At 38.7% G+C, this 286,653-nt stretch overlaps 18 protein-coding genes, 2 long non-coding RNA genes and 2 pseudogenes across 26 annotated transcripts; 8 read left to right on the top strand and 14 right to left on the bottom strand.

The window, feature by feature from the left end:
* Positions 1 to 15,377: 15,377 nt before the first annotated feature.
* Positions 15,378 to 16,881, bottom strand: LOC130717945 (probable aspartic proteinase GIP2). Its single transcript, XM_057568359.1, has one exon. The coding sequence runs from the start codon at positions 16,835 to 16,837 to the stop codon at positions 15,521 to 15,523; it is 1,317 nt and encodes a 438-aa protein (XP_057424342.1). The 5' UTR covers positions 16,838 to 16,881; the 3' UTR covers positions 15,378 to 15,520.
* A 7,809-nt stretch (positions 16,882 to 24,690) lies between these two features.
* Positions 24,691 to 26,760, bottom strand: LOC130720706 (uncharacterized). The gene is made up of 5 exons (XM_057571391.1): positions 26,393 to 26,760; positions 25,651 to 25,926; positions 25,405 to 25,566; positions 25,105 to 25,188; positions 24,691 to 25,033 (listed from the first exon to the last, which is right to left on the bottom strand). Exons 1-5 carry the CDS (start codon positions 26,627 to 26,629, stop codon positions 24,926 to 24,928), a joined length of 867 nt encoding a protein of 288 aa, XP_057427374.1. The 5' UTR covers positions 26,630 to 26,760; the 3' UTR covers positions 24,691 to 24,925.
* Positions 26,761 to 28,052: 1,292 nt separating this feature from the next.
* Positions 28,053 to 33,219, bottom strand: LOC130718783 (uncharacterized; annotated as a pseudogene).
* A 516-nt stretch (positions 33,220 to 33,735) lies between these two features.
* On the bottom strand, positions 33,736 to 35,461 carry LOC130719574 (uncharacterized). The gene is made up of 4 exons (XM_057570192.1): positions 35,438 to 35,461; positions 34,440 to 34,601; positions 34,089 to 34,172; positions 33,736 to 34,019 (listed from the first exon to the last, which is right to left on the bottom strand). The coding sequence occupies exons 1-4, from the start codon at positions 35,459 to 35,461 to the stop codon at positions 33,912 to 33,914; spliced, it is 378 nt and encodes a 125-aa protein (XP_057426175.1). The 3' UTR covers positions 33,736 to 33,911.
* A 14,335-nt stretch (positions 35,462 to 49,796) lies between these two features.
* LOC130719573 (uncharacterized) lies at positions 49,797 to 98,796 on the bottom strand (annotated as a pseudogene).
* On the top strand, positions 60,275 to 61,837 carry LOC130718122 (uncharacterized). Its single transcript, XR_009012524.1, has 2 exons — positions 60,275 to 61,341; positions 61,478 to 61,837. It is a non-coding gene; the product is annotated as an uncharacterized LOC130718122 (long non-coding RNA).
* Positions 68,815 to 71,188, bottom strand: LOC130718121 (short chain aldehyde dehydrogenase 1-like). The gene is made up of 3 exons (XM_057568595.1): positions 71,110 to 71,188; positions 70,781 to 71,011; positions 68,815 to 69,633 (listed from the first exon to the last, which is right to left on the bottom strand). The coding sequence occupies exons 1-3, from the start codon at positions 71,121 to 71,123 to the stop codon at positions 69,054 to 69,056; spliced, it is 825 nt and encodes a 274-aa protein (XP_057424578.1). The 5' UTR covers positions 71,124 to 71,188; the 3' UTR covers positions 68,815 to 69,053.
* LOC130720639 (uncharacterized) lies at positions 98,705 to 101,055 on the bottom strand. The gene is made up of 6 exons (XM_057571310.1): positions 100,908 to 101,055; positions 100,644 to 100,835; positions 99,931 to 100,242; positions 99,546 to 99,707; positions 99,196 to 99,279; positions 98,705 to 99,126 (listed from the first exon to the last, which is right to left on the bottom strand). The coding sequence occupies exons 1-6, from the start codon at positions 100,935 to 100,937 to the stop codon at positions 99,019 to 99,021; spliced, it is 888 nt and encodes a 295-aa protein (XP_057427293.1). The 5' UTR covers positions 100,938 to 101,055; the 3' UTR covers positions 98,705 to 99,018.
* An 865-nt stretch (positions 101,056 to 101,920) lies between these two features.
* Positions 101,921 to 109,368, bottom strand: LOC130717216 (uncharacterized). 2 transcript variants are annotated; one of them, XM_057567362.1, is made up of 11 exons: positions 109,128 to 109,363; positions 108,895 to 108,965; positions 107,948 to 108,056; positions 107,512 to 107,594; positions 106,891 to 107,049; positions 106,646 to 106,747; positions 104,474 to 104,665; positions 103,503 to 103,814; positions 102,853 to 103,014; positions 102,291 to 102,374; positions 101,921 to 102,219 (listed from the first exon to the last, which is right to left on the bottom strand). In XM_057567362.1, exons 1-11 carry the CDS (start codon positions 109,189 to 109,191, stop codon positions 102,112 to 102,114), a joined length of 1,446 nt encoding a protein of 481 aa, XP_057423345.1. In that variant the 5' UTR covers positions 109,192 to 109,363; the 3' UTR covers positions 101,921 to 102,111. The 2 variants fall into 2 exon arrangements, with proteins under 2 accessions (XP_057423345.1, XP_057423344.1); XM_057567361.1 differs by lacking the exons at positions 101,921 to 102,219; positions 102,291 to 102,374; positions 102,853 to 103,014; positions 103,503 to 103,814; positions 104,474 to 104,665 and adding an exon at positions 105,946 to 106,390 and having other exon boundaries at positions 109,128 to 109,368.
* A 5,467-nt stretch (positions 109,369 to 114,835) lies between these two features.
* LOC130719572 (uncharacterized) lies at positions 114,836 to 118,963 on the top strand. Its single transcript, XM_057570191.1, has 9 exons — positions 114,836 to 115,183; positions 115,315 to 115,575; positions 116,369 to 116,430; positions 116,541 to 116,607; positions 117,075 to 117,141; positions 117,273 to 117,422; positions 117,512 to 117,576; positions 117,715 to 118,192; positions 118,430 to 118,963. The coding sequence occupies exons 1-9, from the start codon at positions 114,836 to 114,838 to the stop codon at positions 118,816 to 118,818; spliced, it is 1,887 nt and encodes a 628-aa protein (XP_057426174.1). The 3' UTR covers positions 118,819 to 118,963.
* Positions 118,964 to 134,465: 15,502 nt separating this feature from the next.
* On the top strand, positions 134,466 to 138,319 carry LOC130717470 (uncharacterized). Its single transcript, XR_009012331.1, has 6 exons — positions 134,466 to 134,605; positions 134,705 to 134,896; positions 135,025 to 135,127; positions 135,824 to 135,886; positions 137,467 to 137,664; positions 137,772 to 138,319. It is a non-coding gene; the product is annotated as an uncharacterized LOC130717470 (long non-coding RNA).
* A 1,534-nt stretch (positions 138,320 to 139,853) lies between these two features.
* On the bottom strand, positions 139,854 to 141,893 carry LOC130719571 (serpin-ZX-like). Its single transcript, XM_057570190.1, has 4 exons — positions 141,493 to 141,893; positions 140,602 to 141,405; positions 140,132 to 140,197; positions 139,854 to 139,940 (listed from the first exon to the last, which is right to left on the bottom strand). The coding sequence occupies exons 1-4, from the start codon at positions 141,889 to 141,891 to the stop codon at positions 139,854 to 139,856; spliced, it is 1,356 nt and encodes a 451-aa protein (XP_057426173.1). The 5' UTR covers positions 141,892 to 141,893.
* Positions 141,894 to 154,867: 12,974 nt separating this feature from the next.
* Positions 154,868 to 164,075, top strand: LOC130718847 (uncharacterized). The gene is made up of 8 exons (XM_057569474.1): positions 154,868 to 155,094; positions 155,241 to 155,631; positions 155,739 to 155,822; positions 155,966 to 156,130; positions 156,328 to 156,393; positions 156,765 to 156,836; positions 156,989 to 157,048; positions 162,588 to 164,075. Exons 2-8 carry the CDS (start codon positions 155,248 to 155,250, stop codon positions 162,777 to 162,779), a joined length of 1,023 nt encoding a protein of 340 aa, XP_057425457.1. The 5' UTR covers positions 154,868 to 155,094; positions 155,241 to 155,247; the 3' UTR covers positions 162,780 to 164,075.
* Positions 164,076 to 168,855: 4,780 nt separating this feature from the next.
* On the top strand, positions 168,856 to 170,350 carry LOC130720980 (adenylate isopentenyltransferase 3, chloroplastic). The gene has a single exon (XM_057571694.1). It carries the CDS (start codon positions 169,208 to 169,210, stop codon positions 170,180 to 170,182), a length of 975 nt encoding a protein of 324 aa, XP_057427677.1. The 5' UTR covers positions 168,856 to 169,207; the 3' UTR covers positions 170,183 to 170,350.
* A 1,757-nt stretch (positions 170,351 to 172,107) lies between these two features.
* Positions 172,108 to 173,741, top strand: LOC130719570 (uncharacterized). Its single transcript, XM_057570189.1, has 2 exons — positions 172,108 to 172,756; positions 173,152 to 173,741. The coding sequence occupies exons 1-2, from the start codon at positions 172,108 to 172,110 to the stop codon at positions 173,739 to 173,741; spliced, it is 1,239 nt and encodes a 412-aa protein (XP_057426172.1).
* A 10,004-nt stretch (positions 173,742 to 183,745) lies between these two features.
* LOC130720694 (uncharacterized) lies at positions 183,746 to 186,017 on the bottom strand. Its single transcript, XM_057571376.1, has one exon. The coding sequence runs from the start codon at positions 184,650 to 184,652 to the stop codon at positions 184,203 to 184,205; it is 450 nt and encodes a 149-aa protein (XP_057427359.1). The 5' UTR covers positions 184,653 to 186,017; the 3' UTR covers positions 183,746 to 184,202.
* A 208-nt stretch (positions 186,018 to 186,225) lies between these two features.
* Positions 186,226 to 187,747, bottom strand: LOC130720693 (protein WHAT'S THIS FACTOR 1 homolog, chloroplastic). The gene has a single exon (XM_057571375.1). It carries the CDS (start codon positions 187,557 to 187,559, stop codon positions 186,378 to 186,380), a length of 1,182 nt encoding a protein of 393 aa, XP_057427358.1. The 5' UTR covers positions 187,560 to 187,747; the 3' UTR covers positions 186,226 to 186,377.
* Positions 187,748 to 188,625: 878 nt separating this feature from the next.
* LOC130721373 (ribonuclease 3-like protein 2) lies at positions 188,626 to 190,516 on the top strand. 6 transcript variants are annotated; one of them, XR_009013429.1, is made up of 4 exons: positions 188,626 to 189,168; positions 189,917 to 190,216; positions 190,340 to 190,391; positions 190,470 to 190,516. XR_009013429.1 is itself a non-coding variant. In XM_057572165.1 (3 exons), the coding sequence occupies exons 1-2, from the start codon at positions 188,704 to 188,706 to the stop codon at positions 190,190 to 190,192; spliced, it is 741 nt and encodes a 246-aa protein (XP_057428148.1). In that variant the 5' UTR covers positions 188,626 to 188,703; the 3' UTR covers positions 190,193 to 190,216; positions 190,340 to 190,516. The 6 variants fall into 6 exon arrangements, 3 of the variants coding, with proteins under 3 accessions (XP_057428148.1, XP_057428147.1, XP_057428146.1); XR_009013428.1 differs by having other exon boundaries at positions 190,337 to 190,391; XR_009013427.1 differs by having other exon boundaries at positions 189,917 to 190,391.
* Positions 190,517 to 197,502: 6,986 nt separating this feature from the next.
* On the top strand, positions 197,503 to 201,966 carry LOC130717952 (uncharacterized). Its single transcript, XM_057568366.1, has 9 exons — positions 197,503 to 197,708; positions 197,914 to 197,978; positions 198,482 to 198,641; positions 198,750 to 199,567; positions 199,814 to 199,987; positions 200,105 to 200,221; positions 200,497 to 200,676; positions 200,907 to 200,953; positions 201,393 to 201,966. Exons 2-9 carry the CDS (start codon positions 197,931 to 197,933, stop codon positions 201,724 to 201,726), a joined length of 1,878 nt encoding a protein of 625 aa, XP_057424349.1. The 5' UTR covers positions 197,503 to 197,708; positions 197,914 to 197,930; the 3' UTR covers positions 201,727 to 201,966.
* Positions 201,967 to 219,441: 17,475 nt separating this feature from the next.
* Positions 219,442 to 219,837, bottom strand: LOC130718004 (small polypeptide DEVIL 14). The gene has a single exon (XM_057568435.1). It carries the CDS (start codon positions 219,737 to 219,739, stop codon positions 219,590 to 219,592), a length of 150 nt encoding a protein of 49 aa, XP_057424418.1. The 5' UTR covers positions 219,740 to 219,837; the 3' UTR covers positions 219,442 to 219,589.
* A 13,802-nt stretch (positions 219,838 to 233,639) lies between these two features.
* Positions 233,640 to 235,491, bottom strand: LOC130718080 (probable glutathione peroxidase 5). Its single transcript, XM_057568537.1, has 5 exons — positions 235,331 to 235,491; positions 235,010 to 235,086; positions 234,854 to 234,915; positions 234,343 to 234,461; positions 233,640 to 234,219 (listed from the first exon to the last, which is right to left on the bottom strand). The coding sequence occupies exons 1-5, from the start codon at positions 235,382 to 235,384 to the stop codon at positions 234,019 to 234,021; spliced, it is 513 nt and encodes a 170-aa protein (XP_057424520.1). The 5' UTR covers positions 235,385 to 235,491; the 3' UTR covers positions 233,640 to 234,018.
* Positions 235,492 to 236,851: 1,360 nt separating this feature from the next.
* Positions 236,852 to 253,434, bottom strand: LOC130718079 (protein HUA2-LIKE 2-like). The gene is made up of 11 exons (XM_057568536.1): positions 252,926 to 253,434; positions 251,477 to 251,553; positions 241,456 to 243,396; positions 240,622 to 241,081; positions 239,201 to 239,303; positions 238,996 to 239,108; positions 238,724 to 238,911; positions 238,170 to 238,638; positions 237,617 to 238,064; positions 237,339 to 237,512; positions 236,852 to 237,229 (listed from the first exon to the last, which is right to left on the bottom strand). Exons 1-11 carry the CDS (start codon positions 253,046 to 253,048, stop codon positions 237,204 to 237,206), a joined length of 4,122 nt encoding a protein of 1,373 aa, XP_057424519.1. The 5' UTR covers positions 253,049 to 253,434; the 3' UTR covers positions 236,852 to 237,203.
* Positions 253,435 to 286,653: the final 33,219 nt, after the last annotated feature.

The raw sequence follows: 286,653 nt of genomic DNA, 5'->3' as shown, positions 1-286,653 counted from the left end.
GTGGAGCTTCTTTGGTCCAACTACTGAAATCTTTCCCCCTGAAGTTCTGGAGGGATACAATCTTTTCCTGAAACATTGGGACAAAGAGTTTAAACAATTATCCTGATTGTTTAAACTTTTATACAATCTTTTCCCTTTCTTGGGTATTCTCTTGGAGGTACGGTCTTAAAGCCAAACCCCAACCAATTCTCAACAAACATGCCCTTATCAAGTGGTGGAAGGCTTTTGATGCTTCCAAAGCTCACAAAGGATAAAGTAATTCAATGGTTCAAAAACAACCAGAAATATCTCAAGCATGCAAGTCCGCAAACCAGCCTCTTGCTAATCAAAAGGCCACATCACAGCGGCCCTTCAGGAGCTTCAACAGAAGAAGACTTGCTAAGAAATCTTCAATCTGCTCTTCAATTATTGAAGGAACCAATTAAGCAAGCCTCATCTTCAAAGGCCCCTCAACACAAAGTCTCCGAGCCATCCTCTCTTGGGTCGCAGATTTTGTCCAAACCACAGAATCAGATGATGATGACTTCTGCTAAGTTTGTCGTCTTGTAATCATTTTTATTCTGTAATAATTCAATTTTTGTACTGTAGCAAATAGTAAAATTGACTTTTTACTGTAGCAAATAGTGCCAGTCAAATAGTACCGTCTACCGGAACTATTCAACCGGAACTATTCAAACAGTGCCCAATCTTTTCTTTAAATAGGCTCATTCTGAACCTTGTTAAGGAGAGTTTTGTAAGAGCTTAGATAGAGAGTTTAGAGAGAGAAACACTGAGAGAATCCTTCTGTAAGTTCTCCTTCAGTTTTCCTTTCTTTCAATCTTTTCTGTTTTTAAGTTTAAGTTTTTCAGTTTTTAAGTTTCAGTTTTGTAATCTATGTTTATGTAATATATATCTTGTTCAAGTTTTATTTCCTGTTTATGGAAGGCTGAGCCTCCTGTTTTAATTCCTTTTTTTATTTTTCTGTTTATGGAAGGCTAAGCCTCCTGTTTTAATTCCTGTTTTAATTTCTGCAATTTAATTTTTGCAAAAAGCCCCTCCGTGGTGGCGTCCTACTTCTCTTAATCCTCTTCTCATCCCCCTCCTTCTGCTTCCGACCCCCTCTTGGTATCAGAGCCTGATGGGGAAGTAGGAACATGCTAAATATGTTAGATATAAGTTATTTCTCTGTTCTGTTCTTATATAATTAAGCACTATGGTCGGGATCTGGACTGGTAAGTACACATGAACTAAACTAAAATGAAATCCTTTTGAAGACTTCTAGGATTATTATATTCAGACTTATGATCATATCTGCAGCGGAGGCGTTGAAGGCAGTAAGTCCCTGTGTGGCAGTAAGTCTATATTGGCCATACTACAGATATGATATGTAAGTTCAGAATATTTTTAATGTCCTTGTTTAGTTTCTTTTGTGGTGGCTTTAGTCTGATCCAGATCTATACTGCTCAACTATTAAGAACAACACAGAACCTAACTATATTTCTAATTTATTTATCTGTTTCTATAGAACCAGGTGATGGCGATGATACTTACGGGAAGGAAGATTTTCTTTATGATGCTTCGCTCTTTTCCTCAAGCTTTCTTTCAAATCTTCCCAACCCTCTTCTTCTTCTATCGATCATCCTCATCAATCCAATCAATTATCCAAATCTGTCTTAAAAGAAGAAATTCATTTTGAAGATATCAATCAAGATCTTGACAACTGGGAAATTCCAAAAATTTCTCATGCTGAGATCTACAAACCAAACGGATCCTTTTTCAAACGATCAGATTTCATTATCAAAACCGTTGAGCAAACCTACAAGCTCAGATCTGATGATGAAGAAATCCATCTGCTTTCCGAGAAAAGCATCAAAGAACATATCAGCAAGAACTTCAACTATCTTCATATAGGTAGTGTTCAAGTTGGTCTTAAACCCCTAACCAGGAAATCTCTTGACATCGCTGTACTCCTTTGTCTTAGGGATGTTAGACATAATCAATTCCATGACTCCCTCTTAGGAACGGTTGAAACCAGCCTGAGTAATGGACCAATCTTTTTCAATTGCTTCCCAGATCTAACTGTTAGTCTGGAAGATAAAAACATCCTTGATGTCCTCTTCCTAAATATCAAGCTTCACGGCCTTGATATGAAAGAAGATTCCATTCCAATCTCTTTGATCTACAGGGTTCAATACAAGGTAATGAACTCTATCAAATCTTATTTCTTGCGAACCAATTGTGAGAAATCTGGAGAAACTACCCTCTTCCTCACAGATTATGATAAGGCCAATGTTATTGTGCCCAAAACCATCCAATGGAGTGATATCACCCTTCCAGAAAAATGGTCTTTGGAAAAGGCTACTCCAGCCCAACCTGCTGAAACTCCTGAGTTTCGTGAAATCATCCAACACCAATCTGGCCAAGTAGATCTCATCTTTGATAGGAGAAATTCCTTCTCTATCCCTAGATCTATTAGGACGTCCTCAAATGATTTCCAATCCGCCATGTCTAGAAGATCTTTTTCTATGACTAGAAGGAACCAGCCTGAGTCTAGTGCTCGACCTTCCCTCTCTCATGACGGATCTACTATCCATTTAGCTGGATATGTCAATACCACTCCTGTCAAGACTACCTATGACAAGGGTGATGAAGATCATCAATCCACCTTATCTCCAACGTATTCTTCTCTAGAAACCCCTGGAGAAACTTCTGATTTCATTGGAGCAATCACTACTGAATTCGTCATCGACAAAGGAAGTATCAAGGCAGATTTCTACTCTGACCGATGGACTCAGCAAAGAAAATGGTTCTTTGCAAAGTATCAGGGTGAAAAGAGAAAGAAGATCCAAGAAAAATTCTATGGGTTCCTTGAGAAAACCCAGCAAAACATCTTCTTTTTTGAATGGTTTCAAGATTATGCCAACAAGAATTGGAAATCTTACCCCTTCCAAATTGACATGGTTAAATGGCAGCATAAGGATGGAAAAGAAACCCTTTCTAACCTGCCACCTAAAACTCCTTTCCTTCTTAAAGGAGCTCAATCTACACCTGTCCTAGCTTCTCCCTTCAAGACTAGGAAAGAAGAAGGTGATGTCACTGGTAAAGACATCAAAGACCTCATGGAACAATCCAATTATACCAATAAGTATCTTCAAATTCTTGGAGAATCCCAAGTGCAGGATTCCTCTTCCAGGAAAGGAAAAGAAAAGGTCAAGATTGAACCTTCCTCTTCTAATCTTGATATCCCTAAAGGATGTCAACTTGAAAAACCTCTTTTCAAACCTTTTCAAATCAGTAGCCGTTCCAGACACTCGGCTCAAACTCTTCGAGCAAAAAAGGAATCTGACAATGAGCTCCTCCAAAAGGTGGTAGAGCAACTTCAGCTTCTCAAACAAGTTATTCCTGAGACTCCGGAACCTCCTGAGACTCCGGAACCTACTCCGGAAGCAGTTTCTAATCCCACTATTACTGCTCCTCCTCCTCCAAAAACTCGTACTTCTACTCGTAATACCTCTACTTCTTTAAATAATATTGAAGATGGTAAGGTTGAGTCTGATTCTGATATTCAATCTATGAAGTCTGACGTTCAATCTATCAAGAGTATTCCGGTCAATACTGTCATTCACAATTCTAAGAATCAGTGGAGAAAAGAAACCAAGCTCTACTATCCTAGAGCTACTGCTCCTGATCTTCTTTTAGAAGAATCTTCAAACTTCAAAAGCTTCAGTGCCAACAATGTCTATGAATGGAATATTGATGGTGAAAACGAGTATGGCATCACCAAAATCCTCCAAAATATGACTATGGTAGCCACTGCCTATGTTACCGCCAACAATTGTCCTGAATCTCTTATCGTTGAAGTCTTGGTTGCTGGTTTCTGTGGCCAGCTCAAAGGTTGGTGGGATAATTATCTCACTCAAGACGAGAAGGATCAGATCTTGACCGCTGTCAAGACTGATGAAGAAGGTAATCCTATCATGGAAGATGGCAAATTCATCTCTGATGCTGTCAACTCCTTAATCTTTACCATAGCCCAACATTTTGTTGGAGATCCTTCCCTCATCAAGGACAGATCTGGTGATCTTTTGTCCAATCTGAAGTGCAAATCTTTGGGTGATTTCAGATGGTATAAGGATACCTTCCTGACCAGGGTTTACACCCGTGAAGACAGCCAACAAGCCTTCTGGAAAGAGAAATTCCTGGCCGGTCTTCCTAAATCTTTTGGCGACAAAGTTCGTGAGAAACTTAGAAGCCAAAATCCGGGGGGAGAAATCCCATATCACACCCTTAGTTATGGACAGCTCATAGCTATCATTCAAAGAGTTGCTCTCAAAATCTGTCAGGATGACAAAATCCAACAGCAACTCACTAAGGAGAAGTCTCAGAATCGCAGGGATTTGGGTACTTTCTGCGAACAATTCGGAATTCAAGGTTGTCCCAAGAAACCTAAACCCAGAAAGCAAGATCCTCCTCCCAAACAACAATGGAGAAAGAGATCTAGCAGGAATGATCATAGGAAACCCAAGCCTAGATCAAAACCCCAATCTTCGCAAATTCCAAAGAACCCTCCTGAGACTAGACCCTCTCAAGGAAAAGATGTTACCTGCTACAACTGCGGCAAGCCGGGCCATATTAGCAGGTATTGCAGACTCAAAAGGAGAATCTCTGAGCTTCATCTTGAACCTGAGATCGAGGACAAGATCAATAATCTCCTCATTCAAACTTCTGATGAAGAAGAATCTAATCCTTCGGATTCTGAGGTCTCTGAAGACCTAAATCAAATTCAGAATGATGATTCTCAATCATCATCTTCCGTCAATACCTTGTCCATCAACACTTTGACCAATGAACAAGACCTTCTCTTCAGGGCCATTAATTCTATCCCTGATCCTGAGGAAAAGAAAATCTATTTGGAACGCCTCAGGTCTACTCTTGAAGATAGGCCTCCCAAAAGTCCTATAACCACCAATAAATTCAATCTTAGAGATACTTTCAAGCGTCTTGAGAAATCTACGGTCAAACCCGTCACTATTCAAGACCTTCAATCTGAAGTCAATTCCCTCAAGACTGAGGTTAAAAGTCTCAAACAAATCCAAAATAGTCAGCAGCTTATCTTAGAAAAACTGACTAGAAATTATGAGGAAGATGATTCTTCTGTACCTGATTCCAATCCTGCTCCTAACAACAATTGCGAAGACTTTCTGGAGAATATTAACCAGGTCACCATTCAGAAATTCTTCATCCATGTCAAAATCCTCATAGGAGATTTTATTCTCGAAATCCCTGCCCTCTTTGACACAGGGGCAGATTCCAGTTGTATCTCGGAGGGACTCATTCCCACCAGATATTTTGAGAAAACCACTGAGAAGCTCAGCGCTGCTGAAGGATCTAGACTAAAGATCAAGTATAAAATCCCCTCAGCTATCATAAAAAATGGTAGTCTTGAAATCGAAACTCCATTTCTGTTAGTCAGAAATTTGAGTCAAAAAATCATTATAGGGACCCCTTTCATTAAGAAGCTCTTCCCCTATAATACTGACGAAAACGGCATCACTGTTCAGCATCTTGGACAGCCTATCTTGTTCAAATTCTCTGAACCTCCCATAGATAAGACTTTGAACGTCATATCCTACAAGGAGAAGCAGATCAACTTCCTCAGGGAAGAAATCTCTTACAGAACCATTGAGGATCAATTGCAACAACCTTCTGTTAAATCAAGGATTGAGAATATTTTGGAAAATATTCAATCCAGCATCTGTTCTGATCTACCCAACGCTTTTTGGGAAAGAAGGAGCCATATGGTGGAACTTCCTTATGAAAAAGATTTTTCAGACAAACAGATTCCAACCAAGGCTAGGCCTATTCAAATGAATGAAGAACTTCTTCATTTCTGCCAAAAGGAAATCAATGATCTCCTTGAAAAGAAACTTATTCGCAGGAGTAAGAGCCCTTGGTCCTGTGCAGCCTTCTATGTCAACAAACAAGCTGAGATAGAACGGGGAACCCCTAGGCTGGTTATTAACTACAAACCTCTCAATCAAGCCCTTTGTTGGATTAGATATCCTATCCCCAACAAGAAAGATCTCTTAGCCAGACTGCATGATGCTAAGGTCTTTTCAAAATTCGACATGAAATCTGGATTCTGGCAAATCCAATTGCAAGAGAAGGATAGGTATAAAACTGCTTTTACTGTTCCTTTTGGGCAGTATGAGTGGAACGTTATGCCTTTTGGGCTAAAGAACGCCCCATCTGAATTCCAAAGGATTATGAACGAAATCTTCAATCCTTATTCCAAATTCACTATTGTCTACATTGACGATGTTCTAATCTTTTCCCAAACTTTAGATCAACATTTCAAACATCTCAATACGTTCATCTCTGTAATCAAAAGGAATGGCTTGGCTGTATCCAAGACAAAGGTCAGTTTGTTCCAAACCAAAATCAGATTTCTTGGTCACAACATCCACCAAGGAACCATCATTCCTATCAATAGAGCCATCGAGTTCACGGATAAATTCCCTGATCAAATCATTGACAAAACCCAACTACAAAGATTCCTGGGTTGTCTCAATTATGTTGCGGACTTCTGTCCTCAACTCAGTACCATAATCAAACCCCTTCATGATAGACTCAAGAAGGATCCTCCACCTTGGTCCGATATTCATACCAATGTGGTCAAACAAATCAAACTTCGTGTCAAGAATCTCCCTTGTCTTTATCTCCCTAATCCTCAAGCTTTCAAAATTATTGAAACTGATGCCTCTGATATTGGCTTTGGTGGTATTTTGAAACAAAAGGTTTTTGACAAGGAACAAATTATTGCTTTTACTTCAAAACATTGGAATCCTGCTCAACAGAATTATTCTACTGTCAAAAAAGAAGTTTTAGCAATCGTTTTATCTATTTCAAAATTTCAATCTGATTTGATTAATCAAAAATTCTTAGTCCGTGTAGACTGCAAATCTGCGAAAGAAATCTTACAAAAAGATGTCAAAAACTTAGCTTCAAAACATATCTTTGCCAGATGGCAAGCTATTTTAAGCGTTTTTTACTTCGATATTGAATATATAAAAGGATCTAACAATTCTCTCCCTGATTTCCTCACTCGTGAATATTTGCAGGGAAGATCATAAGATGTCCTCCAGAGGAGGATCCTCCTCCTCCCGAGGAAGAGGAAGAAACAAAGAAAAAAGCAAAGGTATTATAATCTCTGACTCTTTAATCTTATCTGGGCCCACTGCCCATCAATCTGGACCCACTGTCCAAAAATCTGAGCCCACTGCTCAAAACCAATCTTCACAACCAAAACAAACCAAAGCTGATTATGCTTTATCAATTCCAACTCTCCTTGCCTTCAAACAAGCAGGCCTGGATAATGTTCCTCAGGGACTCATCAATTTACCAAATAAATCTTGGGCCAGCATCGCTGATAAAGATGATGACCTAGATCTCCAATCCCTCCAATCTTTTATTGAAAGAACAAAAAGCTTAGCAACTCATGATGGAAAGAAACCAGTTGTTGTTGCCCAATCTAGCCCAGTTACCCAATCTAACCCAAAATCGGAATATTTGACCAAAACTATCTCCAAATTCCAAACCTTGATTGAACCAGAATGGTGGGACCTTTCAGGAGGGAACCTCGCCAATAAAATTGGTACTAAACTTTTCCCTGGTTATCTTGATCCAATCCACCCAAACAAAACCCAGAGATTCTATGAGTTTATCTTGGTTGATACAAACAGTGTGGATATTAAGCATTTTAGGGATAAAAATGACAACTCCCTAATTACCCACTCCACACTCCAAATTCTCCGTGTCCTTCGTCCCACTGACTTTGGACCCAATCCAAACACCTACAGAAAATTTTCCCAGAATTTTGACCCTATAGGTTTTAATTATTGGGATTACATCAAAGCTTGGGAATTTACAATCCTTGGCCTGCAAAACCAAAATTTCAAGCATTCTTGGCTCATTTACTTCAAATGGACCAACAAATATTCCTTTCCAATTTGGTTCCATTCTTGGTGGAGCTTCTTTGGTCCAACTACTGAAATCTTTCCCCCTGAAGTTCTGGAGGGATACAATCTTTTCCTGAAACATTGGGACAAAGAGTTTAACAATTATCCTGATTGTTTAAACTTTTATACAATCTTTTCCCTTTCTTGGGTATTCTCTTGGAGGTACGGTCTTAAAGCCAAACCCCAACCAATTCTCAACAAACATGCCCTTATCAAGTGGTGGAAGGCTTTTGATGCTTCCAAAGCTCACAAGGATAAAGTAATTCAATGGTTCAAAAACAACCAGAAATATCTCAAGCATGCAAGTCCGCAAACCAGCCTCTTGCTAAATCAAAAGGCCCACATCACAGCGGCCCTTGCAGGAGCTTCAACAGAAGAAGACTTGCTAAGAAATCTTCAATCTGCTCTTCAATTATTGAAGGAACCAATTAAGCAAGCCTCATCTTCAAAGGCCCCTCAACACAAAGTCTCCGAGCCATCCTCTCTTGGGTCGTCAGATTTTGTCCAAACCACAGAATCAGATGATGATGACTTCTGCTAAGTTTGTCGTCTTGTAATCATTTTTATTCTGTAATAATTCAATTTTTGTACTGTAGCAAATAGTAAAATTGACTTTTTACTGTAGCAAATAGTGCCAGTCAAATAGTACCGTCTACCGGAACTATTCAACCGGAACTATTCAAACAGTGCCCAATCTTTTCTTTAAATAGGCTCATTCTGAACCTTGTTAAGGAGAGTTTTGTAAGAGCTTAGATAGAGAGTTTAGAGAGAGAAACACTGAGAGAATTCCTTCTGTAAGTTCTCCTTCAGTTTTCCTTTCTTTCAATCTTTTCTGTTTTTAAGTTTAAGTTTTTCAGTTTTTAAGTTTCAGTTTTGTAATCTATGTTTATGTAATATATATCTTGTTCAAGTTTTATTTTCCTGTTTATGGAAGGCTGAGCCTCCTGTTTTAATTCCTGTTTTTATTTTTCTGTTTATGGAAGGCTAAGCCTCCTGTTTTAATTCCTGTTTTAATTTCTGCAATTTAATTTTCTGCAAAAAGCCCCTCCGTGGTGGCGTCCTACTTCTCTTAATCCTCTTCTCATCCCCCTCCTTCTGCTTCCGACCCTTGCATGAGAAATTTTTGGAATTTCCCAGTTGTCAAGATCTTGATTGATATCTTCAAAATGAATTTCTTCTTTGAAGACAGATTTGGATAATTGATTGGATTGATGAGGATGATCGATAGAAGAAGAAGAGGGTTGGGAAGATTTGAAAGAAAGCTTGGAGGAAAAAGAGCGAAGCATCATAAAAGACAAATCTTCCTCACCCGTAAGTATCATCGCCATCACCTGGTTCTATAGAAACAGATAAATAAATTAGAAATATAGGTTAGGTTCTGTGTTGTTCTTAATAGTTGAGCAGTATAGATCTGGATCAGACTAAAGCCACCACAAAAGAAAAGCTAAACAAGGACATTAAAAATATTCTGAACTTAACATATCATATCTGTAGTATGGCCAATATAGACTTACTGCCACACAGGGACTTACTGCCTTCAACGCCTCCGCTGCAGATATGATCATAAGTCTGAATATAAATAATCCTGAGAGATCTTCAAAAAGGATTTCATTTTAGTTTAGCTGAGTTGTGTACTTACCAGTCCAGATCCCGACCATAGTGCTTAATTATATAAGAACAGAACAGAGAAATAACTTATATCTAACATATTTAGCATGTTCCTACTTCCCCATCAGGCTCTGATACCAAGAGGGGGTCGGAAGCAGAAGGAGGGGGATGAGAAGAGGATTAAGAGAAGTAGGACGCCACCACGGAGGGGCTTTTTGCAGAAAATTAAATTGCAGAAATTAAAACAGGAATTAAAACAGGAGGCTTAGCCTTCCATAAACAGAAAAATAAAAACAGGAATTAAAACAGGAGGCTCAGCCTTCCATAAACAGGAAAATAAAACTTGAACAAGATATATATTACATAAACATAGATTACAAAACTGAAACTTAAAAACTGAAAAACTTAAACTTAAAAACAGAAAAGATTGAAAGAAAGGAAAACTGAAGGAGAACTTACAGAAGGAATTCTCTCAGTGTTTCTCTCTCTAAACTCTCTATCTAAGCTCTTACAAAACTCTCCTTAACAAGGTTCAGAATGAGCCTATTTAAAGAAAAGATTGGGCACTGTTTGAATAGTTCCGGTTGAATAGTTCCGGTAGACGGTACTATTTGACTGGCACTATTTGCTACAGTAAAAAGTCAATTTTACTATTTGCTACAGTACAAAAATTGAATTATTACAGAATAAAAATGATTACAAGACGACAAACTTAGCAGAAGTCATCATCATCTGATTCTGTGGTTTGGACAAAATCTGACGACCCAAGAGAGGATGGCTCGGAGACTTTGTGTTGAGGGGCCTTTGAAGATGAGGCTTGCTTAATTGGTTCCTTCAATAATTGAAGAGCAGATTGAAGATTTCTTAGCAAGTCTTCTTCTGTTGAAGCTCCTGCAAGGGCCGCTGTGATGTGGGCCTTTTGATTTAGCAAGAGGCTGGTTTGCGGACTTGCATGCTTGAGATATTTCTGGTTGTTTTTGAACCATTGAATTACTTTATCCTTGTGAGCTTTGGAAGCATCAAAAGCCTTCCACCACTTGATAAGGGCATGTTTGTTGAGAATTGGTTGGGGTTTGGCTTTAAGACCGTACCTCCAAGAGAATACCCAAGAAAGGGAAAAGATTGTATAAAAGTTTAAACAATCAGGATAATTGTTAAACTCTTTGTCCCAATGTTTCAGGAAAAGATTGTATCCCTCCAGAACTTCAGGGGGAAAGATTTCAGTAGTTGGACCAAAGAAGCTCCACCAAGAATGGAACCAAATTGGAAAGGAATATTTGTTGGTCCATTTGAAGTAAATGAGCCAAGAATGCTTGAAATTTTGGTTTTGCAGGCCAAGGATTGTAAATTCCCAAGCTTTGATGTAATCCCAATAATTAAAACCTATAGGGTCAAAATTCTGGGAAAATTTTCTGTAGGTGTTTGGATTGGGTCCAAAGTCAGTGGGACGAAGGACACGGAGAATTTGGAGTGTGGAGTGGGTAATTAGGGAGTTGTCATTTTTATCCCTAAAATGCTTAATATCCACACTGTTTGTATCAACCAAGATAAACTCATAGAATCTCTGGGTTTTGTTTGGGTGGATTGGATCAAGATAACCAGGGAAAAGTTTAGTACCAATTTTATTGGCGAGGTTCCCTCCTGAAAGGTCCCACCATTCTGGTTCAATCAAGGTTTGGAATTTGGAGATAGTTTTGGTCAAATATTCCGATTTTGGGTTAGATTGGGTAACTGGGCTAGATTGGGCAACAACAACTGGTTTCTTTCCATCATGAGTTGCTAAGCTTTTTGTTCTTTCAATAAAAGATTGGAGGGATTGGAGATCTAGGTCATCATCTTTATCAGCGATGCTGGCCCAAGATTTATTTGGTAAATTGATGAGTCCCTGAGGAACATTATCCAGGCCTGCTTGTTTGAAGGCAAGGAGAGTTGGAATTGATAAAGCATAATCAGCTTTGGTTTGTTTTGGTTGTGAAGATTGGTTTTGAGCAGTGGGCTCAGATTTTTGGACAGTGGGTCCAGATTGATGGGCAGTGGGCCCAGATAAGATTAAAGAGTCAGAGATTATAATACCTTTGCTTTTTTCTTTGTTTCTTCCTCTTCCTCGGGAGGAGGAGGATCCTCCTCTGGAGGACATCTTATGATCTTCCCTGCAAATATTCACGAGTGAGGAAATCAGGGAGAGAATTGTTAGATCCTTTTATATATTCAATATCGAAGTCAAAAACGCTTAAAATAGCTTGCCATCTGGCAAAGATATGTTTTGAAGCTAAGTTTTTGACATCTTTTTGTAAGATTTCTTTCGCAGATTTGCAGTCTACACGGACTAAGAATTTTTGATTAATCAAATCAGATTGAAATTTTGAAATAGATAAAACGATTGCTAAAACTTCTTTTTTGACAGTAGAATAATTCTGTTGAGCAGGATTCCAATGTTTTGAAGTAAAAGCAATAATTTGTTCCTTGTCAAAAACCTTTTGTTTCAAAATACCACCAAAGCCAATATCAGAGGCATCAGTTTCAATAATTTTGAAAGCTTGAGGATTAGGGAGATAAAGACAAGGGAGATTCTTGACACGAAGTTTGATTTGTTTGACCACATTGGTATGAATATCGGACCAAGGTGGAGGATCCTTCTTGAGTCTATCATGAAGGGGTTTGATTATGGTACTGAGTTGAGGACAGAAGTCCGCAACATAATTGAGACAACCCAGGAATCTTTGTAGTTGGGTTTTGTCAATGATTTGATCAGGGAATTTATCCGTGAACTCGATGGCTCTATTGATAGGAATGATGGTTCCTTGGTGGATGTTGTGACCAAGAAATCTGATTTTGGTTTGGAACAAACTGACCTTTGTCTTGGATACAGCCAAGCCATTCCTTTTGATTACAGAGATGAACGTATTGAGATGTTTGAAATGTTGATCTAAAGTTTGGGAAAAGATTAGAACATCGTCAATGTAGACAATAGTGAATTTGGAATAAGGATTGAAGATTTCGTTCATAATCCTTTGGAATTCAGATGGGGCGTTCTTTAGCCCAAAAGGCATAACGTTCCACTCATACTGCCCAAAAGGAACAGTAAAAGCAGTTTTATACCTATCCTTCTCTTGCAATTGGATTTGCCAGAATCCAGATTTCATGTCGAATTTTGAAAAGACCTTAGCATCATGCAGTCTGGCTAAGAGATCTTTCTTGTTGGGGATAGGATATCTAATCCAACAAAGGGCTTGATTGAGAGGTTTGTAGTTAATAACCAGCCTAGGGGTTCCCCGTTCTATCTCAGCTTGTTTGTTGACATAGAAGGCTGCACAGGACCAAGGGCTCTTACTCCTGCGAATAAGTTTCTTTTCAAGGAGATCATTGATTTCCTTTTGGCAGAAATGAAGAAGTTCTTCATTCATTTGAATAGGCCTAGCCTTGGTTGGAATCTGTTTGTCTGAAAAATCTTTTTCATAAGGAAGTTCCACCATATGGCTCCTTCTTTCCCAAAAAGCGTTGGGTAGATCAGAACAGATGCTGGATTGAATATTTTCCAAAATATTCTCAATCCTTGATTTAACAGAAGGTTGTTGCAATTGATCCTCAATGGTTCTGTAAGAGATTTCTTCCCTGAGGAAGTTGATCTGCTTCTCCTTGTAGGATATGACGTTCAAAGTCTTATCTATGGGAGGTTCAGAGAATTTGAACAAGATAGGCTGTCCAAGATGCTGAACAGTGATGCCGTTTTCGTCAGTATTATAGGGGAAGAGCTTCTTAATGAAAGGGGTCCCTATAATGATTTTTTGACTCAAATTTCTGACTAACAGAAATGGAGTTTCGATTTCAAGACTACCATTTTTTATGATAGCTGAGGGGATTTTATACTTGATCTTTAGTCTAGATCCTTCAGCAGCGCTGAGCTTCTCAGTGGTTTTCTCAAAATATCTGGTGGGAATGAGTCCCTCCGAGATACAACTGGAATCTGCCTCTGTGTCAAAGAGGGCAGGGATTTCGAGAATAAAATCTCCTATGAGGATTTTGACATGGATGAAGAATTTCTGAATGGTGACCTGGTTAATATTCTCCAGAAAGTCTTCGCAATTGTTGTTAGGAGCAGGATTGGAATCAGGTACAGAAGAATCATCTTCCTCATAATTTCTAGTCAGTTTTTCTAAGATAAGCTGCTGACTATTTTGGATTTGTTTGAGACTTTTAACCTCAGTCTTGAGGGAATTGACTTCAGATTGAAGGTCTTGAATAGTGACGGGTTTGACCGTAGATTTCTCAAGACGCTTGAAAGTATCTCTAAGATTGAATTTATTGGTGGTTATAGGACTTTTGGGAGGCCTATCTTCAAGAGTAGACCTGAGGCGTTCCAAATAGATTTTCTTTTCCTCAGGATCAGGGATAGAATTAATGGCCCTGAAGAGAAGGTCTTGTTCATTGGTCAAAGTGTTGATGGACAAGGTATTGACGGAAGATGATGATTGAGAATCATCATTCTGAATTTGATTTAGGTCTTCAGAGACCTCAGAATCCGAAGGATTAGATTCTTCTTTGCGAACCAATTGTGAGAAATCTGGAGAAACTACCCTCTTCCTCACAGATTATGATAAGGCCAATGTTATTGTGCCCAAAACCATCCAATGGAGTGATATCACCCTTCCAGAAAAATGGTCTTTGGAAAAGGCTACTCCAGCCCAACCTGCTGAAACTCCTGAGTTTCGTGAAATCATCCAACACCAATCTGGCCAAGTAGATCTCATCTTTGATAGGAGAAATTCCTTCTCTATCCCTAGATCTATTAGGACGTCCTCAAATGATTTCCAATCCGCCATGTCTAGAAGATCTTTTTCTATGACTAGAAGGAACCAGCCTGAGTCTAGTGCTCGACCTTCCCTCTCTCATGACGGATCTACTATCCATTTAGCTGGATATGTCAATACCACTCCTGTCAAGACTACCTATGACAAGGGAATATATATATATATATATATATATATATAACTGATACTTTAAGGTTGTTGCACTAGTATTAAGAAATATTACCTCCGTTCCTTATTAATTGTTCACTTTGAAGAAAAAAAATCTGTTTCTATATAAATGTCCACTTAGAGTTTCAAGAGAGCATTAATTGATGTTTTTCCAAGAAATAGCCTTACAGAAACAATAAATGAAGAAAGACAAAATACATTCTAAATGGTGATGAAATAGGAAAACAAATAATACCTTTACGAAAATTAACACAATTGATTGCTTTCCTTAATTTTTGTGAACCTTCTCTTCCTGAACAGATACATAGAAACTGGGGTAGTAGCAATTAATGTTCTTGTTTTATTAAAATTACTATCTGACTTCCTATAATGCCCTTTATCTCTCTTATTATTTCTAATATCTCAATTTTCCTCCCACCAATAAATGAAGGGTACAGTTGATAAAATATAATTAATGCTCTTTTGAAATTATAAAAGTATCAGATAAATAGAAACAAAAAAGAAATCAAAATAGTATCAGTTGATAGTGTGTTTTTTTACTTTAAAAAAATAAGAATATCAATAATAATAACGGGTTGGCTAAATGACTAGTGAAAATTAGTTAACCACACCTTAATGGACGAATAAACTTAATAAAATACGTCTAACATTAAAATTGGCTAACACACCGAAAATCTAGCTATGTTTAGGACAAATTATTCAAAATTACATTAATTGTCAAGCCTCCAGACATGAATTTAATTACAATTTATCATCACTGAGAATCAAATCACACTAATTAATTAATCAAAGTGCATACATGAATTTAATACCCATTTATTATTTATTATTAACGAAAATAAAATCAATGGTAGTATTACAACACAAATTAATTATTCAAAGTGCATCCATAAATGGATAGTAGATTAACCACGCCAAGCAATCTTGGCAAAGGCACGATTATGCGGTGGAGGTGAAGTTGAAGTTGGCACACGTGGTTTGCCTTCCGTAGAGCAAAGAACTGAACCCCAATCTGGACGAAGCCAAATCAAACTGCACCAGATTATTCTCCAGCTGATACCCACCAATCACAATCGAAGTCCTCGCATTCTTCCCACCGTTCACAAACCCAAGACACAAAACACTACCATCATTATGCACATCTACCACCGAGTTCGCTCCAAAAACATACCACGTCACACCATTTTGCATCACAAACTCCACCGTAGGCACCGCCGCACCCAACCGCGTACTCCCCACGCCCTTACCGCTGAAGCAAACCTCAAACGGCTTAACCGCCGCCACCCTCTTAATGTTCCTAGCAGCAGCCGCGTCGATAAACGCCTTCGTAATCGCCTTGAAAATAGAGTCCTCGAGAACCGTGTAAGGGTCCACCGTGCTTACCTTGGTCCCACCAAGGCCGTTACTATTGATGTCTAACAAACTCGAGTTAACGGTAACCGTTTTTTCGTCAATCACTATTGATTTCACGCCGATGAAATACTCGGCGGAGGGCTCGCCTTGTGAGAACGCGGAGGAGGTGCTCACCGGGTTGGTTAGCAGCGGCGTGAACGAGAGGCCTTTGGAGGCGTCGACGTTGGGGAGGAGAACGTAAGGTTCGTCTCCGAAGATAACAACGCCGGTTGAAGAAGATAAGCAGATCGCGAATTTCCGGTGGAAGCTGAATGCGGAGGAGAATTGCGACGGCAGCGCGATTTTTGTCCGGCCGAGGCCGGCCATGCCAGTGGTGCCTTTAGCGAGGCCTTTGAGTAAGAAGGTCGACCCGCAGGTGAAGAGGAAGTTCGAGACAGTGGCGATTCGGCCGGGTGTGAGGCCGTTGGTGGACTGGATTGAGAGAGTGTCTTGGGCGAGCTCGCCGCTGGTGGCGGTTCCGGTGATGGTGTTGTCCGGGATGAGGCCACAAGTGTTGTTGTTGCAGCCGGGCTTGGGGGATGAGAAGCAATCGCCGCAGCTGCTGGATCCGGCCAGGGAGCACTGGGCGGATTTGCAGCGTGCTGGGCGGTAGGTTGAGGAGGTGTAGTTGGTTTCACAGTCGACCCACAAGAAGTTGCCGCCGAGATCGACGACAAGTTTTACTGGGACTTGGGGTGTTCTTTGGTTGATTTGGGTGAGGTATTGGAGAGTGGAGGCATCTTTTGTGACTGGGATAACAAGGGCTTTGGGCCTGAAAGATGTTTGGGCCAGAGAAGGTGCAGTGATAGAGAATAGGAGGAGGAGAGTGATGAAGAGATTTTGATAAATTGAGCTATTAGCCATGGTTGTGAGGTAGGTAGATTGTGATATGGAAATGAGAAATGGAGGCATTATGCATCTCTATTTATAGGTGAAATTGGAGTTGCCAAGGTTGAATATTGTTCTTTGAGGCAATGAAGTGGTGCGGTACGGCAAAGACAACTCATATGTCAACATCGTCAAGTAGGGCTGCTTGCCTTGACTCAATGCATGTTACTGGATGTTGCTTCCTTGTAGTATTATTTAATCGGTCGTGATGACTTTGACTTTGAGACACTTCCTATCAGCCGCGTCGTGCTTTCTGTAAACTTGAATTAATATTAATTTTTTTAAAGGGATATTTAAATAACTCTGGACAAAATTTGAGTTAAATTACGTACTCTAACTTTATGTGATACAATAAAATTTAAGGTTAATAAGTAAAAATGAAATTACTAACTCACTTATTTTAAATGTTAGGTCCGTAAGATAGCTAATGATAGGAGCTGGGACATATGGGTTGGATGGGGAGGTCTAGGGATCGATTCCTGGCGCGTGAGTGCAATTTATCTTTCTAATGACAAAAAAAAATAGTTTAATTAAGACTATAGTTATTTAAGTAAAACTTTATCTTTGTTATTTAGACATTCCACATATATTTTCATTAAACTCTTAACGAGTTTAATGGATATGCACTGACAGTGTAAAATAGTTTTACACAGTCATCCAATCAAAGCATGCCACATAGGAGAGATAATTACATTGGACTTTAATTTTAATTAAAAGAATAAGATATTTTCTGATTTGGCGGAATTCAATTGGATGTTTGTGTAAAACTATTTTACACTGTCAGTGCATATGCATTAAACTCTTAACTTAATAATAAAATTAATGAGTCAATTATTATTATTATAAGAGCATAATCAGAAATGTGTTATGTTGCTAACTTTGATCATTCATATATAAACATTTTTCCATAGATGGAAATAATGTGTCATCATTTGGCGATGCTACAAATTAATAATTTAAATACTGTTATAATATTATATTCATGCCTTAGGTAGCACCGTTTAATAATAAAAAAATTAATGGTCAAATTAGTCCTGAGTTTATAAGCGAGTTTGACTTTAGTCCCTAACAAAAAAAATAATGTTTAGTGATAGTCATTTTTATAATTACTAGTGGTTTTCATCGCCACTAAACATCATTTACTTTAGAATGACTAAAATCAATCTCACTTACAATTTCGGAAACTAATTTGACTTGTTAACCTAAAAAATATGTCAAAAATCTCCCATCTTTATTTTTACATCTTTTTAAATCATATTTCCCTCACATTTCATATTTTTCCTCGAGTTTATCTAAATGTTACAATAGATAAATACGAAGTAATTAACCCAATTTTTTTTTTCTGTCTCGCTTTTTTCGTCTCTTTTCCACCTGAATGTGAATAGTGTAATTCATTTTCATTTAAAGTTTCGAATTTTTTTATAGGGTTAAGCATCATATTAGTCCCTGTCTTTGAGTCGCCGTCTGAACTAGATCCCTCGCCGGAAAAATTATTGAAAAAACTCCTCTACTTTGAAAATCATCTGGAGCAGGTCCTCGTCGGAGCCCGGAGCTCCGGCGAGTGATGAACTGGCATGCTGAGTAGATTAATGATGCTTATGTGGAATAATTTTTTTTTAAAATAAAAAACACATAAGAAAATTACAAAAATTAAAGCCCAAACCTTTTCAAAACTCACAAATTAACCCCTAAATGAAAGAAACCCTAAATCCCAAAATCACCATTGTAGACCAATTCGTTCTTCTGAAGATGCAACGATTCTGAAACACGACCAATTTGTATAACAAAAACCACCATATTTTCCAATTTGTACAACAAACCAGTGTTTGACATCTTCAAAACCAAAGATTTCGAATCTTGGGTACAATTCTTTTTCTCGATAGAAGAATTTGAAGAGGTAAGGTAATAGCCCAAGACTCTGGAAGGGTTAAGCGCTGTTCTACAACACCGGCGTACCACCGAACCCAGGAGCTGAGTTCAAGCGATTCGAAATCGGTGTCTTCGCGGAAATTAGAGAGTTTGAGGAATTTCGGCCGCCGTAGGAAGGGTAGCAGGAGAGCGTGTCCTTGAAGCCTGAAGGAGCCTTGACGACAACGTTGTGGAGGGTGAAGAAGCATTTCAGAGCAACCGTCGGCGGCGGCAGTTTGAGACGCCAGGACGCGAGGAGGAGCGCTAAACCCTCTGTTTTGTGTTGTTGATGCTCTTCCTGCTAGGAGCTGTGGGAAGCGTTGTTGGCTCGCAACTCTGTATCGCTGGGCTTCGTATTGCATCACGTGTTTGGCTCTCTATCTTGCCTAGTGGATGTTTGAGCTGTTTTGTTCTTTCTTGTTTCTTGCTCTGTTTTCGGTTTGCTTCCTTTGCCAATGTTTTTTCTTTCTCTGAGATGTAACTGGGTTTGTGCCCCCTTTTATTAATCTTGCCCAAGTCATAATTTTTACCCAGATCTTAGACGTTGAAGGATGAGGGTGAAGAGGTAGGAAATGGTTTTTGGGGGTTTGATTTTCTGGGGTTTTGTTATTTCTGGGTTTGGTGTTCTTGTTTTGAGTTTGAGTGATTTGATTTTATGGAAATGGTGAAGAGCTTGATGAAAATGAGGATTAGCATGAAGAACATGGTGAAGATGAAGATGGGGATTTAGGGTTTCTTTTATTTGGGGTTAATTTGTGAGTAATGAAAAGGTTTAGGCTTTAACTTTTTTAATTTTCTGATATGTTTTTTATTTAAAAAAAGTATTTATTTCACATAAGCATCATTAATCCACTCAGCATGTCATTTCATCACTCGCCGGAGGTCTGGGCTCCGGCGAGGACCTGCTCCAGATAATTTACAAAGTAGAGGAGCTTTTCTAATAATTTTTCCGGCGAGGGACCTAGTTCAGACGGCGACACAAAAACAGGGACTAATATGATGCTTAACCCTTTTTTATACTATATGAAAAATATAGCAGCATAAAAAGCTCATACTGGAACATAGGCCGTGGTTTCGAGATTGTGCCTAACATGGTTTATATAGATCGTTTACGTACTGGAATTTGATTTCTAATATTGACTTTCAGGCATATTTTAATTGTTATCTTATCCTAATATTGAAACTTTTATGTATCTTCCAGAACTTGAAGTTAAATTTTATAATAATATAATAATGAGTCGGATGAACGTATTTAACATCATAAAGTCTTTCAGTACATGTCTATTTTTCCATATCAATTAAAAGTCAAGATATTATTTGAGGGTCGTCGACACTAATTAAAAATGTCTGTCGGTGATACATCTAGTCTAATTACGTATAAGTTATCGCCCGTTTTCAAGGTTTTCTCTATTTTGCAACATTATTTTACGGATGTCATCATTCCACGATTATATGCAGTGTTATCCGACTCGGACCGGTGATCGACTCGGTCGAGGCACTGGGTCAATGAGTCAATGGTTCAACCACTGGGTTATTGGTTCGATTGCTTGATTCGGTTTATATTAAAAAATTATAATAATTTAAAATATAACCTTAGTATATCATATATATAAAATAATATGCATTCTTCCTAACAAGAAGTAAAGTGGTGTAGTGGAAATTTGGATTAGTTTTTCTCCCTCTAGATCCTGTGTTCAATTTAGTATGCATTCTTCCTGTTTTTTAAATAACTCTTAATACTATAAGATTAACAGTTATAGAAAATTTATTTTAATAATAAGTAGATAAAAATATTTGTTAAAATATTATATACTATATTTAATTTATTATGAATTAATGTTTATTTAAAAAATAGCCCTGTGTTTTGAGCTTTTATTGATAAAGAACAAATTAAAATAAGGCCATGGAAACTATACGGGCCACTTGCAGAAAAACTGGCGTAAGCCCATACAGTGCACTATGTCATATTTTTTATTAAATCACATGAATCAAAGTGTGGGCCATGATGGAAACTAGACCCAACTAATAGCAACCCTAATATTAACCCTCATCTAGTCACATTCTTTGATCAAACAAAAATGCTGCGCAGCCAAACACCTTTCTTCACCACTCAGATTTTCCTTTTTACTTCTGCAGCTTCCAACAACATATCTGAGACGATTGATGTCGTGCGGTGGCGGAGGTGGAGCCACAATGGCCAGTGATGTTTTATAATAAAATCTTATTAAGTTTCATCTTCTCCACTTCTGTGATTTCTTCTTTCATGTTGTCTGTTGGAGACCGCTACTAATCATGCATTTTCTGTGCTGCATTTTAATGGAGATTTGAAAATTAGCATGTTCAAGACCTGATATAGCCTGTGATAAAAAAAACTTACCGGTCCAACCGTAGCTCCGGGTCACTGGTTTTTATGCCGACCCGGCCGGTTCAATCCGGTTCAACACGAGTTGATTGCAGCCCCGATCCGTTGCTCGACTCGAACCGGACAGGGGTCCGGTTCCCGGTTCAACCGGTCGAACCGGCCGGTTCGAGCCGAGTTTAATAACACTGATTATATGTTCTTTTATCTTTTCGGAGTTATAACTTGTACTTTTATTCAAACAAGAGATTTAACATATTTACAACTATTCTCTTTATTCTTATTTAACCGTCAACTTTAAAATTTTTTTTTTATATTTAACTGTCTAATTAACATTTTAAGAAAGCATTAAATGATGTTTTTATAACAAATGTTCTTATTAGTACAATAAATGATGAAAGATAACATATACTTTAAAGGGTAAAATAGAAAAATAATTCTCATTTTTTCTAAAAATCAACAAAATTAATCACACTCTTAATATGTGTGTCTCCACTTAGAGTAACCGTTAAATAGGAACGGGGAATAGTAGACTAATATTTTATTGATATTTTTCAACAATTTCCCAACACATTCATGTTTAGTTTCTTTTCATTTAATTTTCTTAAATTTTAATCTCTTTTCTCCTTTTCCGCTCATAAGTCATATCACACATTAGATTTTTCATTTCCTTCTCTTCTATTCACATTTCTTTGTTGGTGCCTGATAGAATTGGAGAAGGGAATCACACTTTAATTTGTGATTGAAAATATTGTTTGGAACTTCTTAATGACATGCCTGCTTGCAACTTGCAAGTCTCTTACGACACCTATTAATCAAGCAATCAAGTTATGTTAGGAAATAGGAACTCGTTTTTTTAATGTGCTTATCGAAGACTTGTGGTTGTGGATCGCTTGCTTTATTGCAAATTCTTGCATTTATTACTGTGAATTCCTAACCATTTATTTCTTCAATCATTTATTGGGAATTTTGTGAACTACTCCATCCATTCCTATTTAATTGTCCAGTCCTATTTAATTGTCCAGGAAGAGAAGAAACACACATATTAAAGAGTGTAATTAATTTTGTTGGTTCTCATAGAAGTAGTATTTGTTTTTCATTTTTACCCTTTAAATTGCATTTTATCTTCCTTCATTTATTGTTCTGATAAGAGTATTAGTTGTAAAAACATCATTTAATACTCTCTTAAAATGCTAAATGGACAATTAAATAAGAACAAATTATTTTTCTCAAAGTGAACAGATAAATAGAAACAGAGTACTCAAGAGTCAAGGTTGAATTTTATAAAGTTGATTTAAAGCTTGAAATTTGAAAGCGCTAAACCATAAGCCTGAAGAGGCAGGGTTAAATAATTGTAACTTTGCAAAGTTAGTGAAAATCTCTTACGCATTGTTTGGTTGGAGGAGAATGGAGGGGAGGGGAGGGATTTTTAAAATCTTATTTTGTTTGGTTCAAACTTTAGAAGGGGAGAGGAGGGAAATGGAGGGGAGCAAAATCCCTCCAACCTCAATTTTTTGTTCCCCCAAAAGTGGGGGAATTAGGAGGGGAAATAAATTTTGGACAAAATTAACCTTGCACAAATCTAAAAATTTCAATTTTTTGTCCTCGGGTTTCCCTTTCTTATTTCACTTCTTTTATTTCCTTCCTTCTTCATACCAACCGCCGCTGTCACCCTCTCTGGTCTCTCTCCACCACCGCCGCTGCCCCCCTCTCCGGTCTCTCTCCACCACCTCCTTCTGAGTTGAAACGGGTGCGATATGTTGTGGATTTTTCCGCATGAAGATGGTGGGCACTGGGCATGGTTGTTGGTGGCGCTTAGCGAGACAATTGGTATGAAAATGAGAAAGATTGTGGTGAGTATTGACAGAACTGTGCGGGAGGAACAGGGGCATGAGTATGAGGATAAGGCTTTGCTTTTCATTCTTCTACAAGATTGAAAAAAGGGACCTTCTTCTTATGCTTGTCTTTTATGTCATCGCTGAATTCCATTTTGGTGTTTAAAAAATTAGGAGATTCATTTATCAGCCAACGCCTCCCCCCACTTGCTCTTGCTTTCTCATTATTCGGGTATTCTTCTTGCTTCTTCTGTTCCACCACACCAATATTATATATTCCATCCTGGCTGCTGCTATACTATCTTTGGGAAGAATAATTGTTGATGATGAAGATGTTATATTGTGTTGTTTTTTTTAGACCACATATTGTTTTGTTAAATTCAAGTAAATATATAAAAGGTATAAAAGTAATTTCAATCATAAAATCTCTTCCCTCTCCTCATGAATCAAATAAAAATAAGTTATTTTTCCTCCCCTCCCCTCCTATGAACCAAACGTAATAAGTATTAAAATCTCTCCCCTCCCTTCCCCTCCCCTCCCCTCCCCTCCATTAAAATCCCTCCCCTCCCCTCCCCTCCTTTGAACCAAACAGGGGCTTAAGTTCTAAAAGGATTAGACTTAACCTCAGTGATTTAAGGTGAACCGACATAAATATCGTTATGTAATCTTTTATCTCTTTCACTTCAGTTTATATCTAACCAGGGAATTGAACCAAGTTATAAAAATATCACTCTAGGCTTAAGAACCTTTCTCCGCTTGCACTCTACACCTTGTCAACATGTGTTATACTTCAGAATCTACTTTCAGCATATTCTTTCTATCAACATTTGTTTGCTAAGTTTTTGATAAACAAAGTTTCATTAATTCTTAAAATTAGAAGAGAATTTGATAAACACAATTCAATCCTCCTTTTGTGTTATTTTTATTTATTTCAATATGGAACCTTATACCGCAATTTTAAAAATTAGTAATGTTCTAATTGTAAAATGAGTAAAGTCATTAGAAAGACAACCATACACATGTCATGCCAAGCTTTACCTCTAGCTGGTAGGTTCTCTTCAGTACTAATCCACTATTCATCCTAGTGTGGCATTTTCTGTAAAGAAAGTATCTCAGTACCTCCTGCAAGCTCCCACTGATTTTCATATTCATATATGCATGCTCTTTATCATGCCTTTCGATACTTGAAAGCAACCACTGGTCATGCTTTATGCCTCAAAGGATCTCACATCAAGTCCTACTGTCTCACATCAGATTTGAAAGATTAGGCTATATAAAGTAGTAAACGGTTGATTGTTCATTCAGTTGAGCAAAATATCTACAGAATCGATGTGGAATCTGAATTTCATAGAAGCAAAGGAGTAATGGAATTGATAACTTCTTGGCTAAATTTGGTTTGGTTTGTTAATGATGCTAGTTGAGTTCAAAGTTTCTGATGTTGTCCTGGGTTTTGTTTGCCTAGCACTGGTAGCTGACTCCTCTAGAGCCTAGTTCCATGGAAGAGCTTTGAGTTAGTTTTCTTTGTTTGTAGCTTGCAGCCCTTTGTTGCACCAAAAAAGAAGGTATGGAAATCCAATTTCAGGTGATTTGTTAACCTGATATCATGGCATTTGGGACTTTGCATTAATGTTACACAGAAGTTCAAATAGATCACATGACTAGTCCAATAACAATGACAATAACATCCATTCCAAGCATCAATAACAACTCCTCAAGAGAATGCCTGCTAAAAAAACCAATGACTAGACCAATTTATTCAACTTAACAAATATTATTACACTGCACACCCAGGATTGATTCAATCTTAAGTTAGAACTCCTATAGTTTGTGTGCATCAAATACAGAATGCTGAGAGGTTTTTCTTTTTTAATGTGATTAAGTAATAACATCTCAGTACTCAAACTACAATTCTTATCATCAGATGTTGGAGAAACTATATATCTTGTAATTTTAGGAATCGGCCTAGACCAGGACACACCCTTCCATCACCGTAACTGCCGTACCACGCAAGAACACTCTTTGGTTCTCCTCATCAAGATGAATATTGAGAATTCCCCCTCTGGGCGATGCCTGCACAAATAGAATCTATAGGTTAGTGAGACAATGACAAAGGTAATCACAATAAGTGGAAAATAGAGTACCTGATAAGCTTTAAAATCACACTTCCCCAGCTTCTTGCTCCAGTAGGATGCCAAGGCACAATGTGCACTCCCACAAACAGGATCCTGAATAGAACATCATCTCATTAATTCTGTTTTCATTGTGCATTACTCATAAACCACACAGGCTTCAAGGAAAGAATGAAACTAGCATTCCATGGGATTATGCAGTTAAAAAATGGCATCTATGTTTTATGTTCAAAATCAAAGTTTTGCATAATTAAGGACACATTGCCAATGCAATTGGAGAAACCTTAATAGTCATAGTTCTCAGCCACTTACCTCATTGACTCCATATTTTGGGACGAAGAATCGAGTGTAGAAGTCAAATCCTGACTTTGGAGGAGCAATTCCTGAAACAATTATCCCTCTTCCAGGACATTTAACTATTTCATCATATTGTGGCTCTACTTCGATTATATTGTTTGCTGATGTGACTTCAACCTAGGATAAATAAAGATTAAGCAGAAATTCATGTGTATTTTAGATAATAGGTATGAAAAAGAGTAGATTTAGTTTAAGAATTACAAGTAAGTCATCCACATTATGTGTCCTCTTTATATCAACAATAGAAGCACCCTTGAGTGCCACTGAAATTTGTTCAGTCCCATCAAAGTTTAATTCTTCAATAGGGTCAGCAGGAAAATCCAATTCAATATGAGCTTCACCCTTTTCCAAGTTTGAGATCTTTTTTGCAGTTAATAGCCCAGACAGGGTCACAAATTCAATATTACTTGTATCCACCAAACCAGATGAAAAGAGTGCGTGTGCAGCCGCTAATGTGGCATGGCCACAAAGTTTAGCCTGCACAATTTAAAGGTCCAGATGGATAATGTTAATGGTTTAAACAAACAGTGACAGTGCATTTAATGTGTGCACTCTTTGTCTTCTAATTTACGCTGATGTCTCATATTTGAGTCTTCGTGAATGCAGCAGCGACTTTAAATACATGGTAGAGTGAGTTCTGCCGACTGCTACTCATAGCGCTCTAACCCGTTTCAAAGACGTCGAGGATATATGTGGTTTAAAGCAAAACAAAATCAAAATGTGGATGCTTTGCGCTAATAATACATGAAAAATGTTAGCAATACTTGCTCTAATACTCGCTCTCCAGAGCACTTTTTCATTGATTGATTGAAATGTAGAATGGATAGGCCTCACATGCAATTTAGTAGAACTCACATAAATTTCAATCAATATCAGTGACCAAGTGAGTATTGAAAAAAGAGTATTTCCCATAATACATATTACATACAAATAACAATAGTACCTCAGTAAGTGGAGAAAACCATCTGAGACGAAAACATGGATTAATAGAAGCTCCATTGAGCGAGTAATGAATGCGAGTCAAGTAACAAGTGGCAGTGATGTTGAACTCTGCAGCTAAAGCTTGCAACCACGCATCGTCCTTGTCTTCTTCTAACAAGCACACTGCTGCAGGGTTCCCTTTGAATGCTGAATCAGTGAACGCGTCTACCACATAGTATTTCAGTGGTTTCTTTGCCATTGAGTTAAGAACAGGAAGAAGAAGTGCTAAAACTCCCTCAACCCTGAATCTAACACTAGATACCTATGTTGTGACCGACATGTGATCACGTGTAGAACTGACTACTCACTGGGCCATTGACGCCAACTTCTATTTTTGTTTAAAGTTTTTAAAATACGAAACTCGTTTCACTTATTGCTAAACGGAGAAAGTGATAAGAGACAACATAAATAGAGACAAAATAGTGAGAAAAATAAGAGATTTTAAGGATTTGGAGATAAAAAGGTGTCTCCTCTATCATTTTCATTTGTTGAGTAAAATTTGAAAATAGTATGATAAGGATTAATGGATAAAATAGAAAAGTGAGTAAAAAGTTACACACTCTCACAGTTCAAAGTAATCTTTTTTTTAAGCAAGCAGACTTTGTCACAGTTCACAGGTTCAACGATAACCCTCTTGTTTAAATCTGCTTGAAAGTTCTGACCATCCTCCCCCATGCTTCACTCTTGCTTCTGCCTATGACCTCATTGTAGGACATCATCACCTTTCTAAGGAGCAGATTTCTAATATGATACTTTTTTTTATAAGCATCTAATATGATACATAATGAAGACTTTTCTGTGGAGATTGCATCAACGTGCTCTTTGTAACAAGGCATGGAAATCCAATTTCAGGTGATTTATTAACCGAATACGGCTTTTGGATCCATACCCATTTGGATGCAAAACCAAAGAGTACTTGTTGAAGCATATTTAACACTTTTCTTAGACCAAGTGCAATGGTATGTTGAGAGAGATGTTGAATTTTATTGAGGGTTTGTAGTGGTTGTTGAGGTTTTGTTGAGAATGAGGTGGAGGAGAGAAGTGTTGAGAGTGTTCAACAAAGTTGAGAGAGCTGCTCGGTGCCACGTGGCTGCTTCAGATTGGTGGTAGCCAGGCGCGTACGCGCAGACAGGGCGCGTCAGCGCGAGTGGGGAGGAGAGAGAAACGACTCGAATGGATAGGGGGGACGCGTGGCAAAAGGTGATTCGTTGGCCGGATTTTTTGTTTTTAAATGTTTTAAACTCAATTATTTCATTGAAAAAAAAATTGTAACAAAAATTCATAACTTTTTTTCCTCTATAAATAGAGACTTGGTTCGTTTGATTTGGACACAGAAAAAAAAAACCAAGTTTTTTACCATCTTATTATCTTTCTCACCATCTTAAGTTAAGGAAATAAAATAAATTATTGTCTATATTTAAAAAAATTAAATTGTTAAGTGTTTCTTGTTTTAATTTAATTTAAATCGATAATTTTAATTTTATATAAATAATAAAAATAAAAATAAAAAATTAAATAAAAATATGAAATAAAAAAGTGGTGGAGTAGGGTGTTGGTGTTGAATGAAAAACCATTGTAGTAAGTAAAAGTTGAATGAGTGCTAAATTAGAGAAAGAAGATGATGTGAAGTGTTGGGAAGAGAAAAAATGGTATTGAAAATGTGTAAATTAAACATGGTCTTAGTAGATAAGCTCAGCCCGTGTACAATTATACTTTGCAATGTTGTACAAAAGTTCAAACAGAAAACACCCATTCATGACAGTACAGCCTTTCTAAGCATCAATGTAATTTTTCTCTGCTCAGTAATATGAATAACAACTCCTCAAGGAGATGCTTGCTCCAAAGCAATGACTAGACCAATTTCTTCAACTCAACAGATATTATTACACTGTAAACCAGGTTTTTGTGTATCAATTACAGAATTTGGAGAGGTTATTCTTTTATTATGTGATTAAGTATCATAACAGTTCATTACTCCAACTGTAGTTCTTATCATCTGATATATATATTGGAGCCCACAATGTATTCTACAATTTTAGGAACAGGCCTAGGCAAGAATACTCCCTTCCATCACCGTAACCGCCTTCCCACGCAAGAGCACTCTTTGGTTCTCCTCATTAAGATGAATATTGAGAGCTCCCCCTCTGGGTGATGCCTGCACAAATAGAACCTACAGGTTAGTAAGACAATGCCAAAGATAATCACAATAAGAGGAAAGAAAAGAGTACCTGATAAGCATTGAAATCACACTTTCCCAGCTTGTTGCTCCAGTAGGATGCTAAGGCACAATGTGCACTCCCACAAACAGGATCCTGAAAAGAAATGCGAGTTATGAAACATTATCTCATCCTGTTTTCATTGTTGTAGTGCAATATTTGAGTGCACATATATTGAAAACTTTTCATATATTGGAGTGAAATGGAAGAGTGAACTTACTTTCTGCAGTAGTCTTCCCATTCTTGACCCTACCATGAACCTTTCAAAATATGTAGTAATGATAAAATGGAGAAGTGCTTGTTGTAAGACTGGAATCAGATCTTCAAACAGATCTGTAGACTGAACTGGAGGGTAAAACAAAAGGACATAAGAGAACTAGCATTTTAGGGGATTGTGGAGTACACAAATTGCATCTATGCTACTGAGTTGAAAATCAAATTTGTTATCTTATTTTACCTGAGCTTTCAATTTTCATTTATTGCATAATTAAGGAGACATTGTGTTAGAGATATATAGGCGTAATATCTCACGGGATATTTCTTTATTTATTTATTGACTTATTTTGTAATATGCCTTAGAATATTTCTAGCATATTCTGTACTTTTATTATTAAAAATAACATTGTCTACCTCACACACAATTCGTGGTGAGAGTATCCAATCTTACATGGTATCAGGTTTAGGTTGAAACCCTAGCCCCAAACACCCTCCTTGTGCCGCCACCTCTCTTTTTTCTTTTTCGTCCTTTCCACGCGTTATACACGCTGCTTCCGGCTCTCCTCCATCTCCACAATCTGTTGTTCCTGTTGCTCTGGAGAGTTCCCTGCCTATTGGTTCTCTGTCTTGTCCATCTTGTGATGACTCAGATGTCCTACCTGCTATGTCGGTTCCTCCTGCCGATGCACCACCTTCGTCGGCTCCTCCTTCCCCAGCACAGACGGCCACCCCTCCTGTTGGGACTCAGGCTCTGCCTGCTTCACCACTGACTACTCCCCCTGCTGTGGCTCAGGTTCCCCTTGCTCCTATTGCTGCTCGTCCGCGGACTCGCTCTCAGAATGGTATTTTTAAGCCGAATCCGCGTTATGCCTTGGTTCATGCTCAACCTACTGGCCTTCTCACTGCTTTGCATACTGTTACTGAGCCTAAGGGATTCAAATCCGCTATGAAACATCCTCAGTGGTTGGCAGCCATGGAGGATGAACTTTCTGCCCTTCATAAGAATTGTACTTGGATTTTGGTTCCTCGCCCTTCCACTACCAATGTGGTTGGAAGTAAATGGGTTTTTCGCACTAAATTCCATAGTGACGGCACTGTTGAGCGCTTAAAAGCGCGTTTGGTGGCTCAGGGTTTCACGCAGATTCCAGGGTTCGATTACTCTCTTACTTTCAGTCCTGTTGTCAAAGCTACCACTGTACGCCTTATTTTATCTCTTGTCGTGCTTAATGGTTGACACCTTCATCAGTTAGATGTCAAAAATGCTTTCCTTCATGGTCATCTCACTGAAATTGTTTATATGGAGCAACCTCCTGGTTTTGTTGATCCTCGTTTCCCGACTCATGTGTGTCGGCTAAACAAGGCTCTTTACGGCCTCAAACAGGCGCCTCGTGCATGGTTTCAACGCTTGAGTTCTTTTCTTCTGCGTTATGGTTTTTCGTGTAGTCGAGCTGATCCATCTTTGTTCTTTTTCTACAGAGGCCATATTACTCTTTATCTTCTTGTGTATGTGGATGACATCATTCTTACTGGCAGTGACCCCTCTCTTCTGAATCAGTTTATTGCTCACCTTAATGCTGAGTTCGCCATTAAGTACCTGGGTAAGCTTGGCTACTTTCTTGGTCTTGAGATCACTTATACTGCTGATGGTTTGTTCTTGGGACAGGCCAAATATGCACATGATTTGCTTTCTCGTGCTATGATGCTTGAGGCCAGTCATGTTTCGACGCCCTTGGCTGCTGGTTCACACCTTGTCAGTTCTGGTGAGGCTTACTCAAATCCTACGCATTATCGCTCTTTAGTTGGGGCCTTGCAGTATTTGACTATTACTCGTCCTGACCTGTCATATGCTGTCAACACAGTTAGTCAGTTCCTTCAGGCTCCAACTGTGTATCATTTTCAGGCTGTCAAACGAATTCTTCGTTATGTTTGTGGCACGCAACACTTCGGTCTTACATTTCGCCGTACCTCTTCCCCCGCTGTCCTTGGTTATAGTGATGCTGATTGGGCTCGCTGCACGGACACTCGTCGCTCCACTTATGGTTATGCTATTTTTCTTGATGATAATCTCTTGTCTTGGAGTGTCAAGAAACAACCTACTGTTGCTCGCTCTAGTTGTGAATCTGAGTACCGTGCTATGGCTAATACTGCTTCTGAGCTAGTTTGGTTGCTTAATCTTCTTCATGAGCTTCGTGTTCGGTTATCTGCGACTCCTCTTCTCCTTAGTGACAACCAGAGTGTTTTGTTTATGGCTCAGAATCCCGTTGCTCATAAGCATGCCAAACACATTGACTTGGATTGTCATTTTGTACGTGAGCTGGTTTCCTCTGGTCGCTTAGCTGTTCGCCATGTGCCCACTTCTCTCCAGCTTGCTGATATTTTCACTAAGGCGTTGCCTCGTCCGTTGTTTGACCTTTTTAGATCCAAGCTTCGGGTTGGTCTTAATCCCACGCTAAGCTTGACGGGGGTGTTAGAGATATATAGGCGTAATATCTCACGGGATATTTCTTTATTTATTTATTGACTTATTTTATAATATGCCTTAGAATATTCCTAGCATATTCTATACTTTTATTATTATAAATAACATTGTATACCTCACACATAATTCGTGGTGAGAGTATAGCAGTGAAATTGTACAAAAATACAAAATTGTAGTTATAGTTCTCAGGCACTTACCTCATTGATTCCAAGTTTTGGGCAGAAGTATCGACTATAGACGTCAAATCCGGACTCCGGAGGAGCCGTCCCTGAAACAATTATCCCATTTCCAGGACATTTAACTACTGCATCAAGTTGTGGCTGAACTGCTATGACATCTTTTCCCAACGCGACTTCAACCTAGGAGAAATTATAAAGCTTCATGATGTTCTATGTGCATAAATTATTCAAAAAACATTCTTTCTATTTTACAGGTAAGAGTTAGCACTAAGTAGCTTGAGATTCCTTTTTCCAATGATCAAGCAGGTTAACAGATACTAATGAGGCATCCATAAGTATAATTGTTAAGCATAATTCATGTGTATTCTAAATGACAGATGTAGAAGAGAGCAGATTTGGAATTACCAGTAAGGTCTCTCCAATTTGTGTCCTCTTTATATCAACTATGGGAGCACCGTTTAGTGCCACTGAAATTTGGGCAGTCTCATCAGAGTTGATTTCTGTAATAGGGCCAGCAGGAAAGTCCAATTCAATATAAAATCCATCCTTAGATTCACTCTTTTGCAAGTTAATTTGTGGCATTAGTGACATTGACTGCTGGGACCTTTTGGGCTGTTAGTACTCCAGATAGTGTCACAAATTCAATAACACTGGTCTTTACCAAACCAGATGAAAACAGTGTGTGTGCAGCTGCTAATGTGGCATGTCCACAAAGTTTAACCTGCGTAAAGATCCAGAGAATGGCAATTAAACTCTAACTTCAGTGCACTCTTAGTCCCTATGATTTTATCAACTTGTGATTTTTGTGGTGATCAAATCTATCGACTTTTTTTTTTTTGTGAACTAAATCTGTCAACTTCTAAAATTGAACAAATATGGTCTCAAACATTAACTTTGATATCATAAATTTTGGCAAGATGACATGTTAAAGACAATATATCTTACCTTCCATGTCAAAATTCTGAATTTATGTCATTTTTTCATTCATTATTGGATGACAAGTTAATATCGTGACCAAATTTATTCGATTTTGAAAGTAAAAGATTTAATTAGAGCAACTGAAATTAAATTGGCCAAGATCACGCACTCCCAAAACTATAGGGACCAAAAATTCTATAAAGCATTTCATTATAGTCTCCATATTTATAATTGGAGCAATTGTGTGGAGCAAAACTATAGGGATCACTTTATGCATTTTTTTTTATCTATAATCATGTCCGAGCCGAAAACATCAAGCTCAAGACGAGGGTGACTTTCCTACAAGGTTTTTTTTTCATATGCAAAGAAAACTCAAAGCCTAGATCTTAGTTAAGGAAAATCAAACATATACCACCTTGTGTGAACGAGTTATGCTAATATAGGTTATACCTCACCAAGAGGAGTCAACCATCTAAGACGAAAACAGGAATTAGAGGTTCCATTGAGGAAGTTAAGGTTGTTGTCATCAATGCGAGTCAAGTAACCAGTTTGAGAGATGTTGAACTCAGCGCCACAGCTTGCAACCACTCATCATCCCTCTCTTGTTCTAACAAACACACTGCTGCAGGGTTGCCCTTGAAAGCTGACTCAGTGAACGCATCCACCTGCATACCAAACTCGGATTCAGTGCAATGCTAATTCAGTTCACAGAATTAACAAACAAACATATTCACATAAAGGAAGAACATACCACATGGTATTTCACAGGTTTCTTTTCCATTGACACTTGACAGACGAACAGGAATCAGTGGTAAAACTGGTCAAAGCTCCACACAGCCGCCACAAACATGTCCCGTTGAGATTTATATCCCTCTGATTTTCAAAGAATCGTAGGACATTTTATTTCTTACACAAGACATTCATTAAACTAAACTATAAACTTTTTGGTACATTTTTTTTATGATAAGCAACTTTTTGGTACATAACTATAAACTGTCTTGCATTTATAATTTATGAATATTCATTGATAAATCCAATTTCCAGTGATTTATTAACCCAATACAGCTTTTGGGTCTATAACCTGTTTGAATGCAAACCAAAGAGCATTTATTGAAGCTTATTTAGTGTTTTTTCTAGTAGATAAGCTCCAATAAATTTGTATTGAAACGGTCTCTTATTATACTTTGCTATGTTATACAAAAAGTTCAAACATAAATACCCATCCATAACAGTAAAGCCTTTCCAAGTATCAATGTACTTTTTCTCAGCTCCGTAGAATGAATAATAACTTTTCCTCAAGGGGATGTCTGCTCAAAAGCGATGACCAGACCAATTTATTCAACTCAACAAATATTATTACACTGCACACCTAGGTTTTATGTGATTAAGTGTCATAACAGTTCAGTACTCAAATTACAACTCTTATCATCTGAGATTGGAACAACTATGTATTCTGCAATTTTAGGAATTGGCCTAGGCCAGAATACACCCTTCCATCACTGTGACCGCCTTCCCACGCAATAGCACTCTTTGGTTCTCCTCATCAAGATGACTAATGAGAGCTCCCCCTCTGGGTGATGCCTGCACATGTAGAATGTCCAGGTTAGTAAGACATGACAAAGGTAATCAGAATAAGGGGAAAAGGAGTACCTGATAAGCATTAAAATCACACATCCCCAGCTTCTTGCTCCAGTAGGATGCTAAGGCACAATGTGCACTCCCACAAACAGGATCCTGAAAAGAAATGCGAGTTATGTAACATAATCACTTGATTTTCTGTTTTCATTGTTGCAGTTCACTTCAAAAATACAAGTTATGTAATCCCAGATTCACTATATTGGAGTGGACATGTATCGAAAGAAAAAAAATCATCTATTCTGCTGAGTTCAAATTCAAATTAGTTATCTTATACTTGGGCTTTTAGTTTTCATTTATTGCACAATTAAGGAGACATTGCAGTGCAATTGTACAACATTTCAGTAATAGTTCTCAGACACTTACCTCATTGATTCCAAATTTTGGGCAGAAGTATCGACTATAGAAGTCAAATCCCGAATCTGGAGGAGCCATCCCTGAAACAATTATCCCATTTCCAGGACATTTAACTATTGCATCAGGTTGTGGCTCAACTGCTATGACATCTTTTCCCGACGTGACTTCAACCTAGGAGAAATTTTAAGCTTTATTACGTTCCATATGCATAAATTGTTCAAAAAAAAATTCTTGCTATTTTACAGGTAAGAGTAAGCACTAAGTAGAATGAGATTCCTTTCTCTAATAATAAAGCAGGTTAACAGATTCTAATGATGCATCCATAAGTATAATGGTTAAGCATAATTCATGTGTATTCTAAATGACATATGTAGAAGAGTGATAGACTAGAATATTCTCCTATAATTTTCCTGAAATTATGTTGAGTCATAATTAGGTAGTTGACCATACATTATATTTCTTGTATATATAATATTGACATATCAATGAGAAAGGTGATTTCAAAAAAAAAAAATCAATGAGAAAGGTACCCAATCAATTTCTCACATGGTATCAGTAGTCAATTTTTTATTCCAAACAAAAACAAAAACAAAAATAACCTAATTTCCTTTTCTTCTCCTCTGTTTCTTTTTTGACTGGTCTCCTCCTAGCAGCCGGCCCTTCCTCTCCCCGCGCCGCAGCTCCGCCGCGCCGCCAGCCTCCTCGCCGCGCCACCGCGCCGCCCGAGCTGTGCGTTCCAGTCCGGATCGACCAAGACCCGCGTCGTGCCTGCTCGCGTCTGTCTCTCTCCCGAGCTGTGCGTTCCGCGTCTGACTTCCTCTCTCTCGCGACCACCGCGCGCCGCCGGCTGTTCCACCTTCCTCCTCAGACCGAGCGCTCGTGCCCCTGCACCCCGCGCCCCGCTGCTGCTTCCTCTGACCAGCAACGCTGCAACCACCTCCGATCCGCGACCCGCGACCCGTGCCCCTGCACCGCGATCCCGTCCCTGTGATCCAGGTTCTCCCCACCGTTCCCTTCTCCTTCGGAACCATGTCAGACTCCGAGACCAGCGCCACCGTCCCCGGCGGATCCACGGCCAAACCCGCCCCCGATGCCAAACAAGCTTTTCACCCCGTGTTCACCGTATCCAACATCAAGAATCACATTCCTATCTTTCTTGAGATGGAAACGGATCAGTATGGCACTTGGGCGGAATTGTTTCGCATTCATGCAGATTCCCACAAGGTTCTTCATCATATTGAACCTCCCACAGGGAAGGCACCATCGCCTCCGGCCACCGATGATGAGAAGGACTTATGGAACACTCTTGACAAAAAGGTCCTTCAATGGATTTACTCAACTATTTCCATTGACCTTTTGACCACCATTCTTGTACCCGGTTCAACCGCTATGAGAGCTTGGAATGATCTGAGAGACATTTTTCAGGACAATCAAAATGCTCGTGCTGTGACTCTTGAACAAGAGTTTTCTACTACACGCATGGATAGCTTTCCCAATGTTTCTGCTTATTGCCAACGTCTCAAGACGCTCTCTGACCAGCTGAAGAATGTTGGTTCTCCTGTCAACAATCATCGTCTGGTTCTTCAGCTGATCTCCAGTCTCTCTGATGCTTATCGTGGTGTTGCTACCCTGATTCGGCAGAGCAATCCGCTTCCTACTTTCAACCAGGCTCGCTCCATGCTTACTTTGGAAGAATCCGGTATGGCAAAGATGGTGAACCATATTCTGAGCTAAATGATATAAGAGTTCAGAGTGAAAAACTTATGACATAGATGAAAATCGAGTAATCAGAGCGCATAAGTAATCAGAGTCACGGACAAGGTATCAGAGTCTTGGGTATCAGAGTCAACTTGGAATCACTTCAGAAGAAGTGAAATGTATTCCTTGTATTTGCCCAGTGACACATCTATGGTCATGAAGGTGGAACTCTTAAATTCTCCAAAAAAATAAATCACACTAACACATCTTACACATCAAAAACTGGGTTTACTCCCCCTTTTTGTCATAAGCAAAAAGCTTGGGGTGTGAAAAACTTAGCTTGAAGTACAAGGTACTCCCCCTTAGAGAAGGTCTAAGTTTAAAGAAAATGAAAACGATGCAAGAATCAGAGTTAGGCGAAATGAATAGAAGAGTTAATGCAAGAGAAGAACGTTTACCACCGGTCAAGGGAGTAAAGAGAAGGGTCAGTTACCAAGAACTTAACCTCGAGAAACTGTAGGAGCATTAACTTGCAGAGAGAAAGTGAAGCCTATATAAAGAGTGGGAGAGAGAGGTAAGCTTCACAACTCGAACAATTTGCAGTAAGGAAAAAATGGCATCATACATCATAGCACTAGAAGAGCTGAGGAAGAAGGCCTTCGAGGAGGACTTGTTCCTGAACATCAGACATCCAGAGGGTACAACGACCATCTCGGAGCTGACACGGACACTGCTGGAGGAGGACCTGCGTCCAGAGTTGAAGAGAGACTTGAGGGAATTTCTTGCCTTCGTGGAGGAGGTGCAAGAACTCAGCCGGCTTGAACTCAAGCTGCTGGAAGAAAAAGAGAGTTTGGAAGAGAAGCTCAAGACTGCAGAAGAGATTCTGGAGAGGGATGAGCTAAAGGACAGGCTCAGCAACATCCAGCATGCACTGGAGCGTCTGGAGAAGGATATGTCAGAGCAGCGCCAGGAGTGCAGAAGAATGAGGAGGGATCCTCCATTCTAGACTTTAGGGAAAGAATGTATGATGTAAACATAAAGAGATTATGAATAAAAAGATTTTTGCAAACACATGTGACAAAAATATATATAGATATGCATAGATAATCACAAACGAACAAAGTAGAATAATTAAATAAAAAGAAACAGAAGTTAACAAGAATAAAACAACGTTAAAGAAAAAGAAAAGCGAAGAGATCCTAAAACTAGGGTTTATCAGTTCGACGCAGAAGTTCCATCATCATGTGCTTCATTTCAATTAGCATGGATTCATGAGTGTCAAGACGCTGTTCCATGATGTCGAGTCTGGACGAGCTTGACTGAGTAGAACCGGAAGAAACATTCTGAGCAGATTGAGGAGCTGGAATGGAAGCAGAAGCAGCAGAAGTAAACACTACTGGTGCAAGTGCTTGGCATCTAAGAGCTTCAGCCTCAGCTTCAATTCGTTCTGCCTCTAATCTGGCTTGTTCAGCTTGAGCTGCTGTTTGACGTGCAGCTTCTTCTGCTTGAGCTTTCTTTCTCTTAGCTTCTTCAATAGCTTCAAGAAGCTTATGTCTCTGTTCTTGTTCATGAAGAGCCACCCTTCGAGCAAACCTTTGCTTTGCAGCCTCGATCCTCTGACTTCCCTCTGCATGCAGGAGCTGCATCATAATTGGAACTTGAGCCACTAGTCAAGTGCCCAGATTGTTCCACTCATCAGCCACACGTTCAGCATTCTCACTTAGGTCAGTCTGACCGTGCACATTGCGTAGCATCAAAGAGGCTTCATGATAGAAAATATTGATGCACTCAGAGAGAGATGTGGGTCGGAGGTGAGTGTAAGGAATTATGGAGAGGTTGGTTTTAGGAGAGGCTGGGTGATTGCTGCTGTGAGCTTCAGAGGCACCTTGTGGAGAGCCAATGTTAAACATTTGAGCATTGGGTTCAGAGGTTCCAAGGTGAGGTTCTGAAGTTTCAACCAGAGGATGGGGTGATCTAACCGAGGATTGGTTAGACACAGATTGTTCTGGTTCAGGTTCTGGTTGAATAGGCTCTTGTTGGTCTGGGGCAGGGTGAGCTTGTTGAGCCAAAGGGTCTGCCTCATGTAAAGGATTGGCCAAGATAGGTTCATCTAGGTCAACTAGACGTTCAGGTCTAGGGCCAGGATATCTCCTAGGGCTTGGACAAGTGAGATAATACTCTTCTAAGGTAGACACTTTTTCTTTTCTGACCTCCATGAATTTTCTAATGGATTCAGAGTTATTGGAGGGAGAAGAGTCAGCAACATTGGTTGGGAAGGATACAAGTGTAAGGGCTGTGGAAGAGTCTGTATCCGTGGGTCTGAGAGCCAGACGTTCTGATGCTCTTGGGACAGAGTGATCAGAGGTTCTGGGTCCAGGTTCTGTGTGGGTAGGCTCTGGTTGTTCATGAATGATGGGTTCAGAAGTTAATGGGTTGTACGGAATGGTAATGGGAGAGGTTGGTTCTTCTGACCTAGAGGGTTGGTTCTGGAGCAAATTCCAGAGAGGTGCTTCAGTAGGGGAAGGTTGAAAGAACGAAGACCTTGGGGAATGTGGTGGAGAGGTGGTTTGTGCAGCTGGTTGGGATTCAGGAATAGGAGTGAGGGGATTTGAAGAGTGTTTGAGCATGGCAGATATGGGGAGTGCATCAAATAAATTCAAATCATCATCAGAAGCAATTGCAGACTTACTTGAATGTGCTGATGATCTTGTCACTCTGGCAGGAGTTTCAATCCGTCTGATCACTTCAGCAGCTGGTTCCACCCGAGTAGGCTTCACCACAATTCTGACCTGCTTCTTCTTCTTCTTAGGAGGACCATCCTCATTATCACCATCATCACCATCATCACCATCATCGGGCTTGCTGGTTTCATCTTGCTTTCTCTTGGATTGACCAGCCTTCTTCTTTTTGATCAGAGGGACATCTGATTCCTCAGAAGATTCTTCTAGGATCATCTTCCTCTGAACTTTCTTCTTGGGAGGAGAAGGAAACTCTGGAGCTGGCGGCAGTCTGCTGAAGAAGTCATCGAGATCAATTTCGAATCCTTGAGCCCTTAGGTCTTCAACATAGCACCTAATGGCGTCAGGATTGTCTGCCTGTGTCCACAGAGGGTAGTCATTCAGAGGCATCCTTCTACTTATGATCTCAGAAGATGTGTCTTCATGGGCAGGAGCAATCTTCTTCTTGATTAGGCCCATCTTCTTTAGAGAATTTGCCGTGAAGACATCACTGACAATGGTGGTCAGATCCTCTGTGCATCCAGCATTTATCAGATCTTGAATGAGGCCACTCTCAATGAAGAGATCAGACAAAAGTCTCCCGAAGGGAATATACTTGATCGCTGACTTGATGGAGGCAGTGGTACGAGACTTCCGGGTACATTCCTTCAAGTAGGAGAACAGGAAGTAGGGAAGGCAGATCTTCTTCTGGTCTTGGATGAAGAACAACATCGCCTTCTGGTTGAAGTTGATGTAGTCTGGGGAACTGCCCTTTGGTCTCTGGTTTATGCAGTGGAGCAAGATCTTGTGCCAGATCCTGAGCTTGGGATGAATGTCCATTACCTTGTAATTCGTCTTGCCCGGTTTGTAATTGGTGTACAGGGCCTTGTTGATCTCATCCTTCGTCTTGGGTTTCAGCTTCGATTCCGTGAATTGGAAACGATACCCAAAAGCAGTTTCTGCACCCAGCAAGTTCACGAAGGACTTCTCTGTGATGATGATCTTTCTTCCAAGAATGTGAGATACCACCTGAGTATCATCGCAGTCGGCGTGCTTCCAGAATTCCTTGATCAGTTTATCATACACCGGTCCTCGAAGCCTGTTGAAGTAATTTCCCCAACCTTGAACTTGGACTTCAGGACGAAGATTATACCCATTTGTAGCAAGGTTGTCGAGGTCGAATCTCCATTCTGCCAGTACTTGAAGTTCCTCAGGAGCATAAACGCAATGAATGGCACAGCCCCGTTCTGCAATTGGAATAATCTGCTCTTGAGCTTGACCTTGATCTTGAGTCGGATTCTCAGGGCCCCTTTGACCCGTTGCTAGACCAACTACCATGTGAGGGAACTGGGTTGCATCTGCAGTAGCTCTTCTGGTTTGACTCACCATTTTTGAAGCGGTTGAAGGTTTGAGGTAGAGGATGAAGGTTGAAAGATGAAGAGAGATCGAGAGAGAAAACGAGGATAAGCGGTTTTGAAATAGCGGAGAGAGATAGAGTAAAAACCGGAAGTGAAAGAGATCGTGTGTGTATAGTGGGTTTTGACAAATAACCGTTGTTGATTCAAAAAGCAATTTAAGATCAACGGTTGAAAATTAAAGATAGATAGTAACAGTAAATACACAAATCACACACAGGAGAGAAGCACATCTACACGCAATCATAACAGACTGTCACACGGGCACAAGGAACTATGCATCAGAAATACTGACACACGTGTTGTTGTCTCAGCTTCAGAGTCAGTACCAATGGGTACACACACTCTGATTGAGTTACCTTCTGGACTAGACATCTTCTGATCAAGAAGTATCATAGTCAGAGGTTCTGATCCATCATCACTCTGGACAAAAATCCATGTTCAGATTTTTCAGAATAAAATTAAATCTATCCTCTGCTAAGGGCTTTGTAAAGATATCTGCCCATTGATGGTCAGTATCAACAAACTTCAGAAGAAGTACGCCCTTCTGTACATAATCTCTAATAAAGTGATACTTTACCTCAATGTGCTTTGCCCTTGAATGCAAGATAGGATTCTTACTCAATGAGATTGCAGCAGTGTTATCACAATAGATTGGGATATTGCTCTCAAGGATCTGATAATCCTCCAGCTGATGTTTCATCCAGAGCATCTGAGTGCTGCATATTGCTGCTGAGATATATTCTGCCTCTGCAGTTGATAGTGCAATGGTTGATTGCCTCTTGCTTGCCCATGAGACTAGATTGCTTCCCAGAAATTGACAATTTCCAGACGTACTTTTTCTCTCTGTTCTATCTCCAGCATAATCAGCATCACAATAACCTGAAAGCTTATACTCTGATGTTTTCTTATACATCAAGCCAAGGTTAGTGGTGCCTTTCAAATACCTTAGGATCCTCTTAACAGCCGTTAAGTGGGTTTCCCTTGGATCTGATTGGAACCGAGCACATAAATGAACACTAAATAATATGTCTGGCCTAGATGCAGTTAAGTATAGAAGTGAACCTATCATGCCACGATAGAGCTTCTGACATACTTTACCACTTTTATCTTCTTTCTCCAGAATGCATGTAGGATGCATTGGAGTCTTGGCCACTGTAGATTCCAGCATATTGAACTTCTTCAGAAGTTCTTTAGTGTACTTGCTCTGATGGATATATGTTCCTTCTGGTGTCTGATCAACTTGTATTCCCAGAAAGTACTTTAATTCTCCCATCATACTCATCTCAAATTCAGCCTGCATCATCTCAGAAAATTCTTTGCATAGAGATTGATTAGCAGAACCAAATATAATATCATCAACATAAATTTGCACAATTAAGATATCATCTTTATAAGTCTTGCAGAAAAGAGTTGTATCTACTTTACCCCTTACAAACTCATTCTCCAGAAGGAATGAGCTGAGTCTCTCATACCACGCTCTGGGAGCTTGCTTCAGACCATAGAGTGATTTCTTCAATTTGAACACATGGTCTGGTTTCTTCTCATCTTCAAAACCTGGGGGTTGATGAACATAGACTTCCTCTGAGATATAACCATTTAGGAAGGCACTCTTCACGTCCATCTGATGTAGAACTATGTTGTGATTTACTGAGAAAGAGATCAACAGTCTGATTGCCTCCAGTCTTGCTACTGGAGCAAATGTTTCAGTGTAGTCTATTCCTTCCTGCTGACTGTAGCCTTGAGCAACTAGCCTTGCCTTGTTTCTGACTACATCTCCTTTCTCATTCAGCTTGTTTCTGAATACCCATTTTGTTCCAATTACATGGACACTCTCAGGTTTCTTCACTAAGCTCCAAACATCGTTCTTGGAGAATTGATTCAGTTCTTCTTCCATAGCCAGAATCCAATCCTTGTCCTGAAGAGCTTCATCTATGGACTTGGGTTCAATTAAGGACACCAATCCTTTCAGACTGAGCAGGGTCTCTTCAGAGGGTCTGAAGGCAGATCTGGTTCTGACTGGTTCGTCTTTGTTGCCCAAAATCAATTCCTTAGGGTGAGCTGCAGTGATTCTGCTCTTCTTCAGAGTTTGTGAGTTAGAGGGACCAGCTTCTTCCTCTGGTTCATCTTCCTCTGGCTCAACTTCCTCTGGAGCTTTGCCTTTGTCAGAAACATTAATGCTTAAATCTGCAAGCTTTTCAACTAGCTTTGACTGGTCAGAGTCAAGCTTATCGTCAAATCTAACATGAATAGATTCTTCAATAGTCTTAGCATCAGTATTATAAAATCTAAAACCTTTAGATCTCTCAGAGTAACCGAGTAATAGACACTTAGAAGACTTAGCATCAAATTTATGCAATCTATCCTTAGTATTGAGAACATAACAAACACAGCCAAAAGGATGAAAATAAGAAATGTTGGGTTTTATGTTCTTCCACAATTCATAAGGAGTCTTATTCAGAATTGGTCTCACAGAGATTCTGTTCTGAATGTAACATGCTGTATTTACTGCCTCTGCCCAAAAGTGCTTAGCCATGCCAGTTTCTTGGAGCATGGTTCTAGCCATCTCCTGAAGAGTTCTGTTCTTCCTCTCAACAACACCATTTTGTTGAGGAGTTCTGGGACAAGAGAAATCATGTGCAATTCCATAGGAATCAAACAGACTCTCAAATTTGTCATTCTCAAACTCTCCACCATGGTCACTTCTGACACGCACAATCCTACAAGCCTTCTCGTTTTGCACTTGAGCAATGAAGGTAGAGAACACAGCATGAGACTCATCCTTGCGGGTTAGAAACTTTACCCATGTCCAGCGGCTATAGTCATCAACGATAACCATCCCATATCTCTTGCCACCTATAGACTCAGTTTTCACTGGTCCAAAAAGGTCGATATGCAGAAGTTCTAACGGCCTTGAGGTTGAGACAACATTCTTTGCCTTGAAAGAGACTTTTGTGAATTTGCCTTTCTGACATGCTTCACAAAGAGCGTCTGAAGCGAACTTCAGATTGGGTAAGCCCCTGACAAGGTTTAGCTTGCTCAGCTGAGAAATCTTTCTCATACTGGCATGCCCTAACCGTCTATGCCATACCCACTGCTCTTCATTAACAGACAGAAGGCACTTCACATTCTGAGCCTCCAACTCAGATAATCTGATCTTATAAATGTTGTTCTTCCTCTTGCTGTTAAACAGAACAGAGCCATCGATTTGACTTACAGCCCGGCAGGACTTTTGATTGAATATAACATCATAACCCTTGTCAGCTAATTGACTTATAGACAATAAGTTATGTGTTAAGCCGTCTACCAATAACACATTATCAATGCATGGACTACTATCTACACAAATAGTACCAGTACCAACAATTTTACCCTTTTCATTTCCTCCAAAGCCAACTTCGCCTCCAGGCTTAAGTTTCAGCTCTCGGAACATACGCCTTTCTCCCGTCATGTGACGCGAGCATCCACTGTCCAGATACCATGATTGGTGTTTCAGTGGAGCTATCAAGGATATCTCATTTTCATCGTCTGAGTTAGGATTTCCTTCTGATTCTGAGTCAGAGTCAACAGCTCCCTTTGACTCTGCTTCCTTGTCTTTGACAATAGCCATGAGTCCTTGGACTTCACCATCAGAGTCAACATCCTCTGACTCTGATTCATCAAATGTCACCATCAGACTCTTCTTTGTCTTGAAGTGCTTCTTTGGCTTCTTGTCCTTCTTCAATTTTGGACAGTCACTTTTGTAGTGCCCTGATTCTTTGCACTCAAAGCATGTGACTTCCTTAAGTGAGGACTTCTTCTGACCTGAGGATTCAGACTTTCCTTTTGCCTTTCCAGAGCCTTTGTATTTGCTCTGCCTGTGCTTCCAGATGCGATTGAGTCTCTTGGAGATCAGAGTCAGCTCATCTTCATCAGAATCTTCTGATGCTTCTTCAGATTCCTCTTCTTCAGCTTGAAGAGCTTTTGACTTCTCAACCTTAGCCTTTTCAGATTTAGATTTCAAGGCTATGGACTTTTTCCTCAGATCTTGCATCTCTGAGCGCTTCAGCTCATGGCATTTCAAAATGCTGATGAGTTCTTCTAAACTCATATTCTCAACGTCTCTCGTGAGCTCTATTGAAGTCACTAAAGGCATCCAACTTTCAGGAAGACACCTGATGACCCTTATGACATGATCTTTTGTTGTGTAGCTCTTGTTGAGAGGTCGTATGCCAGGTACAAGCAACTGAAATCTGGAGAACATTTCTTCAATGGACTCATTTGGCTCCATGATGAAGGATTCATACTTTTGGATCAAAGACAATGCCTTTGATTCTTTGACTTTCTTGTTTCCTTCATGAGACATCTTCAGAGATTCGAAAATGCCTTTCGCAAACTCACGATCTGTAATCTTCTGGTACTCTTCATAGGAAATAGCACTTAGAAGAATTGCTCTTGCTTTGTGATGTTGTGAGTACAGCTTCTTTTGATCTGCAGTCATCTCTGACCTTGGGATCTTCTTGCCATCTGCATCAACTGGACGCTCGTAGCCATCCACAATAATATCCCAGAGATCTGCATCGAAACCCAGAAAGAAACTTTCCAGTCTATCTTTCCAATATTCGAACCTTTGACCGTCGAACATAGGAGGCTTTGCATTGTAACCATCTCTTTGAGTTTCACTGGTGGTGGCAGCCATTGTTTTTCACACCGGCCCGGATCACTGAACACTGTTAGGTGTGGTAATCAGAACTTGTGCTCTGATACCAATTGAAGGTATGAAAAACGGTAGAAAGGGGGGGTTTGAATAACGTTTTCAGTATAAAACTTCCACCTTAAAGATTTTGACAAATCTTTCGAGAACTTAAGTGCTAAAGATAAGAGATAGAAAAGCACACAAGGATTTTATCCTGGTTCACTTGATAAATCACTCAAGCTACTCCAGTCCACCCGTTAAGGTGATTTCTTCCTTCTTAGAATGAAGGCAATCCACTAATCAGGTAAGAGTTACAACTGCACTTGAAACCTACAAGTGACTAACAATTACACTGACTTAGCTCACACTAAGATTCACTCTCTTAGTCTTCTCTAGGATCCGATCAACCTTGATCTCCTAAAGGAACTAAACAAACTGTTTATCAAAGAATTGTTTACAAGAGATTTGCTTCTAAAAAGCTAATAGTAAACTCAATGAATTTCAGATGAAAGAAAGCTTAGAAGAATTTAAGTTTGTCTTGTGCGTATGTGAATGCTTCTAGCCGTTTCTTTCAGTCTTCAGCCTCTTTATATACTCCAAGGATTAGGGTTGAGCGTTGCATGGGAAATGCTACCGTTGGAGGGCAGTTCTGGAAAATCCAGCTTCTGCTGTGTCTGAGACTGTTAGGTAGGTCGTCAGGAAGGTACAGTTGCTTTTGTACTTGGATAGCGACTTGACCTTTAAACCTAGGAGACTTCTGATCAAGGGAATACTTCATATTGGAACTTGTGAAGCCGGTTGATCAGAGTCAGAGGGAAAGCCCAGATCCTCTGACCATTGTTTCTTCTGATTCTGAACTCAGAGGGAAGAACATGGTCTTCAGAGTATCTTGCTTCTGGACAACAGAATTTCACTAATCAGCTTCTGGATCTTCAGAGTCTTCTACACCATCAGAATATCTGAGCCTTCAGTGTTTCTTGGTTATCAGACTTTCTGGATCTTCAGAGCTTCTAGTGACTGAGTCCACATCAGAGTTTGTATAACTTCAGAACTTCTGAAGCTTTTCCACTGTTCATACTGAACATGGTGAATGCGAAAGCGTTGCTTGGGTTGCTCTTTATACACAGTGCTTCTGATTTGTGTGAGATTGAGTTGAGGTCAGAGCCTGTAAATAGCACACTCAGAAAAACACGTTAGAGTACCACAATTGTTCATATCAAAGGTTAACTTGTAATCATCAAAACATAGAGTTGTACTACTAGATCAAAACTTGATCTTACAAACCATACCTCTCATGCTGCCATGCACACGTCCCAGCCGAGTCATTCTGATGACTCCTCCCAGCATAACAATCGTCGTTCCAACAACCGTTCTCGTTTCCGTGGAGGTCAGGGTCGTAGCGGAGGTCGTGGTAACCGTGGTGGCTCTCGACCTACTGGTTCCCCAAGTGCACCTAATGCTCCTCCACCGTGGGCATCTTCTTGGCAGCCGCAACCGTATCATGCTTGGCCACAGTGGGGTTATTACCCGCCGCCGTGGGCTATGCCTCCATGCCCATATCCCACCGCTCCGTGGCAGCGCCCGACCACTCCTCTGAAGCAACCTGGCATCCTCGGTCAGCGCCCGCAAGCGTATGCCGCTACAACATCCTCTTCTGTCCCTACCGACATAGAGGCTGCCCTGCACACCATGTCTCTCCATCCTCCGGAAGATCAGTGGTATATGGATACTAGAGCGACATCTCACACCACGGCGTCACCAGGTAATCTCTCGTCTTACTCTAATTTGCGTAATTCGAATCAGACTATTATTGTTGGCAGTGGCCATGGGATTCCAATTCACGGTACCGGCACCACAACCATACCCACCTCACACCAACCTCTCACCCTAAACCGTGTTTTGCATGCCCCGCAAATTATTAAAAATTTAGTTTCTGTACGACAACTCACAACAGACAATAATGTCTCTGTCTCATTTGACCCATTTGGTTTCTCTATCTCTGATTTTCAGACGGGGATCCCTCTTCTTCGATGTGACAGCTTCGGCGATCTCTATCCAGTCACCGCTCCCCCCAATTTTGTTGGTCTCACCTCCAGTCTTTGGCATCGTCGACTTGGTCATCCTGGAGCCTCAGTTTTGAATTCCCTTCGCACAAATAAGTTCATTAGTAGTGAACCTTTTGATTCATCTGTCGTTTGTGATTCTTGTGTTTTTGGCAAACATGTTAAGTTGCCGTTTTATGATTCTCGAACTACTACATTGATGCCCTTTGATATTATTCACAGTGATTTATGGACATCTCCTGTTCTAAGTTCTACTGGTCATAAGTATTATGTTCTGTTTTTGGATGATTTCACAAACTTCTTGTGGACTTTTCCCCTTTCCCGCAAATCACAAGTGTTTGACATGTTTATCTCTCTTATCACTCTTATTCAAACTCAATTTAAGCAACCTGTCAAATGTTTTCAGTGTGACAATGGCGGTGAATATAATAATGAGCTTTTTCGCAAATATTGCACTGATAATGGCCTTGTTTTCCGCTTCTCTTGCCCCCATACCTCTCCTCAGAATGGGAAAGCTGAGCGGAAAATACGGACCATTAACAATATGATTCGCACTATGCTTGCTCATTCTTCTGTTCCTCCCATTTTTTGGCCTCATGCACTTGAAATGGCGACTTATCTTTTGAATATTCTGCCTCACAAAACACTCAAGAATCAGTCTCCCACACAATTGCTATATCATCGTACTCCTTCCTATACACACCTTCGGATATTTGGTTGTCTGTGTTATCCTTTGTTTCCTTATACTACTATACACAACCTACAACCTCGCTCCACTCCGTGTGTCTTTTTGGGTTATCCGTCCAATCATAGAGGCTACAAATGTTTTGATTTGTCGAACAGAAAAATAATAATTTCGCGGCATGTTGTCTTTGACGAGACCCAATTTCCTTTTGCCAACCTCAACCCCCCTCCTCCTCCATCTTATGCTTGTTTGGATGATGACTTCCATCCCTATTTAGTTAATTAGTGGAAGAATCAGTTACACCAGCCTGTTGTAGTTGAGCCAGCCACCTCGGCCCCCAACGTTGCCGATCCACCCACCTCTTCCATTTGTCAACAACCACTAACTGATTCTATCCCAGCTAGCACTCAGTCCCCGCCCTCAGCACCAACACCACCACAGCCACCGCCCCGCCCTAACCCACCTACTAGGACCGTCACCACTCGTAGCATGACAGGTATTGCCAAACCCCGAAAGCTATTCACCCTATCGGCCTCTATATCTGATCCTGCTATCTCTCCTGTTCCCCAGAACCCCAAACTTGCTTTGTCTGACCCGAATTGGCAATCTGCAATGCAATCTGAATTTGATGCGCTTATTAGAAATAAGACGTGGGATTTAGTCCCTCGACCTTGTGATGCTAATATTATTCGTTGCATGTGGATTTTTAGGCATAAGAAGAAATCTGATGGTTCTTTTGAGCGTTACAAAGCTCGTCTTGTAGGTGATGGCAGGTCACAGGTTCCAGGTGTTGATTGTGATGAGACTTTTAGTCCCGTGGTGAAGCCTGCTACAATTCGCACTGTTCTCACCATAGCTCTCTCCAAGTCTTGGCCCATTCATCAACTCGACGTCCAGAATGCCTTCCTTCATGGTGACCTTTATGAGACTGTCTACATGCATCAGCCCCTCGGTTTTCGTGACCCACATCATCCTGATCATGTCTGTCGCTTGAAAAAGTCCCTTTATGGTCTCAAGCAAGCTCCACGGGCGTGGTACCAACGTTTTGCTGATTATGTAGCCACCATTGGTTTTCACCATAGCACGTCAGATCACTCTCTCTTCATCTACAAACAGGGTTCTGACCTGGCATACATACTCCTTTATGTTGATGACATCATCCTCATCACCTCCACTCAAGATCTTCGCCGTAAGTTCATGTCTCTCTTGGCCTCCGAATTTGCGATGAAGGATCTAGGCCCTCTGAGCTACTTTCTGGGCATTGCCGTTCATCGCCATCCTCATGGCCTCTTTCTCAGCCAGAGCACTTATGCTTCAGAGATTATTGAGCGTGCTGGCATGGCATCATGCAACCCGTCCGCCACTCCTGTTGACACCAAACAGAAGCTCAGCACCTCCTCCGGCACTCCTTATGAGGATCCCACTCTATATCGGAGTCTTGCAGGTGCATTACAGTATCTCACTTTTACTCGCCCTGATATCTCTTATGCTGTTCAGCAGGTTTGCCTTCACATGCATGCTCCTTGCACGGATCACATGCTCGCTCTCAAACGCATCCTGCGCTATGTTCAGGGTACTATTCATTTTGGATTGTCTCTGACCCCATCTCCCATTCAGAAGCTCATTACTTACACTGATGCTGATTGGGGTGGATGTCCTGATACTCGTCGTTCCACGTCTGGTTATTGTGTATTCCTTGGTGACAACCTCATCTCCTGGTCTTCTAAACGGCAGCCTACTCTCTCTCGTTCCAGTGCTGAGGCTGAGTACCGAGGTGTCGCCAATGTTGTCTCTGAGTCTTGCTGGATTCGTAATCTTCTCCTAGAGGTTCATTTTCCGCTTCCCCGGGCCACTCTGGTGTATTGTGACAATGTTAGTGCCATCTATCTCTCTGGTAATCCTGTGCAGCATCAACGGACAAAACATATTGAGATGGATATTCATTTTGTTCGAGAGAAGGTAGCACGTGGCCAGGTGCGCGTTCCTCATGTTCCATCCCGGTACCAGATTGCAGATATCTTCACCAAAGGTCTACCCCGGGTTCTTTTTGATGATTTTCGGACCAGTCTAACCGTCCGTGATCCTCCCGTTTCGACTGCGGGAGTGTGATAGACTAGAATATTCTCCTATAATTTTCCTGTAATTATGTTGAGTCATAATTAGGTAGTTGACCATACATTATATTTCTTGTATATATAATATTGACATATCAATGAGAAAGGTACCCAATCAATTTCTCACAAAGAGAGCAGATTAGGAATTACCAGTAAGTTATCTCCAATTTGTGTCCTTTGTGTCTTCTTTATATCAACTATGGAGCACCGTTTAGTGACATTGAAATTTGGTCAGTCTCATCAGAGTTGATTTCTGTAATAGGACCAGCAGGAAAATCCAATTCAATATAAAATCCATCCCGAGATTCACTCTTTTGCAAGTTTGCGCCATTAGTGACATTGACTGCTGGGACTTTTTTGGCCGCTGTTCTTTTATGATCTTTTATTTTATTTTTGATTTTTTTAGAGTATTAATTAATTTTTATTAGGTTATCTTTTTTTTTGAAATGAATTTTTATTAGGTTATCATTTGTATTTGTACTGATTACAAGAATAAATTAGAGATTTTTTTCGGATTTTTATAAAATAATTGTTTGGTGAATTATCTTTGGATTGATTTTTTTTATCGGATAAAAGTACTAAACAGAGAATCTTTAACATTTCTATTTAAAAAAATCATTTTCTTTTGTTTCTATTTGTTTTGTTCCAATGAAAATCTATAACAAACAAAAGATGATACAAATGCATCAGATTTGATTCTATTTGCTTTTTTCCAAGGAAAATAGTTTTTCTATAGAATGTCCGGAATGCTCTAAATTGAACAAAAAAAATGATGTGAGGCTCAAAGGAAAGTTAAAAGAAGCAGGTGAACTTGGCAGAGTTCTCATTAGCTGCGGACTGTGGTTGTTTCTATATTATTTCCATTTATCACCTAAAAGCTAGAAGTGTGTTTACTTAAATTTTCAAGCTCATGTAACGATGTAACAGAAGGGGAAATTAATCAGGGACGGCTGGGTTAGTTAGATGTTATTATAGTAGTTACTTAGTAGGACGAGATAAACTATAAATATAGGAAAATCAAATTAGAGTAACGCATTATGTAGCATTATATATCTCTCAATATTTGAAAATATTGCTAAATTATGGTATTGATACATGTCTTAAGCACAAGAGAAAGCTTGTTGTGTAACGCATGGATAAAAAATGATTGTTTGAACTCCTAGATGAAAATCTAATTCCTATGAGTTGTAAATAAAAAATCAGTATAATGTCATTACTTCTTGAAAGTTTTAAAAGAAATAATTATAAAGGTCTGATAATTTGATGATTAAAATGTGTCGTGCGGAGATCAAAAAACATTAAAACATACATAGTGGATTTTTGTTTAAGTTAAACTATATGGTTAAGAGTTCTCACGGGGAGGAACATTTTACAACAAAATTCATGTAAAATTAACAGAAAAAATAAATTTTAATAAGATGTCACTATTTTACAATGTACCTTCATATTAAACATGTTCTTCATAACAATATAGTCTATTTTTATTTTATTTTGTTCAAATTACAGAGCAAAAATCTCCTACGGGAAAGAACATTTTAGCATGGAAATGCTTTAATGTCAAACATAATAAGAAAATAAAATTTCATATATGATTTAAGTACATTATTCATAGTTTTTCTAATGATTTTAGGAGTAAATATACATAAAAATTATGTAAGATTTCACGCGGTGTGTGGTATTTCATTTGTGTTGTGGAGTCATTTTATTGAATGGTCATCTTTGTTAGTTTCTTAATTCCATTAGGTAAGAATCTCAACAAATAGTGTTTTTAGCATGTCAAATTTGTATAAAGCAAGGTATTGATCGATGCCTCAAACACAAGAGCAAACCTGCGGGATTAGATCTCCCAAAGGGATGTGCACCATGGCTACTTTCTGGTCTAGTTTGATCTCCCAAAGGACAAGGAGAAGGTCATGTCGGGTGCTCCTTGGATGACTTACGATCATTACTTAGCAGTTATGCCTTGGACACCGGACTTCGTTGCGGTGGACTCAAATATAAGCATTACGTCAGTATGGATTCGCATTCCTGGGCGGGTTTCCAATTTTATGACGAGAGTACACTGGCAATGGCAGTGGGCAAGCCTATGAAGGTGGATATGAACACCACGGATATGCAAAGAGGGAAATATGCACGTATTTGTGTCGAAATCGATCTGAACGAGCCAGTCTTAGGTGTGGTGGGACTGCGTAACACTTGGTATAACATTGAGTACGAGGGCCTCCATCTTCTCTACACTAAATGTGGATGCTATGATCACATGGCAAGGAACTGCAGCAAACCGCCAGTAGCGACGAAGCCAGCGACCGTCGTGGCGGTGGAAGAGGCTGGAACGAAGGCACCGGTGGTAGAGATTCATGTGGAAACGCTTGACCCTAGTTGCTCAGGAGATTAATTAATGAGCCTCCCTCAATTTCAGCGAAGGTCGTTATGGATATTAAATACCCAAATATTGCCCATGGCAAATGGCTGGTTGTTGTGAAAAAAAAGAAGAATTAGAATTCAAATAAAAAGAATAATAATGGGCAACAAATTCGTGCTAATTTTGGGGCTAAAACCAAGGGACCAGCCATTTCTACTCCCTCATCATTGCAACCAGTAACCATGCGATTGAATATAAACGAGGAAAGTAAATTTAATGTTGGGACCACAGAGGGAATTCCTAATTACTCCTTGTCGCCTAGTAAAAACGACACAGGAAGGAAATTTTCATTCACGGTGATACACTGTCAGCAAGGAGGAATAATGGCATCCAAATTTATGAAACAAGTGACGGGGTGCGTTCCACTATGAACTTGCAGCCTCAAGTGGGAATAGATACTCCATTTTGCAGTCTGAGAATAAGCAGTGTCCATCCTCTTCGAAGGTAAAGGAATCATTCACTAATGGCATACCATTTGACCTAGGAGCGGCGATTAATAAGTACGGAGCGGTGCATAGGGATCATTAACCATGTGTCGCCTAACCTTCCCTCCGTAAGTGTTTATGGATTAAAAAGGTCAATGCATCTTAGCTTAGAACATCCATGGTGGAGCGGGAGCTCGTGGTTAGAGAAGAATGAAGGACCTTATACAGACTTTTCACCCTTCTATTTTTGCAGTGTTTGAGACTCATTGTTGTTTCGACAGAGTGGCATCGTTCTGGACAAGTTTGGGCTATGAACTATGCTCGGCGTCAGAAGCAATGGGTAATAGTGATGGTATTTGGATACTATCACTTGTGTCATAAACATTCTGGGTTTGTGCAATTGTTGTGCATCCCCAGGTGGTCTCACTGTTAGTATGTAGCGGTGCAAGGAATTAGGTATGCTCTGTTGTGTACGCAAGCCCTAACCTGACCCGCCGAAAAGCTCTTTGGCCGTACTTAGCTGGCATCCGTCGTCGTTTTCTAGAACCATGGCTTTTGATTGGGGATTTTAATGAAATTTGTCTCCCATCGGAAGTGGTGGGAGGCAAATTTTCACAAGCTCGTGCGATGTCTATGTTGAACATGATGGATGATGTGAACTCATGGACTTGGGAGCCATTAGAACCAAGTTTACTTGGGAAAGACGACATGCATGAGAACAAGGTCTTGTTAAGCGTCTGGATAGAGCTTTGGGGGATGTAGCTTGGCTGAACTTTTTTCCGGAAGCCTATGTGGAGCATCTATTGCGAGTTTACTCGGATCACTGTCCGCTTTTGCTCAGGTGTAATGTGGTTACTGGTGACACTCATGACCGCCCCTTATGTTTCCATGCCGCTTGGGCGACTCATCCATCATATGAACCTTTGGTACGAGATACTTGGACCAAACCACCTAGTACTTTGACCGGAAAACTAACAAATGTGAAGGAGGCCTCAATTCTCTTTAATAGGGAGACATTTGGCAGCATCCATCAAAGAAAGAAAAGGGTGGAGCGGAGGCTCCACGGTGTACAATGTGAGTTGGAGGGGAGAAAGGGTGTCGATCATCCGATTGGAGAAATCTCTTGGAAACTCTGATCGTGCTTATTCCTAAGGTTGATGAGCAGCTTCGCTTCAAGGATCTTCGTCCAATAAGCCTTTGTAATGTAGCGTACAAGGGGATCACGAAGGTTCTGGTCAACATATTTCGTCCTCTTCTTGCAGATCTTGTGGGACCCCTTCAGGGAAGCTTCATCCCGGGTAGGGGAACCAAGGACAATATCATTCTGGCGCAAGAGGTGATGCATACAATCCATACTCACAAGAAGGGGGGTGGACTTGTGGCGTTGAAGATTGATTTGAAAAAGGTCTATGATTGGGTAAGTTGGGACTTTTTAGGTGCCACTCTTTATTATTTTGGGTTTCCTCCATCTGTGGTAGACTTGATTATGTGGGGGGTCAAGAATACGAAGATTTCAATTTTATGGAATGGGTCGAAGCTACCATCTTCGGAAAGGGGATCCCTTATCTCTGTATCTTTTTGTTCTTTGCATGGAGAGGTTGGCTATTCAAATTCAAAGCTTGTGAGTGATGGTGCATGATACCCTATCCGTATCACAATAGAAGGTATTGTGATCTCTCATCTATTTTTTGCAGATGATGTGTTATTGTTTTGCCAAGCTAACAAAGCGTAGATGGAGTTAGTAGCAAAAACCTAGGCTGATTTTTGTTGTTTCTGGTATGAAAGTAAATTTAGATAAGTCCAAAATGTTCTTTTCTAAGAACATGGATCAGAATGTACAACAGACATTGTCTGATATTAGGGTATTGCAAGGGCAAGCAACCTGAGAAAATATCTTGGTATTCCGCTTCTTAAAGGTCGAGTAACCCGTGATAGTTTCTCCCCAATGATTGACAGAATAAGCTCCTGATTGGCCTCTTGGAAGCATAAGCTTTTGAATAAGGCAGGTCGCTTATGTCTTGCCAAGTCCGTAATATCGTCTCTCCCAATTTATTCCATGCAGGCTCTTTGGCTCCCCGGGTCGGTTTGTGAATTTGTTGATAAAAGACTTAGAAGTCGTGTTTGGGCGAGATGTGGCAATACTAGAAGTTGGAACTGGGTAAGGTGGAAGGAAATTTTGTGTCCTAAAGAGGTCGGGGGACTTGGCCCGAGGAGTACCCGAGATAAAAATATTGCTATGCTTGGGAAGCTTGTGGAGAGTATGTTGCATGAGAAGGACAAGTTGTGGGTGCAAGCACTTTCAAAAAAATATTTAGCCAATGATGATGTTCTTCCTGGTTCTTACAAAAGTGGAGATTCCTATATTTGGAGAGGGATCGTTCAAGCCAAAAACAATATTGCGGGTGGATTTGGCGCTCATCTGGGAGTTGGATCCTCTTCCTTCTGGTACGATAGTTGGCTTGGCTCGGGCAAGTTATGTTCTCGGGTACCCTATGTCCATATTTCAGACACCGCTTTCTCTATTGTTGATATGAGGGAGAATGGAGCCTGGGCGCTGTCTCGGCTGTTTACCATTTTACCTCCACAAATCACCCAGGAAATAACGCATGTTCCAATCCCACAAACTCCTCAAGGACCTGATGTTGTGTGTTGGAAAGCCAGCCCGGATGGGAAATATTCCACGAGTTCTGCATATAACTTTGTTTCCAATGTGAGTGATGGTACGTCAATGATTTGGAAGCAGATTTGGAGAGCAAAGGTTCCTGAGAAGCAGAGGCTCTTTCTTTGGCTCCTTGCAAAAGAAGCATTACCAACTAAAGCTAAACGACATAGAAGCCACTTGAGCATCAGTTCTGCGTGTCCGAGGTGCCAGGCCGAAGTTGAAGTCGAAGATCATCTCTTTCACCATTGTCCCGACTCTCAGCGGTTATGGCAGCAGTTCAGCTCAAGCCTTCCCCCTATGCGTCGCCATGTGCTTTTTCCAAATTGGCTTGCAGGTATTTTGAGGCATCCTAGTAATTTGTTGGTTCTAGCAGTATTGTGGTGGGCGTGGCGGTAGCGGAACGAATTTATCTTTGCGCCATCCCCTCGGCCTTGGAACTACGTTCTCCGCCAAATTGTCCATGACTTGGCAATCTGGAAGCGTTGGCCTGGTGTCAATACATTACCACCAGCGACCCTTGTCGATGAAGCAACACCAGACGTGAATCCACCTCCTTCGACGGTCCAGGTTCAGTCACACGTTGTTGTTTCGGTTGACGGCAGTTGGGTGGCAACGTTAAATTGCATGGGCTGTGCAGCAGTTCTCCAGGATGTGGGTGGAGCTTGGCTCGCCGAAGTGTCTCAGAGCATTGCTAACGGGAGTCCCTTTCAAGCTGAGGTGTTGGCACTTGAAATGGGTTTACAACATGCATGGGACCTGGGTCACCGTGACATTGTGTGCAAGTCAGATTGCTTGTTACTTGTGAAGTTTTTCATGGAGGGAATGGCTACAGATAGCTTATGGGACATGGAGACATTGGCTCGAGTTAAAGGCAATTGGCATGGGACTGGATTGTGCGCATTGAGTTTGTTCCTCAAGAAAGAAACGGTGCAGCAGATTTTCTATGCCATCTTCCGCAGTGATTGGATTTTTTATGTATTGATATTCTTCGTTAGCTTGTCGTTTTTAACTCTTCCTCTTGTAACAAAAAAAAAAACTTTTATTGGGATGAACATCTACATTTTTATTATGACTGTATTTTTCTTTTTAGAAATTTAAATTTTTTATATTCAAATTATTAATTAAAGTATTAATGTATATCTCAAATACAATAGATAAATTTTCCATGTGACGCACGGGCTCACAACCCTATAACATGCTCAAATCAATGTTGTTATACTTTATGATTTATCTTTCACAATCCTGATTTGTGCTACTATCACATCCTTTTTTTTCTAAGATTAATATGTGTTTTGAATGCTTTATTGGTGATTCCTTTTATCAATGATTTGTGCTATTGTCTTCAGGTTCATGGAGAATGTGAAACGAGATTCTGTTGATCTGGATCATGTTTGGTTTATTTTTCTGTGTGAAAATGAACTCCGATAATCACGTTCATGAAAAATGTTTTCTATTTTTTTCACTGTATATTAACTCAGTTATTGTTTATTAGCCATCATTAAACCATCCCCTTATTTGATTTGTAGAATTTGAGATTTGGTTAAGCAATCTTTTTATTAGTTATTTAATTGTACGAATTCCAATCTATGCAACAAAGGTTTTAATTTAAGACTTTTTTGTCCACTTTTCTTACCATTTCCGAATCTTCTATTTCATTTTTTGTTTATTATATTTCCAATAATCATAGTATTAATTTATGTATCAAATACAATAGACATATTCCTCATATAACACACGAGTAAAAAACACTGGTGACAGTTACAATATGCTGAAAAAATAATGTTCAAATTAAACAAAATAGATTTCTGAAATTCAGGTGCCTTACCAGTTGACATTATTTGGAGAAGAACTTTTTAGATAAAAATGTATTGGATAATAGGGGTCTTCATAACCAATATAATTAAATAAAAATTGAAAAATTTGATGTAAAGAAAGTAAAATTCAATAAAAGTGAAAATCAAGAAATCCAAAATAATAAAAATGAATTTTTTTCTTAGATCGAATTTTTGATTTGATTTTCAAAATTGAATCAATGAAATCCAATTCAAACCGAATATGTACATCCTTAAATAGATTTTTATTTTTTAAATCTCCTTATATATAATTGTATTCATACATATATCATATCATTGGAATGTTTTCGGTATATTGAAAAGATAAATTGCACTTTTTAAGGATTGATCCCTGGACCTTCCTCATCCAACCTATCTCTTAGCGCTTGAGCTATCATTCGGAGACTATCATTGATATTTGCATATTTACATCTTTATATGTTTATTATATGGAATGTACTTATGTAAAAAAAATTAAACAAATCGAGTAAATACGTTAATTTTTTTAAAAAATATTGGTCATGCTATATGTTATAAATACTATATTGATATTGATGCTCTAAATTATTTATCATTAAAATTATTATGTTATATAATTTTAACATTTATGCCGTACAATTTCAAAAGATAAAAGAGTTAAACTAAAACTGAAAATCCAATCAAATCTAAATCGCTATAATTGGATAATATCGGTTCAAATTTAAATTTAGAGACAAATTTTTTGGATGATGAATATAATCATGATTTTTCCCTACAAAGCCAAACTAATTCAAACCATTCGTACAAGATGATAATAGTATTGTCCTGTGCCATGCACGACTGGAATACGAACACGAATTTATAATATGAAGATGAATTGAACACATGTATGTCATAAAATCATTTAAATTCAATTAAATCGAATCTTAGTAAAAATATCTTTGTAAACTACATTTGTTGTTGTTGAACATGACTTTCCTTCATCATCAATTGCAAGAATTTTAACTCTTGTTTGCTTGTAAATCTTGAAAACGCCACATACAATTGGTCATGGGTAACTACTGGTCTTTGAGCCAACATGAGAAAGAGATTGCCCTTGTCAGTTGTCACTTATTTATTATCATTGCAAAGTAATGTGAATTGCCTTCATTGAAATTTAAAAGGATAACATATGTCGGATCATAGTTATCTTGATTAATAATATTTTAGATCTGCACATATTCTTGTAAGAACTTTAACTTCAATTACATTTTCTCTAAAATCATTTATGATAAGTCTTGTCTCATTTCACAATCCAACAATTTGATCCATGTTTCTTATTAGCATAACATGAACTTCAACTTTCATTATCATTCTATTTGTAATCATTTGTAATCAACTATTTTCATAAAAAATATCTGCTAACTATTAATTTCTAATAAGTTGATAGTTAATACAAAGTATTAATCATAGAAGGTAATTAAATGGAAATATAACAATTATGGTAATTATTTATAGGAAAAAATGATATAAATTTTATATTGACTTTTTAAAAAATTTAAAAATTTGTCGGTGAAGCAACACAACTAAATAAATTTTTAACAAAAATTGTCGGTTAAGCAACATCACTAAATAATTTTTGACATTTAATTACCAAAGCAAATAAGGCATACATTGATATAAATTTAAAATTTGTCTTTTTATAAACTTTTTTAAAGAAAATTGTCATTGAAGCAACACTACTAAGTAAATTTTTTATTTTTCTTATAAAAAGAGTCGGTTAAGCAACACCACTAAATAACTTCTTTTAATTTTTTGACATTTAAAATAATCGGGTAAGAAACACCACTAAATAACTTTTTTTTAATTTTTTTGACATTTAATTACCAAAAAATATAAGACATATGGACAGGTCCCGCCAAACAAGATACTTGTGAGACCTTAACGATAGGACAACGCTGGGCAAGGCGAGTCAACGAAGGAGCTCGCTAGTGTCCAGATAGGTTTAGTTAGGCGTATGGGTCGATGCTAAGGCCCAATAGACCATAGACATGCCCCAAATGTAATAGATTTAGGTTTAGGGTTCAGTCCCACTATAAAAGGCCGGCTAACCCCCATTCATAATAATAGCGCACCTTGCTGGCCAAGCATGGAGAATCTTAGCCAATCCTAATGCACTTTGGGTCCAGATTTTGAAAGCCATTTACTTCCCAGATCATGACTTCCTTGATGCTCCTAAACCCAAACTCTCATCAAGGATGTGGGACAGCATGCTAGAAGGGAGAAACTTCATTAGAAGACATGGAAGATGGGTTGTTGCCAAACGAAGTAACATTGATGTTTGGCAAGAGAATTGGGTGTGGAATGGGGAAAATTTACAACAGTGGAATAGTGGGCAATCACTCATGGTGGGAGACCTTATAGACCATACTACCGGTAAATGGAATGTGGCAAGAATTAGCTCAATCTTCCCACCTACACAAACAAAGGCAATCCTCCAAACCCCAAAGAGCATAGTTGAAGACCGCGACAGGTTCTATTGGCTTCACCACCCCTCTGGAAGATACAGTGTCAGTTCAGGGTATCATACTATGAAGAACTCTTCCTCCAATACAACAATGCAAATTGGCCCTTCCCACCTTATTCCTAATGATCTTTGGTCTGCCATATGGAGCTCTATTGTACCCCAAAAAATCAAACATTTCATTTGGAAAGCTTGCCATAATGCCTTGGCAGTCAAGAGAAATCTACATAGAAGGAGGATCTCTTAATCTAGCCTGTGCCTATCTGCCAGTGTGATTCAGAGACCATTGAGCACACTCTCCTACTCTGCCCCTGGACTAAGGCTGTGTGGTTCGGGTCCCCTCTGCAGCTGACCATCTCACCCTCTATCTCTAGCTTCGATCGCTGGCTTGCTTCTTTGCTGGATAGACTACAAGCCGCATCATCCCCTGAACCGAGTATTGCCTTGTTGTTCTGTACCCTTTGGGGTATCTGGAAGGATCGAAACCGAGTAATCTTCAATGCTGAAAGCCCCAACCCACAAGTTGTTGTTGCCAATGCCCTTCTTCTACTACGGGACTGCACCAACACTGAAGAGAAAGTCAAGACTAATGCAGTCTCAGGTAACGTGAGGTCCAATACACAAACTGTATGGAAAGCCCCTGCCAGAGGGATTATCAAAATCAATACAGATGCATCTTGGAGTACCAAGTCCCACATGAGTTCCCTTGCTTACATAGTCAGAAACCATGAAGGTGTGGTCCTTACCGGGGGAGTATCCAAATTACCGTGCCCCTCTCCCCTTCTTGCAGAAGCATGTGCGCTGAGGGAGGCTTTGGTCTTCGTCAATAATTTGGGGGAGGACAAAGTTCTTATGGAATCTGACTGTCTGCAACTAATTGAGGCATGCAATAGGAAGAAAACAATTGGAGAAATCCAAGTTATTGTGGAAGATATTATTAAACTTTGAGGCAATCTGCAGTTATGTACTTTTACCTGGATCCCACGAAAGACCAACAAGGTTGCCCACTCCATAACGCAGCTACACAGCAGGAACAACCTTCCCCCAAATTGGTGCTTCGCCCCTCCCCACGGCTTAGCCATGGACATTCGTGCTGATTTGTCACTGATCGAAAGGGAACCAGATTGATTTTGTTGTGTATTTGGAAATTCACAAGGAGCTTCAGAAGGGGAACAAGGCATTCTGCGTTCTTGGCCCTCTCCCTTAGTCTAACTTTGCTCCCCTGTGTTTCAGAGCCTAGTTATTACTGGTTTTAATTGATGTAGTGGGACAAGTTTGTCACTTGGACCGTGTTTTTTTCCCACTACCCCTGTTTTCATTGTAATTTCCGCCAGCTATAATTGGCTCTGAATTTATGAAATAGCATTCCGTTGACCAAAAAAAAAAAGGCAGGTTCTCTCTTTGGCATAACAATGGCTACCAATCCTACCATAAACCCTAGATGAAGACCTCAATGTTCATATAAGTACATTTGGCGCCCACCGTGGGGCCCGGTGAAACTCTTCCGGACCTCAAGGATGAAGAATTTCCAAGCATGGTTAACCACTGTTCACGGATCGAGAAGAAAAAGGAAGGAACAAAAAATTCGTTACCACCACGGCGTTTCTTGTTCACTGTCGCGGGTAGCTTCGGTTTCCGATCTTTGATCGGCGTGGCTAGGGGAACGCATCGTCAACCCTCTGCCACGAAGCTAACGGCACCTCTGGCGCCTCGGATTTAAGGTCACTTGACCTGTTGACCACTCAAACTAAAAATTTCTTCTACTTTCTGTTTGGCTTTATTACTATCAGTTATGTGCTTTGATTCCCAATAGTCTAAAATTGATTTTGTCTTTCTTTTCTTTGTGTTTGATACAAGACATAGAGGAGCAGTTCAGACCAAGGAGAAGGAAGGGATAAGTTAGGACACACCAACCGCTCGATAAAATACTTGATTGAACTTCTCTTCATTTCCATGATGTTGCTGTCAAATTGGACATGAATATTGAGAAGTTGGTCGCACTTGAAGAATACTTAGAATCTGGAATGGTATTACGCCTGGTTTGCATAATTTGCTCTTACAATTTGCTGCTAAATTCACTATGCTTGGACTGGTTTATTTTACTGCAATCAAACATGTGCTAAATTGATATGCCATTTTAGTACTACTCTTGAGTGTTAAAATGTAGCTCATTCCTCCTGATATATTCAAAATAACATTCCAGTTTATATTTCTTAAGTTTCATTGACCGGTTCTGGAATTAGCATTTATTGATTGCAATTTAATCTTATAATTTGTTTGATGGGCATGACTGAATGTCTCTTGAAATATATCTCTCTAGTTTAAGTGAACTGATTTTTCAGTGGTACACAATCAATTGCAGATTGCTTCTGTTTTTAATATTGCATTACATGAAATTTTGAATTTCGTTTTGTAAAGTGACCATATTGTGTGGTTGCTCCAAAATTCGCAAACTTGGATGTATGATTTGGATGCAAGCAAATTGCAGGAAAAATGACACTTGTCTATAGCTTATAAAAGAAAGACAAACACAATCTTGAAATTTTAAAACAACACTAAGATAATAGTTCTTGGACTTAATACAAACCTTGCCTTGTTGCTTTCTCATTTATTGCAGATATGTCTTTTGGGATTCAAAAAGGATAGATTAGCTTTGTCACAATAATTTGCATTTACCTAAACATTGATGTGAGCTTGCCTGCTGTAATGTCCATTAGAATAATTAGGCTCTAATGATAGCTAAGCTATTATACATGTCCTTGCAGTTGTACATGAGGTCACTTTCTTGGTTTTCTAGTGAAACTGTATGAGCTTGGTTCAAAGACTCTAGGAAGACTTATACTAGATGTCTTTGATTTGATTTTACTATCTTGTGCTGAAATATTTTTCATCCGAATCATACTGGAATTGCACTTTACTTTATTTTGGTATGTATGCCTTTTAAAGTCATCATTTGTTTGCCTTCTAAATTTTCTTTTGATAATGGTACTTTGAAGAACAATCCTGCAGCTTTAATTTAATGAACTTTTGGAAAGTGTTTAATTTTAGAAGATGTTATTTATCCTTATATGAATCTGAACTATTTATCCTTATATGAATCTGAACTGTTTGAGTTATGAAAAATAAATGAGCTTCAACCTTGATGAATATAAACACAAGTGCTGAAATTTATGAACTGTGCTTGAAGTTCTGTGTTAAATAGCTGCTGAAGCAATTTGATAATTGTCCCCTGAGTTGTCCAGTTCATATAACAGGATTATGAAATCTACACCTTTGATGAACTACCTCACATAATTTTGAGTTCAAATGCATGCCATATATGAGCTCCTTGAAATTCAAGATGTGAATGTGAATATCTAATATCATAGTTCCATAGAATTGTGTGAATAAAGTTTGCCACTGTGACACTTTGAAAATTTTATCTCTCACCTCTCCACTTGTTATTAAGCTGAAATGGATTTAACCATCTTACACTTGCTGATTATGGTTACACATACACACCATTGAAATTTTGTCATTCACAAAATGCGAATGAATTTGATATTAATATGTTGTCTACAATCTATATTCAAAGATGCAATTGAATATTTGTTCAAAAGAATGATTTTACAAGTCAATATCTCCAACACTTGCATGATTCTCCATGGCTATATGTTAGGCTGAGAACATGTGATTGCGTCGTTAGGAACGACTCTTTGCAGCGTACGTTGCATCTCCAAACCTGGGCTGGTCCTGCCAGCTATATGTTGGATAGTGGCCACATGGTTTAGCGCGCTAGGAGCCGCTTCATGTGACTTGGTTGTTCACATCTCCAAACTTGGGCTGGTCCTGTCGGCTATATGTTGGATAGTGGTCACACGGTTCAGCGAGCTAGGAGCCGCTTCATGTTACTTGGTTGTTCACATCTCCAAAACCTAGGCCGGTCTCGCCTACTATATGTGGGATAGAGATCGCACGGTCCGCGCTTTAAGAGTCGCATTAAGACTTAGGGCGCGAATGAAGCGACCTCATAACGAAGTGAAAATAGGCCAAGTGTAAAAGCAAGGTCAACAAACAAGTTATTTGCATCCCGCCACTGTTGTCACTCTTAAAACATTTGGTTGTCGGTGGTATTTGAACTTTAGTTCTAGATTACGTGTTTAGCGAATTAATGATAAGTTCAAAAGTATGATTACACAAGTCAATATCTTCATTACTTGCATGATTCTCCATGGTTATATGTTGGGCTGAGAACATGTGACTGCCTCGTTAGGAACGACACTGTGCAACAGATTTTGGCGGCTTGATTTCGTCATCTTATCATTGTCATCTTGGAGTAAAGACGCGCTTCGTCTTCATGCTTCAGACTCGGCGTCTTGCGGGCATGTGGACAGGGCAGGTACTTCCAACATATGCTGACTTCTTCAGACATGGTAGCAAATGTATTTATTAGTCGCTTTTATGGCGAGTTGTATGTCTACTACGCCATGTTGGCGACCTATATGCTTTATAGAGGGCACACTTCACTTTCAAAGTCCAGTTTAGAACGGTGTAACCTGGAAGGCTAGTTATGGGGGGACATCCGGGGGTATTGGTCGTGACCACCAGTCGAAGGGTTATCTCCATAACGAGTTGTCTAAGGGCGGCGCGTGTTCTTTGAGACTTGAGACAATTAAGACAGACTCCTGCTTCAGACCCGACGTCTTGCGGCATGTGGACATGACTCGCCCTATGTTGGCGGGTCGGGACCTGATATTAAAGACGCACTTCATCCTTCTGCACAAGGACTCGGCGTCTTGCGGGCATGTGGACAGGTCCCGCCAAACAAGATACTTGCTAGACCTTAACGATAGGACAACGCTGGGCAAGGCGAGTCAACGAAGGAGGTCGCTAGTGTCCAGATAGGTTTAGTTAGGCGTATGGGTCGATGCTAAGGCCCAATAGACCATAGACAAGACCCAAATGTAATAGATTTAGGTTTAGGGTTCAGCCCCACTATAAAAGGCTAACCCCCATTCATAATAAAGCAGATTCTCTCTTTGGCATAACAATGGCTACCAATCCTACCATAAACTCTAGATGAAGACCTCAATATTCATGTAAGAACAACATACATTGAAATAAATTTAACATTTGAGTTTTTAAATTTTTTTTAAATTGTCGGCGAAGCAACTCCACTAAATAATTTTTCAATTTTGTTTTTTAAAAAAATTATTGGTTAAGAAACACCACTAAATATTTTTTTAATATTTTGACATTTAATTACCAAAGAAAATAAGGCATACATTGATATAAATTTCATATTTGGTTTGGCCTCGGGGCATTCTGGAGGTGGCGAAGGGTGACAAAGGCTTTTCACAGTGGCCAGAGAGGGTTTAGTTTAGGAACAACACAGTGGAAAAGGAAAGTTGGAAAAAGAGCGATAAAAACGATGGAGAGAGGGGTGATAACAGACCATGTCGTGCCTATTCGTGCCTATGCTATTCGTACCATATAGCGGTACTCTTTGACTTTTTTTCATTTAATCGACATTAAATTTAATAATTAAAATACTCAAGTTTTGAGTGAAAACTTAATAATTTTCTATAATAATAAAGATTTAGATCGATTATTTATTGGTTGTAATAGTTTGTGCCATGATTTAGGGAAGGTAATTTCGAATTTCATTGATTATGAGTGTAAATAATATCTGAAATAATCAGAGTTAATTATGAGGTAAAAAATTAAATCTCTAAATCACTAAAAATTAAGAAAAATAAAATATGACATCATTTACCTACTAAGAATAATATGAGAGAGAAAAAAGTGCAAGAAAGACAAAGCATGAAGGGGTGACACTTATAGGAGTTACTATTTTTTGGTTTCGAAAATAGTATTTTATTTTTGACAGGAAAAACCCTAGGGAAGGAAAAAAAAAGTACAACATCCCCTAGATATATGTGCCTTTGAAACTCCCTAAGCAAAAACCAATACAATAAGACATAAAAACCCAAATTTAACCAAAATAATCCAAAAAAACAAAATAAGAAAATAACAACCCTAATAGCAACACTGAAACAAACAAGGCGAAAAGAGAACAACCCAAACCACAAAGAATCAAAGCCTCACAGGGAACCATACTTATCAGGGTGAATACGTCTGAGATGCTGCACACATCCCTCAATGGGCTCCTCATCAGAACCATCTCAAACAAGACCTAACTCTTTGCCAACCGTCCACATCTTCTGAGCGCTCTCATAAACGCAATCCTGGGACTGAGAAGGAGACAAACCCATCAGATCCACCCTACCAGACGTAGTGTCAGACACACCCGATGCCTCTACAACATCAGAGCCAAAAACCTGAACCATTTGTTTTTTCCTTCCCCTCTTAATGGCTTTCCAACACATGACGCTGATCAAGTGAAACCCCTGGAGCCTCCAAGAACGCCGCCTCAGCCCTGCCATGATCATGAACCAACTCGAGGTCTGAACCATCAGCTAGTCCACCGCTCAAGCCTGTATCAGTCGGACACAAAAGCGCACCAGAACAACCACCACGAAGAACTACATGGAAAAGACAAAATATCACACCTGTCAAAAGAAGCATAGTCCCCGCGCCGTAAAGCATCAGTCCTCATAATATCCAACACGATAGAAGAATCAGGCCCGACATAAAACTTTACCTCACCATCAATGATAAACTTATACGAATCTCCTACTCCTCGGACCAAACGCAAATCAACCGGAGACTTCTCGAACAATTCCAAAAATGAAGAATCCTCATCCTCATTCATCGATGAATCACCCCCGATGTCAGACAAAACTAACAACTCATTATTAGGGATTTTAGAAGCACATGCACTAACACAGGTTTCTGGGAAAAGAATATCATCTGGAATCCGCTCCTGTCGAACCCAAGGCCTAAACTTTGTACACACAACTGCATCTCCATCAGGAACCAACAAAGAAGGGACACCAAGACCACATGACTCACCTTTTCATCCCAACAGACTCCACCATATTCACATCAACACTCCCAAAATCTGTCGCAACCGATGCTGACACGTTCTCCAGTTCCATCACAGTAGGCTCCGCCTCCAACACAATAGGAGTAAAGGATCGATTGTGCTGCCCTAAAAGGAAAACGAGCCATAGACACATAGATACTAGCACCACCCATGAACCTCCCATGCTCCGCCGAGATCGCCACCAAAGTAGACGACAAATGTGAGAACCGCACAAAACCGAACCGTGAATTCCTCCCGTGCTTTGGCCACTGTTGAACATAAACATAAATCAGTCTACCATAAGATGAAAAGACATCTCTTAGCTCATTATATATCACCGTCGCCGAAATTCCGTCGAGGAACAACGTGGATAAACGCCGATGATCAACATCATGATGATGTTGTTTGGCTCTGCCACGATCAGAATGCTCCCCATCAATGCTATCAAAACCTTCACCCACTTCAATGTCAGCCCTATCAAGACATTGCAATTCATTGCGCTTTACATCTGAATCACCATCAACCACCATGCCATCACCAACCAATGCCCCATCAAGACCACCATCCACCATAGAGGGCACACTGGAATGCGACCCAAACAACGCTGGCAAAGTGAAGCGGCAGGCGACGTGATAGGTGACGCAATTTGACGGCGAGACTAAGAACGCCTCCCTCTCGCGTGACCAAGCAAAGCACGCAACCTCATCCCTCAACCACAAAAGAAAACACGACACAGAAACAGCCATACATAATCGCCGAAGAGATGAGCGACTATGGCGGCACTGGGAAACCCACAGAAACAGAGCAAGTTAGAGAACCACCACAACAGAATGTAGAATCGAACGCCAACCAACCAGCGGTGAAAGGTTTGCAGTTGGCGTTGGTAGCAACCACAAGCCTCCGTCAGCAAACTCAGCGAAACCGGCGAAAACGAAAGCAAACTGCTGCAACCAAAAACAGGGGCGAACAGAGCATCACCAAGCACCACCCAGACGGACGGAAAAATGATCAGAATCGACCAGAAGAATCAGCAACAACCGGACGGAAAACGACGACCAATGAAGCGCCGTGACGGAGCAGGAGAGTTCCGTAGTCGTGCGGTTTCCGTGGAAGAAACGGTTACAGCCCTAGCAGAGCACGTTTATAGCATCTGCAACAAAGAAACTGTGAGTTACAAAGTTTCTTTGTGACATATCATCAAAAATAAAGTTTCTTAACTGTTGCAGAAAATGAAGTTTCTCCATGTGGCAAGCAACTTTGCTCCAAAGTAGAGAAACTTTGCTCAAAGTTTCTCTTCTAAATTTAATGATTAAAAAATAAATAAAAAACAAATAATAAAAATAAAAATTAATTAAAATGAAATACAAATAATAAAAATATAAAAGGGTGAGGTATATTGTGGGGTCCATTTAAAAAACTTATTAGAGTTGCTGGGTTGGAGTAAAAAGTGAGTAGAGTTGATTAAAGTTACCAAAATTTAAATTAGAAACTCTAATGAGTTTTTTGGATAATGATGGTCTAATTTCAGAAATGTTTCTTGGCTCGAAACGAAAGGTACGAAGTTATATGAGGCAACAATTTATTTACTCCTAACCACCCATGTATAGTTATATGGTCCCACTTTACTTGAAGGCTGAATTTTTATTGGTTCCATAAGCTTCCTACGATATTCGTTTCGTTCCAAATAGCGGTGTTGTTCTTGATCGTTGATAACTTCTCGCTGTTACTGATGGTTTAGACAGTTGATAATACCTTGTATCGTAGACCTAGTCTGTAAGTTACTTACCATTATTCTAGACGGTTAAAAATGTACCGACGATCACAGCTTTCCAATCACCGGTAATAACCGGCGGCCTAGTTCTTCTATAAGTTGCCAATGTATTTTTAAAAGGTCGTCGGTATCGACCATGACATGGCCATCGGTAATCCTGTTGGAAATATGTCAATGTAGATGACTTTTTGTCGTTAATGATAGCTTTTTTGTCCGTAACAATAATTTATTGTAGTGTATTGTTTGGGTGTTTACAAACTTGAATTGTTTATTGAGACCAATCAAGTTCTCGAAGACTAGAGTCATGTTCAATTGTTTACTGACAACCTAAGTTGTTGCAAAACCTCGTTTGTTAGCAATGATCTTTCAGTAGCAATGAAACCTCCTTGTTTAACCCTCTCTCTTGAGAGTTCTCTCTTCTTTCATAATTCTCAATCACTCTATTTTAGTCCCAGGGTATCTAAAAATCGGGATTAATTGTAATGCAATACACCATTTTAATTTTTTTTTTTTTTGATAAGCTGCAATACACCACTTAACTAGTACAAGCACACACTTACATTATAGGAAACTCGCAAATTATACATATAAATTATAACTGGCCAGCAAATGCTGCTCCAAACAAATTAAAGGTCATCATCGAGGTTTTATTTTCATATATAAATAAATGGCCACCAAGTGCTGCTTGATGGCCATTAGTTGGTGGTGCCGTTACTGAAAGCTTTAAGTGCTGAAGTGAATGACCCATTGGTGGTGCTATAACCCCCGTCCAAAACTAAGTTCACTCCACTCACATACTTGGACTCGTCACTACTCAAATAAAGTGCCGCTTCCGCGACGTCCTCCTCCTCAAGAACCGACTCTTTCAACACCATCGCTGAGCACACACCTCGCCTAATTTCTTCCTTGCTCTTCTTTGACTCAGTGGTCAGCAACGGAGTGAGAACGACTCCGGGAGCGATGCAATTGACTCTAATCCCGTGCTCCCCCATTTCCACGCACAAGCTCTTCATAAGCCCTAGCACCGCGTGCTTTGACGCAGTGTAACCGTGCGGCGCCTCGCCACCAAGTATCGAAGCAATACTTGAAGTAAAAAGAATGACCCCTCTCTTTGCTGGGATCATGACCCTTGCTGCATGCTTTGCACCCAAGAAAGCTCCATAGACGTTAACATCAAAGACTCTTTTGAAGCACTCGTCACTAGAAGCAAGTATTGATAAGTTTAAGTCACCGGTTATGCCGGCGTTGTTGTACATAATGTCAAGCTTGCCATACCTGCAAAGATGGAACTATCTTAAGGAAAAATGGGACAGTCCCAAAAGGAAAAAAGTTCTTTAATATTTTCTAACTTCCTTATTATAAGAACTAAAATGAGGACACCTTGATCCTTTTTAGGATAATGTTTCATCCACACCTCTCTTTTGAGGTGGAGAGGTGGAATGGTGAGAGAGATAGGAAGAAAATAAAAAGTAAGAGAGAGAAAATATAAGATGTGATAGATGATAAGATGAGAGAGATAGAAATAAAAAGAGGTGGAAATTGAGTGTTTAAAAAACGAAGTGTGTACATATTATTACTCGGGTGAATTGAATTTGATCCCTCTAACAAATTTCATAGCTTTTCATTCGCAACATTTATGAAATGGGTGAAATTAGTCATTCGGTTCATTTTGTGGTCGTTCAAACCGCCACTAAAACAAAAAATTAATAAATAAATGGTGGTGGTTAAAAATCGTTGATAAGACATAAGAATTGCCACAAAATGTACGACAATGACTAACTTCATATATTTCAATAATGTTGGGGATTAAAAGTTATGGATTTTTTTGGAGGGACTGGATCTAATTCATCCTTATTTTACTGGGACTAAAAACATATATTTATCCCATTAAATTTTGACAAGAATACCTTTATTTTTTAACATTCACTCTCTTTTCACCCTCCTAAGCATTAATGATGCATAAAAATTAACAATACTCTATTAAGAATAGTTTTAGTACAATTAACTAAATTAACGTAAAAAATATCAATTTTTTAAAAGAGTGTCTTCGAAGTACTTGTTTGAAAAATCTAAGGGGCATCATTGAAATCTTTAACGATCTCCATAAAAAATGTATGTAGCTTAAATCCACTCTGTTATATAATAAGGCAGAAACCTCAGTTTGATCAGACAGGAATTCTAGCTAAAAATTCACTCTCAGAATTAGCTACATCACCCTTTTTTAATTATCTCAATTTTACAATTTTATATTTCCACATTCTCTCTCATCTCTTAAAGCAAAATGTTAAAGAAAATCTCTCAAATTCAAACACTATGATATTTTTAAATTCAAGTTTCTTTGATTTTCTCCATCAGAACTAAATTTTTGTTTATATTTTTTATAGCAATTTTTTATATTAGTAAGATGATCTGAAACACATACTTGGACACTGCCATGTCAACCGCATTTTTGACATCTGAATCATTAGTCACGTCGCAGTGAGCATAGATAATATTGTTGAAGTTTGGTTCAAGAGTCTTGCAAAGGGACATGCCTAAGTCATCTTGGATGTCTGCAATGATTACTTTGGCTCCATGTTGAACAAATAGTTTAGCAGTAGCAGCACCAATGCCGCTAGCACCTCCTGTGATTATTGCCACTTTACCATCAAGCCTGCATGCAATGCATTAAGAGACATGAATTTTAATTCAGAGTTGATTAATTCATATAGATAGATGAAAAAAAAACATGCAATCCCTGTGATTAATTACCTTTTCGAAGCCATGGAAGGAGGATTTGCTCGTCTTGGACTAATACTACTGAGCAATCACAAGTGGTAGACACAATGTGGAATGCTAACATATATATAGAATTAATGGAAACATGATAATAATTTTGTAATCAACTACTATCATTAGGTGGTTGGTAATTACATTAATTGAATGCAACTTTGTACTACTATATTAAACAACAATTAAGGTAGTGGGTAACCGATGGAACAGAACATTATTGTTCTTTTTATTGTATTTGATTACTCCAAAACAAAACAACTTCATTTAAACACATAATCATAAATTTCATTATACACATAAACTTGTCAAAAAAAAAAAATTGAATGAAAATTACTCTTCCCCTCATTTTACTTCCGAAATCCTCCATCCAACGTAGCTTCCAGAGACTCCAAATTGATGTACCCAAAAATAAATGCTTCTACAAGAGAGATCCAGTTTACGCAAGAAAATGAAATAGCAATCAAAAGTAGAAGAGAAAATTTAACCAGACCAAAGAATATAAAATGAACACGCACTGAATTTCTTACCACTGCTAGAAACAAGGCCCTTTAGGGTCCTGTCATAAATCAGTGGTGAGGTATCTACCAGTAGTATACAACAAGGCTACTTTCAGTGTCCCCAAATTAAGGAAGGTTAGGAAGGGTAAAAGGTGAAGGGTCTGAGGAAGACTAATTTACTAATATTACTAACAACTAACATCTGTCTTATGAAAAAAAAGAAGTTACTTTCACTACTAAGAAAAGCAAATATATCCAGCTCGCATGAATGGCAAAATATAAAATGGTTAAACCTTAAAACTGTCCCTGAACTTTGATCGAGATCATCTTTTCGAAAGTGGTTTTTTTTTTTTTTTTCTATTTAAACTTAGTTTTTAATAACCATATTTTTATATTTATTTGACATTACTATTTTCAAAATATATTTTCTCACCAACTATATTTTTGAAAAAAAAAATTGACATTGACATTTTTTGTGGAAATTTATCTTTTTATTAAAAAATGTTTTTTTTTACTATAAACTTAGTTTTTTAATAACCATAATTTCCTATCTATAAACTAATTTTTTATGGTAAAAATTTAGTTTTAAAAAAAACCCTATTTTATTTATTTTCTATTACTATTACTATTACTATTACTATTTTGAAATAATTTTCTGAGTTATATATGTATGCATTACATAGAACTAGAAGCGTAAAAAATACGGGTAAGAAATTACACCGCGTAGAAACTACGATAAAAAAAACATAGAAGGCGTAGAAAATACGATAACACGAAAGAGTATAAATACAGATACAGTCCTTGTATTTTCTATAACAGATTGTAAGAAAAAGAGAGAATCACTGAACTGAAGCGCAGAGTGGGTTTTGCCATTCTCATCGTTGTCAACCCAAACAAACCCTTGTTCGAGATGAAGATGATCATCCCCATGCATTATCTTCGGTTGTACGGAGGTGGTGAGGTTGATTTCAGCGTTGTGAGAGAACAAATGCGGTGGTTTTGCCTTTTGAGAAGAAAGAAATTAAAGAGTGTGATTCGTGTCGAGTGAAGATCATCACCGCCGTTCTCGATCGTCGTTGTTGGTACGGTGGTGATGGTGTAAGATCAAGCTCTGATATGGACTCAACTCACTTGAAGTTCTGAAGATCCAGATGTTCTGATAACCCAGACACTCTGAAGGTTCAGATGTTCTGATGGTGCAGAAGACTCTGAAGATCCAGAAGCTGAAAAGTGAAGACTCTGAAGTCCAGAAGCAAAATGGCTCTGAAGACCAAGTACTTCTCCTCTGAGTTCAGAATCAGAAGGTACAACGGTCAGAGGATCCATGCTTCCCTCTGACTCTGATCAACAAGCTTCACAAGTTCCAACACGAAGCATTCCTCTGATCAGAAGTCTACAAGGTTAAAGGTCAAGTCACTATCCAAAGTACAAAAGCAAATGTACTATCCTGACGACCTAACCTAACATTCTCAGCCACAGCAGAAGCTGGAAATCCCATATCTGCCCTCCAACGGTAGCATTCCCATGCAATGTTCAAACCCTAATCCTTGGAGTATATATAGAGGCTGAAGACTGAAAGATGCGGTTGGAAGAAACTCATACGCGCAAGCTATATTCAAATCTTCTAAGCATTCTTTCTTCATTGAATTCATTGTGTTTACTACAAGCTTTTCAGAAGCAATTTCTTTGTAAACAATATTTCCTAAACAGTTGTTTAGTTTACCTTTAGGAGATCAAGGTTGATCAGATCCTAGAGAAGACTAAGAGAGTGAATCTTAGTGTGAGCTAAGTCAGTGTATTGTTAGTCACTTGTAGGTTTCAAGTGTCAAGTGCAGTTGTAACAATTCTCTTATTAGTGGATTGCCTTCATTCTAAGAAGAAAGAAATCACCTTCACGGGTGGACTGGACTAGCTTGAGTGATTCATCAAGTGAACCAGGATAAAATCCTTGTGTGCTTTTCTAATCTCTTATCTTAAGCACTTTACTTGTGTCTCGAAAGATTTGTTAAAATCTTAAGGTGGAAGTTTTATTCTGAAAACGCTATTCAAACCCCCCCCTTTCTACCGTTTTTCTTACCTTCAATTGGTATCAGAGCGCAAGTTCTGATTACCGCACCTAACAGTGTTCAGTGATCCGGGCCGGTGTGAAAAACAAATGGCTACCACCAGTGAAATGCAAAAAGATGGTTACAATGCAAAGCCTCCCATGTTCGATGGTCAAAGGTTCGAATATTGGAAAGACAGAATTGAAAGTTTCTTTTTGGGCTTCGATGCAGATCTCTGGGATATCATTGTGGATGGCTATGAGCGTCCAGTTGATGCTGATGGCAAGAAGATCTCTAGATCAAAGATGACTGCTGAGCAAAAGAAGCTTTACTCACAGCATCACAAAGCTAGAGCTATTCTTCTTAGTGCTATTTCCTATGAAGAGTACCAGAAGATTACAGATCGTGAGTTTGCCAAGGGCATCTTTGAATCCTTGAAGATGTCTCATGAAGGAAACAAGAAAGTGAAAGAATAAAAGGCGCTGTCCTTGATCCAGAAGTATGAATCCTTCATCATGGAACCTAACGAGTCCATTGAGGATATGTTTTCCAGATTTCAGTTGCTTGTAGTTGGAATAAGACCTCTCAACAAAAGCTACACTACAAAAGATCATGTCATAAGGGTCATCAGAAGTCTTCCTGAAAGCTGGATGCCTTTAGTGACTTCAATAGAGCTTACAAGAGATGTTGAGCATATGAGTCTAGAAGAACTCATCAGCATACTGAAATGTCATGAGCTGAAGCGCTCAGAGATGCAGGATCTGAGGAAGAAGTCTATAGCCTTGAAATCCAAATCTGAGAAAGCTAAATCTGAGAAGTCAAAAGCTCTCCAAGCTGAAGCAGAAGAATCTGAAGAAGCATCAGAAGATTCTGATGAAGATGAGCTGACTCTGATCTCCAAAAGACTCAACCGCATCTGGAAGCACAGGCAGAGCAAGTACAGAGGCTCTGGAAAGTCCAAAGGAAAGTCTGAATTCTCATCAGGCTAGAAGAAGTCCACAATCAAGGAAGTCACATGTTTCGAGTGCAAAGAATCAGGGCACTACAAGAGTGACTGTCCAAAGTTGAAAAATGACAAAAAGCCAAAGAAGCACTTCAAAACAAAGAAAAGTCTGAGGGTAACTTTTGATGAATCAGAGTCAGAGGATGTTGACTCTGATGGTGAAGTTCAAGGACTCATGGCTATTGTCAAAGATAAAGAAGTAGAGTCAAAAGATGCAACTGACTCTGACTCAGCATCAGAAGAAGATCCTAACTCAGACGATGAAGATGAGGTATTCGCTTCTTTCTCAACCTCTGAACTAAAACATGTTTTGTTTGATATCATGGATAAGTATAACTCTTTATTGTCTAAGCATAAGAAGCTGAAAAAGAACTTATCTGCTGCTTCTAAGACTCCTTCTGAACATGAGAAAATTATTTCTGAGTTGAAAAATGATAATCATGCTTTAGTGAATTCTAACTCTGTGCTTAAGAACCAGATTGCTAAGTTAGAAGAAGTAGTTGCTTGTGATGCCTCTGATAGTAAGAATGGATCTAAATATGAAAAATCCTTTCAAAGATTCCTAGCTAAAAGCGTAGATAGAAGCTTAATGGCTTTGATGATCTATGGCGTAAGCAGAAATGGAATGCATGGCATTGGCTATTCTAGACCCAATAGAAATGAGCCTCCTATGCCTAAGGCTAAATCCTTATATGAATGTTTTGTACCCTCTGGTACTATATTGTCTGAACCATTACCTGTTAAAGTTGCTAACCCCCCTCTCAAAAAGGGAACCTTCTCCATGTCTAAATATCATGCTAAAATTCCGTTACACTATCATGTTGAGAAACCCAAGGTGATCAGAACCTCTGAGGTAACTAACAAGAGAGGACCCAGAAAGTGGGTACCTAAGGATAATATTATCTATGTTGCAGATATCCTTGATAGCTCCACTGAAACACCAATCATTGAATCTGGACAATGGATGCTCGCGTCACATGACGGGAGAAAGGCGTATGTTCCAAGAGCTAAAACTTAAGCCTGGAGGTGAAGTTGGCTTTGGTGGCAATGAGAAGGGTAAAATTGTTGGTACTGGTACTATTTGTGTTGATAGTAGTCCATGCATTGATAATGTTTTATTGGTAGATGGCTTAACTCATAACTTATTGTCTATAAGTCAATTAGCTGACAAGGGTTATGATGTTATTTTCAATCAAAAGTCTTGCAGGGCTGTAAGTCAGATCGATGACTCTGTTCTGTTTAACAGCAAGAGGAAGAACAACATTTATAAGATCAGATTATCTGAGTTGGAATCTCTGAATGTGAAGTGTCTTCTTTCTGTTAATGAGGAGCAATGGGTATGGCATAGACGGTTAGGGCATGCCAGTATGAGAAAGATTTCTCAGCTGAGTAAGCTCAACCTTGTCAAGGGCTTACCCACTCTGAAGTTCTCTTCAGATGCTCTTTGTGAAGCATGTCAGAAAGGCAAATTCACAAAAGTCCCTTTCAAGGCAAAGAATGTTGTCTCTACCTCAAGGCCGTTGGAACTTCTGCATATCGACCTGTTTGGACCAGTGAAAACTAAGTCTATATGTGGCAAGAGATATGGGATGATCATTGTTGACGACTATAGCCGCTGGACATGGGTGAAATTTCTATCCCGCAAGGATGAGTCTCATTCTGTGTTCTCTACCTTCATAGCCCAAGTGCAAAACGAGAAGGCTTGTAGGATTGTGCGTGTCAGAAGTGACCATGGTGGAGAGTTTGAGAATGACAAGTTTGAGAGTCTGTTTGATTCTTATGGAATTGCACATGATTTCTCTTGTCCCAGAACTCCTCAACAAAATGAGGTTGTTGAGAGGAAGAACAGAACTCTTCAGGAGATGGCTAGAACCATGCTCCAAGAAACTGGCATGGCTAAGCACTTTTGGGCAGAGGCAGTAAACACAGCATGTTACATTCAGAACAGAATCTCTGTGAGACCAATTCTGAATAAGACTCCTTATGAATTGTGGAAGAAAATAAAACCCAACATTTCTTATTTTCATCCTTTTGGTTGTGTTTGCTATGTTCTAAACCCTAAAGATAGATTGCATAAGTTTGATGCTAAGTCTTCTAAATGTCTATTACTTGGTTACTCTGATCGATCTAAAGGTTTCAGATTTTATAATACTGATGCTAAAACTATTGAAGAATCTATTCACGTTAGATTTGATGATAAGCTTGACTCTGATCAGTCAAAGCTAGTTGAGAAATTTGCAGATTTAAGTATAAATGTTCCTGACAAAGGCAAAGCTCCAGAGGAAGCTGAGCAAGAGGAAGATGTGTAAGATCAAGTTTTGATCGAGTAGTACAACTCTATGTTTTGATGATTACAAGTTAACATTTTAGTATGAACAATTATGGTACTCTAACGTGTTTTTCTGAGTGTGCTATTTACAGGCTCTGACCTCAATTCAATCTCACACAAATCAGAAGCACTGTGCATAAAGAGTGACCCAAGCAACGCTTTCGCAACATCTATGTTCACTCTGAACAGTAGAAACGCTTCAGAAGATCTGAAGTCACACAAGCTCTGATATGGACTCAGTCACTTGAAGTTCTGAAGATCCAGACGTTCTGACAACCCAGACACTCTGAAGGTTCAGATGCTCTGAAGGTGTAGAAGACTCTGAAGATCCAGAAGCTGAAAAGTGGAAACTCTGATGTCCAGAAGCAAGATGACTCTGAAGACCATGTACTTCCCTCTGAGTTCAGAATCAGAAGATACAACGGTCAGAGGATCTGTGCTTCCCTCTGACTCTAATCAACTGGCTTCACAAGTTCCAACATGAAGCATTCCCCTGATCAGAAGTCTCCTAGGTTTAACGGTCAAGTCACTATCCAAGTACAAAAGCAAATGTACTATCCTGATGACCTACCTAACATTCTCAGCCACAGCAGAAGCTGGAATTTCCAGAACTGCCCTCCAACGGTAGCATTTCCATGCATTGTTCAAACCCTAATCCTTGGAGTATAAATAAAGGCTGAAGATTGAAAGATGCGGTGGGAAGAAGTACACACGTGCAAGCTATATTCAAAACATTCTAAGCATTCTTTCATCTGAATTCATTGTGTTTACTATTAGCTTTTCAGAAGCAAATCCTTTGTAAACATTCCTTTTTAAACAGTTGGTTAGTTACCTTTAGGAGATCAAGTTTGATCGGATCCTAGAGAAGACTAAGAGAGTGAATCTTAGTGTGAGCTAAGTCAGTGTAATTGTTAGTCACTTGTAGGTTTCAAGTGCAGTTGTAACACTTACCTGATTAGTGGATTGCCTTCATTCTAAGAAGGAAGAAATCACCTTAACGGGTGGACTGGATTAGCTTGAGGGATTTATCAAGTGAACCAGGATAAAAATCCTTGTGTGCTTTTCTATCTCTTATCTTAAGCACTTAGTTCTCGAAAGATTTGTTAAAATCTTTAAGGTGGAAGTTTTATTTTGAAAACGTTATTCAAACCCCCCCTTCTACCGTTTTTCATACCTTCAATTGGTATCAGAGCGCAAGTTCTGATTACCACACCTAACAGTGTTCAGTGATCCGGGCCGGTGTGAAAATCAATGGCTACCACCAGTGAAACTCAAAAAGATGGTTACAATGCAAAGCCTCCCATGTTCGACGGTCAAAGGTTCGAATATTGGAAAGATAGACTTGAAAGTTTCTTTCTGGGCTTTGATGCAGATCTCTGGGATATTATTGTGGATGGCTATGAGCGTCCAACTGATGAAGAAGGCAAGAAGATCCTAAGGTCAGAGATGACTGCAGATCAAAAGAAGCTTTACTCACAACATCACAAAGCTAGAGCAATTCTTCTAAGTGCTATCTCTTATGAAGAGTACCAGAAGATTACAGATCGTGAGTATGCAAAAGGCATCTTTGAATCCCTGAAGATGTTTCATGAAGGAAACAAGAAAGTCAAAGAATCAAAGGCATTGTCTTTGATCCAAAAGTATGAATCCTTCATCATGGAGCCAAACGAGTCCATTGAAGAAATGTTTTCCAGATTTCAGTTGCTTGTAGCTGGAATACGACCTCTCAACAAGAGCTACACAACAAAAGACCATGTCATAAGGGTCATCAAAAGTCTTCCTGAAAGCTGGATGCCCTTGGTGACTTCAATAGAGCTTACGAGAGATGTTGAGCGTATGAGTTTAGAAGAACTCATCAGCATACTGAAGTGTCATGAGCTGAAGCGCTCAGAGATGCAAGATCTGAGGAAGAAGTCAATAGCCTTAAAATCCAAATCTGAGGAGGCTAAAGCATAGAAGTCAAAAGCTCTTCAAGCTGAAGCAGAAGAATCTGAAGAAGCATCAGAAGATTCTGATGAAGATGAGCTGACTCTGATCTCTAAAAGACTCAACCGTATCTAGAAGCACAGGCAGAGCAAGTACAAAGGCTCTGGAAAGGCCAAAGGAAAGTCTGAATCCTCAGGTCAGAAGAAGTCCTCAATTAAGGAAGTCACATGCTTTGAGTGCAAAGAATCAGGGCACTACAAAAGTGACTGTCCAAAGTTGAAGAAGGACAAGAGGCCAAAGAAGCACTTCAAGACCAAGAAAAGTCTGATTGTGACTTTTGATGAATCAGAGTCAGAGGATGTTGACTCTGATGGTGAAGTCCAAGGACTCATGGCCATTGTCAAAGACAAAGGAGCAGAGTCAAAGGATGTTGTTGACTCTGACTCAGAATCAGAAGGAGATCCTAACTCAGACGATGAAAATGAGGTATTCGCTTCTTTCTCAACCTCTGAACTAAAACATGCTTTGTTTGATATCATGGATAAGTATAACTCTTTATTGTCTAAGCATAAGAAGATGAAAAAGAACTTATCTGCTGTTCCTAAGACTCCTTCTGAACATGAGAAAATCATTTCTGATTTGAAAAATGATAACCATGCTTTAGTGAATTCTAACTCTGTGCTTAAGAAACAAATTGCTAAGTTAGAAGAAGTTATTGCTTGCGATGTCTCTGATAGTAAGCATGAATCTAAGTATGAAAAATCTTTTCAAAGATTTCTGCCTAAAAGCGTAGATAAAAGTTTAATGGCTTCAATGATCTATGGCGTAAGCAGAAATGGAATGCATGGCATTGGCTATTCTAAACCAATTAGAAATGAGCCCTCTATGCTTAAAGCTAAATCTTTGTATGAATGCTTTGTTCCCTCTGGTACCATATTGCCTGATCATTTACCTGCTGAAGTTGCTAAACCTCCTCTTAAAAAGGGATCTTTCTCCATGTCTAAATATCATGCAAAAATTCCTTTACATTACCATGTTGAGAAACCCAAGGTGATCAGAACCTCTGAGGTAACTAACAAGAGAGGACCCAGAAAGTGGGTACCTAAGGATAAGATTATCTATGTTGCAGATATCCTTGATAGCTCCACTGAAACACCAGTCATGGTATCTGGACAGTGGATGCTCGCGTCACATGACGGGAGAAAGACGTATGTTCCAAGAGCTAAAACTTAAGCCTGGAGGCGAAGTTGGCTTTGGTGACAACGAAAAGGGTAAAATTGTTGGTACTGGTACTATTTGTGTAGATAGTAGTCCATGCATTGACAATGTTTTATTGGTAGACGGCTTAACTCATAACTTATTGTCTATAAGTCAATTAGCTGACAAGGGTTATGATGTTATCTTCAATCAAAAGTCTTGCAGGGCTGTAAGTCAGATCGATGGCTCTGTTCTATTTAACAGCAAGAGGAAGAACAACATTTATAAGATCAGATTATCTGAGTTGGAGGCTCAGAATGTGAAGTGCCTTCTGTTTGTTAATGAAGAGCAATGGGTATGGCATAGACGGTTAGGGCATGCCAGTATGAGAAAGATTTCTCAGCTGAGCAAGCTAAACCTTGTCAGGGGTTTGCCCACTCTGAAGTTCTCTTCAGACGCTCTTTGTGAAGCATGTCAGAAAGGCAAATTCACAAAAGTCCCTTTCAAGGCAAAGAATGTTGTCTCAACCTCAAGGTCGTTGGAACTTCTGCATATCGACCTATTTGGACCAGTGAAAATTGAGTCTATAGGTGGCAAGAGATATGGGATGGTCATTGTTGACGACTATAGCCGCTGGACATGGGTAAAGTTGCTAACCCGCAAGGATAAGTCTCATGCTGTGTTCTCTACCTTCATAGCCCAAGTGCAAAACGAGAAGGCTTGTAGGATTGTGCGTGTCAGAAGTGACCATGGTGGAGAGTTTGAGAATGACAAGTTTGAGAGTCTGTTTGATTCCTATGGAATTGCACATGATTTCTCTTGTCCCATAACTCCTCAACAAAATGGTGTTGTTGAGAAGAAGAACAAAACTCTTCAGGAGATGGCTAGAACCATGCTCCAAGAAACTGGCATGGCTAAGCACTTTTGGGCAGAGGCAGTAAACACAGCGTGTTACATTCAGAACAGAATCTCTGTGAGACCAATTCTGAATAAGACTCCCTATGAATTGTGGAAGAACATAAAACCCAACATTTCTTACTTTCATCCTTTTGGTTGTGTTTGTTATGTTCTTAATACTAAGGATAGATTGCATAAATTTGATGCTAAGTCTTCTTAATGTCTATTACTTGGTTACTCTAAGAGATCTAAATGTTTTAGATTTTATAATACTGATGCTAAAACAATTGAATAATCTATTCATGTTAGATTTGATGATAAGCTTGACTCTGACCAGTCAAAGCTAGTTGAGAAATTTGCAGATTTAAGTATAAGTGTTTCTGACAAAGGCAAAGCTCCAGAGGAAGCTGAGCCAGAGGAAGCTGAGCCAGAGGAAGATGAACCAGAAGAAGCTGGTCCCTCTGATTCACAAATTCTAAAGAAGAGCAGAATCACTGCAGCTCATCCTAAGGAACTGATTCTGGGCAACAAAGACGAACCAATCAGAACCAGATCAGCCTTCAGACCCTCTGAAGAGACCCTGCTTAGTCTGAAAGGATTGGTGTCCTTAATTGAACCCAAGTCAATTGATGAAGCTTTTCAGGACAAGGACTGGATTCTGGCCATGGAAGAAGAATTGAATCAATTTTCCAAGAATGATGTTTGGAGCCTAGTGAAGAAGCCTCAAAGTGTCCATGTAATTGGAACAAAATTGGTGTTCAGAAACAAGTTGAATGAGAAAGGAGATGTAGTCAGAAACAAGGCAAGGCTAGTTGCTCAAGGCTACAGCCAGCAGGAAGGAATAGACTACACAGAAACATTTGCTCCAGTAGCAAGACTAGAAGCAATCAGACTGTTGATCTCCTTCTCAGTTAATCACAACATAATTCTACATCAGATGGATGTTAAGAGTGCCTTCCTAAATGGATACATATCAGAGGAAGTCTACGTTCATCAACCCCCAGGTTTTGAGGATGAGAAGAACCCGGACCATGTTTTCAAGTTGAAGAAATCACTCTATGGTCTGAAGCAAGCTCCCAGAGCATGGTATGAGAGACTCAGCTCATTCCTTCTGGAGAATAAGTTTGTAAGGGGTAAAGTAGATACAACTCTCTTTTTCAAAACTTACAAAGATGATATCTTAATTGTGCAAATTTATGTTGATGATATTATATTTGGTTCTGCTAATCAATCTCTATGCAAAGAATTTTCTGAGATGATGCAGGCTGAATTTGAGATGAGTATGATGGGAGAACTCAAGTACTTTCTGGGAATACAAGTTGATCAAACACCAGAAGGAAAATATATCCATCAGAGCAAATACACTAAAGAACTTCTGAAGAAGTTCAATATGCTGGATTCTACAGTGGCCAAGACTCCAATGCATCCTACATGCATTCTGGAGAAAGAAGATGCAAGTGGTAAAGTTTGTCAGAAGCTCTATCGTGGTATGACAGGATCACTTCTATACTTAACTGCATCTAGCCAGATATATTGTTCAGTGTTCATTTATGTGCTCGTTTCCAATCAGATCCAAGGGAAACCCACTTAACTGCTGTTAAGAGGATCCTAAGGTATCTGAAAGGCACCACTAACCTTGGCTTGATGTATAAGAAAACATCAGAGTATAAGCTTTCAGGTTATTGTGATGCTGATTATGCTGGAGATAGAACAGAGAGAAAAAGCACTTCTGGAAATTGTCAATTTCTGGGAAGCAACTTAGTCTCATGGGCAAGCAAGAGGCAATCAACCATTGCACTATCTACTGCAGAGGCAGAATATATCTCAGCAGCAATATGCAGCACTCAGATGCTCTGGATGAAACATCAGCTGGAGGATTATCAAATCCTTGAGAGCAATATCTCAATCTATTGTGATAACATTACTGCAATTTCATTGAGTAAGAATCCTATCTTACATTCAAGGGCAAAGCACATTGAGGTAAAGTATCACTTTATTAGAGATTATGTACAGAAGGGCGTACTTCTTCTGAAGTTTGTTGATACTGACCATCAATGGGCAGATATCTTTACAAAGCCCTTAGCAGAGGATAGATTTAATTTCATTCTGAAAAATTTGAATATGGACTTTTGTCCAGCATGAAGATGGATCAGAACCTCTGACTACGATGCTTCTTCATCAGAAGATGTCTAGTCCAGAAGGGAACTCTATCAGAGTTTATGTACCCATTGGTGCTAACTCTGAAGCTGAGACAGTAAACGTGTGTCAGTATCTATGATACATAGTTCCTTGTGCCCGTGCTGTCAGTCAGTTGTAATGAGTGTTGATGTGCTTCTCTCCTGCGTGTGATAGGTGTATTTACTGTTACTGTCTTATCTTTAATTTTTAACCGTTGATTTTAAATTGCTTTTTGAATCAACAACGGTTATTTGTCAAAACCCACTATACACACACGTTCCCCTACACTTACGGTTTTACCTTCTCTCTCTTCAGTTTTTCAAAACCTCCTACCCACGATCTCTCTCTCTCTCTCTCTATTCATCCTTCTCCTTCAACCCAAAACCTTCAACCAACTTCACGATGGTGAGACAAACCAGAAACGAAGCTGCAGATGCAACCAGGTTTCCTCATATGGTAGTAGGTTAAGCTACAGGCCAATTGGGTCCTGAAAATCCAAATCAAGGTCAAGCTTCAGAGAAGATGATTCCAATTACAGAACGGGGCTGTGTCGTTCACTGCGTTTATGCTCCGGAATAACTCCAAGTGCTTACTGAATGGAGATTCGACCTGGATAATATAGCTGCAAATGGGTATGACCTGCGTCCTTAAGTTCAAGCTCAGGGATGGGAAGAGTATTTCAACAGGCTTAGAGGTCCAATTTATGACAAATTGGTCAAGGAATTCTGGAAACACGCGGACTGTGATGATACACAAGTGGTCTCCTACATTGCTGGAAGGAGGATAATCATCACTGAGAAGTCTATTGTGAATCTGCTGGGTGCAAACACTGGAACTGGGTATAGATTCCAACTGACAGAATCGAAGTTGAAACCCAGAACCAAGGATGAAACCAACAAGGCTCTTTACACCACCTACAAACCTGGCAAGAGCGACTACAAGGTGGTGGATCTTCATCCCAAGCTCAGAATCTGGCACAAGATTCTGCTTCACTGCATCAATCAGAGGCCAAAGGGTAGCTCTCCTGATTACATCAACTTCTGCCAGAAGGCAATGCTATTCTTCATTCAGGATAAGAGGAAGATTTGCCTTCCTTTCTTCTTGTTCTCTTACCTGAAAGAATGCATCAGGAAGTCCAGAACCACTGCATCCATCAAGTCTGCCATCAAGTACATCCCCTTTGGGAGACTGCTTTCAGATCTCTTCATTGAGAGTAAATTTGTAGAAGATCTGATCAAGGCAGGATGCACAGAGGATCTGTCTACAATTGTTAGTGATGACTTCACAGCCACATCTTTGAAGAAGATGGGATTGGTCAAGAAGAAGATAGCCCCTGCTCATGAAGATACTTCTGATGAAGTAAGACAAAGAAGGGTGCCTCTGAATGATTTCCCTCTGTGGACCCAAGCAGACAACCTAGAAGCTATTTTGTGCTACATTGATGACCTGAAGCAACAAGGGTTTGAGGTTGATGTAGATGAGTTCTTCAGACGATTGCCACCCGCTCCAGAGTTTGACTCTCCTCCCAAGAGGAAAGTTCAGAGGAAAATGGTCTTGGAGGAATCTTCTGAGGAGTTTGATGTTCCTCTGAAGAAGAAGAAGAAGGCTGACAAGCCTAAGAGGAAGCATGATGAAACCACCAAGCCTGATGATGGTGATGATGGTGATAATGAAGATGGTCCTTCTCCTCCCAAGAAGAAGAAGAAACAAGTCAGAATTGTGGAGAAGCCTACACGTGTGGAACCTGCTGCTGCAGTCATCAGAATGGAGACTTCTGCCAGAGTGACTCGGTCTGCCGTGCGTACATTAAGTAAGTCTGCTGTCATTGAATTTGATGATGATTTAAATTCAATTGATGCACTCCCCATCTCTACTCTTCTTAACCGCACAGCCACCCAACTCACCCCTATCCCAGAGTCTCAACCAGCTGCCCAAACCACATCTCCACCTAATTCCCCAAGGTCTTCATTTTTTCAACCTTCCTAAGAAGAAGCCCCTCTGTGGAATATGCTTCAGACTCCACGTCCCTCTGAACCAACCTCACCCATTACCATCCAATACAACCCATTAACCTCTGAACCCATCATTCCTGAACAACCAGACCTTGAACAACCAGAACCTGAACCCAGAACGTCTGATCACTCTGCCCCTAGAGCCTCAGAACGTCCGGTTGTTAGAACCACTGATACAGATTCCTCAACTGCTTCTACTCCTGTATCATTCCCTATCAATGTTGCTGATTCCTCACCTTCCAACAACTCTGAGTCACTTCGTAAATTTATGGAAGTTAGGAAAGAAAAAGTGTCTGTCGTTCCAGAGTACTACCTCACAGTACCAAGCCCTATGAGATACCCTAGACCTAGACCAGAACGTCTAGTTGACCCAGATGATCCTATCCAGGCTGACCCCTTGCATGAAGCAGACACTTTAGTCCAACAAGTCCAACCTGACCCAGTTCATCAAGAGCTCATTCAACCAGAACCAGAAAACTCTGTGTCTAACCACTCTTCGGTTAGATCACCACATCCTCTGGTTGAAACCTCTGAACCAAACCTTGGAGCCTCTGAACCAAATGTCCAAACTTTTGATATTGGCTCTCCTCAAGGTGCCTCTGAGGCAAACAGCAGCAACCACCCAACCTCTCCTGAAACCAATATCTCCATTGTTCCCTACACATACCTCAGGCCAACCTCTCTTTCTGAGTGCATCAGTATTTTTAATCATGAAGCTTCATTGATGCTACGCAATGTGCAAGGTCACACTGACCTGAGTGAGAATGCTGACTCTGTTGCTGAAGAATAGAATCGTTTGAGTACTTGGTTAGTAGCTCAGGTTCCTGTTATGATGAGTCATCTTACTACAGAAAGGGATCAGAGGATTGAGGCTGCTAGGCAGCGGTTTACAAGAAGAGTGGCTCTGCATGAACAACAGCAAAGAAATAAGCTACTTGAAGCTGTTGAAGAGGCCAGAAGAAAGAAAGAGCAAGCAGAAGAAGTTGCACGTCAAGCAGCTGCACAAGCTGAACGTGCAAGATTAGAAGCTGAGAGACTTGAAGCTGAAGCTGAAGCTCTTAGATGTCAAGCTCTTGCACCAGTAGTTTTTACTCCTGCTGCTTCTGATTCCACTCCAGCTCATAAATCTGCTCAGAATGCTCCTTCTAGTTCTACACAGTCAAGTTCTTCCAGACTTGATATCATGGAACAACGTCTCAATTCTCATGAGACTCTGCTGATGGACATGAAGCAAATTCTTCAAGAACTTCTGCGTCGCTCTGACAAGCCTTAGTCTTAGGATTTCTTTCGTTTTCCTTCTTAATTTAATTTAATTTTAATTCTACTTTATTTTGTTTAATTTGCATTATTTGCTATGCTTTGTTGGTTGTCGTTTATCATTGCACATACATATATATATCTATAACTTTGTGATTGCAAACTTTCTTTTCTTTATTCATATCAATTATGCTTTTACATCATACATTTCTTTTTCCCTAAAATCTAGAATGGAGGATCCTTCCTCATTCTTCTGCATTCTTGGCGCTGCTCTACCCTCTCTTTCTCCAGCCGATCCAATGAATACTGGATGTTGTTGAGGTTGACGTTTAGCTCATTCCTCTCCAGACTATCTTCTGTCGTCTTGAGTCTCTTTTCCATAGCTTCTTTCTCTTCCAGCAACCTCAGCTCAAGCTGGCTGAGTTCCTGAATTTCCTCCACAAAGGCAAGGAATTCTTTCAGATCCTTCTCCAGCTCTGGACAAAGGTCCTCATCAAGCAGTGCCTTCGTCAGTTCGTGTATCGTTCGTGTACCCTCAGGGTGCCGGATGTTAAGGAACATGTCTTCCTCGAAGGCATTCCTTCTGAGCTCTTCCAGTGCAACCATGTATGATGCCATTTCCTTTTAATGTGTTGATCGAGTTGTGAAGCTTACCCTCTTCTAAATCGCTTTATGTAACCTTCATTCTCTCCTTGGAAGTTATTGCTCCTACAGTTTCTCGAGGTTAAGTTCTTGGTAACTGAAGCTTCTCTTTACTCCCGTGGCCGGTGGCAAACATTCTTCTTTTGCATTAACTCCCTTCCTTAATTCGCGTAACTCTCATTCCTACAGCATCTATTTCTCCATCTTTTTACTCAGACCTTCTCTGAGGGGGAGTACTTTGTACTTCAAGCTGAGTTTTTCACACCCCATACTTTTTTCTTATGACAAAAAGGGGGGAGTACATCTAGTTTTTGATGTGTAAGTGTGATTTATTTTGGAGAATTTAAGAGTTCCACTTTTATGACCATAGATGTGTCACTGGGCAAATATAAGGAATACATTTCACTTCCTCTGAAGTGATTCTATTTGACTCTGATTATTTTATTTCATCTATGTCATGCGCCTTCACTCTGAACTCTTACATTATTTAGCTCAGAATCTAGACATTTCTAACGTTTTCATTAAGTCTTGATTCAGGGGGAGCTATGCTCAGAATCAAGCTGTGACTTGGATTCAAAATGAGCAAAATAAACTATTCACATCAGGATAAGTCTTATTCTATATCTCTAAACTCTGAGTGAATTCAGTTTATTATTTAAGAATTGTTCATCAAAATACTTAGTTTTGTCATCATCAAAAAGGGGGAGATTGTAAGATCAAGTTTTGATCGAGTAGTACAACTCTATGTTTTGATGATTACAAGTTAACATTTTAGTATGAACAATTATGGTACTCTAACGTGTTTTTCTGAGTGTGCTATTTACAGGCTCTGACCTCAATTCAATCTCACACAAATCAGAAGCACTGTGCATAAAGAGTGACCCAAGCAACGCTTTCGCAACATCTATGTTCACTCTGAACAGTAGAAACGCTTCAGAAGATCTGAAGTCACACAAGCTCTAATATGGACTCAGTCACTTGAAGTTCTGAAGATCCAGACGTTCTGACAACCCAGACACTCTGAAGGTTCAGATGCTCTGAAGGTGTAGAAGACTCTGAAGATCCAGAAGCTGAAAAGTGGAAACTCTGATGTCCAGAAGCAAGATGACTCTGAAGACCATGTAATTCCCTCTGAGTTCAGAATCAGAAGATACAACGGTCAGAGGATCTGTGCTTCCCTCTGACTCTGATCAACTGGCTTCACAAGTTCCAACATGAAGCATTCCCCTGATCAGAAGTCTCCTAGGTTTAAAGATCAAGTCACTATCCAAGTATAAAAGCAAATGTACTATCCTGACGACCTACCTAACATTCTCAGCAACAACAGAAGCTGGAATTTCCAGAACTGCCCTCCAACGGTAGCATTTCCATGCAACGTTCAAACCAGAATCCTTGGAGTATAAATAGAGGCTGAAGATTGAAAGATGCGGTGGGAAGAATTACACACGCGCAAGCTATATTCAAAACCTTCTAAGCATTCTTTCATCTGAATTCATTGTGTTTACTATTAGCTTTTCAGAAGCAAATCCTTTGTAAACATTCCTTTTTAAACAGTTGTTTAGTTACCTTTAGGAGATCAAGTTTGATCGGATCCTAGAGAAGACTAAGAGAGTGAATCTTAGTGTGAGCTAAGTCAATGTAATTGTTAGTCACTTGTAGGTTTCAAGTGCAGTTGTAACACTTACCTGATTAGTGGATTGCCTTCATTCTAAGAAGGAAGAAATCACCTTAACGGGTGGACTGGATTAGCTTGAGGGATTTATCAAGTGAACCAGGATAAAAATCCTTGTGTGCTTTTCTATCTCTTATCTTAAGCACTTAGTTCTCGAAAGATTTGTTAAAATCTTTAAGGTGGAAGTTTTATTTTGAAAACGTTATTCAAACCCCCCCCCCTTCTACCGTTTTTCATACCTTCAAGATGAACCAGAAGAAGCTGGTCCCTCTGATTCACAGCCTCAGAAGAAGAGCAGAATCACTGCGTCTCATCCTAAGGAATTGATTCTGGGGAACAAAGATGAACCAGTCAGAACCAGATCATCCTTCAGACCCTCTGAAGAGACTTTGTTCAGTCTGAAAGGATTGGTGTCCTTAATTGAACCTAAGTCAATTGATGAAGCTCTTCAAGACAAGGACTGGATTCTGGCTATGGAAGAAGAACTGAATCAATTTTCCAAGAATGATGTTTGGAGCCTAGTGAAGAAACCTCAAAGCGTTCATGTGATTGGAACCAAATGGGTTTTCAGAAACGAAGCTAAATGAGAAAGGAGATGTAGTCAGAAACAAGGCAATGCTAGTTGCTCAAGGCTACAGTCAGCAGGAAGGAATAGACTATACTGAAACTTTTGCTCCAGTAGCAAGACTGGAAGCTATCAGACTACTTATCTCATTCTCAGTGAATCACAACATAACTCTTCATCAGATGGATGTTAAGAGTGCTTTCCTAAATGGTTACATCTTAGAGAAAGTCTATGTTCATCAACCCCCAGGTTTTGAAGATGAGAAGAACCCTGACCATCTTTTCAAATTGAAGAAATCTCTCTATGGTCTGAAGCAAGCTTCCAGAGCATGGTATGAGAGACTCAATTCATTCCTTCTGGAAAATGAGTTTGTAAGGGGTAAAGTAGATACAACTCTCTTTTGCAAAACTTACAAAGATGATATCTTAATTGTGCAAATTTATGTTGATGATATTATATTTGGATCTGCTAATCAATCTCTATGCAAAGAATTTTCTGAGATGATGCAAGCTGAATTTAAAATGAGTATGATGGGAGAACTCAAGTACTTTCTGGGTATACAAGTTGATCAAACACCAGAAGGAACGTACATCCATCAGAGCAAGTACACTAAAGAACTTCTGAAGAAGTTCAACATGACAGAATCTACAATTGCTAAGACTCCAATGCATCCTACATGCATCCTGGAAAAGGAAGATGCAAGTGGTAAAGTTTGTCAGAAGCTCTATCGTGGTATGATAGGATCACTTCTATACTTAACTGCATCTAGGCCAGATATTCTGTTTAGTGTTCATCTATGTGCTCGTTTCCAATCAGATCCGAGGGAAACCCACTTAACTGCTGTTAAGAGGATCCTGAGATATCTGAAAGGAACCACTAACCTTGGCTTGATGTATAAGAAAACATCAGAGTATAAGCTTTCAGGTTACTGTGATACTGATTATGCTGGAGATAGAACAGAGAGAAAAAACACTTCTGAAAATTGTCAATTTTTGGGAAGTAACTTAGTCTCATGGGCAAGCAAGAGGCAATCAACCATTGCACTATCCACTGCACAGGCAGAATATATCTCATCCGCAATTTGCAGCACTCAGATGCTCTGGATGAAACATCAGCTGGAGGATTATCAAATCCTTGAGAGCAACATCCTAATCTATTGTCATAACACTGCTGCAATCTCACTAAGTAAGAATCCTATCTTACACTCAAGGGCAAAACACATTGAGGTAAAGTATCATTTTATTAGAGATTATGTTCAGAAGGGCGTACTTCTTCTGAAGTTTGTTGATACTGACCATCAATGGGCAGATATCTTTGCAAAGCCCTTAGCAGAGGATAGATTTAATTTCATTCTGAAAAATCTGAATATGGACTTTTGTCCAGTATGAAGATGGATCAGAACCTCTGACTATGATGTTTCTTTATCAGAAGATGTCTAGTTCAGAAGGTAACTCCATCAGAGGATAAGTACCCATTGGTGCTCACTCTGAAGCTGAGACAGTAAACGTGTGTCAGTAGCTATGATACATCGTTCCTTGTGCCCGTGCTAACAGTCTGTCTTAATGAGCGTTGATGTGCTTCTCTCCATCGTGTGATATGTGTATTAACTATTGCTATAATGTCTTTAATTTTTAACCGTTGATTTTACTTTGCTTTTTAATCAACAACGGTTATTTTCAAAAACCTACTATACACACACGTTCTCCATCACTTACTGCTTTACTCTCTCTCTCTTCGGTTTGCAAAACCCTTAATCCCCACGATCTCTCTCTCTCTTCATTCATCCTCTTTCTTTCTACCCAAACCTTCAACCGTTTCAGAGATGGTGAAATCTAACAGAGGTGAAACTGTTGACGGAAGGAGATTTCTTGTCATGGTAGTAGGTCAGATTACCAGTCAATCGAGCTCCACAACTCAGAGAAATCAACCAGAAGCTCAAGCTACAGGGCAGATGATTCCTCTTGCACAAAGGGGTTGTGTTGTTACATGTGTCTACTCTCCTAATGAACTCCAGGTTCTTGCTGAATGGAGATTTGATCTAGACAACATTGCTGCAAATGGGTTTGATCTTCATCCTGAAGTAAAAGCTCAAGGCTGGGAAGAATACTTCAACAGGATTCGTGGTCCAGTCTACATCAAGTTGGTAAAGTAGTCTCCTACATTGCTGGAAGAAGAATTATCATCACGGAGAAATCGATTGTTGATCTTCTGGGTGAAAATACTGGCACAGGCTACAGATTCCAACTGTCGAAATCAAAGGTGAAACCCAAGACCAAAGAAGTTGTTAATCAAGCTCTCTACACAAACTGGAAGCCAGGCAAGACTGACTGCAAAGTGGTAGAACTTCATCCTAAGCTGAGGATTTGGCACAAGATTCTGCTGCACTGCATCAATCAAAGGCCAAAGGGAAGCTCTCCAGACTACATCAATTTCTGTCAGAAAGTGATGTTATTCTTCATTCAGGACCGCAAGAAGATCTGTTTTCCTTTCTTCCTGTTCTCTTATCTCAAAGAGTGCATCAAGAAATCCAGAACAACTGCTTCTCCAAAGTCTGCAATCAGATACATTCCTTTTGGAAGATTGCTCTCAGACCTCTTTCTGGAAAGCAAATTGATAGAGGATCTGACTAAGGCAGGCTGCACAGAGAATCTGAAGACTGTTGTTGGTGATGTCTTCACCTCCACATCCATGAAGAAGATGGGATTGATTAAGACAAAGGTTGCACCAGATCATGAAGACACCTCTGATGAAGTCAGACAGAGAAGAGTCCCTCTGACCGATTACGCTCTATGGTCCCAAGCTGATGATCCAGTCACTATCTTGCACTATTTAGCTGATCTGAGGGAACAAGGTTATGAAATAGATGTGGACGAGTTCTTCAAAACTCTGCCCCCAGCTCCAGAATTTGATTCTCCTCCCAAGAAGAAGAAGAAGAGAAGAATTATTATTGAGGAATCCTCTGAAGAGTCTGATCCTTCTGATGGTGTTGATCAGAAGAAGAAGAATGACAAGCTTAAGAGGAAGCATGAGGAACCATCTAAGCCAGATGCTCCATCTGATGGTGATGATGATGATGCTCCTCCACCAAAGAAGTCAAAGAAGCAAGTGAGAATAGTGGTGAAGCCAACTCGTGTGGAACCAGCTGTTGAGGTAACCGGAACTGAGGCTCCTGCCAGGGTTACTCGGTCTGCAGTGAGATCATCAAGTAAGTCTGTTGTTTCATTTATTGATGATGATTTAAGCTCATTTGATGCACTCCCAATTTCTGTCATTCTTAACCGCACTGCTACCCCACTTTCTCTCATTCAAGAATCTCAACCAGCTGAACAAAACCCCTCTCCAACCACTTCACCTAGATCTTCATTCTTTCAACCCTCTCATGAAGAAGCACCTCTTTGGAATATGCTTCAGACTCCTAGACCCTCTGAACCTACCTCACCTATAACCATTCAATACAACCCACAAGCCTCTTAACCCATTATTTCTGACTAATCTCACCATGAACCCAGAACCTCTGATCACTCTGTCCTCAGAGCATCAGATCATCCTGTTCGCAGAACAAATGATACAGACACTACAACTCCTTGTCCCTTTGTATCCTTTCCCATAAATGTTGCTGACTCCTCACCCTCAAATAACTCTGAATCCATTCGCCAATTTGATCAAATTGCGAAACAAAAAGAGTCTGCTATCCCTGAGTACTACCAGACCATTCCTAGCCCAAGGAGATATCCTCGACCTAGACTAGAACGTCTAGTTGATCCAGATCATCCCATTCCAGTAGTCCCTCTGAATGCAACATCTCCTTCATCTCTTCCTGTCCAACCAGCACTTCCCTCACAACCAGAACATGTCCAACCAGAAAACTCAGTCTCTGACCATTCCTCGGTTAGATCTCCAAACCCTGAAGTTGAAACCTCACAACCTAACCTTGAGATCAACACATCAAATGTCCAAACCCTAGATGTTGGTTCTCCTCAAGATGCTTCTAAAGCAAATAGCAGTAACCACCCCACTTCTCCTGAAACCAATCTCTCCATTGTTCCCTATACATATCTCAAACCAAACTCCCTTCTTGAGTGCATCAGTGTGTTTAATTATGAAGCATCATTAATGATTCGCAATGTGCAAGGTCACACTGACCTTCATGAGAATCCTGACTCTGTTGCTGAAGAATGGGATCATCTGTGTGATTGGATGATTGCTCAAGTTCCTATTATGATGAGTCATCTCACAGCTGAAAGGGATCAGAGGATTGAAGCTGCCAGGCAGCGTTTCAACAGAAGAGTGGTTATGCATGAACAACAGCTAAGGGTTGAGTTACTTGAAGCTATTGAGGAAGCAAGAAAGAAGAAAGAACAAGCAGAAGAAGCTGCACGTCTAGAAGCTGAACAAATTGAGAATGCAAAGTTAGAAGCTCTGAAAGAAGCTGAAAGGCTACAGGCTGAAGCTGATGCTCTCAGAGGTCAAGCTCTTGCACCAGTGCCTTTCACAAGTGCTGCTTCACAGTCAACTCAAGCTCCTCACTCTGCTCAGGATGTTCCCTCCACTTCTACTCAATCAAGTTCTTCCAGACTTGCTATTTTGGAACAACGTCTTAACTCTCATGAGACTCTCTTGTTCAGTATGAATGAAGCCATTCAAGAACTTCTTCGTCGCACTGCAAAACCTTGTTTTTATGATCTCTATCGTTTTCTTTCTTTGTTTGATAAACCTTCTGTTATTTGTTTTCCTTGTTTTTAGTTATTTACTTCTATATACTATGTCTATTTACCGCCTTATGTGTTTATTTATTTCGTGTTTCTTCTTGCATTTAACACAACTATATCCGAAAAATTTTCTTTATATATCATATCTCAATATCACATCTTCATACATCTACTTTACTCTAGAATGGAGGATCCTTCCTCATTCTCCTACATTCTTGGCGCTGCTCTACTCTTTCCTTCTCCAGACGATCGAGTATGTATTCTATGTTGCCGAGCCTGTTGCTCAGCTCATCCCTCTCCAAACTCTCTTCCAGCGTCTCTAGTTTCTTCTTCACTGCTTCCTTTTCTTCTAGCAGATTCAGCTCCAGCTTGCACAGCTCCTGAATCTCCTCCACGAAGCAGAGGAACTCCTTCAGATCTTTCTCCAATTCTGGACTAAGATCCTTTTCCAGCAGCGTTGTAGTCAGCTCATGTATGGTTCTCGAACCATCTGGATGCCTCACATTCATGAACAAATCTTCATCAAAAGCCTTCTTTCTGAGCTCTTCTAATGCAACGATGTATGATGCCATTCTTTTTTATTTGGAATTGATCTTGTTGTGAAGCTTACTGTGTTCCTAATCGCTTTATATAAGCATCATTTTCTCTCCGAAAGTTATTGCTACTGCAGTTTCTCGAGGATAAAGTATTGGTACCTGAAGCTTCTCTTTACTCCCGTGGCCGGTGGTAAACGTTCTGCCTATGCATTAATTCCTTTCTTTAATCGCTAATTTCTTTTTCATCATTAATTATTTCTCCATCTTTTTGAACTTAGTCCTTCTTTAAGGGGGAGTACCTTGTACTTCAAGCTAAGTTTTTCACACCCCAAATTTTTTGCTTATGACAAAAAGGGGGAGTATAACCCAGTTTTTTATGTATAAGCTGATTAGTGTGATTTTTGTTATTTTTGGAGAATTTAAGAGTTCCACTGTTATGACCATAGATATGTCACTGGGCAAATATAAGGAATACATTTCACTTCTTCTGAAGTGATATTGGTTAACTCCGATACCCTTCTCGTGACTCTGAATACTTATGCGCTCTGATGATTTCATTTCATCTATGTCATGCGTTAACACTCTGAACTCTTATATTATTTAGCTCAGAATCTATATATTACTAACGTCTTCATTAAGTCTTAGGTTCAGGGGGAGCTAAGCTCAGAATCAAGTTGTGACTTGGATTCAGAATGAGCAAAATAAACCATTCACATCAGGATAAGTCTAATTCTATTTCTCTAAACTCTGAGTGAATTCAGTTTATTGTTTAAGAATTGTTCATCAAAATACTTGGTTTTGTCATCATCAAAAAGGGGGAGATTGTAAGATCAAGTTCTGATCGTGTAGTACAACTCTATGTTTTGATGATTACAAGTTAACATTTTAGTATGAACAATTATGGTACTCTAACGTGTTTTTCTGAGTGTGCTCTTGACAGGCTCTGACCTTAAGATTATCTCACACAAATCAGAAGCACTATGCTCAACTCACTTGAAGTTCTGAAGATCCAGACGTTCTGATAACTCAGACACTCTGAAGGTTCAGATGTTCTGATGGTGCAGAAGACTCTGAAGATCCAGAAGCTGAAAAGTGAAGACTCTGAAGTCCAGAAGCAAAATGGCTCTGAAGACTAAGTGTGTGTTTGGTTTCAAATCTGGAGAGACCAAACGTGGATCCAGAAATCCAAAAGCAACTATTTCTTGCTTCTGCAAACGTGGATCAGGGCCAAACGTGGATCTGCAGAAGTTTTCCAAACACACCATAAGTACTTCTCCTCTGAGTTCAGAATCAGAAGGTACAACGGTCAGAGGATCCATGCTTCCCTCTGACTCTGATCAACAAGCTTCACAAGTTCCAACACGAAGCATTCCTCTGATCAGAAGTCTACAAGGTTAAAGGTCAAGTCACTATCCAAAGTACAAAAGTAAATGTACTATCCTGACGACCTAACCTAACATTCTCAGCCACAGCAGAAGCTGGAAATCCCAGATCTGCCCTCCAACGGTAGCATTCCCATGCAATGTTCAAACCCTAATCCTTGGGGTATATATAGAGGCTGAAGACTGAAAGATGCGGTTGGAAGAAACTCATACGCGCAAGCTATATTCAAATCTTCTAAGCATTCTTTCTTCATTGAATTCATTGTGTTTACTACAAACTTTTCAGAAGCAATTTCTTTGTAAACAATATTTCCTAAACAGTTGTTTAGTTTACCTTTAGAAGATCAAGGTTGATCAGATCCTAGAGAAGACTAAGAGAGTGAATCTTAGTGTGAGCTAAGTCAGTGTATTGTTAGTCACTTGTAGGTTTCAAGTGCAGTTGTAACAACTCTCTGATTAGTGGATTGCCTTCATTCTAAGAAGGACGAAATCACCTTCACGGGTGGACTGGACTAGCTTGAGTGATTCATCAAGTGAACCAGGATAAAATCCTTGTGTGCTTTTCTAATCTCTTATCTTAAGCACTTTACTTGTGTCTCAAAAGATTTGTTAAAATCTTAAGGTGGAAGTTTTATTCTGAAAACGCTATTCAAACCCCCCCTTTCTACCGTTTTTCATACCTTCAATGTGGTGGCCGACGTCGACGCTAACACCATCTCTGGTGGTGGCGTTCAAGACGTGTACGATGACGATGATAGGGCCGCGGAGAATCAATTTGTAACTCCTTAGAGTGCCTCTATTGCTAGGTAGGTGAGACTTGTAATAATCATGATATGTTATGAATGCTCAGTTTTTCTTGCCTGAAAATGTAAGTGTGGGACAAGTTAGTATATAGAAGAAGGAAATGCCTGCAGTGTGTCACAAATTCAATAACATTTGTCTTGACCAAACCGAATGAAAACAGTGTGTGTGCAGCTGCTAATGTGGCATGGCCACAAAGTTTAACTTGCGTAAAGATCAATGTCAATTAAACTCTGACTTCAGTGCACTTTTTGCCCCTACGATTTATCAACTTGTAATTTTTGTGGTGATCAAATCTCTCAACTTTTAAAATTGAACAAATATGGTCTCAAACATTAACTTTGATATCATAAATTTTGGCAAGGATGATATGTTAAGACAATCTATCTTACCTTCCATGTAAAAATTCTGATTTATGTCAATTTTAATTTCATTTATTATTGGATGACAAGTTAATATCCTGACCAAATTTATTCGATTTTGAAAGTAAAAGACTTAATTAGAGCAACCGAAATTAAATTGACCAAGATCACGCACTCCCAAAACTTTAGGGACCAAAAATGCTATAAAGCATTCCATTATAGTCTCCATATTTATAATTGGATCAAGTGCATGTGTGCTCATTTTTATGTTTTTTTTATTTATTTAGTCACATGATTCAATCATTTCGAGCTGAAAACATCCAACTCAAACTTAGCAGAGGCTAACTTTCCTATCAGTTTTTTTCCACATGCTAACAAGATTCAAAGCCTAGATTTTAGTTGAAGAAAATTAAACATGTACCACCTAAATCATGCACGAGTTATGCTAATATAGGTGTATACCTGAACAAGAGGAGTAAACCATCTGAGATGAAAACAGGGATTAGAGGTTCCATTGAGGGAGTTAAGGCTGTTGTCATGAATGCGAGTCAAGTAACCAGTTAGAGAGATGTTGAGCTCAGCAGCCACTGCTTGCAACCACTCACCATCCCTCTCTTGTTCTAACAGACACACTGCTGCAGGGTTGCCCTTGAAAGATGACTCAGTGAACGCATTAATGAATATTTTTAGAATGTGATTGACAAAAAAGAAACAATCTCTACTTAAAGTTGGTATACTGAATTATCAATGTTTGTGTTCTCTGTTAATGTAATTGATCACATTCTAAAAAGTATTTTTCCTGTTATTGTACACATCGATAATTTCGGTAAACTAACATATAATTCCCAACAGAATAACTCACTTTCATCTAATTAAAAATATACAACTAGCTAAAACCCACAAGGAATCATGCCCCAATTAACCTATCTTGAAATATTGAACACACTACTCCAAATGTAACTCGGGCAATACCCAAGAGATGCCTCCCTCAAAGAATTTCTGCTATAATAACAAGCTTCAACACCCTAGCCATCAAATTGTTCTGGAGTTTATCCAACCTCCACCGTTGCTTAGAAAGAAGGACAATGTTAAAGGCTTTAAACACACTAAAACCAAGCCCCTCAACACATTTAGGTTGCGCTACTTTCTCCCATCACATTCAATTTAATTTCCTTTTTGAGACATTATGTCTCCAATAGAACTTATTAATCCTTTTCTGATGTATAAAAAAATAGAACTTATTAATCACTGTTCTTTCTACTCAGTCTTCTTTTCGAGCCAAACACAACCTAAATCTGCTTGAAAGTTCGGACTCTCCACTACAAATGGCTCACTCTTGCTTATGCCTATGACCTCACTGCAGGACGCCATCACCTTTCTAAGGAGCAAATTTTTTATATCATACACAATGAAGATTTTGCTGTGGAGATTGCACAGCAATTATGTATGTAAACCAGTGATTTATTAACCCAATAAGGCTTTTAATCCACTTGGATGTAAACCAAAGAGCATTTATTGAAGTTTATTTAGTGGTTTTTCGAGTAGATAAGCTCCAATAAAAGCATATTGAAACGGTCTCTTATTATACTTTGTAATCTTATACAAAAGTTCAAACAGAAAATACCCATCCATAACAGTAACAGCCTTTCCAAGCATCAATGTACTTTTTCTCCGCTCTGTAGAATGAATAATAACTCCTCCTCAAGGGGATGTCTGCTCAAAAGCGAGACCAGACCAATTTATTCAACTCATAAATAATTATTATACTGCACACCCAGGTATTATACTATTGTGTACCGTAACAGTTCAGTACTCAAATTACAACTCTTATCATCTGAGATTGGAGCAACTATGTATTCTGCAATTTTAGGAATTGGCCTAGGCCAGAATACACCCTTCCATCACTGTGACCGCCTTCCCACGCAATAGCACTCTTTGGTTCTCCTCATCAAGATGAATAATGAGAGCTCCCCCTCTGGGTGATGCCTGCACATGTAGAATGTCCAGGTTAGTAAGACATGACAAAGGTAATCAGAATAAGGGGAAAAGGAGCACCTGATAAGCATTAAAATCACACTTCCCCAGCTTCTTGCTCCAGTAGGATGCTAAGGCACAATGTGCACTCCCACAAACAGGATCCTGAAAAGAAATGCGAGTTATGTAACATAATCACATGATTTTCTGTTTTCATTGTTGCAGTACGCTTCAAAAATACAAGTTATGTAATCTCAGATTAACTATATTGGAGTGGACATGTATCGAAAGAAAAAAATCATCTATTCTGCTGAGTTCAAATTCAAATTAGTTATCTTATACTTGGGCTTTTAGTTTTCATTTATTGCACAATTAAGGAGACATTGCAGTGCAATTGTACAACATTTCAGTAATAGTTCTCAGACACTTACCTCATTGATTCCAAGTTTTGGGCAGAAGTATCGACTATAGAAGTCAAATCCCGAATCTGGAGGAGCCATCCCTGAAACAATTATCCCATTTCCAGGACATTTAACTATTGCATCAAGTTGTGGCTGAACTGCTATGACATCTTTTCCGGACGTGACTTCAACCTAGGACAAATTTTAAGCTTTATTACGTTCCATATGCATAAATTGTTCAAAAAAATTCTTGCTATTTTACAGGTAAGAGTAAGCGCTAAGTAGAATGAGATTCCTTTCTCTAATAATAAAGCAGGTTAACAGATACTAATGATGCATCCAAAGTATAATGGTTAAGCATAATTCATGTGTATTCTAAATGACATATGTAGGCGAGAACAGATTTAGGAATTACCAGTAAGTTATCTCCAATTTGTGTCCTCTTTATGTCAATTATGGGAGGGCCGTTTAATGCCCCCGAAATCTGTGTAGTTACATCAGAGTTGAATTCTGTAATAGGGTCAGCCGGAAAATCCAATTCAATATAAAATCCATCCTTGGCTTCACTCTTTTGCAAGTTGTTGGCATTAGTAACATTGACTGCTGGGACCTTTTTGGCTGTTAATATTCCAGATAGTGTCACAAATTCAATAACATTGGTTTTGGCCAAACCAGATGAAAACAGTGTGTGTGCAGCTGCTAGTGTAGCATGGCCACAAAGTTTAACCTGCATAAGGATCCAGAGATGTTAATAGAACGCTGACTTAATTGCACTTTTGGTCCATATAGTTGTATCAGTATGTGATTTTGCTACTCATAGTTTCAATTGTTGTAATCAAGTCGCTCTACTTTCAAAACTGAACAAATATGGTCTCAAACATTAACTTTTTTTCGATCATTTCATTAACAACCTGAAACACCAGGATTAATACTGAGTCTAACATCATTCGGAAGCAAACTGGAGGACCATTTTCAATCCACACATTATCCAGATAATCAAAAGCTAAAATTGCTAATAATCAGACACAGTAATTACTGTTCTTCTACATACTATATTTATTTAAATAGGGTGGATATTTACGAAAATATGAGAAACAAAGTGCACTTATGCTATAATATAAGGTATACCTCAACAAGAGGAGTAAACCATCTGAGGCCGAAACGGGGATTAGAGGCCTCATCAATGCGTGTCAGGTAACCAGTTTGAGAGATGTTGAACTCAGCTGCCACAGCTTGCAACCACTCATCATCCCTCTCTTGTTCTAACAAACACACTGCTGCAGGGTTACCCTTGAACGCTGACTCAGTGAACGCGTCCACCTGCGTATCCAACTCAGATTCAGTTCACAGGAACAACAAACAGCACATATCAGATCACATAAACAAACATACCACATAGTATTTCACAGGTTTGTTTGCCATTGATAAGACTGGTCAAAGCTCCACACAGCCACCACCAACATGTTTCCTCGAGATTTATCATTTTAAAAGAATCGTAGGACATTTTACTTCTCACGTACACAATACATTCATTAGACTAAACTGTAAACTGTCTTACATTTATAATTTATGAATTAATTCATTAATAATTTACTATCTTATTTCAAAAAAAAAAACATGTCTAATAGCATACAATAAACTAACGGATTTATTTTCCGATGTAGCAAAAAAAAAAAAAACTAACGGATTTATGAATTCTTTAATTCCACTTAAGTATAATTTTTTTACAAAATATAAAAGTATGCAATGACAGTACCTGTAAATTTTTTTTACATAGTCATCCAATTAGAATCCAACAATTTGTTATGTCATAATTAAATTTAAATTTAAAAATATTAAAAATGGAAAATGGACACTACAATTTCGGTAATTATCACATATCCGTCGGTAATTCCCCCAATTACCCGTCAAAACCTTTATTTTCCGGGAAAAGGAACCATTTATCGATGGCAAAGACTACCGGTATGTGGGGGGAAACGATTGCCGATGGCTTTCACAAATGGTTTACAACCGTTGTTAGATTTTGCAGTGAGAGCGAAGGACCCAAGTACTTGTCAAAGCTTTCAGCTCCTTAACCCCCAAAAAACATTGTGAGCTCATCGACTCTGGTTCTAGCTAGGCACATTTCAGCTAAAAGAAACCTTGGACTTGCTCTTCAATGATTGGAGATGGAGGATCAGCAAGGTAAACATAAGAAGATCCTCCCAGAGTTTTGACATTTGGGTCTATTATTATACTTTTAAATGTTAAACTGAAGTTCAAATAGAGCACACCCATCCATACAATAACATACTTTCCAAGCATCAATGTTCTTTTGCTCTGCTCAGTACGTTGAATAAAGAGTTGTTAATAACAACTCCTCCTTGCTTACCAAAAAAAAAACAACTCCTAAAGGGGATGCCTGCTAAAAAGGCAATGACCAGATCAATTTATTCAACTCAACAAATATTATTACATTGCCACCAAGGTTTTTGTGTATCAAATACAGAATGCAGTGAGGTTCTTCTTTTGCAAGAGTTCAGTTCTCCAATTACAATTCTTATCATCTGATATATCTATTGGAGCAACTATGTATTCTGCAATTTTAGGAACAGGCCTAGACCAGAACACACCCTTCCATCACCGTAACAGCCTTCCCACGCAAGAACACTCGTTGGTTCTCCTCATCAAGATGAATATGGAGAATTCCCCCTCTGGGTGATGCCTGCATAAATACTCTTCAGGTTAGTAAGACATTGACAAAGATACTCCCATTAATTGGGGGAAGGAGAGTACCTGATTAGCAATGAAATCACACTTCCCTAGCTTCTTACTCCAGTAGGATGCTAAGGCACAATGTGCAGTCCCACAAACAGGATCCTGAAAAGAATGCGAGTGATGTAACATTGCCTCATTAGTTCTGTTATCATTGTTGGAGTGCATTTCAACAATATGAGTTGTGTAATCCCAGGTTCAGCATATTCGAGCGCACACAGACGCTTTGAAACTTTTCATATATTGGAGAAGAGTGGAATTGCTTACGATGGAAGCCTTTCCATTCTTTTAAATGATCCTACAATGGACCTTGTGAAAATATGTAGTAAAAATAATATTATGTGGCTTGATTCAAAAGTTTTATTTTCTAATAATTCTAAAATCGTGAAGTGCTTGTTGTAAGAAGAGAACGACCAATTTTAAGGGATTATAAAGTTCACAAATTGCATCTATATTGCTGAGCCCAAAATCGAAACCATATCTTACTTGGACATTAAGAATTCATTTATTGCATAATTGAGGAGACATTTTACAGTAAAAGTAAGAACATTGCAGTCATAGTTCTGACTTCACAGACATTTACCTCATCGACTCCAAATTTTGGGCAGAAGAATCGACTATAGAAGTCAAATCCCGACTCTGGAGGAGCAATCGCTGAGACAATTACCCCCCTTCCAGGAAATTTAACCATTGCATCAAGTTGTGGCTGAACTGCTATGACATCTTCTCTTGATGCGAGTTCAACCTAGGAGAAATTAAGAACTTCATGTTGCTCCATTTCCATAAGCACAAATTGCTCAAAAAACATTCATGCTATTTTACAGGTAGGAGTAAGCACTAAGCATGGTCCTAAATTGTGGTGGTCTGCAATGTCAAGGATTTTCTAGTTCACGCAACTGCATTGCGACCGCAATCGCAGCCTTACCAACCACAGTCCACATTTATTCACAATTTCCTTCAATTAGAAAGAAAGCGATGTAACTGCAATCGCAACCACACCATAATTTAAAATTTAAAATCATGGGGCTATGTAGCATGAGATATATACTAGTCCTCTCCAATAATTATGCAGCTTAACAGATATATAATTATGCGTCCAAAAGTAGAAGTTATGAAAACATGGTTTCACCAGACACAGCATCATAAGGATGTGTTGTTTTCTGGGAAATAGTTAAGCATAATTCATGTGAATTCTAAGTACCAGAAGTGGAAGAGAGCATATTTAGGAATTACCAGGAAGTCCTCGCTATTATGTGTACTCTTTATATCAATTATGGGAGCACCATTCAATGCCCCAGAAATTCGTGCAGTCCCATCAAAATTGGACTCTATAATATGGTCTGCAGGAAAATCCAATTCGATATAGAACCCATCCTTAGCTTCACTCTTTTGCAAGTTTGTGCCATTAGTGGCATTGACTGCTGGGATCTTTTTGACTGTTAATATTCCAGATAGTGTCACAAATTCAATAACATTGGTCTTCACCAAACCAGATGAAAACAGTATGTATGCAGCCGCTAATGTGGCATGGCCACAGAGGTTAACCTGCAAGAGGATGTCAATAAAACATTGGCTTAGTTACACTTTTCCTCCCATAGTTTTACTTTCAATTGCTCTACATAAGTCGCTCTACTTTCTAGATTTAACGAATAAGGTCCCAACATTAACTTGTTATGTAATAGTTAACCTATAAAGTTTAAGCGAATCAGAAATTTTAGCAAGTATGACATGTTAAGACAATCTAAATTACCTTCCACATAAAAATTGTGATTTATGTCAGTTTTTCATTCATTATTGGATGACAAGTTAATATCTTGACTAAATATGTTTGATCTTAATAGTAATTAGTAAAGAGATCTAATTGGAGCAATTGAAACTAAATGTACCAAACTCATGCACTCCAAAGCTAAAGGGACCAAAATTGCTATTAAGCATAAAACGTTCGATTATAATCTGCATATTTATAATGAGTACAACTGTACAAGCAAATGTGTGTGTGGTTTATGCTTTCTTGGTCTAATCACAGGATTCAATTGTGTTCGAGCCGAAAACATTCATGTTAGGACGAGGCTAACTCTCTTATCATGGATTTTTTTTCATATACAAACAAGATTCCAAGCCTATACCTTAGTTAAGAAAAATCAGACATGTACAACTTAAATCAACCACATGGTGTGCGAGATTTATGCTATTATAGATTATACCTCAACAACAGGAGTAAACCATCTGAGGCCAAAACGGGGATTAGAGGTTCCATCAATGCGAGTCAAGAAACAAGTTTCAGAGATGTTGAACTCTGCAGCTACAGCTTGCAACCAATCATCATCCTTGTCTTCTTCTAACAAACACACTGCTGCAGGGTTACCCTTGAACGCTGACTCAGTGAACGCATCCACCTGCATACCAAACTCAGATTCAGTTCACAGAAACAACAAACAACACAGCAGTTCAGATAAACGAAGAACATACATACCACATAGTATTTGACAGGTTTGCTTGCCATTGAGATACGAACAGGAAGAAGTGATCAAACTGGTCAAAGGCTCAAAGCTCCACACAGCCGCCACCAACATGTTCCTTTTGAGATCTGATTTATCCACTCTTTAGATGTTAAAATAATGGTAGATTGGTAGGACATTTTACACAAGGCATTCAATAAACTAACACTTGTTTTATGTTCACACTTCACACCTAATTTATGTAAACACACAATGTGAAGAAAAAAAAATGTTTGGTTAGGGTGATGCAAGAGAAAATAGAGATAAGAAGAATGAATTGAAATGGAAGAGAAATTTGTGTCAATCTATTTAATTTGTTAAACTAAACTCATAACCTGTCTTGGCTTTTTAGTAAATGAATTAATTCATAAATAATTTTTTATTTAATTGAATGGGTATTTTAAAATATTTTTGGAATATCTTTAGGCGCTGCCCTTTTGTAGAGATATTTGAACTTTATGGTTTCACCCACTTGGTTCGGATTGCTAGAGCAGTTTAACAAAAATGAGTATTGTAATGGCCGACGCAAAAAGCCAAAAGGCTTAATAGCACCTCAATTAGCCCAAAAAATCTCACGAAGAAGTGAGCACCACAATGGCAGATTTAATGACTTAACTGAGGAGCAACTTGTCCTAGCCGAGGTTAATCAGTCTCACAACAACTTTGATAAATAATGAACAAGTGAGGCAACTCAGGACTAACCTCGTGCTCGGGACACCTTCACAGGGGTTTCCTATAAACTCGATGACGATAGACACTGAGCATAAAGGTGATCATTCATTAGCTTAAATTCTTTTAAATTTAAGTTAATGCCACCTTGTGTAGCTTCTGCATTACAAGAGTTGACTCTCACTTGCTTTATGGAGCTCAACCACAAAACTGGCATAAAGATATCACTTTTCTTATAAATGTCCTAAATATAAACTATGTCATTCTAGCTCACGTTTACTATACTCAATTCCATCAGATTCAATCCTGGCAAAATCAATTCTGGCAAAACCAATTCTGCTCAACGCTGATTTAGACACAATTAGTTCCAAAACATTAAACTAGCCAAAAACCAGAGGAACCGGTGTGGTTTGCTCCATGACGGGTTCAAGGAAATACCTATATAGAGAGACATGCATCTTTTCACCAAAAAAAGGTAACGAAAAAAAAGAGAGGGAGAGATGCATCTCTGATAATCCAATAATAAGACATGATAATTTATTAAAATCAAATGAACTACAACATTGTAAACTAACCAACAATCAGCAACTTATGTTGACTGCTGGTATCCACCAATTAAATACAGGTTTTGCCAAACTAATTTACAGTGATAGTCTAGGGAAAGAAATGTTAAATATTGTACATTGTTCATCCTTGAACAAGAGACAGGTTCTCTTTATGTTCAAGAGAAGATCCACTACTAAAATTAAGGGATTTATTTTATGGACAGTGGACAATAAACAACAGCTCCATCTGAAGAAACTACCAACTTCCTTCCTTGGTCATTTTCAGAAAATGGGACAGTGTGATTTTGAGGATCTCAGGAGAACCCCTTTTCTTTTTCTTTATCTTTGTCATCTTTGATGACTCCCCACCATTAAAATCTGTCACTGTATCCGATGCCAGATTGTAGAACTGCACACAAAAATATTACAACAAAATTAGAATCACACATTAGCGAAAATGAACAAGAGTAACACAATAAGAATCTGTAGATAATTCCTAGTCAGAATATTTTTCAGGAAGTTATTCTCTATTGAAAACATTTCCAACTCTTGTTTTTCATAAAACATTTTCCTAAGTTCAGCCACAATGTTCTCGACACATACATAGACAATAGAGCTGAGAGCATCAAACAGTTAACAAAGGGAGCAGTATACTATATATTACCTCACACACTCCATGCAGCAACAATCGATGAAAAGGATCCTGAATTTGTAGTTCAAGAACATCTCCATCTGTCTTCTCTGTTATGAAAGTCCGTACACATTCCTAAAAAGAAGGGGGGGGGGGGGGGGCAAGGTTCCATGTAAATGGCAAGAAACATATTTGTCATTATAGCAAACTGAAAGAATAATCCAGTGAAACAAGGAGATTAAGGGCTAGAGAGTAGTAATCATTACTCAGATATATACCTCATATCCCTCTATGAGTTCAGAAAGCGAGCTGCGGCGAAGTGCGTCTCTTGTTTTACAATCAACTCTATGCCAAGCATTCAACACTGCCAACTTATCAGCATCAACATGACCTTTCTTCTTATCTAAGGTATTTTCTAGGGCATGAATTATATTAACCTACCAAAACAAACAAAACATATAGTGAGATGCTTGGTAGTTGATAACACATCACATTAAGAGATAATCAAAATGTAATTTCATATGCCAACCAAGCAGTCAGCAATCAGCAAAGAGATTATACTATGCAGACATATAGAATCATACGAACATGATACTCACACAAACCACTACACATATACATGTCATGCATGCAATGATTGTACTAACTACTAACAAGCTCTCAAACACTGTTACAATGTAAACACAAGTCACAACCTAAATGATACCTAGTCCAATCCTATACAACTGCTAAAGAAAAGTGGGAAACTTTGATACTATAACAGAGGATTGCTGGCAAATCAAAATCCAATATTAATGATAATAATGTTGGTTGAATCCAATTGCAAGTGCTCTAAATTGCTTTCTTAAACTGTAAATAAAATTAAACACTGGATCAACAAATAAGGAAGTGAATATAACCTCTTTATCCATGTCTATATTCCGGAATCTGTCCCACTCCTCCACATTAGTCATAGAAAATGTTGAGGGTGGAACTTCATCACCTGTAATATGAACCCAATCTTTATTACAATATCAAAACTGAAAATAAGCTAATATATGGAAAAAAGGAAAGAAAGAATAAATCAGAAAACGAGCATTAAATAATAAATAATATCACTAATATGTCCTACAGATTTGATGTAAATTTTGAATGGAACCCCTTTCATTCCCATACACTTGAATTGTAACAGATGATGGACACAAAGAACACCACACAACTTTAACCTCTCGTGAATGGAAGAATTAAATTCTTGTTTGCCTAATGCAAACAGTCTCAGCCAGAATAAAAAAGGCAGCCACCGAAATGTCATGACTTCAACGAATAACACATACAGAAGATGACTGAGATAATTACCCCAAGGTGGTGGTGCAAACAACCCTCTAATTTCCTCAGCATTTAAACGCGGCACTAGTTCCATCAAGAGACGATCATTTAACCACCTACGAGATCTTCGATTTGTGACCTGAAACAGGTAAGATCCCAAGTTAATACAAACCAAATAATAGAATCAGAGAACTCAATTCTTTGAAAGTGTTAACACTCAGAATCAGTAAAAGCGTGAGTTCCAATAAGCCAGTTTATGAAACTGGTATCTAACAATTAGCAAATAACAGCCTCATATGAGATACACATATAATGTAAGGGGAAAGAAAAACACACGAAGTTAGCAAGCATTAAATTACAGAAACACAAAAAATTCAACTCATAGGCATCTACAAATGCCACAAAATTCCTTAAAAGGAAGCAAGATCCACGTAGTAGTCAATTTTTACAAAGGAATTGTTTAACTGCAGTTAGCTAATGTTCTGTATCCTCCATTGTAAATTACAAGCAGTTGATGAATTCACCCAATAATACATTCATTCAGTTCATTCGGGAAAGGGATACCAACTCGAAAATTATCAAACAAGTTCAAGTGTGTTAAAACCATAAATTCCAAGAGACAACATTTGGGATCAAAGTCAGAAACCCATCAGAAATTTTGATTTCAAACTCATTGAAACCTTCAAGAAAACCATTCAATCATAAAACACCAAGCTACTGACAAATTCGACATTACCTCACCGCCATCACCGGTTTAATATTGTGATTCGCAAATGAATAAATGTGATTTAATTATACAAGTATTCATAAACAAAGGGACAATATTATTCAGTTTCTCAACTGTACTCAAAAAAAAAATCCATAGCAAATAGACACAAATACTCTTACTAGTGTCACATCAACAAAATGATTTTCCATAACAGAATGAGCTCAAGTAATAAATCTTATGCTTGTAAATGGAAGTAATACACACACACCTTTCCAGTGAAGCTCTCAAGGAACTCAATCTTCTTCTCAATTGACATCCCCTTGGATTTGGCACCATCTCCTGTTCATTTTTTTCAACAAAAAATTAATACATAAATTCAAAAAACATGAAGAACATCGATCTGGACCGAAAAAATCAATTTTTACAATGAATTAAACTTAACAACTGCTCCAGAAGCACATAATTTCAGAAATGAATGAAAAAAAAAATTAAAAATGTAACCTTTAAGAGGATCAGCCAAATGGGTAGAGAGGAGAAGGTCGAGTTCTCTGTGAAGAAGCACCATGATTAGGTGACGAATGCAGCTTCTGCAGCAGCAAGAAGAAGATCTAGGAATCGGATCGCGGAGAAGATTGAAGAGAAGTAGATTGGGAATTTGGGATTAGGGCACAATGTCAATCACAAATGCAAACCCAGATAAAGAGTTTTTTTTTTTAATCCCTCTATTTTCAATCAAGGAAATGAAGGAATATTCTTGTGTTTGAGAGACTATATACCTTTTTTTTTGAAAGGATATACCTTTTTTTATATTATTTTGTCGGATATCCTTTTATTTTGTTCGAATTTTGTTGTGAATTTTTCATGAATAATATTTTTTAGGGTCAATTATCAAATTAGTCCATGAGTCTGTATGCGAGTTTGATTTTAGTCCTTCTGAAGAAAAATGATGTTTAATGACCGTCTAATTTTCCTCAAATGAACAAAAATCAAACTCATTTATAAACTCATGGACTAATTTAACTCTTAACCCTATTTTTTAATATGACACTTGTATTTTTACATTTCTACATCTATTAACCATGAAATTAATTACACCTTCAAAAAAAAACCATGAAATTAATTCTTTCGAGATTCAGAGGCTATATTAGCTCAAAACGCGAAACTTCATAAGTATTGTGATTTAGATGAACCGAATTATATTTGACACATACAAGAAGGTATCCAGACTAATAATATTGGGATGTATGGTAAAGGCAGAAAAGTTTGAATTTTGGCACCAAGTTAGTTAATTTATATAACAAGGCTGTTGTAAATTTATTCAATTTTGTGATTTCTCCATTAAGTTGGTAAATTTATCTCAATAAATTATAGTTTCAAAAAATATCATCTCAACAAATCATATTTTGTAAGGATTAGGCTGACTTTCGAGTAAATTTTCAAAGAATTTATCTATTTACCAATTGTGTTAGGATTTATTTTAAATTAAGAATATGAGATGTCCCCCAATTATAGCTGAAGTGGTAAGAGCTAGGGACATAATCGTTGGGTGGAATAAAGGGTGAAGGGTTCCTAGTTCGAACTCGGAGAAGAGATTAATTTACTAACATTTTGAACAACTAACGTTTGCCTATAAAAAATAAAAAATGGATGAGATTGACCATGTCAGACATTGATGTTCTTGGAGTGCAAGTAAATGGACCAAGCCAGTAAGCTAATCTTTGAGACTTTTCTTAGATGAGTTTGGGCTGTTTCTAAGTCCAAAGACATGTACGTTTTCTTTTTACTTATTATTATTTTATTTGATTTAAAATATACAAAAAGTTTTTGTACATAAAAAAGAAAAAAGTATTTGAGCTAATAAAATTAAGCTCCAGAATAGAAAAATAACTGCGACAAATACCAAAGAATGAAATTGAGAAAAATGACATTTCAAAAAAAAAATCGAGAAAGAGGAATAATTAAATGAGTATAAGTGCAAACACCTGATTATTAGTTATCATTTTGTCAAGAACTAATCAAATGACTATGCGTGCAAAAACTTGATTTAGTTATCATTTTGTCAAATACTAGTGAGAGTAGAGTACGAAATAATAAAGCTTTGAGATTTTTTTTTAAACTGAATAACATTATATAAAAATCAAATAGCCATAGAGGCTAGTACATTCAAAGCCCCCAAATTAAAGGGTCCAAAATTGGCGGAACCTCCTCAAGTCAAACAACGTTGGAAAACTTGGAGGAGTTTCTTGCCAAGAAATCCTGAGTTGCCGGAATGACAAACAAACTTGATTTAGTTATCATTTTGTCAAATACTAGTGAGAGGAGAGTACAGAATAATAAAGCTTTGAGAGTTGAAAAGGTATCCATTTGAGAAGATTGAAGATGAAAATGAAAGAAAAAGGAAAAGTGAAGCATTTTCAAGTTTTTTTTTTGTTTAAATATTTTTTTATATTTAAAAAAATCCTTTAAAAATATTTGCAGTGAAAATAGGTAAATATATTTTTATATAAAAATTGAAAATAAAATTGATAATAATATTTATAAATAAAAATAAAATAAAAACTGAGAAAAACTAAAAAAATATTCGAATGTTCCTCTTTTGTCATGAGAGGACACAATAGTCAACATAAATGCATGAAGGTAAGTGTCTTTAAAAAAGTTTACTTCATGAGAAATCGTTTTCACAATCATTTTCTTCAAAAAAACGTTTACTTCATGAGAAATCGTTTTCACAATCATTTTCTTCAAGAAAGTTTATTTCAGGAGAAATTATTTTTACAATCATTTTCTTCAAAAAAATTCCACTTCTGGGACAATCGCGTTCAACCGAGCACCACCGCCACGACCTGGGACGTGCAACACGAGAAGCACTCCAAAAGTGGGCAAACATTTAACTCTTCTTCAGAACACAGGTCGTGCCGTTATTCGAGCACGAAATGCACCCCTCCGACTGGAACATATGCCATCACCACATCTAAGTACACGAATCGAGTTGCAACATCACACACAGTTGGAACAACACTAAAATCATGTCCCAAAAGCGGAATAGGTGAATGTTCAACACTTCTTCAGAATATTGATAGTGTCGTTAATCGAGCACGATGTGTGCACCCCTCTGACTGGAATAGACGTCGTCACCAAATCTAAGGAACGCAATGTCGTGTGCCACAACTAGGTGTAATAAATCTCAAATCGATCACAAATCGTGATTGAGTTGTCGTTTACCCTTCCTGAAAAATCTCGGTCGAATGCGATTTTTGAGTGATTGATTGATCGTGATTGATCGATCAATCACTCATTTGTCATTGAACATAGTGATTTCAGCCCAAATACGCATGCAGAACCATGAGGAGAATAATGTCCCATGGCATTTACGAATATCCCACATTGGGCTTATTTTCACCTCTACGTCTTCCTAAAAAATCTCGGTCGGGACGCGATTTTCGAGTGATTTGATTTAATCAATCGTTCATTTGCCATGGACCGGGGTGAATTTAGCCCAAATCCGCATGCCAAAGCATGAGGAGGGTGTCCCATGGAATTTCTGAAAATCGGTAGAAATAGAAAAAGGTACCTAGAGGTTGAATTTCGGTATGAAATTTTTTGTGTACGCCAAGGAGCATATTTCCAACATTCCCACAAAGTTTCATTCGATATGCACATGGGGATTTTGTTATATGATTTTTCGACTGAAACACGAAAAATCGGTAAAAATATTAAACGGTACCTAGAGGTTGAATTTTGCTCTGAAATTTTTGGTGCACGTCAAGGAGCATATTTCCAACAAATTTTATTGAATATGAACAAGGGAATCATTTTTTATTGGATCTTGTTCAAGACTTTTATTGAAGGTCTTAATGTTTTTCTATGTTTGTTGTCAATGTATTTATGAGTACTATTTCTAGGGAATTAGATGAAGTTGTCATTTTACACATTTAGATAAAAAAAAAATTGAAACTTATATTTAGATAAATTTGAAGCTTAAAACCTGCAAGCTTATGGCGTTGAGTATAGAGAGTATTGTCATTTCTAGAAAAATGCACTATTAGCAGTGGTTGAAACAACCACCGAATTATTAAAAAAAAACTCAGTTTGCACATTAGGGTTGGTTCTAACCGCCTCAAAATGTTGAAAAACAAAAGAGAAACCTATTTGTGTAGGCGCGGGTTAAACCGCTGCTAAATCATTGGTACAATCGCCATTAATTTAGCGGAGGTTATACCGCCATTTTAGCCACCGCTAAAATATTTGCGTCCCCAAGTTTAACGTCTTTTTCCAACCGCGACACTAAGTGTTTTTATAACCGCCGCTAAAGGTCTTCTTAACCGCTGCTAAAACCCGAGTTTTTTGCAGTGTAGCGCGAATGGCGGTGACAAGATTACAAAGGAGTCAGGTTTTAGTGTTGGCAGAAGTCGATATTTTACGACAATGGTGGCGCGCGAGCGACCGGAATGGCGACGGTGGTGGAGGAGGTCGTGGTGGTAACAATGGTGGTGCCGTGGTGGTAGTGGAGGTTGCCGTGCAGGTGGTGGTGCAAGCATCAGTGGTTTGACGGTGGAGGTGATAGTAGTGGCAATGGAGGTGGCATTGGTGGTCGTGGTAGCAGGATAGTGGTGGAGGCGGTGGTGACATCGGTTGTTGTGGCGACGAAGGAGGTGGAAATGCAGGCGGTGGTGGAAAGTCGTAGTGTTGGAGGGTAGCAGAGAAAAACCAACGAAGTTACAAACTTTCGTAATTAATTGAAGTTGAAAGTTTAAAATGGGTTGGTGTGTTGTGAAGGTAGTGGAGCGAATGGCAAATGATCAACATGAGAAAAAGATTCTTTCGTGCGCAAGGCAGTGACTGATCTAAAAAATTTAGGTTATGGGGCAAAAAATGTATATATATTTTTTCAAAGAGTTTAATTTTGATGCACCGACGGTGTAAAATTTTTTTACACCATCAACCAATCAGATTTCAAGGATGTGACATGTCAATTAAAGAAATTAAATGAAAAGAGAGATTTTCTCACATCCTTGAAATCTGATTGGTTGACAGTGTAAAAAAACTTTACACCGTCCGTGCATCAAACTTTTTCTCTTTTTCAAAACATATATTGGTAACATAATACATTATAGACTATTATTAAAAGTTGAGTTTAATTACTATGTATTAACACCGTAAAACCTCTCTCTATCATATGTAAAATGAGATCAAATTTTTTTTTTTTTTACTTATATATATGCATAAGATTTTATAAATAATTTTTAGAGTAAGATACACTCCCCACTATGGGCGGAACTACTTGAGGGCATTGGCCCCCTCAACCCTCTTGAAAAAATACAAGTACATAGAAGATTTTTTTAAGAGTAAACAAGCATTCTGTCCCAACGGAAAATGCACTTCCTATTTCCAAGCGGGTCCATGAATCTTGGCCAAAGCAATTATTTTTGAATTTAACTCCCACATTTTTTTCATTGAAACTTCTAATTCATTTTTTTTATTACTTACTATTGATTTTGAATGATTTATGAAAATAATTATAACAATGTTAATTAGAGGTAAAAAGTTTGGTTTGTTTATCATAAAAGTTTATTAAACGAGTAAGTATTGGTAAAAAGTATGTCACTTAAAAAAAACGAGTAAGGATTATTATGGTGAAAGTTTATTAAACGAAACTGAAGCGGGAAATGTGATGCACGGAGAACGCATTGCGCGGAGAACCAACCTGCAATATAAATACCCTCCTCCCTCATTTTCTTTCAAATTTCAATTCCAATCTCAATCTTCAGAAATCAACGTAGAATTCAATTTCTCACTTCATTTCTCGGTAACCAAACACAACACCAATGGGAACTAGATCGAGATTTTCGAAGTGGAGGCGCCATCCGGAGCCACCGCCGGACATCCTTAGCAAGAAGCTCCGCTCCAAACTGCTTCGCTGGAGACGACGACGGATCTCGCCGGAACTCCTCTTTTCGGCGTGGATGAAAACTGTAGACTCTAGCTCCGGCGGCGAAGCTTCGTTCAATTCGAGCAGCAGAGCTTCATGCACGAAATCAGAGTTTACTTTCCCGCCGGAGCAGCATTCCGTTCAGGATTCAAGGAACCTGAACGACTTCTTCGTTTCACTTCCGGAGCCACCGCCGGACATCCTCAGCAAGAAGCTTCGCTCGAAACTGCTTCGCTGGAGACCACGACAGATCTCGCGGGAACTCCTTTTTCCGGCGTGCATGAAGACTTCTGATGATGATAATCCTGGTTTCTCCGTCGTCACTGTAGACTCTAGCTCTGGCGGTGAAGCTTCGTTCAATTCGAGCAGAGCTTCTTGCACGAAATCGGAGATTACTTTCCCGCCGGAGCAGCATGCCGTTGAAGATTCAAGGAACCGAAACGTCTTCGTTTCAGTTGCTGCTGAGCCTGAGAGTTACGCTGATTCGTTTATGAAGCATGCACTGAAAACTTCCGGCGAATGCTCAGAGACAGAGGTTTCCGATTACCTTCCGTTACAGTTCGTCAAATCTGGATCCGTTGGAGAAACTACTTCACCGAGTTACTCTCGGCTTCATCAGCACCTCAATGTACGTACATTCTCTTCAATTATTTCAGTTTTCACAGTTCAAAATTGCTTGCCAGATCTGTTAATTAGAAGAATCTGCTTAATTCTTCTTTTGTGATATTGATTTCGATGATGTTCTGTTTTATTTTTCAGGAGAACTGTACCAAAACTGCCGAGAACTTCCACGAATACTCAGAGATGAAGCATTCAAATTATGCTCTGTCACTGTTCATCGATTCTGGAAGCCAGATTTCGAAAGGAATCGTTCGAGAAACTCCTTCACCGACCTATCCTCTGTTAGTTCAATACCTCAAGGAATTCTCGATGCTGAGAAAGAGAAGAACTCGTGTTGAAGGTTATTTCGAAGAGCTCGTACTTCAGCAGCACTCGCAAATCGTAGACTGGATCAAGGAGGTTGGTTACCTGAAACAATATCTGAATTTAGTATTATTAATATCATGCCGTTTTTTTTTCTCACATTGTGAAATTTTGCAATGAGGTTGGTTCCTCTTTGATTCTGTTATTGTTTCTTAGCTTTTGCAATCATCGTTCAACTATTCCTTAGTTTTGATCGTTAAGCGTCTCTAAACAACCATTCAGACTTCAGCTGAGATGTTACTGACAGAGTACAGAGTTATCTTCAATTCAATATTATAAGAAATAAAGAGTTAACATAATCGATTTCAAAACAACTTCTACTATATCAATTTTTTGCTGATATGAAAAATTGTTGACAACTTTTATAATATTATCTTCTAAATTCTAATCATTCCCAGTCCTCTCAAATAACTAACATCCTAATTATTAATTAACTTGCTCATACACACTGTGTTTCCAATGATGACTTTAAAACTGAAAGAGAATCAGATTGGAGGGGAATTAATTTTCCATTATTTCTGTTATGACTTCTACAACAGCTGCACGTGTCTATTTAAAGACACTAACAATCCTAACTGGCTTATTAAACACAATAAGCCACTAATCATAATTGATTAAGCCCTAAACCATATTTCTCATTACTTCTAACACTGCTTAGTGAGTGAACCGAAAGTTGACTTAAATGGAATGCTAGTTTTTTTTTTCACAATCACACTGCATATTTCGTATTGTATACATGGATTCATAGCTTCTCTCACATTTGAGTTTTATATGTGTACTTACATTGATATATTTGATTTACACGACTGACACTTGATGGCACCTCCAGCTGCCAAGTTACATGTGGGGAGGCCTGGGGAAAGTTGCTTACATCGACACAGAAGGAACTGTGTATGCTTTTATCTCTTCCCATTATCTAAGTTATAAGAATTTTTTGTTGTAATCTGCTTTTTTTTCTTTTCCCTTACCAATGTTTTGTCTTCATCTGCAAATACCTGTAGCCGACCTGACCGAATTGCCCCTATAGCTGAGAGATATGGCATGGATCCTGGGGCTCTATTGGATAATGTAAATTTACTCTATTCCCTGGATCATTTAATACCATATTCTGTTGTCATGTTTATGAGATGAGCAATGCTATATGGTAAGAAAAAATTTGTGCAAGAATGAAGAGTTAACATAATTGCAATTTAACTTAAAAAAAAAAACATAATTGCAATTTTATAAGAAATAAAGAGTTAACATAATTGATTTTACAACAACTTATATAACAACTTTTTTTCTTCTCTCTGTCAATTTTTTGCTGATATGAAAAAATGCTGACAACTTGTCTAGTTTATTTTCTTGTTTGTTAAACAACTTATATAAATTAGCTTATGAGATCTGTGTCAACAATGTAAGGTGTAAATGATTCCAAGATAATATTGAGCTTTGCTTATATGATATGATTTTTGTTATGTCTTGGGGGATTTAATTATGCTTTGGTTCTTCGGTGGATTGGGGTGATGGAATTTCATTTATTCTTTCTGTAGCAGGTAGAAACCAAGGCCCATATTATTGCAGCAGCTACAAGAATTGGTCTGCTGAGTAGACCCATTGAAGGTAATGTATAGAAAAGGGCCAAGCCCAGGAAGCCCAACATTCTTTTTTATGTATCCATTATTTTCTTAGGATGCTTGTGTCAATGCTTGTTTACAATGATTAAAATGAGTATAATTTTTTTTCTTTTCTAGAAATAAATATTTTCAAATTATTAGTTGATTTCTTATTATCTTCTATAGATAAGGTTCGAAAGGAAATCCAGGATGAAACTGATAACATGATTGGGAGATCAAATCAAGTATCCCAAGTTCCTGATCATTTCAATATCCATTCCCCAAAGGGTAAAGAAATTATGATTTATGTTACATTGGTGTCATGTGTTCATTGGTTCATATTTTTTTTATCTCCTTATTTTGTACATTTTTGTCAGAGGGGCAGGCTGTAATCACTGTTCATGACATTGAAAGCATGGTTCTTCACCCAAACGTGTTCAAGGTATTTAAAACACAAGTTTACTTTACTTTTACCAAGCTATGAAGTTTACTTTCATCAAGCTATATGTTAGAACTTGTGCTTCATACAAATGTTTTACACTTTACTGTAGAATCTAATTAAATAATGTGAAATATACAGATTTCCCGCATGCTGGTCAGCCTCGCCATCCAATCAATCAAGTGGAAGAGTTCAAGAGAGTTTGGAGAATCAAGTAGTAGAAGGGATACGCCAAGGATAGGGAAAGGCAAGAATAAAACAACTCAGAATCAGAAAAGAACAGAACCTACCAGGAAAGCTTTGTTGGTTGGAATGGCACATCACAATCACCGTGACAAAACAATGAGACTTTACTGGACTTCAATTGAGTTGGAACTTGTGGAGCAAATCCTCATCTCAGAATATGCAGTAGAAGATGTGGTGGTGCTGTGTGACCAGCTTTATGAAGAGGATTTATGCCAGTATCCTTCTACGAAAGATAACATAACAAAGGTTGTGAACACATGGGTAAATACTGCCATTAAGGGAGACGAACTGTTCTTGTATCTTAGTGGGCATGGTGGCCAAAGAGAAGATGATCGTCCAGCAATTTGGAGCTCTGATTGGGAGCCGATGACGGGTAAGCATCTTGAAACACCAAAATTAATGAATACAACAATCAACTCCAATCTCCTCTAATCAACATTCACTTTCACACACGGCTTCATCTCACTTTCTCACGTTCTCTTCAATCATAGAATAACGTTACACAACGCAACCCTTCTTCTGTTTTGCCTCCAATGGATCTCGCCGTTTGTTTGCTGCTATACTCTGTTTCCTCTCTTTCTCCTTAATCTCTCTGTTTCTTATTTGGCAGATGAGTTTTGGGGAAAGATAGTGGATAAGGTGCCCCTAGGTGTCACCCTCACTGTCTTCACCAACAGTTGTGATGCAGGATGCTTCTTCCTAGAGGCGAATGTGACTAATCAAAATAGGGGTGACGTGGTAGCTTTCTCCCCCTGTGGCTTCTATGGAAGATTTAATGATGGCTTTATCCATCAGATATTTTGCGACGTGCTGAGGAAGGCAAAAGGCAAAACTAATCATGAAGTACACCAAGCCATCGTGAAAGCTATGCAGAAATCTAACCAGAAAGTAGACCCTCAGCTTTACTGCACATTTACAAGAGGCAGCAAAGGGTTTTTTGGGATGAGTAGCTGTAGCTTAGTGATTCTGCACATTCCTGAATTCTATTTTCCTAAATAGGTAGCTATAGGTTTGCATGAACTTGGTTCAATTCTATTCGTTGCTAAGTTCCTATTTGTTATTTCAAATATTAATTTTGTTTAGTTTGTTAACTGCTGTCATATGCTTATGGATTTGATGCTTATGGATTTGTGTTATTCTCTTCTTTCGTTTCTGTTCTGGCACTCTAATCAGCTTTGTTTGGTCTCTCCATTTATTTCTCATCCTTTATCATTGTTAGAAACAATGAATTGATTGAATGATTCTTCTTGAATTCAATGCTTGAAGTTTACAGCTTATATACAAGTTCCTAATCAGTGAAAGATAAAGAAAACTAACTAACTGATTGCTAACAAACTCTAACTGACTATAACAAACTCTAACTGACTATTAACAAACTATAACAAACTCTAACTGACTTGACTTGTGAGATCAGGGCATCTACCATTGATAACACAGATTTACTGAGAGTTAGAGCCAACTGATTGTGTAGAGTTTTATAGCAGATTGAAGGATGAATTGTGCAATGATGTCCTGTTCCATCTTCAAAATCTTAAGATAGCTCAAAATGCTGTTGTTCTTTTGGGTAAAGATGCAAAAGCAGCAGCTCTTGAGGAGGAAATTCAGGAATTTTCTAAGATACTGCATCAGGATAATATAAGCATCCCTGATGAATATCTATCAGATAATTATTCACCAAGAAACGTGACTTTCACTGAGCTTCTTGAAGTTTTGAAGGAACCGAAGTTCCAACCTATTGAGTCACATTACCAGCTAGCATCGAGGTTGTCCACGGCTGAGAAGGATATGAAACCTGCTATTTAACTTTTGTAAGATGCAGCATCAACATTAAGAATTCTCAAGTTGGGATCAAGAGAATAACATTTGAATTATTTTACCATATGGTCCAAAGTGGTCTTTGTTTGTTCTCAAGAGCTGAAAGCCTGAAACATGGTGCTTATGTTTGGAAGCAAGCAGTACAAAACTACAAAAGAATGTCCATGACCAGATATTTTCTAACCCAAAAGGTGTTAAGTATATTCATGCAATCGGAGAAATTTATAGAGTGGCAGAATTTATTGATCCTACAAGTTTATTTGCTCTTTTGAACAAGTGTTAAGTCTATGGTTGACTTCAGGACTTGAAGAAGCTCTTCTGTGTATATCAAATCAGAATAATTTTGAGTCAGATGACATTTCAAGCAAATTAGTTGAATCCATTGAATACATTCATGAGCTTGATGACTGTGTCCTTCAGAGCTATGTCATCTCTGGAGAAGAAACAACTTGCCAGTTGTCAGCCCTACATGCTGATCTCATACCAGGGCTAAACTTGGTGACATGGAATGGGCTCATTAATTTATGGGTTAATCTAATAAGTTCCGATCCTCCCAAGAATTAACACCTGCCAATTCAATTGCGTCTCGCGTCTCTTATTACTTGGAGGCTCTTTACATTAGATTTTTCAATGTGCTGTCTAAATTATTTTCTCTAAAAGAAAAATCAGCGAGACTGTGGCAGGATCCATATTTTTGGTTTGTGGGGTGAGGCCTCTGGCACACTAGCAGCAGTCCTTGAAGTGAAGGGAGGTTGTATGTGGAATATAAATCACACGATTGCATGGCTCAGGCAAAGTCACCAATTAAGATCATTCTTTCTTCAATAGGTTACCATTCTTTCAAGGGAATCTTTAGAAAATGTTACAGGTGTATTACTACTAGTGATAAGAAGAACTATACTATATTACATGAGGGCATGATATTGCTAAATTATCAAACGATGCTGGTGTTGTAAAGCAACTGGGATTCTTCCCTTAACCATATTATACAATAGTTATAGTTTTTTGTCAAAAAAAAAAACATGGCCAAGAAAAAAAGATTCAAACAGGTTTTGAAATTAAACAAAATGCAGTAAACTCTTCCATGAGTGGCAATCAGGGTTTGCTTGAGAAGCAAAACCAACATCATACATCTATAAACATTGGTTTGTTCTTGAAATTGTAACTGAAATTGGCTGTGTATGTATTATTAGCATGTTCTAATGGATCTAAGGAGGCTTATTAATCAATCACTGGAACTCTTATAGTGTGCTCATTATTGTGTTAGGAGAAAAGGGAAATATTTGTTGGGGATCACAATTCATTGTAGTACTGATTCAATATGCTTTATCTGTTTGCCTACAGCTCATTATGTACTTATCCATTTGTTCACTTCTTTTTAGATTAGTCCTTTGCATGGATCCTATGGTAGCAAGGCAACAATTAAAGTCAGAGTTCTAATAAATCTGCATGGCATTGTTAGTATTGAATCAGCCACAGTAAGTAAGAAGTCACATTTTATCTTTCCATTTCGTGCTTTGACGTATGGTTTTTTCAAGAGATCTAGCTGTGCACATAAACCTTTTTGTGGCTTTAGATGATCAAAGATCACATGGATGATTCAGTTACAAGGAGTGAGTGATCGTTCAAATTCTGATCCAATGGATATTGATCCCCCATTTGAGACAGTTGCCAATGGCGTTGAAGATAGTACAAATAAGAAGTGTGAATCTCTGCAAAGTTCAGTATGTACTCTGATCTTTTCCCCGCTCTACCTTAACTTTTTTTTCTCCTTTGCAGAAGATCTCAGATATAACATAACTAGCAAATTTATCCTTTGAGCATGAAAAACTGTTATAAATTTAAGATGCAAAATCTTTTATGACAAATTCTGTGGCATTTCTGTCATGTTTTCCTTTCAAATGGTAATAGTTTTAATTCCAAATATGATTCACATAGATGTTTGGAGTCAATAAAAATTTTAAATACTGTGATACCCTTTTACAGACTAATGGTACAAGGAAAGATAAAGCTAACAAAAGGCTTCATGTGCCAGTCAATTAGATTACCTATGGTGGAATGGAAAAGGCAAAGATTTTGGAAGCTCATGAAAAAGAACTCCAGTTAGCCCAACAGGACAGAACCGTGGAGCTAACCAAAGAAAAGAAGAATACGTTAGTCTTATGTCTATGAGATGAGGAGTAAGGTACAGGTTTGATATCAGAGTGAGATGTAGTTGTGACTGATTTCTGTGAAATTGAGAACTTGAAGAAGAAGATTAAAGAAAACTTACAAGCAGCACCATATATCAAGGTAGAACTTGACATTATATGTTCATGTTAATAATTTTTTTCCTTTCTTGTGATTCTCTTCTGTGTCTCTAGAATGCTGTGATTTTTTGCAACTTAATGCATAGTTATGATTGATCAACATCAATGGGCTCTAACGTCACTATCATCTTTTATGTGTTTATCTGTGAATTTATGCTAGTCCTAGGTCAGTTGAATTTGTAACCAAACTGTTAGGTTTCTAGAAATACACTTAAGTTCTCATTTAGGAAAGAATATTCATATAAGAAGATAGCTGGTCAGTCCTTTCCATTTTTTCTTTTGGGCTTTTGTATTATTTTGTCCTTCTTCCTCTGTTTGCAACAGAAGCTATGGAGTGGGTTGGATAGTTATCAACAAATAATCTCATATAGGAGTATGATATAGACTAGAAATGCATAACCTCTTGCTACATTTAAAAAGAGCTATCCTGAACTTTTCCTACTTTATCTACTACAATTGTGTCAGGTTAAGAACTTTTCGAACTTTGTCTGATTTTTTGCCCTTATTTCTACTTTCCTGAACATAACACGCTAGGTTGAAACTTTTCAACATCTAAAGTTATTATATTTCAAATCTAATTAAATTTCGCCCGATTTCTCCCTATATAAGGCACTCCAATGGAGATTTTTATGGTACACACTCATACCAGCACACACGAAGAGGAAAACGTTGGGTACGAATAAGCGCTGAAAAACGCCGCCGAGGAAGACTTCATGAGGGGCAAGAGGTGGAGCTGGAGGCACTGGATGAGGGATTACTATTCTTCTTCTTCTTTCTTCATCTCCTACGGCGAACTTGAAAGGCTGTTTCCTTTGAATTCCCAGACTCTTGAATATTATTATTAAGATTTAGTTTAGAAATAGAGATATGGTTAAAATATAAGTTTCTATTATAGATTAGTATCTTTTAGATTATATCTTTTAGATTTAGATAGATATAGTTTTGATATCTTTTAACATCTATATATATTGTACAAGTTTATCAATGAATAAGACACAAGAAATATTTTATCAGGACTGTCAAAAAAAAAGAAATATTTTATCAGATTTTACATGGTATCTAGAGCCCTAGTTTTCCCTTGAGCGTTCTTTTTTTTTCTGGTTCTGGGTTACAGCCGCAAGTGCTGCTGATCCATATTTTTCAAGCTTGTCAAGTGACGACACAGCCACCCGGAATCAAGCCAGAGGCCGCCGATCCACCATCTGCCGGAGTACCGCCGCCAAACAGACCTCCACGCGCCTTCACGCGCCGCCACACTTCCGCAGGTTCACCGGCGCGTGGGATCCACGCGCGGCCTTACAGCCAGTTTTCTGGCGCCGTTCTGCCACGGTTGTGACCGGCCGGCCTTCCTCTTTCCGTTTTGGCCACTTTTGGTTTGTGGGTCTTCTGTTTTGACCCTGTTTGGACGTTCTTTGTGCCGTCTCTCATCGTTAGTCAGGTTTGGTTTCTTTTAGGTGCTCTATTTTGCACCTGTTTGGTTTGGTTTGGTTTAGGTGCTCTGTTTTGACCCTGTTTAGACGTCCTCTTTGACGTCTCTCATCGTTTGCCCAATTTTGTTTATTGGTGCTTTGTCTTTTTGGTATTTTATTCCTCTTTTCCTCATGGCTGAAGAGAAGAAGAGTTTGGTGTCTTATGCTTTTTCCGGATCTCCTAAAATTACCTCGGAAAAGCTTGATGGGAAGAACTATTTGAGTTGGCGTGATGCTGTTGACATTTGGTTTGTTGGTCAGGGATTATCTGACCATCTTTCTACCAAGGTTTCTGACATTGATGCTACTAAAAGAGACGATTGGAAGAAAGTTGATGCTCAGCTTGTATCCTTGTTATGGCAGTCGATTGAACCGAGTTTGATGCTTCACTTTCGCACTTACAAAACTTGTTACGACATCTGGAAGACAGCTGAAACCTTTTATGCTAATGATGTTCAGAGGCTTTATGAGACAGCTCGAGGTATATCATCTCTTCATATGACAGATACAGATCTGCCATCCTATCTGAAGAAGGCTCAATCTCTTTGTGATGAAGTCAAACTGATGTTGGAAAAGGATGATGTAAAGGAAATGAAAAAGAAAATTGATAATCTGCTCATGGTACTTGTTCTCGATGGCCTCCATAAAGACTATGAATCTATTCGGAATCAAACTTTGACAAATCCTGGTATCCCTACTGTTGCCGAGCTTATTGGTCGTTTGATTAGGGTTCCGCCACCAGAGATTGATTCTCACACAGCTTCTGAGTCATCTGTTTTGGCCTCTAACTCCTTTGGTCGAGGTCGGGGTCGAGGTTGAGGTCGTGGAGGCAGAGATGGAGGTAGAGATGGAGGTCGTGGTAGAGGAAGAGGCAATCTTCATTGTTCCTATTGCGATAGGGACGGCCACACTCAGGATCGTTGCTACCACATAGTTGGGTTTCCTAACAAAACTGCCACTGTTGCTCAATCTTCGGTACATGCTACTGAACAAAAGCTCGAATCTGAGGAACATCGTCTTTCTCCTAGTGAATACAAGGAATTTCTTCAACTTAAGGCAGCTCAACAATCCTCTTCCTCAGCCACCGTAGCGCATGCTGGTAATTCTACCCTCTGTTTCTCTCAATCTGCAGGATCGTGGATTTTAGATTCCGGTGCTTCTGATCATATGGCTGGTAATCCTTCCCTTTTCAATAATTTGACACCTCCTAAAGCACCTCATAGTGTTACTCTTGCTGATGGATCTAAAGCACAAGTCATGGGCATTGGTCAAGCTTCACCCCTTTCCTCTTTGTCCTTAGATTCAGTCTTATTTGTACCCGGTTCCCCTTTTAATTTAATTTCCATAAGTCGACTTACTCGTAGTTTGAATTGTTCGATAACCTTTGTTTCTGATTCTTTTCTTATACAGGACCGGAGTACAGGGAAGACGATTGGAGTTGGATATGAATCACGTGGTCTCTATTACATGCAACCTCATCTATCAACACTATGCGCAGTCTTTGAGTCTCCTGATCTTTTACATCGTCGGTTGGGTCACCCAAGTCTTGAAAGGTTGAAGCAAATGGTTCCGAAGCTTTCTCATTTGAAGACATTGGAGTGTGAGTCATGTCAACTTGGAAAACATGTTAGAGCATCCTTTCCATCTAGTATTAGTCGTCCTGCAGTATCACCGTTTGACCTCGTTCATTCTGATGTATGGGGTCCAAGTCGTGTTCCGTCAGTTTTAGGATTTAAGTATTATGTTACCTTTATTGATGACTTTTCAAGATGTACTTGGTTATTTTTAATGAAAGATCGTTCTGAGTTATTTGAAGTTTTTAAGACCTTTTGTTTCGAGATTAAGAATCAATTTGGCAAGACTCTTCGAGCTTTACGCAGCGATAATGCAAAAGAATATTTTTCTGCGCAGTTTACTTCATTCATGGCATCTCATGGCATCATTCATCAGTCCAGTTGCCCTCATACACCACAACAAAATGGTGTGGCTGAACGTAAGCATCGTCATTTGGTAGACACAGCTCGAACTTTATTAATAACTGCTAAAGTACCATTGAAGTTTTGGAGTGATGCTATTCTTACAGCATGTTATTTAATCAATCGCATGCCATCTGTTGTTCTTGGTAATAAGGCCCCTCACAGTATTTTGCATCCTCAAGCCACTCTTTATGCTGTTCCTCCCCGGGTGTTTGGCTCTACCTGCTTTGTTCATAATCTTTCCCCTGGATGTGACAAGATGACTGCACGAGCTATTAAATGTATATTTCTTGGGTACTCTCGCTGTCAGAAGGGATACCGGTGTTACTCACCCACTACACACCGCTTCTATGTGAGTGTGGATGTTACTTTCTTTGAGGATAAACCATTCTTTGACTCAGCATCCGACGTGGCTTCGCCGGACTTTATTGACCCTGTTATTCATTCCCCGGTATTACCTGTGCCACTCATTGACTCACGACGTTTTGGTATTACTTATGAGCGACGACGATCAAACACATCAGGGCCTTCTTCTACAGTTGAGACTTGTGATTCAGCTCCAACTCCAACATCTCCTCCTGCTGCGGTCCTCCCTGATTCTCTTGATGATCAACCTATTGCTCTTCGTAAAGGTAATCGTTCCACCCTTAATCCTCATCCTATTTATAACTTTCTCAGTTATCACAGAATATCACCTTCCTATTGTTCCTTTGTGTCTGCCTTGTCTTCTGTTACTGTACCTAAAACTGTTCAAGAAGCACTTTCTCATCCTGGATGGAGACAAGCTATGATTGATGAGATGACTGCCTTGGAGGCCAATCATACGTGGACACTTCTTCCACTTCCTCATGGTAAATCTACAGTTGGATGTCGATGGGTCTTTACCATTAAGGTTGGCCCTGATGGACAAGTGGACCGCTTAAAGGCCCGACTTGTTGCTAAAGGGTACACTCAGATCTATGGTCTGGATTATGGTGATACTTTCTCTCCCGTTGCTAAGATGGCATCTGTTCGTTTATTTATAGCCATTGCTGCCATTCGCCATTGGCCGTTGTATCAACTTGATATTAAGAATGCTTTCTTACATGGTGATTTGGAGGAGGAGATTTATATGGAGCAACCACCTGAGTTTGTTGCTCAGGGGGAGTTAGGTAAGGTTTGTCGGTTGAAGAAATCTCTATATGGTTTGAAGCAGTCACCTCGAGCTTGGTTTGGGAAGTTTAGCAAAGTCATTCAAGAGTTTGGCATGATTCGTTGTGAAGCCGATCATTCTGTGTTTCTTAAACGCTCATCATCCAATCAATCAATTTATCTTGTGGTGTATGTGGACGATATTGTCATTACAGGTGATGATCAAAAGGGTATTGAGGAGCTGAAACAACACTTGTTCAAGAACTTTCAAACTAAAGATCTTGGTCAGTTACGATACTTTCTTGGGATTGAGGTGGCACAATCAAAGGTAGGTATTGCTATTTCTCAAAGGAAATACGTTCTTGATATTCTAGAGGAAACTGGAATGCTTGATTGTAAACCTGTTGACACATCTATGGACCCCAATGTGAAGCTTCTTCCTAATCAGGGGGAGCCATATCCTGATCCAGGGAGATATAGAAGGTTAGTTGGGAAGTTGAATTATCTTACAATGACTAGACCTGACATTGCCTTCCCAGTTAGCGTTGTGAGTCAGTTTCTTAATTCACCATGTGATAGTCATTGGAATGCAGTCATTCGGATCCTAAAATACATTAAAGGATCACCTGGAATGGGGCTTGTCTATACAGACAAGGGTCATACTGATGTCCTTGCATATGCTGATGCAGACTGGGCAGGGGATGTTAGTGATAGAAGATCCACTACAGGTTATTGTGTTCATATTGGAGGAAATCTAATTTCCTGGAAAAGCAAGAAACAAACAGTAGTAGCAAGGTCTAGTACAGAAGCAGAGTATCGTGCTATGGCTAACGCTACGTGCGAATTGCTCTGGTTAAAGCACTTGCTTCAGGAGTTAAAGTTTTGTGAGTTAGGTCCTATGGAGCTTGCTTGTGATAACCAATCAGCATTGTATCTTTCCTCGAATCCAATTTTTCATGAGAGGACCAAACATATAGAGGTTGACTGCCATTTTATCAGAGAGAAGATCCTCTCAGGTGTCATCAAGACTTCCTATGTTCAATCTAGGGATCAACTTGCAGATATGTTAACTAAGTCTTTACGAGGTCCTAGGATACAATACATATGTAACAAGCTGGATGCATTAGATATTTATGCTCCAGCTTGAGGGGGAGTGTTGAATATTATTATTAAGATTTAGTTTAGAAATAGAGATATGGTTCAAATATAAGTTTCTATTATAGATTAGTATCTTTTAGATTATATCTTTTAGATTTAGATAGATATAGTTTTGATATCTTTTAACATCTATATATATTGTACAAGTTTATCAATGAATAAGACACAAGAAATATTTTATCAGATTTTACCTTTTATGTTTCTTTCATCTCATAGCAATCACTTTCATTTCATTCAGCAGCAGTAGGAACTAACTATGATTATTGGATTTGGAACTAACAAATCAAATCACACACTACACACATAAGGTTTTCTACACCTTTTGTTAGGTTGAGAAATCACACACTGCACTTTCATTTCATTTGGAACTAGCAGGAACTAACAAGAAGCGCAACATAAGGTTTTCTGTCACTGTGTCTTTTCTTATTCCAATGCTACAATTTTAACTTTTCCAGAAAAACCTTTTCTTCACTAAATAAATATTGTGTCTGTTGATCTAGAGAAAGAAAGCGGTTACAATTATCCACTCTGATTATCGCTTTCGTTGTAGCTCAGAGCCTATAAGCAGGTAACTATTGCAATTTCTCTTTCATGTTGTTGTGTGCGATTTCGGATTCCCCGATCACTGATTTATTTTGATAATTGTTTAAATCTGAGATTTAGGGTTCCCTTTTTGGGATTTTTTGGGACTGGAATGATGAATACTTGCAGCTGATTCTCAAGAGTGTGGGGGAACAGAATGATGAGTTGCCCTCTCCTGTTACAGCTGAGTTTCAGATTTGGTTCATTTTTCAGGTCAGCATGTTGTGCCTAATTTGATTTTTAGTTTTGATTTATAGTTTTACTAGCAGTATCGTTTTCCATTACATGGTTCTAGGACCACAAGGTCTTCACTCATAAATATTATAGAAGCTAAGCTAAGCACCAATCTTAGGGTTTGTTGCACCTGCTATGGCCAGGCCCAGGTTTGGCAAAGTCTACAATAGGAAGCCCAAGTCCACTGGCATTCTGTCAAATGACAAGGCCTTCTAGAATGTTAGGATTCCTAAATAACCACCTGATGAGGTGTTATTATTAGTATTGATGAGTAGTACAGCTAGGGGGGGGGGACCACTAGGGAGTGAGAGGAATATATGTTAGTTATGGTGAGAGAATGAGGTAGGCTTGTTTTTGGGCTTAGGATTGGGAGAGAAGAGCACTCTCGAATTGCTCTGTTTATTTTCCTTCGTTTCTTGTATTCTCTAACACAATTTCTGGGTTTCATACCAGAAATTCAGTATAATCAATACAATTTCAGTTCCAGTTTCCTTCATATTTTCTGGTACCTAACATTGGTATCAGAGCTCCCGATCCTGAGGGAGCTTTTATGGTGGTTACGCGAGCTGCAATGGAGTCCAGAGTTGATGACCTTGAGCGATCTGTTACCACGATGAAGGAGATGGCCACGGAGCAATTTGAGGAGCTCCGGCGACTCATCATGAATCGGGAACGGAGGCGCACGCGAGGAAGATCGAACACACCCAGAAACCGGCGACCATCGCGAGACAGAGAGCGAGATCGCGACGCTTCGTCTTCGCACTCCGGGTCGCGAACCGGGTCACGAACCGGGTCGCGTACCTCAGACCACAGCAGGGAGCGATTCGATCACCCCCATCGCGTCCATTTGCGTGCTGTGACTGGAAGAAGGGTCGACATCCCCATGTTTGATGGAAGCGATGCTTATGGGTGGATTAATCGTGTTGAACGGTTCTTCCAACTCAGTCGTGTAGGGGAGGAGGAGAGGTTGGAGATGGTGATGATTGCCATGGAAGGGAAAGCACTGGGATGGTTTCAATGGTGGGAAGAGCAAGCTGTGGAGAGAACCTGGGAACCTTTCAAGCAAGCCTTGATAAGGAGATTTCAACCCACCTTGGTTCAGAACCCTTTTGGCCCTTTGCTTAGCATTAAGCAAAAAGGGAGTGTCATGGCCTACAGGGAAAGCTTTGAAGAGGCAGCAGCACCCATGAGAGGTGCTGATAGGGAGATCCTGAAAGGAGTGTTCCTTAATGGATTGCAGGAGGAAATCAAAGCTGAAATGAAATTGTACCCTGCTGCTGATCTTGCAGGATTGATGGATAGGGCCTTGTTGATTGAGGAAAAAAATTCTGCTCTCAGAGGAGAAAAAGGAAAGGATGAGGACAAACGTGGGTGGAAGGATAAGGGTGGGTTTGGAAGCAAATCTTCAAGTTATGGGGGAAAGCACATAAGTTATAATTCCAGTCATCAGGGGAAGAACAATACTGGACAGGAAACCAAACCAAAAGAGACCCAGGACGATGGAGGGAATGAAACTAAGAACCCTGAGAAGAAGTGGCAAGGGGGACAAAGACTCTCTCAAAATGAGTTGCAAGAGAGAAGTAGAAGAGGATTGTGTTTTAAATGTGGTGAGAAGTGGGGAAGAGAACATGTGTGTGCTAAGAAACATTTCCAATTCATTCTCATTGAGGGAGATGAAGAGGAAGAAGAGGAAGACATATTTGAAGAAGCTGAAGATGGTGAGTTTGTTTTGGAGGGCAAAATACTGCAATTGTCTCTTAATAGTAAAGAGGGCTTAACATCTAACAGGTCTTTCAAAGTTAGAGGAAGACTTGGAACAAGGGAAATCTGGATTCTGGTAGATTGTGGAGCAACCAGCAATTTTATCTCCCAAAATATTGTGAATGAACTAGACTTGGCTGTTGTAGCAACCACTGAATATGTGGTGGAAGTTGGAAATGGGGCCAGAGAGAGAAATTCAGGAGTGTGCAAGAATTTGTCACTGGTAGTGCAAGGAATCCCTATCACTCAACATTTCTTTATCCTTGGGCTTGGGGGCACTGATTTAGTCCTGGGAATGGATTGGTTAGCCAGCCTTGGGGACATTGAGGCCAACTTCAAAGAACTTATTATTAAGTGGAACCTTCAGGGCAAGCAGTTTGTGTTACATGGAGAACCGCAGGGTAATAAAATTCAGGAAGCTTGCAAAAACATAAAGAGCACAAGGAAGAACAAAGACCTGGATTTCTGTCTTTCTCATGAGTTTGTAGAAGGTATCAACATAGCAGTAGCTGAGGTCCCTGCTGAATTGAGAACCGTTATTGAAAAATTCCCTGTGGTGTTTCAAGAACCTCATGGGCTGCCTCCTAAGAGGCCTACTGATCATGCTATTATACTGCAGCAAGGAGCAGCAGCACCAAACATAAGGCCCTATAGGTATCCATTCTACCAGAAAAATGAGATAGAAACTCAAGTGCAGGACATGCTCAAGAATGGGATTATAAGGCCCAGCATTAGTCCATTCAGTAGCCCTGCAATTCTAGTGAAGAAAAAAGATGGAGGGTGGCGTTTCTGTGTTGACTATAGAGCCTTGAACAAGGTTACTATACCAGATAAGTTCCCTATACCTATAATCGATGAATTATTAGATGAGATAGGTTCTGCTGTTATCTTTTCTAAATTGGACTTAAAATCTGGTTATCATCAAATAAGGATGAAAGAGGAGGATATTCATAAAACAGCTTTTAGAACTCATGAAGGACATTATGAATATCTAGTAATGCCTTTTGGGTTATCTAATGCTCCTTCAACCTTTCAGGCCCTCATGAATCAGGTTTTGAAACCTCATTTAAGGAAGTTTGTTTTGGTTTTTTTTGATGATATACTAATCTATAGCAAGAGTTTAGAATTGCACATGGAACATTTGAGGTTGGTGCTCCAAAGCTTGCAGGAAAATCACTTAGTAGCTAATAAAAAGAAATGTTCATTTGGCCAACCAGAATTGGTCTATTTAGGTCATGTAATCTCCAAGCAAGGAGTAGCTGCTGATCCCTCTAAAATCAATGACATGCTGAATTGGCCTCAACCCAAAGAAGTGAAAGGGTTAAGGGGTTTCTTGGGTTTGACAGGGTATTATAGAAGGTTTGTGAGGAATTACAGCAAGTTAGCTCAACCTCTAAACCACCTCCTCAAGAAAAACAACTTTGAATGGAATGAGGAAGCCAGTCTAGCTTTTGCCAAATTAAAGGAGGTAATGACTACTGTTCCTGTGTTGGCAGCACCAGATTTCAGCAAGGAATTTGTGCTTGAGACTGATGCATCAGGAAAGGGGCTTGGAGCTGTTTTGATGCAAGAAGGGAGACCAATTGCATTCATGAGCAAGACTTTATCTGACAGAGCTCAGGCAAAATCAGTATATGAAAGAGAATTAATGGCTGTGGTTTTCGCAATCCAGAAATGGAGGCACTATTTACTTGGTAGCAAGTTCCTAATCCACACAGATCAAAAGAGCTTAAAGTTCTTAGCTGACCAGAGATTGATGGGTGAAGATCAGCAAAAATGGGTTTCCAAATTGATGGGTTATGATTTTGAAATCAGGTACAAACCTGGAGTAGAAAACAAAGCAGCAGATGCCTTGTCCAGAAAAATGCAATTTTCTGCCATCTCATCTATTCAGTGTGAAGGCTGGAATGACTTAGAAGAAGAGTTATTGGCTGATGAAAAATGTAAAAAAATCATGCAAGAGCTATTGACACAAGGGCAATCTCTAGCAGGGTATCAATTAAGGAAGGGAAGACTATTTTATAAGGACAGAATAGCGTTACCAAAGGAGTCCAGCAAGGTTCTCACCATACTCAAAGAATACCATGAGTCTGCTCTTGGAGGCCATGCAGGGGTCTTTAGAACTTATAAGAGAATCTCAGCTCTATTTTACTGGGAAGGGATGAAGATGGACATTCAGAAATTTGTGCAAGATTGTGAGGTTTGCCAGAGAAACAAATATGAAGCATTGAATCCAGCAGGTTTGTTACTACCTCTTCCTATACCATCACAAGTGTGGTCTGATATTTCTATGGATTTCATAGGGGGCCTTCCTAAGGCAATGGGGAAGGACACCATCTTTGTGGTGGTTGACAGGTTCACCAAATATGCCCATTTCATAGCTCTCTCACACCCCTATAATGCTAAGGAAGTGGCTGAAATATTCATAAAGGAGGTAGTAAAGCTACATGGGTTTCCCAATACCATAGTTTCTGACAGAGACAGAGTTTTTCTTAGCACTTTCTGGACTGAACTCTTTAGATTGGCTGGAACCAAACTGAAATTTAGCTCTGCCTACCATCCTCAAACAGATGGGCAGACCGAGGTAGTAAATAGGTGTGTTGAAACCTATCTCAGGTGTGTGACAGGAACAAGACCTAAGCAATGGCCAAGATGGTTGTCTTGGGCAGAATTTTGGTATAATACCAACTATCATTCTGCCATCAAAACCACTCCCTTCAAGGCCTTATATGGGAGAGACCCTCCTGCTATCATCAGGGGAACTGATTCTGTCACTTCAGTAGAGGAAGTGGAGAAGCTTACTGCTGAAAGGAACCTTATGCTAGATGAACTCAAGGAAAATTTGGAGAAGGCTCAAAACAGAATGAGACAGCAAGCAAATAAACATAGAAGAGACATTCAATTTGAGGTAGGGGATCTTGTGTATCTCAAGATTCAACCCTACAAACTCAAGAGTTTGGCCAGGAGGAAGAATCAAAAGTTGAGCCCTAGATACTATGGTCCTTATCCTATAATAGAGAAGATCAATGCTGCTGCTTACAAGCTTCAATTACCAGAGGACAGCCAAGTTCATCCAGTATTCCACATTTCCTTGCTCAAAAAAGTAGTGAAGGAGGGGATCGTCAGCCAACCATTGCCCAAAGATCTAAATGAAGGGTGGGAGCTTCAAGTAGAACCTGAAACCATCTTGGATGCCAGACAGAATGACCTTGGAACCACAGAAGTTCTAGTGAGATGGAAGAATCTGCCAGCTTTTGAAGATTCCTGGGAAGAATTGGACAGATTGATAGCACAATTTCCAGACCATCACCTTGAGGACAAGGTGAATCTTCAAGGGGGGAGAGATGTTGCACCTGCTATGGCCAGGCCCAGGTTTGGCAAAGTCTACAATAGGAAGCCCAAGTCCACTGGCATTCTGTCAAATGACAAGGCCTTCTAGAATGTTAGGATTCCTAAATAACCACCTGATGAGGTGTTATTATTAGTAGTACAGCTAGGGGGGGGGACCACTAGGGAGTGAGAGGAATATATGTTAGTTATGGTGAGAGAATGAGGTAGGCTTGTTTTTGGGCTTAGGATTGGGAGAGAAGAGCACTCTCGAATTGCTCTGTTTATTTTCCTTTGTTTCTTGTATTCTCTAACACAATTTCTGGGTTTCATACCAGAAATTCAGTATAATCAATACAATTTCAGTTCCAGTTTCCTTCATATTTTCTGGTACCTAACAGGGTTCCTAGTCTCAGTCCTTGAAAATTGTGTGCAAACATTGGCTAATCTTTTTACATAGTGATATCAAGAGCGATAAATGGAATGTTTTTCAGGACGCTCCCATGAGATGGGAGAAGGTTGCAGCTGATGTTCTGGGAAAAGAGTTGTTGAATTGAAGAAAGGGTTTTGGAGTGAAAAGTTGCTTCCTATAGGTAAATGGACTTTTGATTATTGTCAAATCCATTGCTATTCCAATAAAGCAACAATTAATCATTTTTATTACACTTCTGGGTATGTTTTATTTTCTAACTTACTTTCATTTTATTACTCTTTTAATTTAAAACATTAATCTGAAATTGTTGCGTGTTATTCTTACATGCTTCATTTCTCTAATTGATTTACATGTGCCCCTTGCAACCTCTTTTTGCAGTTGTTATATCATATATGAATACTGGAAGGGTCCTTACTTTGAAGTTGATGGGAACCTCTCTTGTTGGATAGCATGGTATTGGATGCTTTAGATTTTCCATTGTTCAGAAATATCTGGAGTGAAATTTTCTGTCTCATTTTTCTTGTGTATTTTAACTGCAAGCTCTCCATCCTCTGCTGATGGCCATTGGGATTATCCTCTTAAGTGGAGAAGGTAGAACTAGTTTGAGCTGAGGAATCCTGAAATATCATACAATATAACATAATTGGTCACTGAGTATTTTTTTTCTTTTGCAAATTAATTGTTCTGCAGAAATCTTGGTGAATAGATGGTTACTAGGGTCTAGGAGCTTGAAGAAATCTGTTCAATTGTGCCTTCAAGGGGCAGCTCTTGGTTGTGGGATCTTTGGGATTTGGACAAAATTCCAGGGAAAAGGTGGGATTGTGGCAAGCTTTATCTCTGGTTCTGTCCCTATTGGCGTTCTGTTCTTCCTCCATTATTAAGGTTTGTCCGTTTAGGGTTCTTTTATTTTGTTTCTAATTTAAGTTTCTTTAAATTTATTTGGTTTTTAACATGGAGTTCTCTTATTTGTTCATCACCTATTCTGATCGTCAATGTAACCATACATTCAGGTAGAGCAAGACATGTAGATAATCAATTTTTGAGGTATCCACTGGTTATCTCCATTTGTTTGGAAGCATAAAGGAATTAACTTATGTCCCTTGGTTGTTAATGGTGAGTAATTTATCTATCTATAACTTAAATGCTTCCAAACTTTTACAAGCGCAATCTGCCTAACTGAAGTGATATAATTTTTCTCTGGTACTTAACATATAACACATTCATGAAGAACATATACCATGTTAATCATAATTGTAATTTCATTTTAGTTAACAGCTAAATATCTACACAGAAGTTTAGTTACATTGCTTGCAATGTATTTGGTTTAAGAAATAAGAACTAATATCAGTCTAGTGTCAGCCTCCATTTTCCATCTAGCTAATATATAAGAATATAAAGGAAAATATTATGATTTATATAATTTTGATACAAGCTGTTTTATGAATACATGAATTCTGATTTGATTTGTGGCAGATTGAGTATTTGGTCCACATACTAATAATGGTATGAAATGAGATTATCTGGATTCAAGACTATATCGCTTTTAGCAGTTTCAAATGGGGTACCAATAACTGAATCAAAATAGGGTACCATGAGATGTTGTTTCTCTATGTCATAATACTTGAATTATGGAACAAGGTTGAGCTGATTTAGTTCATGCTTCTTATTTCTTATTACTAGTTTGGCTCTTCTGATTAACAATGGTATAAATGTTTTGATTGATGCATGCACCATTTCCATCCTTGATACACTTTTTACTGCTACCTTTTACCTGACATTCTATAGAAAATTGTGTAAAATATTTTACAGGATTATGTGAGGGAGGCTGTTCTGCAATTAGACTCAGGGGCATCTCTAATTGTTGGTCCAACTGTATGATCTCCAACACTATTTTTATCTTAAGACCTTGTTTGTCCTGTTTTGCATTCTTCTTTTCTATTATCTACATTTGGTACAAAGAATACATGTCATTGAAAAAGTAAGAGCGGAAATTAATCAATTGGAATAGGAATCTTGTTGATTCCATAATTTGGTATAGTTAGAAATAAACGTGAGCTATTTTGTTTCTTACTGTTGAGTTGTAAAGGCTAATTAAAAAGCCTAAGTTTGTTCCATAAATTATTCAGCTTTGCTCTGCAATTTTATTCTTAACAGGTACTGAATTGATTCAAATAATATAAGTAACTTTCACAAACAGGTCTAGAGTATGCAGATATTTTTCTCATAGAGAACTATGCTATTTTTTAGGATAGTTTTTTTTATTCCCCTTCAAAGGGGAAGCTCAAGGTTGTTTCAATTTTTTTCTATTTGTTAATTTGATGATCTTCATAAGGAGATAAAAGATGATTGTATCTTGTTACTTTGCTCAGTTTGTATGAGCTTGACAATATGGCGCCCACTTGGCCAAGTTTTATCATCAGGCTAGTCACTAGTGGAGCCATTTCTGGCACATTGAGGTATTTTCTGTGGCAGCTATGAAAGCCATTTCTGGCGGTCTACAACGGTCAAAAAGTGTTTCACAAAGCAAAAATAGTAAATGCTGAAAAATATGTTTTAGCGGCAATTGAAAAAGCCGGGAAGAGCGCCGCAAAAAGGTCATTTGTTGCCGGAAAATGTCTCAGCGGCCATTTTTATTGCCGCCAAATGCAATATTTATTGCCGCTGAAAACCATTTTTGTTGTAGTCAAAGATGGTGATTATTTAAAAATTCGGACATACAGAAAAAACAAAATAGTGAATAGGGAACATAGTACAAGCGGAGTCACATGAGAGAGAGGGGTGCCTTAGCAAATTCTTACAAATATGTTAGTGTCACCAACTTCACCTGTTTTGCAAGTGCAAGGTGAAAAATCTAGATCACCACCTTAAAATTAGGCTAAAAAGCATTTTTGGCCCCTGATGTTTCAAGTTTGTGCAAATTCTGCCCCTATCTATTTTTGTCGATGTTTCTACCCCTCATGTTTTCAAACAGTGCACCGTCTACCCCTGACGGAGGGGTAGACGATGCACTGTTTGAAAACATGAGGGGTAGACGATGCATTGTTTGAAAACATGAGGGGTAGAAACATCGACAAAAATAGAGTAGGGGCAGAATTTGCACAAACTTGAAACATCAGGGGCCAAAAGTGCATTTTAGCCTTAAAATTATTATATATCAACGACTGAGATGAGTGGTCCATTGATGGACCATTTTGAAACTTGCCCACCCTAGTAGGCACCTATAGTTAAAACCTCTTTAATTTGAATATGATATAAAAATGATTGGTCTCTACTATGTATACATCCACTTTAGTTGGACTTTTCTGATTGCTATATTTCTAACAAATTCAGCTATATATAAAAAATGAAACATGGGCTTATAGTTTTAGTATGGTATTCTTTTCCACTGCAAACATTTATTTTGCTTATCAGAATGATCAGCATATGTTTATCTGCTTGCTTGCTTGATACAGATATTACAAAAGCCAAAATAAGGAAATCACAATAAAGCCTCCATTACAAATCCTTCACTTCCCTTCACCTGCAATTATGGGTTTTCCTGCCATGAACAAACAAGATTGGGCCCTCCAAAACCAAGCTCTCTCCTCCATTCTATCGTTCCCTACAATGCCCCATCAACACTTCGATCCACATTTCGTCTACCATGGCCAGTAAGAAGACATTTCTCCCGTATCCATTAGTTGTCATGACTAATTGTCAATGCCGAAAAATGGTATGTGTTTTACTAATGCCTTTGGTTATTTTGATTTTATTGCAGATATAGTCTCTATCAAACACCTTACATGCACATGATCTCATTTGATTCTGAATTGTGGAAGGTTTTGTTATCTTTACTCAATTGGCCCAAACAAGATGCTATAATTTATACTTGAAGGCTTTTACCAATATTTGTGATTGATTAAATTTCTTTCAAACGTTATGGTTTACTTGGATTAAATGATTGTGGAAAGTCTACTCTGCTTACTGCACCAGGTTGTCAAGAAATTCCAATTCCCGATCATATGGACATTTATCGCCTAAGCAGGGAAAATGAAGCCTCTGGCATGTTTGGAAGTTGTCATTAGCAGTGATAAGGAAAGGTCGACATCAGAAAGAGAAGCTGAAACTTTGGCAGCCCAGTATTGGTTTTGTTGCCTAAATAAAATAGACAACATGGTTGCTATAGATGAATTAAGTTCAGAGTGGTATGGGGTTGTTAAATTGTGGTGGAGTAGTCCCACTAGGATCCAAGTTTGTAGAATGTCATGTAACTGCCTATTCATCGTAACTTGTATATTCAGTGTAATAAAATCTAATTTAAATCTAGGTTAGTTTTACCACATTTATATTACTGTTAAGCTTATGGAAAGCATGACTAAAATAACTGTACAAGTTTCTTAGAGCATCTCCAATGGTAGGAACTTATTTTGGGACTTAACTCAATTTTTGTGGGGCCAAATTGCCACATAGGATTTAAGACACTCATAAGGTCTTCATACACATTTCACTCTAGTGGTTGGGATCTTATTTTACTTTTTGACTGGACCCACAATACCCAATATATTTATTTCCCTCCCTAATTTTTACTTTGGTTATGGTATTGAAGGAGAGAGAAAAAATATTATTTTATTTAAGATCTCAATTTGAGAGTATCTGAGCTAAGGCACGGATCTTAGCTTTTGCTAAGATCTCATGCCATGTAGGATATCTCCAATTGTGAGATCTAATAAGATCCGGATCTTATTTTAAGGTCTCAAAATAAGGACTCCATTGGAGATGCTCTTAGGTGCTTCCAATACCGTATATGTTATAAAGTGTATGTTATATGACAAAACCTGACAAATAGGCACCTGATTGGAATTTTCTGTGGTGGGAGTAATATCTATATATAAATGTTGAAAGAAAATAAGAAATGAAGTTAAAAAGGGTAAAATAAGAAAATTAGTAATTATTGTGCATTGAATTCAAAATTCATCTATTTATCATGTCATAATTGTCAAAATAAAAAGTGGAGAGATAAAGTTAAATACTAAAACTCTTTAGTATGTTGATACAAATAAAGTTAATTATATTAATATTATACCATAAATATGACACATTAAAATATTAGTTTAACTTAAAATGATTATGTATTGTCAGTGTAAAAAAGTTTTACATTAATATGTAATGATATAATACCACATAGACCAAGTATTTATTTATTTTTAAATTTAATTAAAATAAAATAATAAGTAATGTGGTGAAAATCAATTAAATACACGTTTAAGTGCATCAACCATGCTCTCTTTAGTTCTTAAAAATATCAAAAAGCAACCGTACCATACAAACATCCTCATAAACTTTTCCCACATCATAAATGGTTTAGGGGTTTATGTTATGTATCTTTGGGAGCCGTTGGTATTTGGTTCGTTGGGTTTTAACTTTTAACAATGTGGTTGGCCAGTTGGGTGAGGCTATATCCACAAAAAATTCCCAAGTAGGTCGGTCGAAACTAATGTAGTGCAATGCAATGCCTTAGAATTTTAGTAAAATGAACATGCCTTTTTCATTCATAGTAGACCAATATATCAAGAATGGGGAAAATTTTAACCTCAAAAAAAGAAAGAATGGGGAAATTCACCTGTGTGGACTTGGGTGCCTAAAAGAGAATTCTAGTAGACATGAAGGAAGCACCAGTAACATGTAATTGCAGTAAAATAGAAAGAAATTTGCCCGAAATTTAATTTATAAGATATACTCCAAATATAAAATACCGACCTACAAACTAGTTCAAATATAAAATTTTCAGTACGCAATATCACAAGTTTCATTCATCCACTAATATTGACTTTGACCTCCAAGCTTAAAAGGAAAAAGAAAATCACATCCTCTCCGTGAAATAAACTTTACTTGACCTCTTTCTCTTTCTCTTCCTCTTTGATGGAACCTCAAGGTCTTCTATGTAGGACTGAAAATAAAACATGCCACAGATTAGAAGCCAAAGCCCCATCACAATAAGAAGGATTAAGTTGTAACATGGCCAAGAAAAAAAGTTTCAAACAGGTTTTGAAATTAAACAAAATATGCAATAAAATCTTCCATGAGTGGCATTCGGGGTTAGCTTGAGATGCAAAACCAAGTAACCAACATCATACTTACCATATGAGCATCCTCATCAACTTTTCCCACATCTTTCTTAGCAGTAAATAAAAGTAAAACAAGAAACTGTAAATACAACATGTTTACTCAAACCAGAAAAATCCTATTTTTTCCAGGTTTTTGACAATTTCAGTCTACCAATAAGTCCGATACTAAAAGGATCCAATACATCATTAAGATTCAACCAATCATTCTGTGAAAGAAAAAAGCTTGTAGCACAAATAATTTTATTTTCTTTCAATTTAGTGAGAAACTTCTATTTGTATCAATAGTACTACCAATATAAAAAAAAATGTAATATAATTAGCAAAACCCTACGTGCTACTGTAAACAAGATTGGTTCAATCAAATACCTTTAAAGAACAAACTGAAACAACAACAAAAATTCAACCTATCCTTAAAGCATCATAAAAGAAAATCATATTGACAGTCCTAATAACAAAACACAATTAGATATTGAGATTGCTAACCTTCACCGGTGTGGCTGCTCCTTCACGAGGATTGAGAACCTGCCCAATGAAGAGGATGGTTCCGGCGAAATCTTCTCTTATTAAGAAGAGAAAAGGGTGGTCAGCGACAAAGTTTCTACTAGCCCGAACATCAGAAAAACCTTTTGTTGCTCCATGCATAACAATGCCCGCTCCAGCTTCAGTGCCTTCTTCGTTAACCTTAATGAAAGCTTTATGAAATATGTTTTCCACGTATAATTCATCCACATGACCGTCCACCATTTTTGTGAAATCTGCATTCTGTTGAGAGAAAGGCGAAACCACTCCCAGCTCCTTCAGCACATTAGAAGCTTTAATTCCAAAAGAAATCTTGAACTTTGGAATCTTGAAGTCATGTACCCAAACTGTATGCTGAGGAAGAAGCTTGTCTTTCAAGAAATTAGAATCTGAAGCCAACTTTTCAATTAAAGCTGGCAATCCATCTTTTGCATCGGGAAGAAAAATGTACATGGAGAACCGACGTTTTTTATCTGTACCTTGTTCATAAGAAAGACGGAGCACTTGAAAACCATCAAAAGCCCTAATAAACTGCTGCTTCTTCTTGCTTGTCATGAAGCGAACCTCGACTGAGGTGCCATTAAGGAGGTGGAAATTATCTCGATATGTTGGTGAAAACTTGTCTTCCCACACACCCTTGAAGTGCAATGTATTTGCAAAGATAAGCCTTGTTAACTTGCCTACTGCCCTAGGAGGAAGAAGCCCTGTAATAAGACCATTGGTCTCTTTTTTAACCCAGGAATTCACTTCACTGTGCACTTGATCACCCTTTAAAACCACATCAAAATCAAAATTTAATATTTTTTTCAAAAACAATTAAAAATATCAAAGATGTTCCTAAAAAAGGGATAGTACCTTATTCTGAAAATCAACTGAGGCTAGAGCCGCCCTGTAATGAGTGGCCACAAGTTGTTTGAAAGAATGGGAAAGGGAAAGCGAATCATCGGCCCACATTCCATTGGCAAAAGACAAGTGATATGAAGGAGCAGCATCGTCAGAGGAGAGCACAGCAGAGATGAGATGAGAGTAGAAGGTGGTGAGATGGTCGACAGACTTAACTCGGAGGAAGGTGAGAAGCTCGTCGAGTGTTCGGCCGGATGAACCAGCAGCCATGACGCTAAGAGCAGCGTTGAGAGAGAAGGGTGAAAAGACCACGTTCTTGTCATGATAATCTTCTTTTGAGAATAAATGTTTCGTGATGCTGAGGGCAACATCTGTTTGGCGCCTCATTGGTTTTGATTTTTTGAGGTCCATTGTTGTTTTGATTTTCCTTCCCTTCGAATATGCCTTTCAATACATACCTAATTTTAAGCATTAAATTTTAAAAAATAAAAAAATCTTATTTTAACTTTATATATATATATATATATATATATATATATATATAAACTCTTTTTTTTTTTTGAAATGATATAAATATATATAAACTCAATCCACGATGTCTTCTATTGTTCACTTTTTCAATTTCAAAACTCAATCTACGATACTATATATTCTTTTTTTTTTTGAAACTTACGATTCTATATATTCTTAAAATCAATCCACGATAATATGCCTTTTATTTATACAATCGAATATTTAAACACAATCCATGATAAGTTTTTTTTTTTTTTTTTTTTTTTTTGCTATTTGTGATCAAATCTAAAATATAAAACTGAAAGTTAGGATATAATTTGTTTTACTTATTAAGGGAGGGATTGAAATCTTCTATTCAAATTTGAGTCTCATTTTCAATGCCGATCTTTTTTGTAAAAAAAAAAATCTTAATATACTCGAGAGACCTGTGGAATTATGAGAGCAATTAAATTTTAAAAAATATTTTTTGGATTTTCTATCATATCCTGAAATTAATTTAAATTAAGAGAAAATCTTAGGTTGGTTTTTAATTTTTAATTTTAGTTTTTAAAAAGTAATTCTGTAATTGAGTTGTTACCGTAACAAACCTCTAAAATTGTGGTGGTGGTTTCCTAGGTTGGTTTTTATTTAGTTTTTAGGTTAGTTTTTTTTTACTGGATCTGGATCCTCTGCAGCAGCTAATTTCCTCAATCCCTCTGCAGCGAAATATCTGGCCATTCGATTCATCTTACGGTTCAGATGTGTTAAACATTAAAAATAAGTAATGAAGACAAAGAACAGGCACGTGACATAGCAGGGAAGCATTATAGTGAAGTCTGAAGATGAACCACGGTCCACGGCAGCAGCAACCACTTTCTTCTTTACTCCGACCACTAATTCGCACCACTGTTGTCCAGCAACCATGTTCCTCAATGGTGATTGGAAACAAAAGTGCCATGTTCAACCGTTTCCGTTCTTCTCACGTTTTGCAATTTTTTCCTATTTGTAGACTTAAGAGAGATCCAAAACACCATGTTTCACCCCCAATTTGTGCAGATTCATTTGACCCAATTTGGTTTTGCTTCTGGTTTAAGTGCCCTAAATGTTGAAATCTGCAATTGCAACCGGGTTGAAGTCGACTAGTAATATTTGTGCAGATTCAATTGCTTCTGGTTTAGTGCCTAAAGACTGGAAGGAGACGACAGAAATGGCTGAAAACAGTCTGGTGGTTTGCCGTTGAACACCGCGGTGGTGGAGGGGTTACAACCGGGTTGATAGGCGGTTGTTCGTCTTTGTCGTAACGCTTTCCGTCGCCGCTGCATCACGTGCTTGTCTACTTTACTAATTAAATGATTTTTTATGTTTAAAATATATGAACCGTAGGATGCATCCAACGACCATAAATTTCACTATAGAGGGATTGAGGAAATTAGCTGCTGCAGAGGATCCACCCACGTTTTTACTATGGTGGTTTCCTTTTTGGTTGGTTGTAGGATTCTTGTTTTTTTGGGACCGTTTTTCATTGTGGGTGATTAATTTTTTGTGGTTACTAATGACCATTGCTTATAATAAAAAACTCATTATCTGCTTTGTCTCTTTATTAGCAAAAAAAAAGCTGTGATTAATATATTGTTATGTTGAGGGGTATCTAGTGAGAGGAAGGTTTTTTATATGAGAGTGAGAGCATCAATTTTTAACCATTGGATTATAGTTTATGGCTCTGATTAAAAGGTTTTTAAAATCATCCCGTGTGCATCCTTCTAGGGTGATGCTTCTCTATATCCTGTTGCCATCGTGCCGCTGTATGTATTCATAAACCACGGTGTTTTCTTCTTCCATAATATGTGCCGTCATCGTGGATCGTCATTGCAGAAAATCTCCTTCCTCGTCTTCTCTTCTCTCCTTTCATAATCCCCCGTTTTCATAAATTAAAACTAGTCATGCCATGAAGCTTTCTTTCATAATTCGTTTCTCTTTTTTAATCCTCCACAGTATCACGCCACACAACCTGCTCCAAATCTCAAAGTATGTAGATAGATATTTAATTAGAACCATCCATAGTCACTGACCTTTTTTTATAGTATGATATATGTTAAATTTAGTCCTCTAAAATAGATCTGAGCTTCATCACCATGTTCATGATCATTATCAATAATTCCTCATTTATCGTTCTCATCATTTTCATCACCATGTTCATCATCATCATTATATCCCTCATCAATCTTCATGCGAAAAACGCATAACTTAAAGTAAACCCCAAACGAGATTAACTACATCTGAGCTTCAATAGATGAGTTCAATTTCTAGATCGCGAAATCACAGATCGTGAAAAGACTACGTGTCTACATCTCCAGAAGCTTCACATGGTTGCACCAGCGGTCTGTTGGATGGAGCCCCACGACCTATACAGACGTGTTTTCGGCGATCTGGGATGCGTGTAAACGGGGACTCAAATTATAAATCTTAATCATAAACACCACTGAGTTAAATTCAAATAAAAAAACATACTTTTGGGACTACAATTCGCATTTAAATGAATTCCGAGTAATCCCACCCTTCTGTGGAACTTTTACCATGAACTTGGTGATGATTGAACTCTTCCATTTGGACCCTCGACAATTACGACACACTTCAAGCAACCCCATGATGACTAGTTTAGTTATTCATATGACCCTATTAACTTAATGTTAGATGTTTAATAGTCCCGGCAAACGAAGGTTATCTATTATGATGACCATTTGAAACAATTATTAGGTACTGTATAGTGTGAGTTAATTCTGGTTAGTTAACCTAATAAACATCTTAACCGAACGTTGGTTATTCTATTGTCTCGTATAAACTGAGGTTATCTATTATAATGACCTACTTAACTTAATGTTAGTAATTCTATAATCACGATTAAGCTAGGGTTAGTTAATATATGGTCCGATTAAACGAGTGTTGGTTATCGATAGATGTCGGTTGTACTAGCATTGGTGGAGGGACATTGTGGAGGTTATAGTAGTGGTATGACTAAAATGTTAGTCATTAGGTTAACAGTCTAGGTTAAACTATGACTATCCATTTCAATGACTTGTTAACCTAACATTAGTTATTACAATGACAAGCTAACCTTAAGGCTAGGTCTAATTTAGTCTTGATTAGAGCAGGGTTAGTTATTCTAATGACCCTGCTAACTAAATGTTACTTAATCATGCTCTAGCCATTCATATAATAGGGTAGGTTCCATTCAATTCCTGAACATCCAACGGGTTGTTATAACAGTTTTGAATGGTGGCAACCACAGACTTACTTATGTGGTTCCACTAAGTTTGGGAGAAAATGGCTTGTAGCCCATCGATTCCTGGTGCTTTCAAAGCCCCTATGTCCATGAAGGCTTGAGGAAAATGCCCACATCCTACCCATCCTTAGAGACGTTCAGATCAGGGGGTCTTGAGTGCCTGATGATTCCCCCCACTTCCATTCTCGGGTGAATGGAGCATGAGACAAAGGAAGGAGAATCATGAAGTTGGGAAGGGGTGGTCTCGAAGAAGAAGTTATCGTGGTGTCTGGTAAAGCCAGCGGCTTGAGGAAAATACTCGACTTGGGTTGGAGTTTCCTTGGATGGTTCTTTGGATTGGGCTTTCACCACATGGACCTGATCGGTTGAGGGAGCTTGCCCAACATTGTGGTCCAGCGAAGAGTGTGTTGCGTCTTGGGCTCCCTTATTTGTTTGGCCCAATTTTCTTGCCTTTTTCTTGAAGGCTGCCAAACTGGATGGCCCAAATTTCTTTTCCTGAGGGGGCCCCCTACTTGATGGTTATCCTAGGTTATCCTGGCGGTGCCTCCCACCTCCTGTGGTTAGTTGACCTCTCTGCTGAATCTCTAGGATATCCTTGTCCTTTCCCTCGACAATGACAACATCAACCAACGACTCTTTTTGTGGAATTTGATTGGACGAGGTACCTTGCTCAGTGACTGGTGGGCCCCTCTGTACTTTGGATAGGGATGGGTCATCAATTTCCAATGCTTGGAAACGTGATCCCCCTGCACCCTTAGCTGCAACAACAGGGGATTTGCCTTTGTCTTTTCCCGCTGCTTCTTGCCTGAGTTTTGTGTGTGACGTAGATTGTACTTGGTTGAATTTCTTTGTGGGATACCTTTTGGCCATCATCCAAGGACCAAAATACCCCTCGCCTTTATCTTTCTTCGTCGCTGCAAGTTTCACCGGCGGTCCACTGCCGTCGTTCCGGCCAGGTGCTGAGCTCTGAAGCAGGGGGCAAGTATTCCTACGGTGGCCAAATTTTCCGTAGTGGAAACAAATGAGGTTTAAGCCCTCATACTCAACCTTGTAAGAGAAGCCATTCAAATGGAACACTAAGACCAGAAATTTCCTGAGGTCGACACAAATGCTGGCAAATCGCCCATTTTCTAGAGCCAGTGAAGACCCTCAGCCACCTCCTTCCAGTACAAGGTGTTCTTATATGTTTTAACAAATCTACCAATGTTGTCCCCAACCCTTGGGTGAGTTGTATCAGTATAATGCTCAATTGGAAGTGTTCTAGGAATGAACATTGAAGGAAGGGATAGTACCTAGAGAGTGGAAGAATGTGCTAGAGAGAGAAAGAGAATGAGAGAGAGAGTGCTGAATTTCATGTGCTATTTTATAAAATGAGCCAAAAGTCCCTTACAATTGGTATCTACCTCCTATTTATAGAGCTTGAGCACTACCTATTGGGCCAATTGGGCCTCTGAAGTGGAGGCCCAACTTAAGGCCAGGCTCTCGCCCTTGGGCGGGCCGAACCCTGGGCGTCGCCCCTATAGGGGCTCGCCTAGTCCACTAGTCCACAAGACACCAAGCTCGAAGTATGAGAGCTAAGTGTGTCTTTTAAATGCTTTTACATGCATCCTATGGTGTGCTGGAATCTAAGCTGCCAACTTGGCTTGAGGAAAAAAGAAGAAAACTACGTCGCCAATCATGGCGTAAGCGAAAGGAAACAAGCATCTTTAGTCGCCCGGTCCACTGGTCTTGGCGAGCAACCCAAACCGGCAAGTCCACAAGTCCACAGGCGGCGGAAACAATCGCTTTGTACTGACGATTAGTTGGAGTAGGCGAGCGTCTTTCGTCGGCGAGCTAGGTGACAGGTGTTAGTCATGTACTGATCATCCAAGTGTTGGCTGGCGATGCCCTATGGCGGGCGGCTAAACTTCATTGGCGACACCATTTGTTAGGCGATGGCATTTAGTCTTCATGGTGGCGAGGCCTTTCGCGCTTTCCCTTGTTTCAAAAACCTTTCAAATCTCTAACTGCTCCATCTGATACGTCAGTTACGTCAGTTTTCCCCTTTCTCCGCAACCGTCACCTCACTCCTCATAACTGTCCAATCATGCGCAGTAACTCCTCATCACACGCGTCCCACTTCCCAAAAGCCATAATGACTTCCAACCTTCCACACGCGTTCGACACGCGTCACCCTTCCAACTTCCCCCCTTTGCCTATTAAAAACCTTCTTCCCTACAATCATCCCTTTCCGAGACCTCTCTTTACTTCTCTTATCGCTTACCAAGCTCCCTCTTCCAACTTCCGCTCTGGTGCCGTCGCCTTTCACCCCTTCCGCTACCCACTCTTCACATCCTTACCCGGTGAGTCCTCGTTCCCTTATCTCTACATCTTATCTCTACTCGTCTTTTCCTTTTCCTCTTTTAATTGTCAAATATGGCCTCAAACCCTAACTCCCCTAATCACACCTCTTCTTCTGGGAGCGACCCTGACTCTACCGCAGCCGGCGGCCTCCGTTTAGAGGTCCCGGAGATTCCCCATTACCGATTGAGAACTTTCGAGACCCTGCCCCTTCCCGTCCAGAGAGCACCCTCCCACGAAGCAATAGACCAACCCTCCGTTTTCCAGGATAGGGAGCTTATCGTGGAACTCGTGAGTAACCTTGGCGGCGGTTTGTCTGACGATGATGAAATAAACGACAAACTCAGGATTTGGCCCTGCAGCGCTGAGGACCGCCCCTGGCTTCATAGGATCGATGGCGACGTGAAGAGATCTCATTTTTTCTTTGCATATGAGTATATGTTTGGCGAGCTTGGAGTTAGGCTTCCCTTTTCGCCCTTCGTTCAAGCTGTTCTCCGTGATATCAACGCGGCTCCTTGTCAACTCCACCCCAACGCCTGGGCCTTCATCCGGTGCTTTGAAATCCTGTGCGCCGCTGTTGGCACCGCCCCATCTCCCACCAGCTTCTTCTACCTCTACGATGTTGACTCCAAGTCCATCAAAAATAGAGGATGGATCTCTTTAAAGGCCCGAGCCGGCCGTAAGTGCTTGAACCCTCATAAGAGTAACGCAAAGTCCTCCTTTTCCCGGAGATACTTCCGCGTGGCGGTTCACCCCGTCTATCCTGAGGCCTTCACCCTTAGGGACGGGACTGCCCTTTTTCCCCTCTATTGGACGGAGAAGCCCAATGGGATTACCGATCCTTCAGAAGAATCTTTGTCTGTCAACGACAAATCCTTTTTGAATCTCCTCGCCCCGCTTCCTATCCTTGACTGCTCAACAGTCCTTGAGGGCGCTCGCCTCTCAAGGACACCCAAATACTTAGGTCACTTATAGTTTATTTTTATCATCGCCATTTCTCTCTCGTTTTTTCATCATCATCATTTTCTTTCTTACCCCTTATGTTGCTACTGACCTTTTTTTTTCATTTATTGTTGCAGAAGATATGAACTTCACCAACGCCGAGCTCCTGAAAGCCCGCGAGAGGAAAATGACCCGTTTCTCTCCAAAGTTCAACACTGAGGGCGATGGGAAAAAACGGGGCGGTGCTGAGAACCAAACCGAGGGCGCCCAAGCCCCCAAGAGGAGGAAATTAGTTAAAGTCTCCTTTGTCGCCCCGGGATCTGCAGTCGCCGGCTCCTCCAACCCCGGCGCTCAACCCACCACTGCCGCTGTGTCCAAAGGCAAGAATGTTGCCAAAGCCTCCGCCAAAGCTTCCGCCGCCACGGCCACCGAGTCTGCCACTGTCACAGCTCCCAATTCTGTTACCGGTGATACAGCCACCGTTGCCGCCGCCAAGTCCACTACTGTGGGCGCCACAACCGCAACTGCTGACCAGTCATCAACTGCCGGCACAACCACCAACACTTCTCAACCCTCAGCTGTTGAGAAGTTTGCCGCCATCAACGCCACAACCGCTGCCACGTCTTCCAATGCTCCCGCCGGGGAGAAAGAAAGAGAAAAAGAAAAAGAAACCCCCAAGTCTCCCCATCGCCAAGTCGCACCTCCTAGCCCGCCTCCAACGAATGATGGGCGTTCCATGTCTCCCCCGCCTCATCAAGTAGAAAGACCCTCTCCTGATGCCGCCACTACCTTTGAAGCAGCCCGGATCGAGCAAGCTCCTGGCAACGAGGGCGGCTCTTCTAGCTACTACAATATGCTTCCCAACGCCATTGAACCTTCAGAGTTCTTACTTACCGGCCTCAACCGTGACGCCATAGAAAAAGAAGTTTTGAGCCGGGGTATTAATGAGACCAAGGAGGAGACCCTTGCTTGTCTTCTACGCGCTGGGTGCATCTTCGCCCACGCGTTTGACAATTTCAACGCCGCCGCTGCTGAAACTGAACGGTTGAGGGCTGAGAATGCCAAGCACCAAGAGGACGCCGCCGCTTGGAAGAAGCGCTTCGATAAACTGTTGGACCAAGCGGGCAAAGAAAAAGTCCAGGCCGACAAGTTGATTGGTACGGCGGGGATTAAAATCGGCGAACTGGAGGATCATCTGAAGCTGATGAGGGAAGAAGCGGATGGCCTCGATGCAAGTCTCCAAGCTTGCAAAAAGGAAAAAGACCAAGCTGAGAAGGACTTGGCCGCCAGAGGCGAGGCGCTGGCTGCTAAGGAGTCAGAGCTCGAAGTGTTGCGCGCTGAACTGGAGTCAGCGAAAAAGGCGTTGGCGGAGCAGGAGGAAAAGTCTGCTGAGTCTTTGGCTTCGGCGAAGGCGGATCTGGAGGCGGTGATGCGAGCTACTTCTGAGGAGATCAAGAAGGCGGACGAGGCTCATGGGGCAGCCCTCGCTGCGAAAGATGCCGAAATTACTTCCCATCTTGCGAAGATCAAAGAGCTAGAGGGCGAGCTGGCGGTGGAGATAGCTGATGACCCTAGTTTAGTAGTGTTTTTAGGGTCATTTATTAGTTAGTTTTGTGTCTTTTTGTTGAGTCTCATGTAGTGTTTCATGCATTCTCATGCATTTTTATCTTTCTTTGAGTTTTTACTGTGTTTTGGTAATTTTATAGTTTTATAGGGACCTTTCTTGCATTTTAAGTAAGTTTAGGACTTGCATATCTTTTCTACTTGAATTGAGGAATAAACTCTTGGAAATCCTAGATATTTTCCTTACTTTGTTCCCAAGCAGCTAGGTCTGAAAACTGATGAAGAAAGAAGGTCAAAAGGCATGGAAAATTGAAGGGAGGATTAAAGGGGAGTTAAGAAGAAGGTCAAGAGGCTTTCTAGCATGTAGAGAGCGCTCAGGCGCTCGTGTTGAGCGCCTGAGCGCCAATTGGATCGATGTTTACATGATGCTAGAAAGGAATTGGCGCCTGAGCGCTCCTGATTGAGCGCCTGAGCGCCAATTACCTCCAGAGAGCTTGTTTTGGCTTGGAATTGGCGCTCATGCGTGCTTAATTGGCGCCTGAGCGCCCAGACTCGACCTGTTTGCCTATAAATAGGCTTTTTGTCATTTCTTTTGTAATTTTTGTCATTTCTATACATTCCTAAATAAGTTAGAAGTAGGGTTAGGCTCTGGAGCTTGAGGAGAATCATTCTCCAAGTCCATGTTCCAGGTTTTATCCTTCTTTTCTTGTATGGATTCTATAGCCATGCTTGTCTAAAACCCCTTTTGCTTTGGGTTCTTTGTAAGACTTTGAATGTTTTAGCTATCAATCCTTTTCTATTCATGATGTTCTGAGTAAACCCTTGAATCTCACTTCTATGCTTTATCTTTCAAGCTTGAATGCATGCTAGCTTCTTACTTTTCTATAAACATAACGATAGTTTGTTATAGAATTGGGACTTGTTGTGAGATTACCTCTTCTATACTTGCTGCTAGGAATAGAGGAAGGGTTGAGGTTTGTTGGCCTGATATGCATGCTTAGTGCTTCTAACAAATGTTTAGGTTATCAAGGAATTGAACCTATCTTTTGATTAGGAAGGGTTTTCTTTGCGAGGCATCGAAAGATAACTAACTAGGCTAGAACATCAAGGAGAGACTCCGAATTAATTGAATAGGAAGGTTTGCTAAAACTGAATTAGTTGAACAAGAACCCAAGGCAATCTCATCTCTGAATTTCAATCGCTTTATTACTTGATCACTTGTCTTTTTACAAACTCAAGAAACAACCAATCATTAAAACTGAATTTTACTCGTTTTTCAACCTTGAACTTGACTCTTAAACTGAATTCACATTCCAATTCCCTGTGGTTCGATAAATTAAAACCCGGAGATATCTGTGCACTTGCAGATTGACCAACAATAGCCAAAGTCGTTGAGGCGAGGGAGCAAGCCGCTGACATTGCCTATGACAATCGTGAGCGTGGCTTTTACCTCGCCAAGGACCAGGCTCAACACTTGTTCCCTGACTTTGACTTTAGCACCATGGGAATAATGAAAGAAATCACTACTGAAGGACTGGTTGGTCCTGATGATCCTCCTTTGATTGACCAACACCTCTGGACCGCAACTGAAGAAGAAGAAGAAGAAACAGGAGAAGAAGAAAGAAATAATGAATAGTGTAATTTTAATTTTTACCTAGCCTTTACCGCCCTTTGTAATGCACTTTCCTGTTATTTTCATATATATAAGTAACCTTTTCGCCATTGCTTTCACATCGCCTTTGTATACTTTGTAAATCTCAGTGAATGATTGTTAGGTTTAGGCGATTGTTGAATGATTGCTCTCGCCGTAAATCCTTTTGTCGCCCCTTCGCAAATCGCCGCATTCTTATTGTTAAAAAATTTAAGAATGAATTTCATAGTTAAACGCCCCGACGCACCGGAGTAATAAAATACTCAATCATCCTGAGTGACCAAGCACTCGCCTTCCACCTTATTCATTCGCCGACCTTATATCTTGCGCTATTTTTCACGCGTCATGTGATTGAATTACGCCTAACGATTTCGTGCATTAATTTTAACTAGGGCTTGTTGCTTGGCATTTCTCCGTCAAGACTTTAAACATTTTCCACAAAGGGATAAATGGCCTCCATTCTTGAGGGCTTCTCCCGGGGCTTTGCCCGCTCGGGGCTTACAATGCTTGGGTCTCAATGGCCATTTGGGGGTCCCAAGACTTTTGCCTAGTTAATGGCGCTCGTCGTATTCTGGCGAGACTTACCCAGCACATCGTTTACGGGACCGGCGATCACATCAGACTTTCCGGGGGGGAGATTCCCAGGCGTCAAAGGCCATTTGTGGAATCGCCGCCACCTTCAGGGTTCCAGCAAGCCCTTTTGGGGATCAAGCTTGTCCCACCTAGTGATCGCCGTAATTCTTTATATCGATCGGCAATTCCGATCGTCAGGGAATCCCTGGAATCTTTGGACATGAATTTCATGAATTTTCGTTTTATTGATGGAGCGCCTCGTTAAAAAACTCCTTTCGGAGAAAAAGAGCACGCTTTTGTCACGGCGATACATTGGAGAGACGGCGATGAAGCAGCCTGGGTGACGTGTCGCCTTTTTCCAGTTTCGCGCGCTTTCTTTTGAAAGCATCGTCCTCCTCGTCAAGAATATAAGTGCTAGCGCGAGCACGCATCTCTTCCATCGAACGTGCAGGCTTGCGTGTCAACTTGCTGTTCAACCTTCCCGGTAACAAACCATTCTTGAATGCTAGAGCACAGGCTCGAGGCTGCTCATCCTCTACCTTGACCGATGCAGCGCTGTACCTTGCCATGTACTTCTTCAGTGACTCTCCTTCTTGTTGGCGAATGTTGTATAGATCATTGATCGTCACCTGGTGATTCTTATTCGCTGAGAATTGCACTAGAAACTTGGATGAGAAGTCTCTGAAATTCGAAATCGATCCGCGCGGTAAAGTTGTGAACCATGCCATCGCCGTCGATTTGAAAGTCGATGGAAACATCCTGCATTTCACCGCATCTGATGCCACGATTATCACCATCTTCGTGTTGAAATACAGAAGATGATCCTTCGGATCAGAATCCCCGCTGTAAGAATCCAGAACCAACGTTTTCATATTATCTGGAATCGCCACATTCTCAACGTCCTCCGAGAACGGACGGAACTCAGCTACGGAATCTGCTTCTCTGCCTCCATCATCTTGTTGCTCGCGGCGGTAGAAATCCAACTGAGCTTGTAAATGCTCATTCCGCTGCTGGATGTCGCCAATGTTGCGCATCATATGGCGCCATTCCTCCTGCGTCACTGCCGGTTGTCGCTCCAGAGTAGGTGAATTCTCCGGTGAGCGCTCCGGAGATCCGATCTGTGAAGGCGATGGAGGAGGTGGTGGTGATGGAGGAGGAGAAGGCGGCAAAGAAGTGCGTGTAGTCTGTACTCCCGCTGTTCGCATCGGAGAATCCAAGACAACTCGCTGAGGCCGCCGAGGCGGCGAGGTTCGCCGTCGCACCGGCGAATGATGCTGCTTCCTGCGTCGAGTCTCCATCTAAACCAGAAATGACACAAACTCGATCGGAAAACAAGCACCGACCACAGAATCAAACCAAGAAAAACTTTAGAATCGTCGAATCGTAACTAGAGATCGCCTCTTGCACAATCAGTCCACGTGAATGGGAATAGAAAGTTTATCGTTCCCCACAGACGGCGCCAAATGTTCTAGGAATGAACATTGAAGGAAGGGATAGTACCTAGAGAGTGGAAGAATGTGCTAGAGAGAGAAAGAGAATGAGATAGAGTGCTGAATTTCATGTGCTATTTTATAAAATGAGCCAAAAGTCCCTTACAATTGGTATCTACCTCCTATTTATAGAGCTTGGGCACTACCTATTGGGCCAATTGGGCCTCTGAAGTGGAGGCCCAACTTAAGGCCAGGCTCTCGCCCTTGGGCGGGCCGAACCCTGGGCGTCGCCCCTATAGGGGCTCGCCCAGTCCAGGAAGGCCAGGGATTCGCACCCAAACGACGACGTTTTTGAACTTATCCTTGAAGAGAAAGAAATTTGGGCGCCATTGTTGAACCATAAGGTAATGTCCAAGGATCATCCAAGGCCCTCCATCGAAAACATTTCTGAAGTCGCTCCATTCAAAGAAACAGATAATGAAGTAGTCATTTACGAGGTCAATGACCCCCATGCTTCCACATGGTTTCCAGAGCTTGGCTAGCCTGAGCTTGAGGAAGCGTCTCCCTATCTTCTTCCCTAAGAGTTTCATAATCACCGATTTCCTCCATGGTTTGTGGCCTCCGCTCGTTCTTTATTTGAGAGTTTGATTGTGGAACAGAGGAGACGAGCAAGTCCTTCTTCCCCAGTCAACTCTGTTTCGTTCTGCATCGCTTCATCTACGTCTTCAGATGGCTCGTCCTCCGAGAGCAGGTCCTCTTCGGTCCGGAGTCTAAACGAGTCAAGGTCCTTGGCACCTCCCCCATGCAGATGTCCTAGTAAGAAAGGAGCTTCCTTTTAGGTTTTGTGGCTTGTATCCCCGGCGGTGGGGCAACGATGTTGGTCTCTTTGGGTCTCGCCGTGCTACAGGCTAGCAAGTCCGCCTCTTCAGGAGACAAGGGTTTTGGTTCTTTCTCTCCTAGGGCACTCATCATTTTGTGCAACCCTCAATTTGTAAGCATAATTTCAGCACAAATACAATAACTTACCCATATGAAAATGTCTTATTTCAAAAATCAATCTAAAATTATTTGGGGGGCACAATCGTCATTTGAATGAGTGGACACCAGAATCCTCCACACTACAGTACAGTTGGCAGCAGTGCAGCACATTGCATGCGTTGGTGTTGCATATGTACCTTACCAGCAGCAACAACAGAAAGCAGAGCATGCCCACCTTCTCATAGCCATTTTTCTCTGCAACTAAACCCTACACACCTTTTCTCATATCACCAAAACCATTCCTTTTGCTCCCAAAAAGTTGCAATCTTGACACCCTTTAACTTTTCTGAGCTTCTCTTCAGCTGGTAGTTCCAAAGTTCTCTCCTTTACCATTTTTAAGTTACACAATCTACCACCTCTTTTAAGTTTCACTTTCCCTTTTCTCTCAGATACATTTTTTAGACTAAGTTGTTCATTGTAAGTGTAACATGTGATTTTCTCTCTTTTTCAGAGTTGAAATGGAAGGACAAAGTGACCCAGAGAACCCAGTGCTGCAAGGGTCTTATGACACTGGAGGAACAAGCAATGATGTATCTTATTCAGCTGAGGATCATCTATTTCCAACCCCAAAATTTAACCTTTCAGCATCTGGGAGGAGTTGTAGCCAGTGGACTAGTCTCCCCAAAGTGTCAAAACCATCTCATAATTATGTTGAATATCTTTCAGAATCTTCAACTTATCTACCAAATGCCACACCTGAATATATGATTGGGAGCAGTTATCTACCTCTTGGAGGGGTCAATGGAACAGAAAGAAACTTGTTTTGCAGTGATCCAGGAAATGCTTGTGGTTTTAAATGCATTGATTCTTCAAGTTCAAGCAATGACTTTGACATTAGGAAGGTAAGCTCATTCAACAGAAAAAAAAAATCATCAATTTTAGTGAATTTGGTGAAAATTATTAGTGAATTTCTAGCTGAAATTAATAGGACTTTGATCTGTGTTTTCAGCGTATGGGGTTTTGGAAACCTGATGGAGGAGATGAAGCAATTGCAGTTGAAACTGAAAGTAGTCAAAATCTTCTTTATGCTGAGGTTGGTTAATAAGGCTTTTCAGCATATACATATTTGAATTCAGAGTTTTTTTATTTATGTCTATGAAATTGTTTTAAGTATTTTAAGGATTCTTTAGTATTCTGAAGTTTCTGATTATGATTTGTACTGTTATTTTGTAATAGAGTCGAGCTCCATGGATGATGGTAGATTCAATTGGAAATAAGCACAATGCTTCACAGTTTGATCCAATGGGAATGCTTGGAGCACCCACTTTCCTTCCCAAAAACCCCAAACCAGGATGCAGCTCTTCAAAACAGAAACCTGATCAATCACGTTTCACTGACCGTGTAAGTAAAATTTGGCAATCTTGCCAACTCTAATGGGGTTTCTTGCTCCTTACATAGCAAAATCAAGCACACATTCTCAATTCAAAATGCAGAAATACTAGTGTCACTATTATCTAGTGAACTAACAATCTTATTTCATTTTTTTACCACAATATATGCTTCCTTAGTCCTTACCCATGTACTCTTCTTCAATATAGCATCGCAGGCAACGCATTGCTGAAAACCTCAAAGCTTTGCATGAATTGCTTCCAAATCCAGCAGAGGTAAATCTGTTATTTGTTAATAAGTTTTGATCTCCATAAGGTGGATTGTTAGCAAGTTGTCAATTTATTGTTATTAGCATGATGTTTTCCACAATGATGCCTTACTTACCTATACTCTAACATAATGACCAAGAATGGCAATCAACTTTTTTTTCCTTTCAAGTTTTGGAATATACAGTATGATTGAGGATTTTGGACTTTAGGAATATGCTTAAGAATAAACAATTCATCTCCTCAAAGAATAAACTCTTACATAGAAGAAAATAAAACATTGTCGAAAAGTTCTCCTTACAGTACAGTTTGATACTTAAGGAGCTCAAACATACTGAATTTTACAACATTTTCCATCGTTAACAGAATTTATTTCGCAGGGTAGTCAAGCTCAAGCATACATACTTGACGATATCATTGACTATGTCAAATATTTGCAGCATCAAATAAAGGTACCTTTTAACTCCTAATGTTCTCATCAATTATAATAAGTTGCACTTGAACATTACTGCTTCTGCTTCTGCTTCTGCTTATTATTATTGTCATATTACATGTGTGTTAAGTATAAACATTCTACAATTGCTAAGGAAGATGTTCTTTACAGGAACTAAGTGGAAGTCGATTGCAAGCTGACACAAATGCTATACCACTCTTTTTTCATGAGGTAAATGATAGAGACCAATAAAACAGTAGCTGTGAGAATGAAAGATGAATGGCAATAGATTGATTTTGATTAATGGAAACAAAAGGAAAATACAGTAGATGACTACTCCAGAGCTAGGCTCCTATGAAGAAAGCATAATTCTTCATTCTATTACAGATAACTAATTCTCCGGTACCCCTCAATGACTAACAGAATTTCCCTTTATCCACCTTTTCCCTGGATTCCCGTAACTAACTCTCCTGAGCATCTTTTTCTCTTCCTGCCAGCGCATACTCCTTCTAGGTGCTTCTTTTCTTCCCCTTTCTAACATACACGTTCCACACCTTGGGCCTAGGATTATTGATGTCAGCCCACACTTGACTTTGGGGCCTATCAATGCCACCCTCTTCAAACACAACCTTGTCCTCAAGGTTGAAAACGGGAAATTGGTTCAAAAGGGTTTGTTTATCCTCCCAAGTAGCCTCATCTGCAGACCTTCCCTGCCATTGAATCAGGTATTGATGTATGGTCTCTCCCTGCTGACTGATAGCACGAGTAGCTAATACCTTTTCAGGTTCCACAGGTTCCACAAACTCACCATCTAAACCACTAGGTAAATCCTGCTCAACATGGTAATTGCCTATAGCTTTCTTGAGCAATGAAATATGAAATACAGGATGAATGCGAGAGGTTGCGGGCAGATCAAGTTTATAAGCCACTGCCCCGATGCGTTCCTTGACTGCAAAAGGACCAAAATATCGAGCTGCCAATTTAGGATTGATCCGTCGTGCCACTGAAAGTTGCCGGTGAGGACGTAGTTTGACAAAAACCCATTCTCCCACCGCAATCTGTTTGTCTTTTCTCCTTTTGTCAGCCTGCGATTTCATCCTTCCTTGGGCGCGAAGCAAATGAGCCTTGAGTTGGCGGAGAGCTTCATCTCTGTCCAATAGTTCTTGTGCTACTGCCTCCACCTTAGTTTCCCCACTGGAGAAACGCAAAATAGTAGGTGGCTCACGCCCATAGACTGCTGCAAAAGGGGTAACTCCAGTAGACGCATGGAAAGTAGTATTGTACCAGTACTCAGCCCATGGAAGCCAAAGAATCCAAGTACGTGGTTGATCCGCTATGAAACACCGTAGATAAGTTTCCAGGCAACGGTTTATGACTTCCGTTTGGCCATCTGATTCGGGATGGTACGCCGTACTCATGGCCAATTGCGTACCCTGCAACTTGAATAACTCTTTCCAGAAGTTGCTGACAAAGACAGGGTCCCGATCACTGACAATTGAGCGAGGAATTCCATGGAGTCGCACCACTTCCTTTGCAAAGACTTCTGCCACCGTGCGTGCAGTGTAAGGGTGCTTGAGAGGAATAAAATGGGCATACTTCGAAAGCCTATCCACCACAACAAACACTGTATCGATGCCTTTGACTTTGGGCAGCCCATTGACAAAGTCCATGGACACGTCATCCCAAATCTTCTCAGGGATGGGCAACGGTTGCAGTAGCCCTCCTGGGGACGCAGCTACATATTTTTGCCGCTGGCAAACATCACATCCTTGCACAAATTGTTGGACAGAATTCTTCATACCAATCCAATATAGATTTGCTGCTATCCGGCGATAAGTGCGATAGAAACCAGAGTGCCCTCCTTGCGGAGTGGCATGGAACTCAAGAAACAACTTTGGAATTAGGGAAGAAGAAGCAGAAATGACCAAACGCCCATGGTAATAGAGAAAACCTTGAGTGTAAGAAAATCCAGGTTTGCTGCTGGGGTCTTCCTGCAGTCGAGTAATTATACTGGCAAGTTTCGTGTCCTGATGAACCTCTTGCACTAACACTTGTCCTTCTTCCCAGTTGGGATATGATGTTATCACTTGCAATTCTCCTTCCTCAAACATACGGGACAAGGCATCTGCTCCCTTATTGGTGCTACCCGGCTTATAGACTATGTCAAAACGGTAACCCAAAAGCTTGGCTGCCCAGTTTTGTTGGTCCACCGTAGTGATACGCTGGTGGAGCAATTGCCGGAGGCTCCGTTGGTCAGTACAAACAGTGAAATGTCGTCCCAGAAGGTATGGTCGCCAGTGCTGGATGGCTAGAACAATTGCCATCAACTCCTTCTCATAAGCGGATTTTGTGAGGTTGCGTTCGCTGAGAGCTTTGCTGAAAAAAGCAACAGGTCGCTTGTTCTGGAGAAGAATCGCTCCCACGCCACGGCCAGAAGCATCACACTCGATCATGAAAGGCTTAGAGAAATCTGGTAGGACGAGTACTGGCGCGGTTGTCATGTGCTCTTTTAAGACTTCAAAGGCTTCTTGGGCGCGAGCATTCCAAACAAAACCATCTTTCTTTGTAAGTTCAGTGAGGGGACGTGCTATTTTGCCGTAATCGCGAACAAACTTGCGATAATAACCTGTGATCCCCAGGAAACCACGAACCCCCTTGACATTTTTGGGTGTTGGCCAATTGGTAATGCTTTGAATTTTTGCAGGGTCCATAGCGACTCCCTCCTGAGAAACCACATGCCCAAGATATTCCACTGAAAGTTGAGCGAATGAACACTTTTTCCGATTTGCTACCAGTTGTTGCTTCCTTAGAACCTCCAACACCTTGGCTAAATGACTCAAATGTGACACCCAATCCATGCTGTAAACCAGTATATCATCGAAAAAGACTAAGACAAATTTGCGGAGCATGCTTCGGAAGACTTCGTTCATCAGTGCCTGGAAGGTTGAGGGTGCATTCATCAACCCAAAGGGCATTACCAAGTATTCATAATGACCCTCGTGAGTGCGGAAAGCCGTTTTGTGTATGTCATCTTCTTTCACCAAGACCTGATGATACCCGGATTTCAAATCCAGCTTCGAAAAATAGAGAGCCCCATGCAGTTCATCTAACAATTCCTCAATCACAGGGATTGGAAATTTATCTGGAACAGTGGCCTTGTTCAACTCCCGGTAATCGACGCACATCCTCCACGTCCCATCCTTCTTTTTGACAAGGATTACTGGACTGGAGAAAGCACTCTGACTGTGCCTAATGATCCCAGATTGAAGCATCTCTCTGACCTGCTTCTCGATCTCATCCTTGTGGTGATGTGAATAGCGATAAGGCCTTACATTCACTGGGCCTTGTCCTGCCTTCAAAGTGATCTGGTGTTCTTTTTGTCGTTTCGGAGGTAAACCAGCTGGGGCTGCAAAGACATCTCCATATTCGCTTAACAGTGCAGCCAATTGGTGTTCTTGTTGCTCGTTCAATTTGGTTGGCTTTTCCAAATTAGCCATGGTGGTCTTGGAACTAATCAGAGAAGCCAGAGAACACTCTGCTTGGCCCCAATGGTCTTGGCCAAACACACTTTGCAAAGCTCCTTGTTGATCCTGAGAGTAATCTCTACCCTGTAACAAAATCTCCTTCCCATTCACCTGGAACTTCATCGTTTGCTTTCCCCAGTGGACTTTCGTTTCGCCCAAAGTAGCCAACCACGCTATTCCCAACACCAGGTCGAGTTCCCCCAGATCGAAAAGGTAAGTGTCTACTGAGGTGGTGTATTCATCAATTCGTACCTCCAAATCCTTGCACATACCCGTCGCAATTGCTCGGTGGCCATCTCCCAGGCGAATTCGCAGATCTGGAGTTGATTGAACCTGCCATCCCATAGCCTCAACCACGCTTCTGGACACAAAATTGTGGGTTGCCCCACTGTCGACCAAAATCACGACGGGCACTCCGTAAATTGATCCTCGGAGTTTCATGGTGTGGGTTGGTATAGGCTCAGTACCCATCACCATGATGCTGCAAGCTCCGTCGTCTCCTGGTTCTTCTACTTCCGCCTCGGCTTCCGATTCCTCTCCACCCTCTTCTGATTCGTCGATCACCATAATCCTGAGCTGCTTGTCAGGGCATTGGTGTAGAGGGTGATACTTCCCTCCACACTTAAAACACAACCCCTTTTGCCTTCGATCTAGTAGCTCATGGTACGGAAGATGGCGAATGCCTCTGTCGCGCGGTGGCGTTCGCAGATTCACCTTGTCCTCGCGCCGCTCCCCCTTTTCTTCACGATTCTTAATCATTACCCAACCTTGATTTGTTTGACCCGTTGACCCGAGACCCGCAGCTGATTGATGGGCCGGGCGGTTGTACGAACCCGACCCGGAACCCAAACGAGCGATTCCTCCTTTCGACCCGGCCCACGAACGTCCTGGCCCATGGAGCTCCGTTTCCACCGCCCTGGCCAAAGGAATCAGTCGAGAACGGGGTAACGCTACCAGGGTCCGCAAGCTTCGTACTCTGGCTCGTATGTCTTCTCGCAAGCCATGGATGAAGTATCCAAAGAATTGTTCATCTGGAAGATTGGGGGTTTGGGACAGCAAGCGCTCGAATTCCAACACGTATTCATCGACGGTGCCTTTCTGCTGGAGATCGGAGAGTTGTTCGAACACATCTCCTTTGCTTGCAGATCCGTACCTTTCGAGCAACTCATTCGTGAGTTTTTCCCAAGTGAGGCCTGGATCCAGATGCAAGAGTGAGTTGAAGTAATGGATGGTTGAACCCTCCATGCACAGATGTGCGAGGTTAACCTTGACCTCAGGGCTTGTTCCCATGACGTGAAAATAGACTTCAGCTCGGGCAATCCAACCCGCTGGGTCCTCGCCATTGAAGAGTGGAAGCTCTACTTTCTTTGCAGATTTCCTGAATTCATCCAGCAATCCTCCGTCCAACTTAGTCCAACCGGAGACTCCGGAAGGACTTCCCTCCTCAGATCCTATTTTGATCGGAGTTTCGATGTTATGACCATTTCCCGATTTGTCTTGCTCCTGCTGCTGCTTGGACATGTTCAGAGTCAGCAGATCAAGCAATTGAGCCTGATGATTCTCTGCTCGTTCCTGCATAGTAGCCAGGGTGATTCGCAGGTTCGCTACTTCCTGTTCCAGGGCTGCAACTTTCGTCTCCATTTTCCTTGGTGGCATACGGTGGTGCTCTGTATCACTCTCCTCTCACTGGTAACCGCTTCGATTGATCCGGTAGGTCGGACCAATTTGATAGAGACCAATAAAACAGTAGCTGTGAGAATGAAAGATGAATGGCAATAGATTGATTTTGATTAATGGAAACAAAAGGAAAATACAGTAGATGACTACTCCAGAGCTAGGCTCCTATGAAGAAAGCATAATTCTTCATTCTATTACAGATAACTAATTCTCCGGTACCCCTCAATGACTAACAGAATTTCCCTTTATCCACCTTTTCCCTGGATTCCCGTAACTAACTCTCCTGAGCATCTTTTTCTCTTCCTGCCAGCGCATACTCCTTCTAGGTGCTTCTTTTCTTCCCCTTTCTAACATACACGTTCCACACCTTGGGCCTAGGATTATTGATGTCAGCCCACACTTGACTTTGGGGCCTATCAGTAAACATCTATGCTTACCTTAATTTCAGTAGGCACACAGCATCACTATGAACTCTTGTGCTTGTTCAAATTGTGCTCCCAAGAAAACATAGTTTCCCGAATCACAGAGTCTAATCATTGACTGCAAATCCTTCAATATCTTACTTCCAGGGTTATGGGCATTATATGAACCAACAGATGCTGAATGAACCCCTTGAAGAGATAATGGGGAAACTACTTGAAGAACATCCAGCAGCAGCCAGTCAGCTACTTGAAAGTAAGGGTCTTTTCCTGGTGCCTATGGCTTTGGTTAGTGACTTGAATGAAGCTATGCAAGTGTTTGGCGGGAATGCACTTGTCTGAAAAAGCTTTGTTTGTTGATTTTATGTCTTCATTATAGTGATATCTATTTTGAGTGTTTGGATCATTAAACAGGACGCATAAATAGTATTAGAACAAAATTGCTAGTAGCTGTAGTAGGATAATCATTTATACATCTTTGATTTAGTTTTAAAAGCCCTGCTATGTTTGACCGAATCAGTTTTAAAATCACTGAGGGCATCTGCTTTCAATTACATGTCATAGTACTTGGGCGTCTCTCGCATACTTGGGGGGGTATGCGAGATCAAATTCGAACACAATCAAGGAGTAATGGAGTTGTTCCTCATCTTGATTACCTATGTGGATGGAACTTGTTGCTCTGCAATCAGAAATAAGAAAATACTAGATGTTAACTTGTCCATTATGTGGTGCTGCCGACCATTTTTGGGATCAAGATAGATGAAGAGAATCGTCGAGGCCATTATCAATCGCATGACATGGAGAGAGGATCACGCAGTATTCCTCAGACACTGAGCACCCCTAAGAGGATGTTGAAAGAGTTGAGCATACTTTGTCACTTGAGGCACTATGTAGTCCCTTCCAGTATGAATCTTAAGGAGTATAATGTCAAGCTCTGAGGTCATCTAAAAATCCTTGTATGGCTTGAAGTAAGCCAGTAAACAATAGAGTCAAAGGCAAATTATCCCCTTTTAACAAAGTCTTGCTCAGGTATAAAGGGTTTAGGAGTCCCCGCAACAGCATAGTGGATCAATTGCAGCCGGATAGACCTTCATTTGTACATAATTCAGTGATGCAACTCTATATAACTTGCTCAAGCCCCTTGTCTGGCACGCTTCAGATCCTTCTTTAGGATTCCCGCCTTCCCAATCCAACTCCCATTTTCCTCTACCGCGACAAGATGTCAGTTTTATACATAGCTGCTAGTGTGTTTTTTGACAAAATGAAACTGTCATTTAGTCTGTGATAAATTCCATCCGGGTCATTTATCTTACTATCTTAAGCCTATTTTACCATATTCACAAATTTACTGATACATCAAACCTATGAATCCAAATCCAAGTTAATTTGGAATACTGAATCTAACCATTCTTTCTTGGGGGGTGACCATTATAACTATCTTAGTTACGTTAGTTTATTTCAACAATGGTAGCTATATTTCAGTTATAAATATTTACTGACTGTTGACCATTTATACACATTGTATCGTGAGTTTATCAGTTAATGCAATACTGCATCTCTTTGGTTCACCAACTCTCTCTTTCTCATTCTGAATTTCACAGCGCAAGAATAGTATAAATGTGTGTGCAAATGAACAAAGGTTCCCTCTAATGGTATGTTGTAACTTATGATCTTAAGCAAATCATAGTTTCTCATTTAAAAACAACGATTTTATTCATATTATCTGTTGAACTATTTTGCTTGATACTTCTATTTCAGACATTTAGTCCTTGCATCAATACATAGAGCAGCATCTATAAAAATGTGTTTTAGATGTAGCACAAAACCGTGATACTCTTTTTTTTTTGTTAACAGATACTTTTTTTTATTAGAATAACAAAACCATGATAATTACATTCAATAATATTGGCAATTTGATGATGGAATATGAACTAGTCTAATTTGGTACCACACTAGCAGAGAAGAATATCAACAACGACCTACGCAATACGTTGACTTACTACTCATATACTTGTAATTGAAATTAGAATGTGGCATGCTAAAGGACAAGAGTATGAAGTGTCCCGATATTGGACACTAACACAACACCTGCACTCAGGAGATAATTTGTTGTGGTGTCTGAATAAAATGATTTCTTTTTTACTGTTCGTATACTTGAGCTAACACATCTTCTTGACTGAATATCTCTATGACGCTTATATTTTGGCTTAATTGCACCTTTGGTCCCACACGAATTGTGTTTTTGCATTTTTTGTCCTACACGAGTGAAAATAACAGACCGAGTCCTAAATGAATGGCTCTGTTAGCATTAATGGTCCTTCCGTCAAAATTCTAAAAGAAGTTACTTACTACACCCCTCATTTTACTATTCTCACCCCTCTCTTCATAAATAAAAAACAAAAACAAATTAAAAAATAAAAAACCCAGAAAACTTCTTTAACCCCTTCATCTTCTCCAACCACTTCATCTTCTTATTCTTCTTCATCTTGAGCAATTTTAATAATGGAGCATTTAATATACTTGATTCTTTTTACTTTATTTCTTTCACAAGTTATTCAAGTCAACTTAAAACCTTGTCCAGTTGTCCTATTTACCATGCTTAAAATCTGCCATTAGGTTACTGATTAAATCAAAATTTAAATTCTTGCACTGCACATGTGTTCTCTAATTTTATAAGCAAAGGAAATGAATAAACAGATGCTCCTGTTCCTATTATCAAGACAAGGCAATTGCTCAAGATGAAGAAGAATAAGAAGATGAAGTGGTTGAAGAAGATGAAGGGGTTAAAGAAATTTCTGGGTTTTTTATTTTTTAATTCATTTTGTTTTTTATTTATGAAGAGAGGGTGCGAATAGTAAAATTAGGGGTGTAGTAAGTAACTTCGGTTAGAATTTTGACGGAAGAACCATTAATGCTAACAGAGTCATTCGTTTAGGACTCAGTTTGCTATTTTCATTCGTATAAGACAAAAAATGCAAAAACGCAATTTGTGTGGGACCAAAGGTGCAATTAAGCCTTATATCTTTTGAAAGAAGTCAACCCATAGAAGAAATTGTCAATTTTACACTTATCAACAGGGAGGCTAAACTTTTTCATTTTCAATGATGATGACCAGGAAGGGGAAAAGTACAGATATATTAACATTTTTTAAAACAAAAAGTACAGATATATTAACCTTTTTTTAGAACAAAATGGTTTCTTTTGTGCATATAACACGTTCTTATAGAGTTTAGAAAATTGTTTTAATGTTTTCTTTCTAATGGAACTAACTTGTGTTGCTGACTTTAAGAATGTTGATATAAAAGCGGGTTCATACTTTTTGGAAGTTAGTTGTGTTATAGTGCCAATCTTGTGTCACAATGTATGTCGGAGTCACTGCTAGAGCTCTCATTCTTGCATTAGTAGAAATTTTGGAGAAACATTTAAGCACTTAATTTTAGTCTTTTTTTTTTTAAATACTAGGTTTTATTGTGAAAAGTTTTCACACCATTTTAAATGTAAACTATTTAGACTATTTTTCTTGATAGATGCTTGATTGTGAATTGTTTGATATATGTTCTCTCAAGCATAGTAACTTCATTGTATAAGTTGTACACATACCAATACTTGTTAGAAAGAATCAAAGAGGAAGGAGATCAAACGAAAGAACTCATTAGAATACCCAGTCCGGATGGAGAAGGAGGAATAGCTCAGAGACAATGAACAAGATCGATGGGTGGTGCCACAGGTGATGCAAAGACACAGGACGACCAAAGACACAATCCACTAGTTGTAAACAACATGGTTAACTTGCACCGCGTAACTGTAGATCAACTAAGAGGCACTTTTTGCCAAATCCGACAACGCATGCACAAAGAAGAACGACAAGTGGCTCAGCGAAGTTTGAAGATGTTACTCAGGGACAACAGCTCTAGGAAGCCCCTCAAGCCTGCCAACCGCCCGAAGCATTCATCATTGTAGGAGGAGACACATTGACAAAGTAAAAAAACGACACTTAATTGCCTATGAGATCTCCCTTCTAGTGTCAGGACTGAATGACTCAACGGACTCTTGAGTCCATCGTTCATTTTCTCAAACGAAGACTATGACGCATCGACCCCGACCATGACGACATTTTCATCATAGAGGCATTCATAACCAAAGCGAAAGTTAGGGAGAATTTTGGTTTCCCAAGGAAGCTGAATCGACATTTTATTTTGGGATGCTTTCCAAAAAATAGGCCTAAAAAAAGGCGACCTCCTGTCGTTCGAAACCAACCTGAACAGTTTCACAAGCGACCACATTGTCCCCTTAGGGTAGATACAAGCACACCCACTACAAGAAAATAACGTTTTACTGATAGCTTTTTATCAACAATCTTATCACATCACATTGTATATCACATTCATTATTTTCTCTTTTTTTTCTGTTGGGTGCTCACACCCAATAAATGTCTACGAATATTGGAGTTAAATAAGCTTAGGTAACTTTGGTGAACTGTTTATGCCATGCCAATAATGCCATATAACACACTGTTTAAAATTTACCTATCCCAAACATTTATCGGCACCTGATATCAGTGCTATACTCGTATTTGTGCTAAGTACATAATGAGAATATTAAATTTGTGCAAGTTATAGCTTTCAAAAAAAAATTGCACAAGTCGAAACAAAAAAGTATATAATTGGAGTCTAACCCACTTGGGTAATGGAATCGATTTGTTTGATAGGGGAAAGTACCTTTGGTAATTGAATTTAATGGGCAAGCAAAACAATGCCTACACTATTGTTGTGCTGTCCAAACTGTAGATTCGATTGTCTTGTAAAATCACTCTACAATCTACATATCAATGTCAACCTTAAAATAGGACTATATATAGTGATATGAATCGGACAAAACACATGAATTTATGTGATCATCCACTTATAAGCAAAGTTGAACTGCACAATCAAGAAATGGAATTGGTCTTAACTGGAGAAAATGACCTTTCATTTCATACTATAAGTTTGGATCAATTCGAACAAAGATCCATTATGTTTTTATCCTGTACGAATCTCAAGTCATATTACCACAGCCAAACCTTCGTTGTCATGCACGATATTAAAGAACACAGTCAGTGTCAATTGATCTTAAGTTACCCGGTACTTTTCCTTACAGTTCATCAGAACAATTGTTTGCTTAGGTCATTATTCTGTTTCACATCATTGATCGTTTCTGCACTTAAGATTGCCATGGGGCACTAATCAATTGGGTCACTATGAAGAACCCATGCCCGTGGACAAATCAAAACTCAGTAGGACACTGCAGTGTTATACACAGATCATTTGAAATATCTTGCTAACTTGTTTTGTTTCTTTTCTGGTCGGTCTAAATGACCAAGTGGCCAAATGTCATTCGCGTTGGCTCGAACGACCAAAATCAACATGACGATCAAGTCACTTGTCGAACTAAGGAAAGCAAGGCTTCTATTGTTCAAACCAATTGGTGGCTACGTACAGAAGTTAAATTGTTAGAATCATGATCAAGCTAACTCAACCAGGATTGAAGTCTAAATGTCACTCGGCTGTAACACGGTTAACTCTCCTTACAAGTCAAGTTGAGTCAATCTTGATGTTATAACTTATAAGTCAAAGTTAGCCTGTCTATGTGTATGAATACATAATCTTTTCTCAGTTTGTAATTCGTTATATATCATCGGTAAGATCTTTTATTTCTGCACAGTTGAAGAACAGGAACATATATATTCAACCTTCTTCTATACAGATTCATTTCCAGTACGGATTATATTTAATTTTTCTGATGTTTTATCGTACCTGTAGTAAAGTATATATATAAGACTAATTCAAAGATGTCCAATATACATATATATAACATATCAGTATAAATTAAAAAATTTCTCTTTATATAAAGGAAGAGAATAATTACCCTATCCTGTGAGACAGGTTGAGTGGAAAAGCTGTTCTAATCACTAAATGCAACCAAGCGCCAAATGGAAAACGTATATTTATATTTATATACATATAAATACACACACACACACAAACTCATATACATACAAAATTCGAAAGAAACAAAAATTAGGGAATAATGAGAAAGACCTTATCATGTATATATATTCTTTATGCAATTTGCCGCACTTTGCTACACAATCCACCAAAGGCACAGAACCTACTGTGCCCACTTCATGAAGAGCTTCTCTGAGCCTGCACTGGACCATTATGGTTAATTTTCTATATAGCATAAAGCACAAAAATATATATATTGACAGAATATTTGACATGACCACTAGCTTCCATTCTATTTGACTATCAATAATTCCTACACTAACTTTTTATTCATAAACAGAGAGGCAAGCAGTGTCAGTTCTTGACCTCTGTCCTCAGCCTACTCTATAAATATTCAACAAACTTCTCCCTCATTCTCTCAATTGAGTTCTCATATGAGCTTTCAAAGCTTCTTACACTCCCATCTTCCAGGCCTAGAAGCACAATTGAACTCAACCTTATTAGGTTCAGTTCAATCCTCACTCTGCTTCTCCTAATGATAGCTTGGCACTACTAAATAAACACCACCACATTATCACACCCAAAAGGCCAAAATTCAACCTTAGCCTAAACCTTAGCCCTTCATAATCACCAAAAAATTCTGCAACATAAAGATCACCTTCCCATTTAAATAGTATTAGCTCAAATAACTGACATCTTTACCTGTCTACTTCCTAATCAAAATTCTATAATTTCTCACTCTTTTTCATAAATTGGGTTGATCAGATACCAATTTTGCAATTCACCATGTCCATCTCAATGCTAATGTGCAGACTAAGACAACCCTTAATAAACGTTCCCTGCAGTGGCAAAAAAATGAGCATGAGGCAGATTCAAAAGGAGAAGGTAGTGTTGGTGATGGGAGCTACAGGGACAGGAAAGTCAAAGCTCTCCATTGACCTCGCCACCTGTTTCCCCTCAGAAATCATCAACTCCGACAAGATTCAAATCTACGACGGCCTCGACATCGTCACCAACAAAATCTCCAAGGAAGAACAACGTGGAATCCCCCACCACCTCCTCGGAACTCAAAACCCTAACACAGACTTCACCGCCGGCGATTTCCGTGACTGTTCCACCGCCGCCATTGACGCAATCACAAGCCGCGACCACCTTCCGATCATCGCCGGAGGTTCGAACTCCTACCTGGAGGCGTTAATCGACGACGACGACTACAAATTCCGATCGAGGTACGACTTCTGCTGCCTCTGGGTCGACGTGGCAATGCCGGTGCTGGACTCATACGTGGCGGCGCGTGTGGATCAGATGCTCCGGAGCGGAATGGTGGAGGAGCTGAGACCGTTTTTCAACGCGAACGGCGACTACTCGAGAGGAATCAGAAGAGCGATTGGGGTTCCTGAATTCGACGAGTATTTCCGGCGGGAAGGGTTCGCCGATGAGGAAACGAGGAAATTGTTACTGGAGCGAGCGGTGAGGGAGATGAAGGTGAACACGTGCAAGCTCGCGAGGAGGCAATTGGGGAAGATTCAGAGGCTGAGGAATGTGAAGAGGTGGGAGATTCACCGTGTTGATGCGACGCCGGTGTTTCGGAAGCGTGGGGAGGAGGCTGATGAGGCGTGGCGGAAGGTGGTGGCAGAGCCTAGTGCTATGATCGTAGCGCAGTTTCTGTATAAGGCAAAGAGTGATGTGAATGTTGTTTCTGGCGGTTTCAGAGTGCCGGCGGGTTCAACGGAGAGTGTTATGGCGGCGGCGACGTGTTAGTTATGTTCATAGAGGGTGGTGGTTGCAATTTTGTTCAGCCCAGAAATAATAATTATAAAATTGATAATAAGGAAGAATTTGCAGTTGATTTTAACAAACAATTTTTACCTCAACTCTATCTCTATCATATATTGTAGGAGTATCAAAAAAAAAATATTCATATATTGTAGGTCAGTTTCAAAAAAAAAAATTTGTAGGTACTCTGGTAATAATAGAAAATGATCAGTAAACAAACATTAAAAAAAACACTTAAGTTTGGAAAAAAAAGAGAATCTTTTTTTTTTAAATATAAAAGAAAAAATGATATCTACTGAAGTGTATGCATTATGTATAGGTATTTTTTTTTAAAGTATGCATAGGTATTATTACTAATTTTACTGGGGTTGTCTAAATGACCCTAGGTAAAAAATGAGTTAAATAACCTAAGTCCTAGATGTCTCAATGATATTATTACATGTGTCTTTAAAAAATTGCAACTCATGTTACATGTGTCATCATAAAATCCAATTCATTCTATTATTCATTTTCTTTTATATTTTTGTCAAATTCATTTTATTAAATAATTTATTTATATTTTGAACTCATCAATTAGAGTAAACTACACAATGAACAACTTTTCAAAATAAAAAAAACTAAGAACCCTAATCCCCAATTTTCAATGTTATATTTTAATTCACGAATTATGTCTTAGATTTCATTCATCTCCATCCATTCCAAGCGAAGTCGAGCAAGACGCCCAGGAGCTACATATAATGCTCCAAGCCATGCCAAACATGTCACTCCACCCTTTGTCCACACGACAAAATTCATATCATCAATATCGTACAAATGAAAATTTACAATTCCAAATAAAAGTAAAATTGCCTGGAGTTTATTTTGCTTCTAAATACATAAACATCATACTTGCACTTGCACAAAGCAAGATTCATTCATCCTAGATCATCGATCCATGTCTCCAATTGCAGCTCAAGAATCACTATCATACAATTATACGGGATAAGGGCATCGAGAACATGTTAAACAAACCATTCAATTATTGAAATGTTGAGATGAATAAAACCCAAGGCATATGATGATTCTTGAATTGAAATATAACATTCAAAATTGGGGATTAGGGTTCTTGATTTTTTATTTTTTATTTTAATAAAATGAATTTCATGAAAATATAAAAAAAATGATGAAATGAGTTGGATTTTATAATGACACATGTAACATGAGTTGGATTTGTTAAAAAACACATGTAATAATATCATTGGCACAACTAGACTTGGGTTATTTAACTCATTTTTTTACCTTGGGTCATTTAGACAACCTCATTTTTACTATATAGCATTAGTGTTTTCTTGGCAACCACTATATAGCATTAGTGTTATGATATATATAATTGGAAATTCCTCTAACATTTTTGTTAAAAAATGAGTTTAATCAACATTCTCACAAACACTCATCAACACATCGTAAATTATTGTTGTAAAAGACTGCTACAAATTATAAATTATAAAGGGTTAATGAGTTTCACTAGAAATGTCTCAGCATTTCTGTTATAAGAGCAATAAATACAATAAACTAATAATGAACCAATCTAATGGTCTTTGTAACATACCAATCAATTTGGATAAATCAGAACTTTCTTTTAGCCGAAATGTGGATGATATTTGTAAAAATGCCCTGCAGGATCGCTTACAAGTTAAGACTGTTGATAGTCATTCCAAATATCTTGGTCTCCCACCTTTGTTGGTCGTTCTAAGAAACAGGTCTTTGATTTTGTACAAGACAGAGTCTGGAAGAAACTTAAGGGTTGGAAGGAGAGCTATTTGTCAGCTGCAGGCAGAGAAGTTCTTGTTAAATCTGTGGCCCAAGCAATACCAACATACATCATGAGTTGTTTCTCTCTTCCGTTGGGTTTGTGTGCGCACATAGAGAGCATGATTGCAAAGTTCTGGTGGGGAAGCAAGAATGGAGAGAAGCGTATTCATTGGGTGAAATGGGATTCCTTATGCGACTCAAAAAACGAGGGTGGTATGGGATTTCGTTCTTTCAAAGCTTTTAATGATGCTTTGCTTGCTAAACAAGGGTGGAGATTGTGTCAATTTCCAAACTCTCTATTGGCTAGAGTTTTAAAAGCAAGGTATTACCCGCGACAACATTTCACTCATGCTTCCATTGGTCATTGCCCTAGCTTCACCTGGCGAAGTATTCACCAAGCTGGATGGATTGTCAAGCGTGGCTCCTTTTGGCGTGTGGGTAGTGGAAGTGAGGTGAATATATGGATTGATAATTGGCTCCCCTTGCAACATGGTCATAAAGTTTGGTCTCCAAAGCCTCAGGACTGTGTGGCCACGCACGTATATGATTTGATCGACAGGTCTGTGAATGATTGGAATAGAGGTCTGGTAGAAAACTATTTCCTCCCTTTTGAAGCGGACCAAGTGCTGCAGATACCTGTGATTAATCTACAAGCGGGAGATAAGTTTACCTGGGCTGAAACGGCAAATGGCCAATTCTCGGTTGGGTCTGCATACCATTGTATTCGCTCCTGGGAGAAACTTGAAGCTAAAGGAGCATCCGCAGAGGGTATCGATCGGAGGTGGCAGAAGCTTTGGCATCTCCATGTGCAACCGAGACAGGGGCATTTCATGTGGAGGGTTCTACGTAACATCGTGCCCACACGGAAGAGATTGTGGAACAAAGGGGTTGGGTGCCAGCCTTTCTACCCACGATGCGTTGGTGTGGAGGAAAGTTTGGACCATGCTCTTCGAGATTGTCCCTGGGTTAGATAGGTGTGGTTCAGCTCAGTCTTAGGTATTGTATGGGAGAGGAATCCAGAGGAGTCGTTTATCTATTGGTTTCAGCAATTACTTGAGAAGGCACCTAGTGATGTTGTAGAGAATGTGTGTGCTGTGGCATATGGGATTTGGCAAGCCAGGAACCGATTGTGTTTTGATAATAAGAGAGTAGTAATGTTGCAGAGGTTGCGTCGAGAGCTACTAAGGAGCTTGCTGAGTATAAGTGCCAGTTGATGCAGCTGAGAGAAGGTGACCGACCTGCTCCTTCGCAGTCTTCGCCGCGAGTTTGGAGTCCTCCACCGCTGGGTTTTTTCAAGCTCAATGTTGATGCGGCTGGAACTGGTTGCGTGTGGGGTTTGGGGGTCGTGATTAAAGATGAGGGAGGTAATGTGGTGGGAGCTCGTTGTCGTCGGGAAAGTCGTGCTTGGTCACCGGAGATGGCTGAAGTGGCGGGCTTGGTGATGAGAGTCCAACTGGCTCGTGATAATGGCTTTTGGTCCTTTAATGCAGAAGCTGATTGCCAATCTGCAATTCTAAAGGTGCAGGCAAAAGGAGTGTGTAGTGCATATGTTGATTTGCTGGTTCAAGAGTTGCAGTGCATGGTGCCTCTTTTCTCTTCAATTTCTTTTTCTCATGTATTTAGGGAGGCGAATAATGTTGCTCATCATTTAGCTAAGCATGCCCTTGTATCTCACGATGAACTTTGGTTAGGATGTACTCCTCCTTGTATCCAATCTTTTATTGCCTCAGATGTTATACTGAGGACAAATTAATATAAGTTCAATTTCCAGTCAAAAAAAAAAGCCTAAGAGAGCTAAGTTGGGATCATACAATCTTATCACTGGCTAACGAGTAGGGATGTTAACGAGCTGGGTTGGTTCAAGTTTGGTGTAAAATAGTATTTGAACCAATCTAATGAAATTTATTTGATTTGACTCGATCGGTTTTTTTTTATAAAAAACCATCAAATGTAAACCAAACTGATCCAATTGAAATTGAGTTTGTTGATTCAAGTCATAGGTATATAAAAAAATAAATAGTTAAGTTTTTCTTTTTTATCTGCATAGTTTATCATTCTTATGTTTATATTTTCGAATTTTAGGTCACTTCAAGTAGAAATAGTACTTCCTTGTTCTTATAAGCTTTATATAGTTAAATCAATTTTGAATGTTCATATAGCTTTTAATTACTTTAAAAAATAATATAGCTTTTAATTAATATTTTATACATACATGAATAATAATAAGTAATGACACTTGATATATACCCTAAGATGACAAAGTCAACATGATCCTAAAAGGTGAAATAGAAATAAATTATAAATAATAAAGTTTAAAATATAAATATAAATGTTAAATATGAAGAAAAAAAAATTATTGAGTTTGTTTGGGTTGAAAAAAAAAATATTTGAGAGTCGAATCGATTGCAATTGGTTTAATTCAAGTTTAAATAAAGTGAACCAATTAATGAAATAAATTTGAACTAATTGTTGATTCGATCAACAATTCATCGAATTAATCGAAACAAATGGAGACCCATACTAATCCGTCAACACAAATATTTCCTTCACAAATAACATGTTGAAAACTGAGGTTCCAACTTCCACCCTTACTATCAAACTTTTTTTCGGAATAAAACTACACTGAGGACTAACAAACACCCCTCACTCCCTCAGCCTAGTATAAGAGACATTTCATAGAGTGATCGGTCGGAAGCACTTCAAATGAATAGCATTCTGTAGCTTATATGTGATTAACATATCACTAAACTCATACAATAAGGAAGATTCCCCAAAACACCTTTTCTCTATAGAGCAAAGCTTTTGGCCAATAATATTCCATTAACTTTGATAGAAACTAGTCTGAATCCCACCCTTCCCCGGAGCTTTATAAACTACCAATATCGAACACATCACGCTTAATATAACTTCCTCAGTAACTCATCATTTTAGGGAAGCCCTTTGATCATCTGACAAGACATTTTATAGTTACAAAATATAGTATAAGAAAACTAAATGATGCCTAAGTTTTTTGTCTAAAAGTTTCAATAATGATATATACACACCTCATTTTTTAAACACTTCATTTTCACCTCCTTTTATTTTTATCTATCTCCTCTTATCATTTCTATCACAACTCATATTTTCTCTCTCTTACTTTTGTTTTTCTTCCTATCTTTCTCCACATTCCACCACTTTCCACCTCAAAGAGAGGTATGAAAGGAAGATTATTCGCACGATAAGGGTCCATAGAAAGTTTTAGGGAGAAGAGAGAAAAATATTCCTAACCACTACATCAAGAGTCGTGCGCTTACAACATATTAATTGTGAAGCACTTTCCACTATTTTATCATTTTGATATTTCTGAATAACATCTTAAATCCATCCTAATATTTGATTTATTCCTGGGTTTTAATTTAGAGTAAAATACACTCACCCCCCTCAAGATTTGCAAGAATGACACTCCACCCCATTCTTTTTAAAAATCTACACTCCACCCCATTTTTTATAAAGGCAAATTTTAGTGACGAAAACAAATTCCTCACTACTAAAAACTAATTATTAATTAGTAAAAATTTAAATAAATTTAATGCATATACACTATCATACATTAATTTATGAAAATAATTTTACTGAATTAAATTTAAAAAAACCATTCACTCTATCTGTTAAGTCCACGTCCCATCTATCTCCAAATCATATTTCTCACCACAAACGGCCACCACCAAGCCTTTACTCCCTTTAACACGGCTCCACTGTCCCACAATGTGAAACCCCATGGCACCTCCATGCCTCAAAGTTTTGTTGCGACCTGAACCCCAGAACGTGAATCGCACATCCCTAAAGCCACTTGTTCAACTACTTCTTGTGAATTTCACCCCTTGAAGTTGTGAGCGAACGCTCTGTTGGTCTTAGATATTGTTGGATTTTGTTAAAAACGATGCTCCACCGCCTCGTTGGGCTCTAATAACCTCAGATCCACTTCATATTTTCATAATTTTGTTTCTCTATTTTCTTCACCCATTTGTGTTGCTTTTTTGGCCTACAACCCAATTTTGAAAATTGGAGGTATAAAGAGATTATTTTGATTAAAATTGAATTATTACCAAATATGAAAACACAAGCATGTTTCACTATGTTCGAGATATGGTTTGTAAATCGGGCAGGTGTGCTATTGCATAATTTGCATTATGAATTTACGGAGGAAAAACGCGATTGAGAGAATGAGGAGGATTGTGATGTTTTCATTTTTAAATTTATTGGATTATATTGATTTTTTTTTTTGAAATTATTGATTAAAAATTTAAATAATAACTAATTATTAATGAAAAATATTTTTCGTCACTAAATTTGCCTCTATATAAAATGGGGTGGGATGTAGATTTTAGATAAGAATGGGGTGGAGTGTAATTCTAACAAACCTTAAGGGGGGTGAGTGTACTTTACTCTTTAATTTATTCACATTTTTCTTTTGACTTTCATTTCATTTCCATTAGTTGTATCTTTCTATCTCTCTTTTTTTTTTTTTCTATCACAACACCATTCATCTTATCACTCATTTCTCTCTATTCTTCTTCTATAAATATTTCATTGAGTATCAATGAAATTAAACTTTATTCTTTACTCATCCTCATTTATCGATTTTGTTTATCTAAAACCTATATGTGAAAGATCTAGTTACCCTATTAAGATTGATTGTCAGCTTGAATCAACTCGATATAATCGTCAGTTAAACCAAATTAATTTAGTCAATTTTACTATAAATCTTAACCAACTCTATTTGTTCTTTTTTGGCATATGTATCTCTTTTCAACACGATTCATCTCTTACTATACCCCTATCTATACTCCAGGACTAGGAGTGATTATAGCTCACTCATAGCTCTTTCCAAATGAAAATGGTCCAGATTGTCATATTTTCAAACAATGCATGTATAATTGCCTTTTTGTTGTTCCTCAAGCATATTGACTTTCATTATTCAGCTGGGTTGGATTCCATTACCGATAATGAATAGGGTTTAGATACGATGTTACAGTATTAATTTTTATATGCATATTCAAAAAAAGTATTTGTATATTTCTACTCATTCGTGAGGGTAGAATTTTTAGTATTTGTGTATTCACGGACACCTAAGTGGGACTTAACCCATCATCGGCATTGTATATAATAATATATGTGGGGTTGTCTAAATGACTAATAATATAGTTTGAGTTAAATAACTCATCATCCAATTACATTGGAGATAAGTGAGTTGGATTGAGTTATTTAACTCAAACTTTATCATGAGTCATTTAGACAACCCCTACATATGTTATTTGATAAATTAAAATTGATGTTATTAATAGTGTAATATTACTTTCAAAAAATAGTGTCATTATAATCTTAAAAATTAAAATAAAATACAAGTAATTAAAAATAGTAAAATACTCACAAATATGCTAAAAAAATTACAAGCATCTCTTTTTAATTAAATCAAAAAATTTGATCAAAGTGTTTTTAACTCCAATTGCATACCCATTCATTAAACTCATACAATCATGTACCAAAAAAAAAACTCATACAATTAAATCTTCAGTCTTATCGAAAAATATGCACATATGATATGATTCTCACATGCATATATGCGTCTATACCTTTTCTAGTCAAATTGAAGCCCCACTATTCCCAAGCCATATGATGGTTCATCTATATTGAACTTATTTAACACACACAATATCTATATCAATATTAGAAAATATTCGTATTTGACTCATATATTTACTATAAAATATAAAAATATCAATTTACTTTAAAAAATATATCAATTTAAAAACTTCAAAAATTAATTTATTTGACAGAAAGTTGATTTAACATTTGATTTTAAGTGGTTAAAAAATAAAAATAATATTCATCAATTGAAAAATATTTAGAAAATAATTTATCATTTTTATTATTATTTCTATTTTCTTTAGCTTCGGGTGATCACACTAAACAATAAATAGCGCTGATCCCTGCACTTCATTTTCATGAGTGAGAATCAAACCCCACCTTTATAATTAAGGGACAAAGTGACGTGAGCTAACAATATAATTATACCATATACCTTTTGATTATAATTTATATTTATTAATTTTTTTTAATATGGATAATCAAGACATATATGTATAATCAGAAAAGACATATACATTGATGATAAGAGATTATAATATACTTTCATAATTTCATGAGATTCAGTGGTGTAGGTCCAGTAGTATGAGTGAAGGACGTAATATCTCAACATTAACTTGACTTAAATTGGATCAACCATTATAGCTCATAGTATAGTTTAAGTAGTAAAAGCTGAGAGACATATAAGTGCATGAATTAATCCTTGCAAATGATAAAATCCTTTCCTGAAAAAACGAAGAAAAAATAATGCCGATTAAAAAAAGGAAAAAAGGAAAACTCTACATGCTGATTCATGTGTTTGTTGATAGTTGATACCAAATATTGATACTACTTTCATTTTTTATTATAATTACTAAATTAAATTGGAGATGATATTTAATTATAAGTACTCCTTAACTTAATTATTAGTGATGTTGAAACATTTTTTATATGGTGAAAAGAGAGGCTGAAATCAAGTCCTAATTTTTTTTTTATATTAATCATGATACAAAATAATAAACATTATTGTAAATTATATTTACTTTGTGCTTAATTACATTATTTTGCATAATTATGTTTTAATTCAAATCTTATATACACAAAATTTAAAACTGATTATGAAATAAAATTCCCACGCATGGTGCTGGAATAGTAAAATAAAATATATCTTTATGGAAATGAAAATGACTAGACTATGTTTTGGTATCTGTTAAAAAAGAGTGGCTTCTGTTTGAAGGTTGCACATATATCAAATAAGAAAATATGATTAAAACAATGCTTAATCAAAATAACCTTTAATATTGTATGATACTTTGTATGTCTTTGTCTCTTTGATGGCTTCTGGTATTCTAGCTTTTGCTTAATAATTTTGTTTTTCAGTTAAAAGAAAAAGAAAAAATCTTTACATTGTTAGTGCACTTATAATCAACATCAGCTACAGTTTACAGGGCTCTCCATTGACACACGCAGGTTTAATTTGTCTTATTAACACACATATGAGATATTCGTATGCCTTACACAGTTACATGCTCATATAATTAAAGCATAGCATTAGCATATATTATTTGTACCATTAATATAACCAATTAAGGCCTTTGTACGTACCTAGTGGGCTTTTTTATTATCTCCTTTTAATCAACGAAAGAGGAAAGTGTCCACTCATAAAGGATCATAGTAATCACCAAATTTAGGAAGCAACAGCCTAGGCTCCTATCTATATGAATGAGAACTGCAATCACCGTCATAGTACAGTAAAAACACAACCCCTAATTATATAACATTGGAAGCACTTTGCATTGTCTCTTTCATTTCACTATCTGCTAATCACTGTTAGGAACCAGGAAAATAGCAAAGTGTAGTAAACTAGAATATGATAGATGTGCACTGAATCCTCTGGAGAATACCCAGAAGCAGTGTTGCAGGGAAATTACAGGGAAAAGTAGAAAGAAAACAGAAAAGATAGCAGAGGCAAATTCGAGAGTGCCTCTATTCTCTCCCAAGTCCAAGCCTAATCCAAATTCAAGCCTAACCTCTCTCTCACACAATACATGCTTATATAACCCCAATCTCTCTCTCTTTCCCACTACCTGCACAGCTCATGCCACCTCAGCAGGTGGTTACACCTCTCGTGGGAATTGATTTGGTGCATTGCACCTCTTCCTCTTACTTCCATGGACTCTAGTAGTATTGGGCCTATCCCTAACAATTGGGTTCCTATCATCACTCCCCCCCTCAAAACATCCTTGTCCTCAAGGATGGATGTGGAAAACCCTTCTTGAATGTATGTTGCTGCCCCCAAAGTGACCTGTAACAGCCTCCTTTGATCCACTTCCCTGCAGAATCTGAATAAGGACTATAAAATCTACCACCTGGATCCCATTGTTGAAAATATGTGGGCCAAGTTGTTGTTGAAAAATCAGAACAGCCCCTTGAATTCCAATGTGTAAAACAAGACAAGCTTCGGGCATATGCGAGACCATAATTTCCCTTTGATTCCACCGCCAAATCATCTTGGTCCAGCAGATTTTGCCCTGTAATCAGTCCATGTAATGCAACCAGAGAACCTAGAATTGTTGTCATCACTTGTGCAGTCTGTATTGACAGTTCATTCTCTACTAAGAACATAAGTGAAAGAGGTTGGTTTTGCTGTGGAGTTGCCAAAACCTTCTTCAGCTCATACTCCTCCATTCCCATGCTCAATATCTCCTTAAAATTCCCATGAGAACCAACATTGAATGCCTGATAGGGTTCCACAGCTAGTAACCTTGATTTATGAAGTTGTGACAGAGAATTTAGCCAATTTCCAGTCAGCAATTCCAGTGGTCTTTGCAGCTGATATGCTTGAGCACTTAGTTGATCTTGTACCTTCAGAATAGTACTCAACATTTCAGGTACTAGCTCTTCTTCTAACCATGATACAAGAAGCATGTAGCAGTATTCCCCATTATCAAATATATAATGAGCCCACAAATCCTTGACTCGACCAGTAGTAGAGTCACCATGAAAAATCAGCCCCCTACTTCCATGCGAACAAAAGTGAAAAGAACTCAAAGTACTCCCAAAAGGTTGATGCCATGCAATATGTTCTTGCCTTCCCCTTATTTTGTTGAACTCAGTAACTTGTGAATCCCAGTTTTGAAATTCAAATTCTAATCCGGTAGAGACAATGAGCCAACATGAGGCAACACTTGCTGACCCAATTGTTGCTGAAAAGTAAGAACAACCTCCAGGATCCCAATGTGTAAAGCTCAAGTCAAATGAGAAAACCCAACTTCCCTTAGAGCCAACATCAGCATTTAAATTCTGATTAGGTGTCTTATCTAATGACCCTAATTCATGAGGTTGCAGCTTCAAATTTTCCCAATAAATGACTATCACTTGGCAATGCTTCCAATTCTGTTCAAGTCCCCACCTCAGTATATGTAACTCAATACCTGGGAGAGCCCAATTCCTTAATTCACTTTCATTAGAAATAGTAGGACGACACAATGTTGTAACAGCCTTATGCACATGGGTCAGAGTTTCAGGAAATTGGTAAAACTCCAAACTATAACTTGGTTTTCCTTGCCATAAGCATGACACCACCATGGTATCTAAAGTTTTGGGTGAGTGTGGGATTTTCTGCATGTTTGCAATTGCTAATGAAGATGAAACATGGGTACTTGCAGAATGAATCTTATAGAAAACCAGCTTCATCTCTTCCATTTTGTCCCTGCCTATACAAGCATCACGATCAGGTGGTTGTGGAGGCGGCCGCTTGGCACCCTTTCCTGTGTCAACCACCATTTTAGTATCATAGGGTGGTGTTTCCAGCAGAGATATGACATCCACAAACTGGTAGTTCATCACAGTACCAACATCAGGGTTTAACAATTTAAACATAATAATAACCCACATATTGGATGTCCCTGTTCTAAGTTGGACTTGCAGAAATGCTTCAGACTCCTTTTTCTTTTCATTAATTTGGGCTTGTAGACATGCTTCAGCTTCCTTTCCAATATTTTGGGCTTGGCCCACCTTTTCTCTTCCACTAGTGTGTCCTAGCAACTGGGCTAGGCTCAAAAATATCATTTCAACCTGAAACCTGTTGCTAGTAGGGGCATGTGTCATTTTTACAATTTCAGAAGATATATTTTGTACACCATGATTCTCACCCTCTAACACGTGTTTCTCTTTATTTCCAGTAGCAAGTAAATACTTGTCAAACAATTTTGTGAAAGTAGGACAACCACTCACCTCATGGGCCAGGCCCATTAGGTTGGGAGAAGAACCCAATCCGTACGGTTTCCATTTTGCCCATGCACTTGCCTTCAGACTTCTAGAGACTTCTGCTACCTTCTCTCCCATTCTCGTTGCCGGTGTGGCTTGATTCTCCGACCCCGACGCCGCCGTCGGTGGGGTGAGCGCTGCCGGACCAACACCACTGTCCATGGATTCCGGTGGCTTAGGTGGTGGCCGCCGCTTAGCCACCTCGTCTTTGGCATCTTTCATCCACGCTGCAGTAGCTCCGAACTTCCCGCCGGCTCCGCCTCGAACATAACAATGACCGCCATGGTACGGAGGTTTTGGAGGTGGTCGCTCAATCACCAGTGCTCTTGTTTGCACCTTCGTAGTTGCTTGGTCCACCGTCTCCTCCGCCGCCGTCGTCAAAGTTTGCGCCGCTGTAGCAGCACCACATTCTGTTTGCTCTGGTAGCGTCAGTTCTATCTTCCCTTCTGGATTCGTCTTCCCCATCGTTACCTGAGTTGTTAAAACTGTTGTCACTCTTCTTGATTCCTCAAGAGCGTCACTGATTTGAAGTTGTGCAACCATCGGCTTCTCTTCCGTCGCAGTTTCGTCGTCATCCTTCGGAACGACTTCACGCTGATCACCCCAGTAGCCATTGGAATGGATCCAATCTTCACACCAATTTCTTCTGATTTCCCGGTTTTCTTCCTTGGCTTTTCTGGCGTCATCCTTATGAATTTCTTCTTGTCCAGGAATTTCTTCCTCCTCTGAATCTGCAACTAGGTCTGGCAGATACAGTTCCGATTCTGGTTCGAATTCTCTCAACAATGCTATCACAAAATCCCACCATTTTGCCCTCTGATTTCGTTTTTTCCAGGAATACCACCAAAAGAGCGCATCACGCGCCAATGCCTTCTCCGCCTCTGAGAATTTCTTCTCTTCTGATATTCCCTTCGCCTCACAGTACTGCTCCACGGTGATGATCCATCCATAAGCCACACTTCCATTAAATTCTGGAAACATCTTCGCGAATCAATGGCTACCACAGCACCTAGATCGGTGCTCTGATACCAATGTTAGGAACCAGGAAAATAGCAAAGTGTAGTAAACTAGAATATGATAGATGTGCACTGAATCCTCTGGAGAATACCCAGAAGCAGTGTTGCAGGGAAATTACAGGGAAAAGTAGAAAGAAAACAGAAAAGATAGCAGAGGCAAATTCGAGAGTGCCTCTATTCTCTCCCAAGTCCAAGCCTAATCCAAATTCAAGCCTAACCTCTCTCTCACACAATACATGCTTATATAACCCCAATCTCTCTCTCTTTCCCACTACCTGCACAGCTCATGCCACCTCAGCAGGTGGTTACACCTCTCGTGGGAATTGATTTGGTGCATTGCACCTCTTCCTCTTACTTCCATGGACTCTAGTAGTATTGGGCCTATCCCTAACAATTGGGTTCCTATCAATCACCTACAATCTTTCTAAAGAAAGACTAATCCAAGAGAGGCTACCTTTGGTTTAAAGGGTCAATGAAGAATCTTTCATTTGTAAATTGCACAGATTAGGATGAGAAGTGCTTCACTGCTTCTGAAAGAACTTAATGGAAGTAGCTTTTGAGAATAGATAAGGGATTCTGAGAGATTTCAATGTGAAGAGTAATTTGTTTACAAATGGAGAAGGCAAGGGTTTTGAAACAAAAAAAAGCTTCTTGGACACCCACATTGGGGAGAGAAACAAAGAGAATATAAAGAACTGATATTATGTAAGAGTCGACATTGGACTACAATTGTAATTTATGGTGAATTTTCAGAGTTTATTTATATTTTATAAACTCTGTAAATTGTGGCGGTTATAACCGTCACAAATTGCAGGCCCTCAACATTTCGCATATGTAATATATGAGAGAGATACAGAGAGAAGAAAATGAGATGCTTATGAGATGTCACTGACTGATTGGGTGTCTGAAAAGAGATTCCTTTAGCAATTAGGTAATAGTGTAACCGAGCTGAAAAAGTTGGAGATAAATAGATGATCAATAAGTAACCGAGATGATCAATAAGTACTAGTGTAGCAATATTTAACTTTATTGGTAATAGAAAAGACCTAAAACTGATGCAGTAGTTCTTTTCTGCTCATAGTAAATATGATTTTTGGTAAAAACTAGTTACATGAATACTTTCATCATGCTACAAGCCTACAGTTTTTTTTTTTTCAGTGCATGCTTTCACTCAGTTGTTTCCTACCTCTGATCGAACAACCATTGGAATTTGGAAAGTAAAAAGCAGCTAAATAACAAGACTAGGATCAGAACCAATAACCACTACTTCAACTCTTAAAAGTTAAAACCAAATACCAAGCTTTCCTGGCATCACAACAATCCAGTCATATTGGCCCACCACACGAGTAAGTGATGTTACAAGATTCTCCAATGGTGACGGAGTACTGATGCGCAGGTCTTGTAAGGAAAGGAGGCAATCGAACCAAGATCTCACACACACACTGGCTGTCCAATTCTCCAGCCCACCGGCAACAGTTTTCTTCTTGAGGCGAGCTGTGGTGGTGGTGGTGGCGGCGATGTCCGTGGCCGTGTCTACTCCCGTGTCCCTCACCGTCATCATTAGTGGATGTGAGTTGGGAAGATGGCGGTGATCCTGGGGTGAAAGGCAACCTGGCACAAGCATAGTTTACTAGTGCTAGTTGAGATGCACAAAGTGGGTGAGGAGGTGATGATGGAAAAGGAAACACTGGTATACGGCTCTCCATTTTTGGCACAGATGCCAGAAATATCAGAGCAAGAGTTATTGTGAAATTAAAAATCTTGACTCTCTTCATATTCTATCTACTCTCACTAACCAAAGGAGTTGTAGTGTTCATCTGATCCCTTATAAGTAGAACTGCTTAAATACTTGCAAGTTCATAAGCTACTGTTCCAGTAGGTAGTTTGTTGTTAATCTGGGGAATTAGAACTAAATAAAATGGAATCATCAAGATCATGAATTGAGGTCCTGTTTGCTTACTATGTCTCATCCATTAGGTGTGATGACTTTGTAGGTGAGGATAAACTATCATAAATTGGGGGTTTGAACCACCAACTTCATTCCGGAACAATGTTTTGAACAACTCATCTAAATGCTGAGGAGTGTTGGAATGGGTGAACCAGATCATGCAGAACTTGCAAGGGAGAAATCAACTTGAGGAAATTTCTATAAAAGGGTCCAAAACAAATATTCAAAACACAGACAAAACACATCGGAGCCTTCAAAAAACAAGCATTGTTATGGCTGCTTCTCATAATCTATTAAGTTCATGCTTGTCATAAGGGTTCAAGACTGAGAGCTAGTTAGCTAGATGAGCATTTTCTCCTCTCAAGGTTTCACCCACATGCTAAACAGTAACTACTTAAATAAAATTGATGATCCCAAATCTTCATTGATTCTATATTTAACTTTCATGCTGTCTGTTAAAGTACAGAGTACTTCAACATATTCATAACTTTTAACAAAAATTGGTGAAAAGACAGGGAATAAGATTTCTAACTTTATTCTGTTTTGAAAGCAAAATTTCCAATACAGGCAGCTCATTATCACAAATTTGTAAGAGATATTTTAGACCCTTCAAGTTCAAACTGTAGTGAGATGACAATGGGACAACAAATCTCTTAAAGTAAAATGCATGATGCGATGACAAATTTAAGTTCTTCACAACTTTCCATACCCTTTCCAGCTGTCCTAAACATAGAAAACAAATACCTCATCATCCAAGAATGCAACTTATTTCTTCCATCCTTAGCAGATTGTAATGTGTTTCTTTCACTATGAATTATCAGAAGAAATCCTAGATTAATTGTCTCCAGCAGAAATTTAGCAATTTTCATATTTAGTCAACTCCAACTGCAAGATAGGTCTGAGACAAAAATGATTATTTGGAGCACCATCTTATTAAATTCAAAAGCACAATCAATTTAGACAAATGTAAATTTAAGTTCATTCACAACCTCCTTCCTCGCTAACCTAACTTCAGTATTTTCTCATCCAATTCAGGACTATGGTCAAGTTCATTATTATAATGCATTCCAAAAAGATGGAGTAAGTTGGAGTTACCACTCAGCTTCCAAGTTTGAACACTTTCAAGGAATATTTCCAGATTGAAAACAAAACATTTCAACGTATATAGTGCAAAACTTTGGTCTCTCATTTCTGCAATATCAAAATTAGTTTAACTATCAACATTGCTACAAGTTAAATGGAGTATTATTCGAACATAATTCCTTCTCTACCGTACACGAAATCAATCTCAAACATTATAAACATGGCCACAAAATTTTGATATCTAGATATATAACTAAGCCAAAAGTGTTTCAGTGAAGCAATTTGTAGTAACATGGTACTAAAAAACAACCATTCGATTGTAAAATATTTCACGCACCTCAAGAATAACAATCATATAAAGAAAGGAGAATTGTACATTTGTGCTCGCCAGCGACGAAGATCAAGCTTTTTTCTCCTAAAAATTGTCCAAATTGAAAGCGCTTCGTATCCGCATGCCTGTTTGATATTTTTACTCAGTAACTTTCGTGGCAAGAAGTTCCATGTCTTTCTTAATTTTCTCTTGTTTCAGCCTCAACTCCTCTTGTCTTTGCCGCCAACCCTCCTCCATCAACTCAACAAATTTATCTTTTATCTGGAGCAGAGGATCCAGGTCAATCAACTTATCACCATCGTACGCTTCTCTCAACACAGCGGTTTCGATCCCACCTTTCAAGGACATATAGAATATCCCAGAATGCCTTGTAAAAGCACTTGAAAATGCATTTGAAAACCTATACTCATCACAAAACTTCCCGAGAATCGGCACAGGAACCCTCTTATACAACGAAAGTGAAAGCAGCTCATGGAACACCCCAATCCTCCACTTCTCCATCTCCCTACAAGCCTGATCCAACTGGGACACATCTTCATAAGGGGACACATACTCAAGCTCCAACCAATCCCTAACCCACTCCCTCATCTCTTTCTTCAACACAAACCCTCGCGGAAGCTTCACATTGAAATTCGGCCTAACCCTAATCCCGGTACACCGACTCTCCTCTTCCGCCCTTCGCTCAATAACCGATTTCGCAAACTCGGGGTTCCAAGTAACCAATTCCAAAAACGATTTTCCCTCCCCCGGCAACCCAGTTAACCTAAAATACTCCGGATACCTCGGAACCAAATCAACCAAAAAATCATTAGGAAACCCAAACTCCCTCTTCACATGAAGCAATTTATCAGCACTAACCACCTTATCCTTAGACATCATCAACAATTTACACAACTTAGACACAATCAACGGCTCATTCACCGTAAAAACCCGCTTCTCCTCCTCCAGAAACTGGCGGAGCCGGTCACTGACCCGGAGAAACCGAACCGGTTCGGTTTTGGGTTTGATTCTATCATAATATACATCAAACAAAAATGGGTTTTGATTCAGAAACGTTTCGACTTTCACCTTGAGCCGCATCCTCTCACGGCGTTTCTCGAGGTAGCGGAGAGGGATGACTTGACCCGGTTCGTTGAGAACCTCCTTCACGACGCGGATACATTGCTTGTAACGCTTGTCGTTGTCTATGGCGCGGTCTAGTGCTTGGTCTTTGCGCCACACTACTTTGAGACTGGAGATAGAGCGTGTGTCGATGTTGAGAAGCTTCAGATTGTTCTTCAGGTAGGAGGAGAAAGCTTGGGTTTTGGTTTTGGAGAACATGGCTTGACAGAGTGAGCTATCTATTGGAGAAGCATGGGGAAGAAGATGACAGTGTTGGGGTTTGGCACAAAACTCAAATGGGTTGAGCCCAATGGATGGAGGCACTGTCTCACCAATGTTTTAAGACTCGGCTCGATAGTCGACTCGGTCCAGGTACATAGTGAAAGAGTCACTTATGGACTAGTGGGTAATGAGCTGACTGAGACCCTGTATCCCAAACTCATTTTCATTAGTGGCCATGTGATGAATTCAACCCGATTTGGTCTACTACATCAATTTGAAAATTTACATATATAACAATTATAATTTTACATGAGTGGTTTTGAAAAAATTTAACATCCAAAAGCGACCGTGGAAAAAACTTCATTCTAAACCAACAAACTTCTCAGTGAGAAGTGTCATTTCCAGCTAGTGTGACATGTTTGAGAGCTTATAACTCGAAGTTCTTTGTCTCATAACTCTTGCTATTTGCAATCAACTTCCATGACTCTTTTGCAAGAGCAGTGTCATGAATTTTGTCCCAAAATTCTCATGTTGTGCTACATTTTTAGATGAGAGAAAAGGTTCACATAAGAGAATAAAAAGGTTAGATGATCGGAAGACACAGAATTTCGAAAGGAGGACACAGTCTGATAGATTCATAAGTCTCAAGTTTGAAAAAAGAAAATATATTTCTTTGTATAAAACTTAATTGATAGAATTTAAAAAGATAACTGAATTTTAAATATCTGACTGGTTTTAAAATGTAATCAAATTTTATATATTTGATATTCATCATATAAAAATTATTAGTTGATAGAAATTTAAAAGGTAATTGAATTTTAAATATTTGATTGATAAAATTAATAAAAAATAAAAAAGATTCAAACTGATTATAATTTTTTTAAATATCTGATTTAAATAAAAGGTAACGAATTATAAATATGTAATCTTTCACTGCACAAAATTTAATTGATAGAATTTTTAAAGGTAATTGATTTTTATATATATGATCGGTTAAACTTATTTTAAATTTATTTGATTTTTTTTTATAATAATTTCAAACTTATTTATCATCATATGCGTGACAAGCCTCTCGAGACACACAACACCGGTCACCGGAGAATAAAAAGTGAGAGCGGCGGCGATTCAAACTTTTCCGGCCATGGAAGCGGCGGTGGCAGCCGTAGAAAACATACTCCGTTACAGTTTCAAGAACAAGAAGCTTCTAGAAGAAGCCCTCACCCACCCCTCCTTCGCCGGCGCCACCTCCTACGAGCGCCTCGAGTTCATCGGCGACCCCATTCTCGGCCTCGCCATCAGCAACTACCTCTATCTCGCAAACCCTTCCCTCAACCCCGGCCAGCTCTCTCTCCTCCGCGCTGCCAATGTCAGCACCGAGAAGCTCGCCCGCGTCGCCATCCGCAGCGGAATTTACCGCCATGTCCGCCATAACAGCGTTCCCCTTGTCAATAAGGTTCGGGAGTTCGTTGTTGCTATTGCTGATGAGGACCGCACTGTTTGTTACGGTGGAATCGTGAAGGCTCCCAAGGTTCTCGCTGACATTGTTGAGTCTGTGGCTGCTGCTGTTTACGTTGATCTTGGTTTTGATCTCCAGAATTTATGGGTGGTGCGTTTTCGACTTTCTCTAAGCAATCTCTGTCGTTAATTCATCATGATAGTTATTGCATTTTCATTGATCGTTAGATTTTCAGATTCAAATGTTTGAAATTTCCATCTGGGGTGTTGTGTTATCAAACTTATCATATATGCCCTCAGGTCACTATTATAAGCAAAAGTTAGCTAGGGAATTACGAGGCTCGCGTGCTATTATGATTAGTGTTCAGTGAAATCACAGGATTCCTAGCATGATTGGTTTGATGATTTGCATATAATCCAAGACCCAAGGCTTATAGCTTCTAATCAGAAGTGATTTATTCTATAGAATTTCACTGCAGGACCAAAAATGGTAGAAAATGGTAGAGGTTTTCCTACGTGTATCCGAACATGTTAAGTGCATATTTGAAAAATGGAAGTAGAATCGCATATCATTATAATTGCTTGAGAAATAAGCTTTATTGTCTGCGGTGTTTGCGTGCATGTTTTAAAAGTGAATTTACTTTTATACCAATTGTTACGCAAACACACCTGAAATTGTTTAGTGCATGTTTGGAAATTATTTACAATTTACGATAAAGCTAAAGCCAATTATGGAGATAAGCTTCTGTGAGTAGCTTCTTAGTGTGAGGAAATTGATTGAGGAAAGAGAAACGGATCGGACCATGCTATTAGTTGTTATCATCCAAAATCTTTGTGATTTGGTGCTGTGTCCTTAAGGCTGAGGAAAATTGATTGTGAATTGTGATTGTTCTTTGCAGATAATTAGAGGTCTTTTGGAGCCGATAGTGACATTGGATGATCTGGAACATAACCCTCAACCGGTGACAATGCTCTTTGAGATCTGCCAGAAGAATGGGAAGCAGGTTGACATCAAATACAGGAGGGACAGTGACAAAAGCATTGCCGGTGTCTTTGTTGATGGGCAAATTGTTGCCTCTGCTTCCTCTGATCAGAAGGACATTGCAAAGCTTGATGCTGTCAAGGTTGCCTTGCATAAACTAGCACATTTAGTGCCTTCCAGTACAATGACATAAAAAAAGGTCCAAACCAGTATACAGGTAACCACTGTGACCCTACTGACCACTATCGTTTGCAATGACATATGAAAGAATAACACTCATTTAGAGTCCTGATTTCTTTGTATAAAATGCATCTTCTTGTCTTCTGATTCCCTCTAGTAGCCCAAGTATGAAAGTACTATGGTGTGGATGAAACAAAAATGATGATGATGAGGTAAGTCCTTTTGATTCGTGGCTCTGCACCCTTTTTCTTTACTATGGACGGGTGGACAACACAAATATCTGCTTGCAGCTCCTTTGGAACATGGTGGCTGCTTAATTAAATTAAGATATGGAAGAGCTTGGGCCTTTGAAGTTGAGGATTTGTGATCGGCTCCATCTTTAGAGAATTAGCTTCTGGCCCTACAAGGACTGCATGACAGCAAAGTATCTCTAAAAGTCTAGCTACTAGTATCTGTTATGCAGTAGCAATTTTTCCTTTGTTGTTAGCCTTGGGTGGCCCTCTTTTGTTTGTTTAGATGATAGTCTTGTTGATCTGCTTTGATGCAGTAGCTTTCTTTGTTTCTTTTTTCTTTTTTCTCTCTTCTTGTACCATGGGTTGGAGTACCCCTTGTACTCCCTTCTATTTAATTCATTGGCTTATAAAAAAGAAGTACATAATTACTTGATTTTATTGGATTACACATTAGGTAGCTGTGTGATACGCCATGTTAAGTAAAATTAACCGCAATAACCCCAAAAGATTGAACACATTCATTCGTAAGCATTGTAATGCTCTAATTTTAAGATTGTTGAGGCAATCAGCCTCTATCTGACCGGCTCAACTCGGAAGCGGTCAAGGGACTCGTTCATTTGAAGTAAAAAACCTGGTAAATCTCATAATTGTCCATTTAAGTCACTCATGTTTAGTGGAAAAATTAAAGGGCCAAATTCTGATTATCAATCAATATTCTGGTTTTCTAACGTTATAAAAAGGAAAGCTCACTACAACAAAAGTTAGCTTTAGCGACAATTTTGTAGCGGCAGTAATGTTATTGCCGGTACTTTATTTGTGAAATTAAAAAAATTGTAACGATCAGTGAATGGTCGTATTATTTTCATGTATACTGGCAATTATCGCTAATAAATGAACTTTGCGCATTAAGTCACTTTCGTTCCCTTCTTTCTCATTTCCCAAATGCACTCTCGATTCGATTTGGAGCATGGAGCTTCAGAACACTGAAGATTGAGTTACCAGGTTCATCACCGTATCCGCAATTCGATTCAGTGTTCGATTCGTGTTGATTTGGAGCACCATGGAGCTTTAGAACAGTGAAGGAAACCCTGATGAACGGTGTGCATGCGAGCCAATCGCTATCTCCAGGATTTCCAGCGAACTCTGGATGCGTGGCAGGTCCTTTCTTCGTTCCAATCTCTGTTTTCTGGATTCATTTCCCTTCACCAACTCTCGATTTTTCGCTTTTTCCTTCACGCCAATTTGATTATTGAGTGAATATATGACTGGATAATTATGATTTGGTTATCAATGCTGGATTTTCTGCCGTTCGGTGTGATCAATTTCGTTAATTTTGGAGTTTTGAACTTCGCTGCAAGTTAACTAGCAGTGTCATTGAACGTTTCTAATTATGTGGTTTTTTGTTGGATTTCAATGAGACATTTAGGGCTTTCTGTTTGCCTTTTGAACTTTGTAATTCGGTGCAGAGACACAAATTCGAGCGTGTGTATGGTACATCTTTATCAGATTGTTTTTGTTTTTAATCTCTGTAGGTGGCTGATAGTTTATTCATGATCCCAGTAGCAATCTAGAAACCTTGATATTGTGCTCTCAAACCGTACAAAGCAAGGTTAAGTTGCTTTGATGTTCTTCTACTTCCTACTGATGTAGTTCATGGTTGTGCGTGGCGTGGCATGTAATTTTGATTGTTGATTTCTTGCTGCGAAATTCTTTCATTTTCTTAGTTACTTTGTTGTTTCTATATCGGCTAGGTTCAACGAACTTCACAGCATTCCAACCATTATGTGACTCATTAAATTTGAGTATTCTCCGGTATTGGATTCCAAACTTGAGAAAAGCTTGTTGATTCATTCAGGGAAGTAAAGGCAAGTGAAGCTGGAAAAGTATCTTTTGATCATGTCTTTGTTTTTGGTAAATGGCCCTTCCCATGGACTTATGATTATTATATATGTCTTAACCAGGTATGCATTGTGTAGTTCAACGACTAAGTATTATTCAATCAAAATGCCAGTTGAAAGGGTGTTGTGGAATGGGGTTAAGTTGAAATATGAGATCTGTCTTCTCTTAAGTATTCTTGGTAATGTTAACGTAAGCTAGAACTTCTTGGGGCCTGCTAATCAATAACTGACCAATATATTCAGTACTTCATAGCAACAGAAAGTTAAAGCAATGTCAAATATATTGCCCATAGCATGCACTTTCAAGAATTATGATTCATTTTAGTGATAATGGGATTTGATTTGAACTCATAACCTCATACAAACTACCCAAATCCATCACCCTTACTCCCTTTTCACAGGGGAGTGTAGAACTTCTAATATAAGAAAATTGATATGTTTACTTCAAGGGTGATCCTTGAATTTTACTCATTTTATTTTGTTTTGATTTGTGTACTTCAACTGCTAATCTAGATGTGATACTTGAACACTGTTTTTATTGTTTCATGCATTTCTTTAACTTAATGCAACCAAATTTTTCTTCATAGTAGAGGAGACAGATGTTAACTAGTTTCATGATCTAAGAAGAGAAGTTTTAAATTTGATTAGTAGTTTTAAGAAAAGAAGTTTTAAAATAATTCTTTGTAGCAGAGAAGGTGCCGCAATAAGAAATTTGGAATGCCTGAAGACTGTGTGGAGAAGGAAATTCCTTCCTGTTGTCTGAAGGTCAACGCTGAACCCCTGAACTAGAAGGAAATTGACATTCAACTGTTGTTGCTAGGTGGTTCTCAGAATCATCTCAGACTTGCAGTGGTTGTCATCTACTATGTATTTTTTTTTTTTGACTTTGAGTTCTTGAATATCCCCTCTCCCTATTCTACCATCATTGTATAGAACCAACTAACAACAAGGACCTGGTTGCTTGTCTTAGAAAAATACTATTACTCATTGCTTTATTCTTCTTCTTTGTCTTCTTACAAAAGACTGTTTTCAAAGGACTTCCTTTCCTTCATGAAGAGGAGAAGCAAGTCATATACAGAGATGTTAAAGCCTCAAGCATTCTATCTTCTGGCGTTTTCTTCAAACTAGTTAATCTGTGAGTAATTTTTTGGAAGTTCCTAATTTTGTTTGTTTTCTTGTCAGCGATTCAGAATCTTTTGAACATGTGCAAACGCTATTAATTTCGCTGCATTTGGAGTTCCACTGAGGGAAAACGAGACAGTAAGTAACTAGCAAAAAGTAAAGTGATTGTTTCATCAGATTCTTATATTTTAGATGAATGAAAAGAGATTTTCCTTGAATCCCAACTTGGAAGATGAACATTTGGTTTGCAACGTGACTTTTAATTGAATAAATAGCAGCCACAAGATAATCAAGTTCCTTCTGAATTTTCTAAATTATAATCTGCACAACTATGTTATTATCTCTATTGACATATTTGGCTCTCATTCATTGTTTAGAACATTCGTGGTGGAAGAATTATACTTCACCCCATCAAGAATGTCCCCTTCAAATATATCAGGGGGATGCATTGCATGGTGAGCTTGCACTATTGTCTTAAACTTATCTATTTCTCAATGCCTTGATCTTTTATATATTGCAGATTGACACAGACTTGTGAAGCTGTGCATTTTGGTTTGTCATATTCATTTTTTCAAACCATTATCTGTGCTTATCATGAATTTAAGTCTTAGCATCTCTATAATTCATTTGTGTGTTGTGTTTGATTAGTCTATTTTTTCCTATCATGACTTTTTGTGGTGGCATATACCAAATTGCTTCACCTGGCAATTGGGTTCTGCTAATTCGAAGTTAAATAACAGTTTGTTTGGAACCTTTTAGAAGTTTTCTTGGTTGCAAGAACTACTAGCAGTATTGAAGGTGATACATGTCTTGGGTCACTTGGGACATGATTTTGGACTTTGATTATCTTTAATAATTACCACAAAGTAATTGTGTTTGTTTTGGAAATAATGATGTCTTCCCGTTTGATTGACAATCCAGAATTTGTACAATTTAATATACTTAAGATGGAAGCTTCTTATTTACTAAGATGGGTGTTCTGGACTACCTTACAGGTTGCTACAGAAGAACAACACAATTGGACCAATCCCTTCGAGGCTAGGCAAACTTTCCAAGCTTCAAAAGCTTGATCTCTCTGATAACCACTTCAATGGGGAAATCCTCCTTCTCCGAGTCACTCGCAAAAATGATGCAGCTCTCTTTTCTGTAATATACATGACCTCATCCTTTTTATCTTATGCTTTATTTTATCTTGCGTTCCTAAATCTGTGATTGTTTTGTGAATAATAATTCAGGGACTTTTCCTACATCAACCTTAGTGGCCCAGTACCTAGAATTTTGGCTAAATCAATCAGGTGAAAAACTAGAATTAGGAGCTTAGTAATTATGATGATGTTTAAATTTTAAAAGCTCTTTTTGATGACTCATGTCCTGCAATTTCTTTCTTTATAGGAACAAGCATGCAAGCATGAACATAGAAAAGTTGTATCATTGATGCGGTTCTAGTTCTATTTGATGTTGAAAACTACTATGTGAAAGAAACTAAGTAGAGTTTCTTATGTGTATGTCTATTTTCTCTTATGTTAATTTATTTGTGTGATGTGTTTGATTGGTCTGTTGCAGAATTTAGTAATTTACTGGTTGCTAATCAATATGAAGAGTTTCAAATTAGGGTTCTAGGTTTAATGGGTTCAGGTGCATTTTCTAGTTATATTTTGCATGTTTCTGGCGGTTAGGAACGTCAAGAACTGTAGATAAAAAACCCCACTAAAGGATGACAAAACCAGCCCCCTAAAAGAGTATTTATTGCCGTTAAAAGAGTTTTTTTGTTGTAGTGGCTACATAGTCAGAGAAACGAAGTCTTTGAACTCCTAAAATAATGGATGAGTATCATGCTCTGTTTGGATGTAGAGATGAAAATGAGAGGAAGGAATATTTTGACCAAAAAAAAAAAAGAGGAAGGAATATGAGAGGAAAGAATATAATAGGAAGGAATTTGAACAGAAAATGTGGTGATTTTAAAGTTGTTTGAGTTAAGAGAAAAATAAAGGAGAATGGAAGGAAAGATCAAAATAATAATAAAAAGTGTGATGTACATTACTATTTTACCATCTCACACACAAAATTTCCTAAATAATTCATATATCATCTTTTTTTTTTGTTTAAAACTGATAAAAACATTCATAATAATAATAATAATAATAATTATTATTATTATTATTATTATTATTATTATTATTATTATTATTAAGCAACTCACTTTTAAGTAAAACAATTATATAACATAAAAAAAATACGAATGGATACACGGTGGATGATTTGCTTTTGGCATATATATTACAGGGGCACTAACCGCTGGGCACTATGGTGTTTTCGTGATGATTCTCAGCCCATGTTTGTTTTCCTCCCACATTTGCAAAGAAAACTGACATTATACTGTGCTTGTACCGTTTTCTCATCATTTTACTTTCACATGCAATCCAAACACATGCAGATTCATGTGTTTTTCACTCAAAGTTAAAAAAAAAATGTGTTTTTCACTCATTTTCCAGCCCCACTACTTCCCTTCCTGACAAAATCAGCCGAAACAAATAGAGTGGTAAAAACTAAAAAGGGTTGGCACTAGTTTAAAATATGGTTGGCATTTTAACATTTGATTTTAGGCTTAAATACTTTAGAGGTCCCTAAAATTGTATGGCGTACGAAAATAAGTCCCTGAATTTTTTTTCCGATTCCAAATCCCTTGAAATTGTTTTTTAATCAAAATCAGTCCCTGCGTGTGTTTCATGCTTATGTGGCTCAATTTTTACACAGTCATCAATTCCACATGTATTTTTTCTTTTTCTTTTATTCCAGAGTCATCAAATCCATACGCTATGTGGCTCAATTTTATATTTTCATTGAAAACTTTTATTTTTATTAAAGAAAAAACCAAAAAATAATAGAAAAAATAGGGTGAAGTTCAGAATTCTTCTTCAACTCATCCTCTCTTCTTCTTTTTCATACTTCTTCATCACTCACTTGAAATTATTTCAACCCAGAAAATACCACACCAACTCCCAAATCTACAACCTCCACCCAACCCACAAACACCCACCGAACCACCCAAAGATCGAAGCCCAAATCTCCAGATCTGCGACCTCCACCACCCAAAAACCCATAGAAAAGGAATCACATCAGATTGGAGTCATGGAAAGGAAAAGGGTTTGGTTCAAAATTGGAGTTTAGATCTAGATTTATATGAATTGGCTACATGTAATCCATTTCCTTGGACGAACATGTCTACACCTCTAGTCTTCTTCACCCCTCTCTCTTCCATCCCCCGCCGCACTTCCCACACCAAAACCCACCTCTATGCAAATTTGATTGTGTTTTGAGATTAATGATTGGGTTGGGTTAATTGTCTTTCCAGAAGGTCTTGCGGTAGGTGCTGCTTTTGCAGTGTTATTGAATGCAAGAGAACAAAACAATTGTTCTGATCGAATCTACAATAATGGAGAAGGGAGGGGTTCTGCAGATATGGTGGTGGTTCAGTGAGGGGAAGGGTTGGAGAAGAGAAGAAGATGAAGTTGAATTTTCCAGAAAAAAGAAACCCCTAAATAATTTTCTTTTATTAATCCATGTGTAATAAAAGAAAAAGAAAAAATACACGTGGAATTGATGATTGTGTAAAAATTGAGCCACATAAGCATGAAACACGCGCAGGGACTGATTCTGATTCAAAAAAAAATTTTAGGGATCCGGAATTGAAAAAAAAAATTCAGGGACTTATTTTCGTACATCATACAATTCCAGGGACCTCCAGAGTATTTATTATAGTTTTAGTTTAGATTAAATTGTTTTTTGAAAGGTAGTTTAGATTTAAATTATATCATTACAATCGATAGATTAATAATGAATTAATGCTTAATCAATAATTTGTTTATGATAATAATTTCAAACTTATTTAACGGAATATCAACCATCCTATCATCGAATATCAAATATCATTCTCACCCTCGTTCAGTCCAATCGTTACGTGGTTTCTATTGGCCATGCACCTGCTTAGACCAAAACACCCTCCACACTTGACATAAATTTACAACAATACCCAATTTCTTAGCTTGGTCACTATCTATTCATGCTTCCAGAAAATAGGAAATAGCGTTCCAATTTCTTGTTCCTCAATTCAATTCACACTATATCACACACACTAGGTCAAGGTCTCTCTGCTTCTCTCATCTCTCATCTCATCATTCTCAATCCCAATTTCACACTAGACTTTCGATTTTTCGTTCCCAATTTCACCATTCTCTCTGATTCGCCATACTGAAATTGTTGTCTCTGCCGATTTCTCGTAAGTTATGGGTTGAGGGGATGATAGAGTTTTCACTTTTGCATTTTCAATCGGCGAATTTGGGTTTTAATTGGATTTTATTCATGATTCATGAAACATGCATTTTAATCTGTTTTGGGTTTTTCATTCGATTTTACCTGTTTCTATTTTTATATGATTTAAACATCAAGGTTAATAAGAATCTCCCTTTTTTGGAACTTTGCAGGTTGGTTTTTCTTGATCATGGGTTTCAATTCGGTTTTTAAATCATTGCTGGAGATATTTCCACAGGTATGGCTCTTAGTTTTTGCTTTCATTTAGTTTTGATTATACTTTTTAGTTGCTTTGTGATCTGATGTTGTTGTTGGTATTCTATTTATGAATTGTGAAGTTGAATTGGTTATTGAATATTAGAAGATCATGCATTGAACTTTCTTGTTAAGCACTAAGTGCATAATTGTGTATATTTTGGTTGAATGGATATTGGATAAGATGTATCTTACTATTTTCACTTACACTGATAATTCAATTGTAGCCACTACTTTTTTGGGGGTGTTTTTGGTGGGGTGGACAATGATTATTGGTAGCTTCACAACAGATGATAAGGAGAAAAGAAGAAACTTAGTCCCATTTTAAGAAATCCCTAATTGTATTTTCATATGCTTGCGAATGAGCCTCCTGAATCAATGCTAATCTCTAAACTATTAAGCTTTTCTAAAATTCGGAGTATTTATAGAGATGTGTTAATATCAAAATATACTTGTCTTGTTTTTTAATCATTTTGCACTGAACAGGTGGATGCCAGATTATTGAGGGCTGTGGCTATTGAACACCCAAAGGATGCTGATGTTGCTGCTGAAATCGTTCTTACTGAAGTCATTCCATCGATGTCTGTAAAATCACCCCCTGTTAATCCTCCACAGGATAATAGTCCTGTAGTCATGAACATGGAAGGTGCATTTTCTTGCTCTGCACATGCATTTCAATAGAGTTATTGTGCTTCGGTTGAACACTTCAACTGGTTTACTAATATATTTCTAAAATGACGTGTTGAATCCTTAGTTGAAAGCAAGGAGGAAGGAAATTTGTTGGTGCATGATCAGCTTTTTAAAGATGCCGATGTGGAAACTCCTTCTTCATCTTCACATTTGATATCTGAAGAAATCACCAAAACTGCTGATGTGGGCACTCTTGGACTGGATCTGAATGTGGCTCTTGATGAGTCCACCCTGTCAAGTTCCAGTAATATAAGTGATGATACTGATAAATTTCTTGGAATGAGTGAAATTGAGGATCTAAATATTTCTCAACGTGATCATCGTGCTGTAGATAACTTCACTGAAGGGATCTCAGATAATATTGCTCAGGAGACATCAGATGGTTTTAGGCAGGAAGCTAGTGAAAATTTTGATCAGGAACCACTTGATGTGAATGATGATGGTGCAAAGTTGATTTCTTCTGGTATATGTCAAGAGATGGAAACTGAACAGAATTACGTTAGTGAGGAGGCTGCTTCCACTAGCAACAATGGCAATAGAAATGCACACAATCTGAATGAAGAGTGGGTAGATTTTGAAGCTCCTTCAGTGGATGATTGTGATGCCACTGTCTGTGTTACAAGTCACCGATTGGAAAAAGGTGAAACTGACTTGATTGAGGTGATTGAGGTAGAAGGCTCTGAGGCTGAACCTGTTCAACGGCATGCACCAAATGCTGCAGACAGTCTTCAATTAGAACTTAATGCTTGCCCTTCTTCTACTGTTGGTGAAACTAATAATGTTGAAGATAACATTGAGGGGAATATCGCACATAGCCAACATATTCAAGCATGCAGGATTGATCTTCTTGAGCAGACTATTGATGATGCTAAAACCAACAAGGTATGATCAGTCCTAGATCCGTATATATTTGGATCTTACACTTTATAATGATACATGGCAGGAGTTGTGAAAATGATATTAAAATCATCAGAGTGATAACTTAACATCTATTGATGATTAAACTAAAGAGTAAACGGTGTAGCGATGCACATATATTATTATTATGAATTAATTACAGTTTGGTTGTCGATATATAGTAAAACTTTAAAACTTCTAACTCCGTATGATTGTTTGACATTAACGCAGAAAACCTTGTTTTCATCAATGGAATCTCTCATAAACTTAATGAGAGAAGTGGAACTTCAGGAGAAAGCTGCAGAGCAGGCCAATATGGAAGCTGCTACAGGAGGGTCTAATATTCTGGTCAGGGTTGAAGAGTATAAAACCATGTTGCTGCATGCCAAAGAAGCAAATGACATGGTTGTTATATTATTAGCCAAATCTCCATAGATTTAAAAGTTACTAAACTTTTTGCTGTTTCTATTTTACATGCGTGAGCAAAAAATTAATAATTTATCCTCAACTTTTTCTTTGCAGCATGCAGGAGAAATTTATGGAGAAAAAGCAATTCTGGCAACTGAACTGAAGGAACTTCAATCTCGTTTGACCACCTTGTCTGGTGAAAGGGATAAGTCTCTTGCAATTCTTGAAGAGGTGCTTTACAAATTACAATTGTGTATATTGGAAAAAAATTCATCATACTTAGTCTACATGTTTCTACATTTCAGAATACCTAATCTTCCTGATTCACTGAGATTATGATGATAAGAATTGTTGCCTTTATAATTTATCACTTAATAAAAGAAATGTGATTTAACACTATTGTATATGAATGGAGAACTTCTTCCTTTGTGATTGCTGTTCTTAATGTCAAGGAAATAAATTTATTAGCAATTTATTTTGGTTCATCTCCTGGTTCTGGCTTCCAGATGCGCCAGTCCCTTGAAGCTCGATTAGCTGCAGCAGAAATATTGAGGAAAGCAGCTGAGCGTGAAATGCTGGAAAAGGAGGAATCTGCGCGAAAGGCTCTTGCTGAACAGGAAGCAATGATGGAGAAGGTAGTACAGGAGTCAGCAAGACTACAGCATGAAGCAGAAGAGAATTCAAAGGTTCATTTCATTTCATTTCATGGAATATAGACAAGGCTCCTTAAAGTGAGCCCATTTTTGAAGTGACCTAGTTTGGACATATCCCACCCATAAATCTTTAGTGGGTTAATATCAGGATACACTTCAAATTAAAATAAGGATGGATACACCATTATCTACTCACTTTACAGGCAAAGTCTAGGGAACCTTTTCGCTAATATTTTTTATCTCTTCTTTTTTCATCTCTGCAGTTACAGGAGTTCCTGATGGATCGTGGGCGGGTCGTTGATGTATTGCAGTAAGTTGTTGTTCTGTTTAAAATATACTTATGTGTGTGCGTGGTGCATGTGTGTTGTGATACTTGATAAATAGTTTCAACTTTCAAGTTACTATATGAATGCATGCCAACCTTTTTAATGTAAGTGTACCCGTGATTATGATCATGAGTGGTTTCAAGTTATTATTTTGATGCCGTCATCCTTTTTAATGTAATGTATAACCATGTATATGATCATGAAGTTATATATTCATTTTGGGGAATTAGAGGTTATTTTGTAATTTGTTTTAAGATCTGTTACCCTAAAATTGCTATTTTAGTACAAATAGGAAATGATTCTTTTTTCTTCCCTTAACATACCTATTGGTGTGTTGGGACTTAGGATATGTATTGTGACATTCGTCATTGTATGATTTTTTTACAATTTCTAAGCTGCTATACTTTTCATTTAATTTTGCAGAGGAGAAATTTCTGTTATTTGTCAGGATGTAAGGCTTCTAAAAGAGAAATTTGATGCAAATCTTCCTCTGAGTAAATCCTTCACCTCAAGCCAAACAAGTTGCAAGTTAGCTTCTTCAGGTTCATCCCACAGAACGGTAGCATCTGATGTGGGTTCTGAGCAAAGTGATTCATCTGAGTTACTTAAGATCACCAGCCCAGCAGCCTCCATTAAAAGCCTTTCTTCCAAAAGTGGGAATGAAGAGAGGCCCATAGCTGATCACAATGCGCTTCTTGATGATGGGTGGGATATTTGCGAAGAAGATGGAGAACTACTGAATTCCGGAGTTTGGTGATTATTTTGTTCTGTCTAGAGGGCAAAACATAGAGGAAATAAACATTGGAATTCCTTGGATATCATTGAGTGGTAGTTAGCTGGATGTTTGGTTTATATTTCAGTTTTTAATGGTAGTTATATCATAATAGTAGCTTGAGCTCTACATCGGAATTGCATAAGTTCCACTTGATGAGGTTGATTGCTAATTTTTCCATATTTTGTACAGAAAACTAAACTTCATAGGGAACCATTTTGAATATTTTCAACTTTGCATTTTTTACTAGTTGTTTAATTATGTTTGGTTTCCTATCTTATGCATTGGTATATGGTTTATCACCTTTATATTTTAATTACTTCGTCGTGTGGAATAATAGATAACCCAAGTGTACCTATAAAACCTTGTGATATGGAGCAAATAAAATCGGAAATCTTTTAAGTATAGATGAATCTAAATAATACAAAGCAAACTGACCATGAATGATGATGTTGTTGAATTATAAAGAAATGTGCTTGTCATTTGTCAATGACATGCTGACATACCTCGTTCTCCTCCAAGTAAGTTGATTCATTAAACTCTCTTTGGCCTTTTCACCAATGGGGAATTTACTTGTTAGGACCATTCCCTCCCAAGTCATGTTTCTGGTGGTTGCTGCTGATTATTACATAAAATGGGTAGAAGCAGAACCTTTGGCAACTTGTTTGGGAATTGGGATTCCAAGATCTGTGGTTACATATGAAGGTGCGAAAAACACTAGAAAGGGGGGGTTTGAATAGAGTTTTTCAATAAAAGATATACTTTTGAACTTTTTCCAAACTCAAAGATAAGAACTAGGTGCTGAAGGATAAGAAGTGAAGCACGCAAGTATTTTATCCTGGTTCACTTGAGATAAAAGCTCAAGCTAATCCAGTCCACCCGTGAAGGTGATTTCTTCCTTCTTTTGATGAAGACAATTCACTAAAATCAATGAGTGTTACAACTGCACTTTGCTACCTGCTAAGTGACTAACAATACACTGATTTTCTCACTAGTATCCTCTTAAGAAGCTGATCTACCGATCCTCTTAAGACTAGCTAAACACTGAATCAACCTTGATTCAGTCCTCTTAAGATCCGACCAACCTTGGTCTCTTAAGGAACTTTACAGTGTAATGTAAAAGGTTTCGGGTTTACAAGAAGTGCTTCTAAAAAGCGAATAGTAAACTCAGATGTTTAAGAACAATGAAGAAATAATGCTAAGAGATTGGTTTGTAAATGTTGAATGATTTCAGCAAGGTTTCTTAGCCTCTTTCTTCTTTCTTCAGCCTTTATATACTCTAAGACTTGTGATGTAGCCGTTGCTAGGGTTTTATCCGTTGGAGTGGCAATCTTGTAATATCAGACTGCTAGGCTGAACAAGGTAGGTGGCGGAACGACTGAGACTTGTACGATGTTGTACTATGATAGCGACCTGTCCTTTCACCAGTTGACTTGTGATCTGAAGTGCTTCAGATGGACGTTGGTGAAGCTTCTGATCATCGTCAGATTAAAGCTTGGATTCTTCTGACCTTGCAACTTCTGCTTCTGAACAAGTTCTTCAGAACTTCTGAACGTCAGAGCTAGAATAGCTTGGGTCTTCAGAACCAACTTCTTGCAGGTCTTCAGAACTTGAGTCTTCTACTTCTGGACCGTTCCACTGGAACATCTAGTCTTCAGAACTTCTGACTCTGGTTCTTCAGAACCTCTTGAGAGCTTGTATCTTCAGAACTTCTGAAGGATTTGCCACTGTTATGAACGAACATGGTACGCTTTAGTGCTCTCTTTATAGTATCCCTTGGTTCTTCTTCTTCTGAATAAATAGGCTTGGGTCAGATTCAGAACCTGTTTGTCACAACTAAAAAAGACAAACGTTAGTGTACCACAATTGTTCATCATCACAAACCTTAATTGTAATCATCAAAATATAGAGATGCAACCACTGATCAAATCTTGATCTTACAATCTCCCTCTTTTTGATGATGACAAAACAAGTATTTTGATGAACAATTCTTAAACAGTAAACTGAATACACAAGAGAAAAGGGATCAGAGATTAAACTTATCCTTGTGTAACGGTTAGTATTGCTCTTTCTGAATCTGGGATAACACCTGATTCTGAGCTGGGGTGCCCTGACTCCCCCTGAATCTATGACTTGATGAGATGATGAAGAGTCTAGATTCGGAGTCTTGGTGATGTGATCAGAAGATACGCGTATAAGGATGTACACTCACCAGAAGTGGTGGTTCAGAACTTGCGTAGATCACATAAAAACATAGAGTCTTGTCCAGATATAATTGGAGTAAGGCGTCAGAAGCAAATTAGTTCAGAATATGAACAAAATGTATTCCTTAATTGAGACGCTTGACAATATCTATGTGCTATAAGTAATTGATACTTATTCTCCTCTACTGGTTTTATATAATATAAAAACGTTTATCAAAACCATTTTATGTACTCCCCCTTTTTGTCATAATCAAAAAGAGTGAAAAACAAAGCCAACAAAAACAATAACAAGTAAATGATGCAAAGAAGAGGTGTTATGATTACTGAACGGAGAAAGAGTACAGAGGATAGAGAGGAATGAAGAAAACTAGTCCTAGATACATAGGAAAGCACGAGAGTTCTTCATGGAGAGAAGTTGAAGATGGAGGGGACGCACGTCCTGATCAATTGAGGCTAACTGGGTAGCCAGTTCTTCTTTCACAGCTTCATTCTTCCGGACAGCATCTTGATCCGCTTCATTGTGATCTTCTTCATATTCCAGAAGCATACAAATGCCCTGGAACTGATCTTCAATGTCCTTCCGGCGAGTGGTCAGACGAAGGAGGTCAGTCAGAACTTCTTGAAGGTTCTGAAGACAGTGAGTTTGATGGGATGTCAGCCAACACTTCAGAAGATTCTCAATCTTCTCAAGAGCTCGAGAAATTTGAGAAGGAGAGAGATTAACGTTCCACGGAAAGGCTTGGTCAAATACCATAGTCTTGAGTTCAGAAGTTAATTCTACAGAAGTCATTCTTGAAGTAGAATTGAGGGGAGAGTGAAATGACTGATGTGAAGTGAATTGCGGTGTGATGGAGAAGAAGGATTGCAGAGATTATAAGGAGGAAAAGTAACAGAAAACCATGCATAAAACTTATCAAATCATAAAAGCACGTGAGTTACTAAGTGGACGGTGCATTGAATCATAGAATAAGAAATTAACACAGTCAACATGAAATAAATTCACTCATAACAAATAAATGCATGCAAGATAGATGAGAGGGGTTTCAAGGCTTGGAAGAAGAGGGAAGATTCTCGATCAGGAATTTCATCATATCTTCCATTCTGCAGGAGGATTCCTGAATCTGCGTGCTCTGTTCAATCTGAACAAGTCCTTGCTGCTCAACCATCTGAAACAGTCTCTACTGATCATCTTGAATTTGGTCAATTCTGGCAGCAAGAGTAGCAACTTCTGGGGCTGGAGCTGAGGTAGGAACTTCTGGAGCTTGAGTATGAGCAGCAACTTCAGCCTCTGATGACATTTCAGTATCAACGTGAATTGGCCCTTGCTTCTCAACTTCATTAGCATCTGCATCTTCCAGAATTCTATAACCAGTTTGGTGTAAATTGGTCCACAGAGCCTATCAAAGTAGCCAGACCATCCTTGCAAGTTGATCTGATCCCTGATATCAAACTCATGATCAGCCAGGTTGTCGAAATCCACTCTTGCTTCGTGGCACACAACTAGTTCTTCAGCTTTCTTGACACAAGTGACCACATTGGGTGTGTCCAGAATCTGCTGAGCTTCTTCAAATCTCTGGGTTTCTTGGTCTGCGACGGTTTGTTTGGAGGAGGCAGTAACATTTGTCTTTGATTTCTTTGATTTCACCATGATTCTCGGATAGTGAGGTTTAGGGTTCAGAGAGAAGGATATTTGAGAGAGAGAAGTATGAATGAATGCAATGCACACAAGGAGTTTGAAAACCGCTGTGTAAGTGTGAGAGAGATCGTGTGTGAAGAGTGCGTATGGTGGGTTAAGTTGTAACCGTTGAGATTTTAAGAGGCAACACGAGTAAAAGCAAGATCAACGGTTTAAAAATAGATAGTCTGAAAATAGCATAGTGGAGGAGAGTATGAATCATCATTATAGCAGATACACCACGCGACTCGAGGAACTATGTCACAAATGAAGTGACACGTGTATTGTTGCCTACCACAGAAGTTTAACCAGTGGGTTAAATGCTTCTGATCGAGTACCTTCTGAAGGGGGTAACATCTGATGACTTCAGAAGTACCAAGGTCAGAAGTTCTGAAGAAAACCTTACTCTGGACAAAAGTCCATGTTCAGGTTTTCAAGAATAATTAAAAACCTATCTTCTGCTAAGGGCTTAGTGAAAATATCTGCCCACTGATGGTCAGTATCAACATACTCTAATGATAGAGTGCCCTTCTGAACATGATCACGAATATAATGATACTTTACCTCTATATGCTTTGTTCTTGAGTGTAGAATAGGGTTCTTGCTGAGTGAGATAGCAGCTGTGTTGTCACAGTAAATAGGAACCTTCTTCAGAGACAAACCATAGTCCTCCAGATGATTCTTCATCCATATGGTTTGTGTACAGCACGTGGCAGCTGAGACATACTCTGCTTCAGCAGTTGATAGAGCAATTGTGTTCTGTCTCTTGCTTGACCAAGTAACAAGATTTGCTCCAGGAAAATGGCAGCTTCCAGAGGTGCTTTTTCTTTCCACTCTGTCTCCAGCAAAGTCAGCATCACAAAAACCTGAAAGTGTATATTCTGATGTTTTTCTATACATCAAGCCAAGGTTAGTGGTTCCCTTCAGATATTTGAGGATCCTCTTAACAACAGTTAAGTGAGTCTCTCTAGGATCTGATTGGAATCTAGCACAGAGATGCACACTAAATAACATATCAGGTCTAGAGGCAGTTAAGTAAAGAAGAGAGCCTATCATTCCACGATAGAGCTTCTGACAAACCTTAGAGGAAACTTCCTCTTTCTCAAGAATGCATGTTGGATGCATTGGAGTCTTAGAGATGTTGCAGTCACTCATGTTGAACTTCTTCAGAAGTTCCAAGGTGTACTTCTTCTGATGGATATAGGTGACTCCTGGTCGTTGATCTATTTGAATTCCCAGGAAGTATTTGAGTTCTCCCATCATGCTCATTTCGAATTCAGCCTGCATCAACTTAGAAAATTCCTTGCACAGAGAGGGATTAGCAGAACCAAAAATGATGTCATCAACATAAATATGAACTATAAGAATATCATTCTTATAGGTTCTGCAGAAAAGAGTATTGTCACCTTTACCCCTTACAAACTCATTCTGTAGAAGAAAGGAGCTGAGCCTTTCGTACCACGCTCTGGGAGCTTGTTTCAGTCCATAGAGTGACTTCTTGAGCTTGTAGACATGATCTGGATATTTATCATCTTCAAAGCCAGAAGGTTGCTTGACATACACTTCTTCAGAAATGTAGCCATTTAGGAAGGCACTCTTGACATCCATCTGATGAAGAATGATGTTGTGATTTACTGAGAACGAGATCAGTAGCCTTATAGCTTCAAGCCTTGCTACAGTAGCAAAGGTCTCAATGTAATCAATCCCTTCTTGTTGACTGTAACCTTGAGCCACCAGTCTTGCCTTGTTTCTGGTTACTTCTCCCTTTTCATTCAGCTTGTTTCTGAATACCCACTTGGTTCCTATGACATGGAAACCTTTGGGTTTAGGCATTAAGGTCCATACATCATTCTTAGTGAACTGATCTAGCTCTTCTTGCATTGCCAGAATCCAGCCTTTGTCTTCAAGAGCTTCATCAACTGATTTGGGCTCAATAAGAGAAACAAGTCCCTTCAGACTCAGAAGAGTCTCTTCCGAAGGTTTGAGCATAGACCTGGTTCTGACGGGAGCATCTTTGTTGCCAATAATCAGTTCTTCTGGATGAGAGACAGCTATTCTTTTCTTCTTCTGAAGCTGATCAGAAGTTGTTGGAGCAGCTTCAGATGCTTCTGCCTCTGGAGCAACATCCTCTGAGCTGTTCTTTGGTTGATTTGCTTCCGAATAATCAATGCTTAAATCTGCAAATCTTTCAAACAACTTTGACTTTTCTGAGTCAAGCTTATCATCAAATCTAATCTGAATAGATTCCTCAACAGTTTGATGAATAATATTATAAATTCTAAAACCTTTAGATCTTTCAGAATAGCCCAGAAAATAGCATTTTAAAGCTTTAGAATCGAATTTACCCAATTGCTCCTTAGTGTTGAGCATGTAGCAAGTACTTCCGAATGGATGGAAGTAAGAGATATCAGGTTGTCTTCCTTTGCATAGCTCATAAGGAGTCTTCTCCAGAATCGGTCTGATGGAGATTCTGTTCTGGATATTGCAAGCAGTGTTGATTGCTTCTGCCCAGAAGTGCTTGGCCATACTTGATTCTTGCATCATGGTGCGAGCCATCTCCTGAAGAGTTCTGTTCTTTCTTTCAACAACTCCATTTTGTTGGGGGTGCGAGGACAGGAGAAGTTGTGAGATATTCCTTGAGAGTTGAACAATTCCTCAAAAGCTTTGTTCTCAAATTCTCCACCATGATCACTTATGACAGTAATTACTGAAGTTTGGAACTCCTTCTGAACTTGAGTGATGAAGTTGGTAAACACAGTGTGTGTTTCATCTTTGTGCCTTAGGAACTTAACCCATGTCCACCTGCTGTAGTCATCTACAATGACTAACCCATACTTCTTTCCTCCAATGGATTCAGTTTTCACTGGTCCAGAGAGATCAATGTGAAGTAGCTCAAGGGGTCTTGTTGTAGATACCACATTCTTTGCTTTAAAAGGCTTCTTGGTGAATTTTCCCTTCTGACAAGCTTCACACAGAGCCTCTGATGAATACTTCAGACGAGGCAATCCTCTGACGAGATTTAGCTTGCTGAGTTGAGAGATCTTCCTGAGGCTGGCATGCCCTAGGCGTCTGTGCCAGATCCATTGCTCATCATTAACTGACATGAGACACTTGACCTTCTGAGATAGCAGTTCAGAAGATTTGATTTTGTAAATATCATTTTTTCTCTTCCCAGAAAACAGAACAGATCCATCTGTTTGACTGACAGCTTTGCAGCCGGTTTGATTGAAGATTACATCGTAACCTTTGTCAGCAATTTGGCTTATAGAGAGCAAGTTATGAAATAATCCTTCCACCAGAAGTACATCATTGATAACTGGAATTTTTCCATCTCCTATGGAACCTTTTCCAATGATTTTTCCCTTCTGGTTTCCTCCAAAGCCAACGTCTCCTCCTGACTTAAGCGGTACAAGCTTTTGGAATATAGACTTTATGCCCGTCATGTGTCGCGAGCATCCACTGTCTAGGTACCATGACAGGTGTCTTAACTGAGCTGCATAAGATGTCTGCAACAGAAATAATTTTTGTCTTAGGTACCCATATCTTGGGTCCTTTCTTGTTAGTTTTCCCAGAAGTTCTTGGAACTTTGGTTGCAACAGGAGGATAATACATAGGAACCTGATTATAATATTTAGACGTGTCAAATTTGAATTTTCCTTTTGGTTTTACTACCTTTGGTGTATCCTTTTCTGGGATGATAGTGCCAGCGGGAACGAAATGCTTATGCAAAGGTTCGCGTTTGGGCTCAGATGACTCATCTCTCATGGATTGAGAGTAGCCAAGACCACTGTTCCCATTTCTGCTCATGCCATAGATCATTGAAGCCATAAGACTTATGTCTATGCCCTTGGCAAGGAACCTTTGAAACGCTTTCTCATATTTTGTCTCATACTTAACATCAGATGATGCAAGTTGATCTTCTAGCACAGCATTTTTAGCACGAAGAACAGAGTTGTCATTAACAAGAGTATAGTTTTCTTCCATGAGTTCAGAGACTGACTTCTCATGAACTTCTGAAGAACTGGTTTTAACAGCATATTTCATTTTAAGCTCTTTATGCTTATTTAGCAAAACATCATGTTTCTTCATTATTTCAGATAAAGCAGTTCTTAACTCAGATAGAGAAAAGTTAGAGAATACCTCATCGTCATTCTCAGAGTCTGAGTCATCTTCTGAAGCTTCAGCACCTCTGCTGGTGGTAGCCATCAGAGCCTCCACAGCTTCATCTTCTTCTGACTCAGCTTCATCAGAATCAGTTGCATCGAAGGTCACGAGAGCTTTCTTCTTGAAGACTTTTCTTGGTCTCTTGTCCTTCTTTAGCTTGGGACAGTCACTCTTGTAGTGCCCAGATTCCTTGCACTCGAAGCAAGTGACTTCCTTTCCAGATGATTTCTTCTGACCAGATGAAGATTCATATCTTCCTGAACTTTTCTTTGGTCCTTTGCCTTTGCTATGTCTGTTCTTCCAGAGTTTGCTTAATCTCTTTGTGAAAAGAGATAGCTCTTCATCACCAGACGCATCTGATAGTTCTTCAGAGGAATCTTCCTCTTCTGCCTGATAGGCTTTTGCTTTGTCAGACTTTGACTTAAGAGCAATAGATTTGTCTTTCTTTTGAGGCTTGTCCTCTTTGAGTTCAATCTCATGGCTTCTGAGATGACTCACGAGTTCTTCTAACTTCAACGAGTTCAGATTCCTGGAGAGTTTCAGTGCAGTGACAAACGCCCTCCACTCCTTAGGCAAACTTCTGATGATCTTCTTGACATGATCACCAGTAGAGTAGCCCTTGTTTAGCACTCTGATTCCAGCAATCAGAGTTTTAAACCTTGAGTACATCTCCTCAATGGTTTCACCAGATTCCATCTTAAACTGCTCATATTGTTGTATGAGAGCAAGAGCCTTGGTTTCCTTGACCTCTTCATTTCCTTCATGCGTCATGACCAAAGAGTCAAAGATGGATTTTGCTGTTTCTTTGTCAGAGATCTTCTCATACTCAATATATGATATTGAGCTGAATAGCATAGATTTCGCCTTGTGATGATCCTTGAAACGCTTCTTCTGAGCGTCAGTCATTTCAGAACGAGGGATCTTCACTCCTGAAGCATCTACTGGATCAGTATAGCCTTCAATGACCATATCCCAGAGATCTGGGTCAGTGCCAAGGAAATGACACTCTATTATATCTTTCCAGTACTCAAACTTTTCACCATCAAAGATTGGTGCTCTGAGTTGATTGTTGTTGTTGTTGTCAGCGGAAGTATTGGCTTGAGCCATCGTTTGTTTTTCACACAAGGTTCTGGATCACTGAACACTGTTAGGTGTTTAAATCAGAACCGGAGCTCTGATGCCAATTGAAGGTGCGAAAAACACTAGAAAGGAGGGGGGGGTTTGAATAGAGTTTTTCAATAAAAGATATACTTTTGAACTTTTTCCAAACTCAAAGATAAGAACTAGGTGCTGAAGGATAAGAAGTGAAGCACGCAAGTATTTTATCCAGGTTCACTTGAGATAAAAGCTCAAGCTAATCCAGTCCACCCGTGAAGGTGATTTCTTCCTTCTTCTGATGAAGGCAATTCACTAAAATCAATGAGTGTTACAACTGCACTTTGCTACCTGCTAAGTGACTAACAATACACTGATTTTCTCACTAGTATCCTCTTAAGAAGCTGATCTACCGATCCTCTTAAGACTAGCTAAGCACTGAATCAACCTTGATTCAGTCCTCTTAAGATCCGACCAACCTTGGTCTCTTAAGGAACTTTACAATGTAATGTAAAAGGTTTCGGGTTTACAAGAAGTGCTTCTAAAAAGCGAATAGTAAGCTCAGATGTTTAAGAACAATGAAGAAATAATGCTAAGAGATTGGTTTGTAAATGTTGAATGATTTCAGCAAGGTTTCTTAGCCTCTTTCTTCTTTCTTCAGCCTTTATATACTCCAAGACTTGTGATGTAGCCGATGTTAGGGTTTTGTCCGTTGGAGTGGCAATCTTGTAATATCAGACTGCTAGGCTGAACAAGGTAGGTGGCGGACAGACTGAGACTTGTACGATGTTGTACTATGATAGTGACTTGTCCTTTCACCAGTTGACTTGTGATCTGAAGTGCTTCAGATGGACGTTGGTGAAGCTTCTGATCATCGTCAGATTAAAGCTTGGATTCTTCTGACCTTGCAACTTCTGCTTCTGAACAAGTTCTTCAGAACTTCTGAACGTCAGAGCTGGAATAGCTTGGGTCTTCAGAACCAACTTCTTGCAGGTCTTCAGAACTTGAGTCTTCTACTTCTGGACCGTTCCACTGGAACATCTGGTCTTCAGAACTTCTGACTCTGGTTCTTCAGAACCTCTTGAGAGCTTGTATCTTCAGAACTTCTGAAGGATTTGCCACTATTATGAACGAACATGGTACGCTTTAGTGCTCTCTTTATAGTATCCCTTGGTTCTTCTTCTTCTGAATAAATAGGCTTGGGTCAGATTAAGAACCTGTTTGACACAACTAAAAAAGACAAACGTTAGGGTACCACAATTGTTCATCATCACAAACCTTAATTGTAATCTTCAAAATATAGAGATGCAACCACTGATCAAATCTTGATCTTACAACATATAATGGAATCCAATTTGTTGATATAGGTTTCAAAGTTCTCCAGATCTAACAACATTTCACATTTGTTGTGCATCCTTAGACGAATTGAGAGGAGGCGAATAGAAGAGGATCAAAACACTGGTGGAAGTTGGATAGAAAACCTATTATATTCAGAAATTAAGAAATGACTATTAAGCAAATGATGACGACTGGATACAACTAAAAGTTCATTGTGGGAGACCTCATGCTTCGTAAAGAAGACGTTGGAGGAAATAATTCAGCCAAGCGAAAGTAGCCAACTCGAAAGGCCCATGCAGGGTAATCCAAACAACGGACAAAGAGTTTTCTTCCCTAGAGTCCCTTGATGGAAAACGCCTACCGCCTTCTGGAATGCTACAAATCTAAGACAATATCATAGCTAATTAAACAATAGATTTTTTTTATAATGTGCTCCAACTTATGAAATCAAATCCGAGATGACTAAATGACCTAAGCCTAGGATTGCGGATGACTAGTTGACTAACTGCATTGTCAAATTAAAAGCTACTTTTATCCCACTAACAAAAAGCGAATAAATCTTTTTAATCTCCTTATATTTTTACATGGGAATTCTCAACTCTCTTATTTTTATTTTGCTCATCTTCAAAGAAGCCAAACAACCTATCCTTCTCGGGCATCAAATAATCAATATTTCTTTCAATGTCTTTCATCAAGATTGATTTCTTCATGATCTCATTCTTTTTGCTTCAACATTAAGACAAGTTTTTTTTATAACAAAGGCAAAAGAAAAGAAAAATAGCAAAGGACTAACCCCTTAAGAAAGTGGTCCCAACTGAATCCGCTCTTAAGAAAGAAGCACCCTCCAGAGGAGCATCCCACACTGCACTAAGGCTTGGAGTCGTCGCTCCCAACTTAGCTAAAGAGTCTACCACAACTTTCCCTTCTATAAGTAGATGATGACAATGGACGATCCAATGCTTACGGAGGTAACACTTTATCTGGCTAATGATGCAATCGTACTGATGGTATGGAGGATGATCATGCAACAACAATCCTTGGGAAATCAGAGAATCTGTGAATAACTCTATCTGCTTGAAACCTCGATCACAGCAAAGAGAAAGACCACGATGAATAGCAAGCAACTCGTAACGAACACTATTTGAGATCCCAATGTGGCCAGAAAATCCAAATATCCAATTATCGTCCTCACACCGTACAACACCACCAAATCCAGTTGGACCCGAATTACCAACAAAGCTACCATTAGTATTGAGAGCCACAAACCCCTGTCTAGGGGGTTGCCATCGAACCCAGTGATCAACTGTGGGAGGAATGTCGCGGTGATAAACAAGAGCAACTAAAATCCACAAAGTTCTCGCCTCACGAACAACAATATGCGCTGGTTGAGGAATCCCTGCGATCACGAAACGACAACGAGATTTCCAAATTTCCCACGCTGTGGCTAGCACCACAACCAGTGCAAAACCATCAAAACTCTTGAACAAATATGGGGAACTCTGGTGCACAAAGTAGTCATCCGGAAGGACGAACCCAATGTTGCGCCAAATGGGTTGCAACTTAGGGCAGTCACGGATGCGGTGGATTATTGTTTTTGCAACCAAACAACAGCGCTGACACATATCAGAAACATCAACATGTCGCCGAAGAAGAAAGACAGACGAGGGAAGAGCATCATGAAGCATTTGCCAAGCAAACAAACACATATTCTCCGGAACTTGCAATTTCCAAACATTATGCTAAAAACCAGCAAACTGTCTATGTTGATTATCATGGAAAAGCTGCCAATTATATCCACATTTAACATAGTACTTTCCATGCAAAGAATAGTCCCAAACTAAAAATCCATGGTATCATCATCAAACTCCACCTGCTGAAACGTGGATAAATATTGAGTCACCTCAGTCGGAATGGTAGTATAGAGCCGAGTTTGAGAAAAAGAACTAGAGACAAAGACATCCTTCAGAGTATGAGCTGAATCATGGATATCAACATAGGGGACATAGTCACAAATATGACCCAAAGGAGACCACACATCAAACCAAAAAGACGAAGTGCCACTCCCAAAACGAATAGAGAGACCATCTTTCAGCAGCTTCGTCGCTTTTAAAACAAAGTTCCAAAAGTACGAACCATCAGACTGACACCGCTACGATAAAAGACCCAGGCCAGCCGAGTACCGAGACTCAACCACATGAACCAAGAATTTCGCATCACAATGAATAAGGCTCCAGATATCTTTCCCTAACAACGCAACATTATTCAAACGAGCACTCCGAATACCAAGGCCATCATAACACTTTGGTTTCGTTAAAATATCCCAAGCTACAAGAGAAATGCTTGAGCCATTAGCGTTGCCCCAAATAAAACGATGAACAACCACATCGAGTTGATCACAAACCCCTTGGGGGAGCCAATTAAGTTGCACAACATACTGATTTGGCAAGTGTGATGCGAGCTAGCGACCATGATGAATAGGGAAGCCTAAATACTTGACAATATTTTTCGTAAATGGAATAGCAATAATATTAACAATCCGGCTCAGACATGTCAGATTCACATGTTGGGTTTGGTTTGGTGGCGAGGGACTTTAATGGGTAGGTCTTGGCTACGGCTGTAGAGTTTTTGGTGATGACCTCTTCGGCGGTCATGGCTGAAGCTTCTGCTCTACGGCGGGTGATGTCTTTGGCTATCTAGTTGGGGCTCAGGAGGATATGGTTAGAGACTGATTGTCTTCAAATATTTCAGAGATGGAAGAGGCATCCAGATGAGGGTTCTTATTTGTCTACTATTATTCATGATTGTTTTTTGCTCTGTAGTTCTTTTGATTTTGTGGACTTGTGTGTTGTTTGTCATTCTGGGAACATGGTTGCAGACTTTTTGGCTAGAACGACTTCCTCATACGCCGGTTTGGTGTGAATTGAGGAGGTCCCTCTTGAGGCAATTTGTTTTGCAATAGGGTTTGTTTGTTTGCAGTTTTTAAAAACTGAGAACCTGTTTGATACGACCTGTTTTCAAAAATTGTTTTTGAAAACAATTCTCATTTTCAGTTCTAAAACATCTAAAAGATGTTTTCAGTATCTGTTTTTAGTTTTCGGATATCAGTTTTCTAAATGTTGAAAAACATGTCATTCAAATTGTTTTCTTCTTCTGAAAACTGTTTTTAAAAATTATTTCTGAAAACTAAAACTGCAATCAAACAAACCCTTAGTGACTTCTATGGCCGCTCTAGTTTAATAAAATTCAAGCATCCTTACAAACAATAACATGAGTGTTTGATACAAAGTTTTTCACACTTTTAATATCATGAGTATGTAATCTTTACTAATATATTTAATGGAGGAGTAAAAATAGGGGCGGTGGTACAATTTTTTTTTCAGAGTTTATTCACTACCTCTACTCCTCTTGGTGTTGCTAATGCTTGTTCTTTTTTGACAAAATCGATTGGTGGGGTTGGGCAGCAAGTGTTGGCAGAAAAATTTACAGCTGAGGAAGTAAAGCAGGCTCTGTTTATGATGCATCCGTCCAAAGCTCCGAGACCGGATGGTTTTTCAGCTGGATTCTATCAGCGGTATTGGGGATTAGTTGGAAGGGATGTTACCCAGCTAGTTTTGCAAATTTTAAATGACGGGGTGGATCCAACAGATATAAATCAGACCTTCATATGCTTGATACCAAAGGTTAAAAATCCAGAGTCCCCAAAAGATTTGAGGCCCATAAGCTTATGTAATGTCATAATGAGGGTTGTTACTAAATGTATTGCAAACTGAATCAAACCCTTCTTGGATGATGTGATTGGGGAGCAACAAAGTGGTTTTCTTCCAGGAAGACAAATAACAGATAATGCTCTTGCAGGTTTTGAGGTCTTTCACTATATGAAGAAGAGGAAAGGTAAGAAGGGATTCATGGCACTTAAACTTGACATGGTGAAAGCATATGATAGAGTGGAGAGGGAGTTCCTCAAGACAGATCTCACAAAGTTTAAATTCCCATTGCACCTTATTGAGGTTATTATGAGACGTGTCTCTTCTGTTTCCTATGGAATTCTTATAGATGGTGAGCCTTCCTCATGGTTCAATCCACAGCGGGGCCTTAGACAAGGAGACCCACTGTCTCCTTATCTTTTCATTATGTGTGTGGAAGTTTTTTCTAGGTTATTGGAGAAGCAAATGGAGGAGAAACACTTACATGGGGTAGTGGTGGCACGGGGAGCACCAGAGGTTAGCCACTTATTCTTCGCTGATGACAGTTTAATTTTCTCTAGAGCAACAATAGAGGAGGTTGACGTAGTAGTTCAAGCCATTCGAACTTATGAGCAGGCTTCCGGGCAACTGGTGAACATGGACAAGTCAGAGGTGACTTTCAGCCAAAATGTGCATGAAGATAGACGAGTTATGATCTGAGATAGGATGGGGGTTAAGGCTGTGGAGGTCCATGACAAGTACCTGGGGCTGCCTAATGTCATTGGGAGGTCTAAGAAGCTGGTTTTTGCAAAATTGGAGGATAGGATGTGGAAGAAATTGAAGGGGTGGAAAGAGAAATTTTTATCTAGAGCAAGAAAGGAAGTTCTCTTCAAGTTTGTGGCCCAGGCTATCCCAACTTATATTATGAGCTGCTTCTGGATTCCTACTGGCATATGCAAAAATATGGAGGCTATGTGTGCGAAGTTTTGGTGGGGACAGTAGGAAGATGAGCGTAAGATACACTGGACAAGTTGGAAGAAATCATGCCAACCAAAGCATCATGGTGGACTTGGCTTTAGAGATCTTGAAGATTTTAATACAACCCTACTAGGTAAGCAATTCTGGAGACTGATGCAATGTGAAAATACACTGTTGGCCAGAATGTGGAAAGCGAAATATTTCCCTAAATCATCTCTTTTGGAAGCTAAGTTGGGACACAATCCAAGCTATACATGGCGAAGTATTTGGGGAGTTAAGGATGAGATGGTTGGCGGAGCAAAATGGAGGGTGGGGGATGGCAAAAGGATTAATGTGTGGGCAGATGCGTGGCTCCCAGGGGAATCAAATGGTAGAATTTTGTCCGAAAAGAGTGAACATACAGAGGTGGAAGTGGAGGCAGATCTGATAATATTAAGCATGTCCCCCAGGTGGAATGCTGGCTTAATTAATAACATATTTGATGCAGCAGAGGCCCAGAAAATATTGCAAATACCGTTGAGCTGGACAGGAATAAAAGATAAAATGGTGTGGCGCTGGACTGAGGATGGACGGTACACAGTTCGATCATGCTATAGACAAGTGCAAAACCGTAAACATGCAGATGTTGCAGGCACGTCAAGTTCTAGAGCTTACTCATGGAAGAAGGTATGGAAGCTGCGTGTGCCGAACAAGGTTAGACATTTTATGTACCGGGTGCTTACTAATTCTTTGCCATGTCGAAGAAATCTGATTAAGAGAGGAGTCCTGCTGTATGATTGTTGCGTACTTTGTGATGATCGTGCCTCAGAAACGATTGAACATGTTTTGCTTCATTGTCCATGGGCTCAACGCTACTGGTTCTCGTCGCACATGAGCTTACGATCGGCGGAAATAACATCCTTGCGGAGTTGGTTAGCAGATGTGATGATGAACGAAGATGACGAGCTGACTGCCTCAATTGCTATGCTACTCTGGGCAATTTGGAAGCAAAGAAATCAGGTCATGTTTAATAATGCAGAAGCTGATATTCAAGGGACAAAGAATATGGCAGTGGCACTCTTGGATGAATGGCAGCAAGCGATGGAGCATAGTTTAAACCAAAGGCAGGCTCGAGGGAGTGACTCCAGTGACACGCATCTGGGGTGGAAAGCACCGGCAAGCGAAGTAATGAAAATTAATGTAGATGCTGGATGGACCGGAAATAATAGTTTGGGCATGGCCATGGTAATTCGAGACCATGATGGTAACTGTATGTATGCTGAGTCAGGTCTTCTTGAGTACCGTTTGGGGCTGGCAATAGCAGAAGCAACAACGCTTCGGTGGGCAATATCACGAGTACAACTTTTGGAGCTGGATACGGTAATTTTTGAATCTGATGCACTAAATGTGGTGAACCATTTTAACAGCGGGCACGACCAGGCAGAGTTGGAGCCACTGGTGCAGGATTGCAAAATGATTGCAGCTCAGTTTCCTTCCTTTAAATTGCAACATGTCAAGAGAGAAGCCAATAAAGTAGCACATGTTTTAGCTTCAATTGCAGCAGATTATCCAAACCAATGTTGGTGGGATAATTTTCCTTTCCAAATTCAAGCTGCGCTTCTCGCAGATGTATTCTCTATTATTATCTAATGAAAGTTGTATTTTCCATAAAAAAAAAAATGTAATGGTTCAAGTGTGCTTTAGACATATACATAGATTCTATGTTGGGTAATATAACAAGACCTTGTCGCATGGCATGGGTATTATGAGGGACACCCAGGAATTATTGATTAGATATGTCCGTTTAAATAATTGTGCTTGTGAGATGAAATACAAAGAAATGACAAAATTAAAAGGAAAGGTTATTGAAAGAGAAGTAGGGGCATATATGTCATATTTTGTGTGGGTGTTAGGTTCATATATATCACCAAAGAACAGGTTTTCTTTGAAAAAACATTCTTAATTTTTGGAATGTATATGACTAAAAAACCATTATGGCTAGTTCTTAATCTCTTCACCGTTTTGGTACTTTGTAATGAACTCTCACAGCCTCTTTCTTAGTTCCTACTGAAAACCATGGTAACAAATAGCACTTGACATCCAGTTAACCGAACACAATAAGCAAACAAGTATCTAAAAACTGAAGGTGAAATGCACATTAATCTATTATATTGACTTCTAGTGTCATAATAACTAACAAGAAATGGGTGAAAGAAACATCACTGACTTGAACCCAATTCTGTGGTTGCTCATAATAATGGATGATTGATTTATTAATTGTGTTTGTGTGTGAGTGAGTGATACCAACAAAAAACTGAAACACAAGACAGAGTTGTTGAAGGGTCAAATTGAATTATCTTCTATACATTAATTCTAGTATGTAATTTACAACAATCTATAGCTTCTCTCTATAAATGATTCTGAATTTCCCAACAATTTGCTTTTTTACCTACCCCTAATACAATACAAGTCTAATTAATTGATCACTTCTCTCTTGGGATGGTTAATCCACGACCCCAAAATGGAAACCCCAAATTCTGAATGACCATATAGCTCTACTAGGTTATCCATTTCAGCAACTCAAGGCGGTTCCAACTTGTGATGGTTTCAAATTTGGAGTCCCCGCATCAGCATCGCGACAACAATTGCAGTCATATCAACCTGCATTTGTCCGAGTTCAGCAACAGAGTGGCAAGCCGGCGTCTGCAACCGCAACCGCAATTTAAAACATTTTAGTCATGCGCGCACAAGAGTAAGACAGCGCATCTCCAGATTATGTAAAGCCGCGTCCTCTGCTGCCGAACTTGTTTGGAACACCGCCCGGCTGCCCCCCATGACCGAAACTTTGAACTCCTAACTGAGAATACACTAGCAGCTGCCATTAATTCACTCTCTCTGCTTCAAACTTTGTTGCGTGAAGAAGTGATAATTGAATTCAAAAGCTATGTGTGTCTGTGGTCTGAATACTCAGGGGATGGACCAAAACCATATATATATATATATAGTGGAAGAAGATAAGGGGGAAGAGAATTTGTGGTGGATGACATGTTATGGCCCATGGATGCAGAAATGGGACATGTCTCACCATCCACCTAAGATGTCAAAGTTGGACCAATGGGGCTGTCCCCTTTGCCAAACCCAGTTGAGAAGGACTTGTCATCCACCACAACTAAATGAGGGTCATCCTTGTCCCCCTATGCTTAATGCCTATCTCTCTTGTGGGATAGGAGGATGACTCTGCATCTAGTGTGCCACTATGTGTTTTATCATCTATTTTGTTTTATTCTCTTTAACTTATTAAATCAACTCATCAAATGGCACCGGCCATTAATTTACCATAACACATCAAGTATTAGTGACAATAGGCTGAGGTTTGTATAAAAAGTAACTTTTTGAGAGTCTGGTGTAATATGTTAACCTATTTAAAAATCTGTTATACAATAAGAAAATTGAGTAAACCAGCAAATCTATATGTGAATAAGCCAACAAGCTTGTAGGCTATTGAACTAAAATGCATTAAGCAAATCTATTTATAAATTATTGGCCCGACTAAATTACTAAGGACTCGTTTGACACATCATATTAGGCATGATAATATAAGTTAATATACAATACATTATGAACTTATCTATAGTTTGGTTCTAACATTATATTGTATAAGCTTATACATCAATACACTCTTATACATTAAAATGATGTATTATTTAATCCACTTTATAGATGATGTATAAGGCATACTAAAAGTGTGATGTATAAGTTACATGAAAATACTTATACCGCTACCGGCACAACTACCACGCTCCACCTCTGCTACCACCACCGCCTCTACCGCTGCCACTAATAACGCCTCCACTGCAACCCTCGACCACTGCCGATGTCGCCATTACTACGACCACTGTCACCATCGTCGCCACCCCACAACCACCACTTCCCTCCACCTCTACCATCACCATCACCTTCCAACACCACTACCACCGTCGCCGCCCCCCGAATTGCCACTGTCATTGTCGCCACCACCATTCTTCAACACTGCCACCACCACAATACTCTCCACCAACATCATCCACCACCACCTCCACCATCACAAACACATTCCACCGATGTTGCTATCATCATCGTACTACCACTACCTATTGCCATGACCCACCACCGTCACCACTACCGACATAACTACCTTCATCCACCGATGCAAAATCACTCGGCATCACCATTACCACATCTACGGCCGGAACCACCACAATCACTCCCCTCCATCACCACCACCACCACCATGACCTTTGCCACCATCATTGTCGGCGCCGCCACCACCCATCGTCACCAACTTTACCCACTAACATCATCATCATTTTTATATTATCTATCATTATTCAATATTTCACGATACATATGATTATATTAATTTAAACAATATGATAAGTTATACAGTGTATGACCAAACATCATATAGTATTAAACTTTTATCAGACATTATCCTATCATATTTAATACAATTAGGTCTTATACTATCAAGTCTTAAACTATACATCATACCAAATAGGTTGTCGGGATCTTAGCATATTGACAAGTACCCGCTAACATAGGAACCCGCAAATAAATATGTCCAGTTACATGAGGCCTCACCTCATTATTAAGTCCCTAAATTCTCTCTTCCCTACACATGTAATTACCTCAATTATATAAGGGGTTCCTCTATATGCAATAATGATATATTCACACCTCATTTTTTTATACACTTTATTTCCACCTATTTTTATTTCTATCTCTCATTTTATCATCTATCACATCTAATATTTTCTCTCTCTTACTTTTTCTTTTCTTCTTATCTCTCTTCTCCTCCACCTCTTTCCACATAATAAGGAATGCCTATTTTACTCAAAAAATTCTAGATCATTGCTGTTTTAGGTTTTTTTTTCATAAAAAAGATTAAAATTTAAAATATATTTTATTGAGGTTTTTTTCCCTTGACAGGAGAAGAGGCACCCTCATTTTTCACTACCTGGGTATCAGCAGGTCTTGGCTCACAGCATAGTTTTTACTATAGCAAAACCCTCGTGAAAATATATGAAGTTAAGACAGTAAAAATAATACTATTTTATCTACATATCATATCCACCTCCACCTTTATGCAATATAAAGAAAAAGAATAATGTTACATACACACCTCTCTTTGAGGTGTAAGAGGTGGAATGAGGAGAGAGATATGAAGAAAGAAAAAAGTAAGAGAGAGAAAGTATGAGATGTGATAGATGATAAGAGGAGAGAGATAGAAATAAAAAGAGGTGGAAATGAAGTGTTTTAAAAATGAGGTGTGTATATATCATTACTGAAAGAAAAAAGAGATAAAAAAGTGATAGGACAGTTTTTTTTTATAAGCAAGTGATAGGATAGGTGATGTGACATAAAATATAGAGAAAAATGAGAAGAAAAAAAAGTGAAAATAAAAAAAGAGAAAAATTAGAGTGTAAATAAATCATTAATCGAAAAAAAAGTTCAACACTATTAATTCATATGAATTAAAAATAAACAGTCAATAAGAGGTGATAAAGTAAAATAATAATAATATTGTTAGTTAACAATGAAAAAGTGAAAATACATTGATTATTAAGGTGAGTGAAAATGATGACATATTGTTAATGAAAGTTATATAAAAGGTTTGACCACATCTCAACCTATTATAGACCGAATAAAATATTAAACCTGACGGTGGATAAAGTAGGTTTAGATGTCATTTCTTTTTTGGTGGTTTAGATGTCATTAACATTTTACACTAAATAATAAGATTATCATACAGCTAAGAAAATATTCAAAGGGATATCTCATATGGAAAAAACCTTACCATGAGAACTAGTCACATTTACTACACCATATTTTTCTTTCCGCAACACTTGAAAATGTTGTTATGGACACATGTTTCCTACCCTTTTGTTAATTCTCATACTTTATGGTACAAATTGTAAGAAAGTATAATTGTATGGAAAAGACAATTATTATGTAATAATTAACTAGTCTCTATTATTAGATATGAAACACTTATTTAACATTGTGAAAAATGTGTTACTTAAAACGAACTCTTTATAACAACAACTACGAGCTGATTTCTGATGCGTTTTCTAGACACCACTTTTAACCTATTGCTTAAACCAGTCTTGCTTAAACCATCTAATTTAAAGTTATATACTATGTTAGTCCCTCTAAATTAAGGGTAGTGTTTGGCATGCTTGAGAGTACTGATTTTCAATCCAATAAACTCTTAACGAATGATGTAAGATCTCTCAGTTTGCAATGACTATCACTAATGTACTCATCCTCTGTAATTTCTTCTCTGTTTTTGTTTTTCCCACAACACCAAAAATAAAACACTTTGTGCTTGACTTTAATGTGATCATCCTGCATTCTGCAAAGGCTCCTCTATGGCGTGATCAAACATTGAAGAAATCATCATCAAATTGATGAGGTTGTTGTTGATGTATCATCGATCCTCAAATTGATGTTGAGTGCACTTAATACAGAACATGTTTTTCAAAACGAGGCCATAACATAATCATTTGTCCTGAATAGAACAGCAACTGCCCATTTGTGCCGTCCATTAGAGTCCATGATCACGTGCACTGTGTTGCCTCAAACTAGAACCAAGTCCTTGTCCTTGTCGGCCTGACATGCCGGTCTCTTACCATTACCGGCAGTCCGGCAGGCGGCAGCTAGAAAACATGTCAAATTCCTTTATATCCAGTTACTGTTGGAAAACCTCCCAGAATAAGACTCCTTACACTTATTTAAAAAACATGTAATGAGACAAATTAATGAATTGGTTTTAAAAAAAGTTATTCAATCTTTCATATTTACTATTATCTCTTTCATAATTCTATTAATTGTATTCTCTTTAATTTTGTCTCACTCTCTTAATAAATGTAATGGGTAAATATAGAAAAATATAATTTTTTTCTTGAAATTAGTAGGGGTTCTTATATTAAGGGACACCAAAAATTTTATAAGGAGTCTTATAATTAAGAACGGAGAAAGTGTTAGATTTAATCTCACTCACATTAAAATGAAAAGCCCAACATTGCAATAAATTAATTATCCTAAAAATTTAAACTGTAATTAGGTAAATGACACATAAATGATTATATTTCTAACCAGCTTTGTTTTGCTCTGTTATCCTCAAAGTAGAAAGGGTAGGCATCATTGGGCCACAGCCACTTCTATGAGACTGAGTTATTGTTATTGAGTTAGGAAAACAATTGTTAGATATACAAATTTTGGTGACATAATTAGACATGTACATTGTGTTTTTTAATAGAAGAAAATGTCCAGTGATGTATTGAATAATTGTTTTAATAATTGAATGAAGGAATGTATTGTTAAATATTTAAGTGAAATGAATGATTCTTGAATAAAGAGATATGACTTTTTATATGAAAGAATGATATGACTCTTGGAAGAAAGTATATATAGTGTGTGATGAGAGCACTATAGTGATGTTGAAGGGCTTGAACATTGTTCTTATCTCTCTCCATAAAAGATTGTCTCTATATTTTCCATCACTAGAGAAAGAACACAAAAAGAAATGGAAAGAGATAGAAGAGTTTTACCATTGTTGAAGAACATATAAGGCTTTTGTTGAGTATGGCTCATGGTGATCAAATCCACTTGAGACCAGTGATGGTCACTAGAATGTACATGAGACCAGTGATGGTCGCTAGAATGTACTTGAGACCAGTGATGGTCGCTAGAATGTACATGAGGCAAGAGATGGTGGCCAAAATTCACATGACCGGTATGATTGGGGGTTATCTAGGAATATTGTTGTAATCTAGATCATTAGTATCTCTATATAAATAGGTTTGTAACACTGTAAACATGATGAGAGATTAGACCTGAAACCCTAATCAATAAAAAGGAACTACAGTTGCTCTAGTTGCAGAAGAAGGAAATTTGGCCAAACTATGTGAACAAATCTCTTACGCTTTTCATTGCTTGCGACTGTCTGTTTCTCCCTCTGGTATACATGTTGTTGTTCTAACAATTGGTATCAGATGACTCTTAATCTCGGAGGTGCGAAGTTCGAAGTGATACGGTTTTATGGAACCGAAAATTTCGGACGATCGCAGAGGAGGGTTAAAAATCTATTGGCTTGTAAGACCCAAGTTTTTAAGTTTTGGATAAGGGAATAAAATACAAGAGTTTATTGGATGAAATAAATTTATGAAAGAGAAGGTTCAGGAAAAGTCCAAGGATTATATCAAAACCGATAAAAGTTATAGCACGACTAACGTTCGCCTAATCTTAGGTCGAAGACCCTAGTGAATAGTTAATTTATACTTTAGGACACGATGGAAACTAATTCCAAAAAAACCTCAGAGAAATATTAGAATTTCTCTTATTCGTCTATAAACAAGTATTTCGACGCGAAACCCTGGAACGTACGAACGTCAAATTCCAATTCTCGGAAGTTTGCCGAAACGGAATCCCTGATAGTTCGAGAAACCTAAGATCGACGGACGATGAAGACTTTTTCTATTCGGAGCTTCAATTGAAGATTCCACTCGCGTACGCCTAGTTCTCTCGTTATTTCTAATCTTTCTTCAGAAGGAAGTTTTCTCATCCGACATCCACTGCAAAAAGTAACTTATCGGGTAAAATAGTTTTACACCGACTTTGCGTTAGTCACCTAAAATACAAGGAAACCTCTGTTGAGTTTTGGAATTCTGTCGCCAAAACCTATCTTAGAACTCACGGAGAATGAAGCCGGAAAAATAGGAATCATTCTTATATTTTTATTTTAACTCTATAAGTTAAATCCTCCGGTATCTAAACTAATCTGTACCGGTTTACAAAATATCTTCTCAAAATATCTCCCTAAAATATCTATTCGTTCTTATCCAGTCTTTGATAAATATCTATTCATTCTTATCCAATCTTTGATAAATATATATTCGTTCTTATCCAATCTTTGATAAATATCTATTCGTTCTTATCCAATCTTTGATAAATATCTATTCGTTCTTATCCAATTTCTGATAAATATCTATTCAACCTTATCCGATCCTTGATAAATATCTACTCATCCTTATCTAATCTCTACAAAATATCTTTACAAAATATCTTTACCAAAATATCTTCTCAAAAATATCTATCCATCCTTATCCATCCACCAATGCATCCTTATCCAAACTTTGCAAAATATCTCCATTTCCTTCACTATATATAGGTTATAAGCTAGAAAATGAAAATTTTGCAAAGCTCACCCATTTCTTTCCCCAAAACCGCGGCCAAGAGAGGAGAAGAGGAGGAAGTTGATCTTCGCGAATTCTTGCCCGTTTGCTTCACCGATTGTTGCTAATCGAAGACCTTGAGGTAGGTAAACTATATCTCTCTTCTGATCGTCGTTTCTGTCGACTTCTCCTAAGTCTTTATGTGTCCAAAGTTTTGAGGTTTTTGGAAAATTGTCCAAATAGCTTGATTTCTTTGTCTAAACATCTTCCCTACGTGCTCAGGAGCACTTCTGTCGGATTAGTTTTTTCGTAATGTCGCCGGAATTCCGCCGGAATCAATTCTACCTCAAATACCCATTTTTAAGCAAAGTCGCAACCTTTTAGCTTAGAACTCTCGACTTGGCTTAGTGCTAGTAGGATTAGTTGTCATAAATGTCGTTGTTGACATCTCCATCCAATTTGTTTTTCAAAAAATCCAGTTTTGAAATTCGGAGTTTAAAATAATGACCAAACTACCCCTATGTCAGTTTTCGATCCGAAAATTTTTCCGAGATTAGATCCGCCTTAGTTACGACTTATGATAACCTAGGAACCAAGTTTGATCGAAGAAAAATCGACCCTCCCAATTAGGAAAAGTGGCCGAGAGCTATACCAAGGGGGGGAGGAAATCCGACTTTTTCGAAAACTTGTCCTAACGCGTTAGATTGTCGTACCACGGAGTTGTAGTGTTTCCGTGTGACCCTAGGACTTATTGTTTGCTGAGTTTCTGACTCATTGTGATTGATTTATGTGAAATTGCTTTTGTAAGATCAAGATTTGGTCATGTGGTACAACTCTATGTTTTGATGATAACAAGTATTTATTTGTGGATGAACAACTATGATACTCTAATGTTTGTCTTGAGTGTTTTGACAAACAGGTTCTGATTCTGACACCAGAAGATATATTCGTCAGAAGTTCTGAAGATCAGAAGATCTGAGGATCAGAGGATCTGAAGATCAGAGGATCTGAGGATCAGAGGATCAGAGGATCAGAAGATCAGAGGATCAGAGGATCTGAAGATCAGAGGATCTGAAGATCAGAGGATCAGAGGATCAGAAGATCAGAGGATCAGAAGATCTGAGGATCAGAAGATCTGAAGACCAGAAGCTCTGAGGGACCAGAGGCTCTGAAGGTTCAGAAGCTCTGAAGGTCCAGAAGCAGAAGTTACGAAGGTCAGAGGATCCAAGCATCCCTCTGACTCTGATCACCAAGCTTCACAAGTTCCAACACGAAGCATAACTCTGATCAGAAGTCAATGGTTAAAGGCAAAGGTCTCTATCGAGAAGTACAAGAGCAGTGTACTATTCTGAAAAGCCTACCTACCAAGGTTCAGCCACAGCAGGTTCTGGAAGTTCCAGAAATGCCCTCCAACGGTCATATTCTCTCAACAGAAATATCCTTTGCACCTTGGACTATAAAAGGCTGAAGAAAAGAAGAAAGAAAGAGAGAAAATAAAGAGCTGCAATACAAGAAAAGATTCAAGCTTCTACTTTCTTCATCTGTTCTTATTTAGTTTACACTCAGCTTATTTAGAAGCAAACCTTTGTAAACACCAACCTCAAACAGTTGTTTGATTTTCCTTAAGGGACCGGGTAGGTCAGTATCCTTAAGAAGACTAAGAGAGTGAATCTTAGTGGTGATTCCTTTAGGAGATCAAGGTTGATCGGATCCTAGAGAAGACTAAGAGAGTGAATCTTAGTGATAGCTAAGTCAGTGTATTGTTAGTCACTTGTAGGTTTCAAGTGCAGTTGTAACAATTATCTGATTAGTGGATTGCCTTCATTCTAAGAAGGAAGAAATCACCTTAACGGGTGGACTGGATTAGCTTGAGGGATTTATCAAGTGAACCAGGATAAAATACTTGTGTGCTTTTCTCTTCTCTCTATCTTTATCCGCTGCACCATCTATCTCAGAGAAACCGAAAAGATTTACTTTAAATCTTAAGGGGAAAGTTTTTATATTCAAAACTCTATTCAACCCCCCCTTCTAGTCGTTTTTCACACCTTCAGCTTTAAGGTTCGTTTGAGGAATTCGGGGGACTTGAGGAGGAAGATCGTGAAGGAAAGTCCAAGGAGCGAGCTGGAAAATCAACAGGTGAGGGCTACTCTCTGAATTACTAGATAATGCTTTAGGTGTCGACGAATTCGACTTGATTTATGTGTTATGCACTTAATTGCTAATTGCCTGAAATGATTTCTGAGGCTTCGGCCGATCTTGTTGAGTACTTGATGCCATGATATTGTGTGCTAAATGATTCACATGTTATGTGCTAAATGGTTAATCTAGGATGTGTTGGAATATGTTGTTTATGTTTATTGATTGAGCTGATTTATTTATGTTACTCCACTTATATCTGTTATGCTTCAGAGTGAGGATAACGGGCATGTCATGCCGATTTTATTATGAGATTTTAGGAAAGTTTGATGGGACGGACCGAGGTTCGTACCCTATTATTGTTTTATGGATCAAGACCTTCTCTAAGGAAAATGAGTTTGAAAATGATATTGGAAAAACCCCATTTGAATTCATGTAAGAACTTGGGTTGTTCTGTCTAAGGCAAGAAGGGCTTTTAATGAGGCATTGTGCCCGGCCAGCTTACCTGGGAACTTCTCGGGCCATTACTTGGGTGATGATGGACCTTTTGCTTTGAGACCATCTCCAGGGAATCATTGGAATTATGGGATCTTTGAAACTAATAAGATTAGAGACGAAACTTAAACAATTTCATAATGAATCTCCATAATGTATTAAACAACCTCAAAACCCTTAATATAATGATAAAAGACTCAGACAATAGTTTAGGGCTTGAACATAAGTGTTTTGAAAATGAGAAGTGTCGGCAAATCCAAGATTAGGAGAAACTCATAAGTTTCCAAGTACATTCGTACTCTTTCGCTCGATGAGCAGTTTATTGTTTGGCTATCTAAAGTTTAGCCGGAGACTATAAGTTTCCAAGTACTTCGGTACCTTTTCGCTCGATGAGCAGTTTATTGATTGGCTATCTAAAGTTTAGTCGGGAACCATGAGTTCCCAAGTACATTCTTCTTCTTTTGATTAATTCATTTTGTCGCAGAATCGACATTTGCCTTAGGGTAGGCTTTTTAGAGACATTAAGTTAGTTAGAACACGTGGCGACGTGTCGAGTGAGGTCGGAGACGTTGTTTGGCTAATCACTTGCATTCATGCACTCATTTTGAGGTTAATACACGGCGTGATACCGGACCTCGGTGGATTCCAAAATGGTCATAAGACCCGGATTTCCATATTTAGGACACTACGGTGGTCCTTAGTAGCAGACGGAATGGCAGACCTACGGGTTCACTGCTGATCTGACTACTTTTGTGTGGTGTAAGAGGCGCCCGAGCGGAATGGTCCCACTTTGGCCGGTGTTAGGGCTGACTCGATGGTGTCCATCCTTCTTCCGGAATGCATTTTGTTACCCAGCATTGCATTTCATACAACATACATGCTGACTTAGTTGCTGAGTGTGATTGGTACCTGTTTATCCTGCTTGAGGCATGCTAATTGTTATTATGATCTTTATATTCATTGTGATATATGCAACCCTAGGATGTTATCCCTAAACGTATAAGCCTGAGAGGCTAAATAATTATTACCCTATATATCTGGTTTTATTATTTATATAATTCTTTGGAGTTGACCCTCGCGTCTTCTGTGTGTGTTTGGGCGGACTACGCCATTGTCAGTTGAGTATGGCGGACTGGTACGAGACGGTCGTCCCTTCGGGGGGGGACCAGGTTTGAGATGTTGGACCAAGACACCCCAAGCTCATGGGTGGTCGACCCCGCCGGCCACCGAGCTATCTATTCAGGGCGAATAATGGAGGATCGCATTGACCGGATGCCAAGCCTGACGCACGGAGTCTGGAGGCACTACACTATCAGCTTCAACTTGCCACCGGGTGTACACTGCGGACCTGGACTGGGAGTGCCACCACCACCGTCGCCTTCGGACGACGAGTACCCCTCGGAGGAGGTGCCTGTGGGAGGGACTTCTTCAGGCACTAGTTCACCCACTGTCGCGGCTGCTATAGACTTGGGATCGGGTGCAGAACCCGCTCGACCAGCTGTGGAGACCGATGCAGTCATCGACATAGTCGTCTTGGATTTAGATTCAGACGACGATCTTGGGGATGCATAGTTGGGATTAGTGTAGGAGTAGCGTCTTGGCTCTGATGTTCAGTCTTTCGTTTTGGGCAGGGTAGGTCCCCGACCTTTAGCTTTTCTTGTGGTTCTCTTTACGGAAATCACAGAGAGTTGGTTGGACTAGGGGGTCTTGTTTTAGGCCATCTGGGCTGACTTATTCTCATTTTGAGGGTTTGTGTTGCGGACACTTAATCCTTTCTTTTGAAATGTACCTTTTGCCTTCGGGCGTTGCTCTCTTTTGTTGTCCGTCACTAGAGGTTTACTCGTGACGTGGTTTACTACTTACAGCGGGGGCTGTAATTATTATTGTATATTAGTTCTGTTATCTTCTGTTGTCAGGTTCTATTTCTTTCAGATTTAATTTTGTATTATCGAAAAAAAAAATATTCACGTTTTTCCGCTTAAACTTTCTTTTCGGTTACTAAAGTGACGCCACCGAAATCGGGGTGTTACATGGCTCAACAAGATTTACACAAGGTGTTGCGCGATGAGAAACCGGTGGACATCGCAACCATTGATTAGAATAAGATGGAGGAGAAGGCCGCAGGTTTGATAAGACTTTGCGGTTCTGATGACGTGATGAATCATATCCTTAACCTCACAACTTCAAAGGATGTCTGGGATAAATTGGAAAGTCAGTACATGCCCAAGACGCTCATGAACAAATTGTTTGTGAAGCAGCGTCTCTATAGCCTGAAGATGCAGGACAGAGGAGATTTGTAGGCTCATGTAAATGCTTTCAATAACATCCTCGTCGATTTGACACGACTTGGTGTGAAGGTTGACGATGAGGATAAAGTCATTATTTTGTTGTGCTCTTTACTGAGCTCTTATGATCAATTGGTGACAACTATCACCCACGGGAAGAAATCAGTCACGCTGGATTCTATTTCTTCTACACTTTTGCAACATGTCAAACGTCGCCCAAGTGTATAGGGAGGTGGAGGAAGTTCAAGCGAAAGTTTGTTTGTGAAGGGAGGTCAAGAGCGTGATAGAGGCAAGGATAAATCAACAGGTTTTAGAAAGAAGAATATATTCAAGTCCAAGGACAGAGAAACAACAAAATGTTATGGTTACAAGCAAATTGGCCATTGGAAGCGAGATTGTCCAAACAAGCCAGGCAACAACAGTAGTTCAACAAATGTAGTTCAGTCTTATGGTTCTTGCAGTGAGGAGGATTTGCTTTACATTTCATCTACAAAGTGCACTTATGCATGGATTCTTGATTTTGGATGTTCTTATCATATGGTGCCGCACCGAGATCTAGACCTATACTGCTGAGTGCTGACATACTCATAACTTGATGAAAGGGAAAAAGGAGCAAACACACAACAAATACATAGAACACAATCTTAAACCTCATTACAAATGAGAAGATTGGCTTTTTAATTATAAATAACTATACATTCAAAAATAAAGTATAGATAACTATTATTTTAGCTCGTGTAACACATGAAAAATATTTTTTTAAAACAAGTAAAATATAATTTTGTAATAATTTATTTTTAAATATAATTTATATTATAGGTTTAAAATCATAGATAAATATTAAATATTGTTAATTAAATTTAATGTGTAACAATAATTGTTACGAAAGTAATTTAATATATATTGACAAGAACTAAAATAATAATTAAAATGTAAGCTATCATATATATATATATATATATATACACACACACACATACCACACTCATGTAGAACCTCCTACTAGGGTCATTACGGTCCAAGATGTCACAAGTGGCGATTCAACACCGCAATCGCACATTTTTTTTCGACCTCCTTTTCCTTTCAGACGCAGAAGATGAAGATGACATTTGGCTGCAACCACCCATCAACTTCCAACCAGAAGATCGAAGTTCCTTCAACTTCGCTTCTTCTCCTTTAGGTTCTCTCGCGAAATTTCTTCTCTGTCACCCAGGAATGGCAGAGCTCGAAAATCCCATTTTTCTAGGGATTTCGAGGAAGAAGAAAGAAGAAGATGATCGTTTGTGGTGATAAGAATCATGTGACTTGCACGTGTTATGTCCAATGGCACCTTTCTCTCTCCAATTAGTGAGCCACGTCATAAGTCAGATGTCATGTCACATGAGAGAGAAACGTTAGATTTTGGACGGAATTTGGATGGAAAATCATACTCCCTCTGTTTCATAAAGATTGTTGTTTTGGACATTTTTCATTATTTCCAAATATTTGTTGTTTTAGAAAGTCAATGCATTTTTTGTTAATTTTTTTCCACCTATACCCCCATTTAATACATTTTCTCTCATTTATCACCTTTCAGATTAACTAACCACAATTCTTCTCTATTACTCCCTCCGTTCTCGATCTTTTGTTGGTTAAGGTTATGCACATTGTTTAAGAGTGTAATTATTGATATATTTGTTGACATAAACACCCTTATTTAATGTTGAGATAAAGTGAAGAAAGAGAATGATAATTATTGGTTAAAAAACTTTTTATGATTTTGATTGGTGAAAATAAGAGGTGGTAGGTGAGAGATATAGTATTAAATAAGGGTATACATGGAATAAATTGAAAAAAAATGCATTGGGTTCGTAAAACAAACAAAAGTTTTGGAATTTAGACCAAAAGTTAAAACAACAAAAGATCAGGAACGGAGGGAGTAACTACATTTTCTCTATCGAAGTATAATTAATAGCTACACATGGTACTAGTAAAATTAAATAAGGGCACTTTAGTAACATTATACTATCAATAATTGTCATCTTACTCTTTATGCCAAAACTTTAAACAACAATCTTTGTAGAATAGAGGGATTAGTTTCTAACGGAGCTATAAGTTAGGGTACCAAAGTGCAATTATTTTTTGTTGAGGATCACTAGCACGCTAAAGGTATAAGTGGGAGACCAAAGGTGCTTTAAAGCCTTCACAAATAAATGAGATTGGTGTAATAATATTAGTCTCAAGGGAAGGGAAGTCAGTGCAATTTGCCCAAATTTTTATTACACTACTGACTATAAATTTGGAGAATTTTTTGTTCGAAGCTTTCATGTCTGGTCCCAATAGAATGGAAGAGCAAAACAAATACTAGTAGAAGGGATAAGATTTTTGTGGTTCAAATGTGTCATGAGAGACCCCATTTGCTGGGTGAAGCTTTTAATGCTGGTCTAAGTTGATCCATGTCCTCTCAAAAAAAGTTTTGATAGAGAAAGAGAACTAATGATAGATGATAAAGTATGATTGTCTCTAGACTGAAAATAAACAGAGAAGAAAACAAACGTCAAAGTAGAGAAGAAAACAATAATTGGGTACACCAACACAAGAAAGTGTGCGGTTAATTAAGATGCTATTTATTTCTTAAAAGATAAAAAAAAATAACGAATTTAGTATAAAAATGAAATAAAATCAGGGAGAAGGAATGTTATTAGAATAAAATTTGACCCGAGAGAAAATGAAATATATTCACTTTTTATCTTCTCAAGTTTTTGTTGTACAAGCAACTTGTGAAGGATTCAACCTCCTCAATCAACCATGCCCACAATGACATTTAGTTAACAATAAACTAAATTGAACAATTTCCTTGGAATCAATTCTTCAACACAACAAGTACTATACAAAGGATCAAAGAATATTTTCATACAACAACACAAATAAAGCCATAGACATGAATATGCATTATAAACAAACACTAAAAAAATCAATGGAGTGTGTTTTTTTTTTGGTTCAAGATATCTTTAGCACACTAGCAATGGTCTGAAATAGTTGTAGAGCCTCTCAAGCCACCCTCAATGCCTTCTTGATGTCATTTTCAATGGCCAATGGTGGGGTAGTTGGGCTATAGCGGCGGATGACATGACCTTCCTCATCGACTAAAAACTTAGTGAAATTCCACTTGATCCTAGCCCCCAAAGATCCAGATTTCTGTGATTTCAGGAATTTATAAACAGGAGCTGTATCTGGTCCATTCACACGTACCTGCACATCAAAATAAAAAAGTTAATGTGTGTCTTTTAATTCATTTTGGATCTTGGAATTTTTCTATATTCACCATATATTGTGTTCTAAATTTTTGTTCAAAACAAGAAGCAGCATATATACCTTCCCAAAAATGGGATATACAGCCTTGTATCTTGTACAGACAAAATCTTGTGCCTCCTGGCTAGTCCCTGGCTCTTTCCTCAAAAATTGATTGCATGGAAATGCCAATATCTCAAGACCTAACATCAACAAACAAAATATAAATCTCAACAATCATCATTTCCATTTCTGGCCCATCAATCTATGTAAGTGCGTGCATGGATCAGTGCTGTTACAATTGACTTTAGATAAAATTAGTTTTAGCAAGGTTGTTATAATAAAAGTGAGTTGAAAGTAACATAATTTATGTTTGGATACATTCATAAAACAAATGGTTTTTGTAAGATAATATTGTAAATTTCATTTGTTAAATCCCATAATTTATAATGTTCAAAACGAATAAGCTATTCTCTCTAACTAATTTATTTTGGGATTGAAACCAATCTTCAAAATGATCCTCAAACACATCTGTATAATCAAATAAGTTGAAAATGAAATATACATAAGTAGGTGCAAACACATAGTGACATACCACTGCCCTTGTATCTGGTGTAAAGCTGAGTTAACTGAGTGTAATTGGCCTCCGCAAACCCACTGTTTTTGCAAAAAGTGCATGAATTCAGTTAGCCTCAGAAAGAGGAGAAGTTAGTCTATTATAAAAGTTGAGTTAGAAAATGAAAATAAGTACCATTTTGAAGCAACATTAACTACAAGAAGAACTTTCCCCTTGTAGACATTGAGATTCACATCTTTTCCTCTGGCATCCTGTGCCAACCGCCACAAAAAATATGTTAACAGATTACACAAATAAATAACAATGTCTCTGAGAGTTAGCTCAAATGGTAAGAGCTAGAGGACATAAGGGTTGGGTGGGATGAATGGTGAAGGGTCCGGGATTCGAACTATGAGGAAAGACTAATTTACTAACATTACTAATATTTAACATTTGCCTATAAAAAAACACAAATAAATAACGATGATAGTTCTATTTGATGTAACTATATATTACCTTTACTGCGAATTCATGAATGGAATTTTCAGAGATTGATTGTGAAGCACCCATTTTTCTTTCTCTCTTCAAGAGGTACACACTTCTATTTCTCCTTCTCTTCTCTTAATTTCCTAGCTTACATTCAAGAGTTTAAAACTCTGTTTTATGTTTGGCTCATGCATATAACACACTTCAACCATTTATAGCAATCTCATTCTGGATTCGGATTCATTATCCTTTGATAATTTAACTCCAGCTATTAATTAAATCTACACTTGCAATATTTTATCAGTTCTTCCTTTTTCTAATACGATTAGACAATATAATTTGTTTCATCAATGAATAAATGCTGCGCACATCTTGTTCTTTAAATTATTGACTCATCACGTTACACCCTGGCTAGAATCAAGACATGGCTCGCATGACTTTGTATTTTGGACTAGGAAGGGGGAAAATTGAAGCTCCTTTCGCACGTTTTTAATTTAAAAAGGCATTTCGGACCTACAAAATTTAATTTTACAGGCACTTTCGACCAACAAAAAAAAGCTTATATTGACTTATACAGGTTTAACATTTGCAGAACAAAATTAAGGTAGCTGCCAAAACACGATTTTTATCAAAGTATAACGATTTTCCTATTTTAGGATTAAAATAGAAAAAAACTTTTATAAGGACTAAACAGCCAAAACATATCAATTTACATGGACGTAAATACGTAATATATTTTAATTTATAAAGAAAATTACAAAATTATCTACAAAATACAGAATATACACATTTTGAGTGTAACTTAGAACAGAAAGTTCATACTGAAAATTGAAAAAACAAAATTTAAAATATAAAAAGTAAAACCTCCATATCATTCTTCAAAATTTAATCAAGATAACTAATTAAGAAAGTGATTCTAATTCTAAGCATAGTAGTTGGTAGAACAAATCATTAAAATTTTCAAATCTGTGGTTAATTAATCAGGTGCGCCAAGCATAGATGATGAATATGAACTAATTAACCTCCACGAAGAAAAAAGCTTTAGCACACAAGATCAAACAGCTTTAATGACAATTCTCTAAAAAAAAAAAAAAAAAAAAAAAAGCGCACAGCAGGTTTACCTGGAACTGGAAGATTAGACCAACTAATGCAATCTTCATGAGTTTGACTCTCAACACTGGCATTAATATTGACCCGAAAAAAAAACACACGCATTAATGTTGAGACACGCCTACTACCTTCACAAATTCCGATAAAGCCACCACTCTCAGCCCACGCAGTTTTCAGTAAGCGGGCCCGGGAAACCCAAACTAGGCAGCCACTTTGCGCATGTTTGATTTTCAGTTGAACCCAACTAAAACCCAATGGAAGTCTAGGATTGCTTTCACATTTCGTGTCTCGCCGAGTGGTCGAATTCCAACACTAAATGTGATTTCAACTGAAAATCAAACATAGCATTGACTATGCACTCAGCCTTTACATATCAGCAGAGTAAACAACGCATCTCATCTCTAAGAAAACATATGAATCGGAGCATGCATAACTTCAACATTGCAAAAGAAAGTTTTCCCATGTATTATGTTAAAGAGAACAATTTCAAGAAACATCCTCTGAAAATTTATACATATTGATCTAATTTCTATAACGGGCTTCTAGGAAATAAATTATGAAATTAGGAGGAAAATTTTGACACAAACAACCGAGTAGGTTACATCTCTCCAACAACTCTACAATGGCTTCCTGCCCTGCATTCTGCAGAAGAAGCTTAAATACATATGTACAGATCTAGCAAATCATTCACATGTCCTGTGCAGATTCTGCAGAACCCTCCTCCAAGGATTCATCATGCACAGAATTATGGACCATAAATTACCTCCAGCATTGGTTTCTTGGTGTTTCCTCGTCACCTAGGCCGCCAAAAGTTTGGACCTGAGATACAGACATTCAAAGCTTACTATCTCCAGTAATATCCAAGAACTCAAATAAAAAAGGTCATAGAATTAAAAAACTTTTCATGACAGAGGAAAGATTGATGCACCTCTATTTGCAACTGGAATTGCATCTTCAAAGGGTGGTCTAAATGGAGCAGAACTCCTGTGGTTGTGGTTCCCTGACCGGGGAGGAAATCTCCACCCATGGCCTGGCATTCTAGGTGATTCATATGGATGACAACCATATGGAGGAGGCGCACCGTTGTCCTGATACCGAGGACCTACCCAAGAAAAAATTAATTACAGTGAACATGAACAAAGCAAATCAATAAATGTCAATACACACTACCAACATCACAAGATGCATCAGTTATCCTAATCTTACCAGGATAAGGTCCAGGACCATTCCATCTATCTCGGTGATCAAATGGAGGTGGTTTTATTCTCTCATGATTATTGTAGAAGTTCTCTCTCTCCATGTTCTCCACAAAGTGTTGCCTATTGGGGTAAGAAGGGGGTGGCGGTGGTGGTGGAACCTCCCTTCGATGATTCATATGACGTTCCTCATGAACAAAAGAAAACTGATTGGATGGCACGTGCCGAGGGGGTCTTATAGGATACCCTTTATTATGCATAGTAACACCATCAGAATGTCGAACGTTGTCTGAAGGTGGCGCAGGGAAACTATTGAAAGAGCAAGTAGGTTCTTGCCCGCGCATCTGCATTTCTCTATATTCTGGGACTTTATGGTGTGCTGCATCACTGATAGGTTGGCTACTCCTTGACGCAGCCGAGGACTGAGCCATGGAAGAAACTGGGGTGTTTTTCACAGTCTGCAAATAAACCAAGTAGAAAAGATAAAGTACACCATGAATCATTACTTCTTGGTGCCACTGGCTAGCAAAAGTAGTATCTCAGGCAATATTTGTGAAGCTTACCTGTGAATCTGTAAAACCTTTGGAATTCACTACCGTCTGATATGGATCAGATGGCATGAAGTGTGGCATACGAGGAGGAGGAGGAGGAGGAGGAGGAGGCGGTAGCGGTGGTGGAGGTGGAGGAGATGATGGCACTGGAGGTAAAGATGGAGGTGCATCCTGAGGTACAGTTGTGGAGAACACGGGAAGGTTCTTCTCAAATTGTGTAGCATTTCCTCTATCGCCATTGCAAAATGAATTCATTTCAACATCACATGAGGGAGCCACATCTTCCATTTCAAGCTCACCATCAACATCTTCCAAGATATGCCTGTGTTTTTCAATTGTAGAAACCATTTCCTGTACTTCAGAATCATGCTCGGGAGTGACAGCCTCAAAGTTTTCTCCATCAGAATCGCTCCCTTCATCACCATCTTCATCTTTCAGCATCCGGGGCATGCAAAATCCAGGCAGCTGAAAACTTGAGTTGCTACAAGATCAAATGAAAATTTGAGTACACTCCCAGAAGAGAACAATATTAATGACGTGAAACAATATATGCTACAAATTCAAACCTTCCATATTCGTCAACAAGCATGCCCTCCATATCTCTAATAGGGTCATCCAAGGCCCGTTCTGTTCTTGATGTTCGTCGTGAAAATGGACCAGCAAAAGCTGAGCTGCTACGTAAGTCCAGTTCCCGGATATGATGGCGAATAAGAGACTCCGGTAGGATTTTTCTCTCCAACCACACCTTTAAAACCTATATAAATTCAGAGTAAATGTAAACAAACACTGATGATCCAAAAGAGCATTTTAAGTTGATCATGAATTTTAATTAACTTGCCTTGCGACACTGCCTCCGGTTTTCTTGTGCGGTATTCCCAGGAGGAGCAGCTGCGGATAATAGTCGTGGAAGGACTGCTTGGATAGCAGATGGATATACTCCACAAACATCACCTGGAAAATCAGACACTTTATATTTCAAGCAACTGTAAGGTTTTATTAATAGCTTGCCTCTCTTTTATTAGCAAAGCAATAAAACAGGTCACCTTTTAAACCTCGAGACTGCGCAATAGAATCCACAAGAAAAAACAAATCCACCCTTCGCTGCAAGCTTGATTCTTCCAGATTGTGAGCAAGACTTTCCATGACCTAAAACAGTCCAATATCAAAAAAAATTGCAAATGGTATCAACCACTAAGTCAATGGTTGTGGTTTTAACTACCATCAAGGTCCAGAAGAAATAAATACATGCATGCACCTAATTCTAAGCTACAAATAGGAAGTTGGACAATTAAATTCAATGAAGCTCCTCTGTGAGACTAGAATTAAAAACAACCTAATTCACATTATCGTACCTTCAGTAAGCGAGTATGTATATCTAACATTGATTTGCTACTCCTTCTCGTAAAAGTGACCAAAACATTTGACATGAAGGGGAAGTAAAAAAAAGGAAATCAAAGGCATCCCATTAATGTGATAGCATAGATAAAGAAACAACAAAAGATGGAAGTTTTCAATTTTCAAGGGCATTCCATTATTGTGAAAATTTATTTAATTGTCTCAATTTTAAAATTAAAAAAATAAAACTTCAGAGAAGCATGGTTTCACTAACTAAAGACATGGAAGTTTTAAACTAGTTATAATAATATCTAACTATACCTTTTGCTATATAACCTGGATTATTTGAATACGACCTTCAAATTGATTTAAAATTAGAAACTGTCACTCGAGAACCTAAACTCACAATTACAATGATTGTATAAGCAATTAAACCTCTTTCCAGTACTTACTTGAGAGCTGCAATGAAAAGGGAGATAAATGATGCAAAGATCCAATGATAAGATTATAAAGATTGGCTAACACGAAAAAGCAGCTCAATCTCAATAAAGGTTGCTGATTCAGGGCTTCACAACAAGGACAACATAATGAGTCAGGACCTAACCTAACCTAGTGATCCAAAATATACCCAAAATTCAAAATTAGAATCAGAAACCAAACTTCTATTAGTCATTCACATCCTGCGCCAGGACATTATTTTAAGAAGAGGGAAAAATCAAGGTCATATTGAAGATCAAGGGCAGAAGAGACAACCCAGTTGTACCCATGCTTCTCTTTACCAGTATCCCATCTTCCCCTTACAGTTGAAGTATAATAACTTCTGATAAACTTTTCAAGAATAAGCATAAGAATTGGAGGACTATGGTTACAAAACACATACAATATATATATTTTTTTCATCTAGCTCTAGATCTGAATTTTTCTTTTACTAGTTTGCAATAATAATACACTTCGCATATTCATATTGCATGAATTCTGTGGTCCAAAAAACTTAAAAATATCCACAATATGCAATTGACAGGATAAAAATAGAACTAATCAAACTCAAGGAGTATTCACAACACAATGATGAAAATTTTCAGAGTATAGAGTAGGGGAAATTTAAAAACACAAGAAAAAACCATAATACCTTTGCTGCAAGACCAAATTTTGCACAGTCAATAGCTATGCGTGTTGCTCGACCAATACTTTCCTTCGTCCTTGTCAAAGTTGCAAGGGTTGCTTGAAAGTACTTCAAAGCAGCACGTGCTGCTTCAGTTGACTTGCCCGTGGATCTTGATTGTTGAGTTGCTGTATACCCATTTTTACTTCCATCAAGAGGACCAGATACTGCTTGCACTTGCATTGGGTGTAAATGTACATCAGGGCTACAACTTCCATTCTGAAGGATATTACTACTGTCTGATGTAGAAACATTGCAAACTGATGTATTTGGAGGTGATCCTTGTGGAATGCAATCTCCCCCATCTGTCAATGATGGACTTGAAGGCATGCCCGAAATATCCTTTTCACCCAAACAATCATCTGATGTTGAAACAGAATTCATATCCTTCTCTGGCCCTTTACATTTTATCTCTCTCACTTCACTCCTGAAATTAAAAATAGACAGAAACTTACTTGAAGTAAATGAACACAACGAAAATAATAACTTCTATTAACAATTGGCCCCCTTTGATATTCACTATCATCATATACCATTATTTAAGAATATCAAGTTACCCTCTATAATTCAACCAAACTGAACCCCTCCATTAGAGTTTTAGGAACAAACAACAACTATTTATTCGAAGTATGATCTAAATAAAGAAAGTATAAGTTTACCTGGATAAATTCTATATCAAAATATCATAAAAGCAAAGAGAAAGGCAGGAATTTTTAGTGGTTTAAAACTTCAGTTTTGTTTAGAGATTTCAGTGGGAGAGTTTGAAAGGCTAAAACAAAAACAAGCTACAACAAAGCTTACATATCATTTGTTATCTTAACATCAGCAACTGCTGGCTTCAGGCACTTCATATCCTCACAAGCTGCAACCTCATTCTGAGGCACATCGATACTATTTTGGGGTAAAATAATATCACTCTTGTTCACATCTGCCGCAGGATGACAGCTTATTCCATTGGGTTCTGACACTTCAGATGATGTATTTGAATGATTCACTGTTGTAATATTGTCCTCACCATTAAGTGGTAATGATGGTTCCGGTGTGCTTCCAGCTTCATAACCTTTCGAATCAAGATTAGGAGAATTTTGTTCACGAACTTCCATATCTTCTTTAGCCGTTTGACAAACAACATTACTAATAAGCTCCTCACCAACTGGATCTGCAGCACTTGGGAGAACATCCTTGGCAGGTTCATGCAGTTCAAACTTGGTCAACTGCTCATCCACTAGTTTAGAAGATTTATTCACTGTTGAAATCATTGAATTTGAACAGGTTAACAAATCCAACTTTTGCACCCCAAAACCATCATCTCCTTGATTATTACTGCCTATACACGGACATCTCTTGACAGCAGATATACAGCATGCACGACCTGATGTCATTATGGAGATTGAAGCTTCCGTATGAGTTTGACCATCTTTAGCAGCATTAGCTGACATGGCTTCTAAAGCACGATGAAGGCGTTTAGATGGAGGCAAAGCAGCTTCACCGTCGACAGAGAAGAATGGTTGATCTTTCTTAATATTACAAATTTGAGTACCAGAACACAGAGCTAAAGTCTTTGAAGGAGAAACAATATCCAAAGCTCCATTTAGCACAGATGAATCTCCATCAGCAGAGCTACCATTCTCACAATTTGAGGATGTGATCATCAGGTGTGGTGAGTTAATATCTTCCTTGCAGCTTTTTTCTTGAGCTTGTAGAACACTATTGAGTTCTGCCTCCATGGAAGATGATTTACCCATCCTGACTCTAGCTCGTTTCACAAGAGGTAAGTGTTCATCTCCATCCTGCTCAAAGCCTCTCTGTTCAGAATTTCCACATATATTCTGTGAACTTTGACTGGTATTCTGCACACAAGCCTCTTCCAGTCTACCAGTCGGCTTGGAAGCATCATTGGTTACCCTCTTCCTAGTTGGTTTTCTTTTCTTCTTATGGATTACAGTATTTATGTCAAGATCAAGCGCTTTGTTCAACTCGACTTTTTCAAGGCATTCAATAGTGTCAGAGTGTTCAAGTTTAAAATTTGAATCCATTGTACTACCTTCATTCAAGCTAAACGCATCAGAATCAATTGTGAGAATTCCAGAGCCCTTGTCCTCCATGCTGCCATTTGAGACAAAAGCAGATGAATCAAAATCATTGCAGCCAGAATCAGGTGATTTCCTCACACTTGTATTCCTCTTTACGGATGAACTTAGTCCTTCATTAGTTGATGGGTTGCCAGTGCTCTTTCCACAATCACTACAAGGCAACACAAAGTTTTGGGCCCGAGACGAGATTCTCGACCTTCGTAGTGGCATGTGTCTATGTGTTACACAGCCCCGTGGGCACAAGTCACCAGCAGATCTTTTTCGAGAAGAGTAAGTAACTGGCTTAGGTGATTGTACAGCAGAAACATTATCAGTAGGCTCTTCCAATAATGCTTCCTTATCATGAGATTCTTCCTTCAATACAGCAGTTGAGTCATCCTCAGCTACACATACCAATTCATGTGTCAACTTAGGAGCATCTGTCAGATCCCTGGCAGATGTGCTGACTGGATTTGAAACATTAGCATCAACAATATTACCACCCAAGCTAGCTTCATCAAGTTGGCTCTCTTTTTTCAATTTCTCGTAACTATCAACAATCTCCTGGACAGCCCGAACAAAATCAGCACCCTTTCCTTGACGTTTGAGGAGAAGAGACTGCTTTTTCTCTTCGGTAAAAGCTTCCACATCAGCAGGATTGCAGAAAGCTCTGTAAAACAAAATACTACGTCAAAACAAACCCAACTTACAAGCTGAGCAGATATAAGATGCTATGTGCAAGGGAGAATAAATTAAGCCTACAAGGGAGAACAAAATCTTCAAAATGAAGCCATTATTTAAATTTACCAAAAATATAAAACAACCATATTTCATTTCATTACCACTCAAATAACCTAACATTCCACAAAGCAACACACAAGGCACACAAATTTGGCATAAATTTTATTGAAACTGGGGACACTTGCTCATCAAATCACCGACTAGAAATAGACATCCAAATTTTTCTGATATTGTCTTTCCTTCCCCCTTCAGGTTGGTATAAATCACTTCCTTCCCAAAGGACGATTCTATCAACACTTTGTCAAACCAAAACAAATTCAACCATATCCAGCCTTATATAGCATTTAATCAAGGTTTTATAAAAAAGTGACAATTCCCAAATTAAACATAAAACTGCTACTTGCAAAATCAAAATTCACTTAAAAGATCTATCCCCAATCCCTTCAAAAACTCAAATACATATCAGCAGAAGTTCAAGTTTCAACAATGTCATCCCGCGCCACACTTAAGTTCTTTATCCAATCTCCAACCTCAAATGCAACTATCAAACACTACTACGACCCCCCCCCCCCTCTCCCCAAACCACAAAAAATATATTGCAAACAAAAACATAATTATATTGACTTCAAAGCTGTATTGAATCCTTACTTTAGATAGTACGGTTGCCTACATTCCAGTGAAGAATAAAAATATTATTCCAAGTCACAGAACCCGACATAGTACAATCATAATTGCGAGAGGTCCCTGATGAAACTGGAAGAGATGCCAAACTCTAAACTAAATGAAACAGTTTCTTATATCATTTACTGAGCATGACCCACTCCAGAACAAACGCACGAGGTTATAAAGGATCTAAAAATAACCCGACCAAAACCATAATATAACCTAGAACTTGAAGAGAATAAATAAAGCAAACATAACACAGACATATCAATATTCCAATGTCATAACTGCAATTATAGCAAGAACAATGAACTCACTGCACGTGCAAGTCCCACATTAGAGACTTGGTGATTTCTCAAGAATATAGCAGCTTTACAAGCAACGAGGTGGTCTATCAAAAAGTTGCCAATCATTGGGCATTTTATTGGTGGCTGTTTGTTTCCTCTATTTAAAAAAAAAAACAGGCACCTTGTTCAATTGAACTTCAAAAAAAACATGCATATTATAGGGAAAGATTGAAGCTTTTATCTTTTTTATTCGTTCAAGTTATAAAGAGACACCTTGTTCAATTGAACTTCAAATAAGTTCCTTAAGCAATCTGAAAGTAAAAGGTTATCACTTTGCTTATGGCAAAGAACATATAGTTGTGCATTATATTTACTAAACAGACCTTGGCCATACCAACCATAATTGCAGGATTCAGACGCAACATATTAGAGATCGAGAGAGCGAGAGAGAGAGAGAGATAAATGGAAGAGATTGAACCTGAATGTGTTGAACAAAGTTGCACTACAATAGGTTACAAATATAAAGGTCGAGCTGAGCTGGCATAACTAATTACTTCAACAGTCTAACTCATTCTAAGGCTAACAGACTCTAGGACTCAAATTCTCTGTGTTAGACCCTCTGTCCCTTCAATGAGATTTGACACGTCAGTTAAAATTACACATCATATATTAATGTCGTTAACACCTCCCTAACGTCTGACCCTTCACTGAGACGCACACATGTAAATTTGATGTGCTTTTTTCTGGGTTTCCTCATTATGACCATGGCCCCTCGTCCCTTGTGTTTGAATCGAGATATGAAAAGCTACAGTGGTACCGTCGAAATGGCGGACAACTAGTTTGATGAAGCATCCCTCACAATGTATGTGAGTTTCAAGACGCCAGGGGCGGAACCTTCGTAAATCAAATTTGGTCCGGGGAGGAAATACGAAAGGGCTTTTTTAAATAAGTGATATTACAGCATAAGAATTAAGGTTGAAAAAGTTTGAAAGATAAGTGAATGAAAATTATGAAAAAACATGGTAATTTTTGGAAAATAATGAAAAGGGGTTACACGTGACAGTGTTCATGGGGTTATTTAGGGAAAAGGGGAGTGCATCTAGCACAATTAATTTTGATGAACAAGAATGAGAAGTAGTTGGTTTTGAACAACAAGTTGCTCGTGAAGCACCTTCTCCTAAACAAAAAAGAGATCCAACTCCAGGTGTTTAATCTGAGCAAATTATGCGAGAGGAAAACAATGCCGAGATTATGACAAAAAATGGACGGAATATTTCAGCGAGGCTTCGATACGCAGCTTCGGTACTGCTAGGGCAACAATGGACTTCTTGTGACACAACCACATTATAAGGTTGGGGACCAAGAAACACAAGCCCCGGAGTTGGCTGAACCTGTGGCCTGATCAATTGTCACTCACTACTAAGCTCGAGTCTCAAAATTGTGCATTACTTACTGCTTAATCCCTTTGTTAGATCATGAAAAGGGGAACCACCAGTCTTGGTGAGTTTAAGGATGGTCAACATAGGAGAAGAAGATGGTCAGCAAAAAGCCATATTGACCTTAGCAAGAAGATCCCAGATGTACTTGCTTCGAGATAAGAGGAGAGAGTCAATGGATAGGTGCTCGACTCCGATACTCAAAAAGAAATCCAAATTACCCAGCTATTTCAGACAAAAATAGCATTGAACTTGATAAAAATTTGGTTCACTATAGTGGAGGAATTGTCGGTGACAATAATGTCATCAACAAAAATAAGTATATAGATCACAGCGGAGGGAGGAGATAAGATGAAAGAGGATTACAACAACTTGCTGCAAAAACAAACTGAAGTGGGGTGGATCTAAGCCTCTCAAATCAAGCCTAAGATGCTTGCTTTAAATCATTTAAACTATAAAGCATTATTGAGCTTGCATGCCAAGTTGACGATGCGTAAATGAGTTGTATGAATACAGTTGTTTGCTATTACTATTTCAAAGCAAAGAATCCAAAAGACCATTAATATATTAACCTAACTTCAAAATCTGCGGGCAACCAGGGTTTTCACCTATTGTTCATTTTAGCACCAATTTCAGCTGCTTTTTCACTCATGACATTCAACCCCTCTGCGACGGGACAGCCTATAGCGACTAGTGCCGCCCTGCTCCACCCTAATAGTGTAACTATCGCATGGGATTGACAACCCTGCTAAAACTAATAAAAACCTTAACATCTTCAAACACAAAACACCACCAGAGTCAACAGAAGCACCTACACTACAGCTTTGCCTTTCAGCATCCGAAGCAGAGGTTGGGTTTAGACTTGCAGAAGCACCTGCGGGTGAAGGACTACCTTGCAGAAACCACTTGGAGGTCCACCACTTGCAGAAACACCAAACATTTTGAGACAAGAATGCAGAAACCTAGAGAAGCATCAAGATCGCGAACATATTTGAAAACCAACCATCGAAAAGAAGCAACAGTAGACATAAGACATCAATGGTGATGGGAGACAGCGGAGCAGGGAGAGGCGCACAAGACAAGACAAGCAACGAGTGAGTGATGGTCGTCAAAGAAATGGTTGAACAAGTAAAAGCATAGAGGCGTGGTGCTCATTTCAGTTTCAAAGAAAACTGGGTCCACAAGCGAATTGCCCAATAAAACTGGGCAAAACCATTTTTTCAACTCGTCTGGATCGCGCAATTACACAATATGACAAGGTTGCTTGGGAAATCCTATGCAAGCACACCAGATTGAGTCACGGGGCAGGATTAAGCACAATAAGTGTTGACTCACAAAATTGTGTGATCCTACGGGCAGGATCACGATTTTTTCAACTAAGTTGTGGAGAGATAATCTACGGGAGCTCACATACAATGGGAAACCCCAATTCCTACCTTGAGGGCATGGTTCTTTTTCAAAGGGGGTGATATGTTAGGATATATCATTAGGGCAGAATAAGGACAGCACTCAGTCAAATAGTTAGTTGATTTGAAGAGATCAGTAGTAACTAAGGGGAAATCAAAATAAAGGCATTCATACTATTACTTCACAGCTTTTTTCTTTAAAGGAGTAATATTTGTGAAGTAGAAAACCCCAAGGAAGAATCCTATTCTCCACTTTCTGTTCAAATTCAATAAAATGGTTCTTAGTATTCTTTCTAGCTGAACTCCCTATTTCTCTTGGATAGTTGGATTCATAACACAACTCATCATTAATGCTCGGATGACGGTGCTTAATGAGTAAAACGCAATCACCATTAGTCTAAGGCATAACTGATATCAATAATTCAATAACAATGAAGATGCCATGGACATTGGAGGCTGGAGAAGATGTGAAATAAGGTTGGGCTTGACAAGAAAAGGATAAAACAGGACAAGTGTGGAACATAGTGTGTAGAGGACAGAGGCTGAAATAGAGCTAGGAAATGTGGGAGCAATGCACAAGGCTGGGGATCCTGCTCAGTGGTACAGATGTGATGATTATAATAAGGACAGAAAGTTGTGAGATCTTCTTGGCTTTCTGAGTGTAATGGGCATGTGCAAGAAAAAAACAGCCTGTGGTTGATTAAAAAAAAACAGATATTTCAATCTCTGCAAAAGCAATATATTATTAAATGATTCACAACAGCTGTTACACAAATCCAAGACATGGTTCAAGCTTAGGAAATACAACAGCCCCACACGACAGAGCCACTGCCCCCACTTGGAATGACGGACTATTCTGGCAACATCACGTAAAAAAATTTTATACAAACTACGTAGTCCACAAGAATTATTGTACATAAAAAAACCCTAAAATATGGTTCAGTAAGTTGATTCAATGACTCCAAATAGCAACTAAGAGGGGTAAATTTTGCCAAGTAGCAGCTGAGATCAAGGTACTCAATGGAAAAAAAGCAACACATCTCTGCTATTACTCACATCTTTTCTATTTGTAACAACTACTCTTTGGTGACTGCCCATTCTCTTCCCCCTTTCCTTCTCTGCATTTCCCTGTTTTCTAGGTCTCAATCTATATCATATCTCTCTGTCTACTCCTCTTGCTACTATAATGATAGTTTGGGTAATATTTCTTAGGTCATTTTCATTATATTCTAAAGTCTTTTTTTGGTATATTTTTTGTATACAAATAATATTTTAATTATGGACATTGTGCTTCCACCATAGGCCATACAATGCCTTTTTCCATTTTTACTCTTGCCACCATGACCCACAATCCACCATTAATAACATTGATCATTTGATGAGTACTTGGAGTCAGTTAGTTAGTTAAGGGTTAGCCCATAGAGTTAGTTAGTTAGTTAAGGCTTAGTCTATAAATAAGGGAGTGTGAAGAGGGTTTAGTATCTTTGGGGATCATTTGGGGAATTGGGAATTAGGAGAGTGATGAGTCTCTCGAATACTCATCTGTTTCTTGTACATTTTTCTGTTGAATAATATCACGGTTTCATCAATTGGTATCAGAGCTCCGATCTTGGAGCTGTGGTAGCCAGAAAAGAGCAGAATGGAGAAGAAGATTCCAGAGTTTGATGGAAGAGAGGCTTATGGATGGCTCATCATGGTGGAGCAACACTGTGAAGACAAGGGAGTATCCGAAGAGGAGAAATTCTCAGAGGCAGAGAAGGCTTTGACAGGTGAAGCTTTCATGTGGTGGTTTTGCTGGAGAAGACGCAATCAGAAGGCAACATGGTGGGAATTTGTGGAGGCTCTGTTGAGGAAATTCGAACCAGAATTGGAACCGTACATGCCAGAACCAGTCCAAGATTCAGAGGAGGAAGAAACAACTGATTCGGTGGAAGCTAAACCTGAGGCCAATTCAGGGTTGGCGAAATCAGAGATCATGCCACATTCGCAGGAGAATTCTGAAACGGAAGCGTCGCAGGAAGACTCGGATTTTGCAGCGGCGGCGGAGCGAACAGTGGTGGCGTCACGGTGTAAATCCGACGCCGTGGTCGGTGTCGGTGGTTGCTTGTTGACGGCGAAAGGGGAGAAGATCGACGCCGAAGGGGAAATCAAAATCAAGCGGTTACAGGAAGGTTCTTCAATGGAGAAATTGCAGATTTGCAACGTTCATGGGAGGAAGAAGGTGCAACCAATCATTTTGCCCCAAATCAGTGATTTAGGGTTCGATTGGGAGAGACGACCGCCGCGGAAACCGCCGGATTCATGTCTTCGCACGACGGTAACCGCCAATCGACCACCGGAAACGTTCCTTGGTTGGACGGGGGTCTCCAAACAAACCTCGGTTTCATGCTCGTCGATGGTTTCCAATCGACTGGAGACTGAATCGCCAGACCGCAGCGGTGGTGGTTCACGCTTCATTTCCGGCGATCCTTGCAGATCAGACTCCCTGGCCATGCGTCCTCCAGCCAAGCCTCCAGATTCGGTTGAGACAGCGGGGTGGAGAGGCTGTAGCTTCGAGTTCGGAGTTCGCGTGGCGAAAAGGAAGGGAAGCTCGCTCATGTGCACGCCGGAACCCGCCTTACGGCCGCCGGCGAAGCCACCGGACCTTGCAGTTACGGCGATGGAAGAAAGAAAACTGAAGTGGGGAAGATACGGGTTTGGGTGTCTGCCGCTGACTCCTTGCGAGGTTCAAGCTTGGCACGTGAGGGAAGTGGGCCCGAGTGAGAAGGCTCCAGTTGAACCCCTCTCCAATCCGAATGGGCCAAGCCCAATCCATTCATTGAAAGAGTTTGAGCCTGACAGGAAGTGACACAAAAAAAAAAAAATAACAACCTGGCCAAGGAATGCGAGTGGGCCTAAGAATGCAACTTTGGCCCAATTTTGCATGTTTTCTGCTCTGTTTACTTTTCTATGTTTTTGTTTCAAGGAGCTTGTTTTTTACCCCACCTTGAGGACAAGGTGGATGTTTAGGGGGGAGTATTGATGAGTACTTGGAGTCAGTTAGTTAGTTAAGGGTTAGCCCATAGAGTTAGTTAGTTAGTTAAGGCTTAGTCTATAAATAAGGGAGTGTGAAGAGGGTTTAGTATCTTTGGGGATCATTTGGGGAATTGGGAATTAGGAGAGTGATGAGTCTCTCGAATACTCATCTGTTTCTTGTACATTTTTCTGTTGAATAATATCAGGGTTTCATCAATTACACTGATATAATTGACACTCAAATCAAACTCATTAAAACTTATGACATATTCATTAAGGCTCAATAACTAGAGGAAACAGAGGATGCAGCTATTTCAAACTTGTAAAACAGAGGCTGGAGCCTGTGAAACAAAGGTCGGAGCATGTCACACTGAATGTCAATGTCCCATCTTAAAATAAAACAAAGCAAAATCAAACTCCTAAGAATTTAAGATAACCATTATATTTTCTATTCTACTATTATTTCATATAAAAACTTAATATGCTACATTAAGATTAAAATAATTATGTGTACAGAAATATATGTCCCAGTGAAATTTGCAACTCAGACTGGCACTCTGACTCTTATAGCTAGAACATGTCTTAGTAAATAATTAATAATGTTATATTATTAACTCTAACAACAGAGAATATTTAAAAAAAATCAACATATGGTTTTAACCAAAATATAGACATGGCATATTATATAACATCAAGCTAGCTTAAAGTAAGTCAGCATCTTCTAATCAAGCACTATCCTTACAAGTGGCCTGTATGATTGAAAAACCCATAGGCTTTTACAATGCTAAAAAATATTGAAATAGAAAATGTACTCTCACATAATTCAATTGAGCATGCAGAAAGGGAAATCAGTGCGAAAAATAAACATCATAATATTCATCTTCGTAGTGAAGCTTCAAGAATTTATGTCAATAATAACAAAAGTTGTTATTCAAAATCACCACTAACAACTTTCACAAAAAAACCAATAATTGAGAAATCAACCAGAAGACCTCAATCAAACCTTAGTTGCTAGCACTAATACATAAACCATCATGATATTATGCAAATCATATATGTCCCATAAACTAAGTTTCAATTGCCCTGGTTATGAAATTTGAACATGCATATTTGATTCCTTAAGCTATTATGTGTCCAGTAATTTCCATAAGCAAAGTACCAGCAAGCAAGCAATCAAAAGAGGCATAAATTTTAATACTTACATTTGCTGGGTTCCAAAGAAGTAAACAAGCACTTTCTTCCAATCAGTGGAGTAACCCCACTTCTCCGGTTCACTGACCTGCCACCAGCAGCGAACTTAAAAGTCAATATGAAATATCTACTCAAAACAAGAGAGAGAAAACACTAACTTCTTATCAGTTATTCTATTAGCCTAAAACCTCATTTTTCTTACACCTTTACCTAGGGTGCATTTAGTTGGAAGTTGAAAGTTAACAAGCAAGGTTGTCATTTGTCAAAGTCACAAGTATCATCCCTTAACTAGCAATTCTATGCAAGTCTATCCGATTCCATTCAGTTCTACCCGAGTCTACGGATAAACAAGTCTACAAACGAGTTAACACGATTTCCTTATGTGGAACTGTAGCCTCATCCAAGTTTACGAGATAACACACGATTTTTACGACCATGGTAACAGGAAGTGAAAGTCAAAGAAGAAAAGTTAATGGGAAAAAAGTATGTTCTGCTAATGAGTAAAAAAAACCTTTAATTTAAGGGAAAAACTATGTTCAGTCAATGCGTAAAAAACCCTTTAATTTAAGGGTAAAACTTTAATCCTGACAATGGTAAGAATTTTGAGATTCGCACTCAAGCTTTTGTCTCTCTCGCACTAATGCTTTTGTCCCACTCGCACTCATCTTTGACTCTAATTTATCCCGATGAACAGGATTAACACTAACGACAACATTGTGGCTATGATAACAACACAGATTCAATTTATGGGAAGATTTTTGTTTCCATAAGAAAGGAAAGGGAATTTCTTCTTTTAGGTGTTTCTCTTCCTCTTGCAAAATTTCCTAACAAGCAAACATCGGATACGAAAAATACCTATACTCTCCTAACCATGGGAGACAATTAAGTCAATAACGGGAGCGTTTTCATAGCGCACAAAACAGAAAAGGGGAAAAAATGGCTTACACATAATTTCATTTGTAAACAAACCAAACCTGATGGAAACCGAAATGCAAATCAGTTGCTATCATTTACTTAAGAAAGAATTACTCATCTAATTGTAGAGTCAACTATTCAACTATTCATCTGTTTCACCCAACACAAGGAGGAGAAAGATGGAAAAGACAAAGTGTTGCCTGCCCTCCATCCTCAGTGAATAAAAAGCTCATCATTCCTTCTCCATCAGAAGGAGTAAAGATTTGAGAATTTACAAATAAACTACGCCTACCCAGTCTGAGCTATGCAGTAAATACATAGTTAAATCAATGGGGGTGTAAAGTCCATGTATGACAAAGCAAGTTAAGGTAACAAAATCGGTAACAGCATGAAATTTAAGCAGGATCCGCAATAATAAAGCAAACAGCAACAATGAAATCAACAATTCAGAAACAAAACTAAACATGCAGTCAAAGAAACAAGCCAGAATCGCATTCGAAACAACATGATCAAATTGGAGAACAAGAAGAAGAAGTGTGACTTACCGTTGCAGGCCATGCAGGGAAGCCTTTCACCTTGGCAAGCACAAGATCGCCGACTTTCCACTTGCGGCGAGCGGCAGCCGCCGCCGCTGCTTTGCTGGCGCCCTTTTTACGGCTGGGCGCCATGGGAGGAACGCGGCACCGTCAGATGAAGGGAGGGAGTGATGTGAAGTGCCGAAGTCGCTCGATGGTAAAACGGCTGGGCACGGTGAGGGATTGGCCGATGGAACTGGCCGCCGGCATTGAAGAGAAGGAGATGACGGCGGAGATGGAGGAGAGAGCGCCGCGATGGGAGGAGGAGGAAACCCTAATTTTGAGAACGGTGGTGGTAAGAATTTGTGGGTTTTTGCGAAGAAGAGAAAGATATGAGTTGGCTCTCTCTCTCTCTCGGTTAGGTGGAAGGTGCTAGGGTGCGCAGCGCAAGTATGGACTCATAGTCCTGGTGGAGTGGGCTAACGTGCGCACTATGCTGACTACAAAGATTGAGATGAGGACATAGAGAGTGGTGTGATGTGGTGTGGTGTGGTGTGGTGTGGTGAGGTGAGGTGCATCTCTTTCTTCATAAGTGTAGAGATCATTCCGTGCACGTGACTTACGGTGGTCATGCCTCAATTTTGGGCTTTTTTTGGTCCCACTTGGGCCATAAATTATAGAGAATGTAACAACAAAAAAAGGGAGAAACTAATAATCCCTAAACTATAGTTGGGGATAATTTGTGCTTCATCTTCCTTTTGAAGGGAGTGAGTTAGATCAAGGGAAGAAATACAAGCTTAAGAAGGTAAGAAATCTCTCAAGTGGATCTTTGGTTCGTACCGCAGTTTGTAAGTGCGGTAGGTATATGTTTTATGCACTTACAACTGCGGCCACTACACATTCAGAATGGGTTTTTCCCTTACCGTGGTTTAAATTACGATTCTATTACTTCACTGCAAATGAAAGTGCGGTAACTACCGCAAATGAAACTGCGGTGATTTTTTGTTTAAACCACCGCACTTTCAACTGCGGTGGCTATCTTAGTTATCATATTAATTGCCTTTTACTGAACAAAGTTGATGTTTGTATCTAGCATGGTCAATGTATAATTAGAGGAACTTGATAAGCCAGTGGATCTTACAGAAGCTTTCACCACGATCAAAGTAAGTATTTAGGGTTACTTTAATGACAATACTACCTACACGTGAGCACTTGCTAAAGATTTTCTTATTTTGTATGTGCAACCCTTTGCATCCCACACTGAACTATTTGATTGGGGTAGGAATGTAGCAAAAGAACATGGGTACGTCGTTATTATGTCAAGGTCTGACTATGGATCTGATAAAAGGAAAGCCTATTCTAACATTAGGGTGTGAGTGTGGGGGAAGTACAAGCCAATGCAAAAGTGTTGAAGCGCAAACAAACCGGTTCTAAAAAGTGTAGGTGCCCTTTCAGGCTAAGAGCAAGGCCTAGCCAGGTCGATGATCGATGGAAGTTGATAGTTCATTGTGGAACTCACAACCATGATAATGCTGAACTTTTACAGGGTCACTCATACGTTGGTCGTTTAAAGGTTGATGAAAATGTCATGGTGGGTGATATGTTAGCAAACAAGGTTAGGCCAATCGATATTTTGCATGCTTTAAGGAAGACCAACCCCGGTAACATGATTAGGATCAAGCAAATATTCAATGAGAAGCAATCCTAAAATAGGACTGTAAGAGGCCCTTTTACTGAAACTCAACATTTGATGAAGTGTTTAGAGGGCGACAAATATGCTCATTGGTCTAGAGTTGAGGAGAATTTTGATGTGATTAGATCTCTTTTCTGGGCACGCCCTGATTATATACATCTCTTTAATGAATTCCCTACAGTTGTGCTAATGGATAGTACTTACAAAACCAACATGTATAGGATTTCGTTACTTGAAATAGTGGGGGTGAAATCAACTTATTTGACATACTCTATAGTGTTTGCTTACATAGCGAATGAGCGCGTGGAAGAGTTTGTATGGGCATTTGATCGAGGCCGTACCCGATACAAATAATTAATTAAGAAAACTGTAGTAACTAAGAAGTGACTCCTAGGTCGTTTCCCAAGGATTATCGTTTCGACACAGATTCAATATTAAAACGCACAAACGCACACACACTCAAGGGGGGTTTTGTGATTCAGTTTCAAAGACTAGCAGAAAGTAAAAACAGATTAATATAATCAAGTAAAGACGGACGAATCCATTTGTTCAGTATATCGCTGCTCAATCATGGGTGTCTAAAGATCAATTCTTGTTATTAGTTTCCTAGTTCGTGAGAATTAATTAACTAAGCGATAACTAACTCACAGATTCCTAAACTAAGCGATTAAGAACCGGTTACGACCTAACATGACTAAGCGAACATGCATCATCTTCTATTTCTAATCATAAGGAATTAAGCAAACCTAAGTCAGAAGTAGAGATGAAGAAAACTAATTAGGCGAATTCTATTAAGCACTATACCTCAAGAGCGCGATATACTTTGCAAAGGAATTCGTTCGAAGGGAATTAGCCTTCCATGGATGGGGTGAATTCAACAATTAAATTGGAGGAAGTAGAGAATAAAAGCATAAACCCTAGTAGAGCTCTAATAATTACTGAAAAACGAAATTATATTGAATAATAAGCAGAAGGTCTAAGGTAATTGTTTCTCTCAGCACAAACCCTTAAATAAGAGCTGAGATCACAAATCCTAATCAAAATCAAATCCTAAAAGATAACAATAAATCCTAAAGATAGAGTTTTAAAATAACAACCTAAATAAGTTTGAATCTTAAAGATAACAAACTTAATTTATTCCGAAACTAAATCCTAATATTTCCTAAAACACAATCTTCACTCCAGCACAATTAAATCTTCATTCCACAATCCTCCAAAATGCCCTTGATGTCAAATAAGACCTGAAAATAAGAATAAACGTAATTAGACCAAATAATAGAAATCACTGTCAAGCAAGGTCAATTAATTACGAATAATCATTAATAATGACAAATTAAGGCTATGTAAAATGGGTAAAATATTGCTCATCAGCATTATCTAGATTAAAAGACTTGATCATTATGGACGAAAATCTTCCAAAGGTTATCGTTACTGACAAGGATAATGCTTTGGTGAATGCAGTGGAAGATGTATCCACTTCATCTAGGCACTTGCTATGCCAATTTCACATTACTACATGTGTGACAGGGAAGCTAAAGACACTTGTGGAGTCTGTTAAGCATCGTGTTGAAGTTACTGAAATGTGGAATCGGGTTTTTGTATGCTCCAAATGAGGATGAATACAATATTCATGCTGGAGCTCTGCAAAATACAGGTGAGTTGTGGACTTACATCGAGACCAACTAGCTCCCCTTGAGACATAAATTTGTGAAATTTGTGATTGATACTTGTATGCACATGGGATGCAAAACAATGAACAAGTAGTACTTTAATCTTTCTCTTTGTTAATGTTCATTGCATTTGTTCAATTTATCTGATCACTGAAGTCATACATTAACAGAGTTGAAGGTGCGCATTCAAAGCTGAAGAGACTGCTTTCAAACAGCAAGGGGGCCTGGTTACAACTTGGACGGGTGTGAACAAACTCATTACTATGCAGCATGACAAGATAAATGAATCTTTCTAGCTTAGCATTTTTGTCACCGAGCATGCACTTAATGAGGTCTTTTACAAACACTTGCGAGGCTTTGTGTCTAGATCAACATTGCATATGATTATGAAAGAGAGGCAAAGGATAAATAAGACAGTTTGTGATGGTTGCTTATGTGGTTGTGTGATTATAGGAACACATGGTCTACCATGTGCGTGTGAGCTCGACAAGCATGCTTCTATCCCCTTACTTACAATGCATCCCCATTCAAGGAAGTTGAATTGGAATTCTTCTGCCCCTAACATAGATCTTGAGTGGTGTGAATTTTGAGTATCAAATTGCAACTTTAAGAAGTAGATTTGAGGGAGTTTCCCCGACTGTGAAGTTGTCTATAATTCAGAGTCTTAGATTGATTTCTTTTCCAGAACGAACTAACATGGTTCCGCCTCCGAACAAGATCAAAACTAAGGGTAGGGAAAAGAACAATGGATCTTCCAAAAAGTCACCAAAAGGGTCTTCAAAAGTGGGACCAATAGGCTCGACGAAACGTGAACCATCTCGTTGGGAACACATTGATGTAATCTATCCAGGATCTTTGCATGATAGCAACTCTACCCTTCATAAGTCAATTTCACCCTTGAAAGTAAAAAATGCTAAACTCCGTGCAGAGTATCTTAACCACTTACATGAAGAGTTTCACTCATCTAATATTGACTTTGTTGATGTGAAGGGAGACGAGCATTGCAGATTTAGATGTGTTGCTGCATTGTTGGATATGAGTGAAGGTCAGGACAATTGGTCGGTTGTTCGTAAAACTTGGCTAGAGGAGATTGATACTGAGTTTGTATTTTACATCAACATGTTTGGGATTGCAGACACCAACGTGATTCGGAACGCATTACACATAACTTCGACTGCGCCTGTAGGCCGTGATAAGTGGGTGACCATTCCTGACATGGCATACGTTATAGCCACTGCATACAATGCCATATGCTTGACCCTAGCTGTCCTAACGTCCTTTACTGCCTCTGAAACTCCCTTCTCCACTAGCACTCCTTTTCCTCCCCCTGTTGTGCCTCCTCTCCGTGGTGCAAGGTATCCTAAATGATTGAATGCATGTTCTGGATTGCACTCATAACCGTTGTGATGGATGACCCTAGATGGACTACAACGGTAGAGTAGGTAGACATAAGTGCAAACTGACACTACAAGATCAACAAAAAGTCAATAATAGTTCTCAACATATATGCATTCACATTGTTGAGGGAAATGACACTAACCTCTAGGTATGCAAACCGGTCATCTCTCCTGTCCTCGGGCACCAAGAATGGATGTGAGTGCTTGAAGTACCAACCGGTGTAGTGTGCATCATCTGGTGCGAGTAATCAGCGTATGGTAAAGATATAGTATGATCCCGCCATGAGGCAAACATGGCATCAACATCCTCATAGGTGACCCGCTCTTGAGGCACCGTCTGAATCATCCCAAACTGTCTGGATACCCTCTCAGAAAGGTATGATACATTGATTGGCTATGTCGGATGAAGCCACTATGAAGAGTAACGAGGGCAAAAGACTGATAAGGATATTGTGCCTCATAAGGCCTCCAATTAATTGCTTCGGCGGGAAAATTATCCAAGTTCAGCCTCTTCTACTCCACCTCCTTGCTTCCCTTATGTAAGGCCCTAGACCTTATTTTTGTAATGCTTTGATGATGGATTGAATAAAATGAGATTTTGGTTAAGTTTGAGTTTTGACAGATTTTAGCTGTCATCTTGTGTGAATTTTCAGAGGGACTTAACGACCTCATTTGGGAAAACTTCCTTCATAAGAGTTGTAGCCCTTTAAGTTAAGAAAATTCTCGAAGTGTAATCAGGTCATTCCGACCTCTGTAGCTCGATATATTCGCGTTATAGTGACAGTGGTTCTGGCTGTACAGTACCAGCGAATTAATTGAGCTGTTTTTCTTTTAATTCCGATTTAGCATGTGTTTTTACGTAAATGGGCCTAGGTTTTTAATTGATTTCAGACCTGATTAAGAGCTGATTAATGGGTCAAGGTTGATTAGGCTTGGGCTTAAGTGAAGAGAAGAAAATCAAACCCTAGCCCACTAGGGTGTGTGGCCGCCGGTTTTGCATGGGGAAATAGGGGGAAAACCCTATTTTTCATCACCATTCACAATTAGAAACCCCATACAATTTTCACGTGAGAAAACAGAGAGAAAAGAGAGAGAAGTCGAGAGAGACAAGGAAGAGGCCGCCGCTCCTAGCCGCCATCACCGCCGCTCGAAGCTTGCGCGTAGGAGGGAGAGTTCGCGAGAGAGAGTGAGACCGCGAGGAGGAGGAGGAAGAGAGGGTCTTGGACAACAGCTTTTGATTCTTTCTTCATCACCCTACCTCTGATTTCATCACTCTTAATCAAGGTAAGGGCTGGTCCTAGGACTTGGGTAGTTTGTTAGGGACTTGTTGCTATGTTTGGTTGTGAAAAATCTTGATTTTTGAGGGTTTGCATGAGGGTTTGGGTTGAAGGTTTGCTTGCTGTACTTTTATGATATGAGACCTATGTGATTTGATTTTTATTGCTGGAACATAGCTTAAAGCCTTGGGCTGAAAGGGTTTATAACTTAAACTAGAGGTGGAAGTTTCGCTGCCAGTCTTCTGTACTGGACAGCGGACTTCAGAGCCCATTTTCACCTATTTCTGGTCGTCAAAGGAAACAGTGATTAAAATGAAAGTTGTAGATTTTCGAACTAGTTTTCCATACATATAAAAATCATAATTTTTGGTTTAGTAATGTGGTCTGGAGGTCGTTTTTAGTAACTGTTACACCTGCTGTTTTTCCTGTTCCGGACAGTAAGCTTTAAGGCCTAATATTACCTAATTCTGGGACTCAAATGAACAAGTGTTTAACTAGGAGTTGTAGATATTTAAAATAGCTTTCCAGAAAGGTATCATACGTGATTTTTGGTTGAAAGACGCATTCTGTGGCTCTGTTTTTGTGAAAGTTGTTTCTGCTGTCAATATGTTGAGTTGCGAAAATGTTTTGAAGTTTTGTTTAGGAACATGTGTTTAGGAGATGCTGTGAGTTATATGCTGTTAAGCTTGATTTCATGAGCCTTGGTACTTGCCTTGTGGTGCTGTTGTGACATCATAGGCATGATTTTATGTATATGGCTATTCTTAAATGACTTCACACTGTTTAATTGGTTATTTGTACAAAAAGGGTCGCTCACGTAGCTGTAATTCCCTTTTGTGCACTGTGAATGTTGTGTTGATATTTTTAGTTTTGTGAGGAGATTGAAAGACTCTAGGATGACTTGACTTAGAGCCTCAATATAAGAGAAAGAGAATTAACTCGCTTGCAAGTGAACCTTAAATTAAACGGACATAGGTCAGGTAGACTATGGTCCATGAGAACGATGGGCTTGCACGCGAGGGTGATTTGGTGGATGGACCGGTTAGGTCTCCACGTGATAACCATGATTTAGTCATCGGATAGGGATTGACTGTGTGGGTCTCCCTGAGTGATTTGTGGATGGACCGGGTAGGTCTCCACGTGACTTGGGTTGACTATGTGGGTCCCCTTGTGATTGTTCATCTGCGGATGATCGAGATTGGCCAAGGTGTTTTGGTGGGTTGGGCGAAGTGAGGAATCCGTTAGCCTAACTGACTAACCAATGATGAAATCCTATAAGAGACAATAATCCTTATATATGTTAATTATTTATTATGATTATATGCTTTTGCTGTTTGACCTGACCATGCTTGTTTGTTACTTGTTTATTTGGGGGGGTAGATGGTGACCACCACGACAGTGGAAGCTATCGTGATCTGGGAGATGGTGCTGAGTGAGCCTGAGGATGACCGACTCTGGGAGACCGACGGTTCCGGAGTCTGGAGAGTCTACGCCGGCGATGCGGAGCTCATAGGAAGCAATCGTGACCCTTGGAGATGGGGCAGTCATGTTGCCTCACCCTCCTGCTAGATTTGATCAGACTACCGTGGAGAAGCCGCTCGAGTCCTGGGAGGACGAGGAGGAAGAAGATCCTTCGGAAGACACTACAGCTGAGTCACCGTTGATAGAGGAGAAGAATACAGTGGAGTCTTCACCACCGGAGCCAAAGGAAGCTAGCCCAGTTGATGACTATGGAGATATGCCCGCATTGGAGCCTGTTCCAGATGCGAGTGAAGAACGTCCGCCTAAGAAGAGGCAGTGTGGATGGTTCTCGGGATCTGAGGGGGAACCAGCTTATCCATGGAAGAGTCGAGTTACCGAGACTTCGGAGGTCATCTACATTTCTAGCGATGATGAGGAGTAGAGTCGAGATTTTCACATGTGGGAGTGTCCTATGAGAGCTACATCGGATTTTACTTTTATTTTTCTCTATTATTGGAACCTTATTTATTTCCGTTTGAGCACTGATGTATTTGGTATAGGGCTTAGCCCTCGGATTTGGAATTATGTTTTGGGATTATTTTCCCTTGTTTTAATTCAAGGTTATTTTAATTCAGAAACGCTTGTTCGGTTATTCTGCAAATTTGTTCGTAAGTTTCGAGAGTTTAAAGTTAATGAACCTTTATCAGTAATTAAAGATTAATTAATTGGTCGACGAAAATTCTTTGTGAAAATACACGTGTTTGGTTACTGTTGACACTCGAGAAATCGGGGCGTTACACCTTACAAGCCATCCACCGGCATATCCAAAGTATATTGCGGGTTGTTCTACCAATATTAGTATTTTCACAAATTATAGTACAATATAATAATCACAAATATAATAATGACAAACTTGCAACAGACTCAAGTACCCAGCGATGCTCTTTGTCGTCTTTCTACTAGCCTCCTCAAGTTGGACATACAAGTACGCTAGACACATACCACCCCAATTATACTTTCCCGCTGTGTGGATGTCTCTAAAGAGCTCTATGTATGCAGCATCAACATACATGTTGCTCTTGTCACAGAACAACGTCATCCCAACCAACCGGAGCATAAATGCTTTGCATGCATGAATGTGATTCCATTTCTCAACATGGTGCTCAACCACTCGCTTCAGCATTGTACCTCACATGCGCTCCTCTGCACTTCTCCAACTCGTCGAAGACATCATCGTGGTCAAAGCTGAAGCAACTCAGTCAAAATAGGGATGCGCTCTTCTCTAGAAGGAGAGCCCAGGGTGCAAAATATACCCTCCACAGGGATGTGCACATCATCAAGGGTAATGGTCATCTCCCCCCACGACAAGTGAAAAGAAGAAGTCTCCGACATCCATCTGTCTGCAAAGGCGGAGATAATGCTCTTGTCAATAGAGCCGATGGTGCAGTCCATCAGATGCCCTAAGTTTGCAACTCGTACTACATTAAGAATAAACGTAGAGTGGAAGTGAGGAGTCTTGAACTCTCTCCCATGATGGTAGACCTTAAGACACCTGTAACACCCCAACTTTCGGGACGTCACTTTAGTAACCAATTATAAACTAAAAGCGAAAAATGAAAGTATTTTTTTTTTGAAATTAAAACAAGACTTGTCCACAGCGACTTAAATCAAAACTCAAAACATACCCGGATAAACTATGACATGTACAACCCATGTTGTACTATAACGTCACCAAAACCTGTAAGTGACAAAAAATGCGCCCCAAGGCAAGTGTACGCAAATGTGATCAAGTGTAAGTACCATAATTACAATCCTCCAAATATGGGAGAGTCAGCCCAAAACAGCCTCCTCAGACCTCCTATCGTTCGACTGCTCCCTATGATTCCCATTCAGAGAACCACACAAAAAGCAAAATGTCGGGAACCTACCCTGTCCCACAATGTACAACTGACGAACCAGAGCTACGACTATATACACCCTAAACCCAATCATGCAAAGAAGCGGGTCTCCCAACCGTCCTTCAATCACGTCCTCCATCAATCTCCCCTTATATGTCGCGCGGTGGTTGGCGGGGTCCAACTCCCATGCGGCAGGGTCAACTCTATCAATCATCTCGTACATGATTCCCCCGGAAGGGCGAACCAATGTGAACCACTCCCCTAGCGACATCTGGCAGTTTGTCGACCGCCCAAACACAGATAATACAAACAAGGCAAGGCGCGAGGGTCAACTCACAATATAGGGTAGATAATACAAACAACAAGTAAAGCATAGGAATAGATATACATAAGTTCGATAAATCTTATCATGGCATATAATATCATATCCACAGATTGCTATATCAGCATGCGTAAATCATCGATTTAGAAAAACACATAACGATGTTTATCAACATCAAATCATCAAGTGCATGGTATGAAATGCAATGTTATGCTAAAATTATGCTCTGGGCAGCCTGGGCACGTATTTTGAGTCGGTCTTTTCATCGGTCTTTGTGTTAACCATAAGACTCGGTGTCGCTTATAACCTAATTGTAGTCAGGTCAGCCTTAACCCGTAGGTTAGCCTCTATGTCTGCTACTTAAGATTCACTCTTGGTGATCTTATGTGGAAACTTGATCTTTCAATCATTGTGGTTCCACCGAGGTCAGGTGTCCCACCGCATTAACCTCAAACATGTATGAATGATGCAATATGGTTAGCCAAACTTCGTATCGTCCTCACAACGCAAAGTGTCTAGCTAAGAATATTATCTCGAAAAATACCCTAAGGTAATTGTCGAACTATCGACCTCAGATTCCCATAATGAAGAGTGCAAACACCCTTGATGATTGTTTAAGTTATCCAACTCATCCTTAGATGGTCGAACTGCTGTGAGAGCAAAAGGGTACATCGTACTTAGAAACTTATTGGTTTCCCAAACTTATCTCTTAGGTAGTCTAAACATTAACTGTCGATTGGACAAAGGTGCAAAAGCACGCAGGGTTTCCAAGATTTCCCCTAAACTCGTGTAATTCCCTGAGAAGGTCTCAATCTCCTAAAACAACAAAGGTTCAGACCTTGGTCCGACATGGTAATCATTCCCTTAAAAGTTTATGTCACTAGCATGGCATAAACTCTCGTTACCCACACTCTGATGATTCCACAGTATACATAATAATAATTGCACAATCAGTTAGTACAATCCAATAAAGCGTATTCACATATATCAACACATCCTACAATTTGCCACTTAGCACAAAAAGCATGTGATTCAGTCAACATCAATCATAGAAAAATCAAAGCATAAACACATATGTCGGCCGAAGCCCCAGAAAACGGAGACACAAGTCTCAAGTTTAACAATGGACTAAGCCTCAGAAAACATTTTCCAATTCAACTCAATCAATATCAAAACAATCAAATAAACAAGTCGAAGTTATCGACATCTAAGTCATTATCTAGTAGAGTAAGTTTCCCTCACCTCTAACTCTTCCAGCTTCACAATCCATGAGCTCCTCACTTGTTTCCTTAACAGCTCCAAAAGTTTCCAAAGTTAAACCTTTGAGCAAATACAACATTACTCAGTCAAAAACGACCAAAAAAACCTAAACAATATCAACTAATGTCCGAAAGAAACTTTAGAAGTTTCAGAGTATGATAATCTAAGACAAAAGACAAGTTTTCACGAAAAAGAAATTCTCCCCCCTCGCCCAAATGAGCTCTCGGCCACTCCCCCCATTTTTAGCGTTTCAGCACTTTTTCTTCGATCTAATTTAATTCCTAGGTAATCTAGGAGTATAACTAGGGTAAAACAATGCTCGGAAAATTTTTGGAATTGAAATGCAGTTAGGGGTATTTGGGTCAAGACTTTGGGCTCAAAAACTCAAAGTTGAAATTTTTGAAAAAGAATTTGATAGGGTCGTAGAGAATTTCATTTATAACAACTAATTCTAAAGGCACTAGGTTAAGTCGTGAATTTTTGGTTCAAAAAGAAAAACTTTGGTGAAAATGGGTATTTCCACAGTTTTTCAGATCTACGATGACTCAGAGAAAAACCGAGCGCACTAGCGGTGAATATGGAACGCAGGGAAGGCATAGAAGAGGTTTGAAAGAAAAACTGGAATTATAAAGATGTTTTTGGAAAATGCTCAAAACTTTGAGCACATAAAGACATGGTTTAAAGCAACAGAAAGTAGAAACAAAGGTATGGAATAACAAGATTACCTCGCTGTCGATCCAAAGAAACTAAAATCGGGTCGATCGGACAAGAACTCGCGAAGAAATCCTCTCCCTCTCTCTCTAACCCGCGACCTCTCTCTCTCTCTAATTGGGTGGGAAATGAGATATCCCGCCTTTTATAGCGGAGGTCAAAAAAGTAAACTTCGAGGTTTTCCGAATCCGGTCATCCTGGTACTTTCATCTATTGATAAGAAGTGAAAATTTGGCGACAGAATGCTAAAACTCAAAATGAGGTTCTCAGAATTGAAGAAAACGATATAAACGTTGTATAGATCAAAATACGTCGAAAAAATACTTTTTGCAGTTGGCGTCGGATGAAGAAACTCCCTTCTGAAGAAAAGTTGCAAGTGTTGAAATAATTCTGTCAGCGCTGATGGAAACTTCATTTAAAGCTTCGAATAGGAAAACTCTTCTTTCAGGGTCTTAACTAAAGTCCCCGAGAAAATAAAGCCTAGCTTCGACGGACTTCCGGGAATCCAAACCTATCGTGTGAATAGTCCAGAGTTCCGTGGCGAAACACTGGTAATGGGAAAAAGACTCGGAGGTTCTTATTCTTCTAACGATTTTGAATTTCGCGTAAACAGTGCTCTAGGAGCCGAAATAGCATTTTTCAGTCACTTACGACCTAAGTCGGGTGTTGAAATGGCTCGAACTATAACTTAAACTGACTATAATACCATCCTTAGTCATTTCCTGAACTTTCTTCTTCATAAAGTCATCCAATTCAGCAGACACTTGTTCAAGTTCCTTTCACGGTACATCAAAACCTAAGCGTGAATAGGAAATTAATTATTTAATCTATAACTAAAAACTAGGGTCTTACAACACCTCTAGAGTTGTAATTTTCCCTGGTGTACTGTGACACCCGGGGCTGACGAGGGCGGGGAGTGATCGCCGGTGCAGTGAGGCACGGACAAGGAGCGGCTCCTGGCAGGTGATCGAGGCCGTACCTGATACAAATAATTAAATTAGAAAACTGTAGTAAACTAGGAAGTGACTCCTAGGTCGTTTCCCAAGGATTATCGTTCGGCACAGATTCAATATTAAGAACCCTAAACGCACACACACTAGGGGGGTTTGTGATTCAGTTCGAAAGATTAGCAGAAAGTAAAAACAGATTAATACGATAAGTAAAGACGGACGAATCCCTTTGTTCAGTATATCGCTGCTCAATCACGAGTATCTAAAGATCAATTCTTGTTATTAGTTTCCTAGTTCGTTAGAATTAATTAACTAAGCGATAACTAATTCACAGATTCCTAAACTAAGCGATTAAGAATCCTTTACGCCCTAATATGAACTAAGCGAACATACATCATCTTCTAATTCGTGAACCTAAGGAATTAAGCAAACCCTAGCCAGAAGTAGAGATGAAGAAAACTAATCATGCGAAGTCTATTAAGCACTATACCTCAAGAGCGCGATATACTTTGCAAAGGAATTCGTTCGAAGGAAATTAGCCTTCCATGGTTGGGGCGAAATCAACAATTATATTGGAGAAGAGACTAGGGATTAAAAGCATAAACCCTAGCAGAACTCTAATAATTACTGAAATTCGAAATTGCATATAATAATAATGTAGAAGGCAAAAGGGTCTTGTTTCTCTCAGCACAAACCCTTAAATAGGAGCTGAGATCACAAATCCTAATCAAAATCAAATCCTAAAAGATATCAAAATCAAATCCTAACAAATCCTAAAGATAGAGTTTTAAAATAACAACCTAAATAAGTTTGAATCTGAAAGATATCAAACTTAATTTATTCCGAAATTAAATCCTAATATTTCCTAAAATACAATCTTCACTCCAGCACAATCAAATCTTCATTCCGCAATTCCCCAAAATGCCCTTGACGTCAAATAAAACCTGAAAATAAGAATAAACGTAATTAGACCAAATAATATAAATCACTGTCAAGCAAGGTCAATTAATTACGAATAATCATTAATAATGACAAATTAAGGCTATATAAAATGGGTAAAATATTGCTCATCAGCAGGCTTCTAGGCGGAGGGTCGCAGGAATGAGCCGATCTAACACCCGAACAAGAGGTATTCCGAGACTGTGTAGGGATGGACTATACAGTTGAGGAAGGCATATATGATTTGATTGTACTACCCATAACAACAAGTTGCAACTTCTTTTCGGCAGCCCAACTGATAAGAACTCCATGGTTAAGTGTGCTTGCCTTGGAGCAATATCGTGATGGGTGACCTCCTGGGAAGTTTTCCCGGGAAGTGCGCGAGTGAGGACAAAGCGCACTGAAAAGACTCGTGTTGTTACCGTGAGGCCAGTCGTCAGATCGGGATGTTACAATTGGTATCAGAGCCAACCTCTCCCAGTACGGTGTGGTTCGAGGACGAACCAAGCGGAAGCTGGTGGGCCTGTGACACCCGGGGCTGACGAGGGCGGGGAGTGATCGCCGGTGCAGTGAGGCACGGACAAGGAGCGGCTCCTGGCAGGCTTCTAGGCGGAGGGTCGCAGGAATGAGCCGATCTAACACCCGAACAAGAGGTATTTCGAGACTGTGTAGGGATGGACTATACAGTTGAGGAAGGCATATATGATTTGATTGTACTACCCATAACAACAAGTTGCAACTTCTTTTCGGGAGCCCAACTGATAAGAACTCCATGGTTAAGTGTGCTTGCCTTGGAGCAATATCGTGATGGGTGACCTCCTGGGAAGTTTTCCCGGGAAGTGCGCGAGTGAGGACAAAGCGCACTGAAAAGACTCGTGTTGTTACCGTGAGGCCAGTCGTCAGATCGGGATGTTACATGTACGACTTCCAAATAGAAGTAAGGATGTGGTCTCCATATTGCTTCAGCACTAATAAATCATAAGGTCCACCCAGGAAGTACACCCCATCAGCATCATCTGAGCTTTCATCCCCCTGGACATTTTGCTCGCCATCACCATCTCCATCTCGCAGATCATCACCAAAGACATCCCCAATGTCATCATGGGGTGCCTCAACCATAGGGTCAGGTGCATCTCCATCATCCTCTACTACAACACAGCTCTCCACCAGCCTTCTCTGTCCCGACACATGAAGGTCCCTTCGATCACGTCGAGGAGGACGTGAAGAACCATCACTAGCAACCGCAAGACGTTTGGTAGTCTTCGTCCTCGCCATCTACGCAAATAAGAAAAATAAGGCGCTGTACGGGAAAGTGATTTGATGAAAATAAGCAATGTAATTGACACATGCATGATAATAACAACAGTACCTAAAATAACAACATTAGCAAATTCAAAATGCAACTTAAATGAGATTATTTAAAACGTAAAAACCAAAAAAAAAATACACCACCGCAATTTTGATTGCGGTAACACAAAAAAAGATACCACCGCAATTTTGATTGTGGTAAAACAAAAATAATTAACTACCGCAATTTTGATTGCGGTAACACCAAAACCAACTGACCGGACAAACGAGCTTTCACCACTGCAATTTACATTGCGGTAACACAAAATCAACTTCAACCCACAATCAAAATTGCGGTAACCCAAATCTGCCTACCACAATCAAAGTTGCGGAACCCCAAACTGAATTACACTCACCGCAATTTAGATTGCGGATTGGAAACACAACTACCGCAATCCAAATTGCGGTACAACTTCCCCAGAATTCCTCTACCGCAAATTAAACTACGTGAACCCTAAACCCCATTAAAACGAAGAACAACAAGTGAAGTTATACCAAGAATGATGAAATGGGGTCGATAACATACCAGGAATGATGAATGGGGGTCCTTGATCTTCTTCTTCTTCGTTCATCAACTCCCTCTTCAACTCCTTCTCCAGCTCCTTTGTCTTCCCATAATGAAAAAACAATACCAGCAAAATGAATAGGGGATGAATGGGGGTGTGATCTTGGGAGAGAGTGAGGGGATGGGGATTTTCAGCCATTTGGAGAGAGAGAGAGGGGATGGGAGAACATGGGAGAGAGTTTGGGGATGGGGATGGGGATGTTCAGGTTTTTTTTTTGGAATAATTTTGTTTTTAATGAATGGGTAGTATGGTAAATGTTTTATTAGGGGGATGGGATGTTAGTAAAAGGGGGTAGTCTAAATAGTCTATCACCAAAAAAATATGTAAAAGGTAAAAGATTATGTTGATTAATGTTTGTTTACAAGAAAAATTAAATATTTAGGGTTTGACTCATTTCATTGTTTGATTATATGAGTCGCGGCTAGTTGGTGTTTGACGGTGAACTTGATTTGCGTTACTCTTTTTATAATTATTATTGTTTAATTATGAGCGGTGCTACACGTTACGAGCAAAAGTCAAGATGAAATGCATAGTGTGAAATTACATGAAAGTTTGGGGTGGTCTGCCAATGGGGAAGGTGCAATAGCATGTAAATTTTAATTTCTAAGAGATTGTTGGCACATAGAAAAAAAGGTAATCATTTTGGTGGCTTATTATTTATATAGCATTAGTTATAGAGAATTACTACTCATTGTGTAGGCTGGTGAGTGTTTTGTCTCTTTACTCACGCTGATGAATTTGATCAAAATATAAAATGTCAAAATGATACAATTATTCAAGATTTAATGTTTGATTGAATTGATTCATTTTCTGATTAAGTTATAATTCTTAACTAACAATTGAGATCTTCTATTTTTATTCTCACATTTTATTTCATTTCCATGGAAATTTTTTTAGTACACTTATATATAGTATTAATCACTCATTTCTCCACCTCTCATGAATTTGTAGGTGTTCCCATTATTTTTCGCTAAAAATAATCATTGAAACAGATGGTTTAGTTCAATGAAAATAGTTCTCACATTCTTTGGGTATCACACTTAACAATTATATAAGAATTGCTTTTAATCGATTTGTTCAAGTGTAGTATTATTACTTCTGTTTTTGATTAGTTGAAATGTGATGGAGATGCAATATTTGATTTTAGATTTGGGTCTCTACTCTCTAACTTTGTTTATTGATCAGTTCATAGATTTGATTTTAATTATTAACATTTTTTCTTTTTCTTTCTGCTAGGAGAGTTTTTCAAGCTAATGGGGAAATCATTTAAGGAGGTACTTTCAGACATGAAACTTTCGATGAGTGGATAAATTTAGATGCATCTGGAACAAGAGAGTTTCTCAATGCCTGACAAAAACAATTATACATGTTAAATAGCCCTTTTATTAGGTTTGATGTACATTAGTGTGTTTTTATTTTTAAAAAATTATAATTAGATTTTGTATTTTTTGCCCTCTTACTGAATACATTTTAAGTTGGAGCAGTTACGAAATCAACTAGATACAAGATAAGATTGGTGTCTTTGTGAGCACCAATAATTACATTTAATTTTACCAATGTTAAGTAAGCTAACAATATTATTTTTCTCCAATCTCCAGTCCGTTATTCTACAGTGATGCATCCAATTAAAATCAAAGATTCTGAAAAAGAAGCAGGCCTGTAAGAAGGAGGAGTTGAAATGAAATCTGAACAGGTATACTTGAGTTGTCCTTGCTATTGTTGACATTCTTTTTTTTAGGCTCATGTGTTGTTGAAGCCTCAAATTTACAATTGGTTTCTGAGGAGGGTTAGTTGAAGTGGGAGAAGTGCTATCTTCTTTTAGGTAATTGATGCCTACGACACATTTAGCAAACCTTTGTTAAGAGGAATTTACTTGGTAAGCATATTTCAATTTGATGAATCTTCATTAGTGTCGTATTTTATGTTTTTAAAGGTTTAAGTTGTACACATTGTCTGAAGGTTATTTTGCATTTTCTATGATCTTTTGTATTTCTTTTAATTGCAAAAATTTGTCTTCTGCATATGTATGACACTAACTTTGTGCATTGTGGATCAATTTAGGGAGTGATTATATATTATCCAATGCCTAGCTTTTATCATCAATTCCATGTAGAACCTTGAGATTAAGATTTTTTTTATAATTCTAATTAGATTCATATTTTTAACCTCTTGATTTTACCTCTCCTTTTATTCTGTTCTTATTTAGAATGATACGCAGTAATTGAGCTGTGAATTTTAGACTTTGCACTCTGTTTCTCATGTTCACTACTTTATTTAATGAACAGGTATGTGAGTGAATTATCCTTTCCTTAGATATTTAGAAGATTTGTCTAAACTGCGCTACAATTTTCATGAGTGTATTATTGTTTGTTTTAGAGTTCCTTCTGTTTTCATCTTTATGTTTAAGAATTTTTATTGGAGAAACTATTACTGGGTTTGGAGAGGCAAGCTTTGAGGTGTTTCTCTCTATTTTGGTGGTTATCTTAATTAGTATTTCTCTTACAGATACTTTCACATGAAAAAGTATGAGTTTGGAGAGATTAAATCTTGGTTCATTTTTCTGTTGACAACTGCAAGTTATCGTTGAAGGGTCTAAAGTGAAATTACTTTGTTGCCTTTAGAGGATTAGTTGCAAGTGAAGTGTTATGATAATTAAGGGAAATAATGTGTTTGATGTGTAGAAGTTTTGAGGTGAACAGTTCAACAACAGGGTTTTGTATGTAATCTTTATGCTTTGAAAATTGATTGAATATTGAGAATTAAATATGTTAGCTGAGGTGTACTTCCTCCTTTTTTGCCATTGACACCCTGAGATCACTCCACCTATCTCCTTTCTAATATTTTTCAATATTTTATTCAGTCTGAATCTCTCTTCTCTTCTCTCTGCCACTATCTCCTCATCTTTTTTTCTCTCTCTCACTATCTTCCTCATTAAACCGCACGAGTTTGTTCTTTCGTCTTCTACCATTAGAAATTTAAAATTTAAAATTCAAAATATCTCTATTTACCATGTTTAGATCATTAATGCTTCCATCATGCATAAAGTTCATTGGAAATACCTGCACCACTTTCAAGTTTCAATCCTTCCAACGAGCTTTTATCGGATTCTCATTTTGAGTTAAACTCTTCACTGATCTTTCCACACAACTCTCCCTTCTCCTCATCTCTTTTCCCTAAATTCTCATTTTGAGTTAAATTCTTCAATGATCTTTCCACACAACGCTCCCTTCTGCTCATCTTTTTTCCCTAAACTCCCTCTTGCTCTCTGACTCTCTTCACCGCCTCATTGTCTAACTATGTTCTTTCACAAAATCCGCCTCTTTCGGCTTTACTAAATTCATTAGAAAAGCAATTTAAAAATATTATAAAGACTGTAAACATGTTCTACCGGTATTTAAAATGATTATATGTAACTTGGGATACAAAATTACGTAATAAAAATACAAAGCATGAGAATGAACATTTTACAATCGAGTATAATAAGATTTAGGGATTAATTTTTTGCACACCCAAAAATCAATACCCTTAAGATTTTTATTCTTAAAATACGCACTTCAAAGTTATTATTATTTAATAATAACTAATCATCTAAAATTATAAATAAATTTCTAAGAAATTTCAGTAATAATATTTATTTTCTGAGACAAAAACTTTATTGAAAATTAATTTATCATGAGAACATCCCCTCATGTAGGTAACTACACAAGTGTCACAAAACACTCATAAAACATCAGTCGTACCACATCCTAGATTGGCCCAAAAATCTGCCAATACATTAGCCTCTCGTTATACATGATTGATACCCACACAAGAGACTTCCTACCCCAAATAATCAATATGATTGAAAGTTTGGATTAGCTTTCATGGCCTCCCTGTCACATTCAAAGTCCACCATATAACCAATGTTGAATCACTTTCAATGATGACACTGTGGCATCTAAAATGTTTACAGAACAATAAAGCATGTAGTATTACTTGTACCTCTGCTTCATAGGCCCAAAGATGTCCAGTAGACTTAGAAAAATATCCCATAATATGTCCTCTATGATGCCGCAATACTCCACCAATTCCACTTACCCTTGGGTTTCCTTTAGATGCCTCATCTACATTAAATTTAAGAATGCCATGAAATAGAGGTTGTCATGCCATTGTACTACATACCTTTTCTTTTCTATGAACCCGCACAAACTCAAACCCAGCCGAGAATTGTTCTAGTGAATATGGGCATTTATCCCAATTACCTTTCAACCACCAGTAAACCCGTGCAAATATCATGTCCCACAATACCTAGGCATTCAACGTTTTTTGATTAAACAATATAGCATTTCTTTCCAACCAGCAGGACCATATAATTGCATAAGGAATAAAGTCCAAACCTAGATATCAGAGCGAATACACACACCATTCCACACTTGAAGCAGTGTTGTGACTGTACCAGGCATTATCCACTGTATACCTCCCATTGTGCAATGCGTGACCAAATCTGCCAAGTTACATGACAAAAGAGAAAAAGATGATTTGTTGTTTCATTTTCTGGATTGCATAACACACATTCTGCACCAAGATTTTTTTTTTATAATTTTGAATTTATTCTTGATTAAATTCTCAAGACAACCGCTCAATGTGTGGCTCATCTTATGTAGAGAAAACTCAAAAGCAGTGTCAGTAGATTGTGTTTTTTCGCACCAGAAGTAAGCTACACAAAGCTAGAGAAAAGTTTTGTTGCAGGGAGCGGGACAGACAAAAGAAAGTCTATGAAATCTGCTATTTTCGTGTTTCTTTTATTTTGAAACTTCATTACAAAGTATTACCTTATTCATAATATACTTTCTTTCTCTTATGATATTTTTATATATTTACTCTTAAATTATTAAAAAAATATAAACAATGTAGTAATCTAATCATATTAATTTAGATATTCATAAGTATGCCTTGCGGAGATTAGAAATTATTAATAAATATACATTGACAATTTTTATATTTGAATTACACGGTAAAAAAGTTTCCACATGAGGATTATTTTACATGAAAATAAATTCGTGTCAAAGCCAACTTAAAACTAAATTCTGACATAATTTTAGTACTTTTTTCATAATTTTATAATTATTATAATTATATATACATAAGTATGATAATTTGACGATGAAAATATGTCGTGCTGAGATTATAAGACTTTTTTTTTTGAAACCTGGATTAAAAGACATTAATTCATATACAACCTATAATATTTATATTTAAATTACCAGGTTACTGGCTCACACGGGGAGGAAACATTTTGAATGAAAATACTTTCACATAAAAATTAATATACAAATCAGATTTCCTGAATGTGGGAAATATGGACCTTTTATTTAATTAAATTGACTGACATGATAAATCTGTGAAATCTTATTGGTTACATTGTCAGTGTACCAAAATTAAACTCATTTTTGTTTCATTTTGTAAGTCTCCAAACTAATAGATCCAAATATATGTATTTACATCTTTAACGAAAAAATCATTTAGACGCCCCATGACAGAACTGATGATTTTGGCTAATTAACTACTTTTATTTTTTGAAATTTTTCTATTGGATTAATCATTGTATGAGTACGAAACACTATAATTGAGTGTTTGAATTTATGTTTTTTTGAATATCTACATCTTTATAATGATTTTTTTCATTTTTAGTATCTTAAATTATTTATAATCAAAATATTTATTGATGTATCAAATACAGTAGTAAACTTTGTCGTGCAACACATGGGTAGATACACTAGTATATATAGAGAGGGAGCAAAGAGAGAGGTTTTGTAACCGTAAGTTGTTATGGCAGTTAGACATGTATGTTGTGTGTTGTACTACCTCCATATGGAAGAGGTTTTGAATCTTTAAATATCTAAAAAAAATATACCAACGACTCCATTTATTATTGGGATAAGTATAGTTGTTTCCCAAAAATAATTGGTGTTGCTGTGAAAAGGTACACATATACGTCAACAATCCAAATTATTGTTGACAATAATAGATTTGGCTAACATGTATCATAACAACTATTTTTTTGTTAGGGTAGGTGTATATTTTAGCAACAACAACTATAATTGATGCGGAAAGGTTCACATATATGTCAACGAACCAAATTATTGCTGACAGTAATAAATTTGTCTAACATATATCCCTACAACTATATTTTTGTTGAGTAAAATGTATATGATTAGCAACATCAATTATAGTTGCTACAAAAAGATACAAATATTTATATCAACATGTATATTTGTTGTTGGGCTATATATATGTATATGACATTGAATTTAATAGTTGTTGTGAAAAAGATACATATATATTGTCAACAACATGTAATACCGTTGAAAATGCTAGTTAATACCAATGTTTGTGACAACAAATTCGTTGATTGTTGAGATAAATATGTTTTTCACAATAATAATTGTATTTACTGGGAAAAGATATGCATATCACAAATATTTACTAGCATTAATAAAAATACAAGATTATATCTAATGTTAAATAAAAATATAACAATAAATTAAATAATTTTATCAATAAATATAGACAATTATATATTTAATATGTGCTCTCTCCCTCAATCTTCATCGGAGTCTGTCCCTCCTTTCTCACTTTCGTTCTCAGCATGTTCTACTTTTTGTCTGGTTGAGATCGTGCACGCTCAGACACAGAAAAAAGGGGAAAAGAGAGGAAGAAGAAAAAAGAGAAAGAGGTTGATGGCATGAACAAAGGAGCAAGAACGACAGATCGGTGGTGGACGATGGAGCGTGAACGAATGCCAAACCAAACAGAGCAGAGGTGTGTAGATTTTTACTTTTTATTAAAGAATGAGAGAGGGGAACAAATGCAGAGAAGAGAATCAGAATGCATATCACATAGTTAAATCACCCAAGAAAAAGGAAGCATTATGGTTGAGTTGATCAGTGCAACTTTGAACTCAGCATTTCTCTCCTTGCTCTACTCTCCTCTATCTTTGAAGTTTCACCACCACAACCACTCAATGTGTGGCTCATCTTATGTAGAGAAAACTCAAAATTACTGTCAATAGATTGTGTTTTTTCGCACCAAAAGTAAGTTACATAGAGCTACAGAAAAGTTCTTTTGCAGGGAGAGGAATAGACAAAAGAAAGTCTGCAGAATCTGCTATTTTCGTGTTTCTTTTATTTTAAAACTTCATTACAAAGTATTACCTTATTCATGCTATACTTTGATGATCAATTATCCGTGAATTGCTGCTCATATGGTGGATCATTCATTTATTTTGGTTTCCAATGTTCTTTCTCCTTTGGTTATTACACATAATGCAAAGTGGTTGTATCCTGGTTGTATCCTTTATACCATGATGTCAAGTGCTAAAAGTTGTAGTTTTTTAATAATTAATGTTAGGTAAAAATCTGTCACACAAGAATAAAATATCTTATGAATATCTAAATTAATATGATTAGATTACTTCATTGTTTATATTTTTTTAATAATTCAAGAGTAAATATATATATATATAAAAGTATGTAAATTTGATACTAAAAATATGCCTTGCGGAGATTAGACAGTATTAATAAATATACATTGACAGTTTTTATGTTTGAATTACAAGGTAAAAAGTTTTCTCATGAGGATTATTTTACATGAAAATAAATTCGTGTCAAAGCCAACTTAAAACTAAATTCTAACATAATTTTAGTACTTTTTCATAATTATATATACATAAGTATGATAATTTGATGATGAAAATATGTCGTGCAGAGATTATAAGACTTTTTTTTGAAACCTAGATTAAAAGACATTAATGCATATACAACCTATAATATTTATATTTAAATTACCAGGTTAATGGCTCACACGGGGAGAAAACATTTTGAATGAAAATACTTTCACATAAAAATTAATATACAAATCAGATTTCATGAATGTGGGAAATATGGACCTTTTATTTAATTAAATTGACTGACATGATAAATCTTTGAAATCTTATTAGTTACATTGTCAGTGTACCAAAATTAAACACATTTTTGTTTCACTTTGTAAGTCTCCAAACTAATAGATCCAGATATATGTATTTGCATCTTTAACGAAAAAATCATTTAGACGCTCCATGACAAAACTAAAGATTTTGGCTAATTAATTACTTTTATTTTTCGAAATCTTTATATTGGATTAATCAGTGTATGAGTACGAAACACTATAATTGAGTGTTCGAATTTATGTTTTTTAAATATCTACATCTTTATAATGATTTTTTTTCATTTTTAGTATCTTAAATTATTTATAATCAAAATATTTATTGATGTATCAAATACAGTAGTAAACTTTATCGTGCAACACACGGGTAAATACACTAGTATATATGGAGAGGGAGCAAAGAGAGAGGTTTTGTAACTGTAAGTTGTTATGGCAGTTAGACATGTATATTATGTGTTGTACTGCCTCCATATTGAAGAGGTTTTGAATCTTTAAATATCTAAAAAAATATACCAACGACTCCATTTATTATTGGGATAAGTATAGTTGTTTCCCAACAATAATTAGTGTTGCTGTGAAAAGGTACACATATACTTCAACAATCCAAATTATTGTTGACAATATTAGATTTGCCTAACATGTATCACAACAACTATTTTTTTGTTAGGGTAGATGCATATTATAGCAACAACAACTATAGTTGATGCGGAAAGGTTCACATATATGTCAACGAACCAAATTATTGCTGACAATAATAAATTTGTCTAACATATATCCCTACAACTATATTTTTGTTGAGTAAAATGTATATGATTAGCAACATCAATTATAGTTGCTGCAAAAAGATACAAGTTTACAACAACAACCTCATTTATTGTTAGAAAATAAGATATGTTAATATTTATATCAACATGTATATTTGTTGTTGGGCTATATATGTGTATATGACATCGACTTTAATAGTTGTTGTGAAAAGATACATATATATTGCCAACAACATGTAATACCGTTGAAAATGCTAGTTAATATCAATATTGACCTATTTCTTTCTACCCATCGACTCACCACCGAAAGAGTCCATCTAAGACGTAGCTTCACTTGACTTCTAGGAATTAGTATGCTACTATGGATTGTACCTTATAGTATAAAAATAATGTAGAACTAACTTCTAGCTACCCTAGTACGACACAGCTAAGACCATAGTATGATGCAACTAAGATCGTGTGGTGTAGACTTTTAACCAGTACTGTAACGGTTTGTTGTAAAGCCCAATATGGATGTAATATAAATATGTGTGTAGTGATGCACTATATATGTTGGCTAGAAACTAATATCGTCTCCATATTTAATTTTCTTTGTTTAAAAAAAATATGGTTTTCTAGCTAAGAGCAACTAGTTATTTAACCTAATAGCTTGGTAATAAATTTGGGGTGTAAGTCCAAATATTTTACTTCTTCATTTTATATGTAATTTTTTTTAAGGTTAGATTTTTGCGCGTTTTAAAAGTTATGTGAGCAACGATGCACGGCCAGAAGGTTCCATAGTAGAAGGTTATGTGGCTAAAGAGTGTATGACATTTTGTGCTTGATATTTGACCGACATAGATTCTAGATTATATCGGCCAAATAGATACTTGGACTATGCAAGTAATGAATCTGTTGGTTTGTCAATATTCAAAAACAACGGTCGATATATTGGAAGAGGTTCGTGGGAATGTATAAGCTCTTTTGAACTTCAACACGCTCATTTTTACATATTATAAAATTGTGAAGATGGATGTTTAACTTATACATAAGTAGTCGATAGAATTTTATCTATTGTGATAATCGTTTATGTTTAGTTTTATGTGGTATGATAGTTTCAACAAAAAATGTAGGTTTCGCGATTACAACAATTGGGTGATGGAAGGATTAGTAAACAACTGGAAGTATTATCGAAAGGGCCGAATTTTCGAGTATTCAACCACAAAGGATACATTCTAAATGGCTTCAAGTTTCGTACAAAAGATGCTAAGATACACCTAAAAGCCCAAAACAATGGTGTGATAGTGAAAGGGGATGAGTTAACCGGACATGTTGATTATTACGGTGTGGTTAGAAAGATCACCGAAATAAGATATTTTGATAGAAACTTCGCTATACTATTTGAATGCGATTGGTTTGAGGCTCCTTACGAAGGTAGAAATCGGGGCATGAGATATATGAAAGATGAATATGGATTTATTAGTATATACATGACAAAGTTATATTACAAAAGTGATTCATATATCTTAGATAAATGATTTCAATCTATATCAACAATTGAAACAATTTTTCTATGTTATCTTTACGTTAGTTTTTTTATATTATTTGAAATTATCATATAATTGATTTTAGTATTCATGAAATTTCAATTTGAAAAGAAAGTATTTTAGTATTCATAAACGAGTATTTATAAAGTTTCTAGAAGCAAATCTTTGCTAATTTTTTTGGCGCTATTACTTTCCCATATTTGAGAAACTGTTTACAAGCACTAAACACGTATCTCATCACCTCCCTCATCTTGAACGAGTTTTTTTTTTGTTATGTTTAGACTTTTTAAAATCACCCACATCATGAAGAAGTTTCTCTTATTTCTCATACCAATTCTTTGTTTCAAATCTCCCACATTGTTGTGTCGTTGTGCCTGAATGAAAGGGTTTTATTTTGAAGATTTGTTGCACGTTATACACTATGTGTCTTTACAACAATAGAGATCAGTAATTTTTAATTGTATGTTTTCTGGTTACCATGTTATGTTTGTTGTTGCTCTTGTCTCCCTGCGCTAATATGCCCTGTTTTGTCAGTTGTTGTTCATATTTGTTGTTCCTATTTCTTGATGGGTTTATTCTATTTTAGATTTTTTTCATTGCTTTCTTTATTTTTTAATTTTTATGTTATGATAATATTTTTGTACTTGGTTTCAATGAATGTTTGGCTTACCAAAAAAAAGGGAAAACTAAACCCCTCCCAAATCAGTGTTTGCTTTTTAGTTCACTTGTTTAATATGCATGTTTTTATTTTATTTAGCAATGACGCACCCAACTCAGGTTATAGAATCAACACATCAAAATTCTTCAAATGCCACTATGAGTCAACAACAAGAATGTACTGTAATTTTCTTTTCTTCCAATTTTTTTCTTTTCTTTTTTATATTAATTATAACTTTTTAATGTTTTTATCTTAAACTCTTACATTATGTTAGCGATAACTTTCTTTCCCCATTGTTGTGACAAAATTCAATAGAGTGTTCAAGGACAAAAAAAAGTTGGAAGAGGAAAAATATCTAGAACAAGTTTTTCAAAAAAAGAAGGAAGAGTGCAACTGAAAAATTGCCCCTTATTATTCACTTGACAAGATGATGGCGGTTGGACCAGAAGCTCAAGCTTTTGTTACTTAACTTTCTGTGCTTGTCCAAAAAAAAAGCTCATTTTAACGTCAAGTTTGGAAAAAAGTTTATGACAGAGCAAAATATCATATACTATCACAAGTTTATGTAAATATCATTATTTCATATATTATTTTTCTGTTTTCTTTTGTGTTTATACAATACTTTTGCTGTCAAAAAAAATTCATTTAATTGTTGGTTGCAGTTCTTTTGATATTCGATCAAACGGAGCATAACAAAGATGTTATTCTTTTTTTTTTGACATTAAAGATGTAATTCTTGATACAACAAAAAGACTCTATAGAAGCCGTAGAGGTAGACTTCATGAACACTTTAAAAAGTATGAAAAAATGAGATAGCTTTGGAACATAAGCCTGATGAGATAAGTGAGGATGATTGGAAGTACTTGGTAGATTAGTTTTCAAGTCTATAAGGTATGTTGGTCTCATATATATTGCAAATATGGATAAACTGGATATAAATGTGAATAAAAGTCTGTAATAATTCTATTTGCATTATTTTTAGGAAATGAGTGCGAGGAACAAATCAAATAAATCAAAACAAGTTATCAACTATAGATGTGGAAGGAAGTCATTTCAAGTTGTTAGTTATGATGCGGTAATACCAAAAACACTAAACTATTTAAATATAAGTTACTCATTAAATTAATAATTTATAGTGACTATTCTTTATGTCATGTCATAATTAAATTAGTAAATATTTAAATTAAAAATTAGAGGGATGTGATTAGATGCATGGACTACCAAAAAGTATTTAAAGTAATTTTTTGCATTATCAGTGCATATAAATTAAATCTTAGATTTATATAGTAAGGTGTTTTTTTTGTGTGTTAAAGGAAAATAAACAACAAAACGCTATCCAGGGGCAACACTACACCGCTTATGAGAAGCGAGAAGAGGAACAAGAGTACTCGTAGGAAGAATAGACCAAGTCTTAAAAGTACACCATAGTTGCAAACCGCAGAATACTTACACATTTGCACAAGGGATATTCTCTCTATGAATATCCCTAAATTAAAGAGATGCTCCAAGGGGGAGAAGCAATGACGAAATCTCATTTAGCATAAGAATAATGGGGGAAGAGCTTCCAACAACCTAATTGCATCCAAGGATGATACTGTAGATAGATAAATTAATTTTACAAATAATTTAATTGAAATAAATTAGGTAAAAATACTTCTCACATAAAAGAATAAGTTTTGATTATACAATGTAAATGAATGTTACAAAATAATTTTTATAGTTTGTGAGTGTAAGATCAAGATTTGATCAGTGGATGCATCTCTATATTTTGATACAATTAAGGTTTGTGATGATGAACAATTGTGGTACCCTAACGTTTGTTTTTTTTAGTTGTGACAAACTGGTTCTGAATCTGACCCAAGCCTATTTATTCAGAAGAAGAAGAACCAAGGGATACTAAAAAGAGAGCTCTAAAGCGTACCATGTTCGTTCAGAACAGTGGCAAATCCTTCAGAAGTTCTGAAGATACAAGCTCTCAAGAGGTTCTGAAGAACCAGAGTCAGAAGTTCTAAAGACCAGATGTTCCAGTGGAACGGTCCAGAAGCAGAAGACTCAAGTTCTGAAGACCTGCAAGAAGTTGGTTCTGAAGACCCAAGCTATTCTAGCTCTGACGTTCAGAAGTTCTGAGGAACTTGTTCAGAAGCAGAAGTTGCAAGGTCAGAAGAATCCAAGCTTTAATCTGACAAGGATCAGAAGCTTCACCAACGTTCATCTGAAGCCTTCAGATCTCAAGTCAACTGGTGAAAGGATAGGTCGCTATCATAGTACAACATCGTACAAGCCTCAGTCTGTCCGCCACCTACCTTGTTCAGCATAGCAAGTCTGATATTACAAGATTGTCACTCCAACGGACAAAACCCTAGCAACGGCTACATCACAAGTGTTGGAGTATATAAAGGCTGAAGAAAGAAGAAAGAGACTAAGAAACTTTGCTGAAATCATTCAACACTTACAAACCAATCTCTTAGCATTATTTCTTCACTGTTCTTAAACATCTAAGTTTACTATCAGCTTTTTAGAAGCACTTATTGTAAACCCGAAACCCTTTACATTACATTGTAAGTTCCTTAAGAGACCAAGGTTGGTCGGATCTTGAGAGGACTGAATCAAGGTTGATTCAGTGTTTAGCTAGTCTTAAGAGGATCGGTAGATCAGCTTCTTAAGAGGATACTAGTGAGAAAATCAGTGTATTGTTAGTCACTTAGCAGGTAGCAAAGTGCAGTTGTAACACTCATTGATTTTAGTGAATTGCCTTCATCAGAAGAAGGAAGAAATCACCTTCACAGGTGGACTGGATTAGCTTGAGCTTTTATCTCAAGTGAACCAGGATAAAATACTTGCGTGCTTTACTTCTTATCCTTCAGCACTTAGTTCTTATCCTTGAGTTTTGAAAAAGTTCCAAAAGTATACCCTTTATTCAAAACTCTATTCAAACCCCCCCCCCTTCTAGTGTTTTTCGCACCTTCAATTGGCATCAGAGCTCCGGTTCTGATTTAAACACCTAACAGTGTTCAATGATCCAGAACCTTGTGTGAAAAACAAACAATGGCCCAAGCCAACACTTCCGCTGACAACAACAACAACAATCAACTCAGAGCACCAATTTTTGATGGTGAAAAGTTTGAGTACTGGAAAGATAGAATAGAGTGTTATTTCCTTGGCACTGACCCAGATCTCTGGGATATGGTCATTGAAGGCTATATTGATCCAGTAGATGCTTCAGGAGTGAAGATCCCCCGTTCTGAAATGACTGACGCTCAGAAGAAGCGTTTCAAGGATCATCACAAGGCGAAGTCTATGCTATTCAGCTCAATATCATATATTGAGTATGAGAAGATCTCTGACAAAGAAACAGCAAAATCCATCTTTGACTCCTTGGTCATGACGCATGAAGGAAATGAAGAGGTCAAGGAAACCAAGGCTCTTGCTCTCATACAATGATATGAGCAGTTTAAGATGGAATCTGGTGAAACCATTGAGGAGATGTACTCAAGGTTTCAAACTCTGATTGCTGGAATCAGAGTGCTAAACAAGGGCTACTCTACTGGTGATCATGTCAAAAAGATCATCAGAAGTTTGCCTAAGGAATGGAGGGCTTTTGTCACTGCATTGAAACTCTCCAGGAATCTGAACTCATTGAAGTTAGAAGAACTCGTGAGTCATCTCAGAAGCCATGAGATTGAACTCAAAGAGGACAAGCCTCAAAAGAAAGACAAATCTATTGCTCTTAAGTCAAAGTCTGACAAAGCGAAAGCTTATCAGGCAGAAGAGGAAGATTCCTCTGAAGAGCTATCAGATGCGTCTGGTGATGAAGAGATGTCTCTTTTCATAAAGAGGTTAAGCAAACTCTAGAAGAACATACATAGCAAAGGCAAAGGACCAAAGAAAAGTTCAGGAAGATATGAATCTTCATCTGGTCAGAAGAAATCATTTGGAAAGGAAGTCACTTGCTTCGAGTGCAAGGAATCTGGGCACTACAAGAGTGACTGTCCCAAGCTAAAGAAGGACAAGAGACCAAGAAAAGTCTTCAAGAAGAAAGCTCTCGTGACCTTCGATGCAACTGATTCTGATGAAGCTAAGTCAGAAGAAGATGAAGCTGTGGAGGCTCTGATGGCTACCACCAGCAGAGGTGCTGAAGCTTCAGAAGATGACTCAAACTCTGAGAATGATGATGAGGTATTCTCTCATTTTTCTCCATCTGAGCTAAGAACTGCCTTATCTGAAATAATGGAGAAACATGATGTTCTAGTAAGTAAATATAAAGAGCTTAAGAGAAAGTATGCTGTTAAAACCAGTTCATCAGAAGTTCATGAGAAGTCAGTATCTGAACTCACAGAAGAGAATCATTCTCTTAAAAATGACAACTCTGTTCTTCGTGCTAAAAATGCTGTGCTAGAAGATCAACTTGCATCATCTGATGTTAAGTATGAGACAAAATATGAGAAAGCGTTTCAGAAGTTCCTTGCCAAGGGCATAGACAGAAGTCTTATGGCTTCAATGATCTATGGCATGAGCAGAAATGGGAACAGTGGCCTTGGCTACTCTCAATCCATGAGAGATGAGTCATCTGAGCCCAAACGCGAATCTTTGCATAAGCATTTCGTTCCTGCTGGCACTGTCATCCCAGAAAAGGTTACACCAAAGGTAGTAAAACCAAAAGGAAAATTCAAACTTGACATGTCTAAATACTATAATCAAGTTCCTTTGCATTATCCTCCTGTTGCACCCAAAGTTCCAAGAACTTCTGGGAAAACTAACAAGAAAGGACCCAAGATATGGGTACCTAAGGCAAAAATTATTCCTGTTACAGATATCTTATGCAGCTCAGTTAAGACACCTGTCATGGTACCTGGACAGTGGATGCTCACGACACATGACGGGCACAAGGTCTATATTCCAAGAACTGACACCGCTTAAGTCAGGAGGAGACGTTGGCTTTGGAGGAAACCAGAAGGGAAAAATCATTGGAAAAGGTTCCATAGGAAATGGAAAAATTCCAGTTATCAACGATGTACTTCTGGTGGAAAGATTATTTCATAACTTGCTCTCCATAAGCCAAATTGCTGACAAAGGTTACAATGTGATCTTCAATCAAACCGGCTGCAAAGCTGTCAGTCAAACAGATGGATCTGTTCTGTTTTCTAGGAAGAGGAAAAATGATATTTACAAAATCAAATCTTCTGAACTGCTATCTCAGAAGGTCAAGTGTCTCATGTCAGTTAATGATGAGCAATGGATCTGGCACAGACGCCTAGGGCATGCTAGCCTCAGGAAAATCTCTCAACTTAGCAAGCTAAATCTCGTCAGAGGATTGCCTCGTATGAAGTATTCATCAGAGGCTCTGTGTGAAGCTTGTCAGAAGGGAAAATTCACCAAGAAGCCATTTAAAGCAAAGAATGTGGTATCTACAACAAGACCCCTTGAGCTACTTCACATTGATCTCTTTGGACCAGTGAAAACTGAATCCATTGGAGGAAAGAAGTATGGATTAGTCATTGTAGATGACTACAGCAGGTGGACATGGGTAAATTTCTTAAGGCATAAAGATGAAACACACACTATGTTTACCAACTTCATCACTCAAGTTCAGAAGGAGTTCCAAACTTCAGTGATTACTGTCAGAAGTGATCATGGTGGAGAATTTGAGAACAAAGCTTTTGAAGAATTGTTCAACTCCCAAGGAATCTCTCACAACTTCTCTTGTCCTCGCACTCCTCAACAAAATGGAGTTGTTGAAAGAAAGAACAGAACTCTTCAGGAGATGGCTCGCACCATGATGCAAGAATCAAGTATGGCCAAGCTCTTCTGGGCAGAAGCAATCAACATTGCTTGCTATATCCATAACAGAATCTCCATCAGACCTATTCTGGAGAAGACTCCTTATGAGCTATGCAAAGGAAGACAACCTGATATCTCTTACTTCCATCCCTTCGGAAGCACCTGCTACATGCTCAACACTAAGGAGCAATTGGGTAAATTCGATTCTAAGGCCTTAAAATGCTATTTTCTTGGTTATTCTGAAAGATCTAAAGGTTTTAGAATTTATAATATTATTCATCAAACTGTTGAGGAATCTATTCAAATTAGATTTGATGATAAGCTTGGCTCAGAAAAGTCAAAGCTGTTTGAAAGATTTGCAGATTTAAGCATTGATTGTTCAGAAGCAAATCAACCAAAGAACAGCTCAGAGGATGTTGCTCCAGAGGCAGAAGCATCTGAAGCTGCTCCAACAACTTCTGATCAGCTTCAGAAGAAGAAAAGAATAGCTGTCTCTCATCCAGAAGAACTGATTATTGGCAACAAAGATGCCCCCGTCAGAACCAGGTCAATGCTCAAACCTTCAGAAGAGACTCTTCTGAGTCTGAAGGGACTTGTTTCTCTCATTGAGCCCAAATCAATTGATGAAGCTCTTGAAGACAAAGGCTGGATTCTGGCAATGCAAGAAGAGCTAGATCAGTTCACCAAGAATGATGTATGGACCTTAATGCCTAAACCCAAAGGTTTCCATGTCATAGGAACCAAGTGGGTATTCAGAAACAAGCTGAATGAAAAAGGAGAAGTAACAAGAAACAAGGCAAGACTGGTGGCTCAAGGATACAGTCAACAAGAGGGAATTGATTACACTGAGACCTTTGCTCTTGTAGCAAGGCTTGAAGCTATAAGGCTACTGATCTCCTTCTCAGTGAATCACAACATCGTTCTCCATCAGATGGATGTCAAGAGTGCCTTCCTCAATGGCTACATTTCTGAAGAAGTGTATGTCAAGCAACCTCCTGGCTTTGAAGATGACAAATATCCAGATCATGTCTACAAGCTCAAGAAGTCACTCTATGGACTGAAACAAGCTCCTAGAGCGTGGTATGAAAGGCTCAGCTCCTTTCTTCTACAGAATGAGTTTGTAAGGGGTAAAGGTGACAATACTCTTTTCTGCAGAACCTATAAGAATGATATTCTTATAGTTCAGATTTATGTTGATGACATTATTTTTGGTTCTGCTAATCCCTCTCTGTGCAAGGAATTTTCTAAGTTGATGCAGGCTGAATTCGAAATGAGCATGATGGGAGAACTCAAATATGGTGTCAAGAATGGGATTTTCTAAAGTTCAGATAGATCAACGACCAGGAGTCACTTACATCCATCAGAAGAAGTACACCTTGGAACTTCTGAAGAAGTTCAACATGAGTGACTACAACATCTCTAAGACTCCAATGCATCCAACATGCATTCTTGAGAAAGAGGAAGTTTCCTCTAAGGTTTGTCAGAAGCTCTATCGTGGAATGATAGGCTCTCTTCTTTACTTAACTGCCTCCAGACCTGATATATTATTTAGTGTGCATCTATGTGCTAGATTCCAATC

The sequence above is a fragment of the Lotus japonicus genome, chromosome 5 (genome assembly GCF_012489685.1).
Source record: "Lotus japonicus ecotype B-129 chromosome 5, LjGifu_v1.2".
Lineage (NCBI taxonomy): Eukaryota > Viridiplantae > Streptophyta > Magnoliopsida > Fabales > Fabaceae > Lotus > Lotus japonicus.
Note: the sequence above shows the minus strand (reverse complement) of the source record. Positions and strands in the feature narration are given on the sequence as shown.

Coding starts and splice junctions, on each gene's coding strand:
- LOC130717945 (XM_057568359.1), bottom strand. CDS start 16,837: ATGGCTAATAGCTCAATTTATCAAAATCTCTTCATCACTCTCCTCCTC.
- LOC130720706 (XM_057571391.1), bottom strand. CDS start 26,629: ATGGCAAAGAAACCACTGAAATACTATGTGGTAGACGCGTTCACTGAT. Junction 25,567..25,650: donor ATAATGTGGATGACTTACTT/GTAATTCTTAAA, acceptor TATTTATCCTAG/GTTGAAGTCACATCAGCAAA. Junction 25,034..25,104: donor GTGATTTTAAAGCTTATCAG/GTACTCTATTTT, acceptor CTATTTGTGCAG/GCATCGCCCAGAGGGGGAAT.
- LOC130719574 (XM_057570192.1), bottom strand. CDS start 35,461: ATGGTTCCGAAGGAGAAGGGAACG. Junction 34,602..35,437: donor TTCCGAAGGAGAAGGGAACG/GTGGGGAGAACC, acceptor AATTTCTCCTAG/GTTGAAGTCACGTCGGGAAA. Junction 34,020..34,088: donor GTGATTTTAATGCTTATCAG/GTACTCCTTTTC, acceptor CTACATGTGCAG/GCATCACCCAGAGGGGGAGC.
- LOC130718121 (XM_057568595.1), bottom strand. Junction 69,634..70,780: donor GTTGACATGGCAGTGTCCAA/GTATGTGTTTCA, acceptor CCATCTTTGCAG/GTATGGCAAGCTTGACATTA.
- LOC130720639 (XM_057571310.1), bottom strand. CDS start 100,937: ATGGCAAACAAACCTGTGAAATACTATGTG. Junction 100,836..100,907: donor AACCTGTGAAATACTATGTG/GTATGTTTGTTT, acceptor TTGGATACGCAG/GTGGACGCGTTCACTGAGTC. Junction 99,127..99,195: donor GTGATTTTAATGCTTATCAG/GTGCTCCTTTTC, acceptor CTACATGTGCAG/GCATCACCCAGAGGGGGAGC.
- LOC130717216 (XM_057567362.1), bottom strand. CDS start 109,191: ATGGTGCTTCTTCACAGAGAACTCGACCTTCTCCTCTCTACCCATTTG. Junction 108,057..108,894: donor TTGAGAGCTTCACTGGAAAG/GTGTGTGTGTAT, acceptor TACCTGTTTCAG/GTCACAAATCGAAGATCTCG. Junction 107,050..107,511: donor ATATAGACATGGATAAAGAG/GTTATATTCACT, acceptor TTGTTTTGGTAG/GTTAATATAATTCATGCCCT.
- LOC130719572 (XM_057570191.1), top strand. CDS start 114,836: ATGAAGACTTCTGATGATGATAATCCTGGTTTCTCCGTCGTCACTGTA. Junction 117,142..117,272: donor GCTGAGTAGACCCATTGAAG/GTAATGTATAGA, acceptor TTTCTTTTCTAG/AAATAAATATTTTCAAATTA. Junction 118,193..118,429: donor TGATTGGGAGCCGATGACGG/GTAAGCATCTTG, acceptor CTTATTTGGCAG/ATGAGTTTTGGGGAAAGATA.
- LOC130719571 (XM_057570190.1), bottom strand. CDS start 141,891: ATGGACCTCAAAAAATCAAAACCAATGAGGCGCCAAACAGATGTTGCC. Junction 141,406..141,492: donor CAGTTGATTTTCAGAATAAG/GTACTATCCCTT, acceptor GTGGTTTTAAAG/GGTGATCAAGTGCACAGTGA. Junction 139,941..140,131: donor TTGATGAGGATGCTCATATG/GTAAGTATGATG, acceptor TTTTATTTTCAG/TCCTACATAGAAGACCTTGA.
- LOC130718847 (XM_057569474.1), top strand. CDS start 155,248: ATGGAAGGACAAAGTGACCCAGAGAACCCAGTGCTGCAAGGGTCTTAT. Junction 155,632..155,738: donor ATGACTTTGACATTAGGAAG/GTAAGCTCATTC, acceptor CTGTGTTTTCAG/CGTATGGGGTTTTGGAAACC. Junction 156,837..156,988: donor ATTTGCAGCATCAAATAAAG/GTACCTTTTAAC, acceptor TGTTCTTTACAG/GAACTAAGTGGAAGTCGATT.
- LOC130720980 (XM_057571694.1), top strand. CDS start 169,208: ATGTCCATCTCAATGCTAATGTGCAGACTAAGACAACCCTTAATAAAC.
- LOC130719570 (XM_057570189.1), top strand. CDS start 172,108: ATGATTGCAAAGTTCTGGTGGGGAAGCAAGAATGGAGAGAAGCGTATT. Junction 172,757..173,151: donor TAAAGGAGCATCCGCAGAGG/GTATCGATCGGA, acceptor GTAATGTTGCAG/AGGTTGCGTCGAGAGCTACT.
- LOC130720694 (XM_057571376.1), bottom strand. CDS start 184,652: ATGAAGAGAGTCAAGATTTTTAATTTCACAATAACTCTTGCTCTGATA.
- LOC130720693 (XM_057571375.1), bottom strand. CDS start 187,559: ATGTTCTCCAAAACCAAAACCCAAGCTTTCTCCTCCTACCTGAAGAAC.
- LOC130721373 (XM_057572165.1), top strand. CDS start 188,704: ATGGAAGCGGCGGTGGCAGCCGTAGAAAACATACTCCGTTACAGTTTC. Junction 189,169..189,916: donor ATCTCCAGAATTTATGGGTG/GTGCGTTTTCGA, acceptor TGTTCTTTGCAG/ATAATTAGAGGTCTTTTGGA.
- LOC130717952 (XM_057568366.1), top strand. CDS start 197,931: ATGGGTTTCAATTCGGTTTTTAAATCATTGCTGGAGATATTTCCACAG. Junction 198,642..198,749: donor TGTAGTCATGAACATGGAAG/GTGCATTTTCTT, acceptor TTGAATCCTTAG/TTGAAAGCAAGGAGGAAGGA. Junction 200,222..200,496: donor CTCTTGCAATTCTTGAAGAG/GTGCTTTACAAA, acceptor TCTGGCTTCCAG/ATGCGCCAGTCCCTTGAAGC.
- LOC130718004 (XM_057568435.1), bottom strand. CDS start 219,739: ATGGCAGCTGCTAGTGTATTCTCAGTTAGGAGTTCAAAGTTTCGGTCA.
- LOC130718080 (XM_057568537.1), bottom strand. CDS start 235,384: ATGGGTGCTTCACAATCAATCTCTGAAAATTCCATTCATGAATTCGCA. Junction 234,462..234,853: donor CACCAGATACAAGGGCAGTG/GTATGTCACTAT, acceptor TGTTGATGTTAG/GTCTTGAGATATTGGCATTT. Junction 234,220..234,342: donor TATATCCCATTTTTGGGAAG/GTATATATGCTG, acceptor TTTGATGTGCAG/GTACGTGTGAATGGACCAGA.
- LOC130718079 (XM_057568536.1), bottom strand. CDS start 253,048: ATGGCGCCCAGCCGTAAAAAGGGCGCCAGCAAAGCAGCGGCGGCGGCT. Junction 241,082..241,455: donor GTTAAGATAACAAATGATAT/GTAAGCTTTGTT, acceptor TTTTAATTTCAG/GAGTGAAGTGAGAGAGATAA. Junction 238,639..238,723: donor CTTGTTGACGAATATGGAAG/GTTTGAATTTGT, acceptor TTGATCTTGTAG/CAACTCAAGTTTTCAGCTGC.